The sequence below is a fragment of the Leopardus geoffroyi genome, chromosome B3 (assembly GCF_018350155.1).
Source record: "Leopardus geoffroyi isolate Oge1 chromosome B3, O.geoffroyi_Oge1_pat1.0, whole genome shotgun sequence".
Taxonomy (NCBI): Eukaryota; Metazoa; Chordata; class Mammalia; order Carnivora; family Felidae; genus Leopardus; species Leopardus geoffroyi.
The window spans coordinates 68116697-68352328 of NC_059337.1; the positions used below are offsets into that span (position 1 = coordinate 68116697).

Consider the following 235632-nt stretch of genomic DNA (forward strand, 5'->3'; position numbering starts at 1 on the left):
CCCAAAAGGACAAATACTGAATGATTCCTTTATATGAAGTACCTAGAGTAGTCAAATTCATAGAGACAGAAATCAGAACATAGAATGATAGTTGCCAGGGCTCCAGGGCAGGGGAGAATGGAGAGTTAGTGCTTAATGGGTACAGAGCTTCAGTTTGGGAAGGTGGAAAAAGTTCTGGAGATGAATGGCAGTGATGGCTGCACAATAATGTGAATGTATTTAAGGCCACAAAATATTGCACTTAAAAATGGCTAAAATGGTAAATTATATATATATATATATATATATATATATTTTTTTTTTTTTTTACCTCAACAAAACACACACACTGTGCCTGGCATATAAACTGCTATGCAATGTTGGCTATTAATATCATTCTCTCATGATCTGTATCATTTCCCACTTGATTTTATAAGTGAAGCTTCTTTGTGGTTTTTTTTTTTTTTAATTAAAAAAGAAGTCTCTTGCTCATACACATGTGTTTCTAACACCTCACTCAAAGACATCTTCAATTTACACACAAAGAACGTTTGAGTGAATATATGTTGAGCCAGAAAATAGAATAGCCCAGAACATAGTGAATTCTCCTGCCCTTAACCTCCTGACTTACAAAGGAGACAACAGGTAATGGCTGAAGGCAGCCCCAACAAGACACCTGGAAAGGCTATGACAGAGTGACAATGACTCGTACTGATTCTGTAGTTTCCTCAGTGAACTGGTTCTGAAGTTTAGGAATAATCGAGGTTGACCTGTGAGAGCTGCTCAGGGACCCGCCTCAGGGCCACCTTGTGTTTAGAGGACTCTTTGGAAGCTGAAGCCACATGGCAGGTACCCTTGGGTTGGACTTGAAGCTTCATTCAAGATTTTTTTCTGCCAGTCTCCTGGGATTGGCCCTTAAGTATCCAGGCTTTGGAGGAAGGAGTAGGGAGTTGTGTGTCCTACTCTTCGCTATAAAGTCCATCTTTTCAGTAGGGTGGACTCTCGACTTTTCCTGTCATCCTTTATCATCCCATCCGAAGTGAGCAGGGAGGAGAAAGCCCATCTGTAGTTTTCAGTAAATATTCCAAACCTAACTTAAGCCATACAAGACATCATATATATATATATACACATATATACATATGTATGTGTGTGTGTATATATATATATATATATATATATATATATATATATATATATATATGAATTCTTTGGAAAGATCCAGAAATGATTGATTGTATCTTCTAAGCAAGGAGAAAAACCAGAGGGAGCAATCTGAGGCTGAGGGCATGAAAACTCTTGAGTCTCACACAGTGAGCATGAGGCTATTTTTGTGTGGAATACTTTCACAAGCTCATTGAGGGTGTGAAGCTTCATCAGAAAGCACAGTTCACCTTGCGGGAGGCTAAAGTTAATTTTCGGGGACCTTAAACAACCTTTGGCCCTGGCTGGGGAGGCCAGGGAAGGAGGAGGAGACGAGTGACCCTGGGCAGCAGAAATGAAAAGCCACAGGCAGATGATTAAAATGGTGGCTGAAAAGGGCAGCAGAGAAAAGAGAAGCCAAAGGCTTGAAGGTTAAAAGAGAGGATCAGTGCTGCTGGAAAAGATTTGGGGGACAAAATGTGTGTTTAGGCCCTGGCTCCAGCCCTCCTGCTGACCTGAATGGTTTCTGCCCCCACGCTGACCTCCAGTTTCACACACTTTGGCCTTCTAAAGCAGGTTTTACTTAAATTCCCTGTTGGCTACAGATTATAGATGAGTCACTGTGTATAAAGGATTGTACCCTTTCTGCCACCTTGGGAAGGCATATTCTGCTGAGTAGGCCTACATAGAGTGCATGACAGGTCCATTCCTTGTCAGCCAAAGGCTCCCTTTTGAAGCCTCCCCATGGGGCATCTGGAGGGACAAGGGCAGGGCAGCATGCAGGAGCTGGGGAACATGAACCTGATCTAAGCTGCCGTGACTATTATTCCCTTGTGCAGGATCAGATGTGAAGATACTGCCCTCACAGGGGTCTTGGACCCATTAAGACTCTTAAGATTATGTTCATGTACACACATAACACACACACACACACACACACACACACACACACACACACAGCACCGGAGACCAGCTTCCAAAGCCAGGCCTAGGGTCCAATGGCACCTTGTTCCAGAGGAAGATGGAATGGCCTGCTAGAAAGAGCAAGCTGCTGCTTTCAGCAATGGGGCTGAGATACATCATCCATGTACACGTTGCACGCGGAGAGAAATCTGAAATAAAAATGAATTCAGATAAAGGTATTTAACATTCACACTGAAGTGAGGAGAGGCAGATTGGCTCAGTGCCCAGAGAATCAAGAAGCAGTCATTTCTACATCCAACTCTGCTGTTGGTGACCTTGAGCAAATCACTTAACCTCTCCTTTTCTCAATTTCTCCGCGTGTAAATCAGGAGCTGTGGTGTTCACCAGCTAATCCGCTACACAAAGGGTAATTGAGGGGAAAAGAGGGAGGGAGAGGAAGAGAGAGAATATTAGTAGAATTCCTTGCCTATGGATACAAAGTGTTAGGACTTTGTAGTGACTTTTGGATACGTATGTTGCAATTTCATGTCTCCACCTGATACATTTGGGTTAAGCCTTCTAACTCAGGCTGACATCCGCCTACTCACCAGGCTGAGTACCCCACAGATGGTGCTTGTCTCAGTCATAATGGTGTAATGAAATAGAGCACAATGCTTCGTGTGCCCCTGTGGTTCCAGACTTGGCCTGCAAACTGGTCAGGTAAATCTTAGCGTGGTTTGCCACGTCAATTAAGAGTCCTGGATTATCACACAGACATTTATACTTCAGGTTTCTTATTTTGCTTGGGTTTCTCCGAGATTTTGCTCTCCCCATATCCCCCAACTGTAGTCTCCAGGTGAAAAGAAAAATGTCATCTTTTTATTAATCTATGTTTAATTTAGCTAAGAGCTGATCACTTTGGAATCTGGATCTGGAAGTATTCAATTATTCTTCACTTGTCAGAAGCAAAAATAATGATTTCTCTTGAGCATCAATATTCTGTTCAAGGAGATTGTGAATTACACACCAGTTTTCACTCATTCCAAGACAATCACATTTGTGGGGCCCCTGGGTGGCCCAGTTGGTTAAGCGACCCACTTCGGCTTAGGTCATGATCTCATAGTTTGTGAGTTCAAGCCCTGTATCGGGCTCTGTGCTGACAGCTCAGAACCTAGAGCCTGCTTCAGATTTTGTGTCTCCCTCTCTCTTTGTCCTTCTCCCACTTGTGCTGTCCCTCTCTCTCTCAAAAGTAAATAAACAAACATTAAAAAAAAAAAAAAAAGAAAATCACATTGCCATGAACCTCTTTTTATGACTTATATAATTAAATGTTTGTGAAAGTAGGGTGAGAGAGATAGGCTGAAGGAGATGAGTAATCTATATAACATTCTATTGTGGGGGGGGGATGTAGGGTGTCATTGATGTACGTATTTCACCTGTGTTTGTTAACAGCCAGTGAGTTTAGACAATGAGATGAGATCTGGCCTTTTTGATTGGTCCTCTATGGAGAGAATAATCTGATACATTTCTATTTTACTTAGGGTCTATGCTCTAAAACTAAACAGCCAGATGCCTGGAAATGAAACAAATTAATTTCTCTTCAGCCAATGCAATTATTCTCTTTGACTTGAATATTCTGCATGTCTGTGTTATTTTCTGCAGCATTTCAATATAAATGTCTAACAAGGTGACCAGAAATAATAAGCTCTTGACATTTCCCTCCCGCTCTCAAACAGAACCTAATTATTCCCTGACATCAACTTTCCTTGTCAGGAGAGTCCCACAGAGCCTAGAAGCAGGGACATTTTAGCCTTTACAGATTAGCAGAGCTGAGGAATTTGTACGAGTAGCTTTAAAATAGCTGAGGTGTCAAACAGGGGTCAGTTTTCACATAGGACATTTATGGTGAAGAGTCTGGTTAGTAACTCACATTGCTTAGAGTATTTATTTATAGTAAATTAACTATTGCAAAGCTTGGTCCCAATTTATTTCAAGGGCTATAGGGAAGTCAAACACGCACACACACACACCCACACACACACACAGGGGACTCAGACATAATCTGAACACCAGTTCTTCAGGTTTATTCTACCTTCTAATAATGATTGAGAGGAACTGTCAGAATCTAATACCAAAAGATTTGATGTGAAAACAGGGCTTTGTGCTTACAAAGGGGGATTTTTGTTAGCCATTTTTGTAGATTCATGTCTAGCTTAGTGTGGGACAGCCCTACACGGTGTAACGAAGACTGTTTGCAATGCCCTTTCTGGGCCTCTTTGTCCCCCTTTGCTCACTTGTCTTCCCAAGCCATCCCAAAACCCAAAGAGAGAGCTCTTCAAAGACCCAGACCTTTCCTGTGGGACTAGGGCTGAAAGCAAGCTAAAAGGTCATGCCCAGCAACCTATCAGGGGTTAATGGGAACCCCTTTTTAAAGCACTTACATGTTAAAGGAAAAACCTAGAAAAGGTGAAACTTGAAAGAGCCATCTCTCGAACGCTGGAATTGCAGGGGTCTTGGCAAGGTGTGGATGGGGGAAGTGGGTTGTGATTGTTTTGGAGGGGGGCATTTTCCCAGTGCCCTTCAAAACACCCCAGAGATAGCACCTTCTATTGTCCTCACTTATAAAGCCACAGCATGGCCATTCAAAGGCAATATGGTGTTTTAGCAAACTAAATTCAGTTTCATATTGCTTGATTCCCACCCCCCCCCCACCAGGAAGCTGCTCATATGTTTATTGTAATATGTTCACTGGTAAACATTGGACATGATTTTAGCAACAAGCTGTCTGATAAAATTGTTCAAGGTTTCTGGCAGATTTGCTCCATGCACCCCATCTCTGCTCTTCTTAAACCCTTTCCTAACACAGTCCTCCAGGAAACCCATCTGGCCCTATGTCTCCTACTACTGCCTCTCCTAGTTGGCATGGATTTAAACATTTACATAGTCTTTAAAGGAGAGATGTCCCCTCAGCAGAGTGACCTGCAAGCCAAAACTACTGACAAGCCCAAGTCTATGGGCTTCTTGCCTGAGGAACAGCAGGGTCTTGTTCTGAAAGACAAGGGACAGTGTGGTCACTCAGGAGGGCTGAAGGACAGGAAACACCATGCGCTTTCCAGTCTCTGTCCGAGTGGTCCTGGCAGCTGGACAGGGCAGAGATGGCTGGAGGCCGAGAGGGCACGTCTGTTCACCAGCTCTGTGCTCTTGATCCACAGAAACAATTCAATCATGAAGAAACATGAGCTGGTTCACACACATGGTTTCCCTCATCCATTTACAAAAAGACATGTCCTAAGAACCAATTGTTAGGAGTTTCTAACTTTTCAAGTTAGAGCTTGTTTTTATGGTCAGTCAAACCTAGGGAGGGCGGTAGGGTGATAGAGGACAAGGTTTAAGGTGGGAATTAATTCATGTTGCTGAACACATTTTGTGCACTGTTGGTCTGAGAAAATGACGGTCAGTTGTCGAACTCTCACTGGAGGTGTTTTGGTGGACGTGGCCTCTCCGCCTTTCTGCAGCATAACTCAAACTCCTTTACCCCAGAGTCCTCCTTCGAATGAGCTCAAACTGCTCTTGTGGATTATTACTGGTGGGTTAACTCTGTCTCGTTAACCTGTTTCTCCTTCACTTTCCTTCTCCCATAATTGCTATCTCTCCAACATCACAGAGAGAGCAAAACTTGAAGAGCACAGATTGCTGTTATTTTCTGCGTCTTGGTTGAAAACCATTTCCATGGGGTCCCCTGTGACGCAGCTCATGAAGCCCAGAATGCTGGCTCAGTGCCTGTCCTTCTGTGTGAGTTGAGAACCTCTTCCGCTTTTCTCTCTGAGTTCTCCCATGTCTGAGATGAGGATCTTATTTGTCTCTCTCTCTCTCTCAGAGATGTTGTCAGGAGGGAGGGAAGGAAGTGAGAAGGTGCTGAGGCTACGACACAAAGAACCTCCAAGAAGGTGACATGGGTTGCAAGGGGCAAAGTCACTTTGGCTGGGAGACATGGCCATGGCTTTAATCCCACCTATGCTGCCTCTTCTAAGGCTGGACTCGGGTGAGGTGTGGAAGCGGTCCTGTTATCACACAAGCTGTATTGCTGGTGTATTTACCCCATGTTGGTTTTTTTCAGCACTGGGTTTCCAGTCCAGTGGAGGTGTTCCACAAGCACTTAGTAAATAACTGAAGGACCGGATGAATGAAAATACCCTTTTCTGGACTTTAAGTGCAGTGTCATATGTTCAGTTGCCCCTCAATGAGCGTTTTATGGATGATGTTCTATTTCAACTCATTTTGTGTACAGAACTTAGAGCCTGATGTCCACTGGTTTGGCATTGCATCATCCTTACAATGAATGAAGGGTGAAGCTCAGGGCCGCCTACACCAGCACCTTATCAGCAGTGAGGTTTCAGATACCAACGCGTTGCAGCGAAAGGCCGCGGCACTCTGTGGCTTTACTTGGGAAGCCCAAGAGGTCCAGAAAGTACCAGGAAGTCACTGTTGACTCTAAAAGACAAATAGATCCATTCTTTTTTTATTTTTTTATTTTTTAAGTTTATTTATTTATGAGAGAGAGAAAGCATGAGTGGGGGAGGGGCAGAGAGGAGGGAGACACAGAACCTGAAGCAGGGTCCAGGCTCTGAGCTGTCAACCTAGAGCCAGATGCAGGGCCTGAACCCACAAACCGTGAGATCATGACCTGAGCTGAAGTCGGATGCGTCAGTCACTGACTGAGCCCCCCCCCAGGTGCCCCTAAATAGATCCGTTCTTTAAGCTTATTATGGAGCAAAACACCAGACATAGCCATATCTAGCTATGCCAAGCCAGCACCTTCGCTGAGGTCCAGCTCTTCAGTACTTATCCAGAAAACCCAGAAGAAGCATGTTTATATTTCTTTCTAAGTCCTTCTCTGGGTTGCACAGTGAGTGAACACATGTTAGTTACTGCACAGCTCCAGGTTCCCAGCACCTGCATGGGGCAGAAGGTGCAGGTCCACGGGTCACTCATGAGCTTTCTCCGAGTCACAACGGAGATGTGCTAGTGTCTCTGGTCCTGTCTCATATGCAGGTTTTCATCTGTGTGTGATCAAGAGCGTACCAAGGAAGTCTTTTTACATGTACTATCTCACGTCTATGTGGGGTTGCAAGCACAGCCATGTTGTATCCTGTTTTCATTTGACCAAAATAAATTGTATGCAAATGAGTATTAAGGGGGTAATTATTCTGGTTGCTGATAAATTTATCAGTCTCAGTATCTGCCAAGGCGAGTCGATAACTGATCACAGAGTAAGGATTGGGGTGAACAGAAAGGGCTCCAACTTTTAGGCGTTTATGATGAAATGGAGAAGAAGAAATAATATTGAAACAGTGACTGGGGTACCCAGAAATCAGGGCTGGATTCACGTAAAGTGGTGGGCACCTGGGTGTGATGATTTTTGGAAGCTTCAAATTGTAGTTTTAACCACCAGCCATTGGAATAGATATTTTATAACCTCTTAAGAAGGCGGCATCAGGGCTGTGCCTCTTCCCAGCAAGGTGAGCACAGCCTGCCTGCATCTCCGAGTTGTGACAGATGTAAAGCCTAGCTTGAAAATGCTTCATAGGAACAAGTAGTATCAAATTACTGAAATGGTAGTGCGTTTTCCAAAAGCCTCTCCCACTGCTCCATCTGCTAAATTTGCTCGGGGCATTACACAGTTCAGCATTTAGAACACTCCAATCATTTGAAGGGAAAGTGACCTTCCCCCAGGTCAGGGAACCCTGTGCTGCGACCTAATGAGGACATTCCCTTTAGATCTGAGAGCCAGGAATTGTTTCTCCTCTGGAACCTGATGTTCTCTTGATGTCTGCTGACCAGCTTAGCTATGCCACTCTTGTGCATGCCTTCACATAGAATGGGCCATCAACAATCGGATTGTATCCACTTTCCATATGTGCCTATACACTAAAGAGAATAATTCTGTAGCCATGTCTGAAAATCAGCCTCATTGCTATGGTTATAGCTATACCATCGCTATGGTTAAAATTACATTCCCCTTTTCTCTTTGAGCTTATTAAGTGTCTTAGGGTAAAACAAGGCCTTTTCCTGCTGTATGTTATCATCTCCTATTTCCTTAACATTCCCTCAAGCCCTACTGGGTCATAGGCTCTAGCTCCTCTGGCCCAGGTGCTTAGAAGAACTTTCTCTCCCTGCCTTGTCTGCAGCCTCCCTTGTTAACCACTGCCTTGGTCATCTACTCCCCCATTAGAGAAATTTAGTGACCCCCACTGACTACTGGCCTAAATCCAAACTCCAGAGCCTGACATTTAAAAGTCTTCCTAACAAACCCCCAACTGCCCTTACTCGACTCATGTCCATTTACAGACTATTTAAGCCCCATGCTACCATCACTGAAACTTCCAATTTCCAAATACACATTATATGTCCATGGTTCATTCTCACCTAATTCCCTGCCTCCTTTTCACTTTCTGAGGTCCTCCCCAGTCCTTGAGGCTGAGTTCAAGTGTTCTTTTCCTACAAAGCCTTCTCGGTGCTCTCTTGGCAGGAAAGCACTTCCTCATCCAAATTCCTTGTTGTTGTTTTAATTTGAGCTTTGAGACATAACTTATACAAGTATTACATGTTTGTTGTGGAAAATTTTAAAAAGTGAAACATATTATATCTTTATCCCCGAAAGATAACTTCACCTCAGTAGAACATTCTTGTTATGTCCACTTCCAGACTTTTCCCACATACATATGCACACACGTGTCACATAGTCTCTATCACCTAACTGGTCATTCTTGGATATTGTTTGGTTTTGGTTTGTTGTTGTTGTTGTTTTTCCCTTGGCCCCAATCCCGTCTTTTTATTTTACTTATTTTACTTAATTTATTTTTTATTTTATTTTATTTTTATTTTAGAGAGAGAGAGACAGCATGAGCAGGGGAGAAGGGCAGAGGGAGAGAGAGAATCTTAAACAGCCTCCACTCTCAGCGTGGAGTCAGACATGGGGCTTGATCCTATGACCCTTGGATCATGGCTTGAGCCAAAATCAAGAGTCAGATGCTTAACTGACTGAGCCACCCAGGCGCCCCATATTTCTTAAAATTTTTAGTTAAATTCTAGTTGGTTAACATACAGGGCAATATTGGTTTCAGGAGTAGAATTCATTTACACACAACATTGGGAATTGTTTTGAGTAATAGATCTTATATAAGTGCAATGCAGTCTATACAACACTGTAATCTCCCCACAGACCATAATTCTTTTTATTTCCCATGGCACTGAGTACAGTTACATAAATGTTTGTTGAAAATCAGAATGAATTAATATACTTCCCTGAACACCTGGGGAACTCTCGGTAAGCATTATCCAGTGGCAATTAGGAGCTGTCCTAAAAAAATAATTTCTTTTATTTGATCAAATACTTTTATTAGTTAATTGTGATGAAATATTCAGGTCTTGAGCTCTGTAAGATCTTGGCGAGTCAATAAGCTAAGCCAAGCAATTGTCTGAGTTGATTGCTAAGTACGTAGATTCCCAAACTCCCGCTCTTAGGTTTTTAAAAAAATTATTACTCTTTTAGTTTTAAATCTTTAATTGAAGTATAGTTAACATGTAACATTACACTAGTTTCAGATGTACAACATAATGATTTGACAATTATAAACATTACTCAATGCTCACCACAGTAAGTATAGTTATCAGCTGTCACCATACAATATTATTACAGTGTTATTGACCATATTCCCTATGCTGTACTTTTCTTTCCTGTGGCTTATTTATTTTATAACTGAAAGTTTGTGTCTCTTTATCTTTATCACCTATTTCACCCATTCTCCCCCCCCCCCTACAACTACCAGTTCTCTGTATTTATGAGTCTCTTTCTATTTTTAGTTGTGGTGGTTGTTTGTTTGTGTTTGTGTTTTTCATTTCAACATAAGTGAAGTCATATGGTATTTGTCTTTCTCCATATGCCTTATTTTAATTAGCATTATATTCTACAGGTCCATCCATCCATGTTGTCACACACCTCAAGATCTCATTATTTTTTATGGCTGAGTAATATTACACACACACACACACACACACACACACACTACATCTTCTTTATCCATTCATCTATCAATGGGCTTGCATTGCTTCCATAACTTGGCTATTGTAAATAGTGTTACAATAAAGATGCATGTCTTTCCAAATCAGTGTTTTTGTTTTATTTGGGTAAACACGAGAAGTGGAGTTACTGGATCTTGTGGCACTTCTATTTTTAGTTTTTTGAAGACCCTCCATACTGTTTTACAGAGCGGGTGCACCAATGTATATTCCCACCAACAGTGTACAAGGGTTCCTTTTTCTCCATATCCTCGCCGGCACTGGTACTTCTTGTTTTTTTTGATACTAGCCATTCTGACTGATTTGAGGTGATATCTTGTGGTTTTGATTTGCATTTCCCTGATTGTTAGTGATGTTGCCACTCTTAGCTTTTTACCAGAAGTGGAGAAGGTGTAGGAGATATAGGTTCCTGAGTAGGAGTGTGTTCTGGAACCTTCTGTTCCTAGTCCAGCTCTTTTTTTTTCTTTAATTTTTGCTTAATTTATTTTTTTAAATTTACATCCAAGTTAGTTAGCATATAGTGTAACAACGATTTCAGGAATAGATTCCTTGATGCTCCTTACCCATTTAGCCCATCCCCCCCTCCCACAACCCTTCCAGTAACCCTCTGTTTGTTCTCCATATTTAAGAGCCTCTTATGTTTTGTCCCTCTCCCTGTTTTTATATTATTTTTGCTTCCCTTCCCTTATGCTCATCTGTTCTGTATCTTAAAGTCCTCATATGAGTGAAGTCATATGATATTTGTCTTTCTCTGACTAATATCGCTTAGCATATTACCCTCTAGTTCCATCCACGTAGTTGCAAATGGCAAGATTTCATTCTTTGTGATTGCCAAGTAATACTCCATTGTATATATATATACCACATCTTCTTTATCCATTCATCCATTGATGGCTAGTCTAGCTCTTAATGTCTCAAATAAGGGTGCAGGCTCCCATCTCTAGACCTTCCATGACTTGCACTCAATATATGGTGGTTAGTTGAGAAAGTAAGAGTTACAAATATCTCAGTGCTCACAGTTTAAAAGTACTTGTCTGGGCTTAGTTTTGCCTTCCTCCTGTGCCATGAGAAGCCAGCTCTTTATCCCAGCTCCAAAGGAAATACCCTAAGTCTGTTTCTCAAGTGAAGCTAGTGTGTTTGCTGAATGCATATTTAGAAAATATCTTCATAAGAGTGGAATGGCTATTCAAGAGCTGAGCTGCCCAGTTTGATTTTGCAGATGACTCATGTGGTAAGAGCTGAACTGACCTGCGGGCACCAGCAACCCAGAGCAAGGCTGGTAGGTGAGGCACTACCCTAGCATTGGGTTGGATGGGTGAATCAATGCTGTCACATCCCTTTTTTTAAGAGCTGTGGAAAAAGAAAGAAATGTGGCTTCCAGATCCACTGCAAACATTTCTTAGGAAGTAGGGGACAATTCTATTATTGGATCATTTAGGTCTGGCAATGCAAATTGAAAAGGAAAGTCTGAGACTCATGAACTATGAAGATGCAGATATTGTTTTGTCCCTGTTGTTATGCTTATTTACTTTGGAAATAATACCTGTTTTTTTAACCAATTCAAAGTAAAGTGCAGGGGGGAAAAAAAGGAGCAATTCTGATTTATTTAGAGAAAGTGTGTGTTTATGAAGAGGAAGAGGGGAATAAATGTCATTATTTTATACCCATATCTTATGGAGACATTATTATTTTTTAAATCCTGTATTGGGGCGCCTGGGTGGCGCAGTCGGTTAAGCGTCCGACTTCAGCCAGGTCACGATCTCGCGGTCCGTGAGTTCGAGCCCCGCGTCGGGCTCTGGGCTGATGGCTCAGAGCCTGGAGCCTGTTTCTGATTCTGTGTCTCCCTCTCTCTCTGCCCCTCCCCCGTTCATGCTCTGTCTCTCTCTGTCCCAAAAATAAATAAACGTTGAAAAAAAAAATTTTAAATCCTGTATTAATCAAAGTTCAAAATAATCAAACAGGAAACACCCAGTTATTTGAGGAGGCACTCTGGTAATGGTGATTTCTTGGGCAAATTAAAATAGATCTGAGTGAATCTCAGCTACAAGGACTGGGCCATTGTTTTGTCTGAGCAATTCTGCAGAAGTCTGACATATGCTGTGGGAAATCAGAAGTGATGCATTTTCCCAGGTGAGTTAGCGCCTGTCAGGGAATGGTACTTTTTTCTCCAGGAAAGGATGATGAGAAGATGTCTGTCTCTAGGATGAGAGTTTTCTTCCTCAGAGGCATAATATTCAGGATGCTGTGTTTTATGGAAACCAGTTCACACGAGGAGACTTTCTTTTCCCATACATCAGTCTCCTAATATTAAATAGTTGCTCTCTGAAAGGCACAGTACTTAGTGTTATTTTCTGTGTCCTGATTGAAAACCATTTTCATGAGGTCCCCTGTGACGCAGCTCATGGAGCCCAGAATGCTGGTTCAGTCTTTGTCCTTCTGTGTGAGTTGAGAACCTTTTCCACTTTTCTCTCTGAGTTCCCCCATGTCTGAGATGAGGATCTTATTTGTCTCCCTCTCTCAGGAATGTTGTCAGGAGGAAGTGAGAAGGTGCTGAGCTCATGACACAAAGAACCTCCAAGAAGGTAACATGAGTTGCAAGGGAAAGTCACTTTGGCTGGGACACATGGCCTTGGTTTTAATTCCACCTATACAGCCTCTTCTAAGGCAGGAGGGACCAAGCATCTCAGAGTTGGGTGAAGTGTGGAAGTGGTCTTGTTACCACACAAGGTGTTTTGCTGGTTGTACTTGGCCCATTTCTTTTTTTTTTTTTTTTTTTTTTTTTTTTTCCATCACTGGGTTTCCAGTCCCATCCATGGAGGTGTTTGTCAAGTACTTAGTAAATAATTGAATGACTGGATGAATGAAAATGCCCTTTTCTGGACTTTAAGTACAGTACCCTGTATGCCTGGGCATTGAATAAATGCTTCGTTGATGCTTTGCTGTTACATTTTAACCCACGTTACGTACAGAATTCAGAGCCTGCTGTGGACAGCTTTGACAATTTATTGTCTTTACAATGAATGAGGGGTGGTGTTCAGGACTTTCCACATTGATGACCTACTAGCAACAAGGGTACAGATGTCCATTCAGTGAAAGGCAGTGGAATTCTGTGGGTTCACTTGGGAATAGTGAAAAGCCTCACTATGGATCCTTCTTCCAGTTTTCTCTGGTTTAAGTCTTGAGCTTTGCCATGAAGAGCTCTGTTGAAAGGCTAGTAACAAGGGACAGTCAGACTTAATAAGTCCCGATGAAATCTGCGAGGATTGTGCATCATAATGACCATCATTGTCATCTTCATATGATGACAAAGAAGCCCCTTTAGATAAGAGCTAATGACTCTGAGCAAATGAGTTAATTACTGGGTAAGCAGCACAGTTGGAGGAGAGACGGGAAAGTCTGACGCCTAGTGGTCATCAGGGAGGGCCTGGAACTAACCACACATGATACAAGAGGGAAATGTCTCAACAGCATCCCTGAATCCTAGGACCAGAAGAGGCTTAAAGAGAACCATTTCCAGCTTAAAAAAAATAAAAATAAAAAAATTTTTAAAAAATTAAAAAAAAATTGTTCTAAGACACAAGGTTTGAGAGTCTGTCTGTACCCTGACCACTGGTCTACATAATGGGGTTGGTTAAAGTTTTGGTGGAAAGGACTGATTACCTGAAAACTACAGACCCATGAAAGAAAATCCAGAGTTATAAAGCGGCAGACACAGGATGGCTCCATATGAAGTTTCAGACAATATCTTCCAATTCAAGAAAGGACTGAGGAGAGAGGCCCTTGAGTTCAGAAAGCACACACATTCCTTCCTCAATTTGTAAAACTAGTGGGCTTTGGACGGACTGATTTTAAGGGGTCTCTCCATGTCTAAAACATCTCAATTAACAGGTGGACATGTAGGCACTTCACCGAGTAAGTGAATTATCTTCACGAGGCCATTGAATATGCTGTGATCTATGGAAAAGTGGAAAGTAATTCTATTCCCTGAATAGGGGAATTCAGGGAATTCCAGAAGGAAGGCAATTCTGGAAAGTAATTTATCTATAGTTGACAAAGGAGTTTAAAAGTTCAAAAAGCTTTTACTACAGTGTCTAGGAATACATCCTAAGAAAATAACAAGTATTGAAAGGTGTATCAGTGAGTTGTTCATTGTTAAAAAAAATTTAAAAACAGTCTAAATGTCTATCAGTAAGGAAATGGTTAAATAAATCAAGTAACTCCATATAATGGAATACTATGGAGGAATTTTTCTTAAGTTTAAAGTAGGTCTACATGTTTTAACATTATAAAATGTTAAGAATATCTTGATAAAAGCAGGCTACAAGACATGATCTTTTTTTTTTTTGCAATATATGTTAAAATGTACAATGAAATGTCTGAAAAATCTCAGCACTGATTGGCGGGATCACTTGTGTGATCTTTTACTTTTCATATTTTTTTTGTATTGTCTGATTTGTTTTTTGCAATGAGCATATATAACTCCACATTAAAATAATCAACAATAAAGCATCTGAAAATATTCATTCCTATCATTTTATCACCAAAAAGAGGAAAAGATAAGAGGAGATAAAATATATGAAAACTGTTAAGCTTTATGTTAAAGCACATGACCTCTTGTCTGATCAGGCACTTTCACTTACTGATGTTGTTTGTTCTTACTACTGAAGTGTTCTAAATCTTGAAAATATTTTATGAAGGCAAGCAGGGAAAACCACCAGATTTGTCTTCCTGTGATAGATGAATAAGCACAACACTGATTTTGAGTCTGTCCACTCTTACTTTTGCTGTTCTGTCTTCAGGGGAGTTGTGATCTGGTTCCAGGGTACGGTGGATGACCAGAAGTCACCTATGAGTGTTCAGAAAAGGGAATAGATAAACATCACCCACTGAAAGCAAATAGACTCCATTCTTGCTTTTCTATCCATCCTGCAAGTGGATGGTACACACTAGAGATAAAGCGGTTCCTGTCGTTCCTATAGTTCTGCTCTGCCCGACAGGACCAAAGACCTCTTCTATTTACATTTTCAGTGCCGAGCAGAGGTTTGGTCCCTGAGTCCCACTCTCCAGGAGATGGCAGTTGGGTGGAGGTGGTAAGAAATGGAGAAGATCCGAGGCTCATTGTGAGGAGAGGGGTCTGTGTGTGAGTGTGCCTGGAAAGATTAGGTGAGTGTGATCATGACGTGAGAAGTAATGGCCCTGGTGGGAAGTGGGGAGGTGAAGACACAGCCAAAGCCCAATATAGACCATTTCAAGGGAATAGAAAAAAGAGTATAAGAATGGCCATCTAGATCACATTTGGAGAGGATCAGGCCCAGTTAGCTCTTTGCCTAAAAAGAACTGTACAGGTGGGGGCGCATGGGTGGTTCAGTTGGTTAAGTGGCCCACTTCGGCTCAGGTCATGATCTCACAGTCCGTGAGTTCGAGCCCTGTGTCAGGCTCTGTGCTGACAGCTCAGAGCCTGGAGCCTGTTTCGGATTCTGTGTCTCCCTCTCTCTCTGCCCCTTCCCCATTCACACTCTGTCTCTCTCTGCCTTTCAAAAATGAATAAATGTTAAAAAAAATTTTTTTGAAAGAACTGTACAGGTGAGCAGAGTTGGTATTCTGTTGTTGAACAGCTCTTCCGTGCTGGAAGTTTGCCCCTTCCCATGGGCTGCATCCACCCTTAGTGGATGTAGGCCACTGAGGAGGGAGGCCAATGTGCATTTTCCCTGACTCTGCTTCTGAAGCTCTTCCTGAGCTATTTTGCTTGCTGTTAGGAGACAGCTAATAAACAGAATCTCAGGTTGCAGGGATTTTTTTTTTACATACTCTTTTTTCCTTTTTCTTTTTTTCTTTAAGCATGAGGGCAAGATCTGTCCACCAAAAGAGATCACTAAGGAAAGCTAAATTCTGTGAGGATTTGTAAAATGAGCTACCTGTTTTTATAGGCGTTGTTGGGAAAAAAATATTGATGATAAAAATAATGATGATGATCCCTAGGCAGCTTGCTGAGTGCTCTTCATAATGATGTGTTTTAACATTTACTAAAACTTGGGACATATGTAAATCCATCTTACAGGTGAGGAAACCAAGGCTCAGAGAGTTTACCATAACTTCTCCAAAATAACACTTGTCTCTTCTCACCCAACTACACTCCCGGCTATGTTGTAAACTCCTCTAGAGAAGGGCCTGTGTCTCATGAATCCTTGAAACTTTGGGCCCACCTGCTTCAAAATCACTCCTTCAATCTAAGTCAACATTTGAATTTAGCCATGAGTCCGTTATCAGTAGCAACAATCTTAGCAGCTAATAGTTACGGGACAAAATGAGAGGCAATTTGTAATGAGCTTGGCTTCTGAAACAAGAATTCTGGCTCCAGCACTTACTAGCTATCCAGATTTATACAAATTATTTAACCTCTCTGTCTCTCAGTTTCCTCAACTGGAAAAGGAGGAACGGAGGCTCTACACATGGAGTTGCTATGAGAAGTCAGTGAGTTAATATCCACGAAGTACCCAACACAGGCTAGTACACATCCGTAAACATTAGCCATCTTATTACTGTCACCATCGTGTTCTTAATTCTTAGCATTTTGCAAGCATCATCTCATTGTGCCCTTGGAATAAATCTATTCCAATAAGGAAACAAAGGCTCAGGAGGTTAAATAACCAGCCAAGGAGAAGGAACTAACCAGTGGAAGGGCTGAAATTCCAAGTCAGGTCTGACTCCAGATCCCACCCTCTGCTGCTTTCCCAAGGTTGCTTACCTGACCAAGTCAATAACACAATATCATGGATTAGGGTGGACCATTGAATGTGCTCTCTGTGTTGTAACACAGATTGGTGTTTCAGAGTATGTTCTTACAAGAAAATACTCGACCTTGTTCCTGGGGCTAGCACTATGTGGTATATTTTTTTACATGCTTGTGTAAGTCAGAACTTTCAAAATCTGAGGGACAGCATCCACTTTATTGGTTCAAATAAATGAAATTAAATGGAATGTCCATGGATAGACCTCCCCTACCTTCAGGTATGACTTGATCTAAGTGTTCAAGTGATACCACCATGAATATTTCTTTCTCCATTTGCAAGCCATCTTTTCATCTCTGTTGGCTTCTTTTTTATTCAGGTTTTACTTTCTTAGAGGCAGGATGGCCTTCGGGAGCTCTGAGCTCATATCTTAATAGTCACATCTATTGAACAAGGGTTTTTCTCTCCCAGTTCTTCTGCCAAAAGTCCTGGATGGCATCTCATGGACCTGGAATCCTATGTACCTCCCTGAAGCAAACCTTGTCGTCAGAGTGGCTCTGGGTGCCCAGGCTTAGGTTAAGTGACATCCCCTTCATCTCCAAAAATAAAGCTGAGGCACATAGACTAAGAGTGGGGGTTGGGTGGCTCTCCAAAGGAAACATTAATCTGCTATTACCAGAAGAAGAAGGAATGGATGCTGTTTAGGCAGAAAGGATCTATGCCCACTGCCATGCTGTTCGCTCGCAGAATATGGTGTCTTGCATGGGAGTGAAGAGACTGGATTCCACTGCCATCTAGCTGAGGAAGCTTACACTAATCCCTTAGCCCCTCACAGCTTCACTTCTCCCACTTATAATAACACCTGGCATTCATGCATGGCCCTGTCGATTTCTCACAATAACCCAATATTGTGAACAGCTTCATTTTATAGTTCAGAAAAGAAAAGTACAGACAAATAAGTCCCTTCTCCATGTGATTCCCAAGGTTATACGAGATTTGAACTCAGCCAGGCTGATTTCTGAGCCTCCACTCTTACCCACTAACCTCTACTGCCATTTATCTGTACAATGATGAGACTAGAAAAGATAAAGTCCCCTTTTTATTTTTTTGCCTCAGCATTTTGTATTTAGGAAAGAAGAAGGAGAAGGGGAGAATAATTAATAACAGAATGGAAAACTCTGAAAGCTCTACATTATGATAAATGCTAATTTGGAGGAATAATGTAAACGTGGTCTCCTTGATTTCTTGCATTCTTGAGGGTGTGATCTCTGAATCTGTTAACAGGAAAAATGTTGCTCTGTGATTTCCAAATGAATTTTGAGTCTGTCTTTTATAATAGCCAATATACCAAGGCCTTCATTCATTGTCCATTTTGTTCCCGAAATATAATGATTTCTTAATGCAATTGCATAAAACATACTTAATGAAAATTAATAGCTGAATATGACTGTGAAGAAGATATTTTCTAACAGTCACTTCCTTTTCATTGTTTCCTTTTAATGAATTATTGAGCAAACATCAAGCTGACTTAAATATTCTCCTGCTTTAAGCTGCTTATATTCAAAATCTACATCTGGAACTGTGCTTTGTCACCAGATGACTTAAGGTAAAAGCAGTCTATAAATTAGTAACTTACATCAAAGTGAAAAGTAACTGCTTAATGCTGAATAATGGATAAGGCAAAGCCTTTTCAGGTTGACAATTCATGGTTAGATAAATAAAATAGTCATGTAATGTGAAAAGTTAACTTATTTTAGATGGTTCAGTAATATAAAAGATTAAGCTATAGACTGTGGTATGAAAATACCAACATTAGGGGTGCTGGGGTGGCTCAGCTGGTTGAGCATCCAACTCTTGATTTCAGCTCAGGTCATGATCCCAAGGTTGTGGGGGTGAGCCCCCCATCAGGCTGAACATGAAGCCTGCTTAAGATTCTCTCTCTCCCTCTGCCCCTCCCTCGCTTTTGCGTGAGCACTCTCTCTTTCTCTCTCTTGCTCTCACACACTTTCTCTCTGAAATTAAAAAAAAAAAAAAAAAAAAAAAACTTAGGGGCACCTGGGTGGCCCCGTGGGTTAAGCGTCCGACTTTGGCTCAAGTCATGATCTCATGGTTCGTGGGTTTGAGCCCTGCATCGGGCTCTGTGCTCACAGCTCAGAGCCTGGAGCCTGCTTTGGATTCTGTGTCTCCTTCTCTCTCTGATCCTACCCTGCTTGCACTCTGTCTCTCTCTGTCTCTCAAAAATGAATGAACGTTAAACATTTTTTTAATTAAAAAAAATTTTTTTATGTCATCATTAAATGTATATTATATTCATTTTTTAACTTGTCCAGCTAAAGAATACTTAAACTTCTTGGTGTTGTGAAGAAATTTTCAAGTTTGGGATTGCGCTAGTGGAGGGGGGGTGTATTCCAAATTGTCCTCTTCTTGTTTAAGATTATTATTTTGTTGTCGATGTTCAAGCTCCTCACTAACATTACATATCGAGATTTTTGAAGAGTTTACAACTGGAGGGGCGCCTGGGTTGCTCAGTCAGTTAAGCATGCGACTTCAGCTTAGGTCATGATGGCACTGTTTGTGAGTTCAAACCCTGCACCAGGCTCCATGCTAAGAGCTGAGAGTCTGGAACCTGCTTCAGAGTCTGTGTTTCCCTTTCTCTCTGTCCCTCCCCTGTTGGCACTCTGTCTCTCTCTCTCAAAAACAAATAAACATTAAAAAAAAATTAAAACAACAAAAACATGTTGTTGTTGTTTTAAAAAACAACATCTTAATTAGAAACATGATTCTAATTAACTATATGGTAGTCACGTGATTTGGTCAGTACCAAGAATTAGCAATCACACATAATAATTTTCTTCTACGGAGTTCCCTTCCTAAAAGCCAGAGGGGTATTTGTAATAACATCTACAAATATAGCAACAGCAATAACTGTTTTTTATGTAGCATTTCCATTGGACCAGGCTTTGTGCTAAGCATTTTACTGATATTTTGTCATGTAATTCTAACAAGTCTATAAAGTGGATATTACTACACTTTTTTTTATTTTTCTGACAGTAAGGGTCAGAAAGTTAACTCAAATTCCTCAAATCACACAGCTACTATGTGGTAGATTCTTTTTTTTTTTTTTTTAAGTTTATTTTATTTATTTTGAGAGAGAGAGAGAGAGAGAGTGAGTACCTGTGCAGGAGCACACACACAAGCAGGGGAGGAGCAGAGAGAGAGGGAGGGAGAGAATCCCAAGCAGGCTCTGTGCTGTCAGCACAGAGCTTGGCATGGGGCTTGATCTCAGGAACCATGAGATCATGTCCTGAGCCGAAATCAAGAGTCGGACATGTAACCTACTGAGCCACCCAGCCATCCTGGATTCAGATATTCTTAAAGTCCTATTCTGAGGCTAACAAATTCCTCTCAAGTTCAGATAAATTTGAATTCTAAACACTGACATGACACATGTATAAAGTATCCCTTTGTCACTCTGTTAAGAGCATAAGAGTTCCTGAGTAGGGAAAAATTTCTCTTTTATTGCTTCCCAAGAATGAGATCTATCAACTGTTTTCTAGAAATAATCTGGAGGGTGATAAAGGTGACCATGAATCAGGGCCCACACAGATCATATGTCATATTGAAACTGAGCTGGGATCGCTGGCAAGTTTTGCTTTTTAAGCCGTTGGCACTGACTTTTTTAGCACAAAACACCACATGTATTATGCTGTCATCAGAGCCATCCTCAGTGATAATTGCAACATGCCAGCGATGAAAACACCCAGTCCTGGATCCCACGGCCTACTTCTGAAAGGAACTGCATGGCTTTACAATTATCACTCAGACTGGCAGGGAGAAGGGGAGGGTGGCACAGCAGCAGGAGAAGAAATCTTTTCAATCTGGATGAACAGATCAGCTGCCTGGGACACCATGCTGTTCTGGCCAAGCCAGGGTTCCTGTGACATCATGCCCCGCTCTCATACTGTCAGCAAAATTCCCTGAGGATGACAGCTGCTGCTGCCTACAAACGACGGTCTCGGCTCACTCCACTTGGGAACGCACGCTGGTTCTTCTTTTCCTCTTTTCCGTGAGGCTGCTCATGTCCTTTCTACTCACCCAAGGTGCCAAGTTCAATGAGCATGAGAATGCTGGAAGACCATGTGCTCAGGATAGCTAGGGGACAGACACCACAGGTGAAGTGGCCCTAAACCGGCCATCTCCAGAACTTCACTGCCAGGGTGCCACAGGTGGTTCTAGGTGAGCAAAGTTGCAGGTCACTTTTGCCCCCAAGCCAGCAGGAAGGGACACTAGGAGGCCAGGGCCCCAGCAGCCCCCTCCATTATTCCAGGGTGCATTCACATGTTGTTGTTGCTGAGATTATTATTATTAATTTTTATTATTTCCCATCTGTGCCAGGATGTGAAAGGATCTGGGAACTTCAGATAATATGACTGGGAAAGACTCAAATATTATTTCATTTATCATTAATAACAAGGTAAAAGTACAAAAAACTCAAGGATAGTTACATTCTTATTTCCTTGAAAATAGGGAAAGTATGTCAGGTGTCTAAATTCTGCCTCCTCATTATTAATTTTGTGGTCTATGATAAGATTGTAATTATGTCCAAATAACCAGACAATTCAAATGTCCAGGTTTTCATGGCTTAAAGTGAAGTTTCTTAAAACTAGGGTCCTGCATAATTATTTAGGGCCTCTGCATCACTGAAGGCTAAAGTATTCCCTGTCATTATTGGGTATTTGATTGCAGTCTAATTTATCATGAAATTGCAATCCGTTGATGATGTGGGGTTAAAATGTTTTGCAGTTTTAGGGGCGCCTGGGTGGCGCAGTCGGTTGAGCGTCCGACTTCAGCCAGGTCACGATCTCGTGGTCCGTGAGTTCGAGCCCCGCGTCAGGCTCTGGGCTGATGGCTCAGAGCCTGGAGCCTGTTTCCGATTCTGTGTCTCCCTCTCTCTCTGCCCCTCCCCCGTTCATGCTCTGTCTCTCTCTGTCCCAAAAATAAATAAACGTTGAAAAAAAAAAAATTAAAATGTTTTGCAGTTTTATCAACCATAGTACCGAGACTTCCTAACTTTAATTACTTTGTCAACCAAAGAGACAGAGAGACTCTGTTAATTACTTTGTCAACCAGAGAGACTGTCGTGGTCTTCTACTCAGCAGCCATTTCTTTTTTCCTCAAATTAAATCTGACACATTTAAAAATGCTATATTTTAAAGAATGATATGTAAGGAGAAATATTTAAAGAAATCAAGTCATACTTTCTACTAATCCTTAACTTCTATCCATTTGGGTTTAAGTCATCCATATCTCTAGACCACAGTGGATTGTTTCTTTCTTTCACTTTAAATCAGATCATTCTTGGGGCACCTGGGTGGCCCAGTTGGGTAAGCATCCAACTTTGGTTCAGGTCATCATCTCATAGTCTGTGAGTTCAAGCCCCGCGTCGGGCTCTGTGCTGACAGCTCAGAGCCTGGAGCCTGCTTTGGATTCTGTGTCTCCCTCTCTCTCTGCCCCTCCCCAGATTGTGCTCACTCGCTCGTTCTCTCTCCCTCTTTCTCTCTTCTTCTCTCTCTCAAAAAATAAATAAATTAAAAAAAAACAAAACATAATTCCTGGGAATTTGTCCATAGATTCCTAAGACTCTAGACCAGTTTTGCATCAAAAGTCTCTAAGTTGATTTTCCCAAACAACAAAGCTGCCCATTACTGTATGCATTTGACTGCTGGTCCTGAACCAACACTCTTGCTGTCCCCTTGGCTTCCATTTTACTTTATTTTTTTCTTTTACTTAACTGCAAGTGTCATGACAGACTGTCCTGTTAATGTGCTTTATATATGCAATATTCCTTGATATTTTTTCAATCAAGATTTCTTCCACTCAACTTTCAAATACAGTTTCTTCTCCTACTCTTTCTTTCTGCATTTAGGAATCTAGCTTTTAAATTGTGTTTACTGGTAGTTTGTACATGATCATGTTGTATATGATCACGTTCTAAGTAACCAATATCTTGCTTGTGATGAAACATTTGGCTAACAAAATCTTAAGTTACACTAAGAGACTATTTTCTAAAAATGCTAGTGTTTTTTTTAATAAATTATTTTTAATATTTATTTATTTATTTATGTTTGAAAGAGAGAGAGAAAGAACAAATGAGGGAGGGGCAAAGAGGGAGAGGGAGACACAGAATCCAAAGCAGGCTCCAGGCTCCAAGCTGTCAGCTCAGAGACCAATGCAGGGCTCGAACCCATGAACCACAAGATCATGACCTGAGCCAGTCTGACGCTCAACCGACTGAGTCACCCAGGTACCCCAATGCTACTATTTTTAAAAATTGCTAAGTAGGGATTGTAAAGCACCTCACACATATGGATGCTCAATAAATATAAGTCTACTGTATACAACTTATTTGACATTTCCTTGGCTATCAATCAATAAACATTTATTAAACTGCAGCATCCTGCACAGAAGTCTAAGGGAAAAGGATAAAGTATAAGATATTAACTCTACCCTCTTGAATTGGCCATGAGTTGGGATTTAAAACCAACACTTGGCCAACAGTAAAGAATACAGTACAATTTATGTTTAGCTGTTTAAATTAGGGCAAAGACTTCACAGAATGTGGAAGCATGGTTGATTTTTGTGTGGCCTTCTGAAGACAGATTGATGGGCTGGGAGAATTGCAAACATAGAAAATGAAGGGATAAGGACAGGAGCACACATAAAAAAACACCCCAGATATTAACCACGCTCGATAAATATGAACTGGGTTAAATTAATTCAACTAAAAAGAAAGAGACGTGATTACTTGATTTGGAAGGTCTTTGAAACTCTGGCTAGTGCACCTTCTCATCTCCCAACATGTCGTTTCTTCACTCTTCCCCCTCCCCCAAGAAAATACAAATTGGAGCTACTTTTAAAGACCCAGAGGCAGATTTCAGACTTCTTAGGTGATTTGGCCTGTTAACAGCCCTTGCTAGGAAGCAAGCTTACCTGGGAAGATAACATTATAGTCCTACTACTCTCTAAGTGATTCTTCCTTGTTCTGCTCTCTGTAATGTTATACAGAATGCTGGTTACTCTTTGGGTTAGATGCCCTTTAGGTAATGAAGTCTGTCTTTGGTCTTCTCTTCTTTGTTCTCAAACTGTTTCTGTATTCAAACATTCTCATTTGCCTTCGGCATGATTTTTTCTTGTTCATTCTGGCTTTGTGGCAGGGGAGGCCCTCCTCTCCTCCGTTCCCCCCTGAGGAATGATGACCTACCTGGGTAAGGACAGCTCTCCCCCAGAGCCCCTCCACCCACACTGTGCCAGCCCCTGTGGGCACCCGGGGAAATGCAGCAGGTGAAGAGCATACTCTGGTTCTAGCGATGGCTATGGAGTGAATAGTTTTTTTTTTAATTTCTTTTTTTTACATTTATTTATTTTTGAGAGAGAGAATGAGACAGAGCAGGGGAGGGGCAGAGAGAGAGAGAGGGAGACAGAATCTGAAGCAGGCTCCAGTCTCCGTGCAAGTGTTCAGCACAGAGCCCTATGTGGGGCTCGAGCCCACGAACCCACGAGATGGTGATCTGAGCCGAAGTCAGTCACTTAACCGACTGAGCCAACCAAGCGCCCCCTGGAGTGAATAGATTATAGCTGCATCTCATTAGCAGCCTTTGGAACATTGAGCAAACCACATCATTGTGATCTGAGAGATGAGGCTTACAGACAAACAAGAACTGTGAAAGGAGAGAGAACTGTCTTCTGCTCCTGTCCCTGTGCTACACATCTAGGCTTCAGGGATGTTCATTTTCATTATGTTGTGTGTAAAATGGGAGGGAAGTTTCACCTTCACTAGCGATGACCCCTGGTTTCTTACCTTAAAGACACAATGTTCTTCCTAGTATGCCCCAACTCAGGATCATGACAATGGTGTTTTCTTGCCTATAGCATCAACTTGGAATTCCTCTGCCTGATTTACAAGGCATCCAATTACCTGACCCAGTCTACCCATTCAACCACATTTTTCATGATTTTCTGGAGTGTACCCTTTGCTGTGCTAGAGAGATATACTCATCCAGTCCTGCATAGGCCATTAATGTTCCTACCACTATCCTTCACTGACGTGAAATGGAAAGCTATCCCTCCCTGTCCCCTCTCTACAAAACCCAATGAATTCTTCTTGGCACACTTCAATTTTCTCTTAGAATTATAGATTCCCAAAATTGGAAGGGATCTTTAAGTTCACCCAATCTAGCAGCTGGCTTATAACAGAATCCTATGATTTGAATGTAGGGGAACCAGAACAATCCCTAGGTATGACAATCTGGAGGGAAAAAAATCAAACTTATTTTTATAAAGTGGTGGCCAAAAGCCTGAGGAAGAGTCTTCTCAGTGACCACTGGATTGGCCCAGAGTAAGTGCCTAACCTTACTGAAAGTAGTACATAGAAGAGAGGGGGCAAGGGAATGTGCATTGAAGGCTAGTGAAGGAGGCATATAGTTGGGAGGCTGGGACAACCCCAGAGGTTTAGGCACCTGAGCTATCGTATTGCTCTTCTGTTGAGGTTCAATGTTTAGAAAATGTTGTCTTAGGGAAGAAAGGGTCCCAGGGAAGGTCACTGTAAGCAGCATTTGCTCCCCTCCTTTATAGAGAGTATCCGTCCTGGGGCATGTTCTAACCGGCTCCAGGAGTTCTGAACAAGGCATATGTGCCTAAGTTGATGTTTGGTTATGCACATTCTGAAGTCAGTGACACCTATTGGTCTGTCTTTGCCTTTGAGAAAAGACTCTGCATTGCAAGGGCTGCCTGGGCTGTTCCCTGAGAAGCCAGAAGATCAACGGGTGTCAACATTGGCTTCTTGAGAGAGGTCACTTTGCTCGGTGAGAGACTATGAGTAAAAATAGAAGCCCTACTGTAGTCTCTTGGGCAAATGACTTATTCATGGGTTCTAAATTATTGAGGTCATTGAAGAGAGTGCTATTTTAATCTTTAGGAGAGGAGAAAATGGGGTGAACTGGGCTTTAGGGAAGGCTGTATCTTCATAGGACAAAAGGTGGATGGTATAAACAGTGACTGCAGGGAAGAGAGTGGGCACATGCACTCTGTGGTGGGCATGTGCTCAGTGGTTGACCCTCAGAAGCCTTGCGTCTGTGGACGAGTCTGCCTCATTTGGACCCACTCAGCATGAGGAAGGGCCCTTTGCAGATCTTGTTGGCATTGCAGGCAGGTTCCTTAGCTAGAGTGATTTTACAGGAAGAGCTCTCTGCCACAAAATACTGTCCCCACCTTTTGTCACTTTTCCAGAGCTTGAAGGCTTTGTTTTTCCTCCTGAAATGCACACGCTCTCTGGAAAACTTCACACATTAATGGTATATCAGTTGCACTTCAATTGTGGGTGAATGCTTTTGCAAGAAAATGAATTGATAATTGATTGAGAGAAAAATGGGATGCAGAATAATCTTTGGGGTGAGAGCAGGGGAGGACGGTTGCAGCAGATGAAGGGCCTGGGATGTAGAATCATAGAAATGAAGACTTCAAGAAAGAACAGAAAAATTGACAGGGGCAATCATATATTTGCAAACAAGGTATTTTCCCTTCCTGAGCTCCTTAAGGAATCCTGGATGATCTTCTCTTATATCCATTTTTCATCCCCTAATAACAACTTCTCACTCAGATTTAATCAATAAGTATTTTTAGGTAGCCTATGATATGTTCAGCCTTATGTGTGGATTGCTGGTTTGTTTTTTTGTGGGGTTTTTTTGTTTTGTTTTTTTTTTTACAGTTTATTTATTTATTTTGAGGGAGACAGAAAGAGTGCAAGTGGGGGAAGGGCAGAAAGAGAGGGACGGAGGACCCAAAGCAGGCTCTCTGTGCTGAGAGCAGGGAGCCCGATGCGGGGCTCTAACTCACGAACCATGAGATCATGACCTGAGCTGAAGTCAGATGTTTACCCGACTGAGCCGCCCAGGCGCCCGCCCCTGTATTGTTTTGTTTTGTTTTTCATGTACCGTTCCTTTAACTTTTATTTCTTGGTGCCCTTTGCCCATTTAGCATTCTTTTTGACTTCTCAGTGTCTTCCATTTCTAAAATTGGGAATTCTTCAAATTTGTGATTTGCGCTTACCTCTAACTTTATAAGCTCCCTTAAAGTTATGACGTGAGCCTTAATCTACCCCACCCCACACATGAGGCTTTTCTCACCCCAGACATGGAATTGGAGGCTGGCAGCCCAAGAAGGCAGGGTGCTACAGGATTCCTTCTGGGAAGAATGGCGGATGCTACTTCCAGTTGCCAGTGGCAACGCCCTTTGTCCAGCCACATGGCATTGGCAAATGGCAATGTCTGTGCTTCAGGCCTGTGCTGTCTTCTTGGAAGCAGCTCTGTGGACTACCCATCTATTCCTCCTAGGTATTCAGTGAGCTAACCAATATCCTCTTCTGCTTAAATTCACAAGGGTTGATAGTTGTTGGGTGCAACTTAGATTTTTGGTGTTTTAAATGTATTTAACACCTACAAGTTTTTAAATGTACCAGCACTTTACAAACATTAACTCATTTAATTCTAATAACTAAGGGTCTAAGTAAGGACTATTATTATCCCCATTTTATACATAAGGAAACCAAGTTACAGAGAAGACACATCATTTGCCTTAGATAACTCTGTTGGTCAGGGGAAGACCTAGGATTCAAACCCAGGCTGTGAATCATTAGGTGCCCCTGCCTCCCAGGCCAATCTTTCCGCATGTCTTACCCTGCAATTCTTCTCACTATTCTTACCTGCCCTCATGCTTGGACATTCCTCATCCCATAATTAACCATAAAGGCCGGCATCTAGACTGGCTTGGTTACTTCCCCAATTTACAAACCAAGTCATTAAAAAAAGGGTAGGTAGTTTCCTTCTGAGACCTAAAAATACTTCTTGACAATTATAAGGAACAACTGTTCTTGAAAAATTGTAGTGTTTGCCTCAACTAAGTAGCTGTGTGAATGCCTAATACTTTGTAGACATAAGGAGGAAATATTGCTGTCAGTTAGGGAATGGCAAAGCCAAAAGAAATATTGATATTAATTCAAGCCAATTTATGAGACCGTTCCTGGTGTGCAATAGGCTATGTTGAAATCTTGAAGAAAGTAGGCTATTTCTATGTTGGATGTTGAGAAGAAATCTGTGATAAATATCATCGCTGGTTCTGAGGGTTTTATGGTTTATGCTTCTGTCTTTGTCTTTCTCATTTCAAGCCCTCTGTCTTCATATTAATTGGTTCATGATCTTGAGCAAAGCAGTAAGTGGCATCCAAAAATACATGCCTCTCAGAGGGCAGGGAACCAAGCAAGGAGAACCGTGGTCCCAAAGACTCATCAGTGCTCTGTTCCCATTTATTCCTTCTGGACCTGTCACAGCCTCCTCACAACTCCTTCTCCTGGCTATTGCTAAGTGTCCAGCACCCCCTTTGAAGAGGATTTTAAAAGCAATGCAATTGCCTTCCACTTAGGTCACATATATGCTTGAGAGATTTGCCAGAAGGTTTCAGTATGTGAGGAGATTTTTTTATAAGTGAAAGGCAACAGTTGAGGATTGGATAAGAGAAGAGTGGTCATATACATCGACAGTAGGGACCTGGGTGAAAAGTGGGAAAAGATTCTCAAATGGTGAGAGTAAAAAGGCATAAATACTGCAGCAGGGGAAACTATGGATTCTCCTTTTCGGCTTAAAGAGGAAAAAAAAGTACAGGTAATTGCCAGTTAGATATGAGAGAGTAGCCCGGCTTAAAGCAGGAGTGTATCCATCCCATTATGCCACCTGAGGGGGCTCTGACAGGTTGGAATATATAGGAAGCATCAAGAGGACCAGGAGGGAAGAGAACAAGAGAAGAGAATGAAATTAGGCATATCTGTAATACCATACTCTTCAAAATTCCAAGGACTTTACAAAGAATGTGTCTGGACTAACAAAAATCCCCATAAAGGGTAGCCAGTGTATAAATAAACACAAATTAGAGGTTCAGGTATTCTTGTCACAACACGGCTGCTGTGGGCATTCCATTGCCTGCTGCATGCCTGCAAGAGGTTCTAGATGGCATGGTTCTCCAAGTTGGTCTGGGGATGTCTGTGGTTCACAGACACTTTCAGGGCATCTATAAGGCACTGAGACATCAAAGGAGATGAGTGGCAACCCTGTCCTTCAGGTGGACACATTTTGAAAGGCTACTGCTGTTTGCTCTCTGTGATCCAGAGAATAGAGAAAAAAAGAATTTCGCGTTGTCCATTTCAGGGAAGTTTCTTGAAGTGAGTGAAGGAACTGTGTCCAAGGACAGTGTTTAGTGAGGCGTGGTTTTCTTCTTGTCCTTATGCAAGCTCCTTCCTGAATGTGCCACAGACAGCCTCCCATATTCTCTCCTGTATTCTGACCCCATAGAGACCCCCCTCCTCTGTCTCCCCATCCTTCTACACACAATTTCAGTGCCACCTCCTATGGGAAGACCTCTTTGAGCACCTCTACTACCCCCAGGCAGACTTCATTTCCTCCTCACCTGAGTCCCCAGCGTTCCAAGAGTTATTATTGTGTATTGCTTGCAACTCGTTGTCTACCCCATGCTGAATGTTCTTCCTTTAGAGGGAAATGCACAGCTTCTTCTTCTTTTTTTTAATATAATTTATTGTCAAATTGGTTTAAAAAAAAAGTGAGGAGATATATTCTTTGACCCTAAGCATGCTTGTAGCCCACACAACTGGACTCTGGGTGGCATTCTTAGGAGTCTCTCCATTTATCTTTCCCAGGTCATCTGAAATATTATTTCCCTTTTCTCAAACCTCACTCATTCTTTATGACCTGAGCCAAACCCCAACTCCTCCATGAAGGGATCAATGGTGACTCTAATTTTGCTGGCCAAACTTTTCTCTAAAATACTGTTAAATTAAGAGTCTGTGCCACACAGTGTAAAAAACAGATATTTCTAATCTGCATTGGATTGTTTCCTTGTTTCCTGTGAGTTACTCTCATCCCCTATTCAGGAGTTGAGCTTCTGAAGAGACTAATTTATTATATACTTTTTATATTAGATGCTTCCCAAACTCCTTCCAGCTGCAAATAAAAACTCCAGCTCAAACTAGCTTCAACAAGAAGGACATTTCTTATCTCATGTAGTTAGAGGACCAGCCATTGGGTGGGCTCTAGGCTTGGCATGTTGGGGTCTCAGCTCCACCTCTCTCTGTGATGCTCCGCCTTCTTTTATGAGTTGATTTCATCTTCGGGCCAGTAGGAGAATGGCTGTGACCATTCCTGAGCCCCTTCAGTTATGACAATATCTGGAGAGAATAAATGCCTACGGGAATGTGGAAACTTATTCTATAACTTCTTCAGAAGACCACCTCACACAGGAATTAGCCAGAATTGAGTTACATGGCATTTCTTCAACTATGCAAGGAGATGGGATTGCCATGATGGGCTGCAAATTGCCCCAGAGCTGAGGACAATATCAGCTTCCTCAAGGTCATGTATGGTGATGATGAAGGAGGTGAGATATTTGAACATAAAAGAAGGAAGAATGGAGGATGAGCATCGGATAGACGATCAGTGGTGGGCTGGGAATGCCTTGTGCAGGTTTGTAAGAGCCAACTGTTAAAGTTAGGAATTTTGAGCGCTAGGGTTCAACACAATCATTATCAAAAATTAAATTATAATAAGCTTTCAATTAAAGTATATTAGGGGCACGTGGGTGGCTCACTCAGGTAAGTGTCTGACTCTTGATTTCGGCTCAGGTCATGATCTCACAGTTCATGAGATCGAGCCCCTGTTGGGCTCCATGCTAAGCCTGGAGCCGGCTTGGGATTCTCTCTCTCTCCCTCTCTCTCTGCCCCTCTCCTGCTTGTTCTCACTCTCTCTCTCTCTCTCTCTCTCTCTCTTTCTCTCTCTCTCAAAAATAAATAAATAAACATGAAAAAATAAAGTGTATTAAAGGAAAGGTAAAGTCACTACTTCCTAATTATTTTTATTACATCACACTATTATCTATGCTTTTGATGTTATTTACAGTTGTATCTGTATGGTAGAAATACTACGTAATGGAGAGCTACTGTGCACTCTCAACCCTGTATTCAGTGATATCACACTGACCACTTGAAAAGAGCCATGGTATGAGTATTTACACCATGAAAACAGTGAAATGATACAAATCAGGGCTTGATTTATGGCTTGGCTGATTATCATTTAAGAAAGTGATGGAGAAAATGTTATCAGTGTATATTAGAACTAAAAATGTGTTTTACCTGTAGCCATTATATTGTGAATAGCACAAAATACTGAAGAAATGGTCTTCCAGGTTTCAAAAGCCATTATTTGAAGCAGCAAAGTCATTTGCATCATTGATAAATGAGTGAAGTTTTGACAAAAATCTTCCTTGTTTCACTTCATATTACTCATTAACATAAATGAGCATAGCAACCAACGTTCAGGTCAGAGTTACATTCATTTGTTACCAGCAACCATAGAATAATCATGGGTACAGGAGTTCAGAAAAAAAATCAACAAAAACATTCTGTGAGAATCAATTGGTTTTATGAAATTCACAATAAAAAATACTGCAGGGGCGCCTGGGTGGCTCAATTGGTTGAGCAACTGATTTGGGCTCAGGTCCTGATCTTGCGGTTTGTGAGTTCAAGCCCCACGTCTGGCTCTGTGCTGACGGCTCAGAGCCTGGAGCCTGCTTTGATTTCTGTGTCCCCCCCCTCTCTCTGCCCCTCCCCTACTCGTGCTCTGTCTCTGTCTCTGTCTCTGTCTCTCTCTCTCTCAAAAAAAAATATATATAAATTATTAAAAATATTGTATATTTTATTATTATTTATAAGTTTTGTGTTACACACCCTTTATATTAGTAAAATCTATCATGTAAAGTACTGATACATGTAGCACATATACTATATACAGCATGTATAATTATATATATATATATATATAGATATATATAGATATATAGATATATATATACATACCTGCCCCTGGAGAGCCCATTGGTAAACATTTATCAGCACAACACAGGGACCACCAATATATTTACTACAACATCCTCAATGACCAACTAACTATAGTTAATTTTTTTTGGGGGGGTGCCATTTAGAAAATATATTGATCCGATTTTAGATCTCCTCAGTAAGTTGAAAGATTCAGAATCATTCACTAAGTTTATTTTTATGGAGATAGAAGTTTGAGTGGGCACTTTCCTTTGCTTTAGTTTGCTGGAGATTTCAGCAAACCAGTTATTTCCTTATTGGGTCTGTAGTGTGAATCAGTCCCAATTCCTGGTAATAATAAGCCACACTGATGAAGAGATTTACAGTGATAGGAGGGTGTTCAGTCGGGAAGGTGCTCAGCTCCGAGTTTATACCAAGGGAAATGAGGAACTCCATTCATAGAATGTTTCTGCCTCCTTTTTGACTTGCTTTTTCCTGATGAGCAGATCAGCAATCACCAGCTGTTCTATATTTCTATCATGTTACCCAGCGGTAGGAAGAAAGAAAAGTTTTTGGCCCCTGGAAGTGCATGTTAAAATTTGAATCTCTTCCCAGGCCAGATGTGATTTGGAGATGTGCCCTCCTTGTGGAAGTTACTCTCTGGGCTTCATTCCCAAATGATAGTTTCTCTTCTCAGTAAATGTGATACATGTTGAAACGGAAAATGAAGGAAACCTAGTCATTATGGTTTTCTCCATAATATTATATCTCTTTATTGCTTATCTCAACTGTGCTTCTCTTTTAGATTCTCAATATGGTTAAGCAAATTTGACACCTCGTCTATGGTTGTTGTTATTATTATTATTATTATTAGCATAAGGGCAGTGGCAGTAATTTATTAATCCTCAATATGCATCAGGGACTAGGCCAAAGATTTACCTACATCTTCTCTAATCCCCATAATGACCATAGATAGAGATAATCTTTTTTTTTTTCTTTTTTACAAATAAGTACACTGCAACCCAAAGAGATTTAATAACCAGGTTTTTTAAAAGTTTTTTTGTGTTTATTTATTTTTGAGAGAGACAGAGTACAAGTGGGGGAGGGGCAGAGAGAGAGACACACACACACAGAATCTGAAGTAGGCTCCAGGCTCCACACTGTTAGCACAGATCCCGATGCAGGGCTCTAACTCACCAACTGCAAGATCATGACCTGAGCCAAAGTCGGACACTTAATCAACTGAGCCATCCAGGCATCCCAATAACCAAGGTTTTAACCAGTCTGTCTGACACCAAAGCTTCCATTTTTTTCAGTACACCAGGATTTCTTTCCTCCCCCAGTAACTCATTAGGACACAATCCTATTGGAGAAACATATTGAATGATTACAAATTTCAAAAGTTCCATTTGGATAATAGGCAGTAAGCCACACTGGACATTTTTACCTTAAGCCCGGCCACTTGCTAACGGTCCATTTATAGTATTGATTTTTTTTAATTGACTTTTGATATCTTCACAAGTCTACTAAGGTCAAGTGGAGCCAGGGCAATAAGCACTCAGAGAAACTCCCTGACAACCTAGTGACAATCCAGGCACATTGGGGCACAAGGTCCTCTGTTTCATTGGTTTTATAAACCTCTTGGTATTTGGCTCTCAGAAAGCAGGCTGACTTCAGTCTCTTCAAATATAACCACGTAGAATTTTTTCATGTTTCATTGTGTAGGTGGCATGCTGCAGGGGTCCAGCAGTGCCAGAAACGAAGCGTGCCCTATCTGAAGTGGCTATTATTTTCCTGGTGGAATCCTAGCCAGAAAGGGGCTGCATTAGGTGTAAAGCCAACCAGGCAAGGAGCAAGAAGCCTTTCAGCAAAGGGATCCTTTACTATTATGGAACGTCTTCATTCTAAATCTCACATTGTGCAATCTGAACACATAAAAAGGGGCCCAAGATAGCACAGAACCACGGCAATTCCTGGCATCCACAGCCAAGTGGCATCATGCTTAGAGAGAGAAAGGTATCACTGGTGTCCTTTTACTTCCATGGAATGCTTCTAAATATCAGAATCAAAAGCAAATGGAGATGCTTTATATCACAACAATAGAGATGCGCTATGCCATTACAAGTCAGGATAGGCTTGTCCAAGTTTATAAGCTTAACCCAGTCCTCAGATACACAACTAACTTCAGCCTCCCCTAAGAAGATTCTCTCCAGCTCCCTTTATCAGATCACTGACATGAGCAATGAGAGCAGCCTTGGAATAAAGGAAGCATCACTAAAATACAACAAAGTCCATGGCAATTTCTTCGAAATGTTTTCCTCCTGTACCTGCTTAAAGAATTATGAAAAACTATATACCTCTGACAGTTTTAAAAAAAAATTTTTTAACGTTTATTTATTATTGAGAGACAGAGACAGAGCATGAGCATGGGAGGGTCAGAGAGAGGGGAGACACAGAATCCAAAGCAGGCTCCAGGCTCTGAGCTGTCAGCACAGACCCCGATGCACAGACCCCAACGCAGGGCTCGATCCCACAAACTGCAAAAACCAAGAGATCATGACCTAAGCTGAAGTTGGACGCTTAACTGAATGAGCCACCCAGGCGCCCCTCTGACAGTTTAAATTTACAAATTTTACCATGCATTTTTGTAGTTGCAAAGGATGTAGTTTCTGACATACAGTATGTTGTCTATGCGCATTCAAGATCTTTTCAACAAAACCTTGAAGTTACAGATTTAGTACAATTTATTGACAGCATCTACCACATAAACTAATTGACAAAGGGAGTCCTCATTATCTAACTAATAAGGAAATCAGGAATACTTTGTGTCAGAAAAAAAAAGTAATTTAAAAACTTCAGCTACCCTATTTAATATGCATTTCCCCTTGACAACCTTCTCCTAAGTGTGAGAGAGAGAATGAGAGAGAACAGAGTGTCACCTGGATGACATAAAACAACCGCACTCTTCAGTATTTCTCATCCAACCCTTCTTGGCTTCCTGCCAGGGGACCCTCCCTCGGAGGGATGTGTTCTTGAGCTGACCATTTGTTTTTACTCCTAGAGCAAAGGGCTTGGTAGCATTAAAGGTGATTAGTGTGCCTTTCTGTTCACATGGGAGAGTGTCTGTCATGAAGATGGAGGTAACAGGAGACTGTGACAGCAGAGACGTTCTCAGGCAAAGTATTTAGGGAAAGGTTATAGGGAAGTTGAGCCTGAAAGATTATCTTCTCAAAGCTTTCGATGCTATGTACAGATGGCAAACTCTTCCTGACCCCAGAAGTAAGCAAACCATATTTTTGAAAAGCCACTGTTTCGAGCCACGTGCATGGAAACGAATAGGGTTTTGTTGTTGGGATTCTGTATTTATGAGTTTCTGGATCTTCCTTCCTTCTTCCCTCCCGTTTCCCTTCCTCCCTTCATCATCTGATAGGAACAGGAAGCACCTGTTTCTCCTCCAATATCAGATGCTCTGACAGCCATTAAAATTCCCCATCCTCAAATGGGGTAGAAGTTGCTCTCTATTTGCCGTTCCTTAGGGCTGACAAAAAGGTTTCCTCCTTACATCGAGACATGACACAGAGAGAATTTCCCATTAAATTCATGAAGCATAGTATCAGAGCCCCTCGCTTTCATAGTCTTTTCCAAGCTGTTGGGAGAGATCCTTCATTTTTTCAAAGTACTTTGGTATTCTCTTACTTAAAGAGGACCCCTCCCCCAAAATGTATAAACTTCCCACCTCATTAGGATTTCCAGGCTTAGAAGATAAAAATTCAAGATGCCCTGTTAAATTTAAATTTTAGATAAAAAATTAATATGTTTTGTTACTCCAAATATTGAATCAGACATAGTTATACTAAAAAAAAAAGTGGTGTTGTTAATCTGAAATTTTGACTAGCAGCAACTTTTGTCTGCTGCCCTACCTGCCTCCAAACTTTGATCCTCCCTTGTTTGGACACTGAACGACAAGGTAAGCTTTGCTGTTCCCAAATCAGAAAAAGATATCTTTAGCTTTGTATTCCTAAACTCTTCTCAGACTATAATACGAGACTTTGAATGTCTGTCCTGACCAATCTTATGCAACATTTTTTTTTTTTTAGCATATTTTTGCTGCAGAAACACAAATCAAAATAATTTCTTAACTCTGGGAAAATGAGAAACTCTGTTTCTTCTCTAGTGACAGACAAAAGAACTAGGAAATGTCACTGTTGTTCTTTATGTTGGGATTTAGCATAGAACATTTGTGCTTGGAAAGGAAGCTCCTTAGGTGGCTACAGAGAATAAACAGCCTGAGCAAGGGAGGGGAGAAGTAGGCTCAAGAAGGTTTTGTTGCAATAGGAAGTACTGGAAACTAGTGTTTCGCAAATGTTTTGGACCTTGACCTACAGTGAGAAATACATTTTCGTAGTGACCCACAAACACACTTCCATATATATGTGAATGAAACAAAAATTTCATGGAACATTCATCATTACATGTACAATTATTACGTATAATGCACACTGATATTTTCTACTCTGATCTCTTTCTCTCTCTCTCTCTCTCTCTCTCTGTCTCTTAAAGAGCTGATTGCCCTCAACCAACTGATGGACCATGATCTGTAGTTTAGAAACCACTGCACAGAACTGCTCAGGGAACTGTCTGTGGTGGTCTCCGACAGAAAAGGATTTCCATTGCATCACAATGGAAATCAATGAGATGCTTCCTTCATTGAGAAGATTTTTTTTTAAGTGTTGCACTTTTTCTTAAAAATGCTTTTTTAACGTTTATTTGTTTTTGAGAAGAGAGAGACAGAGCATGAGCTGCGGAGGAGAGAGAAAGAGGGAGACACAGAATCTGAAACAGGCTCCAGGCTCCGAGCTGTCAGCACAGAGCCCCACGCGGGGCTCGAGCTCACAGACCATGAGATCATGACCTGAGCCAAAGTCGGATGCTTAACCAACTGAGCCACCCAGGTGCCCCGATACTTTTTTTTTTTAATGTTTATTTATTTTGGAGAGAAATAGAGACCGTGAGAGGGAACTGGGCAGAGAGGGTGGGAGACAGAGGATCAGGATCTGAAATGGCCTCTGTGCTGATAGCAGATAGCCTGATGCCGGGGCTCGAACTCACAAACTGCGAGATCATGACCTAACCCACAGTAGGACGCTTAATTGACTGAGCCACCCAAGCACCCCCTTCATTGAGAAGATCTTGCACTGAAAACAATGTTAGCTGAACAGCACACTTAGCAACAGTTCGCTCACGTTCTGGTGTGAGTTCCTTTTCCTTTCACAAGGGGGAATAAATGCTTCCCAGGTGAGCACCAATCCCTCAGATGATGCTTTGAGAAGCAGTTGCAAGCTAGAGTCTGACACAGAAGAGATGAGATAAAACCATGGAGGAGGGGTCCAGAGGAGCATAGAGGGGATGTGTGAGGAGGACAGAAGAGTGAATGGTGAGTGCCTCTTGGAAAGCCCATGAATACACATCACTGAGACCAACATACCTGATTTGGAGAAGATGTACATACTTTTCCAGAGATCCCATCCAACTGGAGGAAAAAGTGCCTCTCGGACAACTGGCCCAACAACAGAAATTTAATCCCTGCATGGAGAGGAATGGGTCTGAGAAAATGTGAAGATTTACTGCAAAGAACTCTACTGCTTTTTGTTACTCTGAAAAAAATGAACTTCACCTCCCACTCTCTACAGTGTCTGTGTCAGATCCCATCCTTTCTCTTGGAGTCATCAATTATTTTGTCTAGTCCCCTCCATCTAAGTTAATGACCTTGCCTTATACTTTTTAGAGAAAGTGGAAGGTCTCAGAAGGGAATTCCTTTACTTTTTCTCTACTAAACCTACCAGCCCCCTAGCCCTGCCCTCAGTCTCCCATCCCAAAGAATGTGATCCGCGTCAACATGAGGAATTAAGAGAATCTCCATTACCTCATGACAAGCCCAGCATACAAACCCTAGATTATATTGCTGGATTCTACTGAAACAGGAGAACAGGTGAGAGACAAGTAAATAATGCTGAACAAAACAGATGCATCAGGCTGCCAAACAGCTTTATTCTAATTGCACTCTAAATCTTGGAATTTGAGAAGAAAATAATACGGGTTAACAGGTTCTCATCTCTCTTTAGATAACATAAGTGGTTTAGCCACTCCTTTGGAAAACTGTCTCTAAGTCATACTGGTTGGGGGAGGGCTATCAACTGTTCATCCTTGCGTGTGTGATGGGTTCCCGCCCCACCTGACACCTTCCAGCACTCGCACCTTTGACTCTCTTCTGCCATCTTTCATCCTTCCCTCTCTTTCAGATCCTTCTCATCCTTCCCGAGCTTTCAGATATGTCATGGTATACCCATCTCAAAAAAAAAAAAAATGTGCCTCCATTTACGCCATGTCCTCCTCCGGGGTCTGCACTCCCCCTCAGCTCCCCTTCACAGAGAAGTTTCTCTGAGGAGTTGCCATCTGCATTTATTCCCCTTTGCTAGCCTGCCTTCAGCACCTCTACCCCTCCACCAAAAATACTCGTTATGAAGGTCATCAGTGGCTTCTTTATTGCTAAAGCTAATGGAGACTTTCATTTCTCACCTTCCTCAACATTTTAGCAGCTTGAGACACAGTTCTGTCTCCCTTGTCTTTGAAAGACTGTGAGTTTGGCGTCCCTGATAACACATCTACTCTCTTGGCTTTTCCTCCTTTTTTTTTTTTTTTTTTTTCTTTTAGAGGACATCCCTCCTCTATTCTTTACTGGCTTATCCATCTTGAATTGATCTTTGGATGTTGGGATATCTCTCTTGCATCAAGAAAAAGACACTTCCTTAATATGCCCCACTCAGGTAAATGGCAACTCCATTTATTCGATTGCTCCCTGATCAAGTCCTGTTGACTCCACCTCCAATACCTATGTCAAGTGTGTTCACTTTACTCAGTCTCCAGTGCTACCACCCTAGGCCAAGCCACCATCACACTTCACCTCTTTTCTTGCCATAGTTTCCTTATTGGTCTCTGCATTTCTAATTTTGCCCTTACCTCCACCCTACCTACCAATCCATTTCTTATACAGCAATCATAGTAATATTTTTAAAACAGAAATCAAACTACGTCACTTCCTTGCTTGAAAATAAGAAATCATTTCCCTTTGAACGTAAAATAGAACCCAAGCTTTTGAACATGGTCTACAAGGCCCTGTGTCATCTGAGTCCTGCCCATCTGTCAAACCATCCTTCCTTCCATTCTTCCATGTAACTCTGTTACACAGCCCTTCTCTTACTTCCTTATATGGTCAACATCTTTCCTGCCTCAGGCCCTCTGCACACACTGTCCCCTCTTCTGCGATTGCCCCTGTCCTTCACCTGCTCATCTATCCTTCAGGTAGCAGTTGAAATATTAATTCTTTAGAGAAACCACTCCCAAATCACTCATTCCCACGTCTTATACTCTCTTAACACCCTGTATTTTCTTCATAACAGATACTACAATTTATAATTAAGTAATGATGATCTCTATGTTCTTTTGTTTGTTTGCTTAATATTTAACTTCAAGTGCTAGTGCCTGGAATAGTACCTAACACATTAGTAAATGCTCAACAATTTTTAAATGAATGAATGACTGAGGAATATGATGACCACTTGTATTGAATGTACTCTAAACATTCACGAGCCGTATCTCCTTCAACCCTAGGACTACTGACATACCCTTCACACAATGCATGTGACAGGGCCAGACATCTGTTTATCATCTACCTGTGGTGTGCTGGAATGGGCTTGTATAGGCTTAAGAGAGCCAGTTCTGGACATCTCTTCTCAATTTCACATTTAGTGACATCATGTTAGTAGCTATGTTGGGAACACTTATACCACCAAAAAAATAAGCAAATGGTGGAAATCAAGGCTTTCTTTTTTCTTTAGAAAACCACTTTACCAGCACACCACTGGTGTCTCCTATACACCCAGCATCATGTTAGTAATTATGGAGCCACCATTAAAAATAGGTCATGGTCACTGTTTAGTAAGTTTCCAGTCTAGTTCAGGAACAATGACATACATCAGGGATCAAGAAGAATCAGGATATAGATGTGCAGTGTGGGAGCATCGTGATCAGAAAAGGAAGAAATCAGTATGGGTTGGTAACAATGGAGACTCAGAAGGTGGAACCAATGCTGAAATCAATGGATGGAGAGGATCTATTTAATCAAATAGTACCACGAAGGACAATCCTGACAGAGGAGCAGGGAGGATCCTGCTCCTGGACTGGTCGTGACCCAGGGAAATGGAGTTGGAATGGGAGTGGGAAGAAAGTGAGAAGATTGTCTCAGTTGGAAAGAGTTGCTCTTGAAAATTTCTTTTTAAATGTAACTTTGGTAAATTGGATTATATATATTTTAAGTTTATTTATTTTGAGAGAGAGAGCGTGTGTGCATGTATGTGCAAACAGGGGGGAGGGGCAGAGAGAGAGAGAGAGAGGGGGGGAGAATCCCAAACAGACTCCACACATCAGCGCAGAGCCCAACTTGAGGCTCGAACCCATGAACGCCAAGATCATGACCTGAGCCAAAACCAAGAGCGGGATGCTTAACCAACTGAGCTACCCAGGTGCCTCTGATCATATTTTTAAATGAAAAATTTAGTTAAAGAATTTTTAAGGCAAGTCTTTTTCTTTTTTCTCTAAAGGTGAAGTATTTAAAGGATCAGCAATCTTCCTCTATTATTCATATTTAAGTTTTGACCAGTAACTTTCCCTTGAAACCATGAATATCCTCCCAAATCACATCTCCAACCTGCTGGATGACCTGGCAAGGTGAGGGCTTCCCCTATCTTGGCCCTCAGCTCCTTCTTGTGGAATGAAATGGTCCAACTTGATTGTCCCTAAGGTCCTTCATAGCCCAGAAAAACTGTATAGTTGTCATCTGCCTCTTGGTTTCAGCTCAGGTCATGATCTCACAGTTCGTGAGTTTAAGCCCCGCGTTGGGCTCTGCACTGACAGTTCAGAGCCTCCTTGGAATTCTCTCTCCCTTCCTCTATCTCTGCCTCTCCCCTTTTCTCTCTCTTTCAAAATAAATAAATAAATACATACATACATACATAAAAATAAATAAATAAATAAATAAATAAATAAACTTAAAAAAATAAAAAATAAAATATTCCTTCCTTTTTAAAAAATTTTTAAAAAAAAAAAGAGGTTAGAGTGGGAGAGAGCCAAAGCATGGGAGACTGTTAAAAACTGAGGGCAGGCTGAGGGTTGATGGGGGGTGGGAGGGAGGGGAGGGTGGGTGATGGGTATTGAGGAGGGCACCTTTTGGGATGAGCACTGGGTGTTGTATGGAAACCAATTTGACAATAAATTTCATATAATAAAAAAATAAATAAATAAAAACATAAAAAATAAAAATCATAAAAAAATTTTTTTTTAAAAAGGAAGAAAAACTGCAGAGTTCTAAATGGTTAGGCATGTGAACTACATTTCTAAGTGAGTCGAAGAAGGCCAAGAAAACATCATTCTAAAACTTCCTTTCCTGTGATTAAAGGACTCCCAGGGGTTGCATTTGGGCACAAAAGGGTGAAGTAAAACAACCCTTTGGCTACAGAGTTAGGTCAATTTTCTTTTAGCCAGAGAAGGGATTTGGCGTCTGAGAATATAGCAGGAGACCCCATGGGTTCTCCACATGAACACCATTAGGGAAGTCCAATAACCATTTGACAGGGAAATAAGGTCACTCTTTTTAAATCAACAGGAAAAGAGCAGAACATCAAGAGAGAAGGGTGATTTATCCTGTGACCAGAGTGCACAGAATCAACTGGAGAAACTAATCAAATCAGACTTGATAAAGCCGATGCTGCCTTATATCCCCTGTGCCTAGAAGCCTTGTCAAGCTGGTCTGCCATAGATTCTGATTTAAAATACAAGCTGACTCCTTCACCCCTTCTGAGTAGCAATCCAGCTGCATGGATTTCAGTAATTGGGGTTTTTTTAATCATTATTATTAACTATAACGTGAGGCTTGATGCTAAGTAGTGGCAAAGGGCTGGGGTCTATCGACACACAGGCACCCATGGAATCCCCAGGTAGGGCCGGTTCTGGGCTCTCCAGGGCCCCCTTTTTCTCTCCCTTTCTGCCTCCTCCTCCCCAAAGGCAGGAACAGCTGTTGCCAGGTTGGCTTGTTCAGCCCACTCATCTCAAGCTACCCTGAAGCGGCAAGACGGCAGGCAGCCAGCCTGATGTTCTTTCCCCGTTCAGCACAGCCCAGCTGTGGCTCAGTAGGCCATGTTGGCATCTGGCTCAGAGAGAGGCAAGGCTGAAATCTTCTGAGTCTGGAGTTACCGGGTCCAGCTGGCTGTGGCCATGGCAGAATATGAGGGTCAGAGCTATGCTACCCCATAGGGCAACAAGACATTTGTTTGGGGCCTGAACCTTTTGATCTTTTCAGTTGGAGGATGAAGGCAGTAAAGGTCTGGTGCTCAGAATGGTTTAATCCACCATTGATTTAATAAGTGCCGCACCAAGGGTAGAAAGGTGAGGGTGGTGGGGCGAGAGGATTAAGGACATGGTTTCTGCATTTGAAGAGTTCACAGTCAAATGTGGGAGATTTTACATGAACAAGGGAATAGAACAAATGGTAATGTAAACGTATGCACAGGTTGCCATGGGAGCTGCCACCTGAGCTGTGTTGTGAAGGAGGAGGAAGAGTCAGATGAAGCAAGTTAGAGAGGGAGTTGCAGGCAGAGGGGTGTGCACAGAGCATTAACAGCTGGAAATCCCAGGGAGGCAGCATTCGGTGAAGGAGGGACTTGAGAGCCTTGGAAAGGAAACTGAGCTGTGTTTTGCAGGAGTTTGGGAGCCACAGAAGCGTGGTGAATAAGGAAATTATATGACCAATTTGCAAAGATAGATCCTTCTGGTGCAGGGATAGGGTGGGTTTAGAGAGTGAGGCTGAAGGCAGACAGATCCATTAGGCTTGTGCAAAGATATCAGTGCTCCAAGGCACCTTTCTGATAAGACAGAAAGGAGGGGTGGGTCTCAGAAGAATTTGGGAAGAAATATCAAAAGAACTAGAAGTGCTTGATGATGGGCTGAACCTGTGGGGTGGGATGATGAAGGAGAGGGATCTGCCTAGGAAGGCTGCCAGGTTTCTTGCTTGGGTGCTGTGGGTAGAGCTGCATTTTGCAAAATATGTGCCTTGGAACACCAGCTCTGTGGATGTGTGAAGGTATTGTGTCAAAAGCAGCTATACCCTTAGATAAGTTTGCGAAACATCAACTTAAACAAAACTAAATCAGATCTCTCTGCTGCAGGACTTCTCAGAGCCTTAGTATGCTGTGGCTGCTGCTAACAATAAGAACTATCATTATTAGGCATATACAGGAGTTCTACTTGTTATGTGTGCTTTGAGCAATTTGGAAAGAAGGAAAGTCCCTGGGAAGACTGTTCTGAAACTTGAAAATAACTTGTGAGCAAATACACAAATGTGTACTAATAATGTAATAATATGGGTCATGAAGCAAGAAGTTCCTAGTGCAGGTGATATGAGCCAAAGGCATTGTGGGACATGGCCAGGTGCAAGACTAAATATTTGATACACATTATTTTAGGTTCCCATAACAACACTGTGGGGTATGTGTTCCATGGCTATTTTGCACGTGGGGAAATTGGGGGTCATAAAGATAAATTAACTAACCAAAGATTACCACACATCTAGCAAGGAGTAGAATCTCGCCCTTGACAATTCCATCATATCATTTCCATGTGCTAATGAATGTAGTGAATCTGCAAGGAAGGGACAAGATAGCATATTGTGTCTCCCAAAATTCAGTGACCACAGAACCCTGTGTTTATGGAGCATCTCACAGGATTAGTGGTCCTTGGAGTGCATTTTGTGGGGAATAATGCTGTTCACTAAGATCGGGAGTACAGATTGATAAAAAGGAAATTACATTTATACAAATCATTGTGGTAGAAGGTTGAAACTTGCCATAATAGAAATACAGCTAACATGTTACAGAAATCCAAAGCGGGCAGAGATTATCTACAATATTGGTGTCCAGGGAAAATATCAGTGAAGATGTTATTAGCTTCAAGTAACAGAAGACCCAACTAAACATGGCTAACCAAAGAAATTTATTAAAGCACATAACAAAACCCAGAAATAAGACAATTCCACTGTTGGTTAATTCGGTGTTGAGCATCAGCATCAAGAATGCAAGACATTTTCTGTTTCATTGCTTTGCCATTTTCAATATGTTAGATTGTCCTCTGAGGCCTTAAGGTGGCCGGCATTGTTCTAGATGTCAGCTGCAGACAGCCTCACTGACATGAGTATTAAGACTGCACATGGGCCTCTCACTGGGCTCTCAGCAAAGTGGTTGAAGAGGGCGGTATTGAGTGATGTTACTAAGAAAACATCTCTTTCTATGCCAAGAAAAAAGTGACACTTCCTGCTAAAAGCATTTCAAACATTTCTTGAGGCCATTCCCACACACAGATTGAACTGGGCTGAGTGAACACAGACACAGGGCACTTACTTTGGTGAAGAGGGATGAGCAGCCAGGAGAAAGCAGGCAGCCGGGTCTCAGCTGAGCACACTGGAGGAAAGCCAAACCTGTGTGATGGCTGTCCTGGATGCTGATTGAGTCAGCACACCATGATGACTGATAACATCAAAATAAGGGCCATCCATCCAGCACAAGGCATGTCCTCTGCAAATGGCACAGGCCAGGGGTACTGTGGGGCCAGAGACACAGAGATGATGAAGTTTATTGTCAGTTCCCTAGTGGGCTATGTGATAGACTGTCCCAGGCCTCAGCCAGGAGGTGCGCTAAGAGTGTGCATTCAGCCAATTCTCAAAAACCCTACTGTTATCCTCATAACTGGGTGATCAGAACACGTTAGGCCTTTTTATTTAGAGGACTCTGCACTAGGTGAGACCTATCTTTGGCTCAGATTGAATCTAAGAATCAAAGTGAACAGAATTTAAGAATTCTGTCCTATGAAGGCTCATTTCTGAATTACAAAAGCACTAGGTAAGCTGTAAGCCCCCATGGAAATGGTGTCCCCTATTATTAGGAAACATATTAAATGGGTTCTTGGCATGACTTTGGAGGAAAAGAAAAGGGAGGGGAAGGGATAGGAAAGGGAAGGGAAGAAAACAGAAAAGGGAGACTGAAAATAAAGAAAATGTAGAGGTGCCTGGGTGGCTCAGTCGGTTAAGTGTCTGACTCTTGATCTCAGCTCAGGTCATGAGCTTACAGTTTGTAAATTCAGCATGGAACCTGCTTGGGATTCTCCTTCTCTCTCTGCCCCTCCCCAACTCGAGCTTTCTGTCTCTCTCAAAATAAATAAATAAACTTAAAAAAAAAAAGAAAGAAAAGAAAGGAAATGTAAAAGAGAGTAAATGTGGAATAGTTTATATAATGGAAAACAGGAAAGAGAGCATCTCTGGTATCAATTTCATTGGAGATTCATTCTGTTTTTTAATAGCAGATTAAAAAATGGGTTCTGGGGCGCCTGGGTGGCGCAGTCGGTTAAGCGTCCAACTTCAGCCAGGTCACGATCTCACGGTCCGTGAGTTCGAGCCCCACGTCGGGCTCTGGGATGATGGCTCGGAGCCCGGAGCCTGTTTCTGATTCTGTGTCTCCCTCTCTCTCTCTCTCTGCCCCTCCCCCGATCATGCTCTGTCTCTCTCTGTCCCAAAAATAAATAAACGTGGAAAAAAATAAAATAAAATAAAATAAAATAAAAAAAAAATGGGTTCTCATTTAATGATGCATGAATACAGTACAGTGTAATGGAGTATCAGGGCAAAAGCAGTCAAAAGACATCTCACACAGCAGCCTCTGAAACAGCTCTGGAGTCTAGTAGTTTGGAGTTTCAAGTTTCACGGTGGGAGATGACAAAAAAAGGGTACTAAGTTCAGGGTTCATCTGCAAATGTTGAAAAAGACTAGTGAGGACGAAGTGTTATGTTGAAGAGCAAACTTCTCAAAATCAGGAGAGCTCAACCCACCAAATGACGTGGGAAAGAGGTGGCAGGGAGGCAGGGGAAGGCCAAGGACCTAAAAAGGAAAAGCAGCCCTGGGAGAATGGGGCTGCAGAGGCAACAAAATTTTATGGGTCTGCAACCACTCTGCTACGTGCTTGGACATGTCCAATCATTGAACAAGGAACGCTGAATTTCAAGGCCATATCAATAACATTTAGACTTATAAAACACAGTTTAGGTTGCAGGCTAAAAGCAGTATCAAGTTCTAGAAGAAGCGAGTCAATGTCTGCTCAAGAGACAGAGATGGGAAGAGGGGCCATAGCAACAGTTTGTGTGAGAATGACTCACATGAGTCATCATTGGCCAAGGCTATCTGGAAGGCAGTGGATATGCTGTAGTTGTAAGGACAAGTTTATTGGGTCTTAAAAAGCAGGTTGTGTGGGGTCTGGGGGATTTGTTTCCCTTGGTTTCATGTTACAAATAGAGATGGCTGCATCTTATATCACCAATCCTTCCCTCTGCTCTCTAATAAAGGAAGAGTAGCTTATATGATGGGTGAGCTTGCGAGAAGCTAAAGGGGCCTGTCTCATCTCCCTTCTTCTTCCTCTTTGGGGATCTGCCACCCGTCAAAGAGCGCACATCCCACTGCACTCCTCCATGGCACCCACAGGGGAGACCTGGAGACCCAGGGCGACCATGAACGATGGAGGATATAAGTCAGATTCAGGGATGCATATTAGGGAACCAATTGTTGCCGCACACCCAAACCGTGCCCTCCAAGTTCAACCAACCTTGTAGTGGAAACACAGGTGATATTTTTATTTCCACCTGCCCGACTCTTACATCTATATCTCAGTTGTTTCTAAATTCAAGGGGACTGTCAGGGGTACTATTTCTGACCCTTTCAAACCCCGACACCAGGAAGGCAGGGAGAAAAACCAGAATCAAAACTTTTCAGAATACAGTAAGAAGTAGTGGGTTTAAACTTGCTTTACCAAATAAAGTCCTGCTTCTATTGCCTGGCATTCAAGGCTCTTTATGATCTGAAAACAATATATCCTTGGGTGTGATCTAACACTACTTCCCCGTGTGGGCACCACTCTCTGATGGCATCAGACAGAAACACACTCAGCACTCCACTGTGCTCTGTGCTCGGGTATTCCCTCCAAATGGGAGGCCCTTCTTCCCATTTTTTTCATGTCCATATCTGGCCTATTCTTCAAGGATTAGCCTAAATTTCACCAAATCCATATGTGCTTCAGCAGGTCCTATCTAGAAGTTTCCTACCCAATTCACCTCCACTTACTCCTTTTCCCTCAATTTTCTTTAATTCTTAGGTGGCCATGAACTTTAGGTGAGGCAGCACTCCTGGGAACCAAACTCCATAGTGATATTTCCCTTTGCCAATGATTGGTTTAGGAATAAACATGTGACTAGGTTTTCTTCATTTAGAAAGAACTTCAAGGCTGGGGACACATTTTCCCCCTGACTCTTGATACTCCCCGAAAATATTACATAAAAACTCCTTCAACACTGTAAGTTTCTCTTTTCCTAGCGTTTGAACATTGCTCTTTTTTCTCTCTTTAAGCCCACTATCACCCTTTCTTCTTTCCTTTTCTTGTATTTTCAAGGACATTTTATTTCATTCTTCCCTGCCCTTCTCATTCTTTTCTCGTAACCCTGATTTATAACTTTGTACATACAGAGGCCGCTTTTAGGCAGTCTTCAGCGATGGAATGTGAAACGGGCCCACAGTCACCCCCTGGCCAAATCCAGACAGGCCCATCAGGCAACCCACCTCAAAATATCCATGAGCCCTAACTGACCAGTGGGTTACTTACTACTAGGCACAGTTACCAAAAAAGGAAAAATTCCATACTTCACCATGCCTTTTCTTCTTCCTCCTTTAAAAACGGTCCCAACCTACTTTCTCATTGCAGACAACCTCTCCTATGCTGTCCTGCCCACTGCTCCCTAAGGTGTATTCAATAAACCTCTACCTCCTTTGTTCTGCCTCAGGTGAATTCTTTCACTGCCTGTGTCAATGGTCTCCATCCCATTGTTGCCCCACATTTGGGGGCCCCCATCTGATTGGGAGAGATACTCCATTTAGACACCAAAGTACCTGTTTTCTTTTTGTTTGCCTTTTTTTACCCCCCATCAATGTATTCCAGCAAATTCTTGTCCAGCCAGGACTGTCTATGTTGGTCTATAAATCCTTTGGCTCTACCCTCTTCTTTGAGAGATTTCTATATACCCCAAATTCACTTGTTCCACCTCTTGGATACCCTTTATTTTTTGCCTGTTCTAGTAGAAAGACACTGCTGACTTCTGACAGGATTAGCTTCAGCTATTCTTGGGCAATATCTTTCTTTCACTTTGCATTTAACATCTCTAATCTATCTTACATACAAATCACATCGTGCATATCCATTCACCTAGCTCACTCCCTTCTTAATGTAAAGTACAGATGACCAAACTACAATAAATAAGTAACCTTCCATCTTGTTGTTGACATTCTGACCCTAAATATTTGGTCCATGGATCACTTCCTTAGGTCTAGTTCTTTCACTTTTGCCCAAGGTTATTGTGTTGTCCTAAAACCACCTTCTTGATCTAAGTAGGAATGGTTCCCAAACTTCAAGTACTTGACATCACTTTCCCTTTCAGATTTCCTTCTGGGTTGTTCATAGAGATGTTTCTTCCTAATTCTCACTGCAATCTCATATTCATAGAGGTGGGGGGAAGAACTGGTTTATTAATATATGTATGTTCTCATCTTCCCCATGCTCTTCTCCCTTCTCCTCTAGGACTAGGTAAAGGGGAACACACAAGCTTTGTTGAACTGAGATGGAGAATATTTGGAGATGGGAGCCTCTGGTAAAAGGTGGAGAAAGGGGCTAGGACATAAGAGAGAAGCTAAGTGATTCATAGAAGAGAGGGGTTGGTGAGAAGGAGAGAAGAGTTGAAGAAAAAGCAAAGGGGAGAAAGAGAGAAGGAGAGAGGGGTTTCATGTGCAAGAGGCTCTAAAACACCCTCCTTTGGATGGGGAGGAACAGCCTCTGAGAAGTTTCCGAGGAAATTGCTAGTAGCGCAAGCGCGAGGAACAATGGAAAGTCAACAGTCAGGTGTCACTTAGGCCAAGTCACCAAACCAGATCTTAATACCTACCTAATTGCAGTTTCAACTTTCCCCAGAAATAGAGTCTCAACTGGTCGGTCAGGAATTTCCTGGTCAGCACAGATGAGGTAATGTGTCACATGGACCCTCTCTATTCCCCAAGGGAAGATGAGGTAATAGGCCCCATAAGGCCCTCAGCTCTTCTGCTGAGGGAAAGTGACCTTACCTGGGAATTTCCTTCTCTTTTGGTAATAACTTTCTTGCCCCATCACTCTGCCTATAAAAGCCTTCCACTTTGTACAACTCCTCAGAGTTCCCCTCCCCTTGCCAGATGAGTTGCTGCCCCATTCATGAATCACTTAACAAAGCCAATTAGATCTTCACATTTACTCAGTTGAATTTTTGTCTTTAATAGATTTTTTCATCAGCTTCTTTGGAAAGTAAAAACAATGGAGATCGAATGAGAGCTGAAGCAGTTGGTCTCCCAAATCCTGAATTTTTATGAATTTGTGAGGCCTACATTCTCTATTTTTAACAGTGAACCTTGTCCTAAGTGTGTAAAGTGCCTTTGGGTATTTGCTGATGGTGATAGAAAGTCATCATGGCTATCTAGGTATTAAAAATAGTTATTTCATTTTTTTTTTTACTTTTGGTGGGCACATCTTTTTTTTTTAATTTTTTAAATGTTTATTTATTTTTGAGAGAGAAATACAGAGCAAGAGCTGAAGAGGGGCAGAGAGAGAGAGACACACACACAGTGAATCGGAAGCAGGCTCCAGGCTCTGAGCTGTCACAGCAGAGCCTGACGCAGGGCTTGAACTCATAAGCTGTGAGATCGTGACCTGAGCTGAAGTCAGACGCTTAACTGACTGAACCATCCAGGAGCCCCTAATTATTTCAATTTAAACAAAAATAAAAATAAAAATATTTCATCTTTAACTTATCCCCTTGATGTGTTTGATTTAAAATGAGTGGAATATATTAATGCTGGAAAACATGTATATATATATGACTTATAAAGAAAATATATATATACTTTGAGGGAAAGTGCCCCAAATTTTTATTGATGGGATGGGTTTGTTGCTAGGTGAACTGGAGAGACCCTAGGCCCTGGATCCTCAACCCAGCCTGTTCCAAAGGTGTCGCTGAAGGTTCTTGACCTTGTCTTGTGAAAGAATTCAAGGACAGTGCACCTGGGTGGCTCAGTCGGTTAAGCATCTGAGTTCAGCTCATGAACTTGTGGTTCATGAGTTCAAGGTCCGCATCAGGGTCTCTGCTGTCAGTGCAGAGCCTATTCCAGATCCTCTGTCTCCCTCTTCCTCAACCCCTGCTCCATTCGCTCACTCGCTCTCAAAAATAAATAAACTTAAAAAAAAAAAAAACAATTCAAAGACAGACACACAACAGAGTGGATGAGCGACACAAATGGGAAAGTTTATTAAAGTGAAAAGTATACTCTTGGGATATAAGAACAGGTGAGCTAGAGACACAGCTCTGCATCCTGGGGATTGAGGTTTTTTTTTTACCTTTTAGCTTTTAACTAGGGGGCAGAATAGTCATTGCTTGGGGTGAGAAGCAGGCTTTCCTGCTTTTTCTTCCTAATTTGGTCAGGGGTTTCCTGTCATGGCACCTGCCATCCTGGGCCAGTCTGGTTGGATCGGGATTCTTGTGGAATGCTGCCAGGACAGGCCTCTGACTTTTCCAATTGGCGGCCATGACTTTGTTGCTGGCTTCTAAGCATCCGGTTAGAACCCAACGAACCACCTACTCTGACATTATCACCCTTGTCAGGCAGCTTCCTGGCGGCAGCCTTGACTCTCAGAGGTGTGCAGACCACCTCCTTCTGGCTGCTCCGTGGTCTCCAGGAACAGCTGAGTTGAGAAATGGGCTGATGATAATAATCCGTAGGCCTTGGATGGGCACTGCTTTCCCTCTGATGAGTCTTTGAATGAAGGGCTTGAGTCTGAGATGCAGATTTTTCCTACTCTGGGTGGTTGGTGTCAACAGAGGCAGAGAAGGAAGCTCTCACTGTGATTCCTTCTGCTCTAGTTGGTACCAAGTGTTGCAAACACTAACTGGGACAGAATATGGTGCTCCCTAGCTTGGCTTATCAGGTAAAGCATTTGAAATCTCCACATGCCTGAAAACCAGAGACTTGTTTTTCTGGCATGTGCTTGGTTTCTAAATAAAGCAACAGATGTTTTGTTTTTGCCTCTTTCTTTTCTGACTGTGTCTCCTAACGTGGGTGATATTAACCAAGTGTGACAGGTTTCAGGTTTTTATTTATAGCAGTGGAAATGGTTTTCATGTCTTTGCAGAGTTCTGGGCATCTGAGCCTATTTTCTATACCCTCAACTCAAACTTCTAGAGGTTGAGAGTGAAAGACACTTAAAGGTGCTAGAGTTTGGGAGTTGCATCCAAAGGAGGGAAGACAGCATGAGGAATTTGATAGAACTTCCCCATCCTTTTCACTTAAGGTAAGATACATACTGGCTTAGCTGGAAATCTGGGGCTTATTACAAAAATCTCTACATCATCATGTACAGGCCTCTTATTTGACACCATCAAAACTGCTAGCAAGGCTGAAAACTTTCTTAAATTGGGGAATCAGGGGTGCCTGGGTGGCTCAGTAGGTTGAGAGTCCGACTTCGACTTCAGCTCAGGTCATGATCTCACAGTTCATGAGTTTGAGCCCCAGGTCACACTCTTTGCCGACAGCTCAGTCTGGAGACTGCTTTAGATTCTGTGTTTCTCTCTCTCTCTCTCTCTGCCCCTCCTCCCACTCACTCTCTCTGTCTCTCTATCAAAAATAAATAAACATTAAATTTTTTTTTAAACTTGGGAAATCAAAATGATGCTTACCTTAAACATTTTATTTTAGGTCACGTCAATATATATATTCATTTGCTAATTATTCAAAATAGAATCAAAGCTTTTTACTTTGAGATGGGTCTGCTGACTATAGTTCTGTATTACCTTTCTTAAGTAAATCACATCTGTAAGGCATTTTGTTTCATTTAAAAAAATCTTTAATGCTTATTTATATTTGAGAGAGAGAGACAGAGACAGAGCGTGAGTGGGGGAGGGACAGAGAGCGAGAGAGAGAAAGAGAGAGAATTGGAAGCAGGCTCCAGGCTCTGAGCAAGCTGTCAGTATGGAGCCCGATGCGGGGCTCAAACTCACGAGCTGAGAGATCATGACCTGAGTTGAAGTCAGATACCCAACTGACTGAGCCACCCAGGCATCCCATTTTCTTTCATTTTTAATCAGTTTTCCTCAAGTGGAAAAATAATTTTTAAACACTTGCAAAGCTCTCTAAGTATATCTTTCTTCTGGAGTTTTATAAATTCTGCCCATCCACCCATCATTACATACACACTGCCCAATCTTTAATATTTGTTTCTCTTGCACCTAAATTGATAATATTTTTAAAATAAAAATTGGGGCGCCTGGGTGACTCAGTCGGTTGAGTATCCGACTTTGGCTCAGGTCATGATCTCACAGTTTCTGAGTTCGAGCCCCACATTGGGCTCTGTGCTGACATCTCAGAGCCTGAGCCTGTTTCGGATTCTGTGTCTCCCTCTCTCTCTGCTCCTTCCCCACTTGTGCTCTGTCTCTCTCTGTCTCTCTCAAAAATAAATAAACATTAAAAAATAAAATAAAATAAAATAAAATAAAATAAAATAAAATAAAATAAAAATACATTTCACTGGATTATCCCAACACAGCTACATTTTTATAAAATCAACAACCCCTTTCTTCTTAAAATTCCTTTTTAAAAATAATGAAGTATAATTGACATATAATAAACTGCACTTATTTAAATGGTACAATGTAGTAAGTTTTAATATAGGTATATAACTGTGAAACCAATATCACAATCAAGATAATGAGAATATTCATCACATGAAAGCTTTCCTTATTCTTCTTTGTAATTTCTCCACTCTGTTCTTCCCAAACCATCACCCTCTCCCCTTTCTCAGAGACCACTTATCTGCCTTCTATCACTATCGATTAGTTTGAATTTCCTAGAGTTTTATATGAATCAAATCTACAGTATGTACTTGTTTTGACTGGCTTCTTTCATTTTCTTTTTAAATTTTATTTTTTTAATGTTTATTCATTTTTCAAAGGCAAAGAGAGACAGAGCACAAGCAGGGGTGGGGCAGAGAGAGAGGGGGACACAGAATCTGAAGCAGGCCCCAAGCTCTGAGCTGTCAATACAGAGCCCGACATGGGGCTCAAACACATAGACCGTGAGATCGTGACCTGAGCCGAAGTTGGACGCTTAACTGACTGAGCCACCCAAGTGCCCCAATTTTATAAAGATCTGTTTTAATTTCTCTTGAGTAAATACCTAAGAATAGAATGATTTAGTCATACCCTAAAAATATAGTCAACTTAAAAAAAAATTGCCAAAGTGTTTTCCCAAGTGGATGTATCATTTTACATTCCCGCCAGCAATGTATGAGAGTTCTATTTCTTCTGTTTCCTCATCAACACTTGGTATGGTTAGTCTTTCTAATTTGGGCTATTCTAATAGTTGTGTAGTAGTATCTTATTGGATTTTAATTTGCATTTCCCTAATAACTAAAGATGTTAAGCATCTTTGCATGCTATTTTTCCCATTTATATATGTCTGGGTGTCTGTTAAAATGTTTTGCCTATTTGTAATTGGGTTGTTTGCTTTCTTAATATTGAGTTTTGAGAACTCTTTATATATTCTGAATATGAGTCCTTTATCAGATACATGATTTGCAAATATCTTCTCTCAATCTATGGTTTGTCTTTTTTCAATTAAAATTTGTAATAAGATAATTGTAGATACACAGTTGTAGAAATTGTTGTAGAAATAATGCAGAGAGCTCTCTCTTGTACACTTTACTCATTTTTCCCTGATGATAGCACTTTGCAAAACTACAATACAGTATCACAACCAGTACAGAAATCTTGATATAATCCACACACCTTATTCAGATTTCCTATTTCACTTGTACTCATTCATGTACGTACGTATTAAATTCTATACAATTTTATCATTTGTGTAAATTCCTTTAACCAACATCATCATGATATTAAACAATTCAAACACCACAATTAATTCCTCAGGTTGCCCTTTTATAACAAAACTGACTCCCTCAAGCAACCCCATCCCCAACTCTAATCCCTGACAATCATTAATCTGTTCTCTATTTTTAAAATTTTGTCATTTCAAAAATGTTCTATAAATGAAATCATACACCACATAACCTTTTGCGATTTGCTTTTTATTATTCAGTGTAATTCCCTGAAGATTTGTCCAGTTGTTGTGTGTATCAATAGTTAATTTCTTTTTATTGCTTTGTAACATTGTATGGTATGTGTATACCACAATTTGTTTAACCATTCACTTGGAGGATATTTGAACTGATTCTACTTTTTGGCTATTCGAAGTAAAGCTGCTCTGACCATTCATTTATAAGTTTTTATGTATGGGGTGCCTAGGTGGCTCAGTCAAGCCTCTGACTTTGGCTCAGGTCATGATCTCATGCTTCGTGGGTTCAAGCCCCATGTCAGGCTCTGTGCTGACAGCAAGGAGCCTGGAGCTTGCTTCAGATTCTATGTCTCCCTCTCTCTGTGCCCCTCCCCTGCTTGCACTCTGTCTTTCTCTCTCTCTCAAAAATAAATAAATGTTAAAAAAATTTTTTAAAAAACAGGTTTTTATGTGAACATAAGTTTTCATTTTTCTAGGATAAACACCTTAGAGGTCAATTGCTGAGTCATATGGCAATTACATGTTCAGTTTTATAAAAATATATATATATATACCAAATAGTTTTCCAGAGTGGCTGTACCATTGTACATTCCCATCAGCAATGTATGAGTGACCCATTTCCTCCACATTCTTACCAGTGTTTGGTGTTGTCACTATATATTTTTTTTAAATCTCAGTCATTTTGATAAGAGTGTATTGATAGCTCATTGTGGTTTTAATTTGCATTTCCATGACAGCGGATAATGTCGAATATCTTTTCATGTGTTTGTCATCTTATATCAACTTCAGCGAAATGTCTGTTCATATCTTTTGCCCATTTTCTAATTGCATTGTTTGACTTTTCTTTTTTAATGATTAAATTTTGAATGTTCTTTATATAGTCTAGATACTAGTCCTTTGTTGGATATATGGATTACAAATACTGTCTCCCAGTCTGTAGCTTGTCTCTTCATCCTCTTTGCATAGACTTCCTGAAAGCAAAAGGTTTTCATTTTGATGAGGTCCAATTTACCATATTTCTCTTGTATGGAATGTGCTTTTGGTGTCAGGTCTAATAACTCCCTGTCTAACCCTAGATCCTGAAGAGTTTCTCCTACATTTTATTCTAAACATATTTATATTTTTACATTGTACGTTGAAGCCTATGATCCATTTTGAATTAACTTTTATATCTGGCGTGAGGTTGAGGTTGAAGTTTATATGTATCAGTGCTCCAAATATTTCCTGTGCTCTTAGTGTATAGAATTACTTACAGTTCACTGGCAGATGTTCTCCCAGGCCTCTTTCTCTGGGCCTGTGTGCATGTTTCCTCCTCTTTCTTCTCCCCAGCTGGTCCTTGTCCATTAAGACTCTACTTACCCTACCTGCATTCAGGACCCAACTCCTCTTGCTTCCTCACAAATGTTGTTTTTTCAGTTGTCCCCATCTCTCTTCCTTTGTTAACTTTCCTCTCTTTCCCCTACACTATTCCTATTACTGTACAAACATACTTTTATATTGTCCTTTAAAGTAATAATAATCATCCTTCCTTAACTTGGTATCTCCTTTCTAGCTATGTGTCCTATTTCACTGTATTTTTCACAAACTTAGTGAAAAGAATGATCTATACCCTCACTACTCCATGTGTGATCTGTGGATGGACAGACCACACTGGCATCACTGGGGGCTCCAGTTGTCAGATATGCAGAATCATGGGTCCCCACCCAGACCTACTGGGAAGTTAATGTGCATTTTAAAGTTTGAGAGGCATTGATCTATATTAGGGGTTCTCAAACTGGCACTTTGGAATCAGTGGAGGAGTTTTAGAAAACACTAATGCCTGGGACCTACCAACAAAGACCCTGATTTAGTTGATACTGGATACTGCCTAACACTGGGATTTTTAAAAACTTCCCAGGTGTTTTCAAATTCAACCAGGTTTGGGAACCATGAGTCTCAGTGACATATTTCCTTACTTCCTATTAGCTTTTAATACATTACAATCAGGCTTTTGCCTCCACCATCAACAGAAATGTCTCTCGTTGAGTTTACTGACAGTGGTGGTTAATTTTATATGCCAACGTGGCTTGGCTACAATACCCAGATATTTGGTCAACATTATTCTAGATGTTTCTGTGAAGGTATTTTTTTTAATGAGATTAACATTTAAATAAGTAAACTTTAAGTTTAGTTCATTAACCTCTATAACATGGGTGGACATCATCCAATCAGTTAAAGGCCTTAACAGAAAAAGACTGACCTCCCTAGAAGAAGAGAGAACGCTACAGGCAGACCACTTTTTGACTCTAACTGCAACTCTCATCTGGGTCTTCAGACAGCCAAACTTCCCTGCAGATTTTGGACTTGCCAAGCCTCCACAATTGCGTGAGCTTCTTCCTTAAGATAAATCTCTAGATATATAGATGATAGATAGATAGATAGATAGATAGATAGATAGATAGATAGATAGAAATATGGATATAATATATATTACACACACACACACACACACACACACACACACACACACACACCTTATTGGTTGTTTCCCTAGAGAACCTGATTAATATACCAACACACTTCTTGTTTTCAAAACCAATGATTAATTCTCTGCTTCTCATCTTACCTAAACTCTTAGCACCTTCATTCTTAAAAAATTCTTTGTCTTAATTTCTTGTATTTCCATTTACTTTCACTGGCCACTTGTTTTCAGTTTACTTCGTTGACTTCAAAACGTGATATTGAAGTTCCTCAGGACTTAGTCAACCCTAAGTGCTTTGTTCTTCTCTTTCTTCACTTGTTCTCCTGGTGATCTCATCCAGTCCCTCTGAAGCTGCTGACACCCACATTTTCATTTCAAGCTAAGCCCTTTACTCTAAATTGATATGTGCATATTCAAATTGCCTACTCACTTCTTCCACCTGGCTGTCTCATAGGCAACTCCAACTCAGCACTTCCAAAACTAAGCTTCTGATTTCTGCTCTCTGCCCTTTACAAAGCTGTCCTCCCTCAGCCTTCTTTATCTTGGGAGCCTTCATCATCAATCCATCAATCCATCCCAGCCTTCTCTGTCTTGGTAGCTGACACTACTAATCCATGCAGCTGCTCAAGGCAAAAATCCATCCTACAGAACATCCTCTTCCTCAACCTCACACCCAGTTTGACAGTGCTTCTGATCGTGTCTATCTCTATAGTTTATCTTAAATATGTCTACTTTTTAAAATCTGTGCAGATCTTAGTCTAAACCCCATTTGTGCCCCCAACACCACTCAATGCCTTTTGGTACATAGTCATCCATCACTTCCTCTATGATGCCTTTCCTGACTCCTCCCTCCTGCTCCAGGTTAGGGCCATGTCCCATGTATTTTTTTGGTACTTTGTTTTTGTCAGTAACTTAGTACCTATTGTACTATATTACAATTTGATGTCCCCTTTTTGTTCATCCTGATAGACGGTACATTCCCTTAGAGCAACAAAAATGGTTTTTTAAATATATTTCTGGCGTTTAGCATGGTGCCTGGCACAGAATACATATTCTATAAATGTTCGTTGAAAGTTTAGTTAATGAATAAATGAATGACTTAATGTACAGATAGCAGAATTGGAAAAACCATATTTGGAGCTAATTGCTACTTTACAGAATTATCATCTGTCTCTAAGATTTCTATTTTTCATGTCATGCTTAAGATTCATAAAAATGAAATTTTTTTAGCACCTTTTACTGAAGACATCGTAAGTAACTATTAAACTATGATTAATACTGTGTGCAAAGCTTTTTGGTTTTTGTTCAGACTTTACTTTCATTCCTTATTCTCTTCTTAAAAATTTTTTAAACATTTATTTATTTTTGAGAGACTGAAAGAGACAGAGCATGAGTGGGGAAGGAACAGAGAGAGAGAGAGAGGGAGATACAGAATCCAAAGCAGGCTCCAGGCTCTGAGCTGTCAGCACAGAGCCTGATGCGGGGCTTGAACCCATGAACTGTGAGATCATGACCTGAGCCGAAGTCAGATGCTCAACTGACTGAGCCCCTCAGGCGCCCCTTTCATACCTTATTCTTATTTAAAGTTCAATCATAAGGATATCGTCCTTGCCATGTCCATGCGATTACTTCAGTGTGTTTCTCTCTTGATAAACAGATCTAGTAAATGACTCAGATTACAAGGAGAAAAGTCAGCACACAGGTTACCCACATCCATGAGATTTCCTGCTTTAGAATCATTCTATTGGTCTATTAAATATGTTCTCTTGTCTGAAGCAGTGATCCTGAGAAGGGAAAAAGTTGCCTAAAACCCCTTTAGCAAGTTGTAGAATATTGAGTAGTGAGTACCTCTTCCTGCTTGACCCACAGCATCTGCTTATATGTGCTCTATAAGTGTGTGGTTTTCATATATTTTCTTTCAAGTATTAAGACAGAGTGATTACGCTTTTCAAAATCCCATTCAGGTTTCAGATCTCAGTCTCAATACTTGGTCATTAGTGATTTTTATCTGCTTTGAATCTATTTCATTAAGCCCCACAGAATGAGTAGAATCTACCAGGCCGCTGCAGCGGCTGTGTGTGGAGACAGGGACAGATGACTGAGTGAGTAGGACACCGCACAGCTGAGAGTTAAGAAAGAAGAAGGTGGGCACTGGCAAGGGTTAAAGTATAATTCCTAAAAGAGCATGTAATCATGATTCTCATACAAATACAAAATGAAGATGTGTCAAATTTTCTATCCAACTCACTAACTAAGATGTTACAACTGGCTCAGATAAGGATTTGATTAACTGAAATTTATATCTTCTACCGGGAAAAAAAGTCCATTTGCATTGCCATGTACAGGAATCACATGAATGAGAAACATCTGTATGATTACTGGTTTTCTATAATTTTTAGCTCTATAGAGTTGTGAAACAGCCTTTGTCAAAGAGAACCAAAGGTGGAAACAACCCAGATGGATGGGCAAGATCAGACACCTACTAATCTTTTTTGTTGTCCAATTCAGAGTCTTTCACAGTATTTCTTTTTCTTTAAGTTTATTTATTTTGAGAGAGAGTGCATTTGCGTGCGTGCAAGTGGGGAAGGAGAAGAGAGAAAGAGAGAGAGAGAGAGAGAGAGAGGGAATCCCGCTCTGCGCGGAGGTTAGGTTGATGTGGGGCTTAATCAGGAACCGTGAGATCATGACCTGAGTCCAAATCAATAGTCTGATGCTTAACTGACTGAGCCACCCTGGTGCTCCTCACAGTATTTCTTTTCTTATTTATTTATTTATTTATTTATTTATTTATTTATTTATTTATTTTCACAGTATTTCTTAATAGAAGACTATAAGCTTAGGGAAAGATGGTATGCTCCTAGAAAGAGATTAGAGAATGTTGGAATATTGATATTCATACACGCTTATTGAGCATTTACTACATGCCAGGAAATATTCTAGGCCCTTTACATACAGTATTTCCTGTTCCTTAAATAAGTTAGTAAGGGAGCTATTACAGATAGGAAAGTAGAGCCTTGTAGATAGTGGGTACCATGACCAAGGACACACAGCTGAATCAGGACTGCAACTTAAATATCTTGCCGGATTATAGCAAACCTATTATCCCTATCCCCAGTGATAGTTTTTATATCTGGAACAACAGGGAATTTGTTGTTTTCAAGGTCACAAGTCTCCAAGCCCGGAACTGCTCACATTCATCATTTTGCCTATCCTGGTGATGAAAGAACTGGATCAGAGACGATTTCACTCTGTCCTTATCCAGCTGTAGGATCCTGGGTAAGTCAGTTAACTGTTGGGATGTTACCTCACTTTTGAAATGGAAAATAATGAGATCCTCCCAGGTCATGAAATTCTTTTAAAATCAATTGAGGACATATATGTAAAACACTTTGAAATTATAAAATCCAAGGTGGGTGTTAGTTTTCCCTATTTTGGGTTTTGAAGGTAAAGGCAAATGCTGAGCACGGGATATGTAATTGGATGGGTCATAGAAAGCATCAATACAAATATATACACATATAATGTGTATGTGTGTGTGTGTGTGCATGCGTGTGTGTGTTTGCAGTAGACAGCCAGTAACTTTTGAGAAAAAAGAAGATCTGAAAACTGAAAGGCCCTTTAGGAATGCTGACATCTCAGAAGTCTTCAACCCAAATTAAAGATGAAAAAGTGAAGCTGATGCTAAGTGGAAGTAGCTCCTTTACTCGGGGCCTCCAGTGTTTAATCCACATGCTCTCTGGGGCAGCTTCTGGTTCTGATCTGTCTAATTACCTCCCCATGGAACATGCTGGCTCAGCAACGAACTCACCCAGCAACTGCAGTAGAGCCTTCAGCCCTCCCTTCAGACGGTGGGGTTCTACCTGTGGTTCATAAGCAGATCTATGAGGTGTCTGCCCCTGCCCAAGGAGAGAGAAATCCAGTGAGAATCTTACCCACGGAAGGTTTAATCCCTTTAAGCGGGGAGAATTCTGCCCTTCTTGACCTGGCAGGAATACTGATTCTCTTTTAGTCCCCATATGTTATACATGATAATAGGAACGGAATTCTTTTTTTTTTTTTCTGATAAAAGAGGATTTTATGCCTGTATAAGAGAATCATAATTTACCTTTTTATAAAAAACATAAATTTGGCCTGTTTTCATTACATTCTTTTGGATCTGTGTTACATGAAAGAAACCATGCAGAAGAGGTGAGCACAGTTCCACCACTAGCCCCCAGTCTACTTTGTGAGTTAGAAAAAAAGCACCCCCTTCAGGCAGACAAATTGTAAAGATGCACCCCCACTGGATGCAGTAATTCGACACAGGCAACCTGCACATCAGTTAGAAAACACTGCCCCTTCCCGTGGGCTGCCACAGCTTGTGGCCTGGCCTCAAGTGCAGAGAAAGAACTCAGCCCGTGCTCCTTCCTTCTTACCTACTGGAGGGATGCAAACCGCACAATGTATCCCCCTGTGCAAAACAGTTTATTTCTCAGAACCCAGCCTTCTGAGGTTAAGAATGGGAGATGGAGGGCTGTGTACATAAATAATATCTTCTTCCGACCTCAACACTATGACTAGCACAACTGCAAACGGTAAATAATAATTACAATAATGATAATAATGTGCTCTGAAGAGGGGGGACAAGTGAGGGATTTTCTGGAGGCAGCTGGAGGAGGGGTAAACTTCATGGAGGAAGGGATGTTGACTTTGAAACGAGATGTTAGTGAATGGAGGTGGCAGGAAGAGAGAGGTTGTTCTATAAACAGTTTGGACCAATGCTCACAAGTGACAAGGAAGATCAGGTTCACTTGGAAGGAGCAGAGGTGGACCTAACAACAGAGCAGGGAAAGCTGGGCAGTGAGAACCTCAAAACGATGGTTAGGGTTTCTTCAGTCCAATATCCCCCATTGCTTATCATGGAGCCTACTTCACCATGTCTGTGTAATTGATAGACTGATTAATCAATAGATTTTTAAGCAATGTCAGATTGATCTGGAGAGTCTAATGGAATGGTCAAAGTGGCAGCAGATGAAGCCATCTCCTACTCTTTACTGATGACCCAGCCAGTCACTTCTGCATTCCCACTGCAGCAGTCACATCTGCTGGTGACTGCTGTGCTTCTAGAAATCCCCAAGTCAGAGCAGCGATTTCCATCAGCGGTTGCCCAAACTGAGCAATGGCTGACACACCCAGGGAACATCTGCCAGCATAGCTCCTGGGTCCTCAGATGCCAGGTTGAGTTAACTAACACAGGGAAGGGAAGAAAACAGAACTGGAGATTGGGGCAGGGGGTGGGGGTGAGGAAGGGGCTTCCCTAAAAGGGCAGTGTGAGCTTGTTGACCTCAGGCTCTGAGAACATTCCCCTCTTTATGCCCTCCCTCTACACGTCTCAGGTTCGTGTATCACCTAACATAGATGCTACAGCAACAGCATCTGGGCTACTTGAGGTTGACAACCTTCAGGATTACAGCATCATGTCAGCTGTCACTTTGGATTTGCCCTAAGTCATCAAAGTAATTATCTGTACAGAAAGGCAGCAGAATGCTCAGGACCCAGCCCCTCATGTGGTTCCAATTTCTATCCCCTCCTATTCAAATACAACTTCTGAGCTGAATCATGGTTTCTCCCCATCTCCTACCCCCACCTCCCATCCCTGTCCCCTCCCTTTGAAAATCCTCCTCCTTCCTAAACTGAATGGCTGTTATAGGATATCTCCAGATCACAAGGGGATTAGATGCCCAAAATTTCTTTGTTAAATAGTTTTTTGGAACTCAAAGCACATTTCCCAGAGAAATAATGCTTGACAGATTCCTAGATCACCCATAAAATTCTATTTAACTACATAATTAAATTAATTCATACCATTTCAATCTCTTCGGTTGCTCCTTTAACTGATGAGTAAACCAAGACCAGCGCGGGTGAGTTGCCAGTGAAGTGACTTGCCCAACCCAAGGCACTCAAGGAGGGTGGAGGGAGGGCAGGGAGTGCTTGGTCGTTGTGTGACACACACAAAATGTGGCTCCGACGGACTGGAGCTCAGGAAGTGGCAAACAGATTGGACACAGCTCTAAGAGGCATCAGGGAGAAGGGGCAGAGTGGTCACCTGCCTTCAATATCCAGCCAGAGTGCTACTTGCAGAGGGTGGGGACAGCCCCTCTTCCCCCCCTCTCCTTTCCCCTCCAGATTCATCAGAACAGATCACTATATAAGCTAGTTTATACTTATGCAGAGTCCCCATTGTGTAGCACCGTACATGAATCCAACGCCGTGAAGTTGCTACCCCTACTTTATAGATGAGGAAAATGAGGCATAGAGAGGGTAAATAAATACCAGACTGCAGCTGGTGGATCACAGAGCCAAAATTCTTCACCACTACACAGTACTACCCCTTTGGTGCACAGCTCATCTGGATTGATCCACCGCTAAACAGCTCTCCTTAACGATCTGGAGAGCAGCTGACAAAATGCACTGTCAGAGACTTAAAAAACAAAAAACAAAACAAAACAAAACAAAACCTTTTCAATGATCCAGTAGAGGGCATTCTTCCGAGCCATGGAAACCTGGGGTTTGTCACTAATTATGTAACTAGAACAAACCATTCCACTTCTCTGGCTGCCAGTTTCTTCACCTATTAAAGGAAGGCATTGGGTGAGACAGGGCACTGCCAGCTTTAAATGCTGTGTTTCCAATTTATATGAAAAAGTCTGTAGACAGGTTTTCACGCCTGTCTGAATGTAAATACTGCATCTACCTTTTCATAGCCATGAGACTTCTCTAAGCCTCGGCTTACTCTCTGGAAATGAGAATAACAATATCTACCTCTTAGGGTTACTGAGAAGATAAAATACAAAGCCTTTCCCATCTGATCTAGTTTTAGCTATGTGATTAGCACCTAGTATGCATTCAAAAAATGTTTCCTCCTCTGGGGCGCCTGGGTGGCTCAGTCAGTTGAGTGTCCAACTTCAGCTCAGGTCATGATCTCACAGTTCATGGGTTTGGGCCCCACATCGGGCTCACTGCTGTCAGCCTGTCAGCACAGATCCGACTTTTACAAAAAGAAAAAATGTTTCCTCATGATCATCACCTTATAGGTGATAGATAGGTGCTACCTATCAAGGTGCTTCAATTCTAAAACTCTGCACATTGCAAAAGCAATGAAGAGTTCACAGATTCTCAGAGCTAGCAAATCCAAAACTAAGTGTACTGTGTCTGCCTTCTTTTTACATTAAAAAAAATGTATTTGTTATTTGGCTTCCTTTTTTAAAATGGACATTTTGGAGACCCAGGGCAAAGTGATCACTGGCAATCAATTCCCTTGCATTACCCCACATGCACCTGTGGCACAGTCTATGGAAGAGGAAAGAATTCATTAGTATCTCTAAGAACATCCATCACTACCCTTGGCCTCCAGCACTAAACATTAGCATGCAACTCTTCAGCAATAGATTAAAGGAAGGCAGGCCCTCTTTTCTGCCTTTTTGAGAAATTCTATGTTATATGGTGTTCCTATTACATGTCATCTAGAAAGATACCGAACTGGAAAAGGAGTCAAGAGACTCAAGTTTTAATCCTCTGTTTGCCACTAAGTAGCTCTCTGACCTTGGACAGGTCACTTCCCCTTTCTGTTTTCTCTCTTCATCTGCAAAAATGCTGCACCTGAGCTAGATAGTTTTTCTGATCCCTTCCAAATCCAAGATTTTGTGGTTGACTTTTAATCAGGTGATTCTATTTTTCTTATGAAAAACTATTTCCTCTCTTCCTCTCTTTCCCCCAGCTCAGGGTATACCTAAATGCCTGAATCCATGCCCAGAGCCCCATTCATATAGCAACCATAGGCCATCAACAAGAGGTGTGATCTGCTAGGACAACTGGGAGCAAGGACATTGGTGTTATTGGGGGCAAAACCTCTGACCTGGAGAGTCTGTAAGAATGGATAGAATTCCAGTACAGAATATCACAAGTGTTAGTCCCCATAAAGACATAAAAAGATCCAAAGAGTGTGGATCTAATGTGTGGAAATTGTCATAGCAACTCACATCAGGGTCATAATATCCCTGGAAAGGAGGCATCTGAGAATTGCACTACCCTGTCCTCTTGTTCTCTGGGAGGAAGCTGAGTGAGTACTTCAGGAGACTGAGGAGGCAGCCATCAATACAATCACAGCAAATGTCTCCCTTCTTCACTACCACCCACACCACATCCCCATGAGTTGGAAATATCTCACAGCTGAGCCAGCGGTGACTGGACATAACATTCCTTTGAGGGAGGAGAGGGTGTTTCCTATTTTGCCCTGACTCGTGCCTAGCGTGCCCCCTGCCTTTGTAGACACATCCCTTGTGAACCCAGGGACCACTCAAACACTGGAGGACAGGGAATGTCTTCATGTGTGCCCAGGAAGAAGCAGTGTGGTGAACACGGAGCAGTCACTGTGCCACAAATGGTCCTTTAATTTAGGTGGGTGTTCAACCTGGAATGAACACCCATCATGGGCCAAGTATTTCCACACATTGTTTCCTTCAGTCCTTGAAGTGTGCTTTAATTGGATCCTACCTATACGAAAGTAACTGAATTGTGGGGAGAGTGGAGGAACGGTTCCCTCCCACCATTACTTTTACAACGAATGTTTATTTTACGGTTTTCATGTCGTAAGTATATAGAGAAGACCCACTTTGTGCAAAACATTGTGATAAAGAGTACATTGTGGCGGGAAGCAGGAAAGGCCTGCAAATATGAAAACCGTCCTCTAAAGGAGTTTGCCATTTACATGGGGGATCAAATGTGCCTCAGTCATAAGGGGAAGTCAGGCAGAGGAATGCTGGAAGGAGTGTCCATGCAGAGGAATGCTGGAAGGAGTGTCCAAATGGTCAGCCTTGATATCACAACCTGGAATTCTGCACCTATGAATCCACTTTTTAATAGTTTGTTGTTTTTGAATAAGTATTGCATGCACACAATATGAACTCCAATTGGGACAAGTGATATTCAGTGGACAGCATCTCCCCTTTCATCTCCCAACCTTTCAGTTCCCATCCCTAGATACAATCACATTTTCAGTTTCTTGTACAGCCTTTCAGAGTATTCTGTGTATTTACTTACATTCTTGTACTTTTTTTCTCCTTGGTTTACTTTGCACAACGACGTATCTTAGAAATCCTTCTGTGGCAATATACACAGACTTGCCTCATTTGTTTAAATGAGGGTGGTCAAACTATAGCTCACGGGTCTGAACCTGTTTTTTTTTTTTTTTTTTCATTTATTTTTATTTATTTGTTTATTTTTATTTTTTATTTATTTATTTGGGGGGGGCAGATAGACAAAGCGGGGAGAGAGAATCCCAAGCAGGCTCTGCTCTGTGAGCATAGAGCCCGATGTAGGGCTCGATCCCATGAACGGTGAGATCACAACATGAGCCTAAACCAGGAGTCGGATGTGTAACCAAGTGAGCCACCCAGGTGTCCCTGCACCTGTTTTTCAAATAAAGTTTTATTGGAACATAGTCATGTTCATTCATGTATTCATCGTCTGTGGCTAATTTTGTCCTACAATGGTAGGACAACAGAGAATGTATGATCTTCAGAACTTAAGATTTTATTATATGGCCCTTTACAGAAAACATCTGCAGACCCCTATTCTAAATGGCTGCCTAATATTCTATGTGTAAAGGGTCATAATTTAATAGTACTCTATTAAAAGATATATCAGTTATTTCCAATCTTTTATTAAAAATACTACTGTAATTGGGGCACCTGGGTGGCTCAGTCAGTTAAGCACCCACCTCTTGATTTCGGCTCAGGTATTGATCTCATAGGTTCTTGAGATTGAGCCCTGCATAGGGCTTTGCACTGACAGTGTGGAGCCTGCGGGGGATTCTCTCTCTCCCTATCTCTCTGCACCTGCCCTGCTTTCTCTCTCTCTCAAGATACATACACATTAAAAAAAAAAACTGCCATAATTGATAATACATGTATGTCATTCTCATGTATGTGAGTATATCTGTAGAAGTACCTAGTACTGGGATTACTGGACCAGCGATGTCATGGGCTTTTCATGGGTGTATTTGTTAATCTGGTGCTATCAGCATTCATTATGTAAAGGAAGGCCAAGGCCAGAAGTTAGATCAATAGCAAGAATTACTTGAGAACTCTGTGCTGTGGGAGATGAAATGAAGAGCAGTATTTCAAAGGAGGGTGAATGGTGGTTGTTTTCAGCCACAGCCCTGGAGTGGGACTCAGGAAGTTGACAGATTGAAATATGTATTACCAGTCAAATAAATCTACTGATGTTATCAGGACCATGGAAACCAATGCGAGAGCATTCACGCCCATTAAGGTCACTCTTTGTCCTAGCTGCCAACTCCTCCCCACCTCCTCCCTGTTCTCATTCTCCAAAAAGAGCTACGTCAGAGCCTTGGAGGCAAACATGAGTGACTGTTGGAGCTGATGATTTGGGGGACAGCTGTGTGGATCACAGAGGTCATGAAGAGTTTGCCTTTGTGTGGACAGCTTTGGGTGATTCTGACTTCACTAGACTGAACAGGTCTTGGTGATGGGACTCTGGGTTCCCTGGCCCTTAGAGGCTAGTTTGAGCTCATCTTTAGGTCGGGGGTGATCTGAAATCAACAAGCTTTGGGAAGAAAGTCACCCTTCAAAGACTAAGAAGAGTTCTGATCTTCTCTGCAGAGAATGAGAGGTAGAACCAAAAACGAGGAACAGTTCAGACCTCTACATTCACCCACTAATGCCCTGCTATGTGCCAGGCCCTATGCTAAAGGTGAGGGCATAGGACTGAATAAGAGAATTTGGCTGGCTGTCAAATGGCTCACAGCCTAGTGGAAGGAAACAGATAGACTTGCAGTTCCCATTCAGTAAGCACCTTTTAAATTTGCAAGAAAAGCACAGAAAGATTTGACATCTGTCAGGTGTGTCACAAACAACCAACTCAAAGTAGTTCATTCACAGCTTCGACATTAGGTTGCACTTTTGATAGTGCCGTGTCTTTTCAAAATGAGGTTTCTGGAAGTTGCTGTGCTAAAAAGAAGGTAACATGCAAAACTCAACATGGAATAGAAGATGAGGCTGGTGGTATCCAATTTGATTCCGAGTTCGAGAAGCCATGCATGTCGTATACACCCGTCCCACTAGTAAGTGATTGTGGTTTTTTAGGAATGAAGTAAAACATGTTATTTTTTTTTCCAATTTATGTGTATTGTTTTCTCAAATGACTACTAACTTGTTGGGACAGAAATATGTAGAAAGTTGTTTGCACCCAACTACGTAATAAATGGAACTCCTGAGTGTTTCTTTCAGACTGGGTGCACTGTGAAAACATTCCTGAATCACTAAGGACACCATGAACCAAAAAAGTCGGGGGAACCTCTGAGATGGAGATGTAACACTACTTACCAGCATCGTGGCCTTGGGAGGGTTAACACTTTAAGCTCAACCAGAAGTTCCTCAATTACAAAATGGGGATAATAAGGCTAACACCCCCCAGGGCACCTGGGTGGCTCAGTCAGTTAAGGGTCTGTCTCTTGATCTCAGCTCAGGTCTTGATCTCAGGACTGTGAGTTCAAGCCCTGTGTTCGTCTCTGTGCTGGCCGTGGAGCTTAAAAAAAAAGCTTAAAAAAAAAAAAAAAAAAAGGGTTAGTTACCCGGAGGGCTGTTGTGAAGGTTAAAAGAGACAATGCAAGTAAGGCACCTAGCACAGGGGTGGCACAAAGTAAATGGATAAACACTGGCCAGTGTAGATCCACAGAATTCTGCATACTCTAATAGAAGCGGTGTTTAGTCCCTGCCCTGACTACCTCAGCCTCTATTCATTTTCAAGACTACAGCTTTTCAAATCAAGGACTGTTGCCATGGGGACTGTTGTAATATCTTTAATATCTGATGTCAATAAGTCAATCTGAAACCAGAAAATTAACAACCCCCCTGAGGTTTGTCATGGTACCACATGAATGATTCCACTCTTCTGCCAGGGCTCTCCTCCTTATACTAGTTCACAGATTCCTTCCTCTGTTTGATTAAAAAATTAGGGTGTTAGTAAATCTAGTGATATTTTAAGAAGTAAATTTAAAACAAATTTGTCAAGACTCTCCTCTTGGCTCGACTAGAGTACAATTTTATTGTGGTTTGTATTTTGTAAATACTAATTTTGGATCTAAGGTCTTTTCCTCCAAAAGATACATTTATAAAAAGAAACATGACTCTACCTTAAAAAAAAAAAAGGCAACAAAAACTCTTTCATTTTGGATGCTACCCTAATTTCAACACATCCATGAAGATGGCTATTTTCGTCATTAAACAGAGCTTCCCTGGCCTTTCTGCAAACCTTGTAACTTTTCTGCCAGTTCCAGATGGGTTTTAAAAACTTATTCAACTTGTTCATTTTAGGGAAGATAGAGCAGATTTAGATAAAGAAGAGGGGGAAACCCACACTGTAATTGTCTAGATCATTGGTTCTCAAATGCGGGGGCCAGGTAAATACCAGGAGACATTTGGCAATGCCTGGAGACATTTTTGGTTGTCACACCTGGGGAAGGGTCGGTAGTGTTCCTACTGGCATAGTAGAAGCCAGGGATGCTGCTAAACATCATACAATGCACAGAATAGTTTCCCATAACAAAGAATTATCTGACCCAAAATGTTAAGACTACGGAGATTGAAAAAACCATGCTGATTTCGATATTACTCTTTTTCTTCACTGAATCACACTTCTTTTTGATTCTTCCTTCTCATACCTCTTTCTCTTGACCTAACAGGTTCTTTTGAATGATTAGCTTCTGAAATTAGCTTGCCAGCCACTGCAGAAAAATATCAAGTTTCTCTCCAAACCAGTGGTCCTCCACATTTCTACACATCAGGCTCTCCTGGGAGAGCTTGTAAAGCATGTCAATGTCTAGACTCCACCCTTGAACCAATTAAATCCAAATATCCAGGGAAGGGACCAGATCACAGCATGTTTTAGAACTTTTCCAAGTGATCTCTGTGTATCCAGAATTGGGCACCGTGAGTCTAAATACATAGAAAGTTTCTTTTCAATACTAACCATGTACCCATAAACAGAGAATTTAGCTGTGGGAGGGAGAGGTAGTGGTTTTTATCAATGTAGAAATGCCTCTTTTTTCCCTTAGGGGTCATGTTGACTATTCAAATCAAGAGCTATTTGAGGTTTTTCACTCATGTGGCTTGATCACCTGAGAGAATTCAGTTTTTGTGGCTGATTCACACATGTATAGGTACAATTTTATGTATCCATAAGTTCTCAAGGGTTTTCTTATTCTTTTTAAAAAAACTACAAGGAAAAGAGAATTTGATTCTTGTGCCCTAAAGCTCGGCTTCCAGCTTTACTTACATCTAAAGAGGACAGGAATGTTTTTTCTATGTCCCTCATGCACCAATTGAATCTGGATGCCTCTCACCACCCTGAAAGACCAAAAGAAAGTTTTCCAATTTATTCTTTCTCTGTCCCTTTCACCCCTATTCCCAATCCCCCTAGCAAATACTGTTCAAGCAGATGGTTTTGGTGTGATGCCCCAGAGGTTGACAGATGTGAATTCTGATGGCATAATAACAAGAGCACAGACCTTTGCCATTGCTGCATTCAGACCCAGCACATGGTCTTCCCCCTAACAAATAAATCGTGCTTCAGATGGATGATTTTAAACATTCTAAGCCAGGGTCAAAGACTTCTCAGAATAAGAGGAGAAATAGAAGTCAGTAAGAAAGAACTGTGGTTTCAACATCACAGAAAATGGAAAAAAAATTTATGTTTATTCATTCATTTTTGAGAGAGAGTGTGAGTGGGAGAGGGGCAGAGAGAGGGGGGGACAGAGGATCTGAAGTGGGCTCTGAGCTGACAGCAGAGAACCCAATGTGGGCCTTGAACCAATGAACTGTGAGATCACGACCTGAGCCAAAGTCAGATGCTCGACCGACTGAGCCACCCAGGTGCCCCCAAATGAACATTTTTGAGTAGACAGTCTGCTTCTCATTTCTCAAGTGTTAAATATTTACATAAGACTGGCAGCTCAAGGAATTAAAAGCTCAGCACTCAACCCTGCAGAATAGAGGACATTTAGTGCCACCTTCTGGCCCTGCCCAATGCCCTCCTCAAAGAGCCCCAGATGTTTGGGGAACTAGGCCTCTTTCTCTTGATAGTCTTTGATAAACTTATAAAAGTGACTTTGTCAAAATGGGGTCCAGGCCCATAGATATGTGCTCAGAGGTCCAAGGGCTTTTCTTCAGTAAATATTTTTAATATTATGCTGTTATTTTATTCTGAATGGTATGTTTAACACAATTCTAATCATCTGAATAACTGCCTTATGATTAAGACGCCACTCACTGATGGGGCACCTGTGTGGTTCAGTTGGTTGAGTAACCAATTCCTGATTTCGGCTCAGATCATGATCTCATGGTTCATGAGTTCAAGTCCCACATTGGGCTCTGCACTGATGGCTCAGAGCCTGCTTGGGATTCTCTGTCTTCCTCTCTCTCTGCTCCTCCCCTGCTCTCTCTCTCTCTCTCTCTCTCTCTCTCTCAAAATAAACACATAAACACTTAAAAAAAAAAAAAAAGATGCCATTCACTGTTGGTGCCTGAATTGGCTTGTGTTTACACTCAGACTCTGTAAAGGGTCACAGATGTTGGTGTGCTCTCTTAAAGCTTTGGTTGTAGTTTGACTAGAGAAAAAGATGGGAGAAGGGAGTCATCACATGGTCCCCAGCACAGCAATCTTACAATATTCACTTTGTGAATAGATATACTGAGCACCTGATTATTGGAAGCATTTGATTATTAGTATTAGTATTTCTGCTTTAATGATTTTATCCTGATAAATAAAAATTTATTGTACTAGAGGCTAATTCTTTCTAGCACTAAACCCAATAGCAACTATTCTGCTTCTGAAGATCATTAGTTACCACATTTAGTTGCTATTTTAAATTTAATTTTCATTAGTCTTCTATTTTTTTGGCACTTAATGTGCAAGTTTGTTTTGGTTTTGTATTTATAGAAGAGCCATTAGCATACTAATGTTTATACATAGATAACATAAAAAAATGTTAGTTCGTTCTGGGATTCTATGAGCACTTATTTTTTCCTTTAAAAATGATTCACCCATTGGTCATTTGGGGAAGTGCAAGACTAGATTTTTTCTAAAACCAGGCAGGTAGAAACCTCAGATTTATACTAGATGGGGGCTTGGAGCCTGGCTGAGCTGACATAGACTTATATTTTCCACCCCACCGAGGGGAGGAGAAGGCAGATTTTGCCCAACTTCCCATGCAATACAGATCATAAAGTTTACTTAATATTGGTATAATTTCAGAACCAATGCTCCTAATCCTTTGATCTAAAATCTACGGTAACTGGGGCGCCTGGGTGGCTCAGTTGGTTGGGCGTCTGACTTTGGCTCGGGTCATGATCTCACGGTTCCTGAGTTCGAGCCCTGCGTAGGGCTCTGTGCTGACAGCTTGGAGCCTGGAGCCTGCTTGGGGTTCTGTGTCTCTCTCTCTGCCCCATCCCCACCCATGCTCTGTCTCTCAGCAAACTAATGGAGGGAGAAAGAGCTCGAGACTTTGGAAAACCAGAAGTAGCATTGAGGGTCCTGTTAGGTGGTGTCAGTCGTACATGTTTTTGAAATTCTATGTGTAGGGGTGCCTGGGTGGCTTGGTCGGTTAAGCGTCCGACTTCAGCTCAGGTCATGATCTCACGGTCCATGAGTTCGAGCCCCACGTCGGGCTCTGTGCTGACAGCTCAGAGCCTGGAGCCTGTTTCAGATTCTGTGTCTCCCTCTCTCTCTGCCCCTCCCCTGTTCATGCTCTGTCTCTCTGTGTCTCAAAAATAAATAGACGTTAAAAAAAAATTTTTTTTAAAAAGAAAGAAATTCTATGTGTAACCAAGTGATTCATCAATAGATTTACTTAGTATATGGTGAAACATTCATTCTAGCCATTTCCATCCCAAGCTCTATGTGTTCTCTGAGTTCCCACAGACGTGTACCTGTATTATAAACCTATGTCCACCACTAGGTTATGAGCCCCTCAAAAGCAGGGGTTAGGGTGATATTTCAGTCTTCTTTGTATGTCTGGCACCAAGCACACAGTAGGTGCTCAACAAATGTTTATAGTGTGAAGGATTTAATAAATAAATAAGTTAATAGGAAAAGGCTACTGGGGCGCCTGGGGGGCTCAGTTGGTTAAGCGTCTTGACTCTTGATTTCAACCCAGGTCATGATCTCACGGTCGGGCTCTGTGCTGGGCATGGAACCTGCTTAAGATTCTCCATCTCTCTCTGCCCCTCCCCCCCGTTCATGCACGCTCACGCTCTCCCTCTCTCTCTCTTAAAATTAAATTAAATTAAATTAAACTAAATTAAATTAAAATCTCTTCTTTATTAAAAAAAATGAAAAGCTACTTTAAGCCAAAAGATAACTTGAGGGAGTGTTTTCCTAGGGGATTTACTGTTTCCTCATCGGTTCAGTCAGAGTTGCTGTGGCACCTAGGCACTGGAGCAGAGCCACCCAGAAGCCACTGCACACCCGTCCAGCCATAAGCGAGGTAACCCGTGTCCTGCCTGAGCAAGCATTTTGGAGGGAACATGACCCAAGGCCCACTGCCCTGGGAAATCTTTTGTGGCCTCCTATCCCTAGGATGGGCCTCCTGATTAGTGCCAGCAAGGGACGCACTAGCTGAAGTAAAAGCTTGGCCCATTCAGACACATCTGTTGTTAAAAGGATATAATCTCTCCCCTTCTAAACTGCTTTCTTCTTGGGAGCCCTTTGCTTGCTGTGAAACAGTTTTACCCTAAAAGGGGCAGCAAGCTTTTTCTGCAGAGGGCCAGGTCGTAGATACTTCAGACTTTAGGGGCCATGCAGTCTGCATGTTGCAACTATTGAACTTTGCCCTCAGTGCAAAAACAACCACAGTCATTGTGTAAGGAACATGGCTCTGTTCCAATAAAACTGTGGACACTGCCGTTGGAATTTCATATAACTTTCACGTCACAGACTACCCTTCTTTTGATTTTCTACCATTAAAAAAACGTAAAAATCATTGTTAGAGTGGGGGTTGTACAAAAATAGGCATCCGGCCAGATGTGGCCCACAGGCTATAGTTTGCTTCCTGCAGCACTAAACCAGTATCTTCCCCTTCAACCTTGTCTGTTTCCTTCTGTCTATTCATTTTGCTCCAGTTAAACAATGATATTCAAATGTTACAATTTCTAGAAAGCAACGGACTCTCAGATCAGTCATTTACAGCTCGGTGGGAATGAGCAAATATCAAGGCTGCTCCTCAGCGCCTGGGGAGATAGTGAAGATTAGGAATACTCCAAAGGAAACAGGAAGACAAAACCAAGTTGAAGCCAATAAAGCCTCACCGCAACTTGCAAAACAGAACTCACTTTGGTTGCCGCTCTCGAAAAGTTAATCTTCCATTGGAAAAGAATGAGTTTATTTCTCTCATCAGAGTAAAGGCCCTCATTTCAGATAAATCAAGGAAGTCGTTGATGTGGTTTTGACCTCACACTTCTATGTGTGCGATTTGCTGACCTCAAAGTGTGAAGGGCTGGTCCCGGCCACGGTGACTCACAACTGATGCGATCTGGTGTTGTGCCAGTCTGCACAGAATTAGAAGATGGATTATTGTGGATTTGTTTTCCTTTAGGAATTAGGGCTGGCACTGGCTTAGCTTCAGTGCAGCCAAGGTATTAACTGAAATGCATTTCGATCTTAACAGCCGCATCCCATTTAGCCATGTTGACTTTGGAGTGACTTCCAAAGCAATCTCATCAGAGTGAGTCGGCAGATGAAGGCTAACGTTCCTGTCAGACCCCTAGGCAAGGAGAAATGAAATGCACCACATAGGTCTTCCTGCTCAAAAAAAAAAACAAAAAACAAAAACCTGAAACCAAACGGTGTGAAGTTGGCTTAGGAATATTGGTTGAACTTTCAAATGGATCTCCTTTAGTCAATCAGCTTCAGGAAGATGCAAGGCAAAACATTCAAGGCAGGGGCACCTGGGTAGCTCAGTCGGTTGAGCTTCTGAATCTTGATTTCCGTTGGGGTCATGATCTCATGGTTCGTGGGTTCGAGTCCCGAATCAGGTTTCACACTGACAATGTGCAGCCTCCTTGGGGTTCTCCCTCATTCCCTCTCTCTCTGCCCCTCCCCTGCTCATGCACACGCACGTGCTCTCTCTTTCTCTCTCTCTCAAAACAAATACATAAACTTAAAAAAAAAAAAATGAGGCAGATAAAAATGCTACCCTGTTGCCAGCCATGCACCATGCTGGAGAGAAAGCTGATTTGAAGTCTTTCCCCGCCTCACGCCCCAATCCTTCCCTGTTTGCTAAGTTCACTAAGCTCTATTGGAGCATGTCCATGCCCAGAGGATGGCTCCCTTTGGATGACACTCCCCTTTACTGAGCAGTCACCTAACCTCTGGGAGCCTCAGCTTCCTCATCTGCAAAATGGGGCTTAGGATCCACATCCCAGGATTGCTGTCAGGATTACATGAGATAACACATGTGAGGATGCCTTATAAACTCTACGCATATTGGCTTAGAACCCACATAGGAATATGTCCTAGTCAGCTGCCAGGAAACTGAGACACAGACAGCTGAGTCAGTTACCCAGGTGGTCTTCTTCCCTCTTGCCACATCAATAAGCACTTGTCAAAAGGATGTCTGACTGTGGCAGGAGACATCTGATTTACAGAAACATGCATTTCTTGAAGGGTCAAGACCGGAAATATTTTTTCTGATGCAATTCAATTTGTCAGGATGCCTTCATTTTTACGTGCCGCATCCCTGCCAGGCCAATTCTTAAGATAAGCTTAACAAAAGAGAAAGAAGGTGGTAATGATGAGCTAGTGGCACTGTGCTAGTTGTTTTACAGACATTATTCCATCTCATCTGTACAACAACCCTATGAGGTAGATATTATGCTGCCCATTTTATAGATGAGGAGACCAAGGCTTGTAGAAACTCCGTTGTGTGTATGATGTCATGAAGCTAAGAGGAGGCAGAGCTGGGATTTGAACTAGGACAGTCTGATCTCCAAGCTGATGATTTTCTGTTATTTGTCACCACCTTCCAATTAGTAACTAAGAGATGATTTTTAAACTTAGTCAGCATAGCGTCATGTTACATTGTTAAATGGAGCTAGGTTCCAGAGGCTATGCTTGGTGTTCTCTATAACCAAGGTGTTCCTGACTTTGGGGGATTGTGTGTGTGTGTGTGTGTGTGTGTGTGTGTGATGGAGATAATGATTTTAATTTTCCTCTTCCACTTTTGAGGACTACAGATCAGTCCAGGAAAATCTCTATGGTTCTCTTTCACTCTTTCCCTCTTTTTCTACTCCCTTCCCCAAGCTAAAGCAAAAATGGTCACCTACAATGATTTGATCTTCTAAATTTAAAAAGGAAGGAGGGGGGAGGTAATAGATGCCTTCCTTGACCATATGTATGTGGCATCCAAATTCATATTCCAAGGGATCATCCTAAAAGGAAATAAAGGGTCCTCATAAGCCTGAGGACTCTTCTGATATTGTAGATCTTGGTGCAATAATTACACCCCTCCAGAATCTTCATTTCAAGAATCCAGTCTGTCACAATCACATCCTATCTTGTAAGTGAGAGCCTTCACAGTGCCCACACCTTACTTTTCTGTCTCCTTGCACAGAAGCACAACTAGCATAGAGAACTGACTGCATGAGCCTTCCTCTTACAGCATGGTGGCCTCTCTGACTCTGCTACTTACTGGACAAGTTGCTTTACCTCACTGAGCTTCCAAATGGGTATTATAACAGAACCTATAGCATAGGGCTTTTGTGCGAGTTAAAGAAATCTTTAGCACGGTACCAACTATTAGACAGCCTCCAATACCTGATCCTTATCCTAAGAAAACATCAGAAAATGGTCCCTGGGACATTGGACAAACGCTTTGGGAACCCTCTAGCCTAGTGCAGATTCCTGTTGTAAGGAGGCTCCTAGGAGTCAGGACCAGCTAGATCTGTGGCCAGCAGTCCCCGCACAGGTGAGGATTTGGTGCCTTTACCACAAGGCCTGACTCAGCCCAGGGAAGCAGTAGTGAAGACACACTACCTACCAGGGGTGTGGTAGCTGTCTTCCAACATTTGGAAGGCTGTCACATGCAAGACTGATCAGACTGTGTAGCTCCAAAGGTCGGAACAAGGATCCATGCATTAAAAGTACAGGAGGAATTCGTGTTTTGTTTTTTGGTTTTGGTTTTTGTTTTTTGTTTTGGACTTAACCGAAGAAAGACCTTGTAAATCTACCTCAAACAATTGACAGACATTATTGGGATAGAAAGGACACCTGCATGATCCCTTCCAATTGTAATCTTATAGAAGTTGACATGCATTCGCTTGTCTTGGGGGCTCAGAATGATTCAACATACCAAATGATCAGAAGTCAAAGAGATGTTTAATGCTTTTTTTTAATGTTTATTTACTTTTGAGAGGGTGAGAGTGAGTGGGTGAGGGGCAGAGAGGGAGGGCGAAAGACCATCGGAAGTGAGCTCTGTGCTGACAGCAGAGAGCGCGATGTGGGGCTCGAAATCACAAACCATGAGATCACGACCCGAGCCAAAGTCAGATGCTTAACTGACTGAGCCACCCAGGTGCCCAGATGTTGAATGCTTTTTATGTCCAGAGTGTTCTGCTGTGAGACCAGGACAAACCTGAGGAAGCTAGAGTAACCATGGATCGAAGCCCTAGGAAGCACAGCGTCTGCTGGAGCCCCACGTGAAAAGCCCCCTGATCTGTAACCGCCTTGTTGACTTGCAGTGTTCGTGTTCAGGCATGTGCCTGACTCTTCTGCCTGGCACCTGTGTGATCCTCCTGGGTCAGCTATATCTGGAACTTGTCTGGTGCCTGACTAGCCCTGTACTCCACAATGTCTAGTCTGACTCTAATAGGCCTTGTCTCAGTATCCTGAGCTCTTAAATTAGTCTTGAGGAATGGCTAGCTAGTCCTGACCTAAAATGAGTGTGTATGTGGGTGGGCACATGAGGAGTAGCCACTGACATTCAAAAGCTGACCTAGCACACACTCATAAGCCATGTTATTCTCCTATTAGATATTGACGACCTCACAGAATACCAGCTTCAGACAAGGTTATTCCAAGATCATGAAAAACAAGGCCACTTCATACTTTTGTCCAAGCACTCACAACAGCAGAGTCACGGTGCCAACCACCAAGCACCAAACACCCCTCTTTCCGCCAAAAAGAGTGACTTTGTTACTTCTTTCCCAGGGACAATTTTATACTCATTATAATTTCCCTCCTTATTGGTAAAATGTATTGAGATACCCAACATAGAAATGCTCCACTGATAGTATCTAATCTAGAGGGAATCTCCCACCTGCTTGGACCCTTCCCTGAGTCACCCCACCAAAGCCCAAATACGTTCTCTCTAACCCCCTCTTACCCCGAGGTTTTCCATGGTGTACGTTGCTCCTTGCTGCAATAAGGTATGAGCCCAATTTGTTCAACTGCAAGTATGGTCTTGGTGTTCTTTAGCTGTGGTACTGACAACTCAACATTTGTCTAGAAAAGAAGCACCAAGTCTCCCAGTGGTTATATTTTGCTTTACATTCAGAGGTGGCTTCATACAACTGTCATGACCCAGTGGACTTCAGATCGATTATATTCACTCATCCTGGTCATGATCCAGTGGAGTTCAGATCGATTATATTCACTCATCCTCGTCTCATCCAGGTGCCCATTTCCATCCCTGGCTCTTCTCTAGCCCTGATGTCTCCAAGCCACACTCCTACATCTGCCAGAATGGTTCTCCTAAAGCCCCTCCCCCATCAGGATTTGTAGCCGTGGATGACACTCTCACAGAGTTATCTTTTTTTTTTAAGTTTATTTATTCATTGTGAGAGAGAGAGAGAGTGGAAGTCAGGGAGGAGCAGAGAGAAAAAGAGAGGGAGAGAGAGGGAGAGAGAGGGAGAGAGAGGATCCCAAGCAGGCTCTGTGCTGTCAGTGCAGAGCCCAACGTGGGGCTCAAACTCATGAACTCTGAGATCATGACCTGAGCTGAAATCAAGAGTTGGACCCTTAACTGATTGAGCCACCCAGGCTCCCCTCAGAGTTATCTTTTAGTTGAGATAAAATGAACCAGAACCAAGATTTCTAAATCTTTGACTATTGTTTCATTACCTACCACTGTTTTCACTTCACCCCCACTGACCCTCCAAACTACGACTGCTTTGGGGATTTTTTTTTCCTGTCTGCCACAGGACAAAAAAAAAAAAAAAAAAAAAAAAAAAGGCTGATTAGCATGGCTTCTTAGGGTCCTGGAGTAACATAAGAAAGATGAAAACAGGTTAAGCACAAGTCTTACTGTTTCTTGTTGTTGTGGGAGCAAAGCATGAACATCTTCCTTCTTGCTCAAAGGGAGTGTTTTAACTAAGGTTTATGTAAGTCACCAAAGCCCTTCTCTGACTGCAAAAAATCCTGATTCCTTTCCAGTTTCAACTCTTTCTATCACCCTACCTGCCTATTTACCAAGCAAAGCAACAAGGGAAATAGCCAATGAGGATGAAATGGTCAGCCTATCAATACAATCTTTGCCCAATTCAGAGATGTTTGTCTCCATAAATAGCTTCTTAAGACATCTTATTTCATGGAGTCCTCAGCTTAACTCACCTTCTGGCACCAAGGCTATCTCTTCTGTCCTCCCTAATACCCAGCTTCAACATCTCAGACAAATGCAAACTTTATATAAATGCTAACTATTAACTAGGCAGAAGCCAAAAGCAGTGTTCTAAGAAACAAGAAACAAACCAGAACAGTTTGCTTTGTTGAGTAAGTAAGGAAATGCAGAATGATACAGGCATGTAAATGCGCTTCATGCTGGAGAACAAAAGGGAAGAAGCCTAACCCTGCAGCTTGAGTTCCAGTCTTGTCAGCCTAATTGAGGAGCCCAGTGTAGACTTCCCAGCTCTATTTGAAGTGTATCCAACACAAGCAAATGCCCACTGTTTGTTACAGACCAGCAATTTGGCTCTAAATTCCTGGGAACTCATGAAGGCTCTTTTTGTCTAGAACAGAAGAAAATTCAAACGTCTGGTTCCTTGACTCCTTTCTTCTGAGTCTACTGTGGGTCTGTTCTCTCAATCTCTCTCTATTCCATGGGCCTCAGGTACAGAAACCAGAACTTTCTTTTTAAGAATTGGCCACAAAAGGGACGCCTGGGAGGCTCAGTTGGTTAAACGTCTGACCTCGGCTCAGGTCATGATCTCACAGTTCATGGGTTTGCGCCCCATGTCAGGGTCTGCTTCGGATTCTGTGTCTTTCTGACCCAACCCCACTCACGCTCTATTTCTCTATCTCCCAAAAATAAATAAACACTTTTTAGAAATTAAAAAAAAAAAAAAAAAAGAATTGGCCACAAAGGCTCCCTTTTTCTTGTATCCCACCCTGATCCTGCTAGGCCTCCCAGGATGGAGGGCAGGATCCCCTCCAAAAAGGGACACAGTTGAACTTCTGCAATAGTTTACATTAATTGAGTACTTGTCGTATGCCAGGCACTCTTCTTGAGAGCTTTGAGATGAGGAAACTAAAGGGACCCCATGAAGAACTGCGTCTTTTCCTGCTTCTATTCTTGCTAGGACCTACACCCCCACTTTACACACGCCTTATAGAACAGAAATGTACATCCTCCTTGTAAACGTCAGGATTTCACGATGTCTTTGAAGTCTTCCAGCACAATAGATACCATCTGAGGAGTGACCAGGGGCGGTCTTCATGAAAGTTTTCCAAGACCACTGACTCATCAAGACCCCTGGCTTCAGGGCATAAGTGACTTATGGAGGACAGCTAAGCACTCTTTGTTTCTGGATTACCGGGAGGACACCTGCACCAGACCACCATCCTCAGTAAAAACCCCAGGCCCCAAGCTAAGAGGAGACTCATTCTCGTTTCCTGTCTGAGTCTCCTGGATGCTCTGTCCATATCTACACTCTCTCTATGTCTTTAATAGACTCTGCTCTCATTTACTTTCAGCTCACGTTTGATTTCTGTCCTGTGCAAAGTCAAGGATCCTCTTGGCTGATCCTCTGGGTCCTCAGACCTAGCGAGCCTGCATCAGCTTCATGTGCTTGGATTCATTAAACTCTCATACCCATCCTATGCGCTGAATACTATAATAATCGGCACTTTACACATTAGTAAACTGAAGCACAAAATTAAGTCGCGTGTGCAAATTTAGAAAACTGGTAAGTGGGAAAACTGAAACTTAAGTCTTAAGAGTCTGACCTTGGAGGCCACACTCATCTGCGGCTCGGGGAAGAGAAAGAAAAGGAGTGACTGATCCCAAAATGTTTGTCTATTAGCCACATAGCCATAGAGGTGTGGCCAAGGACGCCATGGTGTCCTGGAGTAAAATTCCTCTTCCTTAGGGTTGGAAGTGCTCCTCACACTGGAATCTGAATATTCTTAGCCATAAGCAGAGGCTTTCCAAGAGTTATGTGGGTACAGTCAGTTTTGAGGGGACCAATTTCCGTGTCTTCACCCTGCACGTGAGATTTCCTAAAATGGATCTTCTTGTGACCTTACTAGTGATGACTGCAGGCTCTCTCTCCCACCTCACTTCCTCACTAGCCCTTCTTCTAATTTACAACAGAAAAGTACACCTCTCATCCTTCCCAAATGTTGATAAGGTGCGTTGGCTCCAGGTTGTAAACCTCTAGTGTACACACAAAGGCCCAGCTGGAAATTCTGGAGCTGAGAAAGTAAATAACTCTAACGATTGCATAATGTGTTTTTTTGGAAATGGGATGTTTCCAATTCTTTGCTTTCAACAATTCTTTGCTTTCAACAAGACAAACACTAGTAGAACTGATGGATCACTAAAAATAATTGTTGATGCTAGACCACTACATGACTTTTGACATATAATTCAGGAGTTCCAGAATTGACTGACATTGCTATAATAAAACTCTTCAGATATGTGTCTGAACAAAATTATTCAGTGCTTATATCTATTAAAATGGAAATAGTGTGGAACTTATTAAAGGAACCCTCATTTAAAATAGAGTGGGGAGGCCAGAAGAGGTTGCCCTCACACCCCCACCCATAGCAGACCCAACAGAAGCAGACCCATCAATAGCAGACCCAACAGAAGAGAGGAACCTTGCCACCTGACTCAGCAACAAGCTCAACCAATAAGAAAATATCACAACTTGGCCAATAGGAAACCATCATCATCTGAACACTGGCCTCAGCCCCTCGCAACTTTTTTTTTTTTTCTCTATAAAGCAACTCTATAAAGTTCTTCTCCTTTGACATCAGGACTTACCTGTGGTTTGCTATAGTTTGCATGTCCTGAATTGCAATTCCTCTGCTATTCCTGCATAAATCTATTTCACGGACAAAATAACTGGCTCTTTCACTTTTAAGGTCAACGATGGGAATATAATTTTACGTTCATTTGTAATATTCATCCATGGGTATATAATATTGTTCACCCACAATATGACAATATGACTAATTGAGGCCAGGGGAGCGACATTCACTAGAGATGCATTTCCAAAATTATTTGCTTTTTGTCTTTAATAATGATCACAATAATATTGTTTTGATATATTATATATTAATAGTCATTATACTAATATGTCAACCCAAAAGACTATTTCTTAACACTTAGACAGAGGTTCCCAAGCTCTTGATGAATCAGTAATATTTCCACTGGGTCCCCAAACCAAAATACCTATCCATTCCATTTAGTTAAGTGCTTAGTTTCAAACAACTTAATAAGTATTTATATCCTAACAACATTGTAGCCATGGAAGAGGACTTCAGCTACTCCATTTTGACTTGTCTGTACTTTCTAATTAAGTTCTTCTTTCCAACTTTTCTCTAATTCAGGCAAAAGACCCTGCAGGCAAAGCATCCCCAGATGGGAACCAAACTACCCCCTCAAGCAATTGGGACTGCCCTGAGCCAGCATCACCCCTTGTGATTGATTCCGAGACAGTGATCCACATGACCTTTACCGCCCACCTGCTTGTACCCACCAGCTTTTTTTCCACCTCTTCCTTATATAAACCTGGAAGTATTTTCGGCACTTTGAAGACTTTCTTTGAGACGCTAGTCTTCTGTCTACATCTTCCCGCTGTTGGTCTCACTGAAAGTAATTCTTTTCTTGTTTCACCTCCACTCCCGTGTCTTTGGATCAGTGGCAAGTGGCTGAACCTGGTCTGAATAGGACCCCCAGAGTCAGGTACTCTTGCACTCGCGCACCCCGGTTACAGCCATTTGCAAAGATAAAGCATAAAGAGGAGAAATCATATCTTTATGTCATTCTTAAATAACCACAATTGCCAATGACATGTGTGTGCCCATTGTATGCTGCACAACTTCGCTAACCTGGGTAGCAGATCAGGCCTCACCACCCTCATTTCCTCTTCCAAGCTGGCTTTTGTGCTGACTTGCTTTTTAATCACAGCAACTGCCAGAAAACAAAAAAGAAAAAACACCACCTTTGCAAAAAATATAACATCATCAAAGGAATGTAGTTCGACCTAATGTGAACACTGTGAACTACTTCCAAACTGGTAGTTCATACTGAGTTTCCCTTGAAAATTTAAAATATCCTGCAGTACCCATGTGACTTCATGGACACTTCCCAAATAGTTTGGGAGCTGCAGACTTAGAGCCCTAGGGTCACAGGAAATGTTTCTAAATTTTTCAATGTACGCGCACACACACACACACACACACGCACACACACACACATAGTTGTCGTTGTAGAGAAAATGGTTGGGTAATTATAAGATTTACAAGTATAAACTATATTACATCAGAATAATATTCCTGGGAGGAAGTGGAATGGAAGTATACTTCGTTCATGTATCCCTTCAAAAGGATATCAGATATCAATTTAATATGGTGCTTAAATATCACTGGATACATTTAAAATAATGATAGGACGTTTGTTTTTATTTATTTATTTTATCTTATTAAAAAAATTTTTTAAGTGTATTTATTTTGAGAGAGAGAATGAGGAGGGGCATAGAGAGAGAGAGGGGGGGGGAGAGAGAGAATCCCAAGCAGATTCTGCATTGTCAGTGCAGAGCCTGATGCAGGGCTTGGACTCACAAACCATGAGATCATGACCTGAGCTGAAACCAAGAGTCAGACGCTCAACCGACAGAGCCACCCAGGAGCCTCAGGACTTTTATTTTTAAATATCAGTATTAATGATATACATTACATCCTTTGGTACTGTTTAAACTTGTGATGAAACATTTAAATGTCAACCTAAATATGTGTGAAGGGGTCATCAGCTTTCAAGATCCTTTCAGGGCAAGGCTTCTCAACTTTGACACCACTGGCATTTGGGGCTGGGTTAAGTCTTTGCTGTCAGAGGCTGCACCATGCATGGTAGCATGTTCAGTAGCATCCCCGTTCTGTTCTCAATAATGCTAGTAGTCTTTTCTCCCCAGTTGTGACAACCAAAAGTGTCTCCAGAGATTGCCAAGTGTCCCTGGAAGGCAAAATCACCCCAAGCTGAGAACCATTGTTTTAGGGGTGTTTGAGCAAAAAAAGGTGTAAAGACCACAGCTAGATTTATATGAGAAGCAATAAAGCATAATTCTTAGGAACTTGGCTTTTACTGCTTCCCGTTCTATCCTATGTGTGTGTGTGTGGGTGTGTGCGTGTGTGTGGGTGTAGTTTATTTATCTATTTTGAGAGGGAGAGAGCACAGGAGAGGCAGAGAGAGATGGAAAGAGACAAAATCCCAAGTAGGCTCCACACCATCAGTGCAGAGCCCAACACGGATCAATCCCACAAACTGTGAGATAATGACCTGAGCCGAAATGAAGAGTTAACCAACACTTAACCAACTGAGCCACCCAGGTGCCCCTCTGATTCTACTCTTTCTTGGCTTGGGGCGAGATAGGTAATTTCTCCAAGGCTCTCTGTTCCCAACACTTCTGTGCGTATCTCCTTGAAGAGTCTCCTTGTTTAACGCATCATCTGCCCAAACCTTTCTGGCTGATATTCAGAACTTTTTAAAATTTTTTTTTTTCAACGTTTATTTATTTTTGGGACAGAGAGAGACAGAGCATGAACGGGGGAGGGGCAGAGAGAGAGGGAGACACAGAATCGGAAACAGGCTCCAAGCCATCAGCCCAGAGCCTGACGCGGGGCTCGAACTCACAGACCGCGAGATCGTGACCTGGCTGAAGTCGGACGCTTAACCGACTGCGCCACCCAGGCGCCCCTGATATTCAGAACTTTTATACCCTGTCCTCATGATGAGGCCCCAGCAGTGCAAGCTGAGGGCGGCCAATCACAAGCTAGTTCCTGCCCCCACCCCCCATAGGTGTAGTATTCCTCAGGCACTCTTGGCTGCCTAAGAACAAAGGAAAGGGCAGAAAACAAATGGTTAAACTGGGGGAAAAAAGTCTCCATCACTTTACAAATATCTTAGTAATATTATAAGAAAAGGGCAATTTTAGCACTAGCCTAATCTCCAGGAACTCCCTACTGTCTTAATGATAATGCTTTGCTAAAGGGAAAAACAACTTTAGTTTGACAATAGCTAGGCTTCCAGTAATCTGTGAGTCTTCTTTAGCATATGGAAATCCCTTTAACTTGACTTTATTTCCCCCAACTCCACAGTACATAACCAGTCACTCCTCACAACCCTAGTGCAGCTCTTTCTGCCCATGGGTCCTGTCCCAGTGCTTTAATAAAATCACCTTTTTTGCACCAAAGACATCTTCAAGAATTCTTTCTTGGTCTTTGGCTCTGAACCCCCACCACCACTCCAAAACCCCATCACTCATACTATCTACTAACCTCATCCTCTAGGAAGAAAGACACCAGACTTGGGGAACCTGGATGGTTCAGTTGGTTTAGCGTCCGACTTCGGTTCGGGTCATGATCTCATGGTTTGTGAGTTCAAACCCCACATCGGGCTCATTCTCAGTGCAGAGCCTGCTTTGGATCCTCTGTCTGTCTGTCTCTCTCTCTCTCTTTGTCTGTCTCTCTGTCTCTCCCCCACTCACACTTGTGTTCTCTCTCTACCAAAAGTAAATAAACATTACCAAAAAAGAGACACACTCAAAATTATGTGATCCAATTTCTCATCTAAGCCTAGTTCCATTCTCTCTCACCAAATAACTGTGTGTGGTGTGAGCCCCTCGGTCTATTGCCTGATGGACGTGTGTGTGTGTGTGTGTGTGTGTGTGTGTGTGTGTGTATGTTGGGGGAGGGAGGTGTTGTGAGACTGGCAATCTCAAATTCTCTCTTAAACTTCAGAAGAAGGAGGAGAAGGAGAAAAGGACAGTGAAGAAGGAAGGATTATTCTATAGACCTTGGCATGAAATTCTTTTCCGGGGAGACAGGACTCACACTGTTTGTTCTCGTATAGACCATCTTCCCCTTGCCCTCACCCATGCTGCCCCCTGGTCCTCTCAGCCAATTCTGATCCCACCTCTATCCTAAACCTGGTCTGCTCACCCAGCCCACACAGCTGTCTCACTTTCCTAAACTTCTTTAGCGCTTGGGGTCTAGGCCATGCAGTTTAGCAATTATGTTGACCTTGAAAAACAGCCAGTTATTGTACCAGCAAAATATCTTCCCTGGGGGATAGTTGAGGAATTGCAATTGGGGACATGCAAGCTATGGTAAACTATTAGCAGGTCTGAGGAGACAAAGGGAAGGTCAGCTTGTACTAAGTTTTAGGAGGAAATTGGAGAGGTCCGTTTTGAATAAAAGTTTATTAGAGAACAAGTTTGAGGTTGTGGTAGTTCATCCTTGGCTACAAGTGGGGCTTAGTGCGATGTTGCTGGGGCAGGGAGGGACCTTCCTTCTTTTTCTCTCTTTCTTCCTTTTAAATTTATTTTTGAGAGAGAGCACAAGTGGGGAAGGCATAGAGAAAGAGGGAGACAGAGGATCTGAAGCAGGCTCCACGCTGACAACAGGGCCTGATGTGGGGCTCGAACTCACAAACCAAGAGATCATGACCTGATCAAAGTCAACCGCTCAACGACTGAGCCACCCAGGCACCATGTTTCTTTCTTTTAAAAGTATTTTTATGTATTTAAGTAATCTCTACCCCCAATGTGGGGCTCGAACTCACAACCCCAAGAGCAAGAGTCACAGGCTTTACTGACTGAGCTAGCCAAGAGCCCTGCCTTCCTTCTCTTAAGAGGAAGAAATAAAATTTCTATATGAAAAGTGTCCTCCCTTGTCAAGATAAGAACTCTTCCTTCTTCCTGCTGGGTATGCAGGCTGCAAGGAACCGTATGAGCTTGAGAACTCCCCCTTCAGGGCTTCCCAGCTCCATTAAAAAAAAAAAAAGGGTTTTTTGTGATGTTTTTATTTACTTTTGAGAGACAGAGAAAGACAGAGTTGGGAGAGGAGGGGCGGGCAGAGAGAGAGGGAGACAGAATATGAGGCAGGCTCCAGACTCTGAGCTGTCAGCACAGAGCCCGATGCAGGGCTCGAACTCAAGGACTGTGAGATCATGACCTGAGCCGAAGTTGGATGCTTAACCAACCGAGCCACCCAGGCGGCTCCCCCCCACCCCCCGGCTCCATTTTAAGTTTCCTTTACTCATTTTCACAATTAGGTACTATTGGGTCACACTGGTCTCCACTTGTTTCTTGTGTCCCTCGTGTGGCCCCATTGAGATGATGACTTCTTTAGGTCAGAGAGTACCTCACATCCTAATTTAGGGTGTTTGTGTAACAGACTGCATCACACTACACTGAAAGAATACTGGCTAAACGGTTCATTGTCCAGGTCATCATATTTTAGTGTGTGCTACACATTTGGTGTGTGCCCTAGAAAAGTCTCTCTGGAAATGATGGGGTTTGAAAATAAATAGCCACTCCAAGTTATACAAGCATAATCAGGCAGGGCCGTGTCCTGGAAACTCCCCAGTCATTTCACCTCTAATGTGCCCTTCCGTGACTGAAGAGTGACGGGAAGGGCTGGGAACATTTGATACCCAAGCTGCTCTAGTTCATGTACTTTTATAGGCTCTAAGAGCGCTCTCCTAAGTAATTCCCTCAATTGTGGTTCATTAACAGCCGTTAACAATCCCCTTCTGGCCTTAATTAATTACCTTGCCTTGGTGCTAAAGAGGGAGAATGGTTGTCAAGGGCATTATTTGCTCAATTACCCAAAAGCCATAGATGATGTGTGGTAATGAATTGGAAGACGGAACACCCAGCTCTTCTCTGATCCCACAGCTGTAAAACCTCGTCTGCCCTTTAGGGTGTATAACGTCAGCCCTTAGAAAGAGCTTGCATTCGGGGCGACCCTACTGGAATAAGAGGATGTCAGATCTTCATTTTCCTTCCAGCAGAAACACTAAAATTCCACGTTAGTGATAAGGCTCGGCTTTCTAGATAATTCAAGGGCCAAGTACTGAGGCCTCTTGCCTTTCTTTCATTGTCTGCTCCTCCTCATAGTTGGCTTTTTGGTCATTTCATAGCTATTTCATAGCTGGCTTTGTTCATGGACTAGTTGTAGCCTATATGGTATAATTAGACTTCCAATTAGAGGGGCTTCTGTTGTAAAACCATATTTTACTTTTGTTTACTTTAAAAATCATGTGCAGTTAGACTTGGGTTTATAATTGTAAAAAGAATGCTTTTTTCTTTTTTTAAAGAAAGCAGTGATCGTCATCAGAAGAGATAAAGTTGACCCTATTTGAGACTGTTGCTAAGGAGATACTTGGTGTCATGTTGGAAATAACACATCTTTGAGGGGTAAAGAGCTAAGGTGAAGAGAGGTCAGAGGTCAAGCACCTCTTCTCTAATAGGAAAAAGAGACCATGGCCTTTCCTGTTGTTGTGCTGGTTTATATGCCAGAGATCTTTCTATTTTTACTTAAACCAAGAGAGTAGAAAGCAAGTCTTTCTGATTAAAACAGAAGCTGTCAGTAGTTTGTGACTTCCTTCTACCCACATATAACAGATTTTGAACTGACATTGGATTTGGTGTCCTAAAACTTTCAGTTCTGGCGTCAGTGGAGGTGGTGGGTAGGGTTGGATTAAGAGGGGTTGAAAACCGCTTTGAAATTCACACCACTTGAAATGTTCTGAGTACGATTTCTCAATATAATTGTAAGACAATTACTGTTTAAAAATGTACGCTATAGGGGTGCCTGTGTAGCTCAGTCAGTTAAGCATCTTTCTCTTGATTTCAGCTCAGGTCATGATCTCATCGTTCACGAGATTGAGCCCCGCATCAGGTTCTGCGCTGACAGTGCAGAACCAGCTTGAGATTCTCTCTCTCCCTCCCTCTGTGTCCCTTCCCCTCACCTCTCTCTCTCTCTCAAAATAACTAAATACATAAATATTAAAAAATGTGTGCTATATATAACACTAGAGGCATATCAACCTGCATTGCTGAGGAAAAGATCCTTAACTTTGGGTTGTATATGGCAGGGTGTCTGTGTATGCTCACAGATGTGCATTTGGGTGTGTGGTTGGTGCATGAGTGTGTGGTATGTGCAAACATATGTATGTGTATGATGTGTATCTTTGTGTTGTTTTTGTTGGGGGGGGGGTGGTTGTGGTGGTGTGTGTGTGTATGTGTGAGGGCTTCACTTGGAAAATAACTCCTGAATCGAGTCTTGAGGAATGAGCATTCCAGGTGGACAAGAAGAGTGAGGACCGTTAGGCAGAATAAGTAGCACTTCAGCAATAGACAGGCACAGAGGATACGGAAGCTAGAGCCTGCTGACACGGAGTACAAGCTGGCAGATGAGGCTAGATGAGTGGATAACAACCAGCTCACAAAGGTCTTGTCTGCGCATACCCGGGCAAAACAAATGAGAGCAGAGAAAAAGGCAGCTAGTTTGATCAGCAATCAGACAACTATTAAACTGGCAGTGTGGAACTTGTCCTTCTGTGCTGAGACTTGGGAAATCGTCCCCGGATGTGTCTGCTCCCTCCCCATTCCTTGGTTCCCTGACCCTCAGGTGCTTACCTTAGCCAATATGTTTAGACTCAACCAGAGACAAACTTTGGTCCATTTCCTTGCTCTGCCTGTTTCCTCCTGGTTTGGCAGACACTTTAGGCTCTGACTCCAGCTTGCTGACTCTGATTCTGCTTCTTTTCAGCTGAATGGCACATCTGGGTCTCTCCTCAGAATGGAGATTTCCAGATCATTTCCTTTGTTCTTACCTCCTTTCTATATCTTTCATATCCACCTCTCCAACCAAGTGTTTATTTTGGACATTTTTTTCAGTCCATGACACAAACTTCAAATGCCTCTGCTTATTTATCTATTTCTATAAAAGGTTTTTTGTTTATTTCCATTTTGTCTTAAAACACCATTGAATGAAAAATGATGTGCCCTCCCTTCCCCACTGTGATATATTAAGAAATATATTTGGTCTCTCTCCCCGGTTCCTGGCACAAATATCCTAGAACTCTTGGGATCTCCTCAGTGATAGGCTATCCTTTTGTCATTCATAACGAGCCCTTTTTGAGCTCACCTGAGTTTATGCTAATGAGGTGACTTAGGGTGGGGTCCCTAGATAACCTCCAGACTACAAAGAGGTGTGATTATAGCTAGAACTTTTGGTCACACCCACCCACCTCTGGGAAGGGGAAGGGGGTAGTACAGATGAAGCTCTATAAAATCTCTTGAACAACAACAGTTGATGAGTTTCCATGTTGGTGGATACACCCCCATGCCCGGAAGGTGGTACACCCCAGTTCCCTGGAGACAGAAACTCCTGCGCTTGGGGGCCCTCCAGACCTCACCCTATGTACCTCTTCATCTGACTGCTCATCTGTATCTTTTCTAATATCCTTTATAATAAACTGGTGAAAGTAAATAAGAAGCACAGGTGATAACCTGGCTTGGTAGATGGCATTTGAAGTGGGGGGGAGGGGGGAAGCAATCTTGCGGGACCAGGCCCAGGCTATCTCTCCAAGTAAGTAGGGTCAGAATTGAGTTAAATTATGACACCCAGTCGGGGTCTGCTGAGAATTGGAGAATTGCTTGGTGATGTTGGAAAATACATGTGACCCATCAATCAATCCCATTTCGCCATTTAGGCCGAAAGGTCTCATCATGAGGGTTCTCCCCTCAGTCATGGTTTGGCACAGTCCTTCCTGAAGATCTTCCTAGATGAATTTGGAACCTATCAAAGTTCCTCCAGTTCATCCCTAGACGTCATTATCTGCAGCCCATAAATGCTACTAACAATGAAAACTAAATAATACTTTTTGCATTACTACTTTTCAAATTTCTGATCCCTGTAGATCATGTTTCTGTATCAGAGAAACCATGTTGGCGTTCTCATAGAAAGAATGAAATGTCACCAGGAGCTCCCCTGCGGCCTCCCCCTGAGGGTAACGAGTGCGGATACACCGGCTGGCATCATGACACCATCAGCCTGGAAGGCTTGCGTAGGGCTCCCTCATTTGAGGCTGTAATGAAAACAGACAGACTTTCTGACTTCAGTGAGCATTTGATATCCAAGCAACTTGACTATAGTATTGTGAGGTGATTTCAGTCTCCCAGTTCACATTTTATTGCATCTCGGTGCATGACTCAGTTCTGGCACATCCCCGTGTGCACCTCATCCAGATTTTCTATGTAAATCCACCAATTTGTAACTTGCAAACTGATCAGATTCTGTCTTCATCTGTCCGGGCTACTATAACAAAAATAACGTAGACTGGGTGGCTTCATAACAATTTATTTCTCACAGTCTGGATGCTGGAAAGTCCAAGATCAAGATGTTGGCAGAGTAGGAACCTGGGGAGTGTAGTTCTTGGCTCATAAATGACTGCCGTCTTGCTGTGTCCTCACATAACGGAGAGCTGGATGGAGAAGTGGCAGTATTATAAACTGAACTGTTTCTCCTCAAAATTCATATGTTGAAGCCCTAACCCCTAGGACCTCAGAATGTGACTGTTTTGGGGGGTGCCTGGGTGACTCAATCGGCTAAGCGTCTGACTTCAGCTCAGGTCATGATCTCACAGTTTGTGGATTCGAGCCCCACCTCTGGCTCTGTGCTGACAGCTCAGGGCCTGGAGCCTGTTTTGGATGCCGTGTCTCCTTCCTCTCTCCGCCCCTCTCCTGCACGTGCTCTGTCTCTCAAAAATAAATAAACAATAAAGAAAAAAACTGTGACTGTTTTTGGAGATAAGTCCTTTACGGAGATTAATTAAATTAAAATGAAGACTCTAGGGTGGGCCCTAATCCAATCAGACTGGTGTCTTTATGGGAGGTGGAGATGAGGACACAGAGAGACACTAGGGATAGGTGTGCACAGAGGATGACCCTGTCAGGAGGCAGTGAGAAGGTGGTTATCTCAGAACAAGGAGAGAGGACTCAGAGGAAACTAACCCTGCTGACAACCTGATCTTGGACTTCCTGCCTTGAGAACTGTGAGAAAATACATTTCTGTTGTTTATGGTGGCCATAGCAAACTAATGCAGACAGCAACAGACAATTGTTAATAAGCATTTCAACAAACAAGAGGCTTCTTTCTGAGGCTACAGTGTGAACCAGAAATAGAATGGCCTGATGATTGTGTGGATTCACCCTTGTTGCCAGGATATTTGGGAGGAAAGAGCATCCCCCATGAGTCCCTTGAGAAACTGAAGGGGGCCGATTCCATATCTGGATTCCTGCCGCTACTCAGGGGCCTAGTGCTGAATTATTAGCCATCCCTCCCAGCTTTCACCCTCTGTAGCTCAATTACTGTCTGTTAATTCTTCTCAGTGACCACTTTGACTTTGAAATGTACCTTGGTTTATGTGAGAAGTTACCTGGTCATCATTTATAGGTAAAATTGGGGTAATGCGCCTCTCTACAAGAAATCTCTTTCAGCTAGGATCAGAAAACCAAGCAACACTTTCCCAGGATGATTTGCTGATGGAGCCAAGGAGTCAAATGTCAGTGGCTCTGTGGCAGGTTCCTACCAAAAACACAAACAAGCAAGGTAACAAATAAAAAGCAAGATTTAGCACGTTATTTCTTTATGTATTTATTTATTTAGAGAGAATGAGTGCAAATGAGTGAGGGGCGCAGATGGGGTGCCTGGGTGGCTCAGTCGGTTGAGCGTCCAACTTCGGCTCAGCTCATGATCTCATGGTCCATGAGTTCAAGCCCCGCGTCGGGCTCTGTGCTGACAGCTCAGAGCCTGGAGCCTGCTTCAGATTCTGTGTCTCCCTCTCTCTCTGACCCTCCCCCGTTCATGCTCTGTCTCTCTCTGTCTCAAAAATAAATAAACTTTAAAAAAAAAAATAAAAAAATAAAAGAGTGAGGGGCGCAGAGAGAGAGAGAAAGAATCCCATGAGGGGCAGAGAGAGAGACAGAGAAGTGGGGCTCACCCGAAGCAGAGCTCGAGCTCACCCGATGCGGGATTCAGAATTACAAACCATGAAATCATGACCTGAGCCGAAGTCAGATGCTTAACGACTGAGCCACCCAGGCACCCAGATTTAGCCTGTTATTATAGGCCTTTGTACCACACAACCTAGAAACCCTCCACTGCCCTCAAGTCTAGGTTACATGGGCTACATCTGCACCTCCCATCCCTTCCTCCATATTCTTTCAAAGAGTTTCTAAAGAGTTTTAGCTTTTGTGACTTCTCCCATTAAGCCTGCTCCTTAAAGGAATTCACTTTTATGTAGTGCCATCTACATAAATACACGTGGGCCTAGGGAGGGGATCTCACAGTGTATTAGACCTGCTCCTCTGCACTTCCTGCCTCTGCACAGAGCGAAGAAGATTTCCCCTTCTCCCAAGTAAATTTTCTGACAGGCAGAGCTAGATGCAAAATGAAATTTTAAAAGAGCAGCTGTAAAGAGAGTAGATCCTAAGTGTTCTTACCATACACACACCAGTTATGTGAGGTGATAGATGTGTTAACTAACCTTAGTGTTGGTAATCATTCGGCAGTATATACGTGTATCAAATCATCAGGGTGTTTACACCTTTCACAATGTTGTATGTCAATTATATCTCAATAAAGCTGGAGAAATAAAAGAGCAGCTCTAATGAGGAAGATGGCCAGCACGTGACAGTAGCTCAGGGAACAATAAAACCTTTATATGAAATAATAGGAATGTAGGGGAAGTGGGCTCCTGGATGCTATTTTGATTTTCAGCATTTCAGGTTAACACAGATTGAGTTAATGATGTTTTTCTATAGCTCCCAGGCAACTCAGAAATGGCAAGGCTCAGACTAGCAGAGAAGCACTTCCTGCAGATTTGGAAGGGATGAGAGGCCAGGAAGCCAGTTGTGCTGTGTCCCCAAGCTGCAGATGCAGAGGAAAGAAGGATTATATCAGGGAGTTTCTTGCACCCTAGGCACATGGCAAAAGTCACAGGCCCCCTCCTTGTCAGTTTCACGAGTTTGAATCAACTGCTTCAATTTCAGGGACTAAGAGTTGTGGGTTTTTTGGGTTTTTTTTGTTTTTAATTGAAGTAACCCCAGAGGTTCAATGATGGAAAATGATCCACATTAGAGTAGGGAATCATTTAAGAATCCTGAATTCCATTTTACCCCTCATGTTTATGTTTTCCATGGGAAAAATAAAAAATGTATAGGCTCGGAAAAAGGAAATTTCTGAAACCCTAAAGGGAAAGTGTGAGATGTTTCCTGCTGTTAAAGGATCATTAAAGACCAAAAACGCAGCTTAAACTGGAGGTCCACTGTTTGGATGACTGGTGATTGCCATTCATAAATTTCATGTCAACCTTTTTAAGTCAATGAAGATCAGTACAGACATTTTGAACTTTCTGCTTTACTTCTTTAGAAACATTTTGTCAGCATACCTCTCCTGGAAATATTTATTTACTCAGCATTACTTAATTATTCAAAAACCTGACTTGTGAATGTTTCATGAGCTTCAGCAAGTGGCGTGTGTGTTTGTGTGAGTGCACAGGTTCACGTTCACGTATGTATATTTTCACGTGCACCCTGTTCTCAACTGTCCAATTGTCTGCATTGGGTCATAGTCTTCAGACTATAAGCTCCAAGAGAACTACACCTAGGTGTGTTAATGCTGAACTCTATTATTACGTGGTTCTCAAAACATAAGCATAACGGACATAGCGAAAGGTAGAGCACCTTTCCTGAAAAAGGAAATGGAATTTTTTTTGGTTATTCATACCATATTATAACCCACATAAACCAACTCACATTGTCATGTTTTGTTATTATATTCAAATATTATGTTCTTTGTACTATAGAATTTTTTTGCGAAGAAAAGCATTCAAGGTAAATGATATAAAGATATTCAACCTGATATGACCTATAAAAGCAGATGTCATAAATATTTAGTCTTCCTCTCAAGCCTTTGGCCTCCAGATAGTTATCTATTTTATGTCAAATGTATTGTGTATTGTGTTTTTATTGTTTTTCTTTATTGTGGCAAAATACATAAATTAAAATTTACCCTGTTAACTCTTTTTAGGTAGACAGGTTAGTAGTGTTAAGTAACATTCACATTATTGTGCAATGGATCTCCAGAACTTTTCATCTTGCAGACCAGAAACTTTATACCCATTAAACAACAATTCACCTTTTCTCCTTTTCTCCTTTTCTTAGCTCCTGGTAATCACTATTCTTCTTTCTGTTTCTTTTATTTTCTTTTTTTTTTTTTTTTAATGTTTATTTATTCTTGAGACAGAGACAGAGCGTGAACAGGGGAGGGGCAGAGAGAGAGAGGAAGACACAGAATCTGAAACAGTCTCCAGGCTCTGAGCTGTCAGCACAGAGCCCGACGCAGGGCTCGAACCCACAAACGGTGAGATCATGACCTGAGCCGAAGTCAGACGCTTAACCGACTGAGCCACCCAGGCACCCCCTTTTTTCTGTTTCTAAGAGTTTGCCTGCGTTACTATATATATCATATTAGTGGAATCTTTATTTATCTTTTTTACATTTATTCAGTTTTGAGAGACAGAGACAGAGCACAAGCGGGGAAGGGGCAGAGAGAGAGGGAGACACAGAATTCAAAGCAGGCTCCAGGCTCCGAGCTGTCAGCACAGATCCTGATGTGGGGCTGGAACTCACAAACCGCGAGATCATGACCTGAGCTGAAGTCAGACGCTTAATCGACTGAGCCACCCAGGCGCCCTTATTTATCTTTTTGTTATTGGCTTGTTTCACTTAGCATAATGTCCTCAAATTTCATCTGATATAGCATGACAGGATTTCCTTCCTTTTTTAAGGTTGGATAATATCCCACTGCATGTATACATCACGTATTCTTTATCCATTCATCTGTTGATGAACATTTAGCCTGCTTTCACCTCTTGGCTATTGTGAATAGTGCTGTTATGAATATGGGCATGCAGATATCTCTTCAAGACCTCACTTTCGACCTTTTTGGATATATATCCAGAAGTGGGATCGCTGGCAGTTATATTTTTAATTTTTAAAGAAACTACCACACTGTTTTCCATAGTGGTTGAGCCTTTTTACATTATCACCAATAGTGCACAAGGGCTCTAGTTTCTCCTCACCAACACTTATTATTTTTTTCTGATAGCTATCCTGACGGGTGTGAATGTTACTGATTTTTAACTAATGGGTTACACAACGTCGAATAGGATCTGCGTCTGTGTCCTATAATGTTCACTATTGAAATAACTTGCTTTATATTTATTCATTCATTCTCTCAGACTTTGTTTAGCACCTACTTTGTGCAGGGATAAGGGGATATAAAGACTGTTTAAAAAAACATCTTGCATGCCATCGGAGTTTCATCATGGACAGGCCTATAAATACATAATCAGTACATTACATTTACATCACATAAGCAAAGCGATAAGTGCCAAAATACATTCGGGTAAAATGTAACAGAGCAGTACTAAAGAGGGAGTAATAAGTACTGCTGGGGAGAGAACCCCAAGGAGGTGATGGTTGAGCTGATTCTTAAAGCATAAAGTTATTTTCTTTCTTTATTTGTTTAATGTTTGTTTATTTTTGAGAGCGAGCACAAGCAGAGGAGGGAAACAGAGAGAGGAGGAGACAGAGAATCTGAAGGCTCCACTCTGACAGCAGACAGCCCAATGTGGGGCTTGACCTCATAAACCATGAAATCATGACCTGAGCCAAAAGTGGACACTTAACTGACTGAGCCACCCAGGCACCCCTTAAAGTATAAAGTTCTTTTTTTTTTTTTTTTTTTTCAACGTTTATTTATTTTTGGGACAGAGAGAGACAGAGCATGAACGGGTGAGGGGCAGAGAGAGAGGGAGACACAGAATCGGAAACAGGCTCCAGGCTCTGAGCCATCAGCCCAGAGCCTGATGCGGGGCTCGAACTCACGGACCGCGAGATCGTGACCTGGCTGAAGTCGGACGCTTAACCGACTGCGCCACCCAGGCGCCCCTAAAGTATAAAGTTCTTAAGGGGAGAAGAAGGGAGGCCCAGGGGCTTATATGTGTAAAGGTACAAAGGGATAGAAAAACATTCAAGTTTAGGAAACCACAGGTTGTTTCCCAGGAAGATGGTCAGAGCATAGGATATGCAGTGGAGTGTGACAAAGGCACAAAGGAATGTGACAAAGCAAACGGTAGAGGTGATGCTAAAATGTAGGCAAGAATAACATCTAAAGCATTGGTGGGTCATTCTATAGAAGATGTTAATTCCATGATCAGGGAAGTGAGACTGATGAGGCTGGGGGAGAAGTGGAGAGGACAAGACTGATAAGGAGGACAATTCAGAAATTTCAACTGTCCTAAATACAGGTTGAATTAAATAGGATGTTAATGTAGGACCAGATTCAAAAGATACTTAGGAGTTGAATATGAACTCTGGTGAATGTGAACTTAGGAGGTGAATATGGGCTCTGATGAGTTGCTCGATGTGGTGCTTAATGGAAGGAAAGGGATATGGGAATGCTCAGATTTCTGACTTGGGAAATTGCGTGGATGTGATGGCATTAACAGAGATGAGACAGGAGGATAGAGAATAAGCAGGTTGTTGGTGCTACTGAAGTGAAGGCACTAGGAAGACAAGGAGAGAGCAGAGGGGTTCAGTATCTAGAAGATATAGAAAGAGAGATAGCTATAGGGAGCTGGAAATGAGCCTAGAGATCCAGAATGAGGTTTCAGCCAGAACAACATGGACTTGGAAGTCACCACAGATAGGTTTATGAAGCCCACAGGAGGGGATGACATCACTCAGCAGACCACACGGCACTGAAAGAGAACACTGAAGACGAAACTCTGGGAAGCTCAGCAGTTACAGGATGAGAGACATGGGAAAAGGTGAGAAGAGCCAGAAGGAAAGAGTTCTTAGGTTGGCCCGAAAAATGAGATCATGACTGAAAATCATCCAGTGAATTTGGCAACCAGATTATTGTCACTGGAGCAAGAGCGCTTTCAGGGATTTAAAGGTCCTAGAACTCAGATTGCAGTGACCTGAGGGAGGTGAGGAGTTGAAAACCATAAACCTGGGATACTCTTCCAAGGTTTTTGTCAAAAGAGGAGGAGAGAGTGGGAGGGTAGCTGGCGAACTGAAAGACGGTTTTTATTTTTTACTTTTTTTTTTTTCTGAGATAAATATGTTTTTAGGCTGTAAGGAAAAACTGGAAATAGAAGGGGAGGGGGGGAAGGGAATTGATTAAACAAGATCCTGAAGTGGAAAACTTGTTGGGCTTAAACGTTTAAGTGTAGAGACATTAGCACTGGGGATGAGGAGGTAGGAACAGATATTCTGGGCACTTACCTCTCCTGTGTAAGGAGATTCTCTCCTTCTCACTTTATAGCAAGTGTCTTAGTTCCCAGCCAAGATCAAAAATCGATTAACGTCTTTCTCCATTATTAGAATAACAGAAACACAAATCCCACTATCTAAATTTCTAACCCAGTCTTAGTCATTTGAACGCCACTGAGATATTTTGTAAAAAAAATCACCAAAACAACAGACAGACTCTCCTATGTGTTATTGCTCCTTATGATTTCCCAGCAAACAGGAACCCTGAGTTTGTCAGTGGCAGGGTTGCTAAGTGACCACATCACTATCTAACATTAGCTATCAAAATGGCCTGACATGCAAAATAACCTTACTTTAAGTGCAAATATGGCTCCATACTTCATTTTGCTTTCCCCTTCCCCCCCCCCTAAGTTTGTGGTCTTTAAGGGAACATTTGCTATAAATACAAGGGATAATTGTGTACTTAACAATGAAATTCATTTTAAGGCATTTAGCCCACAGTGCAAAAATAGTACCTATATCCATTCCAGAGGAGTAGCCAGGGAAATGCTCGAGTTGTTAGAGTGATTTCATTTAGAAACACCCCCATCCATTGTACATTTGCATCGTGTTTGTTGCTAGAGAAAAATAGAAAAGATTTGCCTTAAAGAATTATTGATAAAACTTAAGTATCAACATTTTTTTTTATGAGCTACAAGGGACTATTTTCATGAGCATAGAACACAAGAGGGTGATAAAGAAATACAATATTTATTATTTATGTTTATATTTATTATTAAAATTATTGATGATAATGTGCTTTGTGTAACACTCTGAGATTTATTATATTTAATGCTTACCAACAGCCATTTTTTTGGAGAATAGTATTTCTAGGATGGATTTTGATGACTGGGGAGTGGAAAGGAAGTTAATATTGGTAAGGTACCCACTGGAGTCTGGAAGACTTGCAATCATTTACCTCCGAATTGTGATAATCTCATTTACCTCCCAAATTGTGAAACAGTTGCTATCCTTCGCCATTCAATACATCTACATTTATTAATTTTAGGAAAGAGAGAAACCTACTGGAGTCGCTCCCAGGTGTTATGTGTTAGATCCAGAATAATGTCCTTTCTTTTCTCCACGTGTTCCAGTAGGGCATGATCCCTTAAACTCTGGAAGACTAAAGAATCGCTACCACTTGTCCTCTGTCATTACTCATCACTCCTAATAAGTCAGGTTACTTTCTAATACTTATAATCAGGTACTTTCTAGTATAGAGCCATGTTCTTGCTAAGCACCTTCTCCTACCTAGATTGCCTTTTTACTCCCCTTTTAATGCTCATATTCTTTCCTTATCTTTGAAGCCCAGCTAACATTCCACTTTCTAATCCTTCCCCAGTAGTCCCCAAATTCCATGATTGCCTGGTGTGTTGATCTCTAAAACCCTCACTAAGACCAGGAACCAATCAAGCCTATCTTAGCGACTGACAACTATCTTAGCGACGTTCCAGAATCATGGTGGGTTCACGGATAATATATCGAGTCTTTCTATCAACACGCGATGTGCTAGGACTGGGAAACATCAATATGAACAGAAGACCTTCAAACCTGCCAAACCGGGTAAGTAACAATGTATACAGTATATTCATTAAACCAAAGAGGATGGCATTACTCCTAGATCTTATATAAAAAGCCAATGAAGATGAAACTGATGAGTGGACATTTCATAAAGTGAAATGTAAAGCTGACATTTTCCTTTTCTGGCCTACCAGATTGGAACTCTCGTGTATGAGCACAAAACTCTGGTCAGCACTGTTACATTAGTTGAACAGGAGACCATTGGACTGACGTACCTCTAATGCCCTGGCAGCCTGTGTAAGCAAACCCGAATCGAAGTCTGTCAATGCCTCCATTACAAAATCAAAACTGAGGACAACCAATCTCAAACATCCAACTAGGCTTTCAGCTGTAGCCAATCAATCACTTCCTTGGTTTGCTTTCGCCTTTTTGTTATTATTATTATTTTTAATTTTTTTAATGTTTATTTATTTTTGAGAGACAGATCACAAGCAGAGAGGGAGACACAGCATCCAAAGCAGGCTCCAGGCTCTGAGCTGTCAGCACAGAGCCTGAGGCGGGGCTTGAACCCACAAACCATGAGATCATGACCTGAGCCGAAGTGGGACGCTTAACCGACTGAGACACCCAGGTGCCCCAGCCTTTTCATTATTAAAAGTCTCTCCCTGAGTTAGTTCCTGTCAGTGGAACATACCCAACCACTTCCAGTTTGGCACTGGCAGATTCCAACAGATTTTTGTTCAAATGTTAACCTGTCTCGGTTTATCTTTTAACATTTCTCTATGAAACCTATCGATCGAATAAAAGGGAACGAGAAACTTGGTGAGTCATACCTGGGTTAGATATTGGGATTCTCATTTATTGGTAATTGGCTGTTTCCCATAAGAGATATCTCGTTGCAAAATATACCCTCATTTTTCTCCTCAACTTGATTGTTCCCTCTCAAGGCAATGGCCTCTTCCATATCTTTTTGTCTCTGGTGGCTGCGTAGGAATCAGCAGGCATTTCAGGTTGTAGACAGTGAATGTGCCATCTATTTCCTCTCGGTAAGGGTTTATAATTCTAATCCCCAAAGTCACCTTCTTTCAAGATCTACAGAAAGCGGTTGGGAACACTAAGTAGCATTCATCTAGAGGTGAATAACTGGCTTCTCAAAGGTTGTGTGTGTGTGTACGTGTGTGTGCACGCACACTTCTAGTATATTTTGAACAGGCATCAGATTGTGTTCCCATATTCCCTCTTCATCTAAGCAAAGACTGCATGTATCTGAGATATAGTACATGCAAGTCGTATCTCCATCCACCATGATATAGAGGTGTCTTAAAAAATGCATCTCACTGGAATTTCATTCTAAATGAACACTCAAAAGTAGGCATGCAAAATTAAGAGAAAATTTGAGTGTAGCAATACTGACTTCACTATAGTTTCAAGACACTTGGAAAATAAAACTTTATACTTGGCAAACTTGGCCAGAAAAACGCACGAAAGTAGTCCATTCCTCTCATCTCTTACACCTTCCGGTCAAAAGTCAATGCCTTTGTGACCCAGGGATCTGTTTGCCTCCATTACAGACTGAGACGTTCATAAAACTTAGTGTTGTTCTCGTGGATCCACTGGCTAATAAAAAAGCATGGATTTGCGGGCATTGCTACCCTGTTTATGCACAAAAATTGTCCTTAACTGAAAGGTGTTTTGTGTTCCTTTACTACCCTCTGCTGGTAATTTCTAATATAGCGCTTACTTTTTAAAAAGCTTAACAGAGACACTGTTTTTAATATAAGAGAAAATAATGTTGAAAATCACCAAAAAATGTATTCCATCTTTTCCTAGAAGGCAGTTCTTTCAGTTTGAAATATTAGACCTTATTTTCTAGAACAAATCTGGTCTATATAATTTGGTCTATATAATGTGCTCCCAGTGTCCAGATATTTTTTTCCTCACTTGTATTTGATGACTGGTCAAGAGAATGGAGCCACGTGGACCAGAATGAGTGAATTCAGCCACAAAAAAATGAATTCACTTACAAATTGAGCTAGCACCACACATTATTTAGGTTGATCCATTTACATTACAAAGCATTCTCACACACATCTCTTGTCCTTCAACAATACCGTGAAATAGGTGGGTACATTCTAAAATACAGAACTTTTCCTAAAAAGCAAAAAGGATCACTGAGGTCAGCCTCAGGTAAAATTCTGAAATAGATTCATGTATTTGACACCTCCAACTATTCCCTAGTTGCCATTTCCTCTATAAACCCCTCTGTCTCTTCCCCAGGCGACCCATGGTCTAACGCTATCAAGATCGCCCTTCAGGAAATAAAAGTATCTGAAAGATTTATTCACAGGAAGTGTCTCATCTCTCTGGATAACTTGCATCTTAAAAGAAAACCAGAACTAAAGCCAAAGTAACCGGCAGCTTACAGGAAATTACAGAGAGACATACTTAGAGAGACAGGTTTTCAGTTGCCACTCCAATCAAAAGGTGGTCACTTTAGAATCAGGGCTGCTCCCAGGTTTGCAGGTGTTCCCCATGGGGAAGTTATTGCAATCAGTTTTGTGGGTGTGTGTTAGACTGGACACATGGATTTTGGAGGCAGGCAGATTCAGATTGGATCTCAGCTCTGCCAATTAACAGCTTAGGATCTCGTGCAATTTTCTTAACCTTTCTCGACCTCAGTTTTCTCATCTGGAGATAGGGATAATACCTAGTTCCATAGGGCTGCTGTGAGGATTAATGTCTGGCACGTGGTGTATAATAAATGCTAGTTCCTTCCACCTCCTCCCTTGATGGTGCCTCTCAGATGGCAGAATAATCCAAGGTTTTCAAGAGGTTACACAGCAACACCTGATAACTTTAGTAATAAGGTTGTGCAGGTGAATAAGCTCTTTCCTAGGTAATTCTTCATAGAAACATTTCCTGGCAGTATTTCCAAATCAGGCCTGATTAGCTGCTTCATGCAGAATTCCTTCATGCAGAATTCAGGACTCTCTTCTGGATGTGAAATATCCACGTAGCTTCATGTTTTTCTCCATCCACTCTCCTCCTGAGCTGTGAAGCCACTATCTTTAGTTAACAACCACTTCTGCTTGGTGTGGTGCAGAGGAACAGAATCTGTGTAGGGCTGTTCCTGCTACATGGTCAATGGAAGGACAAGTTATGCATTAGAGCCGGTCAACAACACTGACCCAGGGGGTCAGGTACCCAATATCCTTGAGAAACCATCAGCGCTCCCTTCACCATCAGCCCGGTCTCAAATGTGTGAGGATGTCTCAGCAGCTGGTTCTATTATCACCCATGTCTTGTCTCTCCTTTTTCTTCAGGGAAGGTGCCAAGGAAATAACTCCTTCCCAAAATATTGAGTTCCATAGAGACAGAATTCTCTGAACACAGAAGGTAGTTTAATGAATTTAAGGCTGCTGGCAGGGGTTAAGTGAATCCACCCTGTTTTAATTTTGGCTATAAAAATGTACTGAGGTAGTTCATTCTTCTCATCCATAAATTCTAACCAAAAGTCAAGGCATTAGGGTTTAAATGCCTCATATATTCTGTGAATTAGACTGATGTACTTTACTGCCATGACCTTTTCAATATTCTGTAAATTGCATGACTGAACCAGGAGCTCTCCTCTGTTTACAGCGTTATTGACCTCCCTAAGAGGTACACAAGATACATGGATAAATACGCTAAACTCATCAAGGGAAACTTGCCAACGTGGGGTGTGTGTGTGTTTGTGTGTGGGTTCCCCACACCAGTCTTCTCAATATAGCAGGGAAATGGGACCACTTCCTTTTCTCTTATATTAAGCATTTGGAAGTGAAGTTCATCAGAGAGACTTTGTTCTGAGAAGCAGGGAAAAAGGATCACATTCCAAAGATTCTGGAGAAGAGTTCCATACATAGTATGACACACAGGGTAAAGACTTTCTCCCACCTCTCAGCATTTCATCCAGATGTCAGAATTCCCTGAGGGCTGAGACTTATGACTTTGTGCCAGCTCTAAGTACCTGTAATAATAATAGTTAACATTTACTGAGGTCTTCATTGGACCAGGAAAAAATGCTAAGAATTTTAGAGTCATGTCATTCTCATCACAACTTTCTGAGGTGGATACTTTAATAATTTCCATTTTGCAGATGAGGAATTTGGGGGCTCAGACAAGTTAGATAACTTCCCAGAATTAAATGCTAGACCTGAAATTCAAACCCTGGTCATCTGACTTCATTCCCCTGTGGGGTCATAAACATTCACCCCTCTGCTTTCCTGCATAAAGGTGGATAGTCCCAGCTGCTGGCCCTCCAGATCCACCATGGTATGTGCATTGTGGACCACTATCAGCTAATGGCTTAGGGTTACAACTGTTGTTCTGTTCCTATGGGGTATAGGATTTCTTTCACATATGACCGTATATGAGGAATACCCTCTCAGCCAGGCCAAAATTTCTTAGAACTGCGCTGTAGTTGTTGATTCGTCCTACCCAACCCTTCCTCCCTCTCCCTGCAGGTGTGAGACATGCATCATGATGTAAAGCTGTCCCCTTATTCCTGCTTCCTCTTTTACCCTTCACGAACATTGCCCCCAGCAAATCTCTTGCACATCTAATCATGTCTTTGTGCCTGCTTCTTGGAAGGCCCAAACAACACACTATGCCTGCCTTATTCTGACATAAACCTCTCCTTGTCTGCTTACTCCAAGGGTCAAGCAAGCATTGCCAGTGACATTTTAGATTGATGGAATGTCTGTCTTTGAAAGACCTTTGGTGATTTCAAAAGATACTTCCCTCATACTCATTCTATCTTCTTTCTTTGACAATAATTCTAAAAAACACATGATCTAATCTACAATCATGTCCAAATTTCTTCAATATGAGGGACCATAAAAACATTTGACTAAAGCTTGGAGACACAGTGTGGGTGCAGGGACAGGAAAATGAAAAGATCAGCCTTGAAGAGTATTCTCAACAGGTTTAGTTGAACATGGGGCAGAGTGCATCAAGGCTAATTCTGCAAATTAATTAAAAGCTAATTCTGCTTTGAAATGACAGAAAACAACAACAACAACAATTCAGTACCACGGTGTATTAAAGACCCCTAGAGATCCCATGGCAAGGACACTGGTTTAAATCCCCACACTCATTATCAAATGGGGACCTGCTTTTTAACATTCCACAGAGCTAGGGATCTGGGGTCTATGCACATAGGCATGTAGAGCTTCAGGTTCACCTGCCTTCTTCTCATTCCAAGCCTAAAGTCTTTTAATTTTCACCTCAAGGCCTTTTCTTGCTTTCATTTGTTAGTTTGTTCACCCTACTCTGTAAGAGTGGTGGCTGAAAGCTTTTCTTTTTTTTTTAATTTTTTTTTTCAACGTTTATTTATTTTTGGGACAGAGAGAGACAGAGCATGAACGGGGGAGGGGCAGAGAGAGAGGGAGACACAGAATCGGAAACAGGCTCCAGACCCTGAGCCATCAGCCCAGAGCCCGACGCGGGGCTCGAACTCACGGACCGCGAGATCGTGACCTGGCTGAAGTCGGACGCTCAACCGACTGCGCCACCCAGGCGCCCCGGCTGAAAGCTTTTCTTGCTAAGAGGAATTCCTCATCCATCCATCCATCCATCCATCCATCCATCCATTCATTTAAAAAGCATTCATTGAGAACTTGATTCAAAGTTGTGGGCTACACTTTGTGGGAAGTAAACATGAACCTAGTCCCTGACTTCTTGAGAGATTTAGAACTAGAGGAGGAAAGGTAAGGCATGCAAATAAGTTGTCAGGAGCAGCTCTAGAGTTGCTCTAGAGGGCTCTAGAGTTGCTCCTCATAACCATCAGGAAACGTTTTGTGAGAAGTCAACTTTGTGCCTTCACGGCTCATCTCCCTTCATATTGATTATAACTCCATTTAATTTTCAAAATGGAAATAACCTTAATGATTATCAAGTAACATATGTATATTAGTTTCCCGGGGCTACTGTAATGAAGTATCACAAAACAAGTGGCTTAAAACAACAGAAATTTATTCTCTCACATTTCTAGACACTAGAGGTCTGAAATCAAGGTGTTGATTTCACCTGGCCTCTTCCTAGCTTCCGGTGGGTGGGCATCAATCCTTGGTGGTTCTTAGACACCACACTTCAATCTCTTTCTCCACCATCACATGGTGTTCTCGCCTCACATGGCTGTCTCCTCTTCTTAGGAAGATACTAGTTATATTAGATTAAGGACCCACATTATTTTAGTATGGTTTCATCTTAACTAAGTACATCTGCCAATAGGGTCACACTTTGAGAAGCTGAGGGTTAGGACTTCAACATATATTTTGAGGGGAAAGAATTCAACCTATAACAATATACTCATTATAAAACAATTCAGATGATGATAGCAGAAAAGCACAGAGAAGAATGCAAAAGTCACTGCAATGTTGCCACTGAGAAATAACCACTGTTAATATCTTTCCTTTTTTTGTTGTTGCATGTATGCATATGAAGAACAGCAATCATATTATACAGACAATTTTGTCTTGCTTTTTCTCAGATTATATCCTGAATATCTTCCAAATCAATAAGTATATTGACAATTGGTAATTGGTACACAATAATTTATCTAATCAAGTACGTACTATGATTAAAAGCACTATAAGCTTCCCATTATTTAGCTTTGTAAAAGACCAAAAAATTCCTAAGTCTTTAGATACTTACACTTTTTATGTAGTCATTTAGTCATTTTGGTATATCCATCATTACCTTTTCCATTTCATTTTACCTACCTTAAAAAAAAAAAAGTTCTTGCTCCAGAACACAAATTATTTCCGAGAAATTTGTATTGGTTTCTTTCACTCACAAGTCTCAGAAGGCTATTACTCTATGTTTGACATTTTTTTTTTAAGGTTATATATTTTGAGAGAGAGAGAGAGAGAGAGAGAGAGAGAGAGAGAGAAAACCAAGCAGGCTCTACACTGTTAGCACAGAGTGCAGAGCTGACACAGCGCTCAAACTCATGAACCATGAGATCATGACCTGAGCTGAAATCAAGAGTCAGACGCTTAACCAACTGAGCCACCCAGGCGTCCCTGTTTGACATTTCTTGTCCATCATCTCAGAGTTCGGCTATGAGAGCATGGTATTATTTTCTACCTAGGTCAAGTTTAAATTTAAGACAGATGTTTCCTCAAGTGGTTCTGTTTTATTAATAGGTGGAATTGTGTCTGTGCAATGTGCCAGGCCTCAGAGGCAGTGATTTCAAAGATAATCATTTGGGCTTTTCAGAGAAAAGCTCTGGATCTGATTTGAGATGCTACACAAGTCACCCTTTTTCCAAGGGAGGATATAGTAAGCAGGTTCAGGGAGGTACTTCAGCAGACACTTGATTTCACAGAAGAGAGAGCTAAGTGACGTAATGGATAAAGAAAATCATGCGTGCCGTGTGGTGGCACTAACCAAAAGCAAAGTCTAATGTTTTAATAAAGATGATGTCCCCTTTACCCAATGTACAGATTTTCCTCAACTTACAATGAGGTTAAATTATGGTAAACCCTTAAGTTGAAAATATTAAGTCAAAAACACATTTAATACACCTTATTGAACATCACAGTTTAGCCTACCCTACTGTAAGCAGGCTTAGAGCATTTACATTAGCTTATGGTTGGCCAAAATAATCTAACACAAAGCCTTTTTTATAAAAAATTATAATAAATTATCCCATGTAACTTATTGTATATTGTACTGAAAGTGAAAAACAGAATGGGTGTTGGCCGCCAGGGTCGCTCAGTCGGTTGAGCATCTGACTTAGTTCAGGTCATGCTCTCACAGTTTCTGAGTTCAAGCCCAACATCGGGCTTGCTGCTGTCAGTGCAGAGTTCACTTCAGATCTTCGGTCCCCCACTCCCTCTTCTCCTCCCCTGCTCACCCTCTCTCTCAAAAATAAACATTAAAAAAAAAAAAAAAACCAGCACAGTTGTAGGAGTAAGGATGATAGTAAGTGTATGGGTTGTTTACTCTCGTCATCATGTGGCTGACTGGGAGCTGCAGCTCGCTGCCACTGTCCAGCATCATGAGAGTATCGCACGGCATATTGCTAGCCCCAGGAAAAATCAAAATTCAAAATTCAAAGAATGATTTCTACCAAATGCATATGCATTCCATACCATCATAAAATCAAAAAAATCTGAAGTTGAACAATCAAATTGGGGACCATCTGTACTCCATGGGGCTTTCAGTAGTAGAGTTTTGCTACTTTTAGAGGTAGGTGTGGGAGTCTGCTGAAGCGAGAGAAAATGAAAATGTCTAAGGTTGGATGGCCATATGGAAAAAGAGAAAATTCCATTCTTTATTCTACACTGGATAAATTGCAAAAGGATCAGAGACATATTTTTAAAAAAAAAAAAAGAAAAACCACCCAGTACTAGAAAAATTAAATGAGTGAAATCCTTTATAACCTGGGAGTGGGGATAACATTTCTGATGACTCAGAATCCAAGCATTAAGGGATGACTCAGAATCTAAAGCATTAAGGGGAGAGACCGATTATAATTTAAACAAATAAAAACACAAAGCAAAAAGCCCAATAAAAGTCGTTAAAAGAGTTCAACCTGTTTTATATTGGGCTAATATGTAAAAAGCTTCCAATTTTTTTTTTTTAAAGGTTATCTGATAGGAAATAGGCCTTGCTCTCCCTCTATTGGTTACCATTTTTATTAGAGTTTGGTTTACCTTTCCATTGTTTATTTTTGAAAATATAAGCAAGTGTCTATTTGTGTATGTATTTCTGACCTCCCTCCACCTTACACAAAAAGGAGCATACTGTACACATTATTTTGGGCCTTGCTTGTTTCCCTTCATTTCATAGCTGTAGATCTCCAACATTCCTTAAAACTCATCATACTTCACCGTATGTACACATCATTTGAAAAGATGCTCCACCTTACTCATAAAAAGATAAATGCAAAACTGTAATGAGACACCATTTGCCACCTATCAAATTAGCCAAAATCGACTCCATTAGAGAGGCCATGGGGAAACAGGAACTCTCATACTTCACAAATGTGAATACAAAATTGTATAATGCCTATGATGGTGAATTTGACAATATTAAACAAAATAACATGTTCTTTTACCCTCTAACCTAGCAATCCCATTTATAGGACTCTGTGCTAACGGTCGATTAGCAAAAGCATATTGTGTATGCACAGGGAACTTTTTGTAATAGCAAAAGGCTGGAAATAGTGCGTATATCTATCCATAGGGGCCTGGTTGAATAAACCATGGTACATCCATATATAACCAAAGAGAATTATGTCCAGTTGATTTAAAAGAGTATTTTTGAAGAAAAAAGAAACAAGCTTCATTCAGCACTTATTTAGCAATATTGTTATTATTGTTTTACATATATGTATGTGTGTATATATGTGTACATGGACAAGGCAAATAAGTAATTATGTTAGTATCATTAAGAACCAGTAACTTCCATCTTAAACGAGACAAAAGAAACAAAATCGAAGAGCTCAGTTTGGGAAAAAAGGATTATGACAGAGAAAAGGTGCTTAGTGTTCAACAGCAGTGTCAGGTTTTTAAGAAAAGGAAAGCTGAGACATCCAAAATCCAAAACAATGTCAAGTTTGAGGGAGGGAGGAGGTTAAAGACAACATAAGTCATTTCTCAAGCAAGAAGAAAAGAGTAGGAATAGGTTCGGTTTAGTCTCTGATGCACCGGATCCTGTTAAAATCGATGGTTCCTCTTCAGTGCCTTTGTCTCTTGATCGCTGTTCCACTCCACCATCCCACCTTTTTGCCAATTTCTGATTCTTCACATCAGTTAACCATCGGTATGTTGCTCCTCCCCGCATCAAGGATCTTTTATTATACCCTATCATAGAATAGTATTCCCTACCTTACTACACTTCTCTCAGTGGATAATTATGTCCTCATTAATATCATTACTTAATATTCTCCTCCCCAACGCCCCCAAAACTGTCTGTTTTTGCTGTTTATCCTACACCATATTGCATAGTAGGCACTAAATAAACAGTTGGTACAATGCTTCACTTCCATTTTATTCCCATTTCTTCAGAGAATCTTCTTCAGGCTGGGCAAGGTGGAACGCTTAAGGACTGAACTCCGAAGGGGGCAAAATGATTCTAGCAAAATGTTCTCTACTTAATTCATTCATTCGGGAAATGCGCACTGCTAGGCGACAGGGATACAACAACGGATAAAATAGATACAGCTCTGTCTCTGTTCTTCCCAAGTTTACGTGCGGGTGAGGAGAGGTGATCTAGTAAACGTACGCAACATTGCCCGTATTTAACTTGAGTCCTCCCCTAAATGAATTACATCCCAGAAAAAAGAGAACATCCTGATGGGACCGCTGACGTTTGAGAATGGATCAGCAGCCCAGGGACAAGAGTTGGGGGTGTGCAGTACTGTCCGTCAACAGGATAGCGTGTGGGACTGGAGCGGGCCTCCTAATTGCATATTCCAACGAATGCCGCTTCTGCAGCTGTCGCCTCCCGAAGACTTCGCTCGCCCCGCGCACTCAACTCTCCCATGACAGGTCTTCTTTGTGTATTTAACTACTTATGCGCTAAGATTTGAGCCATCAGTTCCTCAAATACGGGCCAGTTTCCAGAGCCGAAGTAACCTCTAAAGGCCCTGCTTCAGGGGTACCCAGATCAGCGTTTGTACACCCTAACTCAGGCTGCCTCACTTCGGGTCCCGTAGAATCAGTTTCTCCGTTACAGGGCCTTCAGCCTCCGCCAAGTTCTGAAAAAAAATGAGAATGGGGTGTCTATTACATTTCCCCGAATAGTATTGTCTCAGTCGCAGGCCAGATATATTAAAATGAGCTTGAAACAGTACTTTCCTCCAAAAATACGGCTATGGAGGAGCAAGTGGAACTCACCTTTTTTTCTCTCTCTCTTTTCATATTTCTTAGTTGTGCCCACCACGCCCTTCCGCGTCTCACTAGACAGGCGGCTCCTGGCCACTCTCTGAGGTCCTGATTTTGAAATGAGAAACGGGCCAATCAGAGCGCGGAGCGCTGTTTGGCGCTGCCATTTGAGCCTGGGCTGGAAGTGAAGGTGGAAAGATTGCGGCTCCGGAGCTGCAGAGGCGGTGAGGGCGGAGGCATGAGGAGAGTTGCGTGGCTTCAGTGAGCAGACCGAGATGAGCCTGCCGGGGGCTGTAGGCAGGCTGATGGGGGAGGGAAAGAGCAGCCTGTGAAACGGGGTGACGGCGGCGACCAGCCCGGGCGGGGACCGGGACTGGAAGAGGCGCCTGAGCAGCCGGCTGGTCCGGCGGCTGGGCTGGGGTTGGGGACGGGGACTTGAGAGACGAACGTCCAGCTGAGCCTGCCAGCGCAGGAAGGCCGAGGAGAAGGGTCGTGTTTTGCCGTTTGGAAAGAGACGAGGGCGAAGGAAGGATTGGAGGAAGCTGGATCTTAGGAAGTGGCCGGAAGTGCTGAGAAGCTGGTAACAGGCGTCGGTACAAGGAACCGAAAGGATCAGGAAGAAAGAAGGGAGGTCTGTGTAAGTAGCCGAAAAGATCGAGTGACAAGAAAGAGGGCCGGTGTAAGTGAAGGAAAAGTGAGGTGTGGCTATATCAGAGGGAAGTAGGAGAAGACGGTCAGTGCAAGTGGGTTGAGGACCGAGGGAAAAGCCGTGGAAGTGGCTGGGGTCCGGGGCCGCAACAGTGCCAGACTTGGCCGGAAGGCAGCGGAGCGGAGCGCAAACCTGAGAGTGTTTGGAAATTGGAAGACTTGGTGGCGAACGAGGGTCAGAACTGAGATCCTGCCTCGGAGAGTAAGCGACGTGTCCGGCATGTGGGATCGGAGGCTGGTGAGGTTGGCCTTGTTGCAGCAGCTTCGGGCCGTCTATGGCATTAAGGTCAAGAGTGGCCGTGGGCAGTGCGATCGTAGGAGACATGAAACAGCGGCCACGGATACAGCGGTAGGTTCTGGGGAAAGAGGCTTGGATTTAAAAAAAAAAAAAAAAAAAAAAAAAAGCACACCCTATCCATCACTTATTACAGGTCATGCTAAGATGTTCATTCTGTATGGATCCAAAGGATCCAAAAGAGAACGTGGCTAAGCGTGACTGATTGAATCCAGATGGTCAACTGCTGAAATTTAAAGAATGACATTGTTGATTCTTTACAGGGATTTTTAATCATTGAGAAAGTTGCAAGGTTTTTCAACCTCGCAACATTGACACTTGGAACTAGATAATTCATTCTTTGGAGTGGGAGGTGGGGGCTGTCCTGTGCATTATGGGATGTGTAGCAGCGTCTCTGGCTTTTACCCACTAGATACCAGTAGCATCTCCCAGTTTTGACAATTAAAAATGTCTCCAGATGTTGCCAATTTATTGTATTTTCCCAAGTAGATCTTAGGAAGGGAGACAAACAGTACCCACCCCACCCCGCGCCACCGTTTTAGAATTAAGATTTGGAAAGGGTCAAGGGGGATCAGTAAGTTTTCTAAATAAGTCAGTAGAGGAGGTGTGACAGAACATTAGAAATAGACTTCAGATAATCTCTCTATATTTACTAATTTGAAAAAAAAAAATAAGCTTGCTGCTTGTTTTTTTTTTTTTTTTTGAGATACAAAGCTATTTTAAGTATTTAGAGATGAAAGCTAATAAGATTTGCACAGCTCTTAGTTTATAATTTCTGAAAAAAAAATAAGTACTTGGATAAGAAAGCTAGTAATAAAAATAATTTGTATACCTCTTAATAGCTTATAGATTCTGGAGACAGTAATTTTTGTTGTTTGCAGCTGGTGGCAACATATTTGTTTATATGTAAAAACTGGAGTTGTTTTTCTGGTTGTAAAACTGGTTTTCCAAGATCTCAAATGTAGTTGGTTTTGAAAGTGTACGAAAGACTTTGTGTCAGAGTTTTTTCACCCCTTAAGAAAATCAGTACCTATTTTTAGAGTCAGGTAGACCTGAGTTTGTTTGAATCCTGCTCTACCCCTACTAGATATGTGATCTTAGGCTGTTTGTTGAATTTTCCTAAGCTTCAGTTTCCTACTCTATAAAATGGGAATAATGATATCTCTCCTTGGGTCATTTAGGGGATTTAAAAATGGTAAGATCTGTAGATTGGACTAGCACAGTGCCTGTCACATGCCACATATTCAGTTAATGATGGTTGTTACGGCAGTCATTGGTCTAGATCCTAATGGGTAGTCAGGCTAGAAATTGTAATAAAAATATTCTAATAAATATTAAGGTCAAGAGTGGCCATGGGCAGTGCCACCGTAGGAAACATGAAGCAGCAGCCACAGATATAGCGGTAAGTTCTGGGGAAAGAAATACAGAAGATCGTTGAGTTATAGGAATGGAAACAGGATAAGTAATATTTGAAAACTAGATTTCTTGTAGTTTTCTAAGTACATTCTATTGACTTACTTAGAAAACTTACTGATCCCCCTTGACCCTTTCCGAATCTTAATTCTAAAACGGTGGCATGGGGTGGGGGATGGGGTGGGTACTAAGTACATTGTAAATGATACTCCAATACACAAAGTTTAAAAAACATCTTGTTAGTTTTATTTTATGAGCTTATAGCAATTACTGTGAGTCCATTATTGAGAATAATAGACTTGAGGAAAAAACCGTGAATTCTGTGTATGTTAAGATATCTCTAGGGGCGCCTGGGTGGCGCAGTCCGTTAAGCGTCCGACTTCGGCCAGGTCACGATCTCGCGGTCCGTGAGTTCGAGCCCCGCGTCGGGCTCTGGGCCGATGGCTCGGAGCCTGGAGCCTGCTTCCGATTCTGTGTCTCCCTCTCTCTCTGCCCCTCCCCCGTTCATGCTCTGTCTCTCTCTGTCCCAAAAGTAAATAAACGTTGAAAAAAAAAAATTTTAAAAGATATCTCTAGACTTATAATCAGCTTAGCATCTGATTTTTGCATTTTGTTTGATTGTCCAGTATCAAGACAATTCTGATTTACCCAAATAAGGGGTTTCCCACACTAACATTTTTTTTAATAGCTCACTTTGAAATGGGAATTCTAACAGCAACACATATTCTGTGAATGCTTACTCAATGTCAGACACGACCATAAATGTTTTACATCTTTTAATTCATTTAATTCTCTCTGTAACTCTGTGACTGAGGACCTGTGTGAAGGTGCTGGAGCATACAAAATTAATTTGATCAAGATCATTCAGCTAATAAGCAGAAGAGCCAACCTTTGAAACCTGGCAGTCCTGCCACTAGGAGCCTGCTCCCTTAAGCACTATCCTGTACTGCCTTCTGTATTCACCAGTTGAATGGAGCCAGATGCTTGAAAAGGACTGGCAAGATTTTGTTACTCTGTTGAAAAGCTGACAGAGCTGAATGATATTTGTCAACGTAAGGTTAAATAAGGTGCTCTTATCACATAAGTGCGTTGAGAGCATTCTTGGAGAGCAGATGCATCTAAGCTAAATGAATGTTTATGAGACTGGGTATACCCACTTATCCAATTCTGTATAGGCAGATATATACACGCGTGTATTTGTTTTTAAATCCAGGGCAAAACTACAACCTTCTTAATCAGTAACACGTTTTTAAGAAGTTTGAATGTATCCACAAAGATAGTGGCAGATTCTTTATTCACAAGTATGTAACATACAGATTTAGTCTTGGATCTTCAGTGTATTAAGTTTGAATATGAGTAATACATTTGAATGTGACTTTTCACAAATATTTTTCAAAGTAGTTAGATGTGAATTAAATGTTTGCAGAAGAATCCTTTTCTTGGTTACTTCAGAACATAGTTTGAATAGCACTTTCCACAACGTGTGGAAAAGAAGATCAGGTCTAAAAATAACCATTTCTGATGTAATTTTAGGAAGTACTCAATGAGTGACAAGAATTACCATTATCAATTTAACCTTTTGTTCATCTTATTATTTATAAGGTGACAGAAGGAAAGTATAAGGTCAGTGTTTATAAGGTTACTGAAAGAACCTGTAGTATTTTTAGAAAATGTTAGTGTTTCAGCCAAATTTTGTTTTAAGCATTAACTGGATTGATTTTACATTATGGGATTGGAAACTGATGGAATGCATTACATTGCTTCAGTGCAATGACTTTCTGAATTTTTTTTTTTTAATTTTAATTCCAATACAGTTAACATGCAGTGTTACATTAGTTTCAGGTATACAGTGTAGTGATTGAACAATTCTATACATTATTCAGTGCTTATCATGATAAGTGTGCTCTTAATCCCCTTCACCTGTCTCACCCATCCCCTCACCCACAATGACTTTATCTTGACTATTTTTGTACTCCTAGCACCTAGCAATGTTTAGTGTATAGTAGTTACCTTTTACCAAATGTCCTCATAGTAATTGTTTTCATTGTCTTGATTGATGATTTCAATTTTTAAAGATTTTCTGAGGTTTTTAATTTGCTTAATATTTAAGAAAACTCATATTATGCCTAATATTTGTGTTAGAATAACTGAATTTGCCGTTTTAGGGTAAAATATTTGGAGTACCTTTTAATGTATTGCCCCATTCTGTCGTACCAGAATATGGACATATTCCAAGGTAAGCTAAGTTTGAGATGAAGAAAAAATATTTCAAACTGGTGTTTGAGCGTTTAAAAAGAAATAGTTGATTGACTCTTACACATTTGTTTTGAACTAGCAAATGATTGAATTTCTCAACATTAACTAATGTAATGTCGAAATGTTTTTAAACTTTTACATATTTTAACTTTTTAATTTCTGTTCATTCCTAGGATTGAATTTAAGGTTCAGTAATAAATTAAATGTTTAAAAAGCAAGTTATTTTTGTTCTACTAAGAGTGTTTAGTTCTATACCAATTCTTGTGCTGCAATTCTGACTATATTCAGTAATACACTGAATTTCAAATTCAGTTACAATTTATATATATTTTTTTGTCTTAGAAATGTTGGATGAGAGTATTTTTTTTCTCCTATACAAGTTTTTAAATTTTGTTAGGTTTTCAAAATTGTGATTCCATTATAGTTAACATACAATATTATATTAGTTTCAGGTGAACAATATAGTGATTCAACAATTCTATACATTGCTCAGTGCTCATAATGATAGTGTACTCTTTAATCCCTATTTCACCCATCCCCCTACCTACCTCCCCTCTAATAACCATCAGCTTGTTCTCTAGTTAAGAGCCTGTTTCTTGGTTTGTCTGTCTCTCTCTCTCTCTTTTTCTTTTGTGGATAAAAGAATATTTAAGATAACATTCAATAGTATCTGTGAATACAAATTATGTAACACTTGAGCTTTTCTATGTCACTTACTATTTATTTAAAAGTAACCTTTTAGACTAACAGCATCAGAAATTACTTGGGAAGTTTACATCTTAAATGGTTTAAAGACACATGTAAGGAAACTATCTTAGGTCTTACTAATTCATTTCCCCTCTATCCAAAGTAGGGTTTATTCTGGCTACTCTTGTTCAGTAACCTAGGTTTTTAACTGATGCATTGTACAAAAGCATTTATTGAATACTTTGCTGCTTTGGAACAGTTTTCCCTCATTCAACATATAAGTGTAGATTAACAATCTACACTTCACAATCTTTGTAAGGTGAGCACTTACTATTTTGCTTTTTAAATGACCTATGAAAGGTGTGCTTATGATTTTCTACCTTTAGAATTGCAAAATATATCCCCAGGAATGATGACTAAATCTTTTTTTGTAATTTCTATGCCCGCTTTAAACAAACAAACTTTAAATTCTGTCAGGCGCCCCCTGGGACACTCAGCCATTGTGCACCAGTACAATGCTATCAGTTGCTTGCTGCTAACATCTATTCTTACTTGTTGGTATCACCTGTTAACTATTAAAGCCAACATCGATGGTTCAGATTTGTTCCGTATAAAGAAATTGAGCACACACTTCTAAGTATGAGAAGGATTGTAAGGACTAGGATATATTTGACTTTTTTTCTGAGAGGTAATGTTAGAGTGAGAAAAACATGTTGCCTTTTTTTGGGCCAGTGTAGTAGATGGTAAATATTTAAAGCTATGTATTCTCTGCAAGGTTACCCATGAAGAGAGGATAAAGAAAAGAAGAAGGCCTTAGGGCCCTGGGTTATACTAGCATGAAGAGGTCTGGCAGAAAAAGAGGAGCCAGGAAAGGAGTTTGAGAAGGAGCACTTAGGGGGACAGCAGGAAAACCCGAAGTTATCATGAAAAAGAATATTTTCCAGAAAAGCAGGGAGTGGTCAAGTGTGTGAGATGCTGGCAGGACAAACAAGATGAAGACAATTGACCATGGGTGGGTGACCTTGTTGAGAGCTGTTTTGTTGGAATAATGGGGGTGAGAGTTCATTGGAGAGGGTTGAGAGAGACTGGGATATGAAGTGGGGGCAGTGAAAAAGACACACCCTGTGCTGTGAGCAGAAGCAGAGAAATGGAGTAGGATTGAGAAGGATGTGGAATTAAGCAGCTTATTGAAGTTGTCCTGGATAAAAAGATGGACCATAAACCACTTAGGAAGCAAAAAAGACAACTAGAGGTAACCTTTTTATCGCAAAGATTGAAGGGATTTCTGACACCAAAGCTTCTAAAGACAGTGCTTAGTCTGCTCATGTACTTTGGTAGGAGAATAGGATTTAGTTAGATGTGTATCTGGCCACCTGAAAACAGTTCTTTCTTTCAGTTTTCTTGTTGATGCTTGCACATCTTTAGAAGAGCATATTCACACAGAAGGGCTTTTTAGGAAATCAGGATCTGTTGTTCGTCTGAGAGCCCTAAAGGTAAGCATATTATTGAACTATTATTTTTCATTTGTGCCACTTTTTGATTTGGTTTTTAGAATTTAAATATTTAGAACTATTGCATGAATTACTAATAGAAATTGAATTTGCAAATAGCCTTTTTCATGGCAGAAGAACCTTTTTTTCTAAAAGGAATTGTGCAGCATTTATATAATGCTTTAAGTGTTATTGAGATATAATTGACAAATATTTAACGTATACAACTTAATGCTATATGTATATACTGTGAAATGATTGCCACGATCTATTTATATAATGGTTTAAAAGTTCAGAGTATGTTCAAATTCATGGTCCTTTATTGCTATAAACTATATGAAAGGAAATGTTGTTGTTTTTTTTTAATTTTAGCTTTCTAAAATGGCATGTTATATAGTAAAACAAGTGTTAAGAGAAATTTATTTTTTTTAATATACATATTTAATGTTTATTTTTTTTGGCGGGAGTGGGGGGAGACAGGATCCAAAGCAGGCTCTGTGTGACAGCAGAGAGCCCAATGTGGGGCTCGAACCCACGAACCATGAAGTCATGACTTTAGGTGAAGTCGGAAGTTTAACCGACTGAGCCACCCAGGTGCCCCAAGAGAAATTTATTAAAGAAAACTCTCTAGAGTATAAGAAAGGATATTTTTATTTGCAGTAAACTCTTAAGCCCTCAAATACTCCAGATTATTTTATTTATTTCAGAATAAACTGGATCATGGTGAAAGTTGCCTGGCTTCTGCACCACCTTGTGATGTTGCAGGACTTCTTAAGCAGTTTTTCAGGGAATTGCCGGAGCCCATTCTTCCAGTTGATTTGCATGAAGCACTTTTCAAAGCTCAACAGTTAGGAACAGAGGAGAAGAATAAAGCTACATTACTGCTCTCCTGTCTCATGACTGACCACACAACCGATGTATTAAGATACTTCTTTAACTTTCTCAAGAGTGTTTCCCTTAGGTAAGTAATAAGTCTTAGGAAATGACAGTTTGTTAATCAGCTTGATTTACCCTTATAGATAATAAGTTAAAATTACATTTGGAAAATTATTCCTTACTATAAGAAGTATATCCTGTATAATATAAGAATCAATATACCAAACGATTTAGTATTTTCTCGCTGACTTAACATCATCATTATGAATGGCTCATTGGTGTCACTAGGATTCTTTGTCCACTGAATAGCTTCAGATGACTGTGTTTTTAAAAAATTTATTTTCTTTTCTTCTCAAATTTGTCCCCCCTCTCAGCTGTCAGTGAGCCTCCTTGTTCTGGACATGCTTGTAGCCTTCTAATACAGTTTTTCTGTGTGTGGGTTTGAAAACCAAATATACATGTTCCCATGTGTGGGAACCCAAAGTGTGGACTCCATGGTTAGCATGGTTTTTGTGATATATATTTAAGCACACAGGAGCTATTTTTGGTTATGTCTTATTTCAAGCCAGTCATATAGATGGGTAGACAAAGGGTAACTATTTTGACTTGTGTTTGACTGATAAAGTAAGAAGTCTTCAAAGTGTGCAAATATATGATTTTAACTCCCTGTTTGTCTCTGGGTCAATCTAAGAAAAACCTTGTTTCATTTAAGGTCTAGTGAGAATAAGATGGATAGCAGCAATCTCGCAGTAATATTTGCACCAAACCTTCTTCAGACAAGTGAAGGACACGAGAAGATGTCTGCTAACACAGAAAAAAAGCTCCGAATACAGGCTGCAGTGGTACAGACCCTTATTGACCATGCATCAGATATTGGTAAGATGTAGTTGCTTTATTAAGTAACAGGAGTTGTTTGAGGGAGATCCCATATTCCTCCAAGTGAACTGTGAAGACAGCTGTTAGAAAGTTGATGTATACTATCTGAACATTTTGAGTGAAAGTGGAGGAAAAAATTTTAACTCTGAACGTTTTTGTTTAGGGCATGTTCCAGATTTTATCCAGGAAAAGATCCCGGCCATGTTGGGTATTGATGGTCTCTGTGCTGCTCCATCATTAGAAGGTTTTGAAGAAGGTGAATGTGAAACTCCTGGTGACTATAAGAGAAAGCCAAGACAAAGTGTAGGAGGTAAGGGGTAGTGGCAGTCCTGTTTTGTGGAGGTATAGCAATATGCGTTTATCTAAAATGTGTTTAAATGTAATATTAAGCTGTGGTGTATATCTTTTGGGGGCTTACAGTATAGTTGGAAAGACATGACACATGCGTATGAAAAGCAAAAATGACAATACAATTTAGTATTGAATGCTAAACCTTTACACAAACGTGAGAGGTGTTCAAAGGAAAAAGGTCCCTGGAGTCAAGGACTCCAAAGAAGAAGTCAAACTGAACGTTCTTGAAAAACGCGTAGAGACTAGGGGAATTGGGTAGAGGGTCAGAATATTTGTATCCTATTGTAGATAAGAAGGATGCTATGAAGAAAGATTTGTGTAGGGAAGTAATCTATCTGTGTCAGTAAACAGACTCACATGACTTGAGTGAGGGTTCATTGTAAGCTGACATAAACTTAGATGCTGGAAAACCACAAATATTAATATGAATTATTGGTGACAGGTAAATGTTGAATTATAATTGATTATATATGTGCTTTACATTTCAGATTTTGTTAGTGGAGCATTAAATAAACTTAAATCTAACAGAACACCCTCTATTACGCCTCAACAAGAAAGAACTGGTAGGTATTATATATTTTTTGTTTAAGTGAAAATTTCTGTATATTATGTAAAAAGTAATCATAACATAACTTATTTTGGTTTAATCAAATCCAAGTACTATTTCCAGTGGAAATACTGTACTCTAATACTAAGTTGTGACATTACTAATTACATTGGATATAATGAACCCAAAATTGTAGTTAAGAATTTCTTTTAGTCTCTAGTTATATCTTTAGTCTTCTAAATCATGCTTTTCTGTTGAATGTAAGTTGGATGCTATTGAATATGTGAAAATAGCTCCAATCTCATTTTTGTTTAGAACCAGAAGTTTATTATTTTATCTTCCAATTTTTTTTATCTTGGTTTGCTTGTGGCTGAAATTATTCGGCCCAATAACACAACAATAGACCATATGATCACTTGTTTTGTTTTTCAGATTGAAGAAAAGATTGAAGAAATTTAGTGGTTAATAGTCATTTATGATGAAAAGCAGAACTAATAAGTAGATCAGTTTGTTTGAACTCCTTGATTATGATTTTATTCCATATGTTAATATTCTTTAATGTGGATTATATACATCTTTCAGTCTGTTTGGTTTAAGTTACTATTGTTTGTTAATCTTGCCTCTTTGTGACTTTCCTCTTTTCATTTTAAGTAATTGGATGGTGTTAATTTAGTTATAACATATATTTGATAATGTAAGTATATTCCCTCATTCCTTGGTTAGCTCTAAGTAATGGCTTTATAAGAAGAAATTATTAGAAGCTTTTGTATTTTATCAACTCTGTGGGAGAAACAACAAATGATTGTTTTTTTGTTTTTGTTTTTTCAGCTCAGCTACCCATATCACCCATGAATCTTACACCAAATGCTAAGCGTAAACTACCAATAGAGTCTTCTCATGGTTTCTCAAGTAAGAAAAGGAAGTCCATCAAGCACAATTTTAACTTTGAGTTGTTGCCAACTAATCTCTTCAACAATTCTACACCAGCATCAGGTAGCAAATAGAATTTGTATAATTGGGTTGTAAACGTTAACATGAATGCCTATTCTGGGCAAAGTACTATTCCATATTAATGCCACCCCGTTTAGGAGCTTTGGCTTTATTCTGTTTATCAAGTCTCTGAATTTTTATAAAGTCCCTAACTTCTAAAATAGACACTGGTTCAGTATTATTATGTGTATGTGTATATGTTTTATGACCATGCTGTTTGAAAGTTAGGATACATAACTCAGAGTGAGAGTTTGGGCTTCTATGTATAGCACTGGCGCTCAGATACTAGGTGACGGGACATCCTGAATTCCACTTTAGTTACTTCTTGATCTATTGCTAGGGCTATGTTGCTATCTTCTGTTGAGATTGCCAGTTTGATTTTCTCTAAAGGCAGAGTGGTGGGGTATTGGAGGAACCATTATGGTTGCTATTGAAGGGCGGGGGGTGGGGATTTTTTAGTTTTATACTCAAGTAGCTTTTATAAAAGCTTTAAAAACTTTGTTTATGCTGTTCCTTGTGGCATGGTTTCCAGATGGTTTACTGACCTGCCATTTTCTTCCAAATGACCTCTGAGTTTCTAATGTGGCCAACCAGAGCCTCCAGAGAACAACTGAGTTTTGCTAATTTGAGTATCAGATCTTTGTTAGTGTGATCTTAGATTGAGTTGGCTCCTTCAAGTTGGCTCATAGTCAGTCTTACAAGTTAACCTTATGATCAGCCCAGAAAGAAATGAAATTCTAACTAAGCCCAGAGTCTTCCATCTCAGATTTGTCTCACATTTCATCAAAATATGAGTGATCTCTGATTCTTTCAGGTTTTCAATTTCAGTTAATGTTGAGAATTTTACTTTGACTTTGTTAGCTAAATGATGAGATCTTCCTCCCAGAAACTTGTTGTTTACGTTATCCAAAAAGTTCAGATTTTCCTTGTTTGTTTTATTAGAAAGTTGAACAGAATAGCAACTTGTTTTTTATGGTCCTTCACAGGTTCTCTATGGGTTTAAATATAATGATAAGAACTCTAAGGCTCTGTCTGTATTTCTTTGAGTATTCAGAAGTTAGAGACTTAAGTTCTTTTAAACTAACTTACTGTTTTCTTAATTAAGGTTTTTTCCACTTTGGAGTAACTGTTCCCAAATGGCCAATGTGAGCTGTAATTCTGCCTGCCTCTGCTTATAAGCATTATAACATCTGCCCCAAGAAATGAACCTTTTGATTCCTTCTCTCCAAGCTCCCCAAACATAGTTTAAACCTGCTTGTGTTACTGGAAATTCAGTACGAGCCTGCTTAATCAGTGATTTTTTTCATGGACGCGAGACACAAAAAGAACTTCCATGCTCTTCTGCCATCTTGGCTCCTCCCTTCAATGACTTTTTTTTAATAAAAAAAATTAGTAAGTTCAATAACCTGTTATTTTAACACCATTTTTCTTTGACCACACTTTCTCAGCCACAATTCAATAAATTCTGTCTGTAAAATTGAAAATAGATTGGCTTCTAATTTTGGATAATAACAGCTATGATGCTTTTTTTAATGTATAAAGGCAGCTATATTAATCTATAATCCATGAATTACCTATTTATAATTTTTTTCTTATATGTGTGATGACTTTGCATTATTCCCTATATTCTGGCTATGCTTCCTTGTGACCACTGATAAATTTTCAAGATTAGACTACAGCTCTAGAATAAACTACCTATGTCACACTGGCTACATTACATTGGCCTCCAAAATTTTTGTCAGCCAAATGCACCCAAAAGTCTCTGTGATGGTTGTATTATTTTCCTTCTGTTTTTGCAACTAAAAAAAACCATGCTGTCTCTGTTTGGGGACCTGTGTGAATTTTTTATCAATACAGGTGAGGAGTTGAGAGGGTTCATGTTTATTAAGTATATCCTGGACTTGATTCAAATATAATTCAAATGTATATAGAGCCTTGGTTCATAACTTTTTTCCCTTAATTTTTTATTATAGTATCATGGTATAGTGTTAAATAACTTAATCAGAATGAGCTGTTGTAACCACTTATTGTTAGCATGGAACTTGTAGGCATGTTTTATAACTGGTTTTTGTTTGCCAGAAATAATGAACAGAGGCAGGTGGACAGCAGTTGGCTAGCCAGGTACATACTAGATACTTGGACTCTAAATTGTTTTCAGTAGCTCATTTTTGGTAATAGCAATAATTAACATTGTGTAACATAGGTACTGTGCTAGACATTTCATGTATAAATATATAACAGTAGTTTTTATATTTACTGCAGAAGTCCATTTTCAGAGCTATTTAGTAAGTGGTGGGACAAACTCAAGTCTGCCTGTCTGGAAAGCTTGCTCTTTCTCCAGTCTGCAATAGTGCTCACACCTCCCTTGTATTCTTAAACAAGTTTAAAGTAAAACTCTGATATAAAAGTCATGTTTCATCTGACCCTTAATTGCCAACAAAAAATTAAAAGTAAGAAATTGATACTATTTTTTTTTTTTGAGTTGAGTTGAGTTCATTTGGCTTCTGAAGTTTCTTACCAGAAATTATGTGATTTTGTTGTTGCTTAGGGTTGGATATTAAGACTTTAAACCTAATTGCTACTAATATTTTACACTTGGAAAAGAAAGTATGTGTGGTGTATTATATGTGGTTATTTTTATAGTTCACATTGATACAAGCCCCGAAGGGTCAGCTCAGAGTTCATTCTCTCCTGTAGCCATCAGTGGAAACGATTCGATCAGTACAAGTGTGCTAAGGCGAAGTAAGAGGATTGCAAGTAAAAAAATTTGCAGGTAATACATCCAGGACATTTTGTTTTCATGGATAAACATTTGGTGTATATAGTAAATAAAATGTTTTGTTTGTCTTTCTGCTGAGAAACATATTTGAATCATAATTTTTAAAAATTCTCTCTGCCTTTATTGTCTTATTAATCAGTGCCCTTTGTATATACTCCAGAGAAAGAGTCTTAATTTGAGTCCACTTGCTTGCTTAAAATCCTATTGTATGTTGATGTGTGTAATTTTTTAATTTCCTGCTAATTTAAAGGTAGTCTGTTCTAATGATTCTGGTTTATAAGTGACTAAATAACTCTTGAGATAAACAGGAGAGGCCTCTTTATACACAAATATAATGTGTTCCTATACTGTATTTCTTTTTTTTTTTTTTTAAACGTTTGTTTATTTTTGATCCAGCACCAGTGGGGGTGGGGGGAGAGAGGGGTCAGAGGGTCCGAAGCAGGCTCTGGGCTGACAGCAGCGAGCCCAGTGTGGGACTTGAACTCAGGGACCATGAGATTGTGACCTGACCCAAAGTCAGACACTCAACGGAGTGAGCCACCGAGATGCCCCCATACATGGTATCTCAAAGCTTAACTGATTTTAGAAATTATTAACTGTTTAATTGCTGGCAATATAATTTGCTCTGGACTTGAAAATTTCATTTTGTGAGAATGCCTTCAGTTTTTATGCTGACATTTTTTAATGCCATTCTATTTTAGGGTGGAATCGGGAAAAGCAGGCTGCTTCTCTCCTAAGATCAGTCGTAAAGAAAAGGTCCGAAGATCTCTTCGTTTGAAATTTAGTCTGGGGAAAAGTAGCAAAGACCCAGTAAGTGTCTTTCACCATTTCATTGATGTTCATATTAGCATAAAGTGTAGATGTGGTGGTGAAAGACCCTCTACCCTGCCTCTCCAGCCACAGTTGCCTTCTCTACTCCCCTTTTATACCAGACTCTTACATGTGAATCAATACTGATTGTGTCCTCCTTTTCTGTTCTGCTTAAACTGATTCATTCCAGTGAGGCTTTTATCCCCAATACTCCATGCAACTGTTCTGAAGGTCATCCATGAATTCAGTGGTGCTCAAACCAGTGATCAGTCCTTGTTAGTCTTCACCTGGCTAGTTACTTGCTCCTCTTTCGCATACTTCCCTTCCTTGCTTCAGGGACACTTTACTCATGATTTTCTTCCTTCTTCATGGGTTACTTTTCTAATTCCTTTACATTAGAGTGTCCAAAGCTTTGTCCTTGGACTTCTCTTTTCTCTTTCTACTCAAAGTGTTCATTAGCTTTAAATGTCCTATATTTGCTTAAGACTTCCAAATGTGTATCTCCAGACCAAAATGCTTTCCTGAACAGCTTGACTGTTTAGCACCTGCCTACTTGACTTCTCTGCTTGGATGTCCATCCAGTAGACAACTCACCTGTAACCTGTCCCAGATAGAGCTCTCAAGATGCATTTCTTCACTGTTGCTCTTTCTCCAGTCCTCCCCCTCTCCACCAACCACACTCTTACCTGTAGTCTTCACCATCTCACATATGGCGACTCATCTGGCCACTTCGGCCAAAAACCACGTAGGCATTCTTGACTCCTCACATCCTATGTAAACCAGTAGGGCATCTTGTGTATCTTCTGCTTTCAGAGTATATCAAGACCGACCAATTCTCACTGGCACTACATTTCCACCATTCTCTAAATTCTGTCATCTCCAGCTTGGATCACTGCAATAAGGCCCTACTAGTAGGTCTGCCTGCTTCTACCTTGCTGCAATACTAGGGCCAAAATTATTCTTTTAAAACCCAAGTGAAGTCCTGTCACTCCTCTGCTCAGAATCCTCCAATGACTCCTCATTTCACTCTGAAAAAAAGGTAAAATTCTTATGTTTACAAGTGCCTCTCCACGGGACTGGTTCCAGCCTGCCTCTCTGAGCCCTCCTGACTTCAGCCTTGGAGACTGTCCTGGCCTTTCTTCTCTGTGGAATGTTCTTCTCCCTTTTATCCTCATGGCTCTTACCCTCTCACATTTTTCTTTACTCACCAGTCATCTTCCAATCACTCCTGTTTAAAATGACAGCCCCACCTTTCGTCACTCCAGAGCCTTCTTACCCTGCTTTACTTTTTGCCATAGCACTTCTCACCTTGTGTGTTGCGTAATATACAAAATAATTTACGGTTTTTCTTGTCCTGATCAAAATCACCCCATCTAAAATGTGAATTCTGTGAGGTGAAGATTTTGGTCTGTTTGTTTTGTTCACTCACTGTTGTGAACATGCCCTGGCTCAGAGTCCTCACAAAAGAAAGAAACTTTTTGGTTCATGAATATGTGAGGCTGTTTTTATTTTAGATCGTAAAATATCAACTAAGAGCCAAGTCAAAAGCTTACAGTTTTCATCAACATGCATGCAAGTAAATTTGTATTGGCTACAAATTGTTTTTCAATTTTTTATATATTTTTCAATCAGCTGTAGAGGATTTTGATAAATACAAAAAATTTACTTGGTCTTAATATTCTGAATTAACTAGGTTTATTTCTTAACTAAAACATTTTCAATTTTCTTTTCTTCACAGAATGGGTGTCCTGGTGTTGATAGATACGAAAATGTCGGTCGACGACTTGCAAATCAACAAAGTTTAAAAAATAGGATTGAATCTGTAAAAACAGGTCTCCTTTTTAGCCCAGATATTGATGAAAGATTAACAAAGAAAGGTACATTTACATGGTATTGTTAGTTTTATGCAAAAAACCTACTTTCATTGCTTTTCTGAAAAATTTGTTCCAGCTTGAGACGTAATTGACATATAACCTTCAATTATTTTTATGGTAAAATATATTAAGTAATTTACTCTTCTAGAAATTGAAAATTCATGTTTGAAAAGTAAAAATGTTTGAATTGGGATTGTATGTTTGTATGAACAATTGGAGGATGCTTATAAATACAAAAAGTTTGACGTTTTTATACTAAAAATTATTCTTTTAACACAAATCCTTAACTTACTGAAATTAAATGCTTAATACCTTTATATGCCATGTGTTTGAATAATATTTGAAATATGTTTCAAATATAAATGATTAAAAAGACTGAACTGCTTTATTTTAGGTTCAAAAAAGATCAGTAAGTCTGAGGAGAACTTATTAACCCCAGAGCGTCTAGATGGAACAAGTTACCGGATGTCTTGGACAGGACCTACTAATTCCGGTTTTCAAGAAATGGTGACAAATGAAGTTTCTCCAATCAAGGGAAATCTTGAGGTGGAAAGCTCTTCTTCGGAGCCTGATACTTCAGTTGAAAAGTTACCTGTTAGTTCATATGAACGCACCCTTTCTAATGTACAGGATAAGCATAACAACAGTGTAACTGGAAGTTCTCTTAGTGGGGATGAAAATCACTTGACCACAGAGACTCTGGTGAAAATTCAGAAAGCATTTTCCGAATCTGGAAGTAGTCTTCATGTATTGATAAATCACAGCCAGTCATCAGTAACTAATGTGGGGAAAGTAAAACTAAATGAAACATCTTCTATAGAATACAGTCCAGAGAAAAATCTGTTTGAGACTAATGATTTGACTGTGATAGAATCAAATGAACATCAAACTGGTAAAGAAGAACACAGTTTTCCAGAACGAGACATCTCACTACATCAAACTCAAAATTTGGATAGAGAAGCAACTGTAAAATGTTATTCAACTCATGTGAAGATTGAACATGAAGAAAGCATTTGTTCAAATATACCTAAAGACTATTCAGTTAAGCAAGAGTTGCCTAGTGATGAACACGTAAAGGAACAGCAGTCTCTGTGGGATAAAGTAAATCCTGAATTAAGGGAGAGCGAGAATATGATCGAAGAGAACTTGGCGAAGCATGCAGCTAGCACTTCTTCCTCAGAGCCCATCACGTGTAACATAACAAACTTGTCCAAATGCAGGCCTGTGAGAATTGTTAAGCAGCAGTCGCTGGTGGAAACCTGCAGCGCTACGGTTTCTGAAAGCTTACAAATGACAGAGCGTGGTAATGTGTCAGACCACATACAGTGGTTTAACAAGCTTTCTTTAAATGAACCAAATAGAACAAAGGCAAAGTCACCTCTTAAGTTTCAGCGTACACCTGTTCGTCAGTCTGTCAGAAGGATTAACTCCTTGTTGGAGTATAGCAGACAACCTGTACGGCACAAATTGGCAAGTCTTGGTGATGCCGCTTCTCCTCTGGTGAAGTCAGTGAGCTGTGACAGTGCTCTTTCCTCTGGTATGGAAAGTACATCAAAAGATTCCTTGATTTCATATACCAAATCAGGTCCTAAAGAACAGAAGTTTACGGGGTGTGGACAGTCCAATGTTGATACAGTTTTGAAATCAAGCATGGAGTTAACTTCTCAATCTTTCTCAAAGACCAAGAGGCCCCCAGACTCCACGAATGCTTCTCTTGGGTCTACCAGAGTTTGTAAACAGGAAGTGGTGTCCAGAGGCCAAATTAAGGTTCCCTTGGATGACCTGACAAATCATGACATATTAAAATCTGTTGTAAATAATAATGTGGGCTTTTCTCCTGGGATAAATAGCAGAGTCCTTAGGAAACCATCAGAAAAAGAAAGGGTCTGGTATAAAGGTTCTCCAAAAAATCCCATCGGAAAAGCTCAGTTACTACCAACGAGTAAACCTGTAGACTTGTAATTGGTAGATGTTAACACTTGTTAATGTAAATAAAATTAGCTGTTGGTGATAGGACTTGCAGGATAATCTGCATGTTGGTTTGTTAGCTCAGGAAGGTTAAGTGATAGATTTTAATTTCAGTGCACAAGCAACTTGAATTCTTACGCTTGTATAAATGACTTGTTTTTCTTAATTATGGCAGTATTTAAATTTTGTAATTGTATTGTGATCTCTTCAAGCAGAGGTTACATTTTACCTTTTGAAAGAAGTTGTTGGCTGGGTTTATGAGAAATTAATTCTTGAAAATTGTATGAATTTTATTTTTAAGTGTGATAGGAAGAGTGAACGAGTTGTGACTATTTCCTGTTATTCCTCCTGAGTCAGAGAAGGTTTGTACAAGAAATTTCTAACCCGTAAAGGGAAGAGATAAGCCCTACAGATCTTATTTCTTGAATTACGTTGATATTTATGGTTTATGCCAGAATCCCTAGAAATTAACTTGCTTCAATAGCAACTTAATCTTTTATTCCAATTTGGGGCAGAATAATTGGGTTTATATGGTCTGTAGATGTGTACAGCCGGTTCCCTTGGACGAAGAATAATGGCTAAAGCAGAATAAGGACTCAAGTGTGCTCTTAGAGAATGATGCTGCAGAAATATTCGATGACTTTTGAGCCATACTATGTTTTATAGTTAATTTGCACAAATATATTTGTAGCTGTTTTGTCCAATATAGGATTTAAAATTATTTAAGGAGGAATAATTAAGCTTGGAAATTTTTAATCAAAGTGATTTCTTACATTCACATACTTGATTTTATAATTTAAAATAGGTGATGTGCCTCTGTACATTTAACTTGGATTCTTAACTTTTGATTCTTATAAAAGCCTATGATGGTTTCGTCTGGTGTGTAAATGTTATTTATTTAGCATAGACATTAAAGGTAACCTTCTGGAAAATGACTTGTCTGAATCTCTAATGAAATTCAAAATACCTTTTAGAATTTGACCCAAATTGTTGAGCAAATCTATCTAAATTTGTATTTTAAGTTATTAGAAGTTAATAATCTTTAAGGAAAGAATAATAGCAACAATGGTGGATATTCTCTAGGTTTTAGAGGAAGGAATATTGCAGGGCGAACAAACCACTGAAGATAGTTTTACAGGTCAGTTTTTAGAATGTCACATTCAGACGGTGGAGCAGAATAGAACAGCATTGCAAATCTACTCAGAGCAGCCAGAGCCATCAGATGTCTGCTTGACCACGTTCTACTTGATAGCAGTACACCTGTTTTATTTCAAAGCGATTTCCTGTCTATTACCTAGGAATCAACCTTTCTCACTACCAGTAAGAATTTGACTTCTATAAAGACTGAAAGCCTGTAGATATGAATACCATGTTTATCTGACATCAAAACAGGTTTGTGATATAAACTGGATATTCATTTTGGCTGTTTATGATATTTCTGATAGTAAGTCGAGATAGGAAACATTCATAAACTTTGAAATAGATATTGTCTGATTCAGAGCAATTTTTTAAATTTCACCTTCCCTCTGGATAAACTTTTAAAGATGTATTAATGTCATTTTATATCCATGGGTATGGTGAAGTGTTGAATCGGAAGACTAATTCAGTAAGAAGCCATGGAAGATTAATGGTACAATTACCTGAATTAGTGGCTTTTCTGAGAGATTAATAATGAAAGATATTTATTTTTTAAAAAACTACCCACATATTACTCCCATTTTTGTTAGGTGAAAGCCAGCAGTATAGGAAGACTATGAAAGTAAGAAACTTGTACAGTCAGGAAAGTTAAATTTTAGAATTAATCTCTCCACTTTATCTAAAATGGAGATGTTACTCATCTCATGAGGATATTTGGTCAAATGGTATGTGAATGTACTTAGTAAAGTTAGGTTAGGCCCTATGGACATAGGCGCCTGGGTGACTCAATAGGTTAACTGTCCAACTCTTGATATCAGCTCAGGTCACGATTTCACGGTTTGTGGAACTGAGCCCCAAGTCGGACTCTGGAGCTGTCATCACAGAGCTTGTTTCGGATTCTCTATCTTCCTCTCTCTCTGCCCCTCCCCCGGCTCACATGCTCACTCTCAAAATTTTTTTAAAAAGTATGGACATAGGCAGTAACTTAAAGGATTATTTTCACTTTGTTATATACAAGTGTAAATAAAGATCTAATACGAATTTATTTATCATGAGCAACAAGACAATTACACAATTACATAGGACTTAAATTAGCAGGCTGCTTGGCAACATTCTATAATCACTAAGAATTTAACATAGTCATTTGATCATCAAGTCCAGGATGTGTATAATTTAAAATCTCAAATTTCAAGGGCAACTGAGTGGCTCAGTTGGTTAAGCGTCCGACTTTGGCTCAGGTCATGATCTCGTGGTTTGTGAGTTCAGGCACTGCATCAGGCTCTGTGCTGACAGCTTAGAGCCTGGAGCCTGCTTCAGATTCTGTGTCTCACTCCCTCTGCCCCTGCCCCGATGGTATTCTGTCTCCCTCAAAAAATAAACATTAAAAAAATTTTTAAATAAAATACAAATTTCATATGAAACCTTTTGGTGTATCTTAAACGTCCGTTCAACACAAAAGCAGTAAATTGTGATGGCTTCTCCATTTTTCCAAGCATAAAATGAAGATAACAGTAAAAATGTTAAAGTAAAATTCTGGATTGAAAACCTCAGTATGTGTAAATAAAAAATAGTAATCCCCAGCGTTTGTGTTTGAGCCTAAAACCAATAGGCCATATTTGTCCTGTTGATTTAGCACTGAAACAAAAAGCTGGAAACAAGCATCCATGAAAGAAAAGATCATAGGAAGGAGGCTTGGCTGTAAAACCTGAAAGGTCTTGTGTCTGCAGATGATAATGGATTTGCTGCATAGAGCTAAAGAGATCTGGGTGCTACCCTCATCCGGGTACTTATTCTCTGGCCTCCAGGGTTCTTTACTCATCCCCAGTTTTGAACGAAATGTGCCATACTCTATTGTATGGTCTCACATCTCAATTTTGAATTTGAACTGAATTCACATGTTCAAGGTTGCTCCACAAGTCTCTAACAAAATATACCAGGGCTACCTGGACAAATTTATGCAATGTGCAGGGAGTTCAATTTCTTAAGAATTCTTGATAGTCGGTGTGGAAGTTTAGAAATAACAGAACTAACATTCCCAGGTTTTCATGTGGTTTTGGTATACCATTTTTAGCAGAAGTTTCTAATAAATACAGTTTTCTGTTCCGTGAAAGGGCTCCTGAAAGCACGCTTATGATGTACTCTATCATTAAAAGGTCTTAGGACCTCTTCATCTTTTGTCTCTTACCAGTATTGCCCCCTTCGTCTTCAAGCCGGAATACTTACAGAAAAAAATTAAAAAGCTGGGAAGTGAAAAAATTAAAGATGTGGTATTGGGGGCGAAGGGCAAAAGTGGCGATCTGGCACACTGTTTAGAAAACTGCTTGAGAAGAGGGGAATTACGTCCACAGAGGGTCGGATAGATAAAGAGCCTCCAAGACACGTGCATGTGGAGGGCGAGGGTTGAACCCTGTGTGGCTCCCGGCAGGAGGCACCAACGTCTGGGTGGTGATCTAGGGCGACCGCGCGCGGCCGCCTCCACCTGCTGGAGGAGCGGTGGGGGCGGAGCTAAGATGCGGAGGGAGGTGACGCACGCGCAATCCACATCACCAGGCTCCCGGCTCGACCCTCACCCAGGCCTAGACCGCGGCAGAATCCTTCGGCTGCCCCTCGGTGAGTCCTGCTTTGATGCCTGCTCGACCCCCTGAAGCCCACCTGAGACACGCGGGTTTTACGGGACTGGCAGGGGAGGGGGCGTCCTGCTGAAATCCTTGAGGTGGAGTCTGAGGGCAGACAAAGGCTGGGTGGGGATTAGGAGGTTCGGGTATAAACTGGAGGGGAAGAGTACCGAGGGAGGAAATTGGGTAGCTCATGAAATCAGAACGGCGTTGGCCCGGGGGTTAAATGAAACAAAGACATCCTGCATTCGCACCGGCCAGAGGAAGATGGAGATGGCAGGAGAGGTTGGTGTTTGCCTCCAGCCTTTTACGTCAGAATTGCAGGCTTTGCTGTCTCAGCTCTTTGGGAAACAAGGTTTTATATCTAGGGGTGGCTGGAAAAAGCCTTTCCTTTACAGAGACAGAAAATGGGGGTTATGAATATTGCAGTTTCAAGGAAGCAAACGAATCCTCCAACTCCCCCCACCCCCGCCAGAAGAATGGTCAAAAAGGAGGGTTTGCACAGCCATTGCTTGTAGCGTCCGTCTTAAACAGGTTCAGCTGCAGCAGCTGCTGCAGAGGGAAGCTGCGTGAATCTTTGTCCCCTTGGTTTGCAGGCTTCTGCTTCCATCGAAGGCAACATTTAGGACAGATTGACTCCCCAGATCAGTTTTCTCCCTCCCCTTCACCTGTTCTGTCTTCCTTCTCATCACCACCACTTCTTCAAGTTCTAACCTCTAGAGCCCTGAGGCCATATTGCCAACGTTATAGTCACAGTATAGGGGGCTCTGTGCCTGGCACTTTTTTGATGCTCCCAACAATCCTGTAAGACAGACGCTTTCCTCATGCCCGTTTTGCAGAGGAAGCTGAGGCATTCGCCCAGGATCACTCAGCTGGTATGTGGCTGAGTAATCTTGCCTCGTCTCCCCTAGCAGACTGCAAGGCAGGCCTGAGCTGTGTGTATTTTCATCCCCCTCGGGTCTCAAATGTATTGGATTTTTGCTGAGCTGAGCTCTTCCCTTCCACCGCTCCTAACCTTTCTGTGCTTCTTTACCATTTGTATCTTCCTAACTCCTTTCTCAGAGCCTCTTCCCCCCCACCCCCACCCCCGAGACTGGGAAGACTCAAGATGTCACTCTCCCTCTCCCTGTCTCAAATCGAAGCAAGTTCTTGTTGTTGGTTGGTTGGTTTTACTAAGAGAGGAGAGAGTGTTGGGGTTGGGGGTAATGAAGGCTTTCAGGGAACTGCAAGAAGAATAAAAAAAATAGTGAGAATGGCCATTCCTGTCTAGTCTTCCCAAGGATGTGTGTGCAGAGGGAACTGGCTACCTTGGATTGTTTTGTTTCTTCAGTACTGTTTCAGAGCAGATGCTCTGCCTAGACTGGGCACTTAAGGCCAAAGCAAGCCCCTAAGTATTTTTCATTGCAGCCCCAATTGGGTGGTTCTTGAATCACTTACTTGCATCATTGATCATCACAGATGCCGACTGTGGCCATTTGATACATGTTGGTCTTTTTTTTGCAGGTTAACAATGGTTTCTGGGATGGTTTCTACCATGCTATCTGGCCTATTATTTTGGCTGACACTTGGATGGACTCCCACATCTGCTTATAGCCCAAGGACCCCTGACCGGGTCTCAGAAACGGATATCCAGAGGCTGCTCCATGGTGTTATGGAGCAGTTGGGCATTGCCAGGCCACGGGTAGAGTATCCAGCTCACCAGGCCATGAATCTTGTGGGCCCACAGAGCATCGAAGGTATTTACTGTATTCTGCCAATTTTAAGTTTCCAGTAGCATTTAAAATAATTAATACATGCTGAAGAACCTTTACTTCCTCCCTCTGTTTTCCCTTTCTTCTTTTTTATTTTTTTTTTTTATTTTTTTATTTTTTTTATTTATTTTTTTTTTTTAAAAGAATCCTTTTTTAACGTTTTATTTATTTTTGAGACAGGGAGAGACAGAGCATGAACAGGGGAGGGTCAGAGAGAGGGAGACACAGAATCTGAAACAGGCTCCAGGCTCTGAGCTGTCAGCACAGAGCCCGACGCGGGGCTCGAACTCACGGACTGCGAGATCATGACCTGAGCCGAAGTCGGGCGCTTAACCGGCTGAGCCACCCAGGCGCCCCTCTTCTTTTTTATTTAAAAAAAATTTTTTTTAAGTTTATTTATTTTGAGAGAGAGAGAGAGAGAGAGAGAGCAAGCACAGGCAGGGGAGGACAGAGAGAAGGAGAGACAGAATTCCAAGCAGGCTCCTCACCACCAGCGCAGAGCCTGACGCGGGGCTTGAACTCACAAACTGTCAGATCGTGACCTGAGCCAAAGTCGGACACTCAACCGACTGAGCTACCCAGGTGCCCCCAGGTGCCTCCATTTTCTATTTCTTCTTATTCTACACAATATATACATACATACATCCACATCAGAATATAAGTTTCAAGAGAACAGGGACCTTATCTGTCTAAGTTCACAGCTGTAGCCTTAGCACTTAGCACAAAGTCTGGTACATTAACATTTGACTGAATAAGGGAGCATCTGGCATTATTCCTAAAGAAAGATTAGAACCCAGATCCCATATCTGTCTTCTCCCATACTGATCTTTAGGAAATTGTGTCCCCACCTGGCTGCCTCTGAGTCATTGCCAACCAGTGTTTGTAAAAGATCCTTAAAATGCAGGACCTGTAGGATCTGACTTGATTCTTAGGGATGATGTCATAGAAACCCAAAGGGAGCTGAAAGAGGTGCTGACATTGAGTTTATGTCAAACATTTTTTTGGAAAAAAAAATTTTTTAAGTTTATTTATTTTGAGGGAGAGAGAGAGAGCACACTGTCAGTGCAGAGCCTGTCTTGGGATTCGATCTCATTAACTGTGAGATCATGACCAGAGTGGAGATCAAGAGTCGGACGCTTAACTGATTGAGCCACCCAGGTGCCCTGAGATATTGTGAATTATAACAAATGTTAATCGGATTGTTTTAGTGTGGCAAGACCACTTCCCCCTAGAATGTTTTTTTTCAATTTTTGGCAATACTGTAATACTTTTATTAAAAAACAGTACTTTGTTATTTAATGCTTTATTTATAGAGAGAATCTGAGTCTAGTTCTTAGGAGTTGGTGACAAGCAGGTGCCTTTATGTTCATGCCTTGCTTTGTATTCTGATTCTGAATGTTCTCTTTCTCCAGTGAGGTATAGTCATAAAGCAGTAGCATGGCTAATTTAACTACAAGAGAGCACTCCAAATATTTGCCCATGTGCGTGGGTTCCTAAGGAAAAATGTGAACTCTGAGTTTTGTCAGAATACACAACCAGTAAATGCTATTCTCTATGGCTTGATTATGCATAATTTTGACTAACTCTGTGATTTCCTAAAAATGCTATCTGTCCTGGAAAACTGTACGTACAATGGATATGGTTGACTTCATGGTTGATAGAGAAATGATTCCTGGGACGCCTGGGTGGCTCAGTCGGTTGAGGGTCATGATCTCATGGTTCGTGAGTTCGAGGCCCGCATTGGGCTCTGGGCTGACAGCTCAGAGCCTGGAGCCTGCTTCAGATTTTGTGTCTCTCTCTTCCTCTGCCCTTCCCTTGCTCACACTCGGTCTCTCTCTCAAAAATAAATAAACATTAAAGAAAAATTTAAAAAAAGAAATGGTTCTCACATCTGTCTTGTTACCCATAGCTGTCAGCCCCTAAGTAAAACTAACTCTGTGGGATTGTTGTCTGTTTAGGTTGGCATTGGATTTCAGAAACGGATTAACCAATAATTTGAATTAGCAAGCATGCAAACTTAGCATAGGGCTTGGATCAGAGCAAATCAGGGCTTCTTGCCACTCCTTTGGGATCAATCTAAACCCTTCCCACCACCTGCACCTGTCGTTTCTAGCCCACCTATCCATTTCAGACCAGCTTTCTTGAGACCGTAAATATCTGCCCTTCTAGTGCAGGAAGTGCTTGATTAGTCACCCAACTGTTGTCATGGAGAAAGCTCTCCAAGTTTCCATTAATACCTGAGGCCTGATCATCTGTGTGGAAGAGAAACAGCAGCTCCCTGGCAATCAAAAGCTTCTGTTTATCCAGAGCCTCATCTTCTTCGCTCAGTATGCTTATTTAGCACCCACTCCAAGGCAGCCAGTGTGCAGGGCGGGGGCAGCTGTGCCCTAAAAGATGCTCAGGCTAGGGCTGGGAAAGGGAGAGTGGTTACTACAGTGCACCATGGCAACTTTTTTGCTAGATGTGCAGACAAGCTGCTGTCATGGAAGCAAAGAATAGGAGTAATTTATTCTGCTTGGGAGTAGATAGGGGTGGCTATAAGAAAATGCTCCTGGGGGCGCCTGGGTGGCTCAGTCGGTTAAGCGACAGACTTGGGCTCAGGTCACGATCTCGTGGCTTGTGGGTTCGAGCCCTGTGTTGGACTCTGTGCTGACAGCTCAGAGCCTGGAGCCTGTCTTCAGATTCTGTCTCCCTCTCTCTTTGCCTCTCCTCTGCTTGCTCTCTTTCTGTGTCTCTCAAAAATAAACAAAAAACACTAAAAAAAAGAAAAAAAGAAAATGTTTCTTTAAAGAAGCAACATGTGATTTGGGTTTTGAAGTCTTTTAGGAGTTCATCAGGGAACACTGAGCGAAAAGGCATGGAGGTTTGAGAGAGCATGGATTAGGACAATTTAGAATGAAAAATTCTGTTTCCATCATTACCCGTGGTGATGTGAGGTCATGGCCGTGTTAGGTCACCTCTAACAGTGTCTGTGTAAAGGATGAATACTGGCTTGCATTTGAGTTTTTTATTACTCTATAACAAATTACCTCAAATTTAGCACCTTGCCATAATGCTCATACATTATCTCATAATTTCTTTTGGGCAGGAATCTAGCATGGGTTTGCTGGGCCCCTCTGCTCAGTCTCATCAAGGTGTTTGTTGGCTGGAGCTTGGGGTCCTCTTTCAAATTCATTAAGGTTGTCAGCAGAGTTCAGTTTCTTGCTGCTGTAGGACTGAGGTCCTTTCTTGCTGGCTGTCAGCCAAGGTCCCTCTCAGCTCTTAGAGGCCACCCCAGGTTGTAAGCCACATGGCCCTAGCACAATATGGCAGCTTGCTTCTTCAAAGCCAGAGGGAGAATAAATATCCCTTTAGTCTCCTAATTATAGTGTAATTATGGGAGTGGCCATCCCATCCCCTTTGTCATTTAACAAGGGAGTGATATCTCATTATATTCACAGGTCTCACCCACACTCGAAGCAGAGGATTATGCAGGGTGAGGACTCCAGGGTGGCAATCTTGGGGGTCATTTTAGCATTCTGCCTATTACAGCTTGGATGAGAGCTAATAGAAAATAGTCCAAAGGCTTTGGGGGGAAAAAAGAAACAAAATAAGAAGCCTGGCCTTTTCCCAGTCTTAAACCTTAGCACTTAATTTGTTGGGTGGTCTGATCCTTGTTTATCTGAGTATAGCATCATTTCAACTCATCAATTTATTTGAATCGTCTCTGCTCATTTACTCATGCTAATTCCCAGGCTTCTGACAGATATGTGTAGTATCTTGTATATCCCTTCCAACGTTTATTGTAGGATTCTATTATGAAGGACTAAGTTAGAAAAGTATTTTGTTTTGTTTTGTTTTTTATAGAAAGGATAGACGTAATATATGTATGCTGGTATGAATTTTAACATATGTTTAATGTAGGCTATTTGCAAAGACATCTGAATTTCAGTGCCAGCTCCATCATTTAGTAGTGATATGACAGTGAGCAGATTACTTCTCTAAGCTTCCATTTAGCTTGGGGGTAGGATTTGAATTTACTCGCCTGCAAGCAGGTAATATTCCCGTTCAGAAAAAAGTGTTAGCACACATAATTGCACTACTATGAAATCACTTCTCAATGAATCATCATCATCACTTTAGATGACAATTACTGGACTCTCAGTCCCTTGCAAGAAGAGATATTTATTGTCTAATGAATGGCACATCAAAGATGACGTTCTCTTATTTTGTCTACTCTGATTAATTATATAATCCTCAGATTAATCTCATTATTGAAGATATGTATTAGTCCTCAAACAGTAGGGTTATAAACTAGCCTTTTTCTATGGGATACAGGATATAGGATCAGTATGAATTACCATTGGGTCACTGTGGTCAAATATTCCGTTAAAAAACTTTCCATCCTTTGATCTCATATCCCTTGTAGTTATTGTACTTTTTTTTTTTTGCTGCCTTTCCCAGCAACTGTTCACCACATACCGGTCGCACTTCCCCACTTCCCGATTTCTTCTAGTCCATGGTAGTCCACTGTTCCTGCCACTTATTTACCAGGTCAACAAGTATTTCTTGAATGCCAGGCACTGTTGTAGGTACCAGGGAAAAAAACATGAACCTCAAAGATTGGTAGGACAGGAGAGATATAGTCCCTGAATAAAGAAATAAGTAAAGGGGCGCCTGGGTGGCGCAGTCGGTTAAGCGTCCGACTTCAGCCAGGTCACGATCTCGCGGTCCGGGAGTTCGAGCCCCGCGTCAGGCTCTGGGCTGATGGCTCAGAGCCTGGAGCCTGTTTCCGATTCTGTGTCTCCCTCTCTCTGCCCCTCCCCCGTTCATGCTCTGTCTCTCTCTGTCCCAAAGGTAGATAAATGTTGAAAAAAAAAATTAAAAAAAATATATAGTTAAAAAAGAAATAAGTAAAATACATAATAAGTCAAATGGCTCTAAGTGCTATAAAAATATAAAGCAGAAGAGGGGGATGGAGGAAGAAATAACTTAAATAGGGGGAGGGGATTACTCCCTGGGAAGATAAGCAAAACTCTTGAGAGTTGGAGAGTGAACTGTGTGATATGTGGGGGAAGATGTTCCAGGGAAAGAGCTGCACATGCAAAAGCTAGATGGGAGCAAGGAGGCTAGTGTGGCTGAGAGCCCAAGACTCAGGAGGATGGTAGGAATGAGGCTTGGTGATGGCAGCAAGGGGAGGTGGGAGGCGCGGTGTGTGGAGACAGATCACTTCATGGGGTCTCTGGCTTTTCCTCTAAGTATGTATCCTTGAAAAGGATCGTTCCAGCTGCTGTATGAAAATATTTCTGCAGGAAGGGAGGACTGGAATAGGGGAGATTAGTTGACAGTCTGCTGTAATCGCCTGGAGCAGAGAAGTGTTAGCATGATAGGTAGGGAGGTGGTGAGACATGGTCAGATTGGGGGTATATTTTGAAGTCAGAGCCAACAGGATTTGCTGCTGGGTTGGAGGCAGGAACTGAAAGAAAGAGGACTCTTGGGTGACACCAAGATTTTGGCCTGAGGAACTGGAAAGAAACCGAGCTTCTCCAGAAGAGTTCAAGTTCAGTTTTGCATGTGTTCATTTTGAGATGCCTTGGATGGTTCTCGTCAAGGCCAACCACCCTTGCCAAATTTACCTACTTTCTGCCTTCGTCCTAGTCACCTTTGGCAGCATTCGGCACATTTGACCTTAACCTTTTTATTTTCTTGGTTTTTGTGCCAAGATGGCACGCTTTTGGCTTTCCTCCTTCCCCTTTCCCATTAACTATTTTCTTCCAGTGTTCCTTGGCAGGTTTCTCCTGCTGCTCTAATGCCACCTTTAATTATTAAGTTCTCCGGGGCTCAGTGCTGGGTCCACTTCTTTTATTCTTCTCAATTCTCTGCCTACATGATTGCATTTGTTCTCTTGACTCCAAAAGCTATTTCCCAAACTTGTTTCTTGTGTATGTATAGGCTTATGTGAACTGCTAAATTACCACATGTCAATCCTGATTTCTCTACCAGCAGCTTCCTCAGCGTGTTTATGTCAGTCTTTTCTGTCTAAATGAATAGTGCTACACTTAGCCATACAGGAAGGCCAAAACCTGGAGTAATCTTCAATATTCTCCATTACATGTCATACCCAAATTATAAGCAATTTATTCATGTCTGTTTCTAAAATACATCTGTAATTTGTCTGTCCTCTCTTTTCTCTGGCTCTACTCCAAACAAGCTGCTTCAGGATACCATTGTGTCTGGCATGGATTTATGAAATTGTCTGTTAGTAACTGTGTTCCTTCTACTTTTCATTTCTTTCAAATTGTTCCCCACAAGAAAGGCAGAGTTAAACTTTAAGAATAAAAGTTTAGGGGTGCCTGGGTGGCTCAGTCGGTTGAGTGTCTGACTTCGGCTCAGGTTATGATCTCGTGGTTTGTGGATTCGAGCCGTGTCAGGCTCTGTGTTTTGGATTCTGTGTCTCCCTCTCTCTCTGCCCCTCCCCTGCTCGCGCTCTGTGTGTGTGTGTGTCTCTCTCTCTCTCAAAAATAAATAAACATTAAAAAATTTTTAAAATAAAATTTAAATCCCATCACTATCACATGGTTAGAATCCTATCAGTGGTTTCCCGTTGCACCTTGATTAAAACTAACACTTCTACAGGCACCTGGGTGGCTCAGTTGGTTAAGCATCTAACTCTTGATCTTGGTTCAGGTCGTGATCTCATTGCTTGTGGGTTTGAGCTCCACACTGGGCTCCACACTGAGTGTGGAACCTGCTGGGGGATTCTCTCCCTCTCTCTCTCTATCAGCCCCTCCCTTGCTTGTGCGCGCTCTCTCTCTCTCTCTCTCTCTCTCTCCAAAAATAGAAACAAAAATAGAATAACACTTCTAGCCATGCCCTGCAAGGACCTACAGCTCCTGCACACCCTCCTCCCCAACCTTGCTCTGCCATCCGTCCCTTCAATCCCTTGATCACACCCAGTGCATTTCCCACCTCCAGCTTCCCACTCCTTGTTCTTCCCACTCTGCCTGGTGTACCTTCTTCTTCCATCTCATTTTCAAAGTCGCCTACTCAGAGAGGGCTGCCCTGACCGCTCTGTCTGTGTAGCTAACATTCTCTGTCAGTGTTCTTTTGTTTTTTTAAACCTCCATAGCATCTTTTGTAATTTATAATTAAATGTTTGTTTCCTTGTGTATTATCTGTCTCCCCACTGCAACGTAAGCTCCATGAGACTGTTTTATTTACTACTTTATACCAGGACACATAGCAGGCATATAGTAAATATTTGAAGAATGACTATATAATATCAGGCGAAAATAAATATATCTAGTGGCAACAGGTAAGTTCATACTGTTTGACATCTGGATCTATTAAGACTTTTCTCCTTTCAGTTCAAGGAGGATATTTCATTTATATTCTGCGTTTTTAGAAAATCTGCCTAGAAGTTTTTGCCCAGAGCTTGGTGATACATGCTCAGCAAAAAGTCTGGTTTACTTTGATTGTGACTGATAAGCACAGTACAGGTACAAGGTCCTTTCTACTCCTGCCTGTTGAGAAACTGGAAGGACCTTTTGCAGTTCCAGAACTGAACCAGCAGGGGGCCAGCTAGACTCGCAGTGTATCCGAGGAATCCTGAAACTTGGTTACCAGCTTCCTGGTTAAATTGCCAGTTGTTAAGTGGTCACTAGGGAGGAAGCATTTGCCAAAAACATCTGAGAGCACTGGGAGGTTTTATTTCTCCAGAGGCATCTTAAACATGACTTGGTAAGGAGCATCTTTCAAAGTATACATTCTTAGCCCAGAGCAAAATGAAAACACAGAGTAAAGATAAGGACTAACTTGTTTTATAGAGGACAGAATGTTCACTTTGATGGCCAGTAGAACCGAGCCTGAGTCTTGGCCATACTGTTCACAAGCTGTATGTGACCTTGGCAACCTTCCTGAGTCTTAGTTTTCTCATCTATAAAGTAAGGCTTTGAGCCCACTTGCTCACCTGCAGTGAGTGGATGCTGTTAGTAACTGCACTGCAACCTGCCTCCTCTCATTTGGATTATTAGCAACACACTTTCATTCTTTAATGGCTTTCCCCTGATATTATTCTTGATTACTCATCTGGTTAGAAAAACCCCCTTGTATTTCAGCAGCGGCCATCTTCCCCCAAGCCCAAAGTTGTTTACTGGTCCCTGTGACATACCTGAATGGCTCCTGTTGTCATATTGTCCCCAGAAACAAGAGAAGCCACCAGCCAGCAAGGTGATTCAGAGGAGCCATTTGCCATGGGATAGAGACTCTTGGAAGTCAGGAGCTGCTTTACCAGCTGACAGTAATGTTGGCCTTGGATGAATTCAGTCAGAAAATGTGCTTTAGTTTTTAGAATATTAATAGCCTCTGGTAAAAGTGGGTCTCCTCAGTGCCTCCTGTTTATTTTCCCCACAATTCTAGGCCACCAAATACCTAGCTTTGTGATAACGCCAGATAACAAACCACTGGATATAAATGTATAAACACTGGCATTTAATGGTTTCAAATAATTTTAAAGTTTATTTGCTGGGAGAGAACAAGCATGCATGTGCATGCATGGTGGGGTGGGGCAGAGAGAGAGAGAGAGAGAGAGCGAGAGATCTTCCCAAGTAAGGCACTCCTGATGCAGGGCTCGATCCCACGAACCATGAGATCATAACCTGAGCCAAAATCAAGAGTGGGACACTCAACCGACTGAGCCACCCAAGCACTCTTCAAATAATTTTAAAGCTATATTACCAAACATAAAAATACCAAAATTCTTTTTTACAACACTGACTTTTGGACCTCAATATTTCCATTTCAAAACAAAGAGAACCAAGATTGTTTTCCTAATAAATATCAAGAGGAGAAAGAGTCCTTTGTAAGGTAAAGCCTATTTGAAGGGGCACATCCTAAGGAGCATTATTAGCCAGACTTTGGACTCTGTAAATAACTGCAGTGCCTCCATTTTGCCATAGGGAGGCAGCAGTTGCTTCCCATTTGAAGGTTGGATGGGAGAAAGACTTAAACACTGAATGGCAGAGGGGCCTCACTTATTTCTGGCTAGCCTCTCTGCAGTTGGAGGAAAGGATGGGGCTGACTCTTGACCCATGTATCCTGACTAAAATCTTTCTAGGCTGGCCCCATCCTGGGGAAGCCAGTGAAAGCAACGGGTTGGATCTTTGAGAAGGCCAGGGCCTCCAGTTTGGCCCATGTCCTTTGGGGTTCCATTCAGCCCACCCTGAACTCAAATCCTTGAAAAAAAAGTCCCTGGATGAATTCCAGTTTTCCATCTTGGTCAATTGCATGGATAATGATAAGACATTCAAAAGGAGTAGTGGGAGGTTTGGAGTTTTTTGGGGGGAGGTGGAGGCAGGATAGGGAGTTGAAAATAATGACTTATTTTTCTGTTGTGTTTAAGTTGCCCTGCGACATCCAGGTGCAGATGTCCAGGAGGCACTTAGATGTATATGACACAGGAGAGATGCTGGGGTGAGGGGAGAGATTTCAGAGTCCTCCCCATGGTATTGGCGGCTGATGCTGTAGGAACAGGTGAGGGTACCCTGGGTGAGTGTCAAGGAGGAAGAGCAGAGCACCTAAGAAAAAGGCCTGTAAGACTCAGTCTATGAGGGCCAGGTAGAAGAGTCTACAAGGAAAACAGAGAAAGATTGGCCACAAGGCATCAGAATGATGACGTGTATAGAAAACAAGGAAAGAAAGTGTTTCAGGAACTGGCAGTGATTGCCATGGTAAAAAATCTGCAGAGAAGTCATATGAAATAAGGGCCATCAGGTATAAAGCGTTCACTGGGTAGAGCAACACCAGAGTCACTGGGGCACTTGGGCAGAAACCACGGGGCAGGACACAGGGAAGGCACCATGTAAAACCCTCTTCCCAAGAGGCCAGGTAAGGGGGAGAAGACTGACTAAGCCTTATGGAAGGCATGGGGGATGGATGCCAGAGAGCCGAAGAAGGTTTTTGTTTAGGTTCTTGGTTTTGGATGGGAGAGATCTGAACTTGTTGAAGTGTGAATTGGCTAGAACCAGTGGAGAGGTAGCCTTGAAGATGTGGGATGAACAGCAGATAACTTGAGTGGTGAAAGTTCCTGAGGGTGTGGGAGGGGATGAGAACTGGACCACAGGTGGCCTGGGTCTGGTCCTTCCTCCGTGGGCAGAAAGGGAAGAGGCAGAGGGGCATCGGGGTGCAGTGAAGTTTGGAGGTTTAGGCCTCAGTATTTGTTGTAGACACTCTACCATTTCGAGCCACCTGCTCAGAATTAAAATAAGAACACAAGAAGGAAGTGCAGTCAGCCTCCCAAATCTCTATTTGTCATCTTAAGTATCTCATACACCTTGCCTGTATGTTTTTTGGTATTTTAAAGTATCAGATATCCTTAACTTTTTGTGAACTCGAAAAACTCATTTTGGGGCCCCTGGGTGGCTCAGTCCGTTTAGTGTCCGACTCTTGATTTCAGCTCAGGTCATGGTCTCATGGTTTATAAGTTCGAGCCTCAGGTCAGGCTCTGCTCTGACCATGTGGAGCCTGCTTGGGAGTCTTTTTCTCCCTGCCTCTGCCCTTCTGCTCTCATGCACGCACACACGCATTCTCTCTCTCAAAATAAATGAACTTAAAAAAAAAAAAAGAAAGAACCTCAGTTTTCCTATTGTTTCCCCTTTACTGTCACAAGACTGCCACACACAAAACACTTCTGAACCCAGATGTGGGGGGGGGGGGGGATTTCCCACACCAGGCAATTCTGTGACACTAGTTGGGTGTCCTATAATTTAACTCAATTCTGACATGACCTCCCTGGAGAGAGTGGCAGCTCCCCCAGCTTAAGGGCTCAGTCCCACAAGACTCCCCCACTCCAGATGCCAGCTTCAAGTCCAGACAGTCACCTGTGCTTCTGACTCACTGGCTATAATTCTGAGGTTCCCGCCACCCACTCCTCAGGTTAGATTGATTTGCTAGAGCAGCTCATGGAACTCAGGGAAACACTTACATTTACTGGTTTGTTAAATGATATTATAGAGGAGATAGATGAACTGCCAGATGAAGAAATGCATAGGGCAAAGTCCGGGAGGGTCCCTAGTGAAGGAGCTTCTGTCTCCATGGAGTTGGGGTGCACACCCTCCCAGTGTGGATGTGTTCACCAACGTGGAAGTTCCCTGAACCGTGTACTTTTGGGATTTTATGGAGGCTTCACTCTGTAGGCATGATCAATCATTAAGTCTGTTTTCAGCCCTCACCCCTCTCAAGAGACTAGGGGGCGGGGCGGAAAATCTTAAGCTTCTAATCATGGCTTCATCTTTCTGGTGACCAGTCCTCATCGGGGAGCCACCCAGGTGCCCACCCAGAGTCACTTTATTAGAACAAAATACACTCCGGTCATCCAGGAAATTACAAAGGGTTCCAGAGCCCTGTGTCAGAAACCAGAGTCAAAGACCAAATACTAGAATTCCTAGTACTCTTTTTTTTTTTTTTAATTTTTTTTTTTTCAACGTTTATTTATTTTTGGGACAGAGAGAGACAGAGCATGAACGGGGGAGGGGCAGAGAGAGAGGGAGACACAGAATCGGAAACAGGCTCCAGGCTCCGAGCCATCAGCCCAGAGCCTGACGCGAGGCTCGAACTCACGGGCCGCGAGATCGTGACCTGGCTGAAGTCGGACGCTTAACCGACTGCGCCACCCAGGCGCCCCCCTAGTACTCTTATCACTTAGGAATTTACAAGGATTTCAGGAGCACTCTGCCAGGAACTAGGACAAAGTCCAAGATATATTTTCTGTTATCTTGCATGGATATATCATCTAACTACTAGTTATTTATTAATTCTGTTACAGCATTTTTGTATTTATGTTATGAAACCCATATATAACTTGTAAAATATAATTCAAGATGAAAAAGACTGTCATCTTTGTCTCCTTTCTTTTTTGATTAATATAATGAATGTTTTCAGTGAAGCATTAACCAAGATGACAACTAGAAATAATCTTAATGGGATGTTGGGGAATGTTGTGTGTGCATTTTATATGACTTTGCAACAGTGCAATACAAAAAATTAGTATGATCTCACTGCATACACAACACGGGAAGTGATGTGAACCCCCCCAAAGTAATGGTTTGTCGAGTGTCACCGTTTCAAAGTAGTAGGTTTAGTAATTGCAAACAGTGCTTGTTGCATTTTAGCAGATAAGCAGAAATAGTCATCATCCTTGGTCAGGATTGTTGTTGAATTATGTGAATTTTGAGTCATGTTGGCATCTTCGGCTCACCCCTTAAGTAAAATGTGACCATTTATAATGACAGAGGGGGTCGTGGAAAACCAGCACAGTTACTGAGATTCAGTTTACTGTGTAACGACTACTAATTTCTGCACCACGTGTCTTCAGGACAATTGCTATGAAGTGCTCACTTCCACACAGGTTGGAACCTGCATGAGTCTGAGCCTCCACATATTTTCATGGAATTCAGGAGAAGTCAGAGTATTCGTCAGGGTTTTCCAGAGAATCAGAACAAATGGTCTGTGTATACATATGTGTGTGTATTTATAAATAAATTATAAAATATGTTTATATTTATATAATATATAATCATAATTATAAGATTTTAATAATTATTAATAACCATTAATTATTTAATAATCATAATGATTAATTATTAAATAATTAAATTATTAATAATTTATTATATTATAATATACTATTATATACAATATATGATATATAATTATATACAACATATAACATTATAATTACAATTATAATCATTAATAATGATTGCTGTGAGTGGGGTGTTGAAGTCTTCTACTATTATGGTATTACTATCGATGAGTTTCTTTATGTTTGTGATTAATTGATTTATATATTTGGGTGCTTTCACATTTGGCGCATAAATGTTTATAATTGTTAGGTCTACTTGGTGGATAGACCCCTTGATTGTGATATAATGCCCTTCTTCATCTCTTGATACAGTCTTTATTTTAAAGTCTAGATTATCTGATATAAGTATGGCTACTCCGGCTTTCTTTTGTTGACCATTAGCATGATAGATGATTCTCCATCCCCTTATTTTCAATCTGAACGTGACTTTAGGTCTAAAGTGGGTGTCTTGTAAATAGCGTATAGATGGATCTTGTTTTCTTATCCAATCTGTTACCATGTGTCTTTTGATTGGAGCATTGAGTCCATTGATGTTTAGAGGGAGTACTGAAAGATAGGAATTTATTGCCATTATGATGTTGTAGAGTTGGAGTTTCTGGTGGTGTTCTCTGGTCCTTTCTAATCTTTGTTGCTTTTGGTATTTATATATGTAGACAGATAGGTTTTTTTTTTTCATCTTTTCTCCCCTCAGAGAGTCCCCCTTAAAATTTCTTGCAGGGCTGGTTTAGTGGTCACAAACTCGTTTAATTTTTGTTTGTCTGGGAAACTTTTTACCTCTCCTTCTATTTTGAATGACAGCCTTGCTGGATAAAGAATTCATGGCTGCATATTTTTCTGATTCAGCACATTGACTATATTCTGCCGCTGCTTTCTGGCCTGCCAAGTTTCTGTGGATAGGTCTGCTGCAAACCTGATCTGTCTTCCCTTGTAGGTTAGGGACTTTTTTCCCCTTGCTGCTTTCATGATTCTCTCCTTGCCTGAGTATTTTGTGAATTTGACCTTGATATGCCTTGTTGATGGTCGGTGTTTGTTGACTCTAATGTGGGTCCTCTGTGCTTCCTAGATTTTGATGTCTGTGTCTTTCCCCAGGTTAGGTATGTTTTCTGCTATGATATGCTCACATAACCCTTCTACCCCTATTTCTCTCTCTTACTCTTCTGGGACGCCTGTGATTCTGATGTTGTTCCTTTTTAATGAGTCACTGATTTCTCTAATTCTTAAATCGTGCTCTTTTGCCTTCATCTCCCTGTTTTTTTCTGCTTCATTATTCTCCATATGTTTGTCCTCTATATCGCTGATTCTCTCTGTTCTGCCCCATCCATCCTTGCCGCCATGGCATCCATCCATGATTGCAGCTCAGTTATAGCATTTTTCATTTCATTCTATTTTTTACTTCTTTTATCTCTGCAGAAAGAGATTCTAATCTATTTTCTACTCCAGCTAGCATTCTTATTATCGCGATTCTAAATTCTGGTTCAGACATCTTGCTTGTATCTGTGTTGGTTAAATCCCTGGCTGTTGTTTCTTCGTGCTCTTTCTTTTGGGGTGAATTCCTTCATTTTGTCATTTTGAAGGGAGAAAAGGAATTAGTGAGGTAGAAAAATTAAAATTAAAAAATATTAAAATTTAAAAAATATTAAAATTAAAAAAGTAAACACACACACAAAATCTAATAAATGATGCTAGATCCTAGGTGTGTGTTTGGTCTGGGTGTTGAAAGTGGTTTGACAGATTAGAGGGAAAAAAAAGGCGGGGGGAAGGAAATCATTTCAGAATTTGAAAAAATGAATACACTGAAGTAGACTAAAATGAGATGATGGGAATAAAATAGAATTTGAAAAAATTTACACAAAAGTAAAGAATATAGTAGAAAAAAATTAAAAATATTTTTAATAAAAATTAAAAATAACAATGAATTTTTTCTCTTTCTGTATTCAAGAACAAGAAAAGAAACGAAAAAGAGAAAAAGAAATAAAAGGGAAATCGTTTGAAAATTTGAAAAAGTGAATACACTGTCATAGTCTAAAATAAAATGAGGGAAGTAAAATAGAATTGAAAAAATTTTCAAAAAATATAGTAAAAAAATTAAAGAAAAATATTTTAATAGAAATTGAAAGTAAAAATGAAGTTTTTCTCTTTCTGCATTCAAGAAAAAGAAAAATTAAAAAGAGAAAAAAGAAAAAGGAAAAAAGGAAATTGTTTGAAAATTTGAAAAGGTGAATACACTGAAATAGACTAAAATAAAATGATGGAAGTAAGATAGGATTTGAAGAAATTTACACAAAAGTAAAAAATATAGTAAAAAATTTTTTAAATATTGAAAATAAAAATGAATTTTTTCTTTTTCTGTATTCAAGAAAAAGAAAAGCGAAAAAGAGGAAAAAAAGAAAGAAAGAAAATTAAATAGATGGATCTGCTAACAGATTCCAATAGGACTGAAATTACTTAGTTTTCCCCTAGAAGTCATAGTATGAAGCACTTTATAGTCCATAAACTAAGTAGGTGGTGAGACCTGTGTTCTTGAAGAGCAAGGTTGGCCCAGTTGGGCGGGGCTCAGTGTAACGGCTCTGTTCTCCACTAGATGGCGCTGCTAGCCTACCAGGGTGGATTGTTTCGGCACTCGTACGTGGATATGCACATGCGCGGGAGTGGTGAAAATGGCGTCACCCAGCTACCCAGTCTCTAGTACCGGAACTCTGTTCTCCCCGATCAGCAATCGTGCACCCGTCCTCTGTCTTCAGCTTGCATCCACTCCCCGCTTCTTCACTGTCCATGACCAGGCCCTAGGCAGTATCTCTCTCCCGAGTTTTGTCTCAGATGTGGCTGTTTTCTCCGGCCCCTTACTTCTGAAGGACTGCAGCTTTGACCCGTTCTGCCCCTCTGCAGGAGGGTCTCACTGAGCAATGTCCAAATGTCGGCTGCACCCAGGAATGCTTGCTGGACCCTGCTGCTGCCGGTGCCCCGAGACTGCAGCCAGGTGCCAGCCCGCCCCAGAAAAAGCTCGTGAGATGGTGTAGCAGCAGCTTTTCAGGGATTATGGAAAATCACAACACGCATCTGGCACCAGGCTTCACCCTTAATGACCTTGTTCCAGCACCAGCGAATGTGGCCGTTTTCCGGGGTCTGCTGGGACCAGGTGGCTTCAACAGTCTCCGCCAAATGTCCTTCCAACAGTGGAACCGCTTTTCCCTGTGTGGCCCGCGAGAACCTCCTGGACCGCACTCTGTTCCTGGGGATTCGCCCTTCCCACCAGAGCACCACCAGGTATCGAGCTGCGGAGTTGCAGACTTTGAGCTCCCCTTGTTTACAGTCTTAATGGAATTTAAACGCTCTCCTTTCTCCTTTCTCCCTTTTTAGTTTAGTCCCTGCAGCTGTTTCCAATTTTCCACTTTCTCTCCAGCTGCTTTTGGGGAGAGGTGCTTTTCCCGTATTCTCCATCCCCCACCTAGTCTCCGTTCTCTCTGCCTGCAAAAGCAGCTCCCTGCCTGCCGCCGGCTTCTCTCTCCCCAAGTTCACCTCTCCGCGCCATGTACCTGCTGAATTCTGTGGTTCAAGTTGTGCATGTTGTTGTGTTAATCCTCCAGTCGGTTTTCTAGGTGTGCAGGATGGTTTAGTGTTGGTCTGGCTGTATTTCATGGAAGCGAGACACACAAAAAACTTCCATGCTGTTCCACCATCTTGATTCCTCCCGAGTCTGAAGGCATCTGAAGGCAGAATTTGCTCCTCTTCAGGGGACCTCAGTCTTTTCTCTTAAGGGCCTTGACTGATTGGATGATGTCCCTCCACATTATGGCAGATGGTCTGCTGTACTCAAAGTCTCCTATTTCAGTGTGAACCATATCTAGGAAACACCTTCATAGCAACATCCATCTAACATCTATCTTGGTGTTTGACCACACAGAACTAGGCACTATAGCCTAGCTAGGCCGACACATTAAATTAACCATCACACCAGAGTAGAGAGTAACACAGTAACACAGTTGCCATCAAGCTGCTGTTTTCTAAGGAAAATGATTATAATCCACATAAAAACAATGTTAACTTTTGGATACCTCTATTAGATTCAGGATCTCAAGTTACCTTCGTGTGTGGTCTTGTGTTTACCCCTCACAATCACTTCCTTGAGATGAGCAAGGAGGGCACGTATTCCTTGCCACGTTTTATAGACGTGGGAAGAGAAGCTCAGAGAAGTGACTTATCTGGGGATGCTGCTAGTATTGCATGTGGGTTCACAGCGTGAGCTCAACTCTTGGGTTCTGTTCCGCTCTGTCCAGCATGGTGTGTATTTCGTGAGGCTAGTTGATTAAAGGTGTAGATGCGGACAGGGTTGATCTTAGACCAAATTGTGAAATTAGTTTATCTTTAAGGATGATCCTTGCTTGTGGGCTCCCTGTGGATCTTTCTCTGAATTTGCTACTTAGAGACCCACTGTGAATCGGCATTTACGATGAGGCGTTTCTTGCCTTCCTCCCCAGACTGTAAAATCTGCAGGAGAGGACATCATGGCTGTCTGCTTTTTGTATCTGCAGTGTCCAGACAGGGCCTGGCACATAATAGATGCCTACGGAGTATTTGTTAAAATCATCTTGCTGTATTTGCTCCTTTGAAACAACATTGACCTCCGAGACTCCAGCAAGTGAAACTAGTATTATTTCAGTCAAGATCATCTAGCCTGTAATACAACCTGTAAGCACATTTGGAGCCACCCTAATAATCCTAAACTCACTGGCTTTTCTCATACCTACTCACTCAGGACCCCAGCTCCCCACAAACTGGCTTAAATATTTCTTGAGAGCCCAGAGCATACCCCATGCATGATTATGAACATAACCAATCAGTCTGCTGTCATGGGGGCAGTTACCCATTTCCCCCTTTTTCCTCTTCTTGTCTCCTTCAGCTGGGCACCACCATGTCCTTCAACCTCCAGCCACTGAGCCGTTGCAGCCTCAGGGAATCCTGTTGGAATGTGTTGGGTGGGAACGGCAGGGGGAGATCCCTCAGTGTACCTCATGCCCCTAAATCCTAGAGAGTTTTCAAGAAAACAGCTTTCCATTTTGTTCCTCAGTGTTCCCAACAACCCTCCCCACATCCCCCTGCTCTATGCTTTTCATAGGATTCACAGGAGAGTTTGGGCCAAGAGAGAGATATAAGCATGAGACAACATGGGGGCTAAGAATCCCTCCCTTCCCATTAACCACAAAGGCATGATTTATTCCGGTCCTGGCATCGGCAGGCCAGACTCCTCTTTTCTTCAGTCTGAGCTGTTCCTCAGCAGGTCTGTCAGGGCCTCGTACAAATCAGCTTCTGGCAGGTGTGCCCCTACACATGCTGTTCTCTCCGAAACCCAGGCTAGGTTCAAGCTAGGACCTCGTGTCACATCACCTGAGACACGCCGTCTGGAAAAAGTGTGAAACAGCAAGAGTCTCCAGGGAAGCCACAGGGAACAGTTTTCCAGAGATAATTGACAAAGTGGATCAAGCACATGTGGGAAATGGAGTGGCGGGAGCTAATATTTTATGGTTTGCAAAAATATTTTCCTGTACACTCTGTCTCATTTGATATAACCTTTATAGCAGTGAAAAAAAGTTTCAAGTTGCCCACAATCATCACACAGCCTGAGCTTTACGAGTTGGTTGGCAAGGCCAGCTGTGTTAGGTTTGAGTGTATCTGTCCAACCAGCTGTCTTCTATCCCTGTAGACTTGTATAATCCTGTGATATTTAGCTGAGAAGCTATAATGATGCCGGGAGTCGTGGTAAACCACATGCGGATTTAGGCAGATGGCGCTTCAGGGACGTGAAGCTTCAGGAAGCAGATTTTCTGACAAACTGCCCTCTTGGAACAAATTGGTGCAAATACCTTGGACACCACGGTTCATAAAGAAAGCTATTGAAGCAGGCTGGAAGGGTTTAGCGTACCCCAGTCTGGCACCGCAGTTAAAAGTAAGCGTGCATTTTTGACCACGTGGTTGCAGTAGCAGAAGGGCACTTGGTGTGGATCACGGGGAAGGTGGTCACGTGCAGCAGAGCAGGAAGAGCACTGAGGCAGGAAACCCGGGCTGGGTCCTGGCTCGGACCTGTGTGGCACTGAGCAAGTCCCTTTAAACTGTAAAGCTGATTTTCCCAGTCTGACCATGGAGATAGGCGATCCTGTCCATCTTACAGGGTTGGTGCGGCAGTCAAGATAAATGATATATAGAAGAGTGTTTTGGACGATATAAAGGGTTACACAAATGCAAGGCATCATTCTCACGGTAGCAGCTTCTTTCATCCTGCCACCTGTGTCTCCAGGTGTACATGGCTTCAGTTTTGGAAGATGGGTCATGTCTATGGTCATATCCTATGTTCTCTGTTCCTTATGTCCTTCTCCTAAGCTTGGCCTGGGAAAACTGCCACCAAAAGTTGTTCATCTTTGGAGGAATGGGCTTCCCTCTGGTCTTAGGGAGTGCTCTGCCCCCCCTCAGTATTGACCTTAGGAGTCAGGGTCATGTGACTATAGTGAGGATGGATGCTTTCCAGAAATCCTGATAAAGCACAACTTCTTCATACCCAGCCACACTCTGTTCCATTTCTTGTCCTTGTGACTGGTTAAATATTGTCTTTTTCCGTGAAATGGGTTATAGAAGCATCTTTAAAGTCAAGGAGACCATTTAGTCAGCTGCTAAGCCAAGAGTGAAGCATGCCCATGTAGATGTCAGAATGCCAGTGTAAGGAAGGTGTGTAGGTGAGCTGGAAATCGTGCCCTCTGTGGCTTGAGAGCAGGCTGTCCACGTGTTGGCCTGTCTAGGAGTCAGTGATCAGTACTTCCCCTGAACCATGAATTCTATCAAAATGTCATCTAACTCATTTCCAGTTTTGTTTATTCAATAAGTAATTATTGAATGCTTACTACATGCCAGGAACTATTGCCTTCATATTGGTTTAAAAAAAAACCAGTAGGGGCGCCTGGGTGGCGCAGTCGGTTAAGCGTCCGACTTCAGCCAGGTCACGATCTCGCGGTCTGTGGGTTCGAGCCCCGCGTCAGGCTCTGGGCTGATGGCTCAGAGCCTGGAGCCTGTTTCCGATTCTGTGTCTCCCTCTCTCTCTGCCCCTCCCCTGTTCATGCTCTGTCTCTCTCTGTCCCAAAAATAAATAAACGTTGAAAAAAAAAATTTAAAAAAAAAAAATTTAAAAAAACCAGTAAGCACACTAATTTAACACATATGATCTTTGTAAAATAGGTAGGAGTCAGGCATTCTCTTTGTTTTTAAGTTTATATTTATTTATTTTGAGAGAGAGAGAGTACGTGCACAAGCTGGGAAAGGACAGAGAGAGAGGGAGAGAGAGAATCCATGCTGTCAGCATGGAGCCCAATGCGGGGCTCAATCTCACGAGCCATGAGATCATGACCTGAGCTGAAATCAAGAGTCAGATGCAGTGTATGCTTAACTGACTGAGCCACCTAGGCGCCCCAGGCATTATCTTCTTTTAACCTGTTAGTAAAAGTCAAACTCTGTCTGGAGTAATCCAGTAGTTTTACAGATAATCAGGGATGACGCAGGATTAGGCTGCTTTTTGCCTTACTCCTCCAGTCCCTGGCTGCATTTCCCATTGGTGTTTCAGTCTAGAGGTGTCCAGAGGTGCAGAGTGACAGAACGCAAGATCAGGAATAATGAACTACGTGTTCTCATGCCATCTCACCCCAGCGAGGTGGGGCCAGCTAAATGAGTGTCAGGAATAACATATCCAGGGAGCGGCAAAGAGGAGTAGCTGGGCCCACTGTCTGTTCCTGTGACTTACAGTCTTTGTTTGAGAAACTTGGAGTCTAGGTGAGGGAAAAGGACATTAAAGATTGCAACTCCTATCTACAGCACACTGGGACGGAAGTCGAGAGCCTCGTGTGTAGATAAGTGAACAGCGGGGAGCTCTGGAGAAAGATAAGGTGTTGGCCCCCATAAAAGATGTTGCAGATCAGTTGAACTTGAGCATGCCTTCCTACAGGAGGCTGTAGGAGGTGGATCATGGGGACTCATGTTCAGGCAGGAAGAAGTAGGAAGAAATAGACTTTTCAGCTAGTGTGTGTTGAGTGCAGGGTGGTGATGGGGAGAGGCAGGGGCAGCCGGGAAGGCTGGACACTTTTACGAGTGTCACCAAGTTTCATTGCTTAAGAGAACCTGGGGAACAGGGGGTATGTGGTCGGTATTGTTCAGAGCCCTAAGCTCCCCCAAGGAAGCTCCCTGCCCTCAGAGTGTCCTATAAGCCCTCTCTCTTTGCTGATAAAAATGCTGCCCCAAATCTGGAGATGCCCTCAATGCCAGCAGCATTGGTAGTAGTGGTATCAGGTGCAAGTGTGGATTAGATATTTCTTTTTCTGTTGGATAAATACATGCACATTTGGCACCAACACCTTTGGGATTTCGGGATGGAGACAGGTGTTTCTTCAGTCACTCAGCATTTACGGGCGTCAGAAAGATAATAAAGGGAAGGTGCTTTCTGCAGTGCTCAGCATGTTCTGGACAGTCTGTAAGATGGACCTTTGCTGTAGCAGCTCCACCTTTTCCATGTGGTTTTTCACTTGGACCCATTTGATTACAAGGTCCCAGAGGGTCAGACACGGACCTCTGGCCAGCACTTTAGAGTAATACGCGGTCTCCAGTGGGTGGTGGCACAGCAGGCAGCGGGAAGAGAAGTGGCCACTGGCATTTGGCCTGACCGAGACAGAGTGATACTTACTCAGAGCCTGAAATGGCCGTGCTGATAGGCCCGTCCAGCTCACGGCTCATGGCAGGCTCACGGTTCCACGGGCCGTTTCCTCCAGTAGCCTGTCAAAGTTTTGCTTTGCACAAAACAGGGATTGTGGCTTAGGGGACGTTTAGTCCAGGCGACTGGCCTGCCCCGCAGAGGCCCCAGGGACCTTCCCGATGCCACTTTCTGGTATGACAGCTCAGCAGGCCTGTGTCAGCAAGCCCTACATGGCTTGGACAAGATGCGAGTGACTAACGTTTTCCTCACTAGCAGCAGAAATGGATGGGCCTGCTGGGAAGAATGTCTTTGCTATAAACTATCAAAGACGCCTGTCTTCTGAATTGAACCAGCAGTTCTCCTCTCCTGTCTCTTAGTTTATTTCCTTCTTCTTCGGCTTCTTTTTTTTCAGTCCTTCAGTGGATGATGGGAGGGACCATTTGTTGAGTTTGTGCAGACTCTGAATAGTCCTTGCTCATTGGAGTGTGCAAAAATATGGCAACAACGCAGGTGCTATTGTCTGAAAATGTTTCCAAAGGGAAAGGGAAGAGCTGTTGTTCTGACAACAAGTGATGCATTATACTAATTTCACAAGGATTTTTTTTTCGCATGTGTGGTCAGTGAAGAGAATTTTTGGCAGTTGGCTCTCACTTAACTAGATCTGTATACAGCACACTGGAGCCTGGTAAGTGCCTCTGGTTTTTTTTACAGGCAGAGTTTTGGTGCCTAGGGGTCTGGGCTGTGGACAAGCAAGATGTGCCTGCAGGCAGGGAGTGGTCAGCTTGCTCCCAACTCACCAGATCCATGACTGTGATGCTTGAGTCTGTTCACCCGTACTCCAGTGGAGAGGACCTCTCTCCCCCTTCCATGACAGCCTTGAGGAGTGTGTGTGAATTAGAGTCTTGATCCAGTTTGGGCAAAGGCAATGGCGGGATGTCCCACAGCTCCAGCAGACAGTGCCAACACTGTTCTCATGTAGAAGTAGTAGGAGCGAGTGTCTTGGGTCTAGTGTTCTGCTCTCCTTAGACCATTTTTTTTTTTTAATTTTTTTTTTCAACGTTTATTTATTTTTGGAACAGAGAGAGACAGAGCATGAACGGGGGAGGGGCAGAGAGAGAGGGAGACACAGAATCGGAAACAGGCTCCAGGCTCTGAGCCATCAGCCCAGAGCCCGACGCGGGGCTCGAACTCACCAACGGTGAGATCGTGACCTGGCTGAAGTCGGACGCTTAACCGACTGCGCCACCCAGGCGCCCCACCTTAGACCATTTTTAATGTCTGTGAGCAGTTCTATTAAAAATAGAACTGCATCATTCAATGCAAGGGAAAAGTACATGAAACCCAAGTGGATGGATGAGCCCCAATCATTCACGTGTAGCTTTTTTTTTTTTTTTTTTTTTTTTTTTTTTTTTAAATTTTTTTTTTGAACGTTTATTAATTTTGGGACAGAGAGAGACAGAGCATGAACGGGGGAGGGGCAGAGAGAGAGGGAGACACAGAATCGGAAACAGGCTCCAGGCTCTGAGCCATCAGCCCAGAGCCCGACGCGGGGCTCGAACTCACGGACCGCGAGATCGTGACCTGGCTGAAGTCGGACGCTTAACCGACTGCGCCACCCAGGCACCCCTCACGTGTAGCTTTGGTTGATAATGAGAGATGCACACAGGACACCTATGCATGTGCCCTTAGGTGCTTCATAAGCTCAGCCTTTTGATCATAGGACAGACCCAATGGGCAGTGTTGGAATGAGAGATCTGCTTTTCACCTATGTTAGCCCCCAGTTACTTAGAAGGTTTGCCTCCGTGAGTTTTTGGTAATCACTATTGTAGACCCAAAAATTCATTTTTTTCCATCCTATCAACCTGAATATTGACGCTCTAGAATCCAGGGAGAGCACACCATGTTTGAAATGGGTAATTGGTAGATATTAAAAGGTTGGAAGAACTCTTTTTAGAATACCTAACAAAAGGTAACAAAACGTTGAATGATAGTGTTCTTTAAATGTGGTTCTAGGGGGGAAGAGAACTAGTATTTCTGTTTTTATCTACTATTGGCCTGACACTTTATATACTGTTATTTAAAAATCCTCAAAATGCTATGTGATGATACTCTTTTACAAGGGCAAGTTATAAGATGAGGTATACAGTATGTGGGCAATTGGTCCAGGATTGACCAGCTAAGGGGGACAGGATCTGGATTCAAATCCCTAGATTTGGTCTCTAGAGTTGGTCTCTAGAACAAGGTTTTCACTCTCAACACTTTTTTTTTAATTTTTTAATGTTTATTTATTTTTGAGAGAGAGAGAGAGAGAGAGTCAAAGTGTGAATAGGAGAGGGAGGGAGACAGAATCTGAAGCAGGCAGGCTCCAGGCTCCGAGCTGTCACGAGCTGTGAGATCATGACCTGAGCCAAAGTCGGATGCTTAACTGACTGAGCCACCCAGGCACCCCTCACCCTCAATTCTCTTGACATTGGGCCAGAGAGTTCTCTGTTATGGGGGGCTGCATCACTGGCCTCTGCCCACTGGATGCCAGTAGAATTCCCCAACTTGTGACAGCCAGAAATGTCTCCAGATACTGACCACTGCCAGTCAACAGTGGAGACCCATTGCTCTACTGTCTATTTTTCCCACCACTGCACTTTCAGAAAGAAATTTGGGGGACCTTTAAAGACTATAGATGTTATGGTTCACTTATGTTTATAGTGATTTTTCTTATTATAACTATAATAAAGTCCATTGTGGATGAATTGGAACATAAATTATTTATAATCTCACCACTTTCAACATTTGGTATATTTCCTTCCAGTATCTTTTTCTATGCATATGCATGTAGTTTTGAAAACTCACACTTTTTTATCTGAATTTTTGGACTTAATATTATATCAAGAACCTTTTGTATATCATTTAAAAATCACTGTAATTACATTCAGTAACTGCATTATATCCTCTTATATGTTTATACCACAGTTCAGTTAAGCTTTTCCCAAATGTTGGACATTTAGAGTTTTTCCAGTTTGTCCCAATCATAAACATTGCTTCAGTGAACATATTTGCACATAAATCTTTTTGTAGACCCCTGATAAATTCTTGAGGGTATATATTTCTATGAAAATAAAAATTGGGTCAAGCTCCTATTTTTAGGCTCCATTTCCTCCACACTGTCATATTGCTTTCTGAAAACGTTGGGCTAACCCGGCTGCTTTTTCCTATCTGTTCATGGGAATCTTGTCTCACTGATTAGTTAACTAAGATTACCTTTCTTAATCTTTTCATTTGACAGGCAAAAATAACACCTCATTGTTGTCATTTGCATTTGTTTGATTACCGACAAAACTGACCATCTTTCTGTGTATTATATAACTATGTGCTTTCCTTATTCTCTGAAATATTTGTTAATGAGATGCATTGCTCGTTTAGTAAATCTAAACATGTCTCACAACTTCAAGATTTGCTACTTTCTTCACAGTTCAGACTTAGAGCTGAAACTCCTTATGCTTTTTTTAAGTAGCCATAGAGGGGGACGCAGAGCAAGAGCTGGGAGAAGAGATGGAAGGGAATGTTTGTGTATAAATTGTAGATTACCTAACAAGAATTCATGAATCCTGAACTTGAAAAGTGGAGAGACTGGCTTGTGCATGAGGTCCCCAGACTGAGAAATGGTACAAATACCTGGTTGGGGATTTCCTGTGATGGCCACTAGGTGGTGCCATTGGCTCAGAACGACTTAGTTTCTCTGGTGTGGGAGGGTTAGGGAGGGGTATTGATACATCTATTCACTAGGTGAATGAGGTGATAAGGAGGCCAAGTGCCAGTCACACACATAGGACATTCTCTAGTCAGGGTTTGTAACTAATCATGGGTTGGCACGCTGCACCTGCATGTGTGGGTGATTTTTATCACTTCCAAAAGATATCCCATTCCCTGTAGCCATCATTCCTCCAACCTCCACACCTCCTCCCCACTGATAGCCACTAATCCAATTTCTGCCTCAGTGAATCTACCTACTTTGGACATTTCATATAAATGTACAAATGTCTATGAAATATGGGACATACAATAAGCGATCTTCTGTGATAGGGCTGTTTTCTGATGGTTATTATTTGCCCCAGCCCACACTACTCTGGTTTACTTTGTGGGAAGAGACGTCAGCGTAGTTAGTTGATTATTTCAAGTGCTGTAGCATTCACAGGCCTTTTAGGACAGAGAAAACTACTCAGAACAGTGATTTTCTGACCTGATAATAAGAATCACTTGGGAAGCTTTTAGATGTAACAATTCCTGGCCCCCAATATCTCCAGAAATTAAAATTTGGTAGTTCTGGGAAGTTGGGCTGCATAGGATTTTTTGTTTTTTGTTTCTTTGTTTTGTTTTGTTTTGTTTTGGCGCTCCAGGTGATTCTACCGATAGTCTAGCTGTCAGCAATGGGGAGTAAGGTCGTGGAGAAAAGGAAAACTGCTTTTGAACAGAGATACGAGAATAGAATGGCCTTTCCCTGCAGACTGGATCTACCAGCTGCAGCTTTAAATGCAGTGCATCTCCTGGGAAAGCAGCTGTACCCTCGTCGTCTGCCACATTGCATGCTACAATGCTGGTTCATGTCAGTGTCATCTTTGACTAAGCATGACAACAGTGCATATTTGAAGGCCAGCAAAGCCGATGACATCAGCCTTATTTACTGTTCAGCTGGCAAATATGTGCAATGTGGTATAGCTAAGGGTACACCGAATTAGAAGTCTGAGGCTTGCCACAACGTTGTACTGAATGCCCCCCGAGGGCCGTTGTGACATCCGGTGAGAGTAGGGTGTGAGATGTGGCACATGACATGAAGCAGGGTAGTGAGTCACAGGTCCGCATGGGACTTTAGAGGGCATCTTGGCCACCTGATCAGTTCATAGTAGAGAAGACTGTGAGCCGTGAGAGGGAAAGGTCCTCACTGAAGGTCATACACCAGCTGTTAGTACAGTCAGGACTAGGGCTAGGGTCAGATCCTCTGCCTCTTTCTCTTTTCCCACTGTGCCTTACTCTACCACATCTCTCCCTTTTGGAACCAGAGGAATCGTATCCAACCGCCTTTCATTTTCAGAAGTGAGGAAACCCAGGCCTAATTTGTCCAATGTTCCAGAGCTAATTGATTTATATTTGCTTTGGATGAGTAGGAGTTACAATGATGACAGATGAAAAATCCAAGATGGCGTTCATGGATGGCTTTTAAGAACAGCCCAGAGCAGATCCAAGTTTTATGAGGCCTGAAGCTTATGCAATTTAGAAATCCTTTTTAAGAAAAATAATACAAAGTCACAAATGCAAAATTAGGTCCAAGGCTTTGGAAACCGCCTGTGCAAATGAGGGGCTTCATTCTGAATCTCACACTTCATGTTTCACTGTGAACCCACCTCTAAGAACAGCAATAGCAAATTCCCTGATCATATGTGTTCTACCAGATTCTTTCTTTTTTTTTTTTTAATTTTTTTTAACGTTTTTATTTATTTTTGAGACAGAGAGAGACAGAGCATGAAGGGGGGAGGGGCAGAGAGAGAAGGAGACACAGAATCGGAAGCAGGCTCCAGGCCCTGAGCCATCAGCCCAGAGCCCGACGCGGGGCTCGAACTCACGGACCATGAGATCGTGACCTGAGCTGAAGTCAGACGCTTAACCGACTGCGCCACCCAGGCGCCCCTGTTGGACCATTTTAAAAAGCATGGGTAGGCTGCAAGACTTATCACCTCTCAAACTGCCTGAGATAGGTCAGAACCATTTGGATGCTTGCTCAAACAGTTACCTCATGACTATCCACTTTGCCAATTATCCAGGCCCATTTTAATGTCCTAGGGAGGGGTATTGATACATATATTCACTAGGTCCTATCCAGGCCCATTTACCTCTGTTCCCGTTCTGCTGGCCCTTTGGCATCTCTGTGTTTATTGATATCAGAACCAAGGGGATCGAAGTGAACATTTATTAAGTGCTGTGTTTGTGTCAGTTAATCTTCTCAAGGAAGTATTATCATCAGCCCTGTTTTACAGAGAAGGAAAATGAATATTCAAATAGGTAAGATCTTTTGCCTGGGATCACATAAGTTTCTAAGTATAGAGCTCGTGCATTGTCAAACGATGACCACTTTATATTTGCCAGAATCCATGCAAAAAGCCTTTTAGCTTTTTAAATAAATAAAAAGTATTTTATTTTATTTTATTTTATCCTCTCACCAGCCCCTTAAGATTGGCATTACTTATATCCTCATTTTACAGTTGAGGTCTTAACAGCTGGTGTGAGGGAGCCGAGATTCAAACTCAAGCACTTGGATCGCAGAGACTGTATTTTTGCCCCCCAAACCTTCTCTATGAACCTGAGCTATCCAAACTGGACACCAGCCACATGGGGCTACTGATCACTCAAAACGCGACTGGTTTGAATTGTCATGTGCCCTAAGTATAAACCACACACCAGATCTTGAAGATCGTTCAAAAAAAAAAAAATGCAAAATATCTCATCCATCATTTTTTACATTAATTACATGTTGAAATGACAATATTTTGGATATATTGGGATAAATACAGCAAATTACTAAATTTAACTTGACTTGTTTCTTTGTACTTTTTGAAATGAGGCTATTAGACAACTTAAGTCCACCTGTGTGGTTCCCATTATATTTTTACAGGACAGTCCTACAGTTTACTATTCCAAGTAGGGAAGGACTGTGAAATTTACTTAGGCCAACATTGTTTCTCGGCAGATGTTCTAGTTAAAATTTTAGTTGAGGGCATAGCTGGAGAGCCTGAAGCCATTTCAAAATTTTTTTTAATTATTTTTTAAAGCTATTTTTTTAAATGTCTTACAAATGTATGTGTTAAATGTGAGTCTAGATTTATTTGTGAATTTGAATTATGCTTTCTTTATCCCTATTACCGTTTGTGGGTAAGAAAGATTGTCACTGAAAAAAAAACGTTTATTTATTTTGAGAGAGAGAGACCACATGCACCATGTGTGCAAGCAGGGGAGGGGCAGAAAGAGGGAGAGAGAGAACCCCAAGCAGGCTCTGCACCGTCAGCACAGAGCCCAACGCAGGGCTCGATCCCATGAACCATGAGATCATGACCTGAGCTGAAATCAAGAGTCAGGTGCTCAACCGACTAAGCCACCCAGGCGCCCTACCATTTTTAAGGTTCAGAAGAAGCATGTGAGTTATAATTTCAGTGTCTACCACACATGGGGTGCCTCACCTGCCTGAGTATGTGTTGCCAGATGCCTCTCTTCTAGACCCCATTAGTGTGAGTTGTCTGCCACTTTCCACACAGCTTTGTGACCCAAACACCTTTGTGTCTCCTTCAACATGCCATTGGGCCCTCACCCCAGGCATGGTGCCTGGAACTTAGCTGACACTCTAATAAGGAGCTAAGTGGTTTTTGTTGTTTTTGATGTTGTTTTCTTCTTTTTGTTTTGTTTTGTTTTCTTAAGTTAGTTGACATACAGTGTAGTCTTGGCTTCACGAGTAGAACCCAGTGATTCATCTCTTACATATGACACCCAGCGCTCACCCGAAGATGTTGTTTTATTCTTACTAATACCAGGCAGAGATTATGTGGATACAAAAAGAAGAAGTTGGGAGTATTTGTGTGAGGTAGGAAAACTACAGGCCAGGGAAACTGTACCAGAGGTTTGTAGAAGATTCCATCTGATTGAACTTCCCACCCCCACCTCCCCAACACGCACACCACCTGTTTTCCTTTCCCAGGGCTGGAATTAAAACAAGAAGAGGGGGGCGCCTGGGTGGCTCAGTCGGTTGAGCATCCGACTTCGGCTCAGGTCATGATCTCATAGTCTGTGAGTTCGAGCCCCACGTCGGGCTCTGTGCTGACAGCTCAGAGCCTGAGGCCTGCTTCAGATTCTGTCTCCCTCTCTCTCTGCCCCTCCCCCACTCATGCTCTGTCTCTGTCTCTGTCAAAAATAAAAATATTAAAAAAAAAAAAAAAGAAAGAAAAGGGGCATCTGGGTGGCTCATTCGGTTAAACTGCAGATTCTTGGTTTCGGCTCAGGTCATGATCTTGTGGTTTCGTGGGTTCAAATCCTGCATCAGGCTCTGAGGTGAGAGGATGGATCCTGTTTGGGATTCTGTCTCCCTCTCTCTGCCCTTCCCACACTCGCGCTGTCTCTCTCTCTCAAAATAAATAAATAAATGAAACAAATAATTAAAAAAGAAGAAAAAGGTAATAACTGCTAGAAAATTGGAAACAGTAAAGCGAGTCCTACAAAGAGATCACTGTTTGTCCAAAACAAATGTTTACACTAGCTATGTATAAAAGACACCTACCGGGGTGCCTGGGTGGCTCAGTCAGTTGAGCATCTGACTTTAGCTCAGGTCATGATCTCATAGTTTGTGGGTTTGAGCCCCGCGTCAGTCTCTGTGCTGACAGCTCAGAACCTGGAGCCTGCTTTGGATTCTGTGTCTCCCTCTCCTTGCCCCTCCCCTGCTTAATCTCTCCCTCACCACCTCTGAAAAATAAATAAATAAAAACATTAAAAAAAAAAAAAAAAAACACCTACTTATTTACAGCAGCTTTGGATGGAGAAAGGGAAGTAGGGAGTCAATAGTCAATGCAGGCACCAGTTTGTTAGGCCAAATGAGACATTTCTTTGTCATGGCCCAGAAGGCCTTCCCTGATTCACATCAAGTCCCCTTGTCTTAATTTATAGGTGCATAGAGCAGGAACTGCCATATGAGACAGCTCTGTTTCTGAGCCCACATTCCCAGTCCAGGCCAGACTGCTGCTTCTCCGGCCAACACAGACCTCAGAAAGGAGACTCTCGAGACCAAGTCAGCTGATAGAAAAGGGCTCTGCCCGGCTCCCCTTCCTCCATCTCCATCCTGTCCAGAGCGGGCCCATCTCGGTCTCTGCTACCCTTTATCCACACCCCCTTCTCAGCCATGTGTTCCCAGTGATGTGCTTCCCTGTAAAGTCCAGGCTGTGGAGAAGTCCATCCTCAAATGAAACCGTCAAAGAGCTTTGAGTCTGGGCCCACCTGGATGGCTCAGTCAGTTAAGTGTCCCACTCTTGGTTTCGGCTCAGACATCATCTCACAGTTCGTGAGTTCAAGCCCCACATAGGCTCTGCGCTGACAGCACTGAGTCTGCTTAGGATTCTCTCTCTCTCTCTCTCTCTCTCTCTCTCTCTCTCTCTCTCAGAATAAATAAGTAAACTTAAAAAAAAAAAGCTTTGAGTCTGGGACAGAAGATCACTTATGCTGTCATATGTCTTGGTGTTGACATCGTCTGTTGGCTCTCCCTTTCCTTGCTTCCCTGTGTCCCAGGCTTCCGTGGACCTCCTTTATCTTTTCTCTTTGTGTTGGACACTATGTCCTTGCACACCCATCACTAATTATAGACCCCCTAGCCATTTACTTGGCTCTGGTCTGGCCCCTGATGTCCTACTTGAGTTGATTTCTGCCTGCCTTCCAGGACTGGCACTGCCACTGTCCTTTTCCTCACCCAAGAACCTGTACTGTCCCGCTTGTCTCTTTAGGTGGCACATCAGGGGGCTGGGGACTCCTGGGAGGGAAGTCACCACTTTAAGTTACAGCGATTACCCCAGAAATTCTCTGAGGTGCAAACATGTCACACAGGAGCAAAGTAGCACGTGGTAGTTAGTACTCATTATCTTTAGTGGAGAACCTTACCTAGAGGAGTGACACACGGACTTGTCACGTCTTTGAGAACAGAGATGTGGGGCGCGGCTCTGGACAAAGGGCATCATCCATCAAGGGGAGCTCAGAAAGGAAGATGAAGTTGGGAGCTTTAAATAACTGGAGACAGCAGCAGTCTAGATAGGACCAGGTGCTAAAGGGCCTGAGTTTGTATCTTGACTTCTTTACATTTTTCTCCATGTCCTGACCCAATCTCAACCCCTACCACCATTTTTCTTCTATGTCACATTATTTTTTCAACAGTAGTTGATACCTCGATTTAAGCTCCACTCTGACGCCCAGGTAAGTCATATAATTTCAGCAACAATCATAGAATAAAGGTTTTAAAGGATCCCAAATGGGTCTGAACCTCAGTACAAAAACATACTTGGCCTCCATACAAATTGCCAAAGAGAGACTTCACTCCGGGCAGCAAATAAAGTTATATGAAGGGATTAAAAGTGCTACTGCAAATTACCTATTAGGCTTTTTCAAAAACCTACAAAATTCACAGCTATCCTCAAAGTGCCTCATTTTCAAATTAATGTATTTTATTCTAATTTGGGGTTTTGTGCCAAGGTGTGGGGGGTGGGAGGGGTGGAGCTTGTGGTGGCTGCAGAATTAGTTAAATTCACAGAATAAAATTTGAACTTTAGCAAATGAGCAAACAGCCAAAACAAACACCACTTTGGAAAAAAATACACATTTTCTTCTTTTGAAAAGCCAGCAGTGCCTAAGCAAAATACCTTAAAAGTGAACTAAAAAGCTTTTCTAGAATAAACAACTCTGCTTGTGATCCTAAATTGGGAGCATATGTAGATGTGAAACCCACAGATGCGGTACGCTTCGACTCCGAGTTGCTGCCTTCACTGTTTGCGTGTCTCTGAGAAGATGATGATAATGTGGCCTTTGGTCCCAGAGGAGCCTGAGTTTTTTTAGATCCTAGTATGAGGGCGGAAGCAGAAGAAGAAAGGAAAGGAATGAAAACAAATGCCTTACGAGACAGAATATCTGAACAAGGAATTTTATTTTGCTTCTCTGACAGCAGTTTCAACTCGGGTAGGATCTCTCCTGCACCTTTAGGAGGGTGCCAGTCAAGTGCGATCGTGATGATGATGATGTCGACCACAATAATAATGCGGGCTACTCGGGGAAGTCCCTGTGAGGGACCAGGCTGGCACTCAGAGCATTAGGATGGTTCTAGCAAACTGCCCGGACCAGCCCCCTGCCCTGAGGCAAATCAGTGAATAAGCCAATTCAGCAGAACTAGAATCATTCCTTTGTTTTTCTGAATTACCAAATGCTGTGTGCTTTGGGGTCACTTGTCATGGGTTTAGAGAATGTGGATTTTGCAACATAAGTCCTCACCATTCTAAACAGCTTCAACTAAATTCCGTTACCAACAAGGAGGAGAGTTGAGGCCATAACACCCATCTCCAGCGGTATAAATGAGTCTGTGTTTATCGCCTCATTCTCTCACATGTATTACTCTGTCCCCTCAGTGCTCATGGTCTCCTCCACAAACTGGCACTGACATCAGATATGTGTTTGTGTGGACGTGTTTTATCCCCTATAACTGCATGAAAATTCTTAAGGGATTATGCCACCTGGGAAAGAATGGAGGATGCCTGCTCTGAAAAGAAAATGAATAGGGTGAGTCCAGGTAGTAACTTAGTTACTAAATTTTAAGTAAAACTTACCCACTTAGTTTTAAGTGGCTGAGGAGGCATTGCTGTTAACAAAAAGTTCAACTGTTTTGAGCCCCTGTTGCTCAGTGCCTCAGATACAGAATTGTGATCATCAGAATGAAGAAATCATAGGATTGTTAATTTGGGCTCTGTTAATCCTGCTGTTAGGAAGTGTTGATTGGATCATAAAAGTGGCCAACATTTATTGAGTGCTTACTACATACATACCAGGCAGCGAGCTAAGCATTTTGCATATAATCTCTTATTTGATCCCCACAAGCATACTATCCCCAAGTTCAAAAGAAGGGACTTAAGATCCAGAGAGATTGGGGTAGTCTCAAATGTGTGACAGAATGTGGACTTGAACCCAGAATCCTAACAACAGGAAGCTAAAAAAGGTTCTTGGTATAAAAGGTGCTGTCCTTTCTGAGGGTCCTCACTAAATGAAAATTAGCTGCTTTTCAAAAACATGTTTGATTTGGGGCGCTCTCATTTCTTACCAGGAACCAAGGTAAAAATGCCTTAATATAACAGAGTTCATTTTGAGGAAGCACACATACAGAAATTACTCTTTATCTGCTCTTCTTTTTGGCTCATTTAAATGATTTAGCCGGTAGGAAGCAGAAAGGTGAATGTTAGACATCTAACATTTTAAAATCCCACCCTGAAGGTGATCAGTTTTTTCAGGTATCCCCCCCCCCCCATTAATAAGAGCTAAGTTGTGTGTCTTTCTCCAGCCCTTTTCTCCATGCTTCTGTGTTCTTTGCTGCCGTGCAGGCAATTAGGTGTAGCAGAGCTACTTGAATGTTGTACGAAGGAGAAAGCCAAGGTGTGGATTATGCGGGAAGTGACAGGTTACTCCTCCCATCTTCGAGAAGCGATATTATGGATTTGCCTCAAATGTGGGGACGAAACAAATCTTGCAGGCCTTTCCTCAGGGTGGCCCTCAGGATCTCCGAGGATCTGGGCTTCTCTTTGTCCCCTCGTAGCCACCTTGGTGCTGCACGCTGACCGTGTCCCGCGTCCTCCCTTTGCATGCCTGCCCTGCGGTCTCTGAAGCCAGGTTCCACTCCCCATGTGCCCCATTTTACTCTGCCTTCCTCCAGCTCCGCTCTCAATCAGGAGTGTGGGGGTAAACCAAAGCCAGGCAGCTTTCACTGGAATCACCTATGTGATGCTTCTGTGTCCCAGACCATTGACAAGAGAAAAACTGGTGGTGGCTTTGTAAATGATGTATGGGGACACGCAGGAGGAACGAAGGCCCAGACCGCAGGGTATTTTTAGCGTCTGCTGTTTGTGGTGACCTAAGTGAAAACTGCTGGCTCCTGTCCCTTCAGCTGAATGGCTGGTATTCAGGAGAGCGTGCCCACTCCCTGCCAGACGCAGCTCACGGAGCTGCCTTTTTATGAGGTGGCTGACAGGCTCCTTGGCACCAGGCTGCCCGGCCACAAGTCTCCTTTATTGCCCAGCACGGATGCCCGGTGGTGTGGGTCCACGGGCAGCCCTGGTGTGGCACTGCGGGCGGGTGGGGCTGCAGGGGACACCGCCAGCTATGAGTCTGTCATGGTGTTAGCAAATTGTGAGGCAGAGTCCGCAGGGCAGGGGCTGCATCTCGAGGCCCTAAACCCCTGGCACAAGGCTGGCACAGACACCTCCGAACCACAGGAGCGAGGACCACAGTTGGCTCCCCATCCCGGAGTCATTCTGCTGGGGCCCGGCTGTGGTGGGAAGATGACCCCCCCTGGGCTCTGACCCTTTGGAGCCCCAGAGGGAGCCAGAAAACATGAGAGTGGCCCCTGTTATTCTGACAGGTCATTCTCCCAACTACTTCTCTGGAGCTAGAGCTGATCTTGGGAAGATGAAAATCCCCTGTAAAGGGTATGGGATGGCTGCATAGGGCCTTTGAGGGGCTCCCCTGGTGCCACGGTGGAATGGGAACAGTGCTGGGGTCCCAGTCTCCAAATAGCACCAACTTGCTGAGTGGCTTCAGGCACGTAACGGTCTCCTCGGACTCGCTTTCTCAGTTATGAGTAGTAATTCTTATCTTACCTCACTGAAACATTTTTAATGAGGACATAAAAGTACTTTGAAACTATGGTACCCAAAAGCAATAGTGGTGCAGGACCCCATTTATCTTCTTCAAGTCTGACCTTGACTTACCAAAACTGTGCCCACCAGTTCCAGCCAGGAGGGACTCTTGGATTTTGGTGTGAGGGCATCAGGCTCTGTGAAGGACATCACCTGTGAGAACTTCCCTTCAAGACCGAAGTATTGACTTCTAATTCTCACAGGATTCGTTGAATGAGAAAGGGTGCAGTGGGATCCTTTCCTTACGAAATGTGAGCAAATGCCTCTATAATTAGAATAAAACTTTCAATAAAAGGATGTCAACAGTAGCCACAGCTCTTTTATCGGAAATCTCAAGTGGACTTCAGATGCCTCACAGCAGCCACCCTGGATGTCACAAATTCTGTGACTGTCTATCAGAGATAATTTAATCTTGTTTTATGTATAATTCGAATAAGTCTGGCTCTCTCACTTTCTAGCCGCTTATCACTGAAAGTGTCATGTGTGAACTGACAACATCATCATTACCCGGGAGCTTGTTAGAAATACGCTCTCAGGCCCCACCCTACCTTGTTCATCAGAACCTGCTTTTTGAGAAGATCCACACGTGATTTACGTGTGCGGTAAAGCAAATTAGAAAAGGGAATTTGCAGGACCTAGGCCCGCTCTTTATTTATATACGTATATACTTCATTGTGAAAGGGATCTGGGACGACTAGGATTAACAGCTTACAAAGGAGGGAGGAGATGAAGAGCTGTAAAAGCCACAGCAGCTGGGACCGTGAAGTAGGGTGATATCACTGTGCGCCCTTCCTTACTCTGAGAACACACTCTGTTGCATCACAATATAGTCATTGATATTGACAATGATGGTCCCAAATTATCAAGAGGAGGGAAAGTCACATTCCAAGGCCACTGTTTAAAGTCTTTACCTAAAATTCATAGTGAGCATTTTCCTTTAAAATGGTTAAATAAATGAATCTGGATGTTAAAAAGGGGATGCTTCAGTGATGTGGATACTATATGGAAAACCACATTCTCCAGGAAAGAGGTATGTAAGATGTCACAATAATTGGAAACTTCACTCAGGTTTTTGTTTTGTTTTGTTTTGGTTTTTTTTAATGCATGACATTGAGGAAAGTCAAATGACCTCAAGGTAAGGTGTGATACCAGAGATTTACGCTATAACTAAACAGCTCAACAACTCAACTGATACAACAAAAAAGCCCATGACTGTTTGGAGGGCAGTTTTAAATTAACCAGAAAGATAGCTAGTACCTTTCCTGGATAAATGAATATTGGAGGTGCGGGGCCCAGCTGATGGTCCTCGGGAGCCTTGCTGAGAGCTGCCATGTTGACATTGCACAAGTCCATGGGGGGAAAGCAGAGATGAGGTTGACCAGATAAGCCAACTGAATGAAAGAAGAGAATTGCCAGTCTAAAAGCGACGTACCGAGGAGGGAGAAACCAGGCACAAGGCAGGGGATGCGGACGCAGAAAAGAGCTGAAAGCTGTTAGAGAAATCCCCCAAGATGTGGAAAAGTGCCTCCACAGATTTTTATGGAGAGTTCCAGCACAGTCCAAGAAGGAGACTTAACAGCTTTGGCCCGGATCAGACCAACCTGGGTCTTCTTCTCCTTCTTCCCCACTCCCTGCTTCCATTGCCCCTGAACAGTACAGCTGACTGACGCTTTACTGCCATAACAATGCAAAGAAAATCTACTGATGGCCTAGAGCTTGAGAATAAACAGCTGCATGGTACCAATTTTATTAAAGGAAGCAAAGTTTATATAAACAAAACTGAGCCGAAAACCTATTTGGCAAGAATTAAATATTTTCTCTTTATTCTAGTGACGTTTGTGGAGTGCTAGGATGGAAACGGACAAATTAAGTACCATCACAGGATAGAATTAATTAATTGCCTGAAATAAATTTAAAGCTGTAGTGAAAGATCGTGTCTTTACTGATGGCATTATTTTCTCCAATCGGGGGCCTCTACACTTTGGAAACCTCATGGGCTTTTGACTCCTCTTCCCCTTGTGCACTGTTTGAAATCTTTCTTTTTTTCTACTCATGTTGTGGCCACCCTAACCCTAGTCCTCGTCGCTTCACCCCTGAGTTTCAGCAATGGCCTTATAGCAGGGCGTCTAAACTTCCTTCCAGTCTACCTTTGTATAGTGTGGTCTTCAGAAGGACACTTGGATACAGTGGCTCTGGAGTAGGGGGCATTGGAATTTTTAAAAAATTACTCATGTGATTCTGATATGACCTTTAGGTGGGAGCGAGGGCTTTAAATTGATGCTAACTTAACATTCTATGTGACATCCAATTATTATATCGCTCTTCTGCCTAGAAAGTGTCGTTGCTATTTATTGCTATATTAATTCATACTTTTCTGCTTGGCATCGGCCTTCTCCCCTCCCATCCAGCTCCTCCCTTCCCCAATAGTGCTCATCACTGATGCTCAAACATTCCTTGCTTGCACCTATTTCTGTGTTGTCATTTGTGGTCTTTCCTTTGCCACCTGCAAGGATGGATCCTGTCTTTCATGAATCAACTCAAGGGTCACCTCTTCCATGGATGTTTTCCTGGCGGATTCCCTGTTTCCTGAATTTCACCTCTTTTGAAGTTTATACCATAATGAATTATGTCAAGGGATGTATCTTATTGTAGATCACTGTTTTGTTGTGGTAGCCTTGAAGAACCTAGAATGAAGAACCAATTAGAGAGCTTGAACCATGTCTTTTACATGTACGTGTTCAACAGCACCTAATGTAACCAGTGGTGTGTTCCTCCCTGCAAAAAAGTCATCCGTGTCCTACACGTGGGTTAGATGTTTCTCTTGTCATATGTGTGACATCTTGCTGTATCCCAGTTACTTTATGAGTGCGTTACAACCCTGCATTTCAAGTGTGTCCTTCTTTGTGTATCTTTTGTTGTCTGTAAACTCTGTGAAAGCAGGACCCACATTTACCTGGTTCATCACTGACCTTCCAGCACTTTTAGTCCAAGTCTTGATATGTGGTGTGTGCTCAATACATATTCTTGAAACTGACTAATTAATGATTTTAAAATATGTGTTGGGGGGCACCTGGGTGGCTCCGTTGATTAAGCGTCTAACTCTTGATTTCAGCTCGGGTCATGATCTCACAGTTCTTGAGTTTGAGCCCTGAATCTGGCTCTGCGCTGACAGCATGGAACCTGCTTGGGATTCTCTCTCTCCCTCTCTCTCTGCCCCCCCCCCCCCATAAATAAACTTAAAAAAATATATGTGTTTGGTTGAAACTACGACAGATGGAAGAAATAGCATCCATCGCATCATAACGTGTTAATTGACCTGGTTTCAGGTAAAATAAATTAACATAATCTAAACATAATGAACCAGATAACTAGCATTTGGTTGCAAACTCACCTATATCATTTTTCTAATTATTTCCTATCTGTGGTTTCTTGTCTATAACATTTAAGCTCCTTGAGAGCAAAGTATAGCATTTGTTACTTCCATGTATTTCCCACAGTCCCTACCTCAGTGTTTCTTGATTCTATGTCATTAAATGTAGTTTTAAAAGAGCCTGTGTTATAATGTATCTGCTTGGTGCTGAACATCTGCTTCCTAACAAGTGCTGCATTCATTTTAATGGCACTGGTGCACAGAGGTAAACAGAGCCTTGGCAGGCCTTCCATAAAGGAAACTGTGTTTGCTTCCTTCATTAATTACTAATGGAGCATTAAGAAGACATGTATTCTCCCTTAAGCCAAGTTGGATAATTCCTGGCACTTAAGGCTAGGGTGCTTTCAAAAGTTGAGACATGTATTCACACAGCAGAAAGCATGCCCTATGGCGAGCACAGGGGTGGCTCCATTGCCAAGACCGTACAAAGCTTCAAATATATCAGTACCAAGTGTACTGTGCTGTCCGTTGGACCTTTTGCAAGTCTTGGGTTAATGTGGGATAATAAATATAAATCCCTAGAATGTCTCTGAAGGCAGGCATCACAACAAGACTTGGAAAAACCACCAGAAAGGTACATAAAGTTACAAATAAAAGGATGATCAAAGATTTACCAAGCAAAACAACAGAATGAGAGTGGCAATGATAATAGAAGAAAGATGATTTGTGAATTAATTTTTTACTTAACAGCCAATTAATAACACAATTAAAATAAGAATTTATGTTCTCGAACGTGGCAACTAACACAGCATCAAAATGCTAAACAAAAACAGCAATAAGAGATTGAGAGATTTATTGGTAATAATAGATTTTAACACATAACCATCAGAGTAGGATGGGTTAAGCCATCAGATTATGATAGATATAAAAATACATCTCATTTTAAATATTTACATGGATATTTTCAAAAAAATATGTTTTTTTAATGCGGAAATTTTGCAGGCTACTCATTCTCATTACAAAATAATGAATTATAATATAAATGTAAATGAAACAATCCAGCCACGTGATGATATCTATATTTGGGGGCTAGAAGAATTTGAAATTAAAGGAGGTACAATTATCCTTTTAAGGATAAACTTTAATCAGACGTAATAAATTAAGACAGAGTAATACAAAGTCACTTCAAAGACAGTGTGATTCCTAAGACACTAAGATCTAACCATGATTGTACTGAATATATTAGTATTTCCAAAGGAAAAAAATGTGTCATTCCATAGGGGAGCTGGTTCAGTCAAAAAAGCAAAAAAAAAAAAAAAAAAAAAAAAAAAAGTGTCAAAGCAATAACCTTGGCACAGCTCCTCCAGGGGAAAAGGGTGCCTCATCCAACTGGACTGAAACAATATAACCTATTGGCAAGACTGTCCTCTCTGGAGGTACAAGTGTGGCTCTTGTAGCCTGATTTTGGTACTAAATTCATGCACACCAACCAAGGCACCTTTTGGCTCTTCATGTATAGGATGTACAAGTCATTAAGAGAGCTATGTCCCAATAAAATTACTAAATAGGAATTCATTCCAAGAAAAGTCTGCTTTAGTGCTGGTAAAGTAAGCTTCCTGAACCTTATAGGATATTAAGTCTACAAGAAGATAAAGAGTCTCGAAATTGGCATACGTTATGTATAAGTAAAGCAAATTACACAGTGTAAGTTGTTTTTATTTACTGCTGTGCCTTGGTGCTCAGAGAAGGTTTGCTATGAAGGAGGCACTTAAATATTTGTTGAAAGAATGAAATAAGTGAGGAAGGGCAGAATTATTTAACAAATGCAGGTGGGATAATTGGTTACTTATTTCATAGGCACTGAAACACGTAAGGACTAAAGAGTTAATGTAAAAACTAGAAATACTAAAATATCCAAATTTTGGTAGTACTTCTGAAAGGACAATGATTTTGTAAATTTAAAAGGTCAAGAAGAAATCACAAAGGAGAATAACAGCAGTAAATCTGATGACATAAATATTAAAAGCTTATGTTTGCAAAACATTGCAATATATAATAACCAGAATTCAAAGTCAGACAAAATGGGGAAGTGCTGCAGGGAATGTAACAGCCAATGTCTTGTCACCTTTATTATGTAACGTTTTCATGCAAATTGATAAGAGAAACATTAATATTCCAAGAGCTAACAGACAACTTGCATGAAGAAATTAGAGCTCATAAATAAACACATGGAAATATATTTGACTGAGCTGGCAATCAAAGACATTCAAAATAAGACAGTAATTTTTCTAGACACCTTTTAAATTAGCAAGAAAAACAAAAATTATTTTTATAAAACTCAATGCTGATAGAGATGTTAAAAATGGTGTTCTTATATTTTGTTGATGTTATTTTATAAATTGGTACCTCCTTTTTGGAAAACAGCTTGGCAATATGATATAAGGGGCCATAAAAATATTTATAGCCTTTGACCCAGTAATTTGACTTCTGGGAATCTATCCTGAGAAAAATTAATCCAAAATATGGAAAAAATTAAATTCCTAAGAGTAAATTGGGAAATACTGAATTTCCCACAACAGGGGAATGATTAATATGTTGTGGTAGAGCCACTGCATAAAAAACAGCATAGCCACTTATAATTATGTGACTAGAGACCATGCAGCCACATGGGATGATGCTAGTGCTTTAATATTAAATGAAAAATGAATACACACTTATATATAAAAAGATATGCAGAGGAGAAAGGATTGGAGTAAATATAACAAGTTTTAAATGGTTCTACAATGGCAGGAGGACAGTGACTTTTTTTCTTTATTTCATTTCATTTCATTTATTTCATTTCATTTTTATTTTTTTGGAAATGTGTTGTCTTTCAGCCTGTTCTCATACCTGGATGCAATTGCCTCTCTTTCCCTTTCTCTTCCCCTACCTTGCCACCAAATGTCACCCAAGTTCCAACTGGTTTAAGAAGCCCTCCCCATCTTGGGGCGGCTGGGTGGCTCAGTCGGTTAAGCAGCCGACTTCGGCTCAGGTCATGATCTCGCGGTCCGTGAGTTCGAGCCCCGTGTCGGGCTTTGTGCTGACAGCTCAGAGCCTGGAGCCTGTTTCAGATTCTGTGTCTCCCTCTCTCTGACCCTCCCCGTTCATGCTCCGTCTCTCTCTGTCTCAAAAATAAATAAACGTTAAAAAAAAATCTTTAAAAAAGAAGCCTTCCCCATCTTATCAGCCAAATGAAACTCTTTCTTAACTATGCTCCCGTAGTCCTGTATTAACACTTCTCTTATGATAAGTATTTAATGTGCCTTGTGTGAAAATGATACACATGCAGCAGGTGTCTGTTTCTACAGCTAACGCTGTAAGCCTTAAAGGGCAGGAACTATTTGATTCCTGTTCTCTCCCTCTACAGCATGGATCACAGTGCTCTACCTGTATGGTATGCCTGAGTAAATATTAGTTGAAATGAATTTAATTGCATTGAAGTAAACTACTCTGATTCCCTGGCAGGTGGAGCTCATGAAGGTCTTCAGCACTTGGGTCCTTTTGGCAACATCCCAAACATTGTGGCAGAGTTGACTGGCGACAACATTCCTAAGGACTTTAGTGAAGACCAGGGTTACCCGGACCCTCCAAATCCCTGTCCCGTTGGAAAAACAGGTAACGGGCATGCCCTTGGGTTCTCATGGATGGTAGATAGAGTCTTTGGGAGGAAATTAAAAATTCTAACATCAGCTACAAATATTCTGAGAAATAGTATTTCTATTCTAATGACCCCCTATGTATTTGCAAGTAGATTGTAACGACCCCCACTATGTCTTCATAAGTAGATTGGAAAGAGAAATTTATTCTAAAACCGTTGGTGCATTCTGGTGGTCAGATACACCCACATAAGACTCTCTTGCCAAAGCTTTGCATTCTCTCTTTAGGAATTGATCCGTTTTTTTCTGCACTTGCTACTATTATAATAACAATGGCGAAAGATTTTCTTCTTTTTGCCTTTTCTATGCTATAGTTGCTTCCCATTTTTACTATCTTTGGAATTTACTAGTTTGTGGATTATCCATGTCCATCTGTTTTCCTTACTTCCTTTGACAATCATCGTTTCAACCATGTCACAAACCGCACCTATCCTGAAATATTTCTTTGGAGTCAGGAGGTGACATGAGAGACAGGGCCCAGGATGATAAGAAGTTGGTTAACAAAGAAGGTTGAAACTTTCTTTGCTACTCATGTGTCCCTCCCACTTTCCTACTCCCTAATGCCAAAGAGAATGAATGTAAGTGGGCTACACTTATGGTAGGCTTCAAGCAGCTTACCTGGGTGGTTAAGAGTGGTGGCTCTAAACTCAGACTACCTGGAGGCACCTGGATGGCTCAGTAAGTTAAGCATCCAACTCTTGCTTCCTGCTCAGGTCATCATCTTGAGGTTCGTGAGATCAAGCCCCATGTTGAGCTCTGCGCTGATAGCATGGAGCCTAGAATTCTCTCTCCCTCTCTCTATGCCCTTCCCCTGTTTTTGTGCTCTCTTTCAAAATAAATACATAAACATTAAAAAAACACACTGAATTCAAAACCAAGGTCAAGATTCATGATCTCGAACAAGTTAACTAACCACTTTGCACCTCGGTTTCCTCATTTGCAAAACGGGGGTTGGAGTGGGAATTAAATGAAATTATCCACGTTAAGCACTCGGTGCAGCACTTCCCACAAAGTAAAAAATTGGTTAAATGGCATCCTGATTATAATTGGTTTTGCCACTAATAAATAACGCTCTCGTTGAGCTTGTGTTAACTTCTAGCACCAGAGTAGTCTTTTCCTCCAAGCCTACAATAATAGTGGGTATTTATTATCCCTGCTTTGCATGTATGGAAACTGAATCTTAGAGCCTAGCGTGTCCAAGCTTATCTATGTAGCAAGTAGCTGAGCCAAGACTCAAACCCAGGCCTAGCTGATTCAGGACCGTGTGCTCAACCACCATGACATATTGCCTTGCTCACTGGCCCCTCAGATTTTCTTAAACACAATGCAGGCTTTCTCTGAAAGAGGTTTTCCCTGAAAGATATTCCTCCTTTCATTTAGGGTAGGTGTCTGATTTCTGTGGGGTACAGAGCCTCTGCAACAACCAGAGTCACTGGATGTAACCTAGCCAACGTAGAAATACTGGCCCATGACCTCAGGAAAATCTGAATCATTGCACCAAGCCAATCACTTTAGCCACGTTTTACATGCTCATAGCGTTTGGGATGGGTAGAAGGAAAAACCAGTTCAGAATTTGAAGAGCTATAGTCTTCGAGGGGATTTGGTTAAACTGATTAGATATGATATGGTACAGTGGTTCTTAAAGTGTGGTCCCAGACCAGCAGCATCAGCATTACCTGGAAACTTGTTGGAAGTGCAAATTTTCAGGCCTTACCTCAGACCGACTGGGTCAGAAACCCCTGGGATAGGACCCAGAAGTCTGTATTCTAACCTGCCTTCCATGTGATTCTGGTGGCTGCTAAAGTTTGAGAACCACTGTTGTAGGAGATTGGACAGTTTGAGCCGAGAGATCTGAGGTCTAGTCCTAACTGTTGTATGTCAGTCCACTACCCTGCGCCTCAGTTTCTTCATCTGTAAAATGAAGACATAGTCAGTGCCTTAAAGGACATAAATGTTGTTCTAGGTTAACCTGAGAAAGGAAAAAGTCCAGATCTGTGTAATCAAGCACTAGTTTTATGCATGCCAGAGCTCTGAGACGAGGCAGTCAAGGTGGGCTGGTACAGTTGGGTCAAATTACAACTCCCAGACCCCTTCTTGTTACACACTGCCTGCCATTTTCTTTGCTATTTTCCACTAAGCTAATGTTTCTCATTCTTTGTTCTACCATTATTTTCATTCTAAAAAGGAAATCACTAGCTAAATTTAGATATTATTTGTAAGAAATTGCTTGAGTTATGCTTCACTGAGAATCGTGACACCACACAGTTGAGCAATCCAAGAATAAAACCTTGGCTTCTGGGATCCCTGGGTGATTCAGTCAGTTAAGCATCTGACTTCACTCAGGTCATGATCTTTTGGTTCGTGGGTTTGAGCCCCGCGTCGGGCTCTGTGCTGACAGCTCAGAGCCTGGAGCCTGCTTCAGATTCTGTGTCTCCCTCTCTCTCCACCCCTCCCCTGCTCACACTCTGTCTGTCTCTCTCTCAAAAATAAATAAACATTAAAAAAAAAAAAAAAACCTTGGCTTCCCTCTCCCAGGCCATGCTCTCCTCTGAATCATGGCCCAGCCACCCAGGATAGAGCAGCAGAACATGAAGAGGCCATCCCCAGGGATAGGATGTGAATCCCAGGGCACACTTTCAGGCCCCGAGGTACCACCATTCCCAGAGCAGGGCTTTATCTCTAGATCTCAGTCTGGGCCCACTCCTAAGTACTCCAGAAACAATTATGAAATGGTTGTAAAGCTGCCATATGCAGACTGTCTGAACTCTTTTGACTGGCTATCCCTTTCCTACAGGTTAATTGCTGCAGATGAAGAAGTTAGATAAATAGGTCATTGAAAAGTAGGGAGCCACGTTAGGGATTTGTTCGAATGCTAATGACTTGTACACGAGAGCTTCATGCTGCTGAGACAGTGGGTGCTTCAAGCTGCTGGAAGGCTTCATTCAGACCGGTCTCGCAAGACTGGACTATCTGGCTGGTTGTAGTGGATCCCTTGTAGCACTGACTTTGATGCAGAGGGACTCTTTCCTCCCCCTAGCCCTGCACAAAACTCACAATCCGTCCTCTGCTCCCCACCTCCCCATCCTTTTAAGCTGCTGTCTAAAAGCACATTAGAGACAGGAAAAAAAGGACTCGTTTTCAGAATATCATGTCTCATAATGATAAGGCTTAGGTAAAAGCAGCAGTGAAGTGGAATAACCTTTCTTGGGTTTGATTGAAAGACATGCTTTATTTCAAAGAGCAGTCACAGTATAAATTGTCATTTAAAGAGAGACAGTGGCAAGGAAACGATAGCAGGTGCTCTACATGTGATCAACTCTGTTCCTCACAGCTACCCAGTCAAGTAAGTCCTTGATTCTGTCCCTCTTATAGATGAACAGATGGGCTTAGAGAGACAAAGGTAACCTTCCCAAGGAAGTAAGACCATCTGTCAGTTATGAGCCAGGATGGGAACCCTGAGCTCTTGGTCTGTCTGACTCCAGACTTACCTCATCACCACTATAACACACACCAATACTGTCTGGTGATTGTTGTTGTTCTTATATAATGTGCTTTCTCCAAGAAGCCGAAATTGTTTCTAAAGAGCTCGCGCAAGAGAAAACACAGTGACGCGTGTGGAATGGAAGTATACTAGTTAAGGAAATATTTGCTCTCATAACAGATAGAAAATCATGGTGGTGACACAATAGAAGTTTCTATCTCACTCGTGTGAAATCCTGCCAGAGGTGGGTGAGGGTATGGCAGAGGTAGATGGTTCAGCAACCCAGACTGCCATCTTTCATCTTTACACTTGACACCCACAGTTACCCTGGTCGGCAGCAGGTAGCAAGCAGAACAACAGATGGGAGTGGGGGGTGGGAGGGAGAGGGGAGCATCCAGGAGGTTTTTATGGGCCAGTCCTGGAAGTGGAATGCATCACTTCTGCCCACATTCCACTGGCACGAACTTGGGCATATGACTCGACCTGACTGCAGGCAGGGCAAGACTGAGAAATTAGTTGGGTGCCGAGGGGGAAAGAAAAGTGGGTTTGGTGAACTGCCAACCAGTCTCTGCCACAGGTGGGCAGAGGAGTGAGAGTTCAGGATGAGCAAATCCAGTGGGAAAGTGACTTAGAGTGACTGATGTGGATAGATTCTGGCCTGTGGATATCTAGTTGTTTTTAATAAGTTAACTCTTAGAACCACAACAGATACCTTGGCCATTCCTCAAAAGCCTTTTGCTGTTTGCAGTAGATGATGGATGTCTGGAAAACACCCCGGACACAGCAGAGTTCAGTCGAGAATTCCAGCTGCACCAGCACCTCTTTGATCCAGAACATGACTATCCAGGCTTGGGCAAGTGGGTAAGTCAGATCTTAATGACTAGTAGATGTTACACTCTGGTACTGATGGGAGAGATGAGCAATAGGGTGGGGTGAGAGAAGAAAAAATGTTTAGAAGGTGATTTTTTTTCAGAAATTTCTGGTTGAGAGGCATGTTAGTTAATTACCAAACCACATGCATGTCTAGGACGCGATATACCAACCCATCCCAAGTCAGTGATCTCTAACCTGCTCATCAGCTGCAGTCTCCAAAGGCTTCTACTCTGGTCTCCTCCACAGCCTGTGTAAGTCTTGTCAGTGTTTCACAAAGCACATATAGGAAGTATATGGGTTGTGGGTTTTTTTGGTAAAAAAAAAAAAAAAATTGCCAATTATCTCTAGACTGAGGGAGATGATCTCTGCAGGACCAAGGAAAAATGATGCCAGAAGCTTAGACACAGACAGATGTAATTCTGCTCTATGGAAAGAGAAGGAAAATTCCAAAACGTGTACCAGTGGACTTGCTGTCAGTACCAGGCAAGAATCTATAACTGTCCGTTAAGAAAATTGCAAGCATTTGGAAGGAGAAATCGTCACCATTTGGCATATGTTTGTTAAAAACAAGTTTTGTCGATCTATTTGCCAGCGTTATTCATTGACTTTGCCAGCTTGATGAGGGAAATGAAGTGAACGTGGTGTATTTGGACTTCGGCAAAGTACTTGATGAGATCTTTCATGATCTCCTGTTGAAAGAGGTGGAGAGATACAGCCTTGGCAAGAGAACATCACCGGGAGGGAGCTTGTTGAAGAGTCCATCCGTGTCCATAGGGAGAGAGACTCCACATGGTGTCCTGCATGTCTTAGTACTACCCCATTCCACATATTAAATATGAAATTGTAATAAAATACTTTGAATAAAAAATATTGAACAGGTACTTACCAGATTCTCAAATGATGACACAAAGTTGGAAGGTAGAGCACTGAATGACAGAGTCAGGATTCGAGAAGATCCCAACAGGCTGGAACAACGGGTCAAACAGGATCACAGTTGAATGGGAATGGAGCTATGTTCCTGTGGTTGGGCCCGTGTAATCAGATGCTGAGAAAAGTGGAAAAATCCCAAGGAGTGTTAATTCGTGGATAAGCAGGTGGTCAGTACATCTGTGGAATGAGTGAATGAGCAGATATTCCTGCCTAAGCACTTCTAGAGCTACTTGTCCCTGCTCAGCTCATTGCTGGCAGCTGACCTTGATTCCTTCATTACTGGGACTATCTTAGTCTTAGGAGTAACCTCCTTCCCTTCCTTTTACACTGTTTTAGAGAAAGGTGCCTCTCCTCATTAATTACCACTTTCATTTCTCCATTATCTTGCTTTAACATTGCATTCAGTTGCTCCCACCTACCCTCACCGTATACACTTTCCCATCTTAAAACAACAAAGCAATTTTACTTTTGCTTTCTCCAATATGCAATAATTCTTGAAAAAAATTTAATGTTTATTTTTGAGAGAGAGAGAGAATGAGTGGGAGAGGGGCAAAGACAATGGGAGACACAGAATCCGAAGCAGGCTCCAGGCTCTGAGCACAGAGTCCGGTGTGGGGCTCGAACCTACAAACCACAAGATCATGACCTGGGCCGAAGTGAGACGCTTAACCGACTGAGCCACCCAGGCGCCCCTCCAATATGCAATAATTCTATTTCTCTTCTTTTTCACAAACAGTTTGGTTAGGGAGAGTTGGTTCGTGGAGCCATTCTGAAGCCTACTAGTAGAATTGAAACATGTCAAATTACAGAGGTAGACATCTATAGGTTCTTGAATAGGAGACTGAAATCATGAAAGTCTTCTATAAAAGAAATTATTTCTGGTGGCATATGGAAGGATGAAAGAGAGAAGAGTAGATTAAAGGAAATAAAAAAGTGTGGGAAGTAATTCCAGTTATGAAGGCCATGAACATAGTAAATTTGAGTGAACCTCATCAACGTGATTAGAATCTAAGACATTTCGAAGGCAGATGGGGAGCCAATTAGAACTGGTATATGGCATAAATATAGTAGGAGGAGGATGGAAGAGCTTTGTCAGGTTTATGTGAAATGGATGGCATGAACTTCTGATGGAAATTTTTAAAGAAAGGAATAAAGAAGAGAGGGAGGTAGGAGGAAAAGAGGGGAGCAGAGAAGGTGGGGAAGAGTAGGAGATAACAGAGGAGCCCTAGGAAGGAATCCGCAGGAGACGGGCAAATCCACAGAAGCAAGGGCCAGTTTCAGCAAAGAACAAGTGGAAGATGCTAAGCCTGCTTCGTTCCAGATGCTGCGCTAGGTGCTTGATCTATAACAGTCTCTGAGACATGGTGCTGGTCTTCAGTGAACTTACCACCTTGTGGTTGAGAAGAAATGTGAAAACACACGAACCCAACGTAGCACGGTCCAGCTTCATGTTCTAGCTATGCTGTGATCACTAGGAGGTACAATTACTGGCGAAGAGGGAAGATAAGGGCAGATATGGAATCTCTAAGATGGAGGGCTTGCACAGCTAATTGTACAATTGCCAGCGAGGAAGTTGAAGGCAACACTGAAGTCTAAGGTGAGAAGGGCCCCTGAAGAACGGGTAGGTTGGAAATGAGCAAAAGGAAGCAAGAGTGAGACTGGGAAAAGTGTGAGTGAGGGCAGAGAGCCCTTTTGAGGAAGCAGGAGAGATGGAAACTTCTCTCCTGCCAACTTTCCTTGCCTCTTCTTGAAAGCCTGGATAGATTACTATTACAGATCAATGACCAGGAACAATGTTTACATGCCTTTTATCATCAGTAATTATGTTTATTTAAACCTAAGTTTCTCTCATTTATTTTCTCAGTACCACCTGGCAGTGAACATGATTTGTTTGAACTTCACATGGTAGTGGGAATCGAGTACAGTAGTCTTCCCTTATCCAAGGGGGATGGAATGACGGTCTCAAGCTTGTCCTAAGCTCAACCAGATTTTAAGTTAACAACGTAATTATCTTAAACAAGAACAGTGCACACAAGACCATGATTCCTTATATGCTAATAATGTTTGCCTGTCTTTGACATTGGCTGGAGCTCAGCTGGGTCTTTAGCAATGATTCATATATTAGAAATATCAGCGTCTGTCTCGTTTCCTGCATTACTTTCTCTTTGTTAATGCATCAAGACACATTTTTTAAATGCACATCACATGCCTTCCAGGCCCTGTGTTGGGTGATGGGAATGGAGATTAAGAATAATAGTAATTGTATTTTATTATATGATACTAAAGAGTAATATTTATTAAGCATGTACTGTGTGCCAGACATTGTGCTAAATACATGAATTATCTCACTCAATCTGCCCATCCAAACACACCCATTTTACAGATGAGAAAATACAGGCTTAGGGGGTGTGAGTAGCCTGCTCAACACCACAGAGCTGATTATCAGCAGAGGTAGGATTTGAACTAGATCTTCTGACTCCAGGAGTTCTTTAAAAACTGGTAGATTTCTTATCTTTTCATGGCTCATGGCTCATCATGTGTCCTGTACTGTGGTCCCATCAAGTCCTGTCTAGGACTGGCTGTCTTTTGGATGGTGTGTGTGCCCCCAGTGTGGAGTGGCTATACCCAAAGGCTGGCTCTTGTGGGTGTCAGTCACCCCCTCCTTCACACAGTAATTGCTGACTGCTGCTTAGGAAAAAGTTTTCTTGAAAAGCAAATATTTCTCCTTTCCAAGCTCTATTCATATCTTTTCCTCAGCCCACTGGGTGATTAGGGTTTCTTTCTCCCATGGAACCAGCTGATCATGGCCAGAGCCGACTCCATGAGAGGAACGAGAAGCAAGGACTTTCTCTGCCTTTCCTTGTGTTTCAGGACCTCAACACAGCTGAAGAGTCGAATCCTCTTCACTTTGGGTTCGTCTCATGTTTCCATGTGATTAGGTTTGAATTCTGCCTTTCTGATATGTTCCTCTTAGTGTTTCACATCAGGAGGCACATGATGTCACTCTGTCCCAGAATTGGTGACTTGTTCTAAGTGATGCCTGCCGGGTTTCTCAAGTGTAAAATTACTGTTTTTTTTTTCCCCTTTGAAATTAATCATCTGTGGGGAGGTACGTTGCAACTGTATAAATGTTTGGTCCCCATTAAACTTTCAACCAACAATCTTAGTCTTCATCGATGATACTCACTAAAATCAGTCATAACCATGGTACTTGTAAAACAGTGATTTTTAAACTCTATTACTCATTCTGCATTTACTGGTTGCCATTTGACTCTAAACAACAGTCCCCCCTTTTATTCATTTATTTATTTAAAAATCTGTTTATTTATTATCAGTATGGATTGGTTAATTCCTATTATTTATTTTGGCATTCACTCTGTCCTAGATATAGCCAGCAGGAGTCTCCAAGTTGGCTTCTCTTTCCCTTTGACACATCTCATCACTTCTTGAGCACGTTCTTACTTTATGGGACAATTAGATGTTTCAACTCCATTGATCCTTAAACTTTCCCTGCCCTAGCCCTGGATTCAGACATTCTCCATTCCCTGGTTCCATTTAGGAATGGAATTTGAAACCAAGATCTGGGCAGTTGTCCAAAATCTTGATGGCACAATAGAAAGCCCTTTTTGTGAACTCAAACCTGCTACTCACATGGAAAACAGGCTCACCGCTCCCCCATCCCTACCCGTCTACAAGGAATGGGTATCAGGAGAGGGGGCTGTTTTCTTCTCATTCTTTTTGTATACTTCTTTTCCCCCCCACTGTACCTGCAGCCCTTGCTTCACATCCATACAGTAATAGCAGGGCTAGTCAGGAATGCCCCAGCCACTTTCATGCAGGGATGGGAAATTCTCATCCGGCTAATCCTAACCCTGGCTCTTAGGGAAACCCAGGGACTATCTCTGGGAGGACAACTTGGTAGACCTTTGGCATTTCTTTTCGAATGAAGGTTCTTATTTGTATAATCTGCCCCACAACCTTCTCTTTTTTTATATAACTTGTTTTATTTTTTATTTTTTTAAATTTACATCCAAATTAGTTAGTATAAAGTGCAACAATGATTTCAGGAGGAGATTCCTTAGTGCCTCTTACCCATTTAGCCCATCCCCCCTTCCACAACCACTCCAGTAACCCTCTGTTCTCCATATTTAAGGGTCTCTTCTGTTTTGTCCCCCTCCCTGTTTTTATATTATTTTTGTTTCCCTTCCCTTATGTTCATCTGTTCTTTGTCTTAAAGTCCTCATATGAGTGAAGTCATATGATGTTTGTCTTTCTCTGACTAATTTCACTTAGCATAATACCCTCCAGTTCCATCCACGTAGTTGCAAATGCCAAGATTTCATTCTTTTTGATTGCTGAGTAATACTCCATTGTGTGTGTGTGTATACACACACACACACACACACACACCACATCAGCTTTATCCATTCATCCATCGATGGACATTTGGGCTCTTAACATACTTTGGCTCTTGTTGATAGCGCTGCTGTAAACACTGGGGTGCATGTGTCCCTTCGAAACAGCACACCTGTATCCCGTGGATAAATGCCTAGTAGTGCAATTGCTGGGTGGTAGGGTAGTTCTATTTTTATTTTTTTGAGGAACCTCCATACTGTTTTCCAGAGTGGCTGCACCAGCGTGCATTCCCATGCCCCACAACCTTCTGAAGGAGTTGAACTGAATCGATGCTGCCTTGACCCCCCGGGTGGTGCAGTGGAAGTTTGCCACCCACGGTTGGCCAGCTGCCCCACCCCCTCGTTCTAGCTCTGGGCCCCCTGTGCTCCTGCCCACACAGGCAGATGAACCTGATGGTGCACGTGGAGAGCCTCTGTCCTGACCTCCCAGCCCCCAGAGCCCTTCCCCAGCCTTGGTGCAAACTCCCAGATGTTCTCTGCACAACAGGAGTTGTTACGTCCACAGAAATGCAACTCCAGAGGACAAGAATGAGCCTCCCGGCGATGTGCTCGTTCTTTGAGACTGTGATCTGCACATCTGCCTTTTCTCCCTTCTAATATTAGATTGACCAGTTTCCCAAGTGAGCAGGAGACCGAGGCTGTGGCCAGTATTGGCCTATTGGGTACTCTACATCCTTCACTCCCTGGTGCAGCCTCCCTGCATAGTTGAGGTTGGGCAAGAGATCCACATTGTAAATTGCGGGTGGGGTAGATTTTAATGAACATGAAAATGATGAAGCTCATTCTTGGCATCTGTCCTTTGTATTTCCAAATGTACCATTAAAAAAAAAATCTCTATATCCAAAACAGTTCAGAGGATACAAGTGTTGTATAAACTTGGTCCCTAACAGAACTCTGTCATCTCTTTAAAAAAAAAATCAATGGCAGTATATTTTATTTAGAGTAAGATGCAATCATCTCTTTTATGCATTATTTCCCTTTGGATGAAAAAAAAAACACAAATAAGTCCCCCCAATACCCCTTCTCCCATTTTGCCTTCAGATTAAGTGTTCTGTCTTTTATAATCTCAGTAGGGAAACCTGTGGAACTTGTGTCTGATATTCTAGAGCTCATTTAAATCCTCTATGTGCTTGAAATACAGCAATATGTGGAAACACTTATACAAACTGTGGTAACAGGGCCCGTTTTTTTTTTTCTTCCCCCAACATAGCTTTCCTTCTGCCAAGAAGTTTTTTGGCAGTTTTTAAAAGGTTCACTCTATTAAAAATGTTATAGACCAAATGGTTTTCCGATTGTCTTGACTGGGGGCACTGACTTAAGCCACAGGAGGAAAGGTTGCAGAAGTCAGGATGTCTCATTTATTTACATAGAGGATTGTTATTAATAGTCAGACACTCCTCTAGAGAACAGTTTATGTGTACAGCTCATAAAAAGGGAGTTGGATACAAAAGTAAAATGAGATAAAACTGTTTGTTTTAAACAAAGGCTGTTCAAAGTGAGGAGCTGAGTTTCCAGTGCCTCTTGTGTTTTAGAATGTCGTATTTTCCTGTTTATATGATTGTTGGTGACACTGGTGTGCCTCGGGGCATTGCAGAGAACTTTATTAAAAGCTACACAACCGCCAGTCTTTCTCTTGTGGTCTATCTTTCTGACGCGACATTCCTTTCATCTAACTTTGTTTCCAAAATATGTGTGTGCAGATATCCAGGGGGACACACCAAGTATCGCTTCTAAAATAGACGTTCACCAAATTTGATCCATAACTTCTGTGTTCATGTTTTCTTTTCTCCCCATTCTAGAACAAGAAACTCCTTTACGAGAAGATGAAGGGAGGACAGACACGAAAGCGGAGGGTAACGTGTGGCTGGCTGAGCTGCTGGTGGGATGCCTGGAGCTTTCTGAGTGTGACCCCTCAGTTGTCGGAAAGTAGCAGAGGCCTTTCATGAGCCATCCTGGGAGGGTGGAACTCAGGTCCCGTGGAACGAGGGCCACGCTCTTGGTTTCTGGGGTGGCCTCCCCACGACTCGGCACATGGTTTTGAGTGGAGGGCTGTTGCGTGGTGATCCCACCACCTCCACTGCATTCGCGAAATGGGTGTAGCGTCCCTCCCGTGGGTGTGGGAATTCAGGGAGCACGTGAGGGTGTCTTTCCTTAGAGGGGCTCTGGGCCGCTGGGGGCAGCTGTGCACACATCTGCACTGATTCTATAAACACAAAAGACAGGAACAAGGACGTGCTTGCTGAATTGCAAGCTCCAGGCAATAATTTTGAAGGAATGTAGGGGCAAAGGATGAGATGAACAAACCTCATTCCTCCTACATAGCTTTTCTTCACCTAGCCCAGCCCCCTTCCCCAGCTTTGGCACAAACTGATGTGAAACGCTCTTCATCTGTTACATTTGTTTGCCAACCGGTGAATTTGCTGCCGGCTTCCTCATTTACCATCTCAGGGCTGCCCATGATGGGATGTTGGTCTGGGTGTTGTGCGTTGAGCCACTATGGTGTTGCCTCTTGTAAATCTGAATGTCAAGTCTGCTTTGGGTTTCCAATGTATTGAATGGCAGCGAGACTGGATAAGTGATCAGTGACTATTCTGACAATCTACTGGTGCTCTAGTGGATAGAAGTGCCTGGCAACCCCCTCCTCTCCTCCTCTGACCAGGTGGAGGAAAAAGTTAAAGTCCTGTTATATAGCAAAGTGCCATGTAGTAACCACATTAGTTAAATGTACAAACCAAACCATATACTCAAGGCCACTATTTCTTAAAAACAGCAAGTGCCTGGATCTCGGCAAAGTTTGGGAATCTGGGCAGTGGTAGTTGTGGCCATTCTGCACAGTTCTGCCAAATCCAGTCCAAGTGCTTGAGAAGGCATAGATCTTCTGGACACGGCATTAATTCACGGGCCCCCGCAACAGAAAGTTCCAAGCCCCTCTGCTGCCTGACACGTGGCCAGTTTTGAGAAGCAAAGTTGTCTGGAAACTGATCTTTGGAAGGGTTAGCAGGGTTATTAGGGGTTTTTCTTGGGTGATTAGAGTTTCCAGTGGCAAATGGTGACAGGAAGGGTCTGAAGGGTGTAATGTGGTCTTGAGAGAACATCAAGAAATTCTATTTCAGGACCTCAGAATACACATAATTTACCGGTAAGATGGCTCGAGTATCTCCCCATGGCACAACAAGAACATTTCCAAATAAGACCAATGACCGACCCAAAATGAAAAACTTAGCATGAAGCTTTAATTGTCTCTACTTCCTGGCTCACCGTTCCTTGTGCCCTGACTCGGCTAGTGACTGTGGGTCAGGATTTAGGTCATTTTTCCATGAGACCAGTGATTACCAAAACTCAGAATTCTGGCTAGGACACATGTTATAAAGGATTGTACTTTGGTCTCAACTTCCTCCACATAGGAAAGGCCTAGAATTTATGAAAATAAGGGTCATTTTGACCCAGTCGTATCAAATTCTTCCTGTTCTCAGACATCTACAAAAACCCATGGTCATGCCATAAATCCTGACCCCCTGGGGACTCAGGGGGACACAGAACTTGCTTCCCCTGCCATCAGGCCTCATGTGATGCTCCCATTGATTGAAGAGTTTAATCGCCTGCTCAAGTGCACCCATCACCAAGGCTTTCTCCAGTGAAGCTCAGTATCTGCTGTGGGTTTCCAAGGCTCCCAATGGTTCTTCCAGTTATGAAATGGGAAAAAAATGTTCTCTCTGTAACCTAGCCAGTCCCTCTCACCCAGGAGAGGAGATAGATACGTTAAGTGCCTTGAGTTCTTAAGAGGATACTTAAAATCAAGTATCATTATTATTATTCCTTTTAAGTATAGGATTCAATACTGATGAACATTTATCAAAAAAGTTCAAGTGATTGCTCCTTTTGCTTCCTCACTAACTTACTCCCCCCCAACCCCCACCCCCCAGTATTTGCCATTTTCTGGGTCTAGGCGGAAGGACTTGCTCCTTTGAAAGTCCCTTTACCCAGAGGGATTCTCCCCAAAGTTACAACAGACCCCAGGTAGTTTTATGTAACTTTATGTATTTGCTTAAATCTAATTGAATTCCACTTGCTTCATGAGTAGAAAGTCAACTCCCCTTTGCAGACTTTAACCATTAAGATGGATCTTGTTAATATCTGAGATCTATTTATCTTACTTAAAGAGCTTATCAACCTTTTATTCCCATATTTGATAAATATGGAAATCTCATATCCTTTTTTAATGTCTTAGAATTTTCAGGTAAATATTGTTACTAAAAAACAATAAAGATATTTATGATATTGAGTACACTTTTTCAGTGCACGCTTGCGTCACCTACCCAGAAATTTTAATATGACTCTCTGGAGTCGGCCAGGCCATTCTCGTTGACAATCTCTGATGTAGAAAGCATTTTAGTTATTTTAAACATGTTAAAGATGCCTTCCCAGCAAAGTACTGTTTTTGTGACGTGTCACTTTTCAGATATGAGGATGTTGCACACTTTGTAATTCTCAGTTTGTAATGCATTTTTGCTGGATGAGTTGGGCCTTTCGTGATTCATGCATTTAGCTGTCAGAATGTGGAAGGACTTTTACAAAATCTCTTTCGGAGAATGACCTGATCACACTTCAAAAGAGCCAAGGCAGACAATGTCCCCTTGTCTAGAGAGACCCACCTGTGAACTGCCTCCATTCATTCATGGGGACTTGGGATGGATGATCATTTGTAACTACAGCCTCTTGCTTATATTTTTGTCCAGTTATTGGAAGGGCACTTCAATAAACAAATACCTTCCAAAACTTTCAAAATTTTTTCTGCTTGGTAAATACTATGTTATAAAGCTCCAATTACTAGTTCAAATCCAAACCTCAAAAAGTGGATATGTATTAAAGAAGGAATGGAAAAACCTTGACTCATTCAGAATAGCAACAGATGAGAGATTTCAAAGTCTTGAGTCCAAAGTAAAGGCACCTTGTGCAGAGCTTACTTCTTTTCTTTAGCTTTTGAACTTGAAGGTGGAAATGATTGCTAGGGTCACTGATGAATCCTCTTTAGGTAGAATGGAAGAATTAGGTAGCATGTAAAAATCAATACAGCAACAGGATGTCCTATGACCAGTCTACAGACACTAATTCCTACTTGATCTGTTGCCTTCTTTAGAACATTCTTATAAAATATACTTTAATGCATTTCACATTCTCTCTTGCACTAAATAAGGCCATAGAACAATAATTTTATTTCATATGGGGCTTGGTATCTAAGTTGTAGTGAGAACTTGTTAGCTGATTCACTCCAAAGCTTTGTGCCAAAGAACTCTTCGGTTGTGTGCAAGACACAATTAAAGACATCTGTCAGTCAAACAGTGTTTCTCAGGCCACTGAGATTTTGAAGATGCACTGAAATAATCATGTGGTAGGTGGTAGGTACCACTGTTACCTTGTTTTTAACCCAATAGGCCAGACACAATTCTCACTCACGTCTTTTCTTTTGTGAGATGTCTGTATCTGATGTTCAGGTATAATACCAAACTTTTTTTTTTTTTCCAGAGTATCAATCCATATCTACAAGGACAGAGACTGGACAACGTTGTCGCAAAGAAGTCGGTCCCCCATTTTTCAGATGAGGATGAGGACCCAAAGTAGGTGAAGATGCTGGGTAGAAACCCACACGGCCCGTAGGCCTCAGTACTGCTTACGTGCACGTGTTATTAGAGCCCCTGTGAATGGCAGCATGTTTCTAATTTAGACTAGTATGGATGAAAAGCAGCTGTATTTTGATATTGCATTGTCCTTCACACCGATAGCTCTGCTTTCTACCAAATTAGAATAAGAGCTCTTTTCTTTTTAAATGTGGATCTGCAGCGGGCATTGAAATTAAGGTGTATATATCAACAACAGTAAAAAGCAAGACTATGAATGAAATGTCCTCAGATTTCTTGCAATTTAAAATGGTGTTTTGGGCTGTGCTGTTTTGGCCAAGTCTGTAGAAAGCTGGCATTTGATTTTGATTATGTAGTTCACCCAGCCCTTGGGCATTGTTACACATCAATAAAGAAGGTTGTACTCAAGAGGAGGAGGGGACACATTTCACTTGCCTACATCTTAATAAATGTGTATGCAAGCCTTGGTGGGTGAAGCTTTGTTATTCAGATCATTATAAAAACAATTTACCTGCTTGCTAGAACAAACTCACAACACGATCTCATTTGATCTTAACACTAATGCTGTGACGTAAGTGGGGCTGGTAGTACTATCCCCATTTTACACATGGTAGGACTGAGACTCTGGGCTTCCACAAAAATCTAGAAGTGGAGCAAGCAGTGCATGATGACTGAGGTCTTTGGCTTTGAGTTACTGTGTCTTATTCAGCAAATACTGGGTTTCTAACACATGCCAGGCACAGAGCTGGGCTCTGTGGGTGCTTCGGGGGCTCAGACTGACCCCACCCATTCCTCAGGCAGCAGAGTATGTAATCCAGGTCGCAAGACATCTCTCCGTGAGCACAGAATAGGTCGGTCAGCGACACTCCACTTTTGAAGTTTAGAGCTACAGACGCAGGCACGCTCCCCTGCCTGTTTCTGAAAAGATGTGCAATTTTCAACCAGCTGAGTCTTCCCAAGCCAGAAAGGCAATTCAATGGAAGGCTGGCAGGATGCAGTTCACTGGTGAGGTTGTTTCCATGCCTTTTACAAGTCTTCACTGTAAAGAAGACAACAGTTTCAGGCTTTGATATCATTGGCCTCAATTTCCTGGTCTATAAAAGGGAGACAGCAGTGAGAAAGCACTGAGGAGAAAGATCATTCTTGGTTTTAATTTTAATGAGTGCACATTAAGTCTAAATGCCAGTGATTTATCTAATAGAAACAGCTTGACTGCCTTCGTTAACACAGGAGTCTGTTACTGTCACTTATAAAAACCAAGAAAGGTATTGGCACGTTTTTTCACAGCAAGAGGCATTTTTTTCTAGAGAGCATCAGCAGGCAGTTTTGCCACATCTCATAGCATGATTTCAGCAGCACCCTCGCCACCTGATTCCAAAAGATAGTTCCCTCGCCTTCTAGAGCCGTACAGAGCTGGGAAGGCTTACCCTGTGAATCTTGTGTTTTGTGGGCATGTAGTTACTTTTCATTTCAGTTTTAACTCTCTTAGAAAAACCAAAGGATACCTCTTTTTCTGAGATTGGACAGAAGGAAGGAAAAATGGCTACAAGATGTTTTGAGGCCCCAAGGAAGGAAGCGTAGGCAAAACAGGAGGAGATAAGGTCACTGTGCCTGTGTTTGTCCCAGTTGCCCTCAGATGGGTTCTTAGCCCTCCCCTGTTGTCTGAATGACAGACTGGGTTTCCAAGGCTCCCAGGTCAGCTGACCTCTGCCTGTATTTAATATGAGGTCACTGAGAGGAGAGTAAAGGTGAGAGATGGCAGAAAACAAGGTAATTTGTTTTCTGTCTCTGTAGCTGCATCTTCCCCTTAAGGGCCCATCTCCCACTAGGTGAGCATGGCTCCAGCCATCTTGCCTCTTCCCCTGGTCCCAGCGGCTCCTGGAGGCCATGGCCTCTGCCATATTGTTAATCTCTGGGTTATTTCACTCACCCTAGTAGGCTCTTCCATCACCCGTGTAACCAGTTTTCTATATTAACTTCCTTCTGTTTGAAATCTTTAGAATGTTTTCTGTTTTCCTGATTGAACCTTGACTGATACTGATGCTTCTTAATTTTTAATGTAAATATGATGCATTTGGGGGAATATTGTTAAAAATGCACACTCTGATGCAGTAGGTCGAGGGTAGACCTCAGATTTTGGCATTTCTTGTAAGGTGATGCTGATGCTGCTGGTCCATTAACAGCATCTGAGTGGCACAGAAATAGAGGATTAGGAAAAGCTGAATGGAAGTGGGGGAACTGCCCTGACACCAACTTAATTTAGTCTGAATCTATAAGGACCCTGTCAGCATTCTGTGGTAACCTTATCCAGCCACTCTCAGCACCTTGGGAAGAAAAGCAGAGAGTACAGACACGGGAGTGAGCCTCATGGAGGAACATCAAGAAGTCAAAGATCCTGAAACACCAGAGAAAGCAAACGGAGCTGTCCCATTTGAGATCTGAGCCTTTGTTATGGGTTGAGCCAAGACCAGTGATCCGAGAGGTCAAAAGAATGTAGGAAATGATGTGGACCAAAAATAAAGTCAAGGAGTTGGCAGTTAGGGGGACGATAAGTTTGGATTCTTGACAAAGGAAAATTTTCAAGTGATGGTAAATGATGTCTCAGTTGGGACAACTACAAAAAGGAGTCAGAATAGCGTGGAGCTAAAGATCAATGGACTCGGGAGAAGTAGAAAAACCATGAGGTCAGAGAACAAAAGGCAGAAGCATCAATGTGGGAGGTAAAGTCTTCACGTTAGAGGGGGTCAGGTTACCAAAGTTCTATACAAAGTCAAAGCTCCACCACAAGCTTGTAGAGTACAGGGTAAAACTGAGAGCCAGGATAGTCTGACACTAACTGGAATGCTATGTGCCTACACATTTTTATTTCTTCTTACGAAGTTCTAGATTCTCAAAGGGATCTGTGACCCTCAAAATGTTAGAAATCGCTGTTGAGAGTAGCAGTGTGAGCCATGTTGGCAGTCACTAAGGAATATAAATGTTCGTTATGAGGGGTCCTTGAGAAAGAAAGAAGAGGACAGAAAAACTTCTCCCGTGTAGATTTCCAAAAGAGATCTTCGTGGTCAACCACTATCAATGACGTCACCAGTGGGTGAAAAACCAAGAGTTAATTCCTGATGGTTAGATCAGGCCAGCAGCACCTGAACCCACTGGTCAATCAGATCAAAAAGAGATGGATATTGTATGCCTCCTGGTGTGATTAATAAGAAACAATGTCAAGGAAATATTCTTGTCAAAACAATCTAACCTAAAACTCTAGATTTAACTCCCTGTCAACAGTAAGCACAGGGAGGAGAGAAACGTTAAACACACTGCTGAGAAGCAATCACCAAAATCTAGAATGGGGGAGACTACAGGACAAGTGACCTAGCATTTTTCAATGAATAAATAGCAGGAATTGAAAACAAGGAGGTGGAAACTGTTCAGATTTTGTTTAATGCTTATTTATTTATATTGAGAAAGAGAGAGAATGAAAGCAGGGGAGGGGCAGAGAGAGAGAGAGAGGGAGGGAGACAGAATCCCAACCAGGCTCTGTGCTGTCAGTGCAGAGCCCAACTCGGGGCTCAAACTCATGAACAGTGAGACCATGATCTGAGCTGAAATCAAGAGTTGGACATTTAACCAGCTGAGCCACCCAGGTGCCCCACTGTTAATAGAATTTAAAGGCTTAAGAGATGTAACAAACCAAATACAATGTGTGAGTCTTATTAGTATCCTGACTCAAACAAATTAAATTAAAAAAACATTGATGTGAGGCACCTGGGTGGCTCAGTTGAGCGTCCGACTCGGCTCAGGTCCTGATCTCACGGTTCATGAGTTTGAGCCCTCATTGGGCTCTGTGCTGACAGCTCGGATCCTGGAGCCTGCTTCTTCGGATTCTGTGTCTCCCTCTCTCTCTGCTCCTAACCAACTCGTATTCTGTCTCTGTCTCTCTCAAAAATAAATAAACAAAACAAAACAAAAAAAAACATTGATGAGACAATTGACTAATGACTGGCTGGATATTTGGTTTATTTAAGGGTTACGTGTTATTATGGCTATATTTTCTAAAAAGAGCCCTTATTTCTTAGCGATAAATTCTGAATTATTTATAGATAAAATGGTAAGATGTCTTGGAGTTCCTTTAAAATAATCCAGTGGTAGTGATGGTAGGAGGGGTATTGGGGGTATAGATCAATCAAGATTGTCTCTAAATTGATATTTGTTGACGCTGGGTCATGGGTACATGGGGATTCGTTGTACTTCTATCTCTACATTTGTGATTACTTGAAATTTTCTACAATACAGCCACAATTAATGGTTTACGAGTAGGTTATGTATGGTAAGCACTGACCTAGAAATAACAACATCGGACAAGGTATACCGCTTTACTGGATAAGGCTATGGAAAAGGTGAGGAAGCAAAAAGGAAGAATAATGAAGAGAATTTCCCTGGAGTGTTGTGAAGGGACCTAGCAGAGGGTTCCACGGAAGAGACAGTCTGGTGGTAGCGATGGTGATGGGTCAAGTCCATAGGAGGAGAAGGGATTGTCATAGAGAAAGGTGACTGGAAGCAGTAAAGAAGGGGGACCTTCACAAGACTGACGGATGCAAAAAGGCCATTTCTTTCTGGGGGAGTCTGGGCTGCATCCACAGAAACACACCAATTTTCCTGGGAGCTGGAAGGGTTATTAGCTCACCTCTGGGGTCTGTTTTTCTGCAACGCTCCAGCCAAGGATCTTTGACAACAGGAAGGTTGTTTATATTTCTCCCTGTCACCTATCCACAACACACACACACACACACACACACACACACACACACACACACACAGGACTAAAGAAGATGAAAGAAAGAAGAAAAAAGAATACTGAGCACAGTGGCCACAATGTAAGGCAAATGTGCCAGCATCATCAACCATTAGACCTGATAGAACTCCCGCTGTGCGCACAGCCAGCTGGAGGCCCTGGGGAGCAGTTACACAGCATGAGGAAGACACACAGCCTTAGCACTGGAGGCATTTACATTGGGAACATTCTAGAAGAGAATTTCCTCCATTCTTGCTGCTAGGAGAGAGAAAGTAGACCAAATTTCCTATTACCCAGCTAGATACAAAAGGCACCAGAACCACTCTTTGCTCCTCCCCCTTCCTTTGAAACTTTCAGAGATACCAAGCTTCACTGAGAAATGTCACAGATAACAGTCATAGCCCGAGGCATGGGGTCTGGGACCAGAAGTCTCCAGTTCTGTATCTGCCACAGCATCACATAGTGATCACTAAGGTGCCACTGCCTTGGCCCAGGGGGACAAGGGAGCCAAGAAAACAGAAATATTTTTTTTTAAATAGCAAATGTCAGATTATCTGCTAGAGGAAGTTAGTCCTCCAGGGAGGACTATGGAGCGGACGCCAGAATCCTCAGGGGGTGGTGGGTGAGGGAAGGGTGTAGTTAACCATTACACTTACTACTTGGCTAGTGGGCATGCACAGAAAAGAAAGAGAAAAAATAGTAAGCGGTGTGGGTTGAAAATCGTTGAGAGCACTGTTCCTGGGGGTTTTTTTCATTCAAAGACTTATAGAAAATACTGATGTAGGTATAAGTGTGCAGGGAGAGAAGCGCCACCAAGAGATGGGAAGGTGGCAGCAATAAAGCTAAACCAATGAAGCCAAGGCTGTGTGAAAAGGTCCACATTTTGGGGGCGGGGGGGGGGCGCGTTGCGAGTCAGATGGAGTGGTAAACAAAGACGATGGAGTTCAAGGTTGCTGAGCTGGGGCAGGGTTGGGCAGGATGTTGTAGGAGCTCCTGTTCAAAGCCTAGCAAATTTCACATCTGTGAAAGCCTCCATTTCTAGACCCAGTGATCTCATTATTACCACAAAATTGAAGCAAGATGAAACACAATAGTCACTGCTTTTTTTCTGATACCCAAGAACTGCACCAATTTAGTGAAATCTCACCTGGAGCCCTTTTCTAGTGACGGTGCTGGGAGTCGGCAGACACATAGTTTGAGGAGTATCCAGGAGAGCATCCAAATGGCAAGGAGCACCTGGTGGGCTGCTGGGTTCCTCGTCTCTGTGCAATCAACATAAGTACGTGGTCTTTTATGGTTTCAATAATTATTCAGGTACATGCCTGGCAGGTGGTCCAGAATCTCCTTCCATAGGGCTCTTCCAAACAATTGTCTAAGAACCATAGGAAACATCATCAGTCTGGAGTGGGGGGAGCAAGGATTGCTTGAGCACCATCAGTAACTACGGGCATTTCTTTCAAAGAAAAATTTTTTAGTGTTTATTTCTTTTAATGTTTATTTATTTATTTTTTTCAACATTTTTGGGACAGAGAGAGACAGAGCATGAACAGGGGAGGGGCAGAGAGAGAGGGAGACACAGAATCGGAAACAGGCTCCAGGCTCTGAGCCATCAGCCCAGAGCCCGACGCGGGGCTCGAACTCACGGACCGCAAGATCGTGACCTGGCTGAAGTCGGACACTTAACCGACTGTGCCACCCAGGCGCCCCGCTTTTAATGTTTATTTTTGAGACAGAGAGAGACAGAACACGAGTGGGGGAGGGGCAGAGAGAGAGAGAGGGAGACACAGAATCTGAAACAGGCTCCAGGCTCTGAGCTGTCAGCACAGAACCTGAGGTGGGGCTCGAAATCACAAACCGGGAGATCTTGACCTGAGCCAAAGTCGGATGCTCAGCCAAATGAGCCACCCAGGTGTCCCAGGTATTTCTTGTCTATAGCATTACTGGTGAAACTTGACCTTGCTTAATGTTTAGATATTTATCTAGACTCACATCCCAGGATGGCTGCCATGGAGCTCCAGAACCGGGCTGTGAAGTTAAAACGTGCAGAATTCACCGTCACAGCTGCTTTCTAGAGTACAATCCCATTCCAGGAGCATGTAGAACTGCTCCAATATGTGCCACCTTACCAGCCTCTTCCCTCACTCTCTCTTCAAGGACCACTCAAAACCAGACTAGGTCTAGCTATGCCCTTTCCCAGAACACTGGCCTCTGCCATACTAGAGAAGCTGGCATTTGAAACAGCCCTTTCATTGGGCAACCAGTTGACTCTTGAGAGAGAGCATTGCTGCACATACAAATGGAAGATAGCTGAGATTCTTTCTGAGGTTCTGTGATTCATTCACAAATACCTCATGTGTCATGACTGTGCCAGATGGGGAGACAAAAATGATTTATGAGCCCAAGGAACCCACAATGCAGAGAGCCTGAGAGGGTAGCGGGAGTCATGGCAGAATCTGTGCAGATACTCTGAAGACCCACAAAAGGACAGCTAACCCAGAATGAGTGGATCAGGAAAGGAAGCCAGAAGGTCTCGAAGAGGTTTTCTTTGCCTGAAGCATTTTGCCTTCAAAACCAAGAGGGAGAATGGAAGCTGAGTCTCGAAGAGGTTTTCAAAACCAAGAGGGAGAATGGAAGGCAGAATGCTTCAGGCAAAGAAAAATAAATAAATCAAAAGCGTGAAGGAATGTGCAAAACTATAGACAATAGCACGCATCAGGGTTCAGTTTGGAAGTAGCGTAAAGGGTAATCGCCAAGGAAAGCTGAGAGATAAGCCTGGTGACAGAGGCAGAGCCCATGAGAGCCTTATGGACCACACTAAAGGGTGTGGAGAGTCCCAACAGGATTTTATAAGAGGTAGGGACATTATCAAGCTCATATTTTACAAAGATCCCTGGGGACAGTGTGCAGACAAGGCCAGAGGATGTTCAAGTCTATAATCTAGACAAGAAAGAATAGAAGGGGGGAGAGCAAGGGAACTAGAAATAATGAAAGTTCAGGGCACAGAGAAATTCCAGGCCTTATGAGCCTGAGAAGCAATTTGTTGTTGTTGTTGTCGCTTTTAATTTTTTAATTTTTTAATTTACTTTTGAAGGAGAGAGAGAGAGCATGAGTCGGGGAGGAGCAGAGAGAGAGGGAGACACAGAATCCGAAGCAGGCTCCAGGCTCTGAGCTGTCAGCGCAGAGCCTGACGTGGGGCTCAAACTCACGGACCAGGAGATCATGACCTGAGCCAAAGTCGGAGGCTCAGCTGAATGAGCCACCCAGGCACCCTGCCTTAGGAGCTATTTGTAAAGCTAGGCAGACTCAGTGTTGGCTATGTGTGCCATCTTTATCTCATTATGTCAGAATATTTAGGCTTAAGTCTGGGAGAATATGAACTCCAATGTAATGGGTAGATATTCTTCCCAGCAATTTTCACCTAGATATACATTGAGGTCAGAGGTCATTCTTTCCCACAAACAGGTAGCGCTGTCTCTCTTCTCACTCTCCTCTGTGATATGAGACCTCACACATACTTCCAGTCTCTGCAGCAGGGCATAACAATAAGAGTTACTATATACACAGAGCAAGTTTTATATATGTGGTTCATTGAATCCTCCTTCCTCACATTTTTTCCAGGAAGCAATTGAAGCTAAAAGGTTACATGACTTAACCAAGACTCCACAGTTAGTAAGTGGCAGAGTTGGAACTTGAGGTTAGATCTCTTGGACACTCTTCCCCTCTATACACTCTGCTACTTGATACTCATTTGCTTATTATGTGTCTGCCTCACTCTACTGGATTATAAACTCTTTGAGACCGTGGATTGTGCCTCATTTTTCTTTCTATCCTGGTACTTTGCTTAGGGCCTGACAAAGGCGTTAACTTCTGAATGAATGAACTTTGTGGGAGGTTTTAAAGAAGTCATAAAAACATAAGGGAAGGGAAGCAAAAATAATAAACAAACAGGAAGGGGGACAAAACCTAAGAGACTCTTAAATATAGAGAATAAATAGAGGGTTGCTAGAGGGGTTGTGGGGGAGGGGATGGGCGAAATAGGCAAGGGGCATTAAGGAATCTACTCCTGAAATCATTGTTGCACTATACGCTAACTTGGATGTAAATTAAAACATAAATAAATTATTAAAAAATTAAAAAATAAGTCATAAAAGGTTGATCACCCAGACTATGTATAAAGAAGGAAGGGGAGTATTATTGCCTCTTACTTGGGTACAGTTGACATATTGGCATTAAGTTGTACATATGATTCTCAAATCCTTTTAACACCAGCCAGTAGAACTTCCCCCCTCTTTCCTGAGTCACTGCCCAAATGGCAGCAGTTAAGAAATGTCAGGGCACAGAATTCTAGCCAAATGCTTCAATTTGCTGCACTCCAGGGATAGCTGTACATGACCTATTTATTAGAGAACTAGACCAGACCACTGTAGTGGTCCTGCTTACCTTGAGGACAAATCTGTGGGCAGGCTCAGCATTGGGTTACATCACAGGCTTTCATCTGCCAGTGAACCTCTGACCATGGGAACGTCCCGGAAGCATGTAAGCAGCACACAGGGCATATGCCGCCTTTAACTATATCACGTGCTCTGGCAACAGCTTTGGGAATTAGAATAAAGTGACTTTGGGAAATGTCAGTCAATGGGGACCTTGCCTACAGCCCAGGAAGACAGCCCCAAGGAAGAGTCAGTGAGGGGATTCAGTTCCATCCCTCCCCCCCACAAAATTCCCAGGACATTCACGAGATCCACCGAAAGCCAGACCTATTTGAAGAGACATATCTCTTGAAAAAGGAACATTCCCTGAAGCCCGGGGTTTTCTAGCAGCCTAAACACAGCAAAACTTGAGGTGCTGGCGTTTTGCATGCTTAACTTCCTGTTTCTAAAGGAAAAGAGAGACTTTACCAAGACTTTGTGGCTGTCAGGCTGTTCCCTCCAAACAGTCTGGTGACTTCACTGTGGATGAATCAGAAACATATGGATCAAATTTCCTCCTAAAATACACTTCGGTTTGGCAATTAAAAGAAAATGTGTACGATATAGCAGATTTGGTGGCCACCAGCCCTGCAAGAAGGGGGTGGCCAAAATTATCATAACTATTTATTGAAAGAAAACTTGATTGCTAATGGGCACAGAAGAAACCATGGCAAAAACTGGCAAGAGATTTGTGGATGGCGCATCTTGGCTTCTGAAGCTTGTAAGCAAAGACAGGGTGTTTACAAAGATTCTAGTGGAAATGTGCTCTTGAATTTGGGTTTAGAAACATTGACTTAGAAGTTATAAAGAAAGATTCTTTTAGGAAAAGAGGTGCTACAGATTGGAATGAAATAGACCTAAAAACTCCTTCTAACAGACTGACTATTCTACTGTTTAATGAAATTAATAAGGCAGTACAGCTTGTCAATAAGCAGAAACCCACAGAAATGTATACACAGGAAACGTAAAAATGCTCGTAATAGTTCTTAGCAGAGGCAATTGAACACACGAAGAGCGAGAAACATCTTAATAAACCAATTTGGCAATTTATAGTGACTTATCCACAAGCAGGGCATCATATGAATTTTTCATTTTTTAGTGTCACTTTCCTGGGTAGGATTCATCACAATGACATTCATTTATTCATTCGTTTATTCTTTCACTAGTAACTTACCTAGGACCTATTCCAGATGCCAAATACTGAGCCATGCTCTGGGATTTGGGTGTCTTGTACAAAGATGTCCATGACACTGACTCTTCCCTCGTGTAGTTTGTAGCAAAACACACAAATAAATCTTTAGCTATCTGTGTGCAAATTGTTATGTACTTGATCCTGTACCATCACAGTTTAGCAGAGTAGTTAGGCACAAAAACTTTGTAAATAGATTTTGCATTTGACCTTGAGTTCTGCTGCTTACCAGTTGGGTGACCTTGAGTAAGTTATTTCATCTCACTGGGTTTTAGTTCTTTCATTCGACATCTGGAAAAAGGTAATACCTGCCTCATCAAACTGATGTGAGGAGAAATTCCCTGCAATACAGCACAGATACTAAACTTTGATTTAGATACCAAATTTGGGATTAGTCAGATTTCAGTGCAAGAAACAAATTCTTTGCTCTGAATACTCCAGATAAAAGTGATTTAATACAAGGAATTGGGCACTTACAAAATTATTTGATGACGGGGAGGAGCAAGAGGCAGGGACCCACAGCTGGGCTTAACTGGTCTCCAACGTAGCTGGGACACATCAGAGATCAGGGTGCATTGGCTGATCACACTGCTGGGACTGATGTATGGTACCCCCAAAGCCATTGTCCCGACAGGAATGCTGAATTTGCCTGCAGCTACTGTCTCTCATAGCAGAAACATTAGCAGAAAAATAGTTTTCCTCTTTTCATCTTCAAAATTGTGTGGGAGTGTATTTATTTGGTGTTTTAGTGCTTCCAGAATCCTAGTTGCCAGGGAATCAGCCAATGTAATTTTTAGCTTTCTAGCCCCTGTAACACAAAAAGGAACATAGAAATTGATGGAAGTAAGTATTGCGTGCCAGCTGACCACGTCCAAGATTTAAAGTACTTACCACAGTGTTAACCTACGAGAAGGGCTTGAATGTTAACTATGATTATGATAGATACACAAATCTAAGTCAGCATTCATAAACTATTATTCTAAGAAGTGAAGGTAGTCCATATCATATTTTCCTTCTCCACTGTGTCTAAAGCATATAATCAGGGAAATTAGATTTTCCATATCTGAAGCACAGGTAAATTGAATGCTCTGTCAAAGGTCTAGCCTAGTTGTTCTGATCTCAGTTCACCAGTGCAGCATTTTGTTTTTTATTTTTTAATGTTCATTTATTTTTGAGAGAGAGAGAGAGCCTGCGCGCGAGTGGGAGAGGGGCAGCAAGAGGGAAACAGAGGATCTGAAGTGGGCTCTGCACTGACAGCAGAGAGCCCAATGCGGGACTCGAACTCACATACCGTGAGACCATGACCTGAGCAGAAGTCGGACACTTAACTGACTGAGCCGCCCAGGCGTCCCTCTAATGCACCATTTGATAACAGCTCCAAAGGAGAAAGTGTGGTAAGATGGTAGATGATGAAATTTCAGAGATTACTCTCTTTTCAAAAAAAGAAACAAACCCTCTTATTTGATGTGATAAAGTAGGTTCTGAAGAAAATGAGTAATTATAGCAGGGATGTAAATAAAACTCAAGCTTTGTCCAGAGTGTTGACATGGGACCATTTTCCATCTCGCATACAGTGGCATGAACAAAAAGATGAAGGTGGAGTCAGTTTTTAGTTTAGCTTTTTTTCTTTTTCCAGTTTTTCACTATACTTTGGTTTTCTATTTTTGTTGGTTTTTGAATTGGACTTTTAGCTGATTTGTCCTGTACAGCTTTTGGAAGCTTTCAGATTGAATGATGCTATTTTCCAGGGTTTGATGGGGACTAATGCATCATATTTAGATGGTTCCAGTTATTCAGTAAGGTCATGTTACTTTGCAACTAGTCAATCGTATCCTAGAGAAGTCGGAATGAGGTTGGCATAAGAAAGATGGGGTTATTTTTATTGTAACAGCAGATGAACTTAGAAAGTGAAAGGCGCCAGTGGAAGAGCCAGAAAGACAATGGACAGATGCCCCAACAGCCTATTCCTCCTCACCCCCTCCCAACAACACACAAGAAATTTTTCCAAGTCACTTTTTACATATGCCTTGACTATTGATTCATCAAAGATGTCTTCAATGGATTCACAACTCAAACCACATTGCAGTGGTTTTTTTTCTAATAAAGAAAAGGATTGAAAATGTAAATATAGTATTTCTTCTATTTTTACAAATGAATGCGCTCAATACAAAACACTGTCAGCAGCTAATACTATGTTAATATGCTCAGATCAACTGGTTACACAAGTGAAACGGTAACATTCCCAAATGAAATGTGATCAAATGCTTTCACATGCAGTTTGCCTTCTTCCTCCACTTCTTAGCAGAAAGAGCTTTTTTGGATACATTTTGTCAACACTGACAGAGTAAACAGCTTTTTCAAGAGACTGGAGTGTTTTCCTTCTGATTCATTGTGGATGCCTACAAGAGTACTTCCTTTTAAGTTAAAGCATTTTACAAATTCTTTCTACTGAATCAATTTACATACTTTTATCACCACTGTTTTTTAATAAGTAACTTTTCTTTCTTACTCAAAATTCATTTCACTGTGTCCCAACCTTTCTGTGATGCTTGGAGAAAAGAAGCAGAGTTCATTTAAAACACTCTTGTTTATGATGGATGAAACCACAAACTTTTTGTGATGTTAACCCGCTCACAAAAAGAGAATCTGAACTTCAGAGTATTTTGTGTTTGGAGAGAAGGCACACCAAGGAGAATGGGCTCATTTCAATTCAATATATTATAGGAAGGAAAAGATCAAGGAAGAGCTGGTCTTAAAACTGTCAAAATATGAGAATTTGATGGGAAGAAAGAAGGAAAACAGAGCAGTTGGAAATGCAAAGATAAAAGAGTTGGATCCAGACATGTCTATGTAATTTCCCAGAAATGGAAACTGTACTGGCAATTTGGAAAGAGATATCAAGAAACAATATGCATTAAATGTTGAGTGTTTCTTGTAGCAATGAACTTGGAAGGCTCTTAGAACACATGGCATGATGGTCTCGTGATTCATCTACATATGGCCTTGTGCTTGGTGACTGACAAAGGGAGAAACCAAGTTTCATAAGGAATTAAACACAGAAGAGGAAGCTAAACACTATTTCAGAAAACGACTCTGGGAAGCTTCTAGGTCAACAGCAGAGTATTAACTAACTCAGCCTATTAAATACACATGGGAGAGAGTAAACAACTCTATTAATAATAATGTGTCATTTCTTCTGTTTTCTTGATGGTCCAACAATTGACTTGTCTAAGGTTGATTAGGTAGTTATTGGTGGTTGAGTTTAGGTGCAAAAAGAATTCTTTCCACAACACCAGTGATTCCCAATCCTGGCTACTTGTCAGAATCATCTCAAGGGCTTTGCAAAAATACAGATTCTTAGGCCCAAGCCCAGGAAATTCTGGTTCAGTAGTCTAGAGCAAGCCCTGAGAATCAAATATTTTTTAAGAGGTTCAGATACATGGTCCTCTGGCGGGAAACAATGGCCACAGCTGCAAGCAGGTAGCACGAGAATGGGTGAAGATAAGGGGCCAGGAGAGAAGGGGGTAGAACAGAGGAACAGAAGAAACTGCTGCAAAACTACACCAGCCACAAGTCTCTGAAAATCCTCCCAGATCTGAAAAAATGCTTTGGCGTCACCTGCATTTATTTCTGAGACCCCAGGCCTTCCTAACCAGCTCACCCCCTCCTAGATGGCCATGAGATACTCCTGTGGTTTGAAGCTGTGCTTTCAGAAGTCACAACAACCACGGTAAAATGCCGCTGCCACACCGTGTATCCCCCAAGATGAATTATGATGAGATATTTAGGTCTCCATCAATAAATAATAATAATAATAATAATAATAATCACAAAGAGGCATTTGGAGCTATGAGTGCCCTAAATGTGGACTTGACTAGTTATGTGACACTTTTTCAAAAAAAAAAAAAAGTACGCAATCAAATCAGTGGCACAAATGTGTATCAATCCTGGCCACATACATAAATGTTCTTTCTTTCATTCAATCTTGCCTCTATCTTTTGTGCTCTATTTCACGACGCTGAACGAAAATATCTGTCCACGAGTCTTTAAGATCTCTCAGAAGCACAAGGGGAATAGTGCATTATCAAATTTTCACCAAAAGTTACCATGGCATTTTTTAGCAGAGTGGATATTATCTTATTTGGCAGGCCGTGAAGCTTCCTCACCTCTCTGGGGTCTTCCGAATGTGGTCTCATGATTGGTTTTACAAGAGACGTTACTAGGGATACGGTGGAAGTTCCAAGAGTGAGTCTATATCCTTACTGCTGGCTGTTCCTTCCTGGGTGGGGCACACACAGAGCACAGGATGTGTCCTCTGATTCCACAACAGAACTAAAGACAGCAGTTCTACTGGAAGACTCAGATCCGGGGGCCCGTCCTCGTCATTTTCCGAGTGAGTTCTAGTCCAAGTGTGGACATAAGAAGCAGGGACAAGGAAAGTGGGAGATAGAGCAAGGCTGATAACATGAAGGAGAATAACAATTCTGCATTTTTATCTATTCAGCCAACAAATGTCTGTGAACATCTGCTATATTCCAAGTCCAGTGCTAGAGGCCAGGGGGACAGTACCCCAGACAAACATGGCTCTGGCCCCACAGAACTCGCAGACGAACACAAAGCCAACTAAAAAACCGAATCATTTAAAAGTTTTGTAAGAGCTAGGGAGAAAGGGTTTTAGGCAAGGGAAGGGCATAATCTCCTAAGTGATTTAATAAGTTTAGACCAGGGGCGCCTGGGGGGCTCAGTCGGCTCAGAGGTCCGACTCTTGGTGTTGGTTCAGGTTGTGATCTCTCAGTTCCTGAGTCTGAGCCCCACATCGAACTATGAGTCTGCTTGGGATTCTCTACCTCTCCCTCTCTCTGCCCCACCCCTGCTCATGCGCACGTGCTCGCTCTCTCTCTCTCTCTCAAAATAAATATAGAAAAAAGTTTAGTCCAGCAGCTGTGTATCAGCATCAGTGGGACTGGAGAGAGCAGCAAAGAGGCCACTGCAGCCATCCAGATGATAAATGACAGTGACCCAGCCTGGGAGGGCAGCAGTGAAGGGAGGAGACAGACGGAAGTAACTGTACTGCCACCACCAGCAGCCACGTCGTGGATGGACTCTAGCACTTGGTCCTTCGGATGCGGCTCCCATAGGTGATGGGATAAACAGAAGCCTGAAGGGGAAATAGGAGATTTGGAGTGCTTTCATTATGATTCAACTCAGCCTCCTTTACTTTAAAATCCCCGCTTCCAGTTTCACAAACACCTACCAAGTGAGCATCTTGTCTGTGCAGGACGCTGCGCTAGACCTACTGTGAGCTCAAGGATGAGGAAAAAAATGGTACCAGAGCTCACACAGCCCACCTTCAGTGAAGAAGAAATGTCAACTATACATGTAACTAAAATAAAGCAAAAATAAGACAAGAATCAGAGAAAATCCCGAAGGGTCTTGAAGTAAGAGAAGGGACTCAACAGGAAGAGAGGGGACAGGATATCCCAAGTGGAGAGAGCAGGCAGAGCAAAGGCGTGGGGGGTGGGAATCTGGGGTCTGTGCTCAGGAAACAGTCTGTTTGGCTCAAGTGTTGGATTTGCAGAGAGTGAGGCTGAGAGGATACTGATCGCTCAGCCTCCAGTTCCTTCGACATCTTTTGCTGTATTTGTGCAACTTTGTACCTGTATCAAATATTTATATCAAAAGCAAACTCTCACTCGGAAATTCTTCTTCATAAAAAAAAAAAATGAAATTCTCCCTGGTGGCAAAATTCTTTCCCCTAGGTTGATAGCACAGAGCTCACATAGTAATAAGTGCTATCAAAATAGATGCTTAGGATGACAGAGCTAAAGCTTAGGTACCTATTGAGAGAAGCTGCTGATTTCTGACATGATTTGTCTTTCTTATTTGAAAGGATTTGCTTCCTTCCCTTCCCTTCTTCCTTCCCTCCCCTGCCTTCCTTTTCTCCTCCCTTTCTTCCCTTCAAGGAATACTGGAGACATATCAAGGAGCTCAGGCTAACATCCTGAAATTTTGGCTAGACGGGCTTTTTGAGGTTGCTGGTGCTGAGATGTGGCCACAGAGATTTGTCTAGGGAAAGTACATCCTAATCCGTCCACAGACGTTCATGGATTGCTTTGGTGAGCCAAGTAGCTGCTGTAAGAATGGTTATGATTTATTTTCAGGAAGATTTTTTTCTTTGGCTCTTTGACACTGTGACTAAGAACCATCATGCTTTACAGTTTTTAAGAGCCTGTCCTGTGCTCAGCCCTGCACTTCCTTACAACATGGTGGGCTTGTGGGCAGAAAGATGTATGTATGCCCCTGAGAGATCCTCAGATCCCCTCACCACTCAGACTGGTGGGGTGACCACTCATCAGGAAAGCCGCACTGCATGTGAGTGACTCCTGGGAGATCATCTGGAAGCCAGTATCTGGGGACACACTGCTTTTTTGACCAGTCCAAAGTTTGTCCTTTTTATTGTTCCTTCTTGCCACATAGGCAAGTAACATACAGTATAGAAACAAACATTACAGACAAGACTACCCAGTCTCTGGAAAGGGCATTCAACATAGGGAGAAATGCATCTCAGGGCTCACCCTGGAGATTTCCGTTCATATTCTGGATATGAGTATAAGGGAATTTCTCTTACCATTGGATTCTTCCTTCTCTGTTCCTCTTTCAAAGGCACATTTCTCTAGAGAGTGTGTCCCAAATGCCATACGTCTGTGAAGTTCTTTACAAACATTAATAGACAAATGGTTAGTTTATATTAAGCACTCCTGTATTGCTCTGACGTGAGCAGTGAGGAGCCCACAGTTTACATTTTTTGTCTTTCTTTTAAAAAGGAATGAGGAGGGGTGGGAGGGAGGGGAGGGTGGGTGATGGGTATTGAGGAGGGCACCTTTTGGGATGAGCACTGGGTGTTGTATGGAAACAAATCTGACAATAAATTTCATATATTGAAAAAAAAGAAAAAAAAATAAACTGAAAAAAAAAAGGAATGAGGAATTATATAGCAGATGATCCAAACTTTTTTTTTTTTAATTTTTTTTTTCAACGTTTATTTATTTTGGGGACAGAGAGAGACAGAGCATGAATGGGGGAGGGGCAGAGAGAGAGGGAGACACAGAATCCGAAACAGGCTCCAGCCTCCGAGCCATCAGCCCAGAGCCTGACGCGGGGCTCGAACTCACGGACCGCGAGATCGTGACCTGGCTGAAGTCGGACGCTTAACCGACTGCGCCACCCAGGCGCCCCGATGATCCAAACTTTTTATGCTAGAAAATGAAGGAGTAAGGAAGAAACCAAGATTTTAAAAAGATTTACATTTGGACCCTTTGTGAGGTAGGTGCAAATGGGCATATGAGCTCACGTCAATCTTTAGAAGGGAAGACAGGCCTCGAGTTTACTTTTTACCTTGAGTTTCCTGCTTCTCTGCCCTGAGCAGACTCCAAAATACTGAACTTATTTATGAGCTCCTAATTTTTAAAAATATACTTATAGTGCCACTAATAACAATAAAAATGGAAATAAGTGTTTGTACAAAAACCCAAGAAGACAGGCCATGTCTGAGTTTCCCATGGCCACGTGTTCAGAATTCTTTACAAATAGAGTCATGTAGAGTCCAAACTCATATTTTGTATATGCAAGTTTGTACTTTACACGATCAAATGTCTTGACAACATCAGCTATTGAATTATTCAAAACACTTGGCATTTCGTGTGCTTTTTTGTGGCGTAATCATGGTGTTTGAATATCAGTTCTAACACAGTGTGCAATGAAGACTCTAGGTCATGTTCAATGTAGAAGGTAAGTGAAGGCGGCATAGATACCCGCTGGCCATGAATTCCTCTTCTGCCTTGTACTGTTGTGTGCCCTTGAAACGGTTACACAACTTCCCCGGACATCAGTTTCCTCACCTTTAAAAAGAGCAAATAGTAATAGCAATCTCATAGGTCTGGTATGAGGATTAAATCAGAGTATGTATGGGGTGTCTGAGTAGCTCAGTGGGTTGAGTGTCAGATTCCGGCTCAGGTCATGATCTCACGGTTCGTGAGTTCAAGCCCCTCATCTTGCTCTGCTGACAGCTCGGAGCCTGGAGCCTGCTTTGGATTCTGTGTCTCCCTCTCTCTCTGCCCCTGCCCCGCTTACATTATGTCTCTCCCTCTCTCTCTCTCAAAAATAAATAAACATTAAAAAAAATTTAAGGAAAGAAATAAATTAGAGTATGTAAAGCTTAGTGTTTAGTACATTTTAAGTAGTTAATAAAAGCCAACTTTAAGACACACACACACACATACACACATACTGTATATAGCTGGAAGGAAATCTATATATGTACCATACGCATGTATATTGTATATGGTAAGCAGCGGTTATTTAGGGGTTGTGGAATTACAGGAAATTTTAATTTTCTTTGTTTTCCAAGTTTTCTAGGATGAGTTAATAAGATATTTACAATGTTATAACACCTTTTAAAGGATATAATGCAGGACAAGTGATTTATTAGGACAGTTATGGCAAGAGCAAAACCACACGTAAGCTTCCATGCCTTAAAAAAGGACAAAAAGTGAAAAGGTAAATCTTCAACACAGCTGTTACTAAACAGCAGAGATCTCAAGGGATTAAAAGCTGGAAAGAGTAGAAGCAGCCCCAAAATAAAAGAAGGAGCAGTGCTGCCAAAGACAGCCTTTGGGGTAAGACCCAAAGACCCTCAGTTCAATAAGCACTTCCAACAGATCCTCTCCAAGGCACGGGACATTTTAAAATTGCCCCAGAATAGGCTTTTCTTGGAAAGTGTACCTAAAAAGATTCAGAAAATGAAGAACCACAGGCGTACAAGCACTAAGGAAAAACAGAGAATCAACAACTGATTAAAGTCCCATCCAATTTTTTTTTTTTCTAAGAGTGAAGTCGCATCAAAGAGCTCAAAACAAATAGATGAAGGTGGGAACCTCATTCCCAGCAGTTTCCGTTACATTTGGGCACAGGGTATGTGAATTGTTGGTGAGAAATCCATTTCTGTCTGCCTGTATGTCTTGTTGCATTCCCAAGTCTCTGCAGTAGCCTTCAGCAAGGGAGTTTTAGCCTCTCTTGCTATGCGTTCAGGCACCTTCTGGTCTCTTTCTGAGGTTCTGCCATTGCAATCAAAACATTCTGAGAACTCTAGCTTTTGGTTAAAGTGATTCTCATGACGAAGTCAAAAGAGAGCCAGAAGGGTTTCCTGTTCTGCCTGTGCCCCTCTCTGGGGTATTTATATCATTTGCTGGTTTTACCAAAAATAGAAGTTGTTCTGCCATTTACTGGAAGGGTATCACTCCTTCCCTTCCCTTCCTTCCCTTCCCTTCCCTCTCCTTCCCTCCCCTGCCTTTCCCCTCCTTCACCCTCCTATCACTCCTTCCCTTCCCTTCCTTCCCTTCCCTTCCCTCCCCTTCCCTCCCCTCCCCTGCCTTTCCCCTCCTTCACCCTCTCCTCCCCTCCCCTCTCCCTCCTCCCCTTCCCTCCTCTCTCCCTCTCCTCCCCTTCCCTATCATCTTTTCTCCTACCCTCTCTTTTCTTCCTCCCTCCGTCCTTTCCTTTCTTTCCCACAGTCCTTCTTCCTCTCTCTCCCTCTCCCTCTCCTGCCTTTGTTGCTTCCTTCCTTTCCCCTATGCATGTATATGCATTTAGTAACTTTATCAACCACCTATTGTGTGGCATCCATTGCACCGTGAATATAAAGATACTGTAAGGCATGGCCCATGCTGACACTACATTTTCATTGTCTTTGTTTTGGCCCCCAATTACATTCTAGTATCCAGGCAGTCACTCCTTTTTATTAAGCGTCTGTTACGTGTCTGGCACTTTCATGGATCTTATTTTACTTAATTCCATCATCCACCCAGAGTTAGGTATTACCATTCCTATAACACAGATGATTGAATTTAGTTAGGCTCAGAGGGGTTAAATATCTAACCCAGGGGCACTCAGTTCTTAGGAGGAGGAGTCAGAAATTCATTCTGATTTTTCTGCTTCCAAGTTCAGTGAGTTTTCTGCTCGGCCTCCATATTGATGTGAAGGACCAAAACACACTTTTATGTTTTTGTGTTTTTTATACTGCACTGCACATGCAGTGTGGACAACAAATACTTGTATGGAAGTAGGTCTCGATTGTATTAAAATGGTCTGCATGATTTATTTATTCTTTCATGTGCTTATACTTGGCAGCACTGTTCAGAATTTTCACATGTATGTGCATTGTTCAGATACAGGAAACTGGTCAAGGTTTTACCACTTATGTTCAGAGAGCAAGGTGAATAACCTGGGACCCACTCTGAGCTGAGACAGATCAGCAGACATATAAACACCAGTAAGGGTTTGTATGGGTTCTGAAAGCACGCTTCCCTTGATTGGAGCTGGTTACAGAGGACACAAAGGAGGGAAAAATCTTCAGTGTCCAAATAAGGATAAAAATTACTCTTGAAATCATAATAGAGAGGCGGATTCTTTTTAATTTGGGGAAATTTTAAAAATGTCTAAAATGCAAAAAAAGTAATCTGACAAATATCCGTGTACTCATCACCCGGAGATGAAATCTGTACACATTTTGTTATATTAGTTTCAAGATTTTTTAGAATGAAATTTATAAACATTTTAAAGTTGGAATCTCTTGTGCCTTCCATCGCCAATCAAACCCCCTCTCTGACTCCACTCCGGTAGGCACCATCAAAGTCTGGTTTCCAATCCACTCTTCGTTCAGTTCCGTGAATACATGTGTTTTCATGAACAATTCATACTATTGTCTTGTGTTTATTATAAAATATACATAGGGTGTCAAACTGCTTATAGCATTTTGAAACTTGCTTTCCTCCCCCTGAAACATCACTATGTTTTTGAGCTCTGTGTTGGAATATAGAAATCTAGTCCATTCTTTTAAGTGGCTGTATAGTATTTTTTTATATGAATAAAATAGTTTATTATGCCTTCTCCTACTTCTGTTGATGGATGCGAAGATTGTTACAGATGATACTACAATAGAAGTGCTCACACAATTCTAGTCCTCATAAATGCATTCAAGTTCTTGTAAGGTGTTTACCTAGAAACAAAGTGGCTGAGTGGTATGCTAGAGGCATGCTTCACTTTACCACATGTTGACAAATTACTCTCTGAGATGGTTGTACCAATTTATACTCTCACTGCCAGTGCATTTAAGTGGCTGCTTCTCCATACTTTATTCTTTTCTTTTTTTTATGTTTACTTTTGAGAGAGAGAGAGAGAGAGTGTGAGCAGGGGGTGGGGAGGGGCGGCGAGAGAGGGAGATACGAAACCCAAGCAGGCTCTGGGCTCTGAGCTGTCAGCGCAGAGCCCCATGCGGGCCTCCAACCCAGGAACCCTGAGATCATGACCTGAGCAACGCTTAACCGACTGAGCCACCCAAGCTCCCCTCCATACCTTTTTCAACACTGGTTATTGGCAGACTTAAATCTTTGCCAATCTGCTAGCTAAGCAAGGTCATCTTCTTATTGTTTGCATTTCCCCAATTTACTAGTATAATATAGTGCTTTTTCATGTTTATGGGCCATTAAGTTTCTTCTTTTGTGAAGTGCCCAGTCATGTGCTTTGCCAACTCCTACTGGGTTATTTGTAGAGTTTTTTCTTATTAACTTATAAGAGAAATCCATTCTGGATATGAATCATCTAGCTGTTATGTGACCATTGCAAACATCTTTTCTTTAACCATTGTCAAGTTAATCATCACATTTTTTTTTTTTCTGTAGGAAGGGCATACAAGGTCAGTTCCAAATGGGTGAGGGCTTTTTGTTTTCTTTAATCCAATGCAAGATGCCATACATAGTATCTGCAATTAGTTGAAAATCGAGATTTGAGCAAAAGCTCTCCTACAAAGGCCTTCGAGGTTCTTCCCCAAATCTGAAGAGTAACCCCCTCTTAACATCTTGGGAGTTAGATGGAGACAAACACATGCTATACATCCAACAAGAGAAAACAAGAGTAATAGATTCTCCTTTAATAAACCAGTACCTGAGCAGGATCTAGACTTCTCAAAACAGCCTCACGGTAATTTGAAAGCAGTTTCTGTAAGTGACATTTATCATTTGGTGAACACTGTTTTTAGCTCAGATTTAAAATTTTAACTTTGACTAATGGAGTCCTTCTAATTTTTCCCCCTTACTAAGAACAGGTTTAAATTATGTAATTATGGTTAAAGAGGTCTGAAGAGTTTTTACTCTTATGCCTGCCCCCTGATTGGATAATGGTTTGCAATGACTGGTTGAGAGCTGTGGAAACACAAATATGAGGCCAAAGGCTTGGATATCTGTATAAATATTTACAAATACGCTTGACTATAAACTCTGTGAGGTGAAGGCCCATGTTTACTATATTCATGATGGTTATATATCCTCAGCATTCTGCTCAGTTGCTAATCCTAGTTAGTGGGCATGCGCTGAACATCCCCAGCTCACAACTATTTGTTAACTCCTAAGTCTGTCTTAGACACTTTGTGTTCTGTGAGCTTGGTGTAATCAGAGTGACCACTATAGACAAAAGTCCCCACTCTCATGAAGCCTCCATTGTAGTGGCAGGGAGAGAGGAGTTAACGTGGAATAGTGGGGTAGGGCAGCAGTGTTTCTGCTGTAGAGACTGTGGTCTGAGAAGCCTTTGGAGAAGGGCGCATAGTGATATCAACAGCATTTACTAGACAGAGATAGAAACAGTCACAGAGATACATTGAGATGTATAAAAGCAGTGTCAGGGCTCCAGAACAATGACTTCCAATTCAGAAGGTAAGTTCTGCCTATGTATTTTGATTTGGGGCAGTTTATAGGAGTACTGAAAAAAAAAATGACTGAAACATTGATTTTAAATTAGAAGGAGCTGGGGCACCTGGGTGGCGCAGTCGGTTAAGCGTCCGACTTCAGCCAGGTCACGATCTCGCGGTCCGTGAGTTCGAGCCCCGCGTCGGACTCTGGGTTCTGTCTCCCTCTCTCTCTGCCCCTCCCCCGTGCATGCTCTGTCTCTCTCTGTCCCAAAAATAAATAAAAACATTGAAAAAAAAAATTAGAAGGAGCTAATGCATTTGTAAAATATGCTCCCTTTTCCTTGGGGGAATAGTTTACACCCAGAGAGAACAATTGGCCTCTACAGACTGGTGGTGGCCTTTGGCCAGACTGTTAATTGCCTGAGCATTTTGTGTATTCCTGACCACCTATGTCTCCTACAGCCCACCCCACCAGGATAAATCTTCAAGCCCCGCTGAATGTTCTCATTCTGCAAGCAGCTACAAACTAAGGCTCATGGGATGATTTAACAAAAAATTATTGGCAACATTTAAAGTGCAGCACTGAGTGTGTGGGTAGAAACTGCAATTGTACAAACAAAACTTTGGGACTGTAAAGATTCTCCAGGTATTGATTTAACGCAGACCACCTTCTTGTTTCATGTACTTGGAAAAACTGATTTCCAGTTCGTAAGAGTATCTAGTAGGTGTTCAATGTTTCTTGCCCCCTCCCCACAAGGGACTGCCTAAAGAGATAAAAATCATACTATTCTAGGGTTTTGTTTTGTTTTCTTAGCCAAGGGCTTAAATCACACATGTTTCATAAGTACCTTTTGCTGGGTTTCACTGTTTTGTTTATTTTGTTTTAGTGTCTACCGGCACCTTCAAATTTTCTTCTGTAACTATTTTCTTTTCTTTCCCAAAGTCGTCCTCTGACCTGGCTGATGGAGCCGGTCTGCAGAACTTGCAGACGGGTTGATTTTTGCACGGGCTGCAACTTCGACATACAGAATTTACGGCTTCTTTGAGGAACCAATTTTCAAGCTAGAAGAAAAAATGAAAGTGTTCGCTCATCTTTCGAAAAATATTTACGCGCTTAGTGTGTTCGCCACTATCCATTTGGGTTCTCAGTAATAAATACGGAATGTGACATCGGCTTTTCACAAACGTAGGTTTTTGTCTTAAATCTCCGGGAAGTTTATTTCCTCGTCTGACGTTTTATTTTCCTGATTTATTCATCTTGAACGGGCCACAGAAAACCTCCTCTCTCGTAGCTATTGTTCTCTCCCTTTTAAAGATGGCTTGGAAATGGAAACCTTGACTTCTGAGGGTCCTTTTCGGTTTATTCTCCCCTCCGTTACTCCCTTCTGTACACTCTCGGCCGAGGCCGGCAGCATCTGAGCTGAAAGAACCCGCGGCGGGTGAGGAGAGGAGGGTGTCGTGTTGGAGACACAGGCTCCTGCCGGCGGCCGGCGAGCCCGCCGAGGTTAACGGGGGCGCGGGGGTCAGCGCCCTCGAAGTTGGGGGCCTTGGGCCGAGCCGCGCCGGAGCCGCTGCGACCGCTCAACCAGAGCATCCTGCGGTCCCGCTCCCGCCACGGGGAAAGAATCGCCCAATCTGTCGAGGTCCCACGGAGATCTTGCTCTTCCCGGGGCAGCCTCTGCGACCGAGCGCGTTGCGGGGCCGATGCAGGCGAAGCGGGACTGGAGAGAGGAAAAGCCCAGGCCTGGGTCGGAGGAGGACTGAGGGGCCGGGAGCCGGGGGGATTTCCTCCCGCGCTTCCCCCTCCAACGGGAGCGGAAAATGTGATTTGCTGTGCATTCCAGGCGCGGTTCCCTGGGGTGACCTCTCCCAGCCGGCCCGGGCGGGGGGAGCAGACAAAGAGGCGAGGCAGGCGGAGAGGGGACCCCGCGGGGAGGCAGGAGGGGTGCGGGGGGCGGGGGCAGTACCGGGAAAGGGGGCGGATAGCGGGTCCGGCGGCGGCGGCGGCGCCTGGCCAATGGAGAGGCGCGGCCCTGGGCGCCGCGCACGGCCGCCGGCATTTAAACGGGAGACGGCGCGATGCCCCGCACTCGGTGCGCCTTCCGCGGACCGGGCGACCAAGTGTGCAGCGAGAGCCCTATTCTCTGTCCGGCTGACCCCGCACCAAGCCGGGGCGGCTCGGGCCGCGGCCGCACACCGCGCCCCGCGTCGAGAGCGCAGGCCCGAAAGACCCGCCGCACTGACAGGTGAGTGCGAAGGTGCCCGTCAGGGTGTGAGTGTGAGTTTGTGTATGTGAGATGTGTGTGTATGGGGGGAGGCGTGCAGAGGGGTCCCCTGCAAGAGACTCCCGCTTCCAGCTCGGTGCAGACGCGCGGTAGCCCTCCGTGCGCGCAGACCGAGGCCCCGGTACCTAGGGTGAATAAAGCCGAAAAACCGGGGTCCTTCCTGCCAAAGTCGTGGCTGCCGTGACCTCACCTTGCAAGGTCCTCAGGGTGAGGCTGGGAAGGAGGACGACAACAGCGAGATCTACGGCCCCGCATCCCATTTCCACCTCCCCGAGCCCCGCTAACGCGCTCCTGGTGCGCCTGCCAGCCGTGACCGCACCTCGAAAGCGCGGAGTCCGAGTGGGCGCATTGCGGGAGCGGAGGGGTAGTGGGCGGGAGTGGTGGGGAGCGGTGGGGACCTGCGGCTTGGCCGCAGATGATGGGGCGAGCCGCACTAAGAGGGTGCCCTGTGTCTGAGGCGGGGCGCTGGGGCTCGGGACGTCTGGGGGCTCCCGTCCGAGTGCCGGGAGTGAGCCTGCGGTGGGCTGGAGGATCTGAAGAATCCAGCCGTGCGTCCATGGGCGCATCCTCAAGGTGAGATGGAGACTCAGGCAAGGGTAGAGTTCTGCCAAGTTCCGCTGCGGCGGAAACCCGAGCGTCGGGTAACGGGTCAGCTTCAGTGCCGTGCGCGATCCGGGACGCGGAGTACACACCACACACATCCACTTGCTGGCCACGCACGCGTGGGCGCTCGGTGCCCTCTTCTAGGCTTCTCCGCGCCTTGCGCGCCCCTTGGCTGAACCGCGAACGTCCAGGAGCCGGGCAGAGCCAACCCGCAGGGTCCTGTTCCCCTTAATTTGTGTTCTATAGTGCCCTGCCTCGCCCTGCTGCGTCTCGTTAGCCACGGACGATGCGGGACTGGCGGCTCAGATGCCCAGGTGTACCCCGTTCCCTGTCGCCGTCTTGCTGACTCTCTTGCAAGACCCGGGGCGGAGGGGCAGAGGTACTGTCACCTCGCCGGCCAGAGCTGTTTGTAGACTTAAGGTTTGGGAAGAACGGAAGCGCCACCGCTCTGGCTTGGCATTGTCTTCGGGTTCCGGCTGCACCTTGGGAGCGCCCCAGCCTGGTGTTTCCCCGCGACGGGCCCTGGCCACGGTCCCTGGGCGAGGCAGGGGGCAGACAGGAGGTGACCAAGTTTTTGCAGTGAAGCCTTTCCCGCGCTCCCAGAGCTGGCCTGAATGGGTCCCATGGTAGAATCCGGCTGTCGCCTTCTCCTCCTCTGTCGACTTTGAATCCCAGCTCTTTTAGACGTTAGGGGTTAAAATCTCTCTTTAAAGGCTACAAGGGCAGAGAGACGACCACTGGCAGGTAATTGGATCTCCTGCTGGAAAAAGCAGATCCGAGCGGTGCGCGCGTCTGTTTATGTTCCCCTTCGAGATGGTGCCAGGACACGAGTTGATTAAAACAATCTATTGTGTTAAGTGGGTCACGGGGATTTAAGCTGTCCAGGGACCCCAGAGTAGTGGCTTCCTTCTGGCTGTACACACAAGTTAAATAAATAGCAGAGAAGAGGTTAAGATAACCCCAATCACAGGGTGAGGAGTCTTCTTTCACCCCTGGGCTTTCCAGTCCCACACCCCTTCCTTTTCTTCTCTAATTTTTTTTTTTTTTTTGGAGGTGGGGGGGGGGGCGCTGAGAGACTTGAAGAGATGAACATTTCAAAGCAACTAGGGAAAGATCTTAAGAAACTAGTCTCATCTCCTCCCTGGTACACCCATGCCTGCAACAGTAGGTGATTTGATGGCTATCACTGAATAAATTGCACCCTTCAATTGTTAGTATTAACGAATTATTGAAGCATTCTTTAGAACGTAGTTACAGTGTGTGTGTGTGTGTGTGTGTGTGTGTGTGTGTGTGTGTGTGTGTTTAACCCTCAGGTCATTGTAGGAATTAAAGTCTTTTGTAACCTTTGTAATTTCACGGGTTTCCTATTTTCTTAAAAGTCCATTTTGAACGAAAATGTTTTGGTAACCCAGGATCCATAGGAAATCCTACTTGGCTAACACAGTCTTTATCTGAATGGTTACACAGAGAAGATAGGAACCTACTATGTCCCCACATCTTTGAATGAGCGCTGCCTGCTTGTCTTCTAAACTGAAGCCCTCCGTCTTAATGTTTATGTATTACAAGTGGTAGAAGGCTAAGAAATTTTACGCCACAGAACCCTTTACCAAGAAATGCTTGTCAACAGCAAAGCTGTGGAGCGTGTCCTAGAGTAGAAGTTAAGGACAGATAGGAAAACCCAGCCCTTTTATGTAAAGAGAAGTGGGGGTGGGGTGGGTAGGGCAAGTCACTATGGCATCCAACTGAAAGGACCGATCAGGCAAGTGTTACCAGACATGTCTTACATCTGCAAGGAATTTTCTTCAGTTTTAACATATGCTCTTAGAAATGCAAAGCACAACAGTAATTCCTGGGACAACAGAAGTTTTTTCCTTCACATGTGAACATGAAGATACAAACTAGATAATTATTTGACTTACAATATTCTTCAAACTGACTTGTGTTAGAAACAAGTCCATCTGTCCCTTGTTAAATCCTGTGCAGAGTGCCCCTAGAACGGTTAAAGACATGTTTGGGGGCTAGGTAGGACGGGTGTCAAACCCTGGGTCTCCAACTGAGTAGCTGTGTGACCCTGAACAGACTCCTAACTCCTCTGGATTCCCTGACTGATAAAAGGAAGACAATATTATCCACCTCATGCTCTACTATGAGCATCTTCTATGTAGAAGAAATTCTAAAATACGGTCAGAATTTAGCACAAGGCCGTGTGTACTAAGGGTTCAAAATATAGATAGCTCTTATTAGTAATGATGATATTGGGGGAAGTTAGTAACATTATATGGCACCAGATATATTACAAGGTGGTTCTGAAATTAAATCCCAAATCCCACTCACACGGGAACGAGTGCACATCTTGCACCACAATCAAAAACCTATAAACCGGCTGTCTCTCAGTAATGCTCCTCAGTGAACATTGATTACTTTCTAACTTGTTTCATGTTGACCTCAAAAATTATATATAATCATTCACTTCAACAAAAATTCCTCCAATGAGCAGAGAGTTTCTGAGATACTTATCTACCTGGTGGTGTCCCTCATGTCCCCTGGAGTGTGGGCCACGGTCTGACTTAGCATGGCTGGTCTTCTGAATAGAAAGGTTGTGGTTAGGGTCTTGCAGCACATACAACATGAGCCTTTATGTTCTACTAATTTGCCAGCAAGTAGCTCCTATCTTCTTGGTTTCACTTGTCTGGAAAAAAAAAAAAAAATCAACCCAGTGCATGCTTACAAAATTCTCTACTTAACTTCTAAAAGCTGTCTTTTTAAAAATTAAAGGTCAAATTAAAAATAACCTTTGCCCTTCTCAAAGATTTAGTGCTGAGAAGAAGGAAGACATTATTCTAAAATCTGGCCTGCATTTGCTGTCACTTTCATTATTTTCTCCTACTGGGAGAATAATTTGATGTCATGCCTGTTGAATGTTTTTCTAAAACTGAATTCATCAGGAGGAATTGATCGGATGTCCAGGCATAGACATCTGGATTGCTGACTATTGTGAACTCAGTGTAATTCCCACTCAGGACTCCCATTTAATGGATTATAAGCAGGTAGGTTAGTGAAAATGAGAAACACAGCAAGGAGAGTGCCCAAAAGTTGGCCTAAACTTTCCTAAAGACACAGACCATTGGAAACAGGTCACACAGAGCATTTTTATTTCTGATTCCCTAGAGTTAGATGATTGTGTTCTTAGAGCCTTGTGAAGATTGGAATAAATCACCGTGACCTACACAGGACAGAGGTGGTTGATATGGCTTATCCTGCGTGCAAATGTTTTCCCTTGATCTCTAAGGGAAACCTGAAGGAAAGCATCAGCTAGAGAAGACCTGCTCTGAGAGTATAATGTGCTCTAGGACAGATGGATTGGAGGGGAGGACAGTAGTAATGGAAAAAAAAAAAAAAAAAAAGGTAAGGGTGGGTGGGTCTTGCTGATGGAGAACAGTTGTAGGAGAAAGCTCATCATGAAAATACTAGTTGGAGAAGCAGAAATGCATTAAGGCGAAGTGGAGGCAGGGTTTAAAAAGAAGAATGCTGCCTGCAGTGAGAATAAAGGGAGGTCTTTGTGGGTGTCGGGATGCACTGTGTACCACAAGATGCAGCTTTACTGTAATGATGTGAGTGGGTCATTTCATGAATGCAAATTGCCAAAAAAGTTTGCAGCTCACAGTTGCGCATGAGTGGTAGATCCTAGGAAACTGAATCTTGATTAGCATTTGGATTGATTTTTGATAATGGGGCACTCTGCTAGGTATTGATGTGGAAAATAATTGTCCTCAAGAAATTTACATCTTCTTGATTTCCTCCATGTCTGTGATATTTACAAAGTGCAAATTATTTGGTGGTAATATGATTGGGATTGCAAGACAAAGCAGTTCCTTTTCCTTCACTGCATAATCATGACCAGTCTGGGGTGTGTGCGTGGGGGACGTGGGGTGATTGGCCACAATGACTTGATAGAACCCTGGTCCTAGTACTATTAGAGTTCTCATCCTTCTAACTCTTACTCATGTGGAATATGCAGAGCACTGCTTCAGGGCACTACTGTTCCTGAAGCTGAGGTCTGTGTTGATTGAAATTCCTGAAGTTGGATTTTACTTTTCTCCAAATAACTAGTTATCAGGTTTAAAGAGTCTAAAGCCTCACAGTAAGTGCTAAAGATCTTTTCAAAAGTAGGATTTAAAAAAAAAAAGAAAGAAAAGCCATTCTATAACATTTTCCACACGTAATAAATCTTATTTTAAGAAAAATTTACTTTTCTTAAACCCAAAACCAAGAAAAACGGCCTGCCACTCTAGACCGCTTTGGCTTATGGGGTTCACACGCTCCCAAAGGAACAGGAAGACTGTCCAAATTAAAACCGAAAGCCACAGTTGACTGATTTTGAATTTACCTCTTACTTCATTGTCAGTTTCTGCCATAGCGAGTACAGTGGCTTCAGTTAGAATATAAAACCCACAGCATTCTGCACGGGACCAGGTAAAAAGTAGTGGGTATCTGGAGTTTTCCTAGAAAAAGGAAGACAAATATTAAGGCTAGAGGGAGTTTGCTATACGGCAAGTCAGAAATAAAGAAGGTCGTATTTGGCTCAGCTGCTCACTGGCACATGTGAAGGAAGGCATTTTAAAATGAAAAGAACAGAGACTATGTAAGTCAGTGTGGTCTATAACAAGCATTCATTTAACAAAAGAGCACCTACTCTGTGCCAGGCACTGAGAATAAGGTGATGAATAAGGCCTCATGACTCTTGGACTAGGTATTTATTTAATGACAGACGTGAAAATGCCAGGAAGGAAAAGTTGAGTATAAAAAGAGTGCTATGTTGGTCTGGAGAAAGGAAATTGCATTTTTTGGACAGATGTGTGTGTGTGTGGCAGGGGGCGGGGGGCAGCCTTATGACATGAACTGTCATATGCAGACAATGTACATTCCCAGGTTTGGATTGGCCTCTGATGTTGGGCTCTGAGGGTCTTGTCCTGGGAGGGCCGAATTGTCCTGGGGGGCCATTTTTAGTAGGGATGAGGGGAGACTATGGGTGTAGGCCGAGGACTGTCTCATGCGCTCCTCTTTGAAATGGGCAGAGACTGAATTTTAGTTTAGATCCTGACCCCCAGTTGAATAAATAGCAGAAACTTGTAAAAGCTTCTCAAATTCATAATATATTTGCCATGGCTCAAGTTATCCTGGTCTCTGGAGAAAATCAACACTGTTTTATAAGTGGACTTTTCTCATGAGTGATTTTTTTAAAGACAAAACAAGGAAATTAATTTTTTGTTGTTGTTGAGGCAAAAAAAAAAAAAAAAGGCTCTGTTTAAAGAACAGGGATGTTGTAACATAAACTGACAAAAGCCAGGGAGTCAACAGTCAGAAGAACAGGAGCTAAATGTCACATTATCTGTTCCAAATTTGAACTTGCCCAAAAGTATTAGGTTAATGTTTGGAAAATGATGCCATTTAAGGATATTTTAAATTTAATGTTTAATTATGTTAATTTGACATTATCCTTGGGGTTGCATGGTCTTGGGACTATTGCTTAGAGAATGTAGATTCCACACTGTCTTTGTCTTTGAAAGATAATTGCTTTAGTTAATCATACAACTTGTATAGTTCCTTAGGGTAACTGTAAGGTTACTTGGGGAGTGTAAGGTTACTATTAAATTGCACTTAGCGTTATTATGTGTTAACACCAGTATACAGAATAGAGCAGGGAGATGGGTACTTCACAGCTATGCCCTTAGGTTCAGAATCATGGTGGGCGTAGGGGCAGGGGGAAGGGGAAGCCTCAAGGTTCAGGTCTGATTTGGTATGATGACCTGAGAGAGACGCTGTGAATTTGAAATTGTACTTTTTGAAAAAAAAATCCTTCCACATTTTAATAACTCTGTGTTCCAAAGCTACGAGTGCTATAGGTCTTACTACTCAAAGCTTGTTAGAAAGGCAGACCTACTGAATTAGAATCTGCATTTAACAGCACCCTGGATGAGTATCTACACATTGAGGTTTCTGAGAGGCACCGTATCAGGAGAAGCTTAATAGTCTGATGCTTGCACTGTCTTTAAAAATATGCTTCAGCTCCTCCCCTTCCTCCTCTGTTCTACCTGCTGTCAATACTCTGCCTCTAGAACAGCCCTCCTTTCTCTGGTTTACATTCCTCACTCCATTTTTTTCTCTCCCCATCCTTGCTTTCCTGTCCTGTTTTTTGTTTTTTTGTGGTTTTTTTGGTCTGTTTTCCCTCTGCCTCCCCAACTTACTTAATTTTTTTTGTCATTGTTCATTACCCTTTATGACCCATGTCTAAGGCCCATCCACAAAAATTCACTATCATTCATTTATTCTACATGTGTATGGCATTTATTAATGTAAATATTTGCACAGACCTATTTCCTTGTGCCCATTTTCTAAATTGTGCCCTATATTCTAAATTTTACACAAACACACACATAAATGACCTATTTCACCATTTAAAAGTAGAAAAGTATATATCATGATATAGAGAATGATACAATAAATATCTGTGCCAGATTAAAAATGAGAATAAATGAGAGCTCAAGGGGTCTTATGAGTTATGTGACCTTTCTGATAAGGTAATTTGTTCTGTCTGCAATACTGCCATATCTTTGGTTGGTTCTCAAATTGCTTTTACTTGTATATCAAATTTGCTGTGAGTCACCCTGTCCGGGGAGATGAGGTGTTTGTACCTGTGCTTAAATGAAGTCATTTATGGAGAAGTAAAGTGATTTTTCTCAAGGTTAGACAGCAAGTTGTTGCCCTAGCACTTTGACCTGAAACTCAGTCTTGACTTTTCATCAGCGTTCTTCCTGTTAATTATTCTCCCTCTGTCAGGTGCTTTCCAGTCTCCTTCATGGGTCTCCTTGCAATGCCTGGTATCAGTGAACATCTCCTAAGTATCTAACCAATTGAACAAGGTGCAACTCAGGAAGCGCTCAGGCTAAGCCAAGAGAAGAGACTAGAAGCCTTTCCTGACAGAGGAAACCTGGGCAATGAGGTTGATTGGTCTTGCCATAAAACAAAATAGAAAATTGGTTTGCCCAAAGAGATGCAAAGTTCACTCGGTATCGTACAAGAACGAATACGATTAAGTGACCATAATACAAAGTCAGATGTGACTGGTGTCAGCAACCAGGAAGGAATTTCAGTGGCAGTACATGCCATGAAGAGGCAGACCCTGACTGAGCTCAAACCTTGGCATATTCACTGGTGACCTGGGGCAAGCTACTTCATGGCTTGGTGGCCTGGTGGGTGATGAGAATAACAGTACCTGATTCACAGAGATACTGTGAAAAGGAAATGAAGTATTTTACATAAAGTGTTTAACAAGTGCCCGAAAGGGGTGCCTGGGTGGCTCAGTCGGTTCAGTGTCCGACTTTGGCTCCGGTCACCATTTTACAGTTCGTGGGTTTGAGCCCTGAGTCGGGCTCTGTGCCAACAGCTCAGAGCCTGGAGCCTGCTTCGGATTCTGTGTCTCCCTCTCTCTCTGCCCCTCCCCTGCTCACATGCGCTCGCTCTCTCTCTCTCTCAAAAGCAAAACAAACAAAACAACAACAACAAAAAAACAAAAACAAACAAAACCAGTGCCTGATAAAATGTTAGCTGCTAATAATTTTCTAACTGACTTGTCTGTTTGTTGTGTCTCCCCTCTCTGTGCCTCCCTCCTCTAGCATGAGCCGCACGGCCTACACTGTGGGAGCCCTGCTTCTCCTGTTGGGGACCCTGCTGCCCACCGCTGAAGGGAAAAAGAAGGGGTCCCAGGGTGCCATCCCCCCACCAGACAAGGCCCAGCACAATGACTCAGAGCAGACTCAGTCTCCCCAGCAGCCCGGCTCCAGGAACCGGGGGCGCGGCCAAGGGCGAGGCACCGCCATGCCCGGCGAGGAGGTGCTGGAGTCCAGCCAGGAGGCCCTGCATGTGACTGAGCGCAAATACCTGAAGCGGGACTGGTGCAAAACCCAGCCGCTGAAGCAGACCATCCACGAGGAGGGCTGCAACAGCCGCACCATCATCAACCGCTTCTGCTATGGTCAGTGCAACTCCTTCTACATCCCCAGGCACATCCGGAAGGAGGAGGGCTCCTTTCAGTCCTGCTCTTTCTGCAAGCCCAAGAAATTCACCACCATGATGGTCACCCTCAACTGCCCCGAACTGCAGCCGCCCACCAAGAAGAAGAGGGTCACTCGAGTCAAGCAGTGTCGATGCATATCCATCGATCTGGATTAAGCTGGGCACACCCAGCCTGTCCTCGGGATGCAGCCCCAGGCGGGCCCAGAGCCAGACCTAAAACCACCCGATTCTTACTTGGCTTTAAACCTACAGGCAAGAAGAACCACCAGCTGCCTTCTGACAGGAGCCTGCTAGTGCGTAGTTAGTGTGCGTGAGTGTGCATGGGTGTCTGTGGGTGTTTGCAGACACCAGAGGAGGGCACTTCGTAGTGTGTAAGCCTTTCCGTTTCCATGGGGATGGCCCAGAAAGCCCACACCAGGGAAGGCACATGAAGAGGGGCAGGGCTGTGGTCTGGTTCTGCCTGTGTATTACATGTGCCCTCCCTCCCTGGGGGCCAGAATCCCCCTCCTGAATGAATGTTAACAGAAGAGGCTACTCTGACCGCAAGAGACCTGTTGTAGTGCTGCATTATACTCGGCAAAGGTGTTTCCACCTGTGCATGCTTCCCTTCCACAGCCCATCCCTTCTTAGGCTCTCAATGACCGTTTCAATCTAATCCCCTATCTGCTAAGGGCTCTAAATGAGCTCACTTGACCATAGATGCAAATGTTTCTCATTTGGAGAAGACTCTTCGGACTCGGAGAGGCTGGTGTGTACATGGGCAAGAAGGACATAGGAGTGAGAGAAGGGAGGGATTGAGGAGGAGGACCAGTTGGGCACAGCAAAGTTCAGGGAGATGTGCAGGGTCTTGAAAGGCCACTCCCCGAACACGGGGCAACCCCAGGCTTCAGCAAGTCTTTCCCTGCTATTTAACCGAAACCAAGTGAACGGAGGAGAAATGGAATTGCCAAATCCTCATTGACCGTGGCCGTCACCATGATCTGCTGAAATTGGCTGTAACCCAACACCAAACTTAAAACATAAATATTGAGCACTCCTATTTTCAGAACCGAGTGAGCTGAACCAAGACAAATCCTCCCCCTTCGCCCCTCTCAGGTGGACGGCAGATGGAGCTCAGACCAGCACCCCCCGCCCCCCCCCCCCCGCCATCCCCCGCCAGTGCAGGGATAGGAAGAAAACAAATGCCTCATAAGCAGAAGGTCCTAGTATCTTTCCTTTTGCTTGGTGGTAATCACCTCTTTCCCAGTCCATAATTTCTGTATAATGCTTCTGAGAGCCACAACCCTGTATTCTAAAGATTTTGCTTCTGCTAAGTGTACCTGGCAGTGAAGAACCAAGGTAAGAGGGGAGAGTTTAGGGCCTGCTCCATTTTAGCTAGAGGTAGATTGTGGGTCTTTATGTTTTAGCCATTGGTAGGAGATTGAGCTGGAGAGCAGAGGAAAAGAAGGAAATAAAGGAGACTGCCTCTGGCTAAGGAGTAATTTAATGCTGGGGAGGAGATAGAAGGGATGTGTCCTCCTCTTCTTCCTTTGCTTTCTCGGGGTCTAATGCAAAACCCCAATTAAGAAAGAGCATTTGGGTGGTGCATTAGCCATGTCTCTACTGGTGGTGGGATTCGTCTAACATTGGAACCATTCAGAACATACTAGTAGACCCCTCCTCTGATTAAACCTGGGTAGGGATTATCTAATGGCTGAAGACCATTAGATAGTGGGTAGACCTTAACTATGGTTTGGATTTGGCTAACCTGTTCTATTCAAGCCTGAGGTTTTCTATGTAAACCCATCCCCACCCCCAAACACTTGTTTTGCCTTGTACCATCTCATCCCCATTAGCCAAGTCATGTGTAATTTGGGAACCACTGACTAGCATTTTATTTGCCCAGCGAAGCTCCAGCATTGCACTAAAGAGGCTTGTTGTATTTTATTTTATTTTATTTTTTTGGTGCAGTACTCTCCCATCTGACAACTAAGCGGGAACCATACTTTGAGGCAGAAGTTAATCTTGAACGCTGAAAATATTGGGTCTGATTTTGAAACTTTTAAAGTCACTACTGATGATTCCACACCAGGCAAATTTGTTCAAACACACAGGCTGTGCATTTCGTATACACTGTATGCCCCTGCCCTAAAACCTTCTATCTTCCACATCCTCCAGCAATAAAGCACAGAATGGATTTAATTAAGCACACAAATACTAAGCCAGAATTTTGAGGGCGGGGGAGAGGAAAAGAAAGGGGAAGGAGCTGAACATGTAAAAACCACACGACAGAGGAAAAATGACATTCAGAATCGGCAGACACTGAATTTCTCTGGTTGTTTTAACTCTGCCACAAGCATGCAATTTTGTTAAAAAGAGATGACTTAAGTTGGCAGCAGCAATTTTCTTTTAGTAGCTTGTACCACGGTCTTGCATGTAAGTCGGATTTGGCTTAAGTAAAGAGAATTTCCTCAAAATTAACTTCACTGGGATAATCAGCAGCATAACTACCCTGAAAAAAAACAGTGTTGGCCGAAGAGGGAGATGTCTGCTTTTCTGACTGTGCCTATATTAAGACTAGCAAAGTATGGTATGTCTTCCAACATTTATTGAAAGTGCCATATCTGTTACATATTGTATTGGAGTCACCGATGAAGAAATATGTTTTTTTCATTACTATAGTAGAATATTTTTTTATGGCAAGATATTTGTGATCTCAATCTTTCCTATTCAAATAATGCCAAACACCAAATATGAATTTTATGATGTACGCTTTGTGCTTGGCATTAAAAGAGAGAAACACACGTCCTGCAAGTCTGTAAGTTGTTTTTTGTTTTTTTTTTTTTTGTTATTGTAATTCTTCAAAGTTACAAATACAAGTGAAAAATCTGGAGGAAAAGATAATTTCCACTGTGTGGAATGTGAATACTTAAACAAAAAGTTATGGTTATTTAATGTAATTATTAATTCAAATCCTTTGGTCACTGTGATTTCGAGCATATTTTTTCTCCTTTATTTGACTTTTCTCTGAGTTAAGCAAAGATGAAACTGACACATTGTATGTTGTTAGAGGTTTTTTTTATCAGGTCAGAGGGAAACAATAAAATCTTGACACATCTGAACATGTGCAACAGAGTCAGGACCTGAGCTTTTGTGTTTTTGTTTTTGTTTTTTAATTGAATGTTCCTTAAAGGTTAACATTTCTAAATCAATATTAAGAAAGATTTTAAATGTTATTTTGGAAGACTTATGATGTGTGTATGCAAATAGCTGATAATAATGAATAGTTCAGAAGTCCTTTTAAGGGAGAAGATCTAAAATGAAAAATGTATGTGCAGAACATGTATAAATGACCAGTCAGTGCTTAAGAGTGGAGGTAGTTCTATTGATTTGTCATTCTCAAGATATTTAATATCAACTGCATTATGTATAGTGTGTGCTTCAATCTTTTAAAAACAACAGAGGATTATATGGACTATGACTGAATTACTTTGCTATGTTTGAGGAGGAGAGGGGATTGGATGGTCTCATAAAAACTAATTTGGTTTAAAGCAAAGTTTTATGAATTTGAAACTAGAATTTGATTTTGATCCCAATTATGTTCTATATAACCTTTCCCAAAGAGCAACCAATAAATTGAAACTCTTCTGTGTGTGTGTGTGTGTGTGTGTGTGTGTGTGTGTGTGTGTCTGTGTGTGTCTGTGTGTGTCTGTTTAACTGGTAGTGTTTACAGGGTAGGATGAACAGGGGCTCACTTGTCATAGGAAGGGAGGTAGAAAGGAGATCATTGGATCTCTTGTGATCAAGGAAATTTAGTTCTTCCACCTAGACTTTTATAATTTCAGTAGGACACCTCAGGCCATGGCAGTTAGAGGTGGGGGGAAAGTTGGTATGCAATGGAAAATACCAGCCTCTTCCCCAGAGCTAGAAACAAGAGCTGGAAAAGGCTTTGTTTTCAGTAATGGAAGAGTTGCCGTGCAGAAATGATAATGGCTTTATTTTGAGGTGTTCAAGGGAAAAATGGAAAAAAGATTTGGGGCTCACTAGAAGGAAGATAATAATGAGAGTAATTCATCAATGCAATGAGCTGCCTTTAAGATGGTGAACTCCCTGTGCTTGGAAGTATGAAAACACATGCTAGATGTCACTTAGTAGGGATGTGAGGTAAAGTGAGTTCTTGTCCTGAGTATGCAATTGAAGTAGATTTCTGAGGTCCCTTCCTACTTGGACATACAGTACAGGATTTCTACTAGGTATTGGTGCCCTGATAATGGTGATGAAAACCCTGGAAACTACGTATGGAGTGCTTAGGCCAGACACTGTGCTAAGAATTCTTCTTGAGTTGTTCCCCACAATCTTCATATATTGTATGTATACCATTACGTACACTGCTAGGAGGCAGTGAACTCGTAGGGTTTCACTGCAACACGTGTGCCCTTAAACACTGTGCAAAATTGTGATATTCTCAACTTATATCAGTTTATTCTTTTAAGGACGGAACACAGCACTCTGCAAATAGACCCAACTCTTAATTATTCACATTTAATGACTATGATTACCCTGAGGTTGCAGTTGGCATCATCAGAAGCCCTAGCTCCAAAGCACTTAAAGGCTCTTTGCCAGTTCTCTTTTTGTTATGGGCTCCTTGGACTTGGAGGGGAAAGATGGCAGCAATTACCAAGGAGACAGTGTCCTCAGAAAAGCCACACCCACCTCTAAGAGGCAACATCTGAACAGGGTAATGGACTGGAGACAGAAATGCATTCTAGCTTTTAAAAAAAGTACATGGTAGGATATCAGCAAAAATGTAGTGAGGAGCTCTGAAAATTCTCTCCTCCATAAAACCAATGAAAAACTGGCAAAAATAACCAGAATCAACTTTTTAGAACTTTGAAAATTAACTTCAGGCCTGCGGCAGTCTGGGGGACATTTATTTTAGAAAGAAGGATGAATCTCTGTAAGAGTAGTGAACACTATGACATTGTAATTTTCCCTGTTCTCATCCTTCCTCTCCAGTTTCATAGAAGACTTAAAAACCAAGAGTCTGCAATTATTGTGAAAACCAGCAGTCGAGCAGCCACTGGAGGGGGGTAGAATGGGATTGGAGTTCTTTCAAAGCTGAATCCCCAGAGAACTGTCATTATTTGACTTGTCTGTCAGGTCCTGGAGACCCCACTTGCAAGGCTATCTTTATTTGACCTGACTGGAAGCTGCCCAGTGTGAAAGGCTTTGTTGAGGGGCGCCTGGGTGGCGCAGTCGGTTAAGCGTCCGACTTCAGCCAGGTCACGATCTCGCGATCCGTGAGTTCGAGCCCCGTGTCGGGCTCTGGGCTGATGGCTCAGAGCCTGGAGCCTGTTTCCGATTCTGTGTCTCCCTCTCTCTCTGCTCCTCCCCCGTTCATGCTCTGTCTCTCTCTGTCCCAAAAATAAATAAAAACGTTGAAAAAAAAAATTAAAAAAAAAAAAAAAAAAAAAAAGGCTTTGTTGAAAACAATTAGAGGCAATTGATTATTTTTGTGGCTGCTTGAGGGAGAGGATAGCACTTGGGGCAAACAGAAGGCTGAACAAAAAACTTAACGGAGGGAATGAGATTTCCTTCGGCCTTTGAAAAGCTCCAACACAGTACTGGGAGTCTAGAAGGCCAAAGGCAGGTGTGGAGTTGTGTACAAGCTCAGGGCTTTCTACATGCTCAGGAAGAATGCGAAGAGACTGTAGACTCTTATCTCAGGATGATCATGAGGCTCTGCATAAGCGAGAAGTCAGTTGTCTACTGCCTGTCTGAATATTGATGCTGTGCCCCAACATTTATACAGAACCCATTGGCCAAGACTGATAGATTTATCGGTTCCAAGTGTTTAAGGAAATCACTGTTCAACCATTCACTGACCACGAAACTAACCAAGCAGAGACTCCAGTGGCAAGACACAACAAAAAATACAGACTTTACTGAATTAATTCATAAAAGTCACTAAACAAAGAAACATCAAACACTGACAACAGCAAATCCTGGGGAGCAGGAGAGAGACCGATTTGAAGAGTTACCCCATTATATTATTACTTAAAACTACTTGTATGTTCAGATGACAAGATCTTATATGTAGAAACCCAAAGGAATCCGCAAAGGAAATATTAGAGCTATCTTAGTCCATTCAGGCTACTGTAACAAAATATCACTGACTGGGTGGCTTATGAAAACACAGTTATTTTTCACAGTTTGGAGGCCAAAAGTCTGAGATCAGAGTGCCAGCGTTGTCAGGTAAAGTCAATGCTTCTGGGTCCCAGACATCTTTTCATAACTTTACATGGTGAAAGGGCTAGAGATCTCTCTGAAGCCTCTTTTGTAAGACACTGATCCTATTCGTGAGGATTTCACCCTCATGACTTAAGGACACCCCAAAGGTCCCACCTCCAAATATCATCACGTTAGGGGGTAGGACTTAAAAATATGAGTTTTGGGGTGGATACAACCATTCAGACCACAGCAAGAACTTAATAAATGAGTTTATCAAGACTGCTGGACACGGGATCAATATACAAAAAATTAATTGTATTTTATATACCAGTAATGAGAAAAACTGAAAATGAAATTAAGAAAATAATTCCTGGGGCGCCTGGGTGGCGCAGTCGGTTGAGCGTCTGACTTCGCTCAGGTCACGATCTCATGGTCCGTGAGTTCGAGCCCCGCATCAGGCTCTGTGCTGACATCTCAGAGCCTGGAGCCTGCTTCAGATTCTGTGTCTCCCTCTCTCTCTGGCCCTCCCCCCGTTCATGCTCTGTCTCTCTCTGTCTCAAAAATAAATAAATGTTAAAAAAAAGAAAAAAAAAAAAAGAAAATAATTCCTTTGCTATAGCATCAAAAAGAGGAAAATAGGAATAAATTTAACAAAGGAATAAACTTAACTAAGGAAGTGCAAGACTTGTACATTGAAAATTATAAGACATTGTTTAAAGCAATTAAAGAAAACCAAAATAAATGGAAAGACATCCTGTGTTCATGGATTAGAATTCTAATGCAAATTGAATACAATCCCTATCAAAATCCGAACTGGTTTCTTTGCAGAAATGGACGAGCTAATCCTAAAATTTATATGAAAACGCAAGGGACCCAAAATAGCCAAAACCATCTTGGAAAAGAAAACCAAAGTTGCAGGACTGACACATCCTGATTTCAAAACCTACAGCAAAGAACTGTTGTCAGGCAAACATCCTTATAACTACCATTAGATTAAGAAATAGATTTCTTTCCCAGCCTCTCCAGAGGCTCTCCTTATGTCCCACCTCAATTTTAACCCTTTCCCACATAACAATAATAATCACACCTTCAACTTTTATAGTAAATTCTTCTTGGCATATCTCTACAGTTTTATCACCAAAGTGTACATCCCTAACTCTACACTGGTTCCAGACAGTTCAAGTGGTAAAAGATTAAAGACCTGAGGTAAGGCAGGTCTAACCCTCTTCCTATGATCTTGATGGTGATCAGCAAGTAGAGGATTACCAGTATCCATTTCCTCCTATTGCACCAACAAATTCACTGGGAAGGCAGATTAAAATCGTTGGATATTTCAAGGTATTTGAGGTAACTATTCTCATTTTCCCTGTTCCCCATTATAATAAAAACAAGGTTTTGATACTGAAACTCACAAAACAATCCTACTGTCTTCTATGTGTATGGCTGAAACCTCTTTCTCTATCCTGTGTATTTCTCATTAAACAATGCATCAAGAGTCCATTAGAAATGAGCTTCACTTCCTTTCAGGACAATCCATTCCACAAGTGCCAATGCTGACATTTGGAAGGTAGAAGTTTATTATGACACCACAATGACAGCAGAGGTTATATTTGGGATGATATCTATTATTTTTTTACTTCTTGCATTTTTTCTCCCTAAATCTTTTTGTTTGGAGCTACCCTTCCCTCATTCCTTGTGGTGCCTTTGAGGCTTATCATTGTGTGTTTTATTCCTATTCCTTCTGCAGGCATAGGGGTGACATAAGACCATACTGGAAAATCAGAATATTCATTTCATTTGGCCACCATGGTGGGTTTTAAAAATGGGCTTGAAAGTCAAACTGAGCCCATAAGAATCTTCCTTCAGATATGAATACAGAGGCTGGGAGAAAGGATTTTTTTTCCCTCCTCTAGAATCATAAGCTGGTAGACCAAAATCTCCTGACAGTCATCGGCCTGACAGTCTCGGGTATATGGATGAAACTGTTTGAAGAGTTAAGCATCTGAACACAGAAAAGCAGAGCCAAAAGATGGACCAAGTATCTTAATGAAAGAATTTTTCTTATTGAATCGAGCTATGCTGGAAGTTAGGCCAACCTATGAATCAACTTGTATTTGTCAGAGATGGCTCTGTAACAAATTATGCCAAAACTCAGTGGCTTAAAAGAACATTTATTATCTCCCGTATTTTCTGATAGGGATCTGGGAATGATGAAACTGGGTGGTTCTGGCTTTAAATGTCTCAGGAGTATGCAGGCAAGATGTCACAGGGGTTTCAGTCCTCTAAAGACTTGACAGGTTAGAGAACCCACTTCTAACACAGTTCACTTACCTGGCTGTTGGCTGGAGTCCTCAGCTCCTCACAAGGTGGACCTGTCTGCAAAACATGGTAACCTCCTCCTGAGTGAGTAATCCAAGAGAGAGCAAGGAAGAAGCCACGGTACCTTTTGTGACTTAGCCTCCAAAGCCACAGACCTTTACTTTCACTTTTCCTATTTGTCAAAAGCAAGTCACTGAGTTTGTCCACATTCCAGAGGAAACTGCAACCCAGCTGCCTGAGAACCAGATGACACCCTCTCCATGCTCCACAGAAGTTATGAGTTCCTATGAATGGTTGCTGGCTAAGGTTGGTTGCTTAAGCCTGCAGATCCAGAGTGGTATATCTGCTCATTGGAACCTGGGCAAATTATAAAAATTAATTAACTTCATGAGTGTTTGAGAAGTGCAAGGGCTTTCTGTGCTCTATAGTATAGGAGACAACCCAGAAGTTCCAGTGTTCTTGGCACTGGAACAGGTGCCAAGAGGGCAAGATGCCACATCAAATTAATTCATGAATACAGGGGTGAAAGGAAACGGTACTCAAAGGCTTATCATGAAAAGTTATCAGTCTCTTATCCCAGCTCTTCTACTTGACTCCCTTCAGTCTCATTTCTCAGTCAACTGTTGAAAATGTCTATTTCTTCTGCCATTGCATCCATCTTTCCACTTCTTACTTTTAATTTTACATATTGTCTGCCAACATTGTGTTATGATAAATAAGACAGCTTGTTCCTTCTCCATTTCACTCACTCTACACCACTAATATAATTGCCCCACAAATTTAGCTTTCATCCATAATCAGAGTTTCCACTATTATGATCATCAATTACTATTTACTGCTGAATTTATGTTTCCTTTCTTGTTCAACTGATCCTGGAGTCAGCTGTTTGACATTTTTTCCCATTTAGCTTTAAATATATATACATATATATGTATGTATATATGTATATATATATATTCAAATATATATATGCACACACACAGCCTTATTTTTATATGCCATTTTAAAAAAATATATCTATATATTGATTTTTAGGTGTTCAAATAGTCCCCTTCCATTTTGTTCACTGAAGACCTCCCTTTCAGGACTTTCTACTTACCTGCTTCAGTATGAACTGGTTGTTCTTCATTTGAAACCTCTCTGTTTGAGTCCTTATACATCTTAGAATGTCTCTAGGTTCTCCTCACTTATAGAGTAGATAAGCATAGAATTGTAAAGCCCTCAGAATTTTTAAGGTATTCTTCAATTATGTTCTATGTTCTGATTGCTGTTAAGAAGTTCAATGGAATTCTAATTTTTCTCTCTGGAAACCGTTAGGACCTTCATCTCTTGTGTTCTTAAAACTCACCATGATGTTGGATTTCTTATTAAGTTTGATAGGCACTCAATGGACCCTTTAATCTGTAGAATCATGCCCTTTAGTTCTGGGACCTCATCTTCTTATATTATTTCTTTCAAAATAATATTATATTATTTATATTATTTCTTTCAAAATTTTTTTTCTCCACAGTTTTACTCTAATCTCTCCTTTTAGAGATCTTATTAGTCAGATATTAGACTTCCTAGTCCATTCTTCTTAGTTTTTTATGTTTCCACTTCTATTTCCATAGCTTTAAAAAATTACTGAAGTATAATTGTCATACAATGTTATATTGGTGTGTTCAGGTTCAC

General features: G+C 42.1%; 3 protein-coding genes and 3 long non-coding RNA genes across 9 annotated transcripts; 4 read left to right on the forward strand and 2 right to left on the reverse strand.

The window, feature by feature from the left end:
• Positions 1–30084: 30084 nt before the first annotated feature.
• Positions 30085–41692, forward strand: LOC123583225. The gene is made up of 2 exons (XR_006704794.1): positions 30085–30412; positions 41477–41692. It is a non-coding gene; the product is annotated as an uncharacterized LOC123583225 (long non-coding RNA).
• A 67439-nt stretch (positions 41693–109131) lies between these two features.
• Positions 109132–110801, reverse strand: LOC123583232. The gene is made up of 2 exons (XR_006704798.1): positions 110689–110801; positions 109132–110549 (listed from the first exon to the last, which is right to left on the reverse strand). It is a non-coding gene; the product is annotated as an uncharacterized LOC123583232 (long non-coding RNA).
• Positions 110802–110809: 8 nt separating this feature from the next.
• Positions 110810–129528, forward strand: ARHGAP11A (Rho GTPase activating protein 11A). 2 transcript variants are annotated; one of them, XM_045450114.1, is made up of 12 exons: positions 110810–111733; positions 115258–115328; positions 117432–117528; positions 118233–118486; positions 119114–119277; positions 119441–119587; positions 120117–120191; positions 121004–121168; positions 123809–123938; positions 124646–124754; positions 126493–126631; positions 127023–129528. In XM_045450114.1, exons 1-12 carry the CDS (start codon positions 111605–111607, stop codon positions 128588–128590), a joined length of 3048 nt encoding a protein of 1015 aa, XP_045306070.1. In that variant the 5' UTR covers positions 110810–111604; the 3' UTR covers positions 128591–129528. The 2 variants fall into 2 exon arrangements, with proteins under 2 accessions (XP_045306070.1, XP_045306071.1); XM_045450115.1 differs by having other exon boundaries at positions 110819–111733; positions 123863–123938.
• A 2684-nt stretch (positions 129529–132212) lies between these two features.
• LOC123583230 (neuroendocrine protein 7B2) lies at positions 132213–191754 on the forward strand. 2 transcript variants are annotated; one of them, XM_045450118.1, is made up of 6 exons: positions 132213–132343; positions 133852–134084; positions 175766–175915; positions 180189–180298; positions 187455–187508; positions 191179–191754. In XM_045450118.1, exons 2-6 carry the CDS (start codon positions 133859–133861, stop codon positions 191272–191274), a joined length of 636 nt encoding a protein of 211 aa, XP_045306074.1. In that variant the 5' UTR covers positions 132213–132343; positions 133852–133858; the 3' UTR covers positions 191275–191754. The 2 variants fall into 2 exon arrangements, with proteins under 2 accessions (XP_045306074.1, XP_045306073.1); XM_045450117.1 differs by having other exon boundaries at positions 132214–132343; positions 180186–180298.
• A 22-nt stretch (positions 191755–191776) lies between these two features.
• LOC123583231 lies at positions 191777–234204 on the reverse strand. 2 transcript variants are annotated; one of them, XR_006704796.1, is made up of 9 exons: positions 233974–234204; positions 221747–221861; positions 219881–220048; positions 208364–208447; positions 202213–202543; positions 200976–201026; positions 200518–200670; positions 197225–197449; positions 191777–192385 (listed from the first exon to the last, which is right to left on the reverse strand). It is a non-coding gene; the product is annotated as an uncharacterized LOC123583231 (long non-coding RNA). The 2 variants fall into 2 exon arrangements; XR_006704795.1 differs by having other exon boundaries at positions 200518–200725.
• Positions 216397–229063, forward strand: GREM1 (gremlin 1, DAN family BMP antagonist). The gene is made up of 2 exons (XM_045450116.1): positions 216397–216717; positions 225033–229063. Exons 1-2 carry the CDS (start codon positions 216551–216553, stop codon positions 225586–225588), a joined length of 723 nt encoding a protein of 240 aa, XP_045306072.1. The 5' UTR covers positions 216397–216550; the 3' UTR covers positions 225589–229063.
• Positions 234205–235632: the final 1428 nt, after the last annotated feature.

Excerpts from the sequence above, each read along its gene's own strand:
- GREM1 (XM_045450116.1), top strand. The coding sequence starts at position 216,551 with ATGCCCCGCACTCGGTGCGCCTTCCGCGGACCGGGCGACCAAGTGTGC. Across the intron at positions 216,718-225,032 it reads AAGACCCGCCGCACTGACAG|CATGAGCCGCACGGCCTACA; the intron begins GTGAGTGCGAAG and ends TCCCTCCTCTAG.
- LOC123583230 (XM_045450117.1), top strand. The coding sequence starts at position 133,859 with ATGGTTTCTGGGATGGTTTCTACCATGCTATCTGGCCTATTATTTTGG. Across the intron at positions 175,916-180,185 it reads CTGTCCCGTTGGAAAAACAG|TAGATGATGGATGTCTGGAA; the intron begins GTAACGGGCATG and ends TGCTGTTTGCAG. Across the intron at positions 180,299-187,454 it reads ATCCAGGCTTGGGCAAGTGG|AACAAGAAACTCCTTTACGA; the intron begins GTAAGTCAGATC and ends TCCCCATTCTAG.
- ARHGAP11A (XM_045450114.1), top strand. The coding sequence starts at position 111,605 with ATGTGGGATCGGAGGCTGGTGAGGTTGGCCTTGTTGCAGCAGCTTCGG. Across the intron at positions 118,487-119,113 it reads CTCAAGAGTGTTTCCCTTAG|GTCTAGTGAGAATAAGATGG; the intron begins GTAAGTAATAAG and ends GTTTCATTTAAG. Across the intron at positions 120,192-121,003 it reads GCCTCAACAAGAAAGAACTG|CTCAGCTACCCATATCACCC; the intron begins GTAGGTATTATA and ends TTGTTTTTTCAG.